Source organism: Miniopterus natalensis, chromosome 15 (genome assembly GCF_054644295.1).
Source record: "Miniopterus natalensis isolate mMinNat1 chromosome 15, mMinNat1.hap1, whole genome shotgun sequence".
NCBI lineage: Eukaryota > Metazoa > Chordata > Mammalia > Chiroptera > Miniopteridae > Miniopterus > Miniopterus natalensis.
The window spans coordinates 40,274,857-40,536,763 of record NC_142095.1 but is presented as its reverse complement, the minus strand read 5'-3'; the positions used below and the strand labels follow the sequence as shown (position 1 = coordinate 40,536,763).

General features: G+C 38.8%; 2 protein-coding genes and 4 pseudogenes across 13 annotated transcripts; 4 read left to right on the top strand and 2 right to left on the bottom strand.

The window, feature by feature from the left end:
• The first annotated feature begins 34,951 nt into the window (after positions 1 to 34,951).
• LOC107531452 (small ubiquitin-related modifier 2 pseudogene) lies at positions 34,952 to 35,762 on the top strand (annotated as a pseudogene).
• Positions 35,763 to 39,805: 4,043 nt separating this feature from the next.
• On the bottom strand, positions 39,806 to 168,119 carry SLMAP (sarcolemma associated protein). 12 transcript variants are annotated; one of them, XM_016205512.2, is made up of 23 exons: positions 167,203 to 168,118; positions 107,784 to 107,937; positions 99,275 to 99,347; positions 94,286 to 94,322; positions 92,321 to 92,383; positions 88,609 to 88,704; positions 88,277 to 88,348; positions 85,708 to 85,848; positions 84,483 to 84,620; positions 83,315 to 83,483; positions 83,177 to 83,227; positions 82,657 to 82,707; positions 71,924 to 71,983; positions 65,385 to 65,465; positions 65,036 to 65,095; positions 55,279 to 55,401; positions 54,056 to 54,130; positions 51,267 to 51,587; positions 50,697 to 50,814; positions 47,776 to 47,947; positions 43,777 to 43,911; positions 41,799 to 41,888; positions 40,375 to 40,462 (listed from the first exon to the last, which is right to left on the bottom strand). In XM_016205512.2, the coding sequence occupies exons 1-22, from the start codon at positions 167,398 to 167,400 to the stop codon at positions 41,805 to 41,807; spliced, it is 2,472 nt and encodes an 823-aa protein (XP_016060998.2). In that variant the 5' UTR covers positions 167,401 to 168,118; the 3' UTR covers positions 40,375 to 40,462; positions 41,799 to 41,804. The 12 variants fall into 12 exon arrangements, with proteins under 12 accessions (XP_016060996.2, XP_016060997.2, XP_016061003.2 ...); XM_016205513.2 differs by having other exon boundaries at positions 107,790 to 107,937; positions 167,203 to 168,114; XM_016205510.2 differs by lacking the exon at positions 41,799 to 41,888 and having other exon boundaries at positions 39,806 to 40,462; positions 167,203 to 168,119.
• Positions 80,288 to 80,407, top strand: LOC148091464 (small nucleolar RNA SNORA33; annotated as a pseudogene).
• LOC148091463 (pyruvate dehydrogenase E1 component subunit alpha, somatic form, mitochondrial pseudogene) lies at positions 132,683 to 133,302 on the top strand (annotated as a pseudogene).
• A 28,838-nt stretch (positions 168,120 to 196,957) lies between the features above and the next one.
• On the bottom strand, positions 196,958 to 199,155 carry LOC107531451 (F-actin-capping protein subunit beta pseudogene; annotated as a pseudogene).
• A 4,677-nt stretch (positions 199,156 to 203,832) lies between these two features.
• On the top strand, positions 203,833 to 256,081 carry DENND6A (DENN domain containing 6A). The gene is made up of 20 exons (XM_087825044.1): positions 203,833 to 204,060; positions 219,700 to 219,738; positions 219,836 to 219,878; positions 227,873 to 227,985; positions 230,240 to 230,320; positions 231,371 to 231,476; positions 232,059 to 232,138; positions 233,909 to 233,971; positions 234,734 to 234,789; positions 239,983 to 240,105; positions 241,086 to 241,181; positions 243,277 to 243,371; positions 248,479 to 248,544; positions 248,631 to 248,695; positions 249,220 to 249,309; positions 251,043 to 251,096; positions 251,202 to 251,311; positions 251,525 to 251,627; positions 252,826 to 252,900; positions 253,600 to 256,081. Exons 1-20 carry the CDS (start codon positions 203,833 to 203,835, stop codon positions 253,729 to 253,731), a joined length of 1,818 nt encoding a protein of 605 aa, XP_087681170.1. The 3' UTR covers positions 253,732 to 256,081.
• Positions 256,082 to 261,907: the final 5,826 nt, after the last annotated feature.

Here is a 261,907-nt window from a genome sequence, read left to right as displayed (position 1 = left end):
AAACGGGTGAAATTGCAGTTTTCAAAATTGTGTTATTTATTTACTTATTTAGGGGAACATTTCCCTCTAGCTCATTCCAAGAAACACTATAAAATTTCTGAAGGAAATGAATGCCGAAAACTACCATTCCCTGAGTACTGCAAAAGGACTTACGGCCTTAGGCATGTTGCATGTATTAAGTCACTTAGTCGTCATAAAAACCTCAAGAGCAGGTTTTGGCGTCTCCACTGCTGTGGTTAAAGGAACCAAGGTCCAGAGAGGAAGGACACTGGACACACAGCTCACACAGCATTGAGTAGAGTCACAACTCGAGGCCTCGCCAGACATTCTTCTTTGTGACCTAAGAGCAAGGCATGAGTAAGAAGGAATCTGAGTGTCCAGACCCCAGAGGGCAAGAGCGCCAGAAAAAATGTGCAGACACCAGATGGACGGTGGCTGAGGAGGAAGCATTGTTTGGGGGCAAGAACAGAGTTCTGAGTTGTGTTTGGTGGGCCCTAGCTTTGAGGACAGGTAACTCGACCTCTCTGGCCTCAGTGTCTTCATCTGTAAAATGGGACTGATAAAAGCATACTTACCCCTGGGTTGTTCCTAGGACTCTAGCCCTCAATCCCCTTTCCTAGTTCTGCTCTCCGAGTGGAACCTGAGATCTTCCCTGGTGGGGGAGGTTTGGGATTCAGCTTCTGGGCCATGTGAACCTGCCCTTTATTCAAGCCTCATCCTTCTTTGGGAAGAACCCTTTGGCTGGTGCTGCTCAGCGGTTGAGCACCGACCCATCAAACTGGAGATCGAGGTTCGATTCCCTGTGAGGGCACGTGCCCGGATTATGGGCCTGATCCCCCAAGGGGGGCGGGCAGGAGGCAGCCGATCAACGACTCTCTCTCATCGTTGATGTTCTATCTCTCTCATCCTCCCCTCCTCTCTTTGAAATCAGTAAAGACATATTTTAAAAGAGAAAAAGAGAGAGCCCAGGCTTGGGTGCCAGGCCCTGCAGCAGGAGAATGGGGAGAGGGTATTTCCAGGCCACAGGAAGAACCCCTGCAGGTCCTACAGGGAAGCAGGGCCCTTACCACACAGTCATTCCCAAACCTAAAGGGCTCAGGAGAGTGCCAGAGGCGTCACTCAACACTTGCTCACTGAGCACACTTCTATCAATCAGGACTCTCCCGGTTGCCAGGGACAGAAACCCAGCTAAAACTCCTGAAGCAAAAAGGGGAATGATATTCTCTGTAATCAGACAGCCCACAGGGGTGGTTCAGGTATGTCTGGAACCAGGAGCCCAGGGGACACTGTCCAGATCTGCTTCCCTCCACCCAGGTCTCTGCCTTCCCCTCTGCTGGCTCCCTTCTGAGGCCCACCCCCTAGCTGCTCCAGGCTGACCTCCTCAGCACCCCTACAGGGAAGAGCTCCTCTTTCCAGAGCTTCCAGCAGAAGTCTAGGGCTGATGTTGTTGGCTCTGGTGATCCCAACCCAGTCACACAGTCAGAGGGATGTGGGCCTTGCATTGGCCAGCCCTGGACAGCACACTCACCCTGCACGAGAGGTGTGTCCAACATCTTAGCTGCTGATAGGGGAAGACAGATGTGACATTTACTGAGCCCTTCCTCTATGCCAGACACAGTCCCAAGTGCTGTAGGTGTATTCAAACCTCATGGCTCTCCATGAGATAAGTACCATGTGTTACCCCATCAGGCAGGTGAGGGAACTTGGGCACAGAGAAGTCAAGTTACTTGCCCAGATTACACAGCTAGGAGATTGCAAGGCTGGGTCTCATACCCAAGCCCTCACAGAGCCCACCCTCCTAACCATTGCACCATACAGCTTCTATCTTTTCTCCCTCAACCCCTGTCCTCTGGCCAGACTGAATCATCCCAGGGCCTCCAATGGTAGAGCTTTCTCTCACCTGCCGGCCTTTGTACTCCTGCTCCCTCTGTTCCACACCCTCCCTTCCCGACTCCCAGTTGGTTAACTCCCTGTTCACCTCCCAGCCTGGACCCAGACAGCTCTTGCTCAGGAAGTTTCCCCTGACCCTTCAGACTGTGCGGAGCCCTTCTCCATGATCCCAGCCCCCTGCATCCCCCTGCAATGGGTTGCAAGTGCCCTCTGCTTGATGATGTCCCCTGCCAGGTGTCAACTCCAGCACGCATAACCGAATCACAACAGTCCTTATCTGGGGGTGTCCTCCTGTCTCTCAGAAATGACAATGGTCCCACCTCAGTGCACTGGCTGTCCAAGGATTAAATGAGTCAAGACATGAGGTGCTGAGCGTGGTGCTTGGCACAGAGAAAGTGCTCAATAAATGTTGGCCATTAGATATTGTCTTAGTCTGGGTTTCCTCACAATCCAGGGATCAGTGGCAAGACATTTATTGGGAAGTAACCCCAGGAAGCACTGGCAGGGAAGGAGGGAGGTGACACAGGTTAGGAAGGAAGCCCATAAAGAGTGTGTTAATGAGGGGCTGCCTGGCCCTGCAGGCAAGAAAGGGGATGAGCCTCAGTATTACCACCAGGTCTACTGGGGAGGAGGGCCATGCGTTAGAGGCCCTCTGACCTCCAGAGTGTGCAGGCAGAGTGTGTAATTGCGATGACTGAACAAGTTACTTCATGAAAAGCACTCGCCCAGCAACCAGGTGACCAGAAAGTCCTTGGGCGAAAGCACCCGGATGCTGGCAGCTGTAAGTAAATGGCAGAGCCTGAGGATGCGGGTGGCACTGGGAGTGTGCTGCTGACATCACACAAGGCCAGCCCCACCTGGAAGCCTTGATCCTTGGGACTAGGATCTAGTAACTAGACACAAAGTGGTACCTCAGGGGAGTGGTATCTTCGCCTTGGACATGGGCCTGTCCAGGACTGAGGCCTGAGCCTGCTGGGTCCCTCTGTGCAGTTAGAAGAGACTCTTACCCGATTTCATTTACTTTCTCCAAAATACATCTAGGTGCTGTCCAGGATGGGCTGAAGTGGAAATGTTAACAGATCCCCACAGGTCCTGGATCTTGACTGCAGGTGGCTGAAAGGCCAGCTTGGCAGCCCAGGGCCCCAGGGCCCCAGAGGCTGATAGGAAGGTGGTGTCTGTGGGTGAATTCCTGGTGGGGGCCAAGCAGCCAGAACACCAGTCACACCCCTGCTTCCTCCAGGGGAGCAGAGGGCGTGAGGGCCTGGGAAGGAAAGGGTGGGGGAGGGGTGGGACGAGGGCAGGGAAGAGGACCTTTTAAAAGAACATGAGCCCGGCCAGCATGGCTCAGTGGTTGAGCATCAACCTATGATCCAGGAGATCATGGTTCTGTTCCCAGTCATGGCTCATGCTTGGGTTTGGGTATTGACCCTCAGTAGGGGGGAGTGTAGGAGGCAGCTGATCAATGACTCTCATCATTGATGTTTCTGTCTTCCTCTCCCTTCCTCTCTCTGAAACCAATAAAGACATTAAAAAAACAAAACATGAGCCATGAGGCTGTGTAATCCTGGGTGGAAGGCAAGGTTGTTGTAGCTTTCTGAGATATTTGGGGCATAAATAATGCTCAGATTGTGGGCAGGACACAGAAAGGAAAATGGGGAGAAGTCCTGAGAGACGAGGAAAGGCCAGCTACTGTGCAGCAGCTGCAAGCTGAGGCTTCAGCCGCATCTTCCCCAGCACCGAGGATGAAGGTTGGTTCCCATTTCTGGGCACTGGCAGGTCGCTCATGGGTAGAGACTGGGGACCATGGGAACGGGGTTGAACATCCAGCCAGAGCTCTGGGACACTGCACCCTCAGCATCTTCCCAGTCCTTTCTTTGCTCTAAATCCTGGAGAGGCCCAGCTGACAGAATGTGGCCAGCTGCTCAGAGCCTGAGATTTGGGACAGAGCTTGACCTCATTTGAGGTTCCCAAAAGAAGCCTTTTTTGAGGTGCTGCTCCAACCTTGGGACCCCCACCCCCAGCCTCATGATCTGCAGATATGACCTCATCTGTCCTCTGAGAGCAGAAGAGAATTCAGTGCTACCTGTTAGCCTCATTGATCCAGGAGAGCTTATAGTCAAGGGCCAAGCAGCCTGGGTTCTGACCCCAGCTCTGCTGTTCAGCAGCTAGGTGAAGGGGGCCTGTGTCTGTCTCAGCCACAGCTTCATCCCTGCACTTGGCACAGGGTCAACCAAACAATAAATGCTGAATGAATAAAGAAAACAAGTGGATGGGTGGATGAGTGGGTGGGTTGGTAGATGAGTGGATGGGTGGGTGGGTGGATGGGTGATGTGTGGATGGGTGGGTGGGTGGATGGGTGGGTGCATGAGTGGATGGGTGGGTAGGTGGGTGGGTGTATGGGAGGTGGATGGATGGGTAGATACAAGATGGATGGATAAACGATGTGTGGATAAATGGGGGAATGAATGAATGAACAGGCTCCAGGTTGAAGGGCAGCACTTTATCTTTCAGGCTATGGGTAGTGCAGGGCATCCCAAGTGTGTGCCCCGAAGAATCTACATCCTGTCCCTGCCCTGGGTGGGGTGTTTGCTCTACTCTTACTTCCACCATGCAATTAACCGAAAACACCCTCAATCCGCAGAGACAGATTCTAGAAAGTCAAACAGCCCTTCCCTCCCTGACCAGAAAAAGAGTGGCAGGGCCTTGCCATCTACCCACAGCTGGCGTCAGGGTCCTCGAGGCTGTGTTCCTCAAAAGCTCATAGCCTCATCTCTTTATTTTCCATTTGTACTATGTGGCAAAACATTATACTCAAGTGTTTCGTTCATCTGGGGGCTTCTCAGTTTCCTGTGCCCTCTTTGTATTTCGCCCTCCTGAAATACAGTAGAAATCATATGCACTCTGCACTCAATTTTATTTTAATTTGATATGCTACTTTTCATGATACTAGATACTATTTATTTGTGTAACTGCTGGAGGCTGTGGCCAGGCCTTTGCTATACAGTAATATAATTTACTTAACCATCCACAACAGTCAGACAGCTGGGTGGTTTATAAGGTCTCATTAGCCCAAGCAACCCTGTGGTTGGGTGCAGAACAGTGCGGCCAGAGTGCTACCTTTGTGTAAAAAAGGCGGAGGAAAAAGTATATATATATATTTACCTGTCTGTGCATAAAATACCTCTGTAATGAGTCATAAGCAAATGGTAACATTGTTATTTTCAGGGACACAGATGGGGAGAGGCTTTTCACTTGTTCCTTTGCATTTTAAACAAGGAACATAGATTTTTTTGAAAAGTTTACTAAATTAACACTTCAAAAATGAAGGTTTCCTCCTGGAGGTGGAGCCTAGATCCTGCCGCCCCCTCCCCAACTTGAGGGTGGCTTAGACTTACTGACTCACTTCCAAAGAGGTGAGCTGGGCAAGTGAAATATAGTAACTTCACAGAGTAGCAGAAAAAGCGAACAGACACCACCTTAACTGCAGGCTCAGGGTGAACCTCACCAGCGGTGTCTTATGGGTGTCACAGATGTGATAAGAAGGGCACTTTACTCTGGGGCGTTTTCTCTAAAAGCCTATGATCTGGTTTTATTATGAGAAAACCACCAAATGAACCCAGATTGGAGGACATTCTACAGGGTACGTGCCAGTCCTCTGTAAGACTGTCCAGGAGAAACTCACAGATCAGAGGAGACACATGACAACTAAATGCCATGTGCTTCCTGGATTGAGTCTTGGAACACAAAGAGCACATTAGCGGCAAGACAGGTGAAATCCAAATCAAGTCTGGAGAGCAGCTAACAGCAATGTGCCAATGTCCGTTTCTTGGTTTGACAAGTACACTGTGGTAATATAAATGTCAATAATGGGGACACTGGAGGCAGGAACTCTCCATATCACCTTCACAACTTCTCTGTAAATCTGAAGCGATTCCACAATAAAAAGTTCACTTTAAAAAAGCCAAAAAACGGTTCCCCACGTTTTAATGAGGAATAAAATAAAACAAACAGCCCTCCTATAAACCTCTGGAATAAAAGTTTTTCGTCTTTAGTCTGTGGTCTCAGGAGCACTGCGTGGATGAGTCAGGGAAGGATGGGGACATTCCCTGCATATTCATCAGCAGTTCCGCAGCTGGAGGTCTGTCCGGGCCTGGCGTTTGTCTGGGGTTGGGTGAGGCTGCTTCAACATGAGAAATTGCTGTTAGACTACAATAACATAAATTCCCTGGGCGCTGTGGTTTGCATCTTTTGTGTACTCACTCTAGGTGTCTGGGCTCTTTTCTGGTGGAAATGGCTCAGGCTCAGGGGCTCTGGAGGCCAGAGCTGGGTTTGTTTTTCTTGTTTTTGTTTTTTGTAATCCTCACCCTAGGATATTTGTCCATTGATTTTCAGAGAGTGGACAGGAGGGGTAAGGGTGAGAAAGAGAGAAACATAATGTGAGAGAGATGCATCTCTTAGTTGCCTCCCACGTGTGCCCTTTATCACGAATCGAACCCAAGACCCGTAGGGGGAAGGGCCGATGCTCTAATCACTGAGCCACGCCCGCAAGGACAAGGTAGGCCAGAGGTTTGGTGCCACGTTTGCTACTGGCCAGCAAGGTGCAGCTTGGCGGGGTGTTTCTGGATCTCAGTTTGCCTGATGGTAAAGCGGATGGTAACTTCTCTCTCTCAAAGAACATGTGAAAGCACTTGGCAAAGGCATGATCAGTTCAAATATGAGACCTCAAACTTTTCTATCGTGGGCCTAAGGGCAGGATAGAAAGTGAGAGGTTGAGGGTCAGGCAGGCGAATCTCAGGCTTTCGCCTTAAAATTTACATTCCAGTCCACGCAGGGCCTGCACTAGGGCCAGGTCAGCTTCACGGGCACGCGGCCCTTCTGTTGCCAGGGCTCTGTGCTCAGAAGGGCTCAGCATCTGATTCATGCTGTTTTCAACGTCTTGAAATTCTTCATAATTTCTGAGCCAGGGCCCCCATTGTCCATTTACACCAGGACCTGCACATTCTGCAGCCGGTCCTGCTAATGGCACTCAGGGGGTGTGTGCGGGAGGCTGAGGGTGACTGGGATTTGGGGACAGGGAGGAAAGGAGTGGCTAGAGAGGAGGCTCGAAGCTGAGGCCTCAGGCAACAGTCCTAGGGAAGGAGCTAGCCGGGAAGGTAGGGTTTTCCGGAGGTCTTGCCACACTAGGAAACTCGCCTTTTAAATTCCTAACAAGCCATCAGTAAAACTCACACTTCTGATGACTGGATGGGTTTGGTTTTGGGGGAAGTGTGTCAGGACTGGGTAGCTCTACATCCTGTGGGAAGTATGTCTAGGGTGTGCACCGGATACCAGCTGCCATGTTGGGTGTGTTCACCAATAAAGCAGGGCTGAAGGGCCCCACTCGCTCTCCTTGATTCCTGTACTAGGCTGAGTTCAAGCAGGGAGATGTGTTATTTCCTTGAGTCTCCATAATCCGGGGTTTTGAGGACAATAGTTTCTAGCTGAGAGCTCAGGTCCTTTGGGTCTCTGAGGAAGGGAAATCTGGTCACAGGAAAAGAGAGCTCAGCTCCTGGCCTGGGCCTCAGCCTTCTGCTTTGTACCTGAATTCTACTTGGAGGCTGGCCAGCCCCCTTACCTGCCCTGACTTGATACCTGGCACTGCCCGGGCTAAGGTCCCACAGGGCCCTGCCCAGCCCCACCTCCACACCTTTGCCCCCACCTGAAGCTACACCCTACCCAACGCACCAGTCCAAATCCCACCTAGTCCCCAGGGCAGGCCAGACCTTCCCCTCCTGAAAGCCTTTCCAGATTCTCAGTCTCCAGCCGAACCCTCTTTCTAAACACTCCCAGCTCACTGGATACTGGTACAGAATCTGCCAGGTCAGTGTCTCAAGGTCTATTTGTTTTACGAGGCTTTATGTATCAGGTGTCCACCTCTCCCACAGTCTCCATAAAAGTTCAGTGATGGCCCTTAAGTGCAGCTTAGTAAATGGCAGAGTCTGGGCTCTGAAGTCAGAGGCCTAAGTTCAAATCCTGACTCTACCAGTGTAATCTTGGGCACCTTACCCAGAATTCCCGAGCCTCCTTTCCCACCTATAAGGTGAGAGTGGTGTCCTGGGTTCACTGCAAAAACATCTCTAAGTGAGAGGACAATAAACAGTGGCTGCCGGTGTTGTTATTGTTATTGTTTTATTGTTATTGTTATGACTGGGTACGAATGAGAGGACTCTAACAGACACAAAGAAAACAGGCGCTCATGGCCAACACAGACTTATCACGTTCCGGGCAGTGTTCTCAGTGTTTTATGGAGTCAACCCTGGGAGGCTGATATTATTTTCTCCCATTTTTCAGAGGGGGAAATTGAGCCCCCCCGGGTATTCAGGGTCTTGCCCTGCATTACAGTTCATGACAGGTGGAGCTGGGATTCCGAATCCAGACACCCCCCAGCTACACTCACCCTCCACCGCCCTACCCGCCAGGCCCCACCCGCCTTCCCTGGGCTGACTCTGGGATGGGGGGGCGGGGGGGCACCACTAAGGAAAAACCACCTTGTCTTCAAACGTTAGCTTTCTAGGTAGCTAATATGTGCTGAGCAGAAACCATGCCCCAGGAAGCATGCAGAAGAGGCAGGGCCTCGCGGGGTCCCGCGGGGGCCTGGGCCGCGCTCCTCCCCCAGGGCAGCGGAAGGCCCCCTCCCCCAGCGCGCCCCGGGCGGCCGGACTCCGCTCCAGGCTGGAAGCCAGCCCCTGCATCTCCGCCGCAGCCTCCGGGAGGCTGGGAGAGGGACGCCCCCCCCCGGCTCCAAGAACGTGACTGCGTCAGAGCGAGCCCCCCCCGGCTCCTCCTACCCCCAGCCGCGCTCCCCGCCCCGGCCCGGAGGAGGCCGCGCTGGCCCCGGTTTCCAAAGAGCGCGGCGTTCCTGGAAGGCAGGTGGGGGAAGCCGCTCAACTTTCCAGTAAACAGCGGAGGGTGAGTCAGCCGGGCCTGGAGAGGTGTCGTCGCGCCTCCAGTCAGGGGGCTGGGCCAGGTGACGTCACGGGACCCGCCCCCCTTAATGGCTAAGACCCAACCGAGACTGGGGGTGGCTTTAGCTACGGCGGTGAGGGCCTGGTTCCTCCCCAGTTTGAGGTGTTCGCAGATTTTGCATGGCTATTCCGCTCCTATCCCTGTTCCAAATCCCCCCAGCTGGATACCCTGCTCTACAGACAACCTCATGGGGTGGGGTGTTTCATTTTTCAAAGGACAAATTGTTCTGGAGGTGGATAGGGGTGATGGTTGCCCAACAATGTGAACACACTTAGTGCCACTGAACTACACTCAGAAAGGATTAGAATGGTAGATTTTAAACAGACAAAAAAGAAAACAAATGTACTTACTAGAGATAGGTCACCAGTTTTGCGGTGAGCTTCCCAGCAAGCAAGGCAAAGAAGGAAACTTTGTTTATTCATTTAACACAAATTTATTAGGTGTCCCTTATGTGCCAGGCACTGGACGAGGAATTGGAGGACACAGTAGAGAACAAGACAGATATGGCCCCTGCTCTACTGGAGTTTATATTTAGTGGGAGGGAGACAGATAATAAATCCTTACGAGTCTAGACAGTGGTTCATGCTAAGAACAGAAAACACTGACAAAAGACTTGGTAGGGGGGTGTAGCAGGGATGACTAGGGAAGTTGATGAGACATGCAGTGGTTTGAATTGTGGCTCCCAAAACATATGTCCCTGAGGAATCTCAGAATGTGACCTTATTTGGAATAAGGGTTATTAGAGATGTAATTAAGTAAAGACCTCAAGATGAGATGCTCCTAGATTAGGGTGGGCTCTAAATCCAACAGTAAATATCCTTTTAAAAAAAATAGTTATTGATTTTACAGAGAGCAGAAGGGAGGGAGAGAGAGCGCAAGAGAGAAACATCAATTTGTTGTTCCACTTATTTATGCATTGATTGGTTGATTCTTGTGTGTAACCTGACCGGGGATCAAACCCGCAACCTTGGAGTATCAGGACGATGCTCTAACCAACTGAGCTATCAGGCCAGGGCCTAAATGCCCTTTGAAGAGAAAAGAAGACACAAAACAGAGAGAAGGGGGCCTTGTGAAGACAGAGGCAGAGATCTGAATTCTGAAGCCCCAAAACAAAGAATGCCCAAGGTTGCCAGCAGCCACCAGAAGTGAGGAGAGAGGCATGGAATGAATTGTCCCTCAGAGCCACAGAAGGAACCAACCGAGTTGACACCTTAATTTTGAACTGCCCTTCAGAACTGTGAGAGAATATATTTCTATTGCTTTAAGCTGCCAAGTTTGTGATCACTTGTTATGGAAGCCCCAGGAAATTAATAGAAGACCTGACTGATGAGAAGCCTGCCATGGAGGACCCGGTTATAGGCTTCCAGGCAGAGGGAAGAACATAGGCAAAGACCCAGAGACACGGGGAATTACGTCAGTGGTTCTCAGCCCTGGCTGTGCATTAGAATCCTCAGGGCCTTAAAAAACACTTCTGAAGAACATGTAGATCAGACCCTCTAGAGGTGGGGCCCAGGCAGAAGTATTTTCTTTTTAATTTTCAAAAACAAACACCTATTTATTGTATTAAATACAAGTCTGAAATATTAAGTCGATATTACAGATTTCAAGAAATTACGTTTCAGATTCCCCAAATGTCCTGCTGCTACTTTGACAACTAGTAGTATCTTTTTTAAAGCTCCCCAGATAGCCCAGCTAGCGTGGCTCAGTGATTGAGCATCGACCTAGGATCCAGGAGGTCGGGGTTCGATTCCCGGTCAGGGCACGTGCCCTGGTTGTGAGCTTGATCCCCAGTAGGAGGCACCCGATCAATAACTCTCTCATCATTGATGTTTCTATCTCACCCTCTCCCTTCCTCTCTCTGAAATCAATAAAGACACACTAAAAAACAAAACAAGGAGAGCTCTTCCCCACTCCCACCACATTTTACAATCTAAGTATCAAAAGGTTTCAGGTGCCCTGGCCAGTGTGGCTCAATGGTTAGAGCATTGGCCCGAGCACCTAAGAGTCATGGGTTCAATTCAGGATGAAGGACAAGTACCTGGGTTGCAGGTTCAATCCCCAGCCCAAGTCGTGTGCATGTGGGAGGCAACCAATCAACGTATCTCTTTCGTATTAATGTTTCTCTCTCCCCCTCCCTCCCTCCCTCCCTCCCTCCCACTCAAAATCAATGGAAAAAATGTTCTCGGGTGAGGGTTAACAGGAAAAAAAAAAGGTTTCAGGTGTGCAAGGTATCACTGTTGGGTGAGAAAAGTAGTCAGGACACTTAAGTTTGGATGCCAAGGTGTTAGATTTCTGGACTATTTGGAAGATTTATGCAGATGATAGAGAATATTTGAAATCAGGATAATTCCAGAAAATTGCAGCTGGGCAGCCACTGCACGTTTGGGGGATTCCAGATTCCCCTGGACCTGGGGAGCACAATTAATTTAGCACACGGGTAGAGAGCAGCTCAGCCCCCCTCCTTCCTCCCTAAACCTTCCAGTCTCTCGCCCACCCGTAGAGATTTATGCCCTGCAAGGAGACCCCTGGAATGCAGCTCGGGCTGCGTTCAGAACTCTGGTTAACTCCTTCCTGCCCGGCTGCGTGCTGGGCTGGAAGCCAGGCAGGAGGATGACTTCTGGGACCAGAGGGATTTCCTAGCAGCTTCCACGTACCCGGAGCCACGTTGATGCTACTGCTAACCTCTGAGAACCGCAGTTTTACAGGCGAGGAACACAAGATCAGACGAGTGAACCGAGTTGCCCCAAGTCTAAGAGCAGTCAGTAATGATAGCACTAATAAAAGCAATCAGAGTAATGATATAAAATAGTACAGTAAGTAACAGTACACTGCATTGAGCTCTTCTCTGTCAGCTACTACCTGCCTTACGTGTATTCGTTCATTCAACCTCACCCCAGCTCTCTGAGGTCGGTACTGTTACGAACCGCACTTTACACAGGAGGGGACCAAGGCGCAGACAAGGAAGGACACTTATCCGAGGTCACACATCTAGAAAGCGGAGGGAAGCTCAAACCCCGCTGGTCCCTTTAGGGTCACTGCAATCGTAGTAATCACAGCAGCCGCGGCATTTACAAGGCACTTCCCGTGGGATTTGACTACATTGGAGACTAGATGCCTCTCTGTGCCTCAGTTTCCTCATCTGTAGAGAAAGATTTGCCAAGAGGATTGAGTTACTTCTCTTTTTTTTTTCCAGTTCATGTCTTTTATTAACCCGTATGCTATAACTTGTCTTGCGGTTTGCTGAAGCAGTAGATCAGACAACAGTTGACACTACAATGTCTGTCGCAGCGGCTGGCCATAAAAACTCCAGCACCGCATGCATCCTAGGGGCGCTCCCGGGAAGGTGACTGATTTTGCCGCCCCCACCACTGTGTAGGGTTTCAGGACAGCCAGCCCAGCCTCCTTTCTCTTGCACTTGCTGGTCTTGGGCGTGGGGTAAGTGGGCGAAGCCTTCCTCCTTCCCTCCTCACTGCTGCGAAGTCTCAGCACAAGATGAAGAGCGGGCCCCTTCTGCACGCTGTTGTCCAAGTCCGCCGCCTTCGAGGTGCTTGCCAGCAAAGACCAGTCTTTGCTGATCAGGAGGATTCCTTCCTTTACGTTCTTGGCCTTTACGTTTTCTAGTGTATCCAAGGGTGCAACCTCGAGAGTGATGGTTTTCACTAAAATCTGCACCTTGGTGGCGAGTCCACTCCAGATGCGGGATCGGAAAGGAAGGTCAGTTAAGTGTTATTCGCTTGTATTATTGTATCATATCATATTCTTGTATTATTAAGGATAACAGCCCCAAATCTCCATGGCTTATCAAAATAAAAGTTTAAGTCCAGCTTGCATCAGGGTTCAGTGCAGACCAGAGAGAGAATGTTAATAGTACTGACTTTGCCCGGCCTAGCGTGGCTCAGTGATTGAGCATCGACCTAGGATCCAGGAGATCCTGGTTCAATTCCTGGTCAGGGCACAAGCCTGGGTTGCGATTCCCAGTCAGGGCTGTGCAGGAAGCAGCCAATCAGTGACTCCTCTCTTCATTGATGTTTCTATCTCTCTCTCTCTCTCTCTCCCTTCTTCTCTCTGAAAATCAATAAAGATATATTTTTTAAAAATAATAAAAAATAGTACTGTCTTTGCAGTGTTCCTGGAAGGATTAAGAGACAAGGCCTGTGGGCCTAGGGCTCAGCACAGTGCCTGAGAACTAGCAAATGCTCAGGAAAGGGCGGGGGGGGGGGGGGGCAGGCACCCTGCTGTGCTGGACAGGGGAGAAGAGCCTACAGGAGCCAGAGTCAACTCTTAGGTGCTCAGGAGGAAGGAGTTGGACAGTTTATTTTCTCTGGACCTCAGTTGAGGCCTCTGTAGAATGGGGATAAGAGCAAGAGGGGTTCCCTTATATGTCATGATTCAGCAACATAAACACGCATACAGCAGGTACTTAATAAATGGCAGATTTTGTGATGATCTAGTTCACCTCTGGCAAAAACCTTCCAGTTGTCTCTATTTTTCAGAAAGGAAAAAGCACATAGAGGTGGAGGACTTGCCCCAAGTCACACAGTGGAAAGGGGTGGGGTGAGGCTTGACTGGGGGTCCTTATGCTATACCCCCAGCTCTCCCTGCCACCAACTCTGATAAAGGATCAATAGGGGTGGGACCGCCTTGGGTGTTTCAATCAGTCAACAGCAGCACCCAGGGCTCCTGATTCCCTGTCTAGGCTGTCTGCTGACTCAGCCTTCCTGTATGGCACCCCACCCTGAGCAGGAGGGTGCCCTGAGGTTCCTGCAGTCACCAATGGGAGGAAAGGCAGTGAAGCTACTTGTGTGTCCATCACATTATTTCTTTTAAGCATCATAACCCCTGAAAGCATGTACCAGTGTCATTAGCCCCATTTCTCCCTGTATAGGAGAAATCCGAGCCCAGAGAGGTTAAGAAATCTACTTGAGGTCACACAGCCTGGACTTAGCAGAGTCAGGATTCTAACTGGCCAATGGGGCTGGAGCGGTGGGAAAGATGGACCTAAACATGGAGACACTGGAGTAAGGAAGTCCTCAGTGGGATCCGTCTGAGGGCATGGCGGGCCCACAGACCCTCCTCAGAGGCAGGTCCTTCCTTACATGGTTATGTCACTGGAGGGGGAGAAATGAGGGAAGAGGGAGGAGGAAATTCTCTTTGGCATCATTGAGTGTGTCCCCATATGCCACTGTCCCTTACCACATCAGTGTCCAAGGCCCAGCTTTCAGCTGCCAGCACCACCTTTCGCCAAGTTGCCAAGGCCCACCCTATACCACACAGCAGACCTGACATGGCCCCTCTGTCCCAGCACCCAAGGGGACTGACGAGGCATGGCCCATACATGCTCCAGCTCCCCGGTTCCTTAGTCCGCGCAGTCCAACACTATTTCCCAGGGGCATGGTCCTCAGCCCCGGTGGCCCACAGTGACAACCCGCTCATTACCATGCCGGGTATCAGCTGCCTTCTCCCTGCCCTGCTTCCCCAATCCCTGCTTATGTTTCCTGAAATTCCTCATCTCAAGGTCCGCTTCTGGGATCATCTCACCCAGGGGCGATTTTGTCCCCAGGGGCTTTCGGCAAGGTCTGCAGACTTTTTGATTGTTACAGTGAGAGAGGGGGAAGATGCTACTGGCTTCTAGTGGATAGAAGCCAGAGATGCTGATAAACCTCCTACAATGCACAGCTCAGTCACCAATAACAAGGAATTATCTGGCATAAATGTCAGTAGTGCTGATGTTGAAAATCCCTGACTAAGCCAAGACACTGAGTGGCCCCTTCCTGGTGATAAACCCTCCGGCATCCTTGGCCTGACAAGAATGGCCCAGCGATGCCTGGGTATGGACAGACCCAATGGCCCCAGCTAGCTCCTGGGGTCCCCTGGCTTTTGCCTGCCTCCCCCCTCCACCTTCCAATTCCCGCCCATTCTGCGTGGTTCTGCTGCTCTGCTGTCTGGCCCCACAACGAGATCCAGTGCATGGAAGGGCATGCGAGGCAAGGGTCCAGTCAATTCAAAAACCCCACCCCAGATCCTGGTGATTTGTTCAAACAGGGAAGCATGTGACTTGAGTAAGCTGATCAGAACTTTCTCTGGATTTTCTGCCAGAGATCTCTCTTTCCACTAGGACCAGCGAGTTGGCTGGACATGAGCCAGGGGTATCCAGCAGGCAGGCATGCAGAGAGCAACGTCAGGCCTGACTGATAAATGCCAAGAGGGTAGAGCCCTGACGACAAGTAGATGGTTCAGCGACGTGAATCAGAACATCCCTTTTTAGGAATGGCTTTTCTGTCTTGATTAATGGGGCCCTGCCTCAGCCACTGGGTTGGGAATTTCCTGTTCTTTTATCTCATTCTCAAGCACCACATCTCCTCCCCCTTCCTAGAGCCTAGAAGAGGAGCCACCCAACGGCTCATTGATGAACTCTCTTTACTCACCCACTGTCTGGCCCACAGAGAACACCTGACCAGGCTGCTCATCACATCACAGTGATGAGGGAATTGCAGCGGGGAAAGTGTCATGTACACTTTGGCAGGATCTCCTGGGGCAGGGGTCTGGCTGGTCCCCTTTGAGGACCTGATGGGGCTCCCAGGGAGGTTACAAAACTCCTGATGCCCGTCCCTGCCCTGCCTATCATCTCTCTATTTGGGTTTTTCAGGGGAATTTTCTATGAATTTTGGACTGGGCTTGGATCTTGGATGGGCTGCCTCCTGGATGAGTAAATCTGAGCAATTCGCTTCCTTTCTCTGAGACCGTTTCCTTGTCTGTGAGATATGGACAGTGATAACACCAACCCTGGGTTGTTATTGGGGTGAAGATTACCAGTGCTTAGTAGACAGTCAACACTTTGGGGGAATAATATTCTGGAAATATTTTGTGTTTGAAAAATGAAGAGGAGACGCCCTGGGCCACCCCTCCCATCCTAAACTAGCAAGGCAAGGAATCTTCTCTGTGGTTGCTGAGGAGGTGGGTGTGGAGGTCAGACTCACTCCCACTGGGTCCTCCCTCCCCCACCAGTTAGTGCTTGGTGGTGCAGGGCCTGGCGCTTGCAGGCTCCCCCCACCCCTGGCACACCCAGGCCCCCACCCCCGTGAGTCAGCCTCACTTCGTAAGGCCCAGCAAAACCCACAAGTCACTTCCTGGCCACCCCAAAACAAAGGCCTAGAATCTGCAATGCAGGAACTGACCCCTTATCACTCCCAAGGCCTGATAAGAGTGGCAGGAGGGTCTGAGTCAGCCAGGAATGACTAGCAGTTTCACGGATCACCCTGGCCTCAGGCCCACTCCCAGCTGCACCTGAGGGCTCAGAGCCCCTCTGCTTCTCTGCTCTCTGCAGTTGTGCTGGCCTGCAGGTCCACCGCTCGGAAGAAGCCAGCTACAAGTCTCTGGGAGGAGCAGCAGCCAAGCAGTGGAGTGCTCTCGAGTTTATCAGAGGCAGGCTCTTGTGGGGCCCAGGGAGTGGGGCAGGGGACAGGAACAGTGTGAGGTAGGAGGGGAAAGGTTAAGGGAGGGGCAGGCTGCACCCTCCTGCTGAGCACTCCACTGGAGGAGCTGGGGCTCAGCCTCCTCAGCAGCCCCCAGCCTCCCACCAGCCCCACTCTGGTCTGACTCTCCACCAGCAGCTAAAACCCTCTTAAGCCACATCTGCTTGCCCCACCCTGTTCAGAACCCTGCTGTAGCTCCCCACTGCCCTTGGGGGAGAAGCCAGCTTTTCTTCTGATTCCCAAAGCTCATTCCTGCCATGCTCCAGATGGGGCTACTCACAGTTCCTAAATGAACTTCTCACACTTCTGGGTTTCTGCTGCCAGGACTCTGAGGAGTGGGTGTATAGGAACTTCGGGGGTGAATGGAGGTTTGAAGGAAGGCTTCCTACAAGAGGTGCCATTTGAGCTGTCCTAGTATTCTGACATGAATGAAAGAGGCAGAAGGAGAGGGAGGCAGGTGATTCTCAAACAAGCCAACAAATAACTTCAGTTCACCCAGCTTCTCCGTGAGCAAGGAGCCTGGCCCTCTTCCCAGGCAGTGGCTGCTAACGCACAGAGCAGGAAGCTCAGCACTTATCAGCTCCATGACCTTGGACAAGTGTCTCTTTATCTCTGATCTTCTCTGTAAAGTGGGCTGAGGTCACCTATCAGGACTGCTAGGGGAGAGGAAAGCCTGTAAGGTGTATCAGTGCCCAGTAGGTGCTTGGGCCACTTGGTCTGAGGCGGTTTTCTCCTGGGCTGTCTCTTGGTTGCTTCTCTGGTCCCGGTCAAGGGAAAGGGCCAGGGTTGGGGGGAAACGAGGCCAGGCCAACCCGGATTTTCCAATTGTTCCCAGCTGTGTGTTTGCTCCTTGGGGCTGGCGGGAGGAAATTCTTTGCACAAAGACAGGAAGGCAGAGGTGCTCTGTGGCAAAGGCAAAGCTCACAGTGGCGCCTGGTACAGCCCAGGGGTCTGCAGCACAGAGAGCTGAGCAGGGCAATCATAGCAGAGGCCCGACACTCCAGCACCACTCACCCCCTCTAAGGGCATCAACTCACATGTCACGGAGGGGGAAAGAGACCCAGACAGAGTTTGGACCTGCCCTAGTTCACATAGAGGCTTCTGATTCAGCTCCCCTTCCACTTTTTTTCAAGTTCACAACCATCGACTAAAGATATTCTATCAAATACCTAGAAGATGGTAATCCCTCACCAATTGTGATTTTAAGAGAATTCATTTGATATATACACACATTTTAAACAGCTTTATGGAAGAGTAATTTATATGTCATACAACTCACCCATAGTAAGTATATTGTTTGATGAACGAATTTCCACAGCAGCTCAACCACCAACACAAACCGTTTTCAGACACTTCCATCCCGCCGTTTGCCCATCTGCAGTCAATCCACCCCAGCCCCAGGCAACCACTGGTCTACTTTCTGTCTCTATAATTTTCCCTTTTCTAGGAATCTATCTTCTTTCAAAACAAACAAACAAACAAACAAACAAATAGCCTTAAAAAAACCAAGAAGAACACTGCTGTCTCCCAGGCCTAGAAAGGGGAAGACTTTGAAGACAAAAAGGATGTGTCCTTGGGGGGTCTAGAGAGTGTGTGGGGGGGGCCTGGCTCCTCCTAGTTCAACTCAGAGAACCCCCAGATGAACAAGCTTAGGATCAGAGAGGCCTGGGGGTCGGGGGCTGCTCAGTCCTACAACCCATGCCCTCATTCCACAGACGATAACAACAGCAGCAGCAGCGGGTACTCAGGGCCTGGCCTGCCCAGGTCGCCACCCCACCTGAGGACGACAGGTCTGGATGCAGGAGGTCCTGGCTTCCCCAGGGCCTGTGCGTGAGGAGCTCACGAGGTGCAGACAGGGCTTGTCCTGTCAGCTTGGGTGGCGAAGGCCAGGCCTGGCATCTGCTGGGCCCAGGGAGGCCTGCTGTCTTGGCGGACCGGTTCTAGTTCTAGCTGGAAAGGCTCTGTGCCCAGCTCTGCCTCTGGGTCGTGATAAGCTCTCCATTGGTTATGAGTGTCCCAAAGGAAACTACCAGCTACACGGACTTGTAAGTGATGGGAAATCACCTGTCATGCTAGACCCAGAGCGAGCAGCCGGAAGAGCGCTCACTCACGAAAGCAGGGCAGGTTTGGAGCGAGGCTGGGGCTGCCCTGCCCTTGGCCTACAAATCACCTGGGCAGGTGAGATCGTAGAGGCCTCTCTGTCCTTCTCAGGAACTTGCTGTGTTTTCTGGAGACTGAGGTAGACTATAAATTTCTTCTTTCTGCCATGACCAGGCCCAGGAGAGAGGGGGAACTTTCTAGGACTTCCAATAAGACAGCCTTTCTCACCCAAAAGGAACAAAGTTGTGAGCCTGTGAGTGGGAGTGGCTAGGATAAACAGTGAACATTTATTCAGAGCTTCATGGGTGCTGTTCTGAGCGCTCTCTTACGGGGTATGTTCCAGTGTGACCCATATTTCACAGATGAGGACACTGAGGCCCAGAGAGGTGAAGGAAGGTGGGGTGTGGAGCTGGGAGCTGAACCCTGGAAGTTGGCTCCATTTATGCCCCCTTGCAGTACTGACTTCTGCCATGGAGATGCCCTGCCTTCCCCTGGGCCTTGTTAATAGGCCCACACTCAATCCTAAAATGCCAGAGACCCATCAAAGCTGATACCCAAGGCGCCCGTGCCCCGATGAAGCCAGGGGTCTATGATGCTGAGTAATGAGAAATAAATTTGGTAAGGTAGTTGTTACAAGTTGAACTGTGTCTCCCAAAAAATGTTCAAGTTCTAAGACACACACCCCCCCCTGTGAAAGTGACCTTATTTGGAAATAGGTTCTTTGCAAATGTAATCAGCTTAAGATGAGGTCATACTGGGTTAAGATGACTCTAAAGCCAATGACTGGTGTCCTTATAAGGAAAGGACAATTTGGAAACTACAGATACACACACAAGGAAGAGGGCCACGTGGTTACAGAGGCAGAAATTGGAGTGCTGTGTCTACAAGCCAAGGAGGGCCAAGGAGCGCCGGCAACTGCTCCGGGCTGGGAGGGAGGCAGGGGACTGACTCTCCCTCGGAGCCCCCAGGAGGAACCAACCCTGCCTACACCTCGGTTTTGGACTTTGGCTTTATGACGCACGAGGGAATACATTTCTGTTGTTCTAAATTACCCTGCTGGTGGTAATCTGTTACAGGAGCCCAGGCAAACTATTTTTTTTCTCTCAAATCTCTTCACCCAGCTTTGTCATTTTGCTGGTTCCCTCAGCAATGAGTTACATAAACGTTGACACGTGGTCCCTATATACTTGTATAAGAATTCTTTGGAAAGTTATACTTTGCCATAGCACAGACCCCGAGCGGTTGCTTCAGCTTACTCCATCCACTGTCTGATAGGCAGTGTCCCTGATGCCTGTCCCTCTGTCCCAGGCACTGGAAAAACCCAGGCTGAACCCCAGCACCCCATGGATGGCAGTCCACCCAGATGGTGGCAGGAGGAAAAGAGCGCTCCCAGCCTTGTTTTTTTTTTTTTTTTTAATACTCACCCAAGGATTGAGGATATTTTTTCCATTGAATTTTAGAAAGAGAGGGAGGGAGGGAAGGAGGGAGGGAGGGAGGGAGGGAGGGAGGGAGGGAGGGAGGGAGGGAGGGAGGGAGGGAGGGAGGGAGACATTGAGAGACACATCAATTGGTTGCTTCCCGAACTCCAACCAGGGTGGGGATCAAACCTGCCACCCAGGTATGTCCCCTTGATCTAGAATTGAACCCGCAATGCTCCAGTGCGCAGGCTGTTGCTCTAACCACTGAGCAACACTGGCCAGGGCAGCCTTGGTCTTTTTCAGCAGCGGATGGCAGGCCAGCCCGGCTACCCGGGGCTGAGCGGTGGAGGGCTAGGGGGGGACTGATCTCTTCAAACCCAGCCACACTTGAGGAGTGGGGCGGGGAAAATACTTGTGAGCCCGCGCCAGAGGGCCTGGGGGCTGGGGCTCAGTGACATGAAGCAGCCGGCCAAACAGCTCACTGAGGACAGTGAGGTCATTTTGAGGCTGACTCATTCGGATCGGCGGAGAAGAGCCTGCGACGAGGAAGTCGGCTCCCCCAGAACCAGAACCAGAACCAGAACCAGAACCAGAACCAGAACCAGAACCAGAACCAGAACCAAGCAGCTGCACAGGGCGGGCCGGAAGCGGCCGCTTCCTCCTGCATCCCACCGTTTACCGGGGTTTCTGGTGGAAGGCCCAGGAGCTAACTGGTGTCCTCTCTCAGGACACCATCTGAGCTCAGGCAGGTGATGACATGCCACATGGCAGATTTGCATCTCATCTCCCTCCTTCACTCGCCGTGTGAGCAGGAACGAGAAGCTGACCCTCAGGTTCCTTATTTGGAAAATGACCACCTTTCCTGCCAGTTCCCAGGAGGCCTCGATGGAGTCGGGCACAAGAGCGCACCTAGTACAGGGTCTGGAATAAAACTGGCATCTAAATGCTTAAAAAAAAAATTAACATGAAGTCATCCTTAAATACTCCCCTGGCTTTTTTTGAGGAAATGACTCTGAACTGGAGGGTGGGGGAGGAAAGCAACTTAAGTCTTTTTTTCTCCCCAAAAAATGGAAAACATCTTTTCATGTAAAAAAATTACTGCATTCCACTAATTCTAAGATGCACATTTTTTTCATGTTTTAACATCTCAGAAACATCTCTATTAGCAAGACGTGTCAAACTGCTGACATGTAGTTTAATTGGCAGCTGTTTGCCTTCATGGTAGTGTATAAAATAATGGTGTCTTTCAATCGATGGCAACTTAGACTTAAAAAATGTGGTCTAAAATTGAAAACACAACTCACTGTATAAAGCTCAGACACACAGAAGTGCACACAGTAAAGGTTCCGAACTCCAGAGCACCGCCGCCCGATGACGGCCTGCTCCTTGTGAAAGCGCTCATTTGTTTCCTTCTCTTTAATTGCCCAGAAAACCTCCAAGTACCAGTCACCCACACCTCCTCCAGTGCTCCAGAGCCAAATTAATGCTCATCTAAGGACAGCAACATGTTACAAGTTTGGATTTCGTGATCAGACAACTTCCCCGCCTGCACCCCAACCCCAAGTGGCTGGCGCTGTCCCCACTGCCCGGCCCTGCCTGCATAGTCGTGCCCTGTGCCCACCAGGTGTGGGGCTAGGGAGCCGATGACTTCAGCCTTTAAAAAAAATGTATGTGCAATGCAGTTAATAGTTTTACTACTTGCAGGTGACAAAAATCAGGGAGGCGTGGGGCCTCACGAGAGAAAGCAGTGGGAAATCAGAAACGTGTGTCTCATGCAAGGACAGGCTTTTTTTTTTTTTTTTTTTTTACCTGCGATATGATTTAGCAGGACCACCAACGAGCCCTCACGCTCAGCTCTGTGCCAACTTAGCCAAGTTTGGCTAAGGGAAGAGGTAGGCACATAGTTTCATAATAAGCTCTCTTCGATTCTGATGAACAGGCGGCGGCCGTCAGGGGCACTGGACTGACTCTGAGAGCCCCACTTTTCAAAGGAGAAAAGGAAAGTGACTTTTCCATGGTCATTTGACTAGTGATGAGCTGAACCAGCCTGGAAACCAGTCTAGTCTCCGGGCAAGCGAATGTGAGGCTCTTCCGGCCGCACCACGTGGCCTCCAGGGGTGGCCCTCCCACCCCCATCGGCCCTGCACAGAATCTGCTTTGCTCTGAGTCTGCCTCCCCAGCCTTCTGTGGATCACAACTTCAACAGGAGACTGAAATGAGAGGCAGGGGGAAGGAGGCGGGAAACACACCAGCCCGGCTGAGGAGGGGGTGAGGTGGGGGGACCATGGGCTATGAATGAGACTTCTGTTTGCCTGCCCTGTGCGCCTGGAATTTTGTATGAAAACAATGAACTGGAAGGAGGTGAAAGCATGTTCCCCAAAGCAAGGCTACCCCCTCCCCACTGCTTTATAAAAGACCTGCTTTGTTTCAAGCAAAGCAAAGGAGAGGCTGGGGAATGGGCTAGACTTGGGGGAGTTCAGGTGTTTGGGGTGGAGGCAGCTCTCCGAAAAACCAGGAGCCAAACCAAAGCCTGGGATTTCAGACTCTAGCCGTCTTCCTAACCGCTCTCGTATTTGTGTGATGCTTTACACAAACTTGCAAAATGCTTTCTCAGACATTTTCTCAACAGAGAGAGCATGGGGAGGGACATGACTCCTTCAGCCTTTTCTATTGCTGTCTGGGTGGCCATGGTCCCGTCCTTGAGAGTGTGACAGAGCGGCTGGGGCCCTGGCTTCTGCGCCTTCTCGCTTCCATGCCTTGTGCTTGTTAATGGCTCATGGTACCAGTTGCGAAAGGGAGGGGGTGGCTGCCTGGCAGGATGGCTGTGAGGCCTGAACGAGCCCCTGGGGTAGGGGTCTGGCTTATGGAAAGACCTCAATCAGTGGTGGCCATTAGCTAAGGAGAGGTTTACAGTAAGGCTGGGCATATGGTCTAGCCTGGAAGCATCTGGATATGTCACCTGGATGTAAGTCCCCTCCAGAAAAACAGGGTGTGTCAAGGGAAGCATCACACCAGGCAGTGGACAGAGGGATGCTCCGAGTGGGGCAGGGCCCTCAGAGTTGGGGGTGCTGGCTGACAGAGGTGAAGGAGCTGTGCAGCTTTTCATTTTATCTACAACACACAAGTAAGTACTGAGATCTACTGAGGGTGCAATTACACCACTTCTCTCTCTCAACCTTCCCAAGTCCTCCTGTCACTCAGGGGAATAGTTATAATCCTAACGATGGCCTATAGGGCCTGATACAATTTGGGTTTCCACTACCTCTCTGACCTCATTCCTACCACACTCTTCCTTAGTCCTTCTTCCGGGCCACACAGGCCTCCTGGCTTGCCCTCAAACATGACAAGCATGCTCCTGCCTCAGGACCCTTGCACATGCTATTCCCTCTACCAGATGTGGTTTTCCCTCAGCTATTCACATGGCTCCCTCATTTCTTTCAGACTTCTGCTCAAATGTCACCATCTCAAAGAGGCCTTCTTTGATCACCTTATATAAAACAGCAACCTGCCACTGGTGTCCTGTCTGCTGTATGATACCACATTTTCCTCCAGATCACTTATCAGACATGACATGCTTTATAAAATATGCAAGGTTGTTCTCTCTCCCCCCACTAGAACGTAAGTTCCACGAGGGCAAAGATTTTGTTTAGTTCGCTTGCTAGGACTTAGCACTATGCCCAGCATGCAATGGGTGCTCTAAAGAGTCCTTGTTGAATGAATAACCCTCTGTTGAGAGGACACAGCAGGCTGCTGTACAGTGCAGTAGAGGGCACAAGAAGGGCACGAGGCCTTTGTTGTTGTTTAGAACTAACATCTGTTGGCAATTGCTTCCAGGCATTGGACTAAGCCCTTGACATGAATTAGCTTTATTTAAGCAAGTACTATTACTATCCCATTTTATAGATGAGGAAACTGGATCTCAAAGTTTAGTCCCCTTACTCAGGCAGTAACGGCACAGCCAGAACTACATGTAATTCTCACAACCCCAGAGCGTGGGTTCCTGGCTACACAGAATGCTCATTCCTGATGCAGCCGGAGTCTGAAGGGATGGATGCCAGAACTACAGGTGGCTTACGGGGGGTCTGTATCCATCTTCACATTTTTCTAAATTTATAAATTCCCCCTCAATAAAACTGTATTAATTTTATAATCAGAAAAAGCTAAAGGTTGATCTGCCTGTCCACCAGCCCACCAGGAATCACGTAAAGAGTGGGGACCCTAAAGTGGGAGGTTGCCTGTGGCTCTTCTGGGAGCCTGCGAATCTCTGAATCTCTGGGAACCTGGTTCAGAGCAGGAGGGATCTGAGGCCCCTGGTACAGATGGTGATGGCAGCAAGACAACTTTCAGGCCAGCTGTGAGGATTGCAACTACTGCCAGGGGCAGCGAGGGCGAAGATGGGAGAGAAGCCTTCCTCCGCAGGTGCAACTGCGTCGCTTCTTTCCCCTTTGCATTCTGGCGCCACCTGGACAGTGAACATGCCTCAAGGTCTGAGACCAGCCCACTCAGCTGATGCCACCTTCCCCAAATCGTACTTGGCTTTGGAGCTGTGACTAGGCTCCCATTTTCACCCAGAAACTTCAGGCAGATTTTTCTAAGATGACCCAACCCCTCCCCTTGTTAGTATGGGTTTTGGTCCCTGCAGGGTCCAGTAGGGAGGAAAGGAATGCTGTGACACAAATGTGACCAGACCCCTCAGATCCATGGGACTGCCCCTCTCCTCACCCTCCAGCTCTCAGTAAACACTGTATCAGGGCCAAGAAACCAACACTTGCAGCGGGAAGTGAAAAACCAAGAGCATGTCCATGTTCTTCGGAAATACACGCAAATGCAAAGGAATACGATGAGTGAGTTGACATTTTCAAACAGTTCAGAAAAAAGTGTGTGTGTGTGTGTGTGTGTGTGTGTATTTGCACATATGTAGAGAGTGATAAAGCCAACTGGGCAAAATGTAACCAATTAGTCAATCTGGATGGAGGGTAAATGTGACTTCCTTGTGCTAGTCTAGCAACGTTTCTGTAAGTGTGAAATGACATCAAAACAAAAAGTTACAAAGAGAAGAACTTATGAGTGTGCCGAGGGAACTAAGGTGCTCAACTTGGTGCTCAGAGAACCAAGTGAAGGGGCCAGTTCCTTTTTTGTGCTAAACCCACCCAGGAACTGGAGAAAATTGTGGTCACCTCATCCCGCTTCCCCTGGGTCACTCTGGATCCTCTTAAGCTTCCTGGTATGGAAAACATCCAGCTCCGACAAGAGCTTTGATCATAAAAATGCAATAAATGCCTGGAGCCTGAGATTGGAATCTCTGCGAGGGACTGTTGGAGGAGATGACATGGAGGGTGAATCTTGGGTCCCACCCCATGAGGAGGCCAAGGCAGGGTCAACGTGGAGGAAATCTGAAAACTCAGGATAAGCCTCCCAGGGCTATGGGGGATGGAGGGCGAGCTAGAGCCCATGAGTCACAGCCTTGCCATTTAGGAGCTCCCAGTTTAACAGGGGAGTGAAGCTCTCCACCCATTGGACTCGGGGTGGGAAGTGCTGGGGCAGGAGCTGGGAGTCAGAAAAAGTTCTTGGGGGTGGGGCAGAGAGGGGAGGCTGCTTGGGGGAATTTTCGAGGGAGAATGGGAGGGACCGAGAGACAAAAACAGAAATGCCCGCAGCGGCCTGCTGGTAAATCCTCTTGGCTTAAGGCAGCTCTGGCTTCTCACTACCAAAAGCATCACCCCACCCACCCACCCCCCGTGGGGCACCATCGGATGCGCACCCAGCTCCCTTGGGCTCAGCCATTTCTTCCACCTGAAATCCTCTCTTCCCAGCCTCCTCCCAAACCCTGCCCTCCCTCCAGGCTCAGCTCCAGTCTGCATGAACTCCCCCCCCCACGCGCCCACTTTCCTACCTTCCTTACAATGCCTTCCTGTTACATCCCCAACAAATCCAAATCTCTTTTTTCCCTTCCTTTCTTCCTTCCCTTCCTTCCTACCCTTCTTCCCTCCCCCCTCCCTTTCCTTTTTTCTTTCTCTCTTTCTCTCTCCCTTTCATCTTTCAAGAATAGTTTCTTGATTTTGAGAGACGGAGGGAGAAGAGAGGAACACTGATGTGTGAGAGCGCAACATCGATCTGTCCCCTCCTGCATGCCCCCCACTGGGGACCGAGCCCGAAACCCAGGTGTGTGCCCTGACTGGGAATTGAACCAACTGAGCCACACTGGCCAGGGCCCCAAATCTTTCTTGCCTTTCAAGACCTGTCTGCAAAGTCTCGCCCCCTTCCAATTTCTCAAGCTGCTCCCTGGAGAAGTCATTTGATTCTGAAACAATATGAGCCATTATGAGTATGTCTTGGTTGTTCAAACATTTAAATCTCCCTCAGGATGCACGGGCAGAAAGCTATTTTGAACTGACCAATCCCACCACATTCTTTGCAGTTCAGATCCTTCTGGGAGCCATACTTGAAAGCCCTGGGACACCAACGCTGGCTGCTCCAGAAGCCACTCGGCGTGGAAGGCAACCTGGCAGCCTTGTCACATGAACAGCTGAGAGAGCCAAGTTTGTTGGGACTTCTGCCAGCTTGGAGAGGGTGCATTCCAGTAAGTGAAGAGTTGTCATGAAGGGAGGAGTTGAGTTCTGGGTAGCTAAGATTTCAGAATGAGGGCCAATGCAGATTGGAGATACAGGGACTCAGGACTCCAGTGGCAAGGACCACTTTACATTATGAAATGCTGTCAGATGGGGTCGTGTGCTCCCTGTTCCCAGAGGGAGTCAGGGTGAAAGTGGGGCGCATATTAAGACCCTCCCAAATGTCAACCCTTAGGGGAGTCTCCAGTGGACTAGGGTGACCCTCCAAAAATAAGGGCAACATACTGACGTTTTCATAAAGCTAGTCCTTTTAAAGGGCTTTTCCTTTCTTGATGCTGGTCCACAATCCAAAAAAGTCTGAAAAACAGGTTTTCTGGTTTGGCACCAAAACTCATTTGACAGAAAATCCTGTCCTGAACTGACATACAGTTATTTATAGCCTTTACTTATTCCACGTAGTTGAATATTTATATGGTTCACTGCAGAAATTTTACATTTTACTATGCACTGTTATATGCACCAAATTACCTTTTAAAAATGTAAAAAACTGCCTGGATGGCATGGCTCAGTGGTTGAGTGTTGACCTATGAATCAGAAGGTCATGGTTTGATTCCTGGTCAGGGCACATGCCCGGGTTTTGGGCTCAATTCCGAGTAGGGGGCATGCAGGAGGCAGCAATCAATGACTCTCATCATTGATATTTCTCTCTCTCCCCCTCTCCTTTCCTCTTCTGAAATCAATAAAACATATTTAAAAATTAAAAAAAAAAAAAAATGTAAAAAACTTTATCTGGTTTCCAGGATTTCATAAGGAAATGTGGGGCCACCCAGCCAGCATGGCTCAGCAGTTGAGCATGGACCTATGACCCAGGAGATGGAGGTTCGATTCCTGGTCAGGGCACATGCCTGGGTTGCAGGCTCGATCCCCAGTCAGGGGCTGCAGGAGGCAGCCAATCAATGATTCTATCATCATTGATGTTTCCATCTCTATATATGTGGGGCCACTATTAAGTGCATTCTACTTTTTGGATGCATAATGGACTTTCTTTAATGAAATGGTGAAAGTAGATAGTAGCTGTGTATGTGTGTTTAATAGCTGTGTATGTGTGTGTTTTAATAAAAAATGCTACTGCTTGGTAAAATAAAACATTGGCACCCCTATGTCTAGCTCTGAAATTTCTGGAACATTTCATTGTTCTGTGAAGTCCAACTCTGGCATAAGGCACTCTGGGTGCTTTACACATTTAAGCTTGATTAGAACACAGGTTGCCAGCTGGTAGCCCCGCTGGCCACAGTGAGCTTGCAGGCATATTTTGTTTGCCTCACACAGTGCATTCTCCCCTCCCCTTTAATCTGGAACATGAACATAAAGTCTAGTTTCCAGTTTCTCTTGAAAACTCAGAAGCTGTTGGCAACAGTTCTGTATGGCACACAATCAGCTGGAGCCAAAAGGCAGGGGCCCCTCTGCTTCCCTGCTGACCCCTCTGTGGACTAGACACCAGTTTGCTTCACTGCCGATGCACAGACCAGAGGAGGCTGCCTTTCCTGGGTCACCAGCTCCATGTAGGAAGGGTGCTCCAGTCAAAACCTCCACACAAAACTAGGAGGCTGCCACCCCAGGGAAGGCCTGGGGCAGAGGGTGCTGGGAGGCCAGGAGGCCAAGAGCAGCTTGCTGGACTCAGGGAACTAACTCCTTAGCTGGTGACAAAAAATCTCCCTTGATCAGGAATTCCTTCCCACTTTCACAGACACTCCTGCAGAAGCAGCAATTTTCAGGAATATTGTCACAGCCTGCCAGAGGCCCTGCTGCTGAAGACCTGTATGGAATAGAGTCCTTTGTCCAGAAGGATGGCAGTGCTGTATTCTGAGAAAAAAAGATTCAAAAGATGGTATTAGTGCATGTGAAACATCTTTTTCCTCCTCTTTTAAACAGGCACAATCAAAGCGAACTATAAGTAGTGACTTTTGGTTACTCAACCTATACCTGTCCAAACAGAACTAACACTTTGGTCGTAGCGCTTCATACAGTAGTTCCCTCCTATCCAGGGTTTCACTTTCTATGGTTTCAGTTGCCCATGGTCAACAGTGGTCCAAAAATATTAAATAGAAAATTCCAGAAATAAACAATTCACATTATAAATTGCAGGCCATTCTGAGTAGTGTGCTGAAATCTCGAGCCGTCCCACCCCATTCCACCTGGGGCGTGAATCATCCCCTTGTCCGGGGTATCCACACTGTACACACTCCCTCTTAGTCACTTAGGAGCGGTCTCAGTTATCAGATCAACTGTTGCAGAATTGCAGTACTTGTGTTCAAGTAACCCTCATTTTACTTAATAATGGCCCCAAAGCTATTCACTGTAACTTTTATTACACTATATTGTTATAATTGTTCTACTTTATTTTTATTGTTGTTAATCTCTTACTGTGACTAATTTATACATTAAACTTTACCTAAGGTATGTATGTATAGGAAAAAACATAGTACGCATAGGGTTCGGTACTATCTGCACTTACAGGCATCCACTTGGGGTCCTGGAACGTATTTCCCACAGATAAGAGGGGACCACTGTGTAGGTTAAATATGCCACTCTTATAGAGATAGTCTGTTTAATGGAAACAGACAGAACTCTTTTCTTAAAATACAAAGCATTGTATTTTAAGAAACATCTATGTATCTGTCATCACAAATGAACAAATGTTAAATTCTGCCACCTGTGCCTTTTTATTTTTTTATTTTAAGATAATTCCTTTTCTTTATTTAATATATCTTTATTGATTTCAGAGAGAGGAAAGGAGAGGGCGAGAGAGAGAGAGAAACATCAATGATGAGAGAATCATTGATCGAGCCCACAACCCGGGCATGTGCCCTGACCGGGAATCGAACCCGGATCGCCTGGATCCTAGGTCGACGCTCAACCGCTGAGCCACGCCCGGCCGGGCACCTGTGCCCTTTTAAAAAATAAAGAAATAAAGCATTCGTTATCTCAATGAAAGCTGATGCCCCTTCCCTCTTCCTCCTTCGCTTCTCTAAATCTGTCATTGCACCACAATCCCAAAAGCAAATGCAGGTAATATTTCTACTGTCACTAGTTACAATTTCCCTACGTAGAAACGGAGTGGTTTTTGTCTTCCATTCAATATTGTTTGAGTTCTAGCAGAGTTGATGCACATAAACCCATTCATTAACTTTAACCATTGTATAGTGCTCTATGACATAGCCATCCATATACACACAATTCATCTCTTTCCTTATTGACGGGCATGTAGATTGTTTCTAAATTTTCGCTATTATTCTATTACACAAAATGCTTCTGTGAACAAAGATCCTTGTACGCACACATCTGAGATTCTCTAATATGTATAATTAGAAGAGGGATTGTTGGTCAGAGTGTTACACATGTTCAGCTTCACTAAACATTGCTCAATTGCTCTCCCAAGTGGCCAAGTCAAGTTACATTCCTGCCTGCAATGAATAATTCCTGTTTTTCCATACATTTACTAACACTGAGTGTTGTCAGACCTTCATTATTTACAGTGTGAAGATGCATTTAAAACATATAAAATCTGGGCACAATTAAAAACAAAATAAAGATGGCGATTTTTATAAAATATTTCATTGGTGTTTTGGTTTGCATTTCCCTGATCGTTTTCTATTTTATTGGCTATTTGGATTCTTTTTCTGAGGCTTGCTAGTTCATATCCTTTGACCATTTTACCTTTGAATTTTTACCAGATTGCAATTACTTGTAAATTTGGGATAGTAATCCTATGTTGCAAACATCATCTCCCAGTTTGTCTTCTAATTTATTAAATATATTTCATTGTACAAGTTTTTAACATTAAAATAGTTGAACTTTTTACCTTCATAAGTTGACCCAATACCAAGCTCATAAAATTATTTGTCTCTCCCTCTTTTCTAACAGTTTAACGCCTTTAATTCACCTGGCATTTATTTTTGTGTAAGATGTAGAGATTAGCTTTTATTTTTTCCAGATGGAAACCCAACTGTCCTCAAACTGTTTATTGAATTGTCTGATTTGTAATGTAATATGACTTCTATTATAATGTACCAAGACTTCATAGGTGCTTGATTGATTTCTGAGCTCTTCTGTTCCCCTGATGTGTGTCTAGCTCCATCCTAATACTATATTCTAAATAATTATAGCTTTATTAAAAGCCTTTAAATTTGATGGAGCAAGAGTGTCCTTTTTCTTTTGCAGAAGTTCTTTCTTGGCAATCCTTGAATCTTTACATTTTTTTCATAAATATATCAGTTTTTTATATATAGTAAAAGAGAAATGCCATTGGAATTTTTATTAGAATGACATTAAATTTATAGATTCATTTTGGGAGAATTGACATCTTTATGACACTGAGACTTCCCCTTCATGAACATAGTCTATTTCCCTATTAATTCAAAGCTTTGTTCCAGATACTTCATAGTTTCTGTAGCTATCAGACATGGACTCCTTTTCCTATTACATATTAAAATTAGTTGTTACTGGTATTTAGAAAACTATTGATGTTCGTATGTTGATCTTATACTGAACAACCTTCATTCACTTCTCATGAGTCCTAATAGTTGATAGGTGCTCTTGAGTTTCCTATATAGAGCATTACAAGATCTGTAAATGACAAATTTGTGTTTTTGTTTCCAACCCCTCTATTGCATTTCTGTCATATAGCATTAGCTGGCACAATGTGGAGAATTTTGGGTGAGAATAGGTATTATGTTCAGTTCTTGACTTCAATAAAAATGCTACATGCTACTTAAGTTATCCCATTAAATATGATTGTTATATATTTATTTATTTTAGAGAGAGGGAGAGAAACATCAATTTGTTGTTCCCCTTATTTATGCATTCATTGGTTGATTCTTTACCAAAAAAAATTTAATTTTTAGAGAGGAGAAGGAGATTGGGAGAAACATGGGCTGCCTCCTGCATGCCCCCTCCTGGGGATCAAGCCTGCAACAGGGCCATATGCCCCGACCAGGAATCCCGTTGGTGACCTCTCTGTGCATGGGACCCCACACAGTCAATTGAGCCACACCGGCCAGTGTGTGAAGCAGGTTTTTATTTAATTTTTATTATTTTTTATTTTTTTTAAAAATATGTCTTTATTGATTTCGGAGAGAGGGAGATAGAAACATCAATGAGAGAGTCATTGATCGGCTGCCTCCTGCACGCCCCCTGCTGGGGATCAAGTCCGAAACCCGGGCATGTGCCCTGACTGGGAATCGAACTGCAATCTCCTGGATCCTAGGTCGATGCTCAACCGCTGAGCCATGCCAGCCAGGCTGAAGCAGGTTTTTAAAATCTTAATTCCTTTAGGCAGATAAAGGAGAGGGTCAAAGGTTCTTTTTTTCTAAAAAAAATCTGGAGGGGCTCCTTAGCTTGGACTAATGACAATAAGATTCATTTTATTTATTTTTTAATATGTCTTTATTGATTTCAGAGAGAGGAAGGGAGAGGGAGGGAGAGAGATAGAAACATCAATGATGAGAGTGTCACTGATCGGCTGCCTCCTGCACGCCCCAGGCTGGGGAATCGAGCCCGCAACCCGGGCATGTGCCCTGACCGGGAATTGAACCACGATCTCCTGGATCCTAGGCCGATGCTCAACCACTGAGCCACGCCTGGCCGGGCAAGATTCTTTTTGAGTCTTTTGGTTCTTAAAATCCAGCTTAAAATCAATAGCCCCCAAATCATATTTTGGGGTGGCAAACTCTGGTCCTCCTCAAAGGGAAGGATGTAATCCTTACAGAAGTCTCTCTAGTTTTTCCATTTTTATATATTTCATAAAATCAAGTTGGCCAACAATTCAGAAGTTTCCTAATGGAAAGTTGGGTGAAGAACCCGTCTCCAAACTGGGTCCCAATGATTTCTGTGGCTTCTTGGTGTCCTGCCCCATTGTACCTGAGTTAGTCTGTGTGACCAATAAAATATGGGAGCATGACAGTGTATCACTCGATTCAGAAAACTTCTATCCTTGTGCTCTTCCGTCCCTTGAATCACTTGCTCTGGAGGAAGCTGGCCACTGTGTCTGAGCAACTCTATGAAGAGGCCTAAGTGGTAAGGAACTGAAGCCTCAGGCTAACAGCCACTTGGATGTGCTTAGAAATGAATCCTCCAGACCCAGCTAACAGCTTGATCACAACTTCTTAAGGCTGAACCATCCAGCCTTAGCTGCTCCTGGATCCTCAGAAACTCTGAGAGATAAATGTTTGCTATTTAAGCTGATAAATTTTGGGGTAATTTGTTATACAACAATGGACAACTAAAACAACAGGTTTTGAGGGCTTTGCTGTAAAATGAGACCAGAAAAAGAAATGTATTTCAGGTATTCAAAAATAAACTTGAGCAGGTAGAAGGTTCTCTTTACTCGAGGTGCTCACAATACTTACCTCCGATTAAATGGGCTTTATGTGGACACAGCACATATATAATACATCGCCTAATTTTCGGCTAAAGTATTTAAAATACAAAGCTTTTTTTGGCTAAAGTTGCATGACAATAAACTCTTCCCTCGGATTTTTTTAATCCTATCAGAGGATATTTTTTCCATTGTGGAAGGGAGAGAGAGAAAGAAACATCAATGTGAGAGAGACATATCGATTGGCTGCCTCCCATCCGGGGCCAGGGATTGAGCCTGCAATTGAGGTAACGTGCCCTTGGCCAGAATCGAACCCCGCACTCTTCAGTCTGCAGGCCGATGCTCTAACCACTGAGCCAAATCGGCTAGGGTTTCCCATGGATTTTTAAAAATGCGATTTTATTAGCTACACGAAGTGCTAAATTAGAATGTCCAACTTTAGAACTATACCACATTTAGTTTGTAGAAGAAAATGTGATCAGCTCTATATACACTGACTTTTTACGGAAAATAAAAAGTTGATTAAAAATATCCAGAATAGCCCGGCCAGGCGTGGCTCAGCGGTTGAACATCAACCTAGGATCCAGATCACAGTTTAATTCCCAGTCAGGGCACATGCCCCGGTTGCGGGCTCGATCCCCAGTCGGGGGCGTGCGGGAGGCAGCTGATCAATGACTCTCATCGATGTTTCTATCTCTCTCCCTCTCTCTGTGAAATCAATGATATATTTTTTAAAAAATTATATATATAAAAAAAATTATCCAGAACACAAAGAACGCTGGAGTCAGAAAGCACAGCCTGGTAGGAAACCTCGATACTTCAAAATGACTGGGAGACTCATCAGTGCCTATGAAAGGGAGAAAGGACACTTCTGAATGATGAACCTCCATGTGACCTGCCTGTCGCTCATCTGGGGAAAACAAGTTGAGATTCCCTGGTTTAAGGGACAGTTCCTGCAGAAGTGCCCTTTGCCTTCACTCAGTGTCTTGATGTGTCTTCTGCATGATTGAGAGTCTGCTGTTGCAACAGGATTTAAGTATGACTTATTTCTATTTCTTTTCAGTCTGTGGGGTCTTGTCACGAGAGTGTGGTTGTGAATGATTTCTTTTGAAGATATATTGTCAGCAAACTAAACTTTCTGCTTAATGACTTGTATCAGTTAAAATAATTTTAAAAAAATATCCAGAACATTAACTCTTTGAAAGTTAGTTATGGAGTACATGAGGAGGAGGGGGGTGGGGGGTGGGGGGGGCAGTTAAATAAGCACAGGTTAGCCCGGCCGGGCGTGGCTCAGCAGTTGGGAATCGATCTATGATCCAGGAGATCGAGGTTTGATTCCCAGTCAGTGCACATGCCCAGGTTGCAGGCTCGATCCCCAGTGGGGGGCGTATAGAAGGCAGCTGATCAGTGTCTCTGTCTCTCATCATTAACGTTTCCCTCTCTCTCTGTGAAATCAGTAAAAACATATTAAAAAATTAAAAAATAAACAGGCATACCTGCTTCAAATTCTATATAGAACAAGATGATGGGACAAATAAATATGATGGGACAAACACATACATAAAAATTTAGGATAAGGAAGCCTCTAGGCTGTAATTTCATAGAGCAGAAGTTTAAATCTCTGCTAAATAAAGTTTGGCTATCTAGATGTACTCTGGCCAATTCAAGGGGTGAAAATGAGAAGGTGATGAAGTGAACAGCAGCTGTGGACAGGAGCATAACCAGTGCCTTTGGTCCCTCATCCCCCCACTTCTACTCCCATCTTTCCCTTTTTCTTAAAAAAACAAAAAATATCTTTATTGATTTCAGAGAGAGGAAAGGAGAGGGGGAGAGAGAGAAACATCAATGATGAGAGTCATTGATCGGCTGCCTCCTGCACGCACCCGGCTGGGGATCGAGCCCGCAACGACCAGGAATCAAACCGTGATCTCCTGGATCCTAGGCTGATGCTCAGCTGCTGAGCCACGCTGGGCCCTTTTGCTTTTATTTATGCTCAGTGTTCTTGTGTTTTTCACAGGCTTTATCTCTTTGTCCCAGCACAACACGGTAACAAATCATGTAAGATCTGAGCTGAAACATGCTAATCTTTAGGAAGGAATATACAGCTGCTTACTCTACTGCATGAGCAGTACCGTAAACATGCAGTAAGAGATGGTGAATACTTGCTTCTATGTGCAAGGGGTTATTGGCTCCGTCCAATTCATAACCCAGCCCATCAATGGGAGACTTTTTTCAAAGAGCCAGTCTGGCTAAGACACTTCCCTGGCTTAAAACAACAACAAAACCTTCACTAGTTACCTGTTACTTGCAAGGTACAGTTCAAACCATTTAACAGGGCAAAGCTCCAAGACAGTACATAAAGCCTTTAAAATGCTTTCCAATCTCAATGCCTTTTCTAGGAAAATCAACCTCAGATCTTGATTTGCAAACCAGGTACTTCAAGAGAAGCCAGTCCAGGCCCCCTCCTCCTTCTGGAGCTCCTGGTACTGCTTAGGTGCACGTTCGGTGCGGATCTGGCACCTCTTTTCTGAAGCGGCCCCAGAGACTCCAGCGCTCGCCGTGGCCAATGAAAAGCCCAAGAAGGGAGTCAAGATTGAGAACAATGATCATGTTCATTGAAGGTGATGGGTCAGGACGGTTCAGGGGTGCAGCTTAATCTTAATTTCTAATTTCTTAATCTTAATCTCTAATTTGCTTTCATTAGCAAATTAATGAAAGCTTATTGTGGGCGACCGGGTTTGTCACTGAGGCAGATCAGGTTCTGATTTGATGGGCAGCCAATCAATGAGACTGACACACTGCACAGCTGGACATGGGGGATGTGTTCCAGCAGCAGACGGGGTGTCTACTAAAAAGGGAACCTGCTACTTTACTCCAGAACTCCAACACATTCTTAATCAGCAAACTGCAATTTGGTTCCACCACATCCTGACGACAGTCTATTTTCTCTCCTTTCATTTTCCCCTTCACCATTCCTTTACTGTACATCAAGTAGCTGATGGATGTGCACAAGCATTTGCATTTTTTAACTAAATGGCCAATAGTATGCTCTAATCCATATCAAATGGAGATGGGATGGGGGAAATACTGGTTCTGTGAAAATACCCCCTTTTCCATTAGTGGCTGCTCTTTCAGTCTTACCTTTACATTCCAGTAAGTTATTTCATTTTCATTGTTTAACAAAAAGAACATAAAAAAATCCCTGCATACCTTACTTGATTGGAAAATTTTAATGTTTTCATTTATCATTGTAAAACCAAGGACAACTTTATAACTTTTTTGTACGTAGCTGTTACATGTAGAACAATCTGTCTTTAAGTAGGAATAAATTACTCTAAAAGAAGTAAGTCCCAGATAGTTTTCTCTTAAGTCAAACATCTTGTTTTTGAAGTAAACTTATTAAAATTTAAAGAGAGAGAGAGAGAGGGAGGAAAGGAGGGAGAGAAACCCATCCTGTTTCCCAGACTAAGTAGAAGGAAAAACTCACTTCCGGCTCTGGCTTGGATGGTGGGGTGGTTGAAGGTGAGAAAGAATGCACCCCTCTTCTATGGTTCCATAGGCTCCTATGTCTTCCTCTCACTCTACTGCAATTGCCAGCTTCCTTGCCTGTCTTTCCCTCTACATCAAGAGCTCTATGGTGATAGGGACTGAGTATTGCCAGGACCTGGCACAGTGCCTCCCATCAGACAATAAATATTTGCAAAATGAATAGATATAAAACCACTGAAGCCTGGAGACAATGTGGAGTAGCAAATAATCATCATCATCATCTTAATTCTCAACTTTGTAAGTATTCTGACTTTGAGTAAAAAATTATATAGACTTTTTCCCTGATAGGCAAAAAGGTGAGAATGGATTGCTAAGACCTCCTCCAACATTCTAATTCTATGTACATGTATGCAAACCATGTTTAAAATTATGAGACTGATTTTTAAATTGACACATCAGAATTTGTACTTGCAAATGAACATTAACCCCTTTAAATGTAGATACTTTGGCAAGTTATTTACTCATTCAATTATGGAAACCAATTTGGAATTCTGCAGAATTATTTTTGTTTCGAATTCAAAGCAAAATCAAATAGAGTTTTAAAAATTTACAAAAGCAACATATATTTTTACTACTAAAAATGAATCAGAAATCATAAAAGGACAAGAGAATTGACCTTTAATCATAGAAACAGAAGTACTACTGTGGCCTGGGTAGTGCTCTTTCTGAGTCCTCCTGCTAGAAACATACCCTGTATGTCTACATTATTTCTTTATAAAACCAGGGATATTCTACACTGGTAACCTTTCTTTTACTTAATATAGTATGAATATTTCTCCCACATCCTTTGCAAGCACAGTAATCTGTAGAGTGGCAATATTAATTTAACCAATGACCCATTGCTGGATATTTAGGTTGTTTACCCACCACTATTACAAAAATAAAAATAAAAATAAAATGCTGCACTAAATGGTAGTTAAAATTTTGTGCACACAATTATGTTCTCAGAATAAATTACCAAAAGTGAATTTTTTGGAGCAAGGCTGTACATTTTTAACACAGTTGTTTTGTATGTAGGTTTTTTTCTCATTAGCAGCAGATTTCCATCTTTTTGATAGTAGATATAGTCACTGGAAGCAGCCAAAAGTTCCTGGGGGTCAAGTTTGTGATTAAGGTGAGAGATCAAGCGAGGCAATACTATTTTTGGTTGGAAGCGTCTGACTATTCAGCACTGTGACTTGCTTTCACATGCCACTCAAAGTAGCTCCGAAGGCAGTTCCAACATGCATTCCTGTTGTAGGCAACTGGCTCATTAGCGAACTAAGCATATTACTTCAAAAGAAACAGCTAAGAAGGGGATAGAGCTAAGTGAAGATGCTTTCTTCGGATTCATGACTTTGCAATTATAGCTTTTCCACACACATAGAAAGTCTTAACAGTTGAGCTAATCAATTCCTTTTAAACAGCTGTAATGGTTCACCTACCTTAAACATCTGCAGTATTTTTCTCACATGACCATAAACACTCATTTGGCACTCCAATGACAGCTCACATACATTATCTTTTTAATTTTCATACCACCACTAAAAATATTGATACTATTCTCTCCATTTAATGAAGGAGGAAATGGAGACTCAGAGAAGAGGAATGATTTGCCCAAGGCCACACAGCTATTAAAAGGCAGAGTCAGGATGCCAATTTGGTTCTGTGTAGCTTCAAACGCCACGTTCTTTTCATTTTCTGACCCAGCCATGTAGCACCTTTGTATAATTCTTAAATGTATCATTATAGGGCTGTTCAATTCTTAACTGCTATGATTAAAATTTCTTAATGGCTCTATCACTACCAGTGAATAATCCTACTCTTTATTTAACCTGGAAGTGAACTGAACAAAGCTGGAGGTATTGCCTATGAATAGGCTCATTTATATTCTTAAGAAAAACTGGCAGCAACTACAAAACTCCATTTATTCAATTTAAATAAAGTAAATATTGATACTAGACTTTACATTCAGAGAGACTTGTCTGGCAAGTGAGTCATGATTTAACAATAACCATAGTAAAAGAGAAAAAAAATTAGAGCACTAAGTTAAATAAAAGGCTAATAAAACCTGGAGGAAACAGCTCAGTGTTTTCTTTTAAACCCTGAAGAACACCAAACATATATGTGTTACACAAAGAGTCATTTTAAGAAAAGACTTATTAACAATCCAATAGTAGAGTCATCACTAAGAATTTCAATGATATCCAACTCAAAAATGCATAGGGAGAGTAAAATTATTTTATTAAATCATGCACATCACGTGTGTTAGTGCAAATAGTTTAATCTGTACTCCAGAAATTCTATTGTACTTTATATCTTTACAAAATAGATTTAAAACAATTATTTACTTTAAAAAATGTAATTCTGAAGTTAAGCATTTCAGAACAATATTTGCAATAACCTATATACAAGAGGTACTGGGTACCACTGGCATATTAGCATTCTGTGGTGGAGTGGCTTCCTGCAACAAAAGATGATGAAATGAACTATATATGACAGCATTTCCTACAAGTCATCTGTGACTAATTCCTCCATAAATCTAGTGATCCTCCCCAACAGCAAATCTCGAATAGCTTAAAATATAACCTTTAAAGTATAAACAATGATTGCCAAACATCACAAGGCAAATGATACCCTAAACTTCTATTTCAGTATTTGGCTAGACCTGTGGATTGCCTTAGAACATTCAAGCCAGTTCACTGACATCTCCCCTCCTAGTCTTCATTGGCTGAAAAATTTAACTCTGCGGTACTTTAGGATATTCTATGATCTAAATAAACTTAATTGATGTGCTGTGGTGCTGCACAAAACCACCTCTGTGTTTTAAATTTATAATATCAAGCAGTGTTTAGGTGCTTCACTGTGCCTGGAACACTATAAGTCTTGGGAATAGTGCTTCTCATTAACAGAACATACCAATTAACAATTAAAGGAAAATAACCATTTGCATCCCCAACCAGGAGATCTGTTGGTAGGTAACAACAGCTTACTTCGAACATGAATTAGCTTTGAAATATCATAATCAAATTAAGTCAGTAAAAGCTTATCTAAAGAGATATTAATTCTTTCTTCAATTAAACATGCTTTGGAGGAAGAGATGAAAGAAAAAAAAAAAAATCATGCTTCCTAAAATGCTGTATATGAAAAAGTAACTTGGCTTTTAAAGAAAATATCTCTTTAAATACATGAGGTTTAATAAATTACATTCCAACTGACTTTACAGTTTGGTTTTACTGCACTGAAATTATATAATTACTATGTTTTTGCTCCCAGAAATACTTCAGCTTGCTCAAGAAAATACACACTCTCATGGAAAGTTTTTCAAAGTTGATGTCCTCCACATCGTCGAGTCACCTTAAGGCTGAACAAGTGTGCACATACTGCCCAAATTATCACTAGAACAGAATACTTTCCAAGTGTATTATTTCTCCTTAAAAAAAAAAAAAAAAAAAAAAAATCCACGCAAAGAGTTGTCTCTAAGTCTTGTTCCCAATAGCTCAGTGGTTTTATAACAAGTAAAAATGGCGTAAATATGTAAAAAATATATATATATGTGTATATATTTCAAACTGATAGGCACTGAGCACACAGGGCCTCTCTTCCCATGTATGTATCAGTTGTTTGGTTTGGGTAGTTAACGAATCAGAAAAACGAATTATCTGGCCATTAGAATTCAGAGTATAATACCCATAAATTTAATGTTATAAATAATTTGGTGTACCAAGAAGCCTACTTTAGGCCACCATAATATTCAGAATCCCAACATACTAATTTAAAAATTACATGAAAAATTGCAAGCAAGTTACTGCTTACAATAAAGTCACAATTTTATATTCTCTTTATAGACAGATACATTTTATATAATTTAAAGCAATGACCCTACAGTTGTATTCTTGCACTTCTCCTGTTTTAAGAGGTAAAAAGGAAGAAAATGGTTCTGTTTGTCCCCAGCATGAGTGTGATGCCAGCTTCTAGAGGGAGGACGGTGTACGGACTCAAGAAACGCTCTCATGGAGAAGCTCTGGCCAGACCTGGCACGTACAGCACGATGGCTGTGACTGCAACCAGGGCGGCCAACATGGGCATCCAGGGCCAGGGTTTCTGTGTGGAAAGAAACCAAGAGTCAATATCACATTCTCCCCTCTCTTTTCACACCTATTAACCCTTTGGGTTCCAGAGAGTCCTAAATACTTAGAACATTAGAAAAACCTTATCTTTGCATAACGAAACATTTTAAAAAGAAAAGAAATAAAGGGGTGGGAGAGCAGGTGTGAGGAGAGCCATAATGGCGGGAACTCTTTTAGAGGACCGCTGTGTAAAAGCCAGTACATTGCAGCTGAGACCTAACAGGGACTTCTAAGACAACCTCTGGGCTTAGCCTGCTTTATTTACTCCAGTACCCATATATTACAACTCACTGAAGTATACAGATGCCTGGAGTATGTTTCTGCCTAAAGTGTTTATTTCTTGATAAAAACCAGACTCACATGGTAGGGTAGTTTTATACAAAAGGCTGGTGGGTAAGGTGATAGAAAGAAAATGGTCTAAGTTTTGATGCTCTAATTTGAAACCACGTAAGACAAAATCAGATTGGGTTCAAGGTGGGGAGGTGCTATTTAGGGACTCTGCCTGTCTGACACTTTCTGTAAAGACCATGTCCAGTGTAATAAGGTCATGTGATCATCTGAAATAATCTACTAACATGCATGCCTGATGGAGGCAAGCAAGGATGGGCTGTTCCCTGTTAACTTTCAGAGGGCTTTATAATACCAACTTGCTTTTGGTTGACAGCTTTATTTTCACTAGTGTTCTTATTAAGAAAGTTGGTTTTTAAGGAAATATTCTAATGTTGCAGGTCAGGGCTCAAAAAGACATGGGATAGGTTTGGTCTCATATGTAAATGCACACTGGGGTTGAGACTGTGAGCCAATGTCCATTATGCTAATCTCCTCCTCTTGCATATTCATAGCCACAGTGTAAATATAGGCAAGGCTGACACAAGCAAACTCTACACCATGGAAAAGAAGAGGGAAGGGAGGAGGGGAAGGAAAGCTGGCTGAAAACTTCAAAGAGGCAAACTCTTCATTTCTCATTAAAATCTGGTTAAAAATGTAACTGGGAAGGGGTACTAATATTGCAGAGATTCACAGTTTACTCCAGTTTGCTAGAGACAAAGACTCAGTTAAAGGCAGAATATAACAACTGGTTAGGTGGGAGTTAATTCATAGTTAGCATTATTACAGAGGAAACAAGACAGAATGTTACATGATTAGTTGACTGCTCAGCTCACTCATGTGACACAATACATGGCATACTAAATGAAGGGTTTGCTTCAGGTAACGAAACACCTGAGTGGTCTTGCCATGCACTATGTTACAAATGTGGTACACACAGGTGACGGGGACAGACAGACAAGGACTCAACAGCAGTGCTGTACCTTTCTCTACCACAATGGACCGAAACACCAAAACAGGAAAGCCAGGAATAGGCCGATGAATACGGCTGGGACGGGTTGTAATATGGAAGGCTAAAGAAGGGAAGGGATATTAAAATCATTTTATGCTATAAAAAATCAGATAAGATGATTTAGACCCCAGTGGGGTGGGAGGAAGGGTAGAAAGACTGAGGTAACAGAAGTAATAGCACTAAGGTTTTGCATTGATTCAAATATTTTAAAGACATCTAATACAATCCAGAATGATGGACTGTGGTATGTAAGTTGACAAACTACCAGCCTAACAGGAACAGCTGGAGGCAATGGGCAATGCGGTGTCCCTAACATCCTAATGAAATGCAGTGCATTAAGACAGCAATGAAAATACCTCAACTGATGCTCTGCTTGACAGTCCATTATTTTTGTTCCATGCTTGGAATTTATTATTTGACAATGAGTATACTGGAAATGGCTACAGTTTATTTTATCTCTCCATCGAAACCTTTTTTAAAAAACCAAAACTCTTTTGCTGTTGCCTTAAAGCTTAAAAATAAATGCCCTATGCTGCATGCTTTCCAAACCAAGTAAGAGATCTGACACACTGTATGATAATCGTTTGGTATATGAAGACAGGCAGCTAAGTCTCAGGGCTTTCAGTTATATTACCGAATATAATCAATTTTTAAAATTAGGAGGAAATTAGAACAATGAGTGTTATTACAGAGTAATATTTTAGTACCACAAGTCCAATAGCATAAAAAAGGAAATTCACCCTTAAGGTAAATTATTTGTACAACTACAAATAATAGCAAGGTTACTTTTGAAAAGGTTCTAAATGGTACAGGGAATCCATTCTGATTATGCTAGATGTCTTCATAGGTTAATTTAGTAGAAGTAGACTGAAATTCCATTTTCAGAGGGATATGAATTAACATAAAAGACAGGAGTAACCAAACTTGGAATCAAACCATTATGTTCTGATTTTAGTAGAATTCTGTAACCTACATTTTCAAAATAAATGCAATCCATTTTTGCTTAGCGTAAAGCTTCCAGACCCAATTCATCAGCTTCTAAAAGGCTTCTAACTAAGCAACATGCCTTTATTTTCTAAAAAACTAAGACTTTCTTCGGCAAAGGACAGTTGGACACAACTCACGAGCATTCTGTGATGGCCATGCAACATCCCTCTTTTGTACTTGTGCTGGGAGTTAAGCAGAGTGCCTTCCTCTGTAGGAAGAGTGTGACTCACGCCCACTGCAGTGTCCAAGCCATGACAAAGGTTTGAAATAAGTCACAGCACAACCAACCACACTGAACATCATCCATCAGTTAGGTCCCACAAAGGCATGATCACCAAAACATGGAGCACAACATTTATTTAGTATAACATCTTTTTAAAGACCATCTGCCTTTCTAGCAAATGAAAACTAATATTATTAAACTTGGTTTATACCAAAATGTTCCAACTTCACATGTGTGCGGGCACATGTGTGCGCGTGCACACACACACACACACACACACACACAGCCCTACAGAAACTCATCAATATTTCCTAACATGTATGAGAAGCCAAAAAAACACTAAATTTTTTAGGAATGTGCCTTAGTGAGAAAATTATTAGTATAAAATAAAAATCATAATAAAGTTTCCATTTTTGGACATAGCCAAATGCCAAGGAGTCAACCTGAACTACTCTTTCTTAGGTGGGTCTCTGGTGGTACAATGCTTCATTTCCCAGTAGGGGAAAAACAAGAGCTAGAAAATGAGACAGAACTTCAGATTCATCTGGGAAAAGCTGACAGTTCTTAGGTAATTCTTTTCTTGCAAACAAGGCTCTTCCTCCAGGTAGTCCTCAGGCTCTTCTAGGGGTACAGGTTAAAGGGGAAATTCTTAATTCAGAAATAAAATCCTCTGAAGAATCAATTTCAGGGTTCTCACCTGCCTCTCAATCAAAGCTAAACCAAGTTTGTAAAGACTTACATTATTTCCTTTCTCTCGGAGCAGCTTCAGGTTGTCTTTACATTGTTTGAGCTCATCTGTGATTGATTGTTTTTCCTGCTCAGTCATTTCAAACTTCAACTTCAGTTCTGAGAGTACAGTCTGTGTCTTTTCATACTAAAGGCAAAGAAAAAAGAGTGTGCAGACTCAACTTAAATGGGCATGAAGTTATGGTTCTAGTCAGGCTTATACACCAGATCCTAGGTAGTCACCTGCAACACCAAAGCCAAGCTTTTTTGTTTTAAGAAGGATAAGAATTATTTACACTAATAATAAGAAGTCTTTAATGTTAACTTGATTCTATGGAAGAATTTTCTGGCTCTGAAGTTAAAAAAAAATTAAGAGAAGTCACCATTGTGTCATCTGTTTCTAATATAAAGGGCGACTTTTTCTACTAAGTGAATTAGAGGAGAAAAGTAAAATTCCAAACTGAGCAAAAGAAAACAAGTGAAAAAAACTCCATTAGCTTAATTAAATGGCAAGGTTAGAAAGTATGAGTTTATATCCTGGTAAGCAATAGGTTAAAGGGGAAGCCACTTCAGTCTTAAAGTAGAAAGTATTAATTGCCATTAGTCTTCCCTTTATCCAGAATCACAGGTTATTAAAATGTCCTGGATAAGTGAATTTCTAGGCAAATGAAGCAAAGAAATGTGTCTAAGGTACCAACCACTATTACTGGGGACATTTCTATCTCTCAACTTAAACTTATAAGTATCAATTAAAAGCAATTTTTTAAAATGTGTTTCTGATAGACATTTTTCTATAGTGAAACAAGCTACTTCCCGCTCTGAAAAACAGTTCACTGTATATAATTTGATTTTCAGATGCACTAGCCAGCTCTAGAGCACAGGTGAGGTCAATGAGAAATGCAGTATGGTTTGCCCCTACTTTAAATGCCCCTGGAGGCAGGAATTCTAGACTGGTTCCACTTCTAGATGCTGCATCTTACATGCAAGCTGGGCTCCCAGTCAAAGAGCAAAGACTGTTTTGCTGTTGGCTGTGCCTTTGTCTGGGCCTCCACTGCCCCACTCTGCCATCTCTGAAGGTTTTAGAAGGAAGAAAGACAAGGGCTGAGCATACAATGAATATGCCATGGGCCTGCTTTACCGGAAAGGTTTCTCCTCTCCCCTAACCATAGCCCATGGGGCTGCAAAGTTTCCAATCCTTTCTGCCTATATCCTAGAAATTCCTCAACAAAGGATACACCTTAATACTGTGCTTCTGAATAATGCAATACCTTGGAGCGATTAATTATGAGCTTATCATTATGTACTCCAAAGGTAAACACTAAGAAGGGTGAAATGTATGAAAATGTTAGTCAGAAGAGGTGGGGGTAGGGAGGGGGATTAGGGTCAGCAGAAAAGTTACCAGAAAATGGGGACAAAGATATGGGCACAGAGAAAAGGCAAATGTTAAAGCAGCTCCTTGTTACCTACCAATGTTCCCAGAACAAGTCCGGATAGTGTGCCAGAGAACGAATTAAGGAGTAAGATTCATGGACTTTATGACAGCTTTTTTTGTGGGGTCTGTGGACGTCCTTCCAGAAGGCAGAGGTTATGGGCAGGCTGCCAAGGCAAATTCAGTGTACCTAGACTAGTCTTAGAACATAATCAATTCTCAGAGATCTGATTCTTAACAGTGAGTAATAAGCCCAAGGGAAAAGTGCTTTGCTGACCTAAATTTTCCCTAACTTTCCGTTTCCACCATTTTCACACCCAGCCTGCCCTTCATACCAAAGCACTCAGCCATTTCTCTGTTCCAGGAGGGGTGGAGCAGAATGACAGGAGGACAGCCCTCAGGAAGACCTTACCTTCAGCATGTGAAAGGGGTGGGAAGAACTCTGGCTTCAGGACAAGAGGGCGAAGCCAAACAAGTTTTCTGAGTTAGTGTTTGCAGGGTGACTTGTGAGTTCAATGTATTATAAATTCATAGATATTCCCTCTAAATTAAAATATGTAGATGCTTTCTTAAGTCAAATATAAAGATGATATACCATTATTTTTCTCTTAATACTGAGGATTAAAATGTACTGTTCTCATGTATTTTTTTCTTTGTTAAATGTTCAAATAAAAGCTGCCATATATATAAATTTAATTGTTGGAGTCTGCAGTCTTAGTTTCACATCTCACTTGGTATCATTTTTGCTCTATCTTGCTTTCTAACTCAGAGATGGGAAATGAGCTCAGTTCTGATTAAAAGGGAAATACTACACAATATTACCAACAACTTAGGTTTTCTTCTTAAATAACCTTGCTTATTAGCTGATAATATTTTACCCTTTTACAGTACTGAAGATACACAATGATGATACTATGCATGATTCTATGACGGAAAGAAGAACAAAGGGGGAATATTGAAAGGGAAGAATATATGTGCATTAATAAAAGACAGTAGTACTTCATTTGCAGTGGATCACACAGATATAAGAACCTCATTAAAGAACATCTTAATTACAGACTAGTATCCAATAGTTGACATCAGGACAAACAGAAAGAGAAACAATTTTACATTACAAAGAAGTGTGATGACTACACATCATTTCACAATGGAAAACACTGAACAAGAAAATAGATTAGAAACATATTGACAAGATCAGACATATTTTTAAATATGCTGCATTTAATGCAATCCAAAGGCTATCAACAATTTAGATGCTGTGACATGCCACTGCCATTTGTGGAAACACTTAAAGCACTGATGGTTCAGTGACCAAAAGCAGTCAAACAAATAATGAAACAAAATGGCAATGCATTCATAGTAACATACAACAGAATCATCTTCCAACCACAGCATTCCTCCCAGTTTTTGAAAGAATTAGGGCATATGGACTGGAAGAACACAAAGTGCTTACAGTATTAAATACTAGGATATTTACTTTGGCACAAAATTTGTGTTCCAACTAAATAAAATGAGATTTCTCTCCAAACACATATCCTGAGCAAGAGGATAAAAATGAACATATTATAAAATCAATATGGCCACATACACTATTACAGTTTTGTTTTGTTTTTCTTTAGGAACAAACATGAAGACAGAACAATAATCATTTCCAAGTTCAGGATATCACAAGGACAAGAAAGTGCAAAGAAAAACTGCATTGATTAAACAGATCTTCTAAAAACAATTTTGGGAAAATTCGTTATTGAAGACAAAGAATTGTCTTCAATGTCCTTCTATTTATAACGCATCCTTTGTTTAAGAGAGTCTACAACTAGGTGGGCCCTGACCAGTAAGTGGATCACGATGCACCAGCCTTCTCCATCCCCAGAGCTGGTCAGGAGTCAATGCGGGCAGTAGTACAGGCCAGGAGGACTGAACACAGCTCTTACCGCCCCGCCGCCAGCTTCAAGGCTTTGCTCAGAAAGAGGCTGGGTGGGGTCTCTGCTGCAAAGTCAACCGTCACCATTTTTAACATGATTTTTTTTTTTTTTTTAAAAAGCCACCAAGTCAAGGTTTTAAGCACAATGACATGAAAAGAGAGCATGCACATTTGTGAAGAAGGGGAAAATGGGACGGGGTGGTGAGAAGAAAGTGAAAGGTCACAGAACACATGTTAGGCTGGCTGGCTATAAGGTGAATTTTAAGTATCTTTTCAGGCCAGTTTCACCTGAGGGGCTTAAAGAGCATTATGGTGTGGCCCCACTTTCCTTGGCAAAGCATTCTAAGTTAAGTAAGATACCGTCTTTGAGAGAGAAATAATGAACTAAGTGATCTGGTACACAGGGCATTCATATAGGTCAACTAAGTGGTACAGAAACATTTTAATTAATTTTGTATATTTATATTTTTGAGGCCAAACCCTACAGATAAATTCTCTATATATGCACCATGATACATAGCTAGAAATCACCAAGCAGAGGTGTTCCAAGTATCAGCTTTATGATGGGTAATATAAATTTATTTTTAACTAGCATGAATATCTGGTTTGCTTTTGGCTTTAAGTCCAACCATAATTGGGCTTATAACGTCTTTTCGCTTTACCTCTTTCTGTACATCCTTTGCCTGGTTTTCAGCCTTACTGAGAAGAGTTTTTAAATCAGCTGAATCCCGAAGATGCTGTTCTTTCAGGGATCCCATTTGATTCTCAAGCTCTTTCCTAGTCATCTGAAGAATGCTGAGATCACTGGTAAGCTCTAAACTCTGCTTCTGAGAACTGTAAAATAAATATTGACAGTTATTCATGTAGAAACTAGACACAGCAGGAAGCCCAATTCCTTATACATTTCACCAGGAGGGATGGAGTGGATTTCAGAGGAGAAAAGTAAAGTATAAAACAGAGTAAGATATTTTCAATAAGTAAAAAGCATTAAAACACTAAAAAATACAAGTAAGTTTAAAGCTGTGTCCTATTTTCAGGTAATCAAATATACACAAAGGTTGAAATTTTAAAAATAGAAGCAGGAGGTGACTATATTTTGTTATATCACATTATATCAACTATCATAAAAAGATTCAGTGTAGGTCTTCTAAAGGAAAGAACAGCATGTACTTCAACTATTATAAGTACTTGACAAATAGGATGGGGGACAGAAACTCACAGTTTAGAAGGCACTGCCAACTCAAGTAGTGATAAACCTCAAATGAGAAGACACACCAAAATGGGGAAAAAGCACAGGACAAGAACCAGGAGGCTGGGTTCTAGACCTCAGCTCTGTTGCTATTTAGCTGTGGGATGTTAAGCAAGTCATTTAACTGGTATAATATTCTCTGAGTAAGCATTCCTGAGCTCTTAGATCTGTCAGGCACCATGTTATACAGACACAAATCACACAAGGAGAGTCTCAGTGCCCTCCACTGTCAAACAAGAAGACTGAACTCAATTTCTGAGGCTTTCTGGCTTAAATTCTATGATTACTTTTATAACTTGATGGGGAAAAACCCCAACAACCCCGATTTACACACTAGGAAAAGAGCTTGATAGGCATAAACAGAAATTCTTTATTAATTTCCTTCTACATCACAGACAACAAAGAACAAATAACCTGTATAGTGTAGTTGTGTTAAAGAATTTGGCTCCCAGGCCCTGGGCCAGTACTTAGTTGGTTAGAGCGTCGTCCCAATATACCAAGGTTCAATCTCCAGTCAGGGCACATATAAGAATCAAACAGTGAATGCATAAGTAAGTGGAAGAACAAATAGGTTTTTCTCTCTCTCCTCTCTCTCTCTCCCTGCCTTACCCCTCCCTTCCCCCCTCTCTCTTAAATTAATTTTTTAAAAAAAGAATTTGGCTCTCATATACAACTAAAATAGCTAAAGGAGGGTAAGGTTTTCAAAATGATAGTTTTATCCTTTCAGGATGAATCGTAAGACTCAGACTCAGATTCAATACTGTAACTGAGATACTATGGAATATAAATCACAATTTGATTGTATGCTAGGCAGATTCTTAGGGGGCGGGTCTGATGTCAAGCCAGTATAGCTAGGAACTAAATGGCAGAAAAGAAACTGTGAAGAAAGACTAGCTTCTAAATACAAGTATGCTGAGGAGGCTTACCAAATAAATTTAGAGATGCGCTAACCACTGAGCACATTGGCCAGCGCTGTTTTTGTTTTCATAAGCAGATAATAAGGTTTACTATATTTTGATATATTTGGCCTTTTGTTTTGTTTTTTTAATTTTTATTTATTGATTTGAGAGAGATAAGGGGAGAGAAAGAGAGAAACATCGATCTGTTGTTCCACTTATTTATGCATTCATTGGTTGATTCTTGTATGTACCCTGACCAGGGATCAAACCCACAACCTTGGCATATCAGGATGATGCTCTAACCAACTGAGCTACTTGGCCACAGCCTATCTGGCCCTTTATTGTTTTTCCCTAAAGCTTGTTTTCTATGGGAACTGACTTTGATCACGGAGTTTTTGCTAACTTCAATGCTCTTGAGGATTGTAACCGCAAGGCTAGCAAGAGAGTAATGACTCCCATTTTTGGTACACTGGGGAGAAGGAAATGGATTAATTAAGAGTGGCTTCAATAATAAACAGGTACTACTTTCATATTCTGAGTAAGAATACAAACATTATTTAAATAAAAATACAAAACAGATCAAATTTTTAAGGAAAAAAATAAATTTTGAACTGTAACAAATGTTTGTGGGAAAACAGGACTCCACTAAATTTGTTGAAATAAATCTATTACATTGATTGGTTTGCGTGTAAGGTACTGGATATTAGAAAGATTTAACTGATTAGCGAATTCTTGATCTTATATATTATTACTCTTTATATAACCCTGTTTGAAATTCAGAAGCTGATTTGTATCTTTCAAGAGTATGAATTCTTTTTTTCTTTTTTTAACTATATCTTTATTGATTTCAGAGAGAGGAAGGGGGAGAGAGAGAGAGATAGAAACATCAATGATGAGAGAGTCACTGATTGGCTGCCTCCTGCACGCCCCCGACTGGGGATCGAGCCCACAACCTGGGCATGTGCCCTGATGGGGAATTGAACCTGGAATGCCTGGATCCTAGGTCAACGCTCTACCGCTGAGCCACACCCAGCAGGGCTGAATTCTTTATTATAGTCATCTCCTGATCACCTTTATTAATAGAAGGGTCACTGGTGTAAAAGGAAAGCAAACTTATTTGATATTATCATTTAGTTTGTAGGGCAAGTTCAGTCACTAATTATAGATCTTTGCTGTTTGTTTAGGAATATTTTTGGGGGGAGGGAGCATTTAATGAATTTGTATTCCATGAGTACGCCCAAAGGAAAGACTGTATATCCTCATGTGGTGGTAGAAAAAAATGCTGAAGTAGTCATTTAGCATAGTTAACCTGCCAAATAGCCAAAATGAGACTGGCTGAACACTTGCTCCAAAAATACATTTAAGTATCAAAATTAAATTAAATTTAAATTTAAGGTAAAGAAATATTTGAAGCTAAAAAATAGTTCTTGCATACTTATGCAATTCTTTTTCTTGCCGCTGCAGTTCTGATGATAGCAAAACATTTTCCTTTTTTAGAGAACGGCATTCAGTTTCCAATACATTCCATTCCTTTCTCAATTTCTCTAGTTCACCTAAAAGAATCCCAAAACATATTCATTAATATAGGAACATAACTTCCATAACTGAGAAAAAAAAAAGGTGAAGAATTTCAAAGAACAACATACTTTTTTGCCCCTCTTAAAAATATGTAGATTTTATGTGGCTATTCTCAGATTCCTGTTAGTCTGCATCTATATCTCACGGGAAGTCCCATCACCTTAAACTTTTGTAGTTTTCACCCCCACTTCATTTTATAAGACAAATCATTGTTAATAGTATTTAAATAAAATATAAAATTATAAAAAAAAATTAGTTAATTCCAGAATTTGCAGACCTGTAGAATGTTTATAGCCCTAATATAAGACACTACTTTGTACAATTCATTGCTACCAAAGAGAAAACTAGCCGGAATGGTTAGTTTTTACAAGTTATAAGGTTATCATTGTCAAGAGTTAAGAGCTTTACGTAAAACACACTTATCCACCTTGTAGCCTTGTTGCTTCCTCTCTCTGCTGGTCCTCACACTGTTGACACCGAAGCTGAAAGCTGTTTTGCAGGCTTGTGATTTCTTTCTCATATTCTGACGCTGCTTTCCGCCACCGCTCAAGTTCACCTCGCACCTTCTTAAGCTCTTCTTGTAAAGAAGCAATGTCAGTGTCCCGCTCAGAGGCAGCCTTTTCTGCTGCTTGATGAAGCAGCAAAATTTCATCTCGGGCACTAAGCAGTTCATCTCGAGTGCTTGTGATTTCACTGTCCTTCTCTTCCCGGAGATTCTCAATATTGATGTGTAACCTCTGCAGTTGGGCTACAAAAAGTATATTTAGCTATCATTTCCTTAGTCCATAGCAATCAGGAATAAAAGAACAGCCCATATGGGGCTGTAGTCACTACACAGCCCAGGCTGTCACAGCTCCTTGTTGCTTTTGATTAAACTGTACAAGCAATCTGTGTTTAATACAGAAAATGTCAAAACACAGAAACACAAAGATAAAAAAAGCAAACTAATCTTTATTTTCCCCACACAGAGAAAACTGCTTCTAACATTTGGTACTTATTCTTCTAGATATTTTCTGTGCATTTACACACGTGTGAAAAGCATAATATGTGTAGTGCTCTCTATCCCGCTAGTGATGAACATCTCTTAAAAATAACAAAATAGTTTCACTGTATTTTATTGACGACTGTTTAGTTTTTAATTACTATAAACAATACTGCTTATAACACAATCCCAATTTTTTTCTTAGGTTGAATTCCTGGACAGGGAATTGCATGGTCAAATGGTAAGCATTAGAAAAACCTTTGATGCTCTTGATTCAATTTTTCTGTTCAAATATCAATTCTTTAAAGAAGGCTTCTCTGATGACTTACCTAAAAAAAATTTCTGTCATTCTCTAGCTATTTACCCTGCCCTTATTGGATATTGCATTATATATTTGCTTGTTGTATAACTTTTCCACTAGACTGTACACCTCATGCATGTTCTATCCCCAATACTAGCATAGTAAACAATCAAGAATTAATAAAATTGCCCTAACTGGTTTTGCTCAGTGGTTAGAGCATCGGCCTGCGGACTGAAGGGTCCTGGGTTCGATTCAGTAACTCGGTTGCAGGCTCGATCCTCGGCCCTGATTGGGGCTCAAGCAGGAGGCAGCCAGTCAATTTGTCTCTCGCATCAATGTTCCTTTCTCTCTCTCTCTCTCTCCCTCCCTCTCTCTCTTTCTCTCCCCACCCCTTCCACTATGAAGAGCAATGGGAAAAATATCCTCTAGTGAGGATTAAAATAAAAAAAAAAAAGAATTTAAATTAATGAACACTGCCTAACCAAAGCGGTAGTTTTTTAAACTTTATTTTTATTGCTGACACTATTGCAGATGTCCCCATTCAAAGAGGCACATTTTTAAAAGATCTGGTCTTATGCCCTCATGATGGAACTGGAAATAATCTGTATAAAATAATACTTTGTTCAGGACCAGAATACTAGTTTTGGTTACTATAACACGAGAAAAAATTCCTTAGGTACAAGAAAAGAATAATTAAAATAATTAAGAGGATTTAAGGTGGGGAGAGGAGGAGGGAGCTCCATAAATAAACATTAAAGAAAATATTAGGCCTTTTAAGTTTATAGGAAATACTGAGGTAACAGGTTCAAAATCTGAAAAGACACAATGGCCAATGGATTTGTGAAATATACATGCTGGCACTAGGGGGCACTCATTGATGCCTAAGTAAGGCATCTTTAAGACAAACGGCAGCACTAAGAATTTTTAGGGAAAACTGCCCATGTAAAATACAAAATGGCAATATAGATTCAAATAAGATTTATATAAACTAATGAATAGTAGCATTAAGCTATAATAAGGGTTTAAAAAGTTTTCAACTTAGAAAGAATATAACCTACACCAGAAATTCTAATTTGAAAATAATAAAATTTTAAAAATTTAATAACTTAAATATCCCACTCAAAAAGAAAAAAAGAAAACCGAAAGACTGGTTTTTCTCTGGGATATTTTAGGACAAATATCACAGGCCTCATACAATGACTCCTCATTTCTTCTGAAGTGAGATTTTTTGGTTTATTTAATTTTTTCTCACCCTATCTCTCAAGCTAAAAATTTAAATAACACTGGTTCTCTCTTTGACAATGAAGGCAAATTAATCTTGCTTTAGGAATCTTACAATAGCATAGAAAAGAAAGATCTCCCCTGGGGTATCTCACAATTACAGCCTCACAGTAACAGGAGCTCCAGTTCAATGAAAACCCTTGACAGGTAGGGGTCTTTCTGGTCATTTCTGTAATGACCCCACGATAGACAAATAGACAGGGGTTGTGAAGAGCAGCCTTTACCACTGAAGGCAGTGCTGGGACCATTATTCTATTTCATGTGGTACACACTTTTTGTTGCAATGCCAAGTGTGCTATGAACATTAGCAAAATGCCACCAACAAATTAAAAGTGCTGATGCACAGAGCAGCTCAAACTAATTTCCTATCTGAAGACTCTGTAGTAACTCGCTACAGTAACTCAGAAAGTGACAATCTTACCACATTCGTACCTTCACCCCTGCTCTTCCAACTCCAAGTGGCTATTGTTGGAGTACAGGGGAATCTTCCTGTGTAGCTTCTTAAAAATAAATAAATAAAGCTCACCCAGTTATAGTCTTAGATTCCAGGGAAGAACGAAAGCCACAAAAATTGGGAACCCTCCACACTCTTATTTTCCATTCCCTCTGAATCACTAAAAACTACCTCAAATGCCCTTGGAGTGTTCCGTACCTTGAAGAACCTGTATTTGTTTAGTAGATTCCTCAATTTGATTTCGATAGGCTTTTCTTTCTTCTTCCAAAAGAGCTGAAAGTAAAACACAGTATATCTAATTTTGTGAGTTAATAAAAGTATTCCACATTGGGCAGCTGGAAATTTCTTAAAAATTCTCTCTTAAAGCTTATTGAAGGAAACAAAAGTTAGGTAGTAAGTATCATCAGTATTAGCAGTTAGATAGTTAAAGATTTTAGGAGCACAACACAGTAAGTAGTAAGTAATAAATCTATTCAATTGAGTAGTGGAGTTTTCTAGATTTTTTATCACCAAGATAGTATGTGCTATTCTTCATGAGAAACATTCTTGATAGTTGTTAATCAGCAGTTTGAGCTTAAATTTAAAAAATAAAATCCTCAGGTGTACTACCAAGTACATAGAAATTACTAATTTCTGCTGTTTGCTAAATATTTTTTCCAGTATAATTAATTAGATTAGCCTAAGCCCCCTGCAGGTTCAAGTTAGATGAATATCAACTCTAAGTTCTTCAAGCAGCAGAAAAGGAAGGAGGCAGGAACTTCTCCCTAAGATCTTTCTCCTGTCAGGAAGGCAGCCTTAGAGAACATGAGGACTCCAGAGGCCACTCACTTTCCCTTCATTCTAAGACTTCCCAATGCACTAACTGATTACAACCAGGTAGTTAATGTGAATGATACAACAATGTAAGCTCTAGGGAACAGCACACACTCCACTGGCTGACACCACAGGAAAATGAGCTACTAGAAAAGAAATGGTTGGGACGTTAGTAGATTCTATACTGTGACCTAGCCTGACTCCTCCCATTTACTGATGAGTACACTAAAAAGTCACAGGGAATATAAATCTCCCTTACCTTACCTGAGTAGCTAACATTACAGCAACTAAGAATTAGAAATTTGTTTACATTGTTTTTTCTTTTTGTTGTGCTCAATATGTAATTAACTTCAAGATCTTTCATTGGTAGAGGTCTTTCATTATATTCACATCAGAAATGTGAAGGAAGTAGAGCAACTGAATTCTCCCCACTTTACTGATGTGAAACATAAATTCAGAGAGGTTAACTGAATGCCCCAAGGTCACTTATGTAATAAAGCTGTGGATCTGGAACAAGAGACCATGCTTCTGGACTTCAAGTTTGGGCCATTCAGTTACATCATGTTGCCTCCACATCCCCTAAAGAATCAAAGTAATCTTAATCTCACCTTGAAGTTCAAAGCATTTTTGTTTACTTGCTCTAGCTAGCTCCTGGGCTTCAATCAATTCCTTGCGAAGATGCTGAATTTCTTGTTTTGCCTCAATTTCTGACTGTGCACCCTGCAAGTCATCTGACAAAAATATGTTTATTTTAAAAGCAAGAGTTAGTATCACAATATAATCTCTACAACCAAAGATTAGCAAGCAATCTCTTTCATGTTTCGACATGCATAGTTAAACAACATAGTACAACTGGGTTAAATAAAACTTGGATGCAAATTATATTAAGCATTTTAGTCATTTTACCCTGGAGAAAGAATACAAGTACAGTTAAATAAATATATTAGTAACTCATGGTACGGTACTATAAAATACATATTAATACATACTATAATGATAAATTTCACTCATATAGTTTATGTAAGGCCTGAAATTCAGTAAGATAGGCAAAATGCTATTACCAATTTTGAAATTTTTTAATAACAAGTAACAACAATTTCACTTTTAACTTAACTGGAAATGAAAAAAACAGAAACAAACTTTTCTTCAAGAAAAAGTATTTTAGCATGATTTCCCCAGTTGTGGAATACAAAATAAAAACTAGGCTGAAAGCTGCACTGTGCTTTGTCATCACTGTTTTCCCAACACCACACACATAACAAATATTTGTTGAATTATTAAATGATGTAACTTAAATGGTTTTATTGAAATAAATTAGATCTACCATTACATCTCAAATATGTCCCTTCCCCTAACTTCTTTCCTCTCTAGTCACTCTGCTTATCTTTCATTGTATTAAAACTTTCTGCTACTGAATATTGCCTGAAATAAATCTAGTAGGCCATATTCTTCTAGCTCTATTTGGCTATTACTTTGGTTTAAAAATAGCTCAGGCATAGCTACTTTAATTCATCAAAAAAGAACTGAGGCCCTGGCTGGTGTGGCTCAGTTGGTTGGGTGTCGTCCCATGCACTTAAAGGTTTCAGGTTCGATTCCTGGTCAGGGCACAAGCCCAGGTTGAGGGCTAGATCCCCAGTAGGGGGTGTGCAGGAGGCAGCTAATTGATGTTTTGCTCTCTCATTGATGTTTCTTTCTCTCTCTCCCTCTCCCTTCATCTCTCTCTAAAAATCAATAAAAAAACATTTTTTAAAAGAGCTGAAAATAAAATTTCACAATACAATCGCAGTAAGAAATATTACATATACATATTTTAACACTCATTGATTACATGAGGGGAGAAAAGAGGAGGAGAGGAGGAGCGGAGAGAAAACTCTTCCTTATAGCAGAAAGCCAGCCAATAAATGAAAGTGGAATGGCAGAATTATGAAATCACTATTTGACACTAATATAGTAACAGTTGATTCAGGCAAGAATCATCAGTAGATGCTAAAATTAAGTAGATAACAGGAGCAACAGGATATTTACATATCAGTGATAGAACAATTCAATATCAGATACCTCCTGATATGATACCTATTATTATTATTGTTATAACCCCACCAAAAATAGATAGCTTGAATCTAATCATGAGGAAATATAAGGTACAGTCAAGCAAAGGGAAATTTTACAAATGAACTGCTCTTCCAATATGTCAATGTCATGAAATACAAAGAAAGATTTGAACTGCTCCAGGTTAAAGGAGATTAAAGAGACATGAAAACATAATGTGACGCATGACTCAGGATTTTCTTTTGTCATAAAGGTAATTACTGAGGCAACTGACAAAATGTGAGTAAGTTATGTGGATTTGATAATAGTAATATATATCAATGTTAATTTCCTAATTTGGGGAATTGTACAATGGCTATGTAAGAGAAACACAAAATTCACATGAAGTATTTAAAAGTAAAGGCTATCATGTCTCAATGTACTCTCAATGGTTCAGGGACATAGAGGGAGGGGAAAGGGAGATGGAGGGGGAAGATGGATAAACTGAATTTGGTAAAATGTTAACAGCATACAGGGTGAAATACTAATGTTTGGAGAATCTGGATAAAGAGTATAAACCATTCTTTGTTCTATTCTTGAAACTTTTCTGTAAGTCCGAAATTATGTCAAAATAAAAAGTTAAAAGAAAAATTTCTACATATATACACATACAAGTAAAGAAAATACGGTAAAATACTAACAACTGTTGAATCTTGGTAATGGGCATATATGGGTGTTTTTGATCTTCTTCAACTTTTCTCATGTTTGAAAGTTTTCATAATTAAAAACATCTCTTGAAATTATCAATCCTAATAATACAATCTTAGAACAAGACCAATCATTTCTTCCTAAATTCTTGTCCTTAACCTATCTTGCCCTTCTGCGTTTTATACTAGATTGTAAGACTAGAGCAATTCTTTTATTTAGATTAAGAACCTATACTGACTCCTTGTGTATCAAGTCCAGATATCTTTATCTGACTGTTAAAGTTCTCTATAATCCAGTCACTATTTATTTTCCTTTACTTACTAATATACTCAATTCCTAATAGTCTCCTTAGTAACTCCAGCTCATGACTACTTTCCTCATGCCATTTTCCTTTACTCCTCCAAACCTGCCCATCACTTAAAGCCCAGTCTCAAGCCTCTGCATCTAACCCCATGATTGCATCTAACTCCCAGCACACTGTGGTCTCTTACTTGACTTCTAGAGCTAGAGAGTAAAACTCAAGTAAACCAGGAAGCCCTTTCAAGTTCCCAAATTGTTTAATAGCATTTATTTTCATTTTTAAAGGAGCATGAATCCACATAGATACATCGGATTTTTGAAGAGATCTTTAAGATCAAGTAGCCTACTCCTTTCACTTGACAGTTGAGGAAATAAAATGAAATCTGAAATGGCTTACACATTTGGGAAGTGGAAGTGGTGGAGACAAAACTAAAATTCTCATTCTAGCTCAACTGTCTTTCCTATAAATCATAGTACCTTCTTAGTTATAGCACAGCTATTAAGCAGCATGCTTTCCTAAAAAACAACTCTTATTTTTCTCCAGAAATAAAAGGATTCATATTATTGGTTTCTTTTTAGTATTAATACATGTTAAATGCATATGTTTCACACTTCTGCTCCATACTATATGGAACACACTATATTCTATCTAATACAATGCTAGACGTACAGTAAGAACTTAACTATCTGATTTATATACAAGGCAATCAAAGATTTGCATCTAAAATGTGTTCACTTTAAAAATAATAATCATAAATAAATTTATGTGACAACTAAAGGACTATTATTTTGAGGAAAAGGATTCTTTTATAAATGAAGAATCATTATGTAATCCATCTTGAAGGTCTATTAAAGCAGACATTTCTTGTCTGCAGCAGAACAATTTTCTTCATCAGTGATGTTGTGAAACAAAACTAATATTTCTTTTTCAAATTAAAAATAATGGAACAGATTTTATGTTAAGTAATTATGTTTTAGGAGACAAATTTAGGCAATGATGAACTCATAACACAAGGATCAAGCGAATTATTTCTCTGCACCACATAATGAAAAGGAACAGCATTTAAATTAGAGCAAATAAGAGGCCATGCATCAAATCATGTAAATATATAAATTCTACATAGAGTTTGATCATAGAAGTGAGATATTGGCCCCACATCTTTACAAATTAAGTTTGACATAAACACAAATGACTATTCAAACTAATCAAGTAGTTAGTGTGTAGATCCCCTTTTCAGAAAACAAGTGCCAATTTTTTTTTTTTTTTTTGGCCAAAGACAACTGAACAAATCTTTTTCTGCTAAGGTTGATCAACGGCTCAAAGACTGATCATTGCATTTTATAGGGTTGTATGGGAAAATGCATTATTAGTTTATTGTGGTTTGGGTCCACTCTCATGGTGCCTTACTTTTGTCACAGAAAGGAACTTTTTGTTTTTTAACATGTTTTTATCAATTTTAGAGAGAGAGGAAGGGAGAGAGAGAGAAACATCAATAAGAAAGAAACATCAACATAGATCGGCTGCCTCCTGCACGCCCCCTGCTGGGCCTGTGCCCTGAGCAGGAATTGAACCTGCAACCTCCTGGTGCATGGGTCAATGCTCAACCACTGAGCAACACCAGCCAGGTAGAAAGGGACTTTTTGTATCAATCTACTTCACAATCTTGGAAAAAGTTTTATGATGAGCATTGGTTAAAAGTGCTTAGATGAAGATAATTGAAAGCCTTACTGAGCCAAATCCCCTCTATTTAGATGTGCAAGTCATATGGAAATAAATGTTTTTAGAAGCTGTGATGGCATGGAAAGATTAACAGAATCTATTTTTCCCTTTAACACAAATGGTTTATATTTTGAACTACCTGGTATACAGTATGGGCCAAGGGCTAGCTTTTCTCAGACTAAAGCTAAATCCTGTAAAGAGATCCACACCACGCAAGAACCCACTAAATGAACCAGCCTTGGTACTCGCAATACCTACATGATATCCTAATTAAATCTGGTGTCACTGTTTCTTCAGAAGAGTGACTAGAGAGTTAACTTAAACTCTGCTCTTTGTTCTAAACATGGCTGAGATGCTATGAACCACTTGGTAAAGGGCCAAATCAGAGTACCTTTTCCAAATTCTATTTTGCATATTTGCTGAAGGCTGATGTAGCCACAACATCCGTTAACTCATCAACTGACAGCAGTGATCTGGCTGAGGCAGCTGGCCGGGGGACCCGGGGGGGAGGGGGCACCCTTATTCAACCACCAGCACTCCTCCCTTTGGAAGGTCTGGTAGTTGCAGGCTTAGTCGATGAGAACAACCTTTACGATGGAGAAAGACCATTGTTCCATTGTGGGTACGTGCAGCCATGTGAGACAGTCCTAGGCAGCAGCCTCTTACTGCTGATTCTCACCCCTCTGCCATTGCTTTTGACCAGCTAGGTTCCTCTTGAAAACTGGACCTTTTGTGGCTCCTCTGTCCTCCCTATTGCTCTTCTTTCTCAATAATTTCCCCCCGCTACTATGGTCCACCTCTATGCAGAGAATCCCCAAAACACGGCTAGATGTGCTCTCTAAAGTTTCCATCACACCTATTTAAACTACTGTCAACACTCTTCCACAAGACTGTAGCCTCTGAATGTGTCTTACCTCAGTATCTCTTAGGTCAATAAATGTCTCAGAAATAAATGACAATGACTTTCTAGTCCTAGTTTCTGTCTTGCACATCTAAAAGCATTTCTAGTTCCTAGGGTAACAATATGAAACAAGGACACCTTTAAATGTGAAAGGGAGCACTTTTAATAATTATGCTGGGACAAAAGGCATAAATGGTCTCCAGGCACACCAGAGCCTACGGTCACCTTTCCTGTTCAACATGTGCCAAACTAAAACCATCACTTTCCTACCAGGATACCTCTTATTCCAGAAATAAATATTTCTTTTAATAATACCACCATTCTTTCCGTCATTCAGGGTCAAATGCTGGAATTATATCTTTCATTTCTCTTTCATATTCTGTGTCTCAGGTCTCTGGGTTTCAGATGATTACCAAAGGAGAGATGATAAAGACAAGAACAGGGCCCAAAACTGGGTTTTGTTCTTTTGTTTAAATGTCCACAACAGTTATCCTAGTTCAGACTGCCAATAATTACCTAAGCTTCCTAACCGATTGCCTTACCTCCAGCTTCTACCTATTCTAATTCATCCAACAAATATCCCCAAAATACAGGTCTGATCAAATTTCTGTGCTCAGAAGCCACTGAATTTTGCCAAAATAATTACTCCAACTTATAAAACACTCAAATGATTATGTGAACAAAGTTTAATTATACTGTATTTGTCAAACCCAACCCATATCGCTTGTAGTTCCCAATATTTCCTTTAAGATGACTTGATCTTTTCTTATAGTCCTACCCACTTAAAAAATATATCTATATCAATATATTCTCCAAAAGTCAAGAACTAAAAAAAACCCTGCAATACTATTATCACATTGTAAATAATAAGTAATTCCTTAATATCAAATATCCATTTAGAATTTAAAAACTTCCCCACTGTCTCAAATTTCTTTTGCAGTTGGATTGTTTGAATGAAGATCCAAACAAGGTTCACACATTGCATTTAGTTGACACACCTCTTAAATCTCTTTTAATTTATAGGATCCCCCATTCCTTTTTCTCCCTAAACCTTGCAATTTACTTGAAGAAACTGGGTCACTGTCCTAGAGAATCTTCCACATTCTGATTTGGCTGTTGTATGCGCACCACATCATTTAGAATATGCCCCATCTTTATAGGTCCTGCAAGTTGACCAGATTCAGGCTCAGATTTTTTATTATTGAATACATCAATATGGTAATGATAGAAACACTTTCAGGGGCATCTCAAATGATACTTCTTCCATGAAGCTTAAACTGCCTTTCCTCCCCATCTTCCAAAATAAAACAAAAAGAAACAAATAAAAAATCTGAACATTCTTTCTCCTTTCTTTGACTCCTAATGGCAGCATCCACCAAGACGCAGCTTATCATCTGCAACTTTTCTATCACCATTTGACTAGAAACTCCTCAAACTCCAAGGGCAGTCTATTAGACTTTGAAACCATGACAGGCCCTGGCACAATCCCTAAATAGAGCAAACTTACATTCCATACTACTTAGATTGAATTCCAGTTTTCTTCTTATTGTTTTTTTTTTGAAATGATTTCAAGCACATAAAAACCTGTGGTTTAAGCCACATCTTCAGTTTTCTTTCAAAAGTGGCATACATTGGTCGAAAATGATTAATATTTCAGGAAAAAGGTACTACTGCTATCATCCTTTCATTTACATCTTATGGTGAATGATTAATCTACTTCAGATTATTTTCTTAATCCTACATGACTAACAGGAAGGGCAGCATACTGTAACTGTAAATAAAGATTGGCTATTTTTTTAAAAGAAAAATAAAATTTGAAAATAATGGTTTAAGAAGTCACACATAGGGTTTCAGTGGGGAAAATAAAGGAGCTACTTAAATGTAGCTCCTTTCTACAGCTCTAAAGGTTAACATTAGAGTCTAATAATTTACTCTTTATTTAGGTAAAAATATGTCAGTCCATTGAACTTACACAGATTACAAAGCACACCACAGATAATCAAGCATAACCCAAATGTTTCTAATAAGTGGCAATGAATACATTATTTTTAACAATTTATACAACTCTTACAAAAGAAAAAAACAATGGAATAAATAACTATTTAGGGCCATGGTGACTTTCTTGGAGATATTTCGTAATATGCCCGTCTCTAAACTGGTGGATTTTTCTTTACATCTAATCAGTGACTGACTTAACAGTCTGTTCTTAAAATCAAGCTGCAAAATCTTTCACTAGGTGTTGATAAAGATACTACTTCATTAACAAAAATTGGCAATCATATAGCAATGTAAGTTTGGGGGTTCTGTTTTTGTCACCTTAACTTAAAGTAAGGTTAGGGAATTCTGACCTATCTTCACCCCAGCAATCACTGGCAGCATTAGTACACCAACCCTCCTTTCACAGGCACCTTGCATTTTCCAGTCTCTTTCTCTCCCATAACTTTCCCTTTTATGGGCACTTGTACGATATAATTTAGCCTTCCTGCAGTACTCAGGGATTTAAAAAAATTTTCCCTGACATGTGGCAAAGTAACAAACAAATAAACACATAACTATTATTATTTTTGAAGATCTAATTGGCTTTATTAAGTGATTTATGAATTGGGCAGCATCCCATCTAACAACTAGAAGGGTGATCTCTATTATTAATTGGAAAAGTTCCACCACCTGTTTTTCCCTAAAAGATAAAGTAGGAAATACTTTTTTAAACCTCACAATCTTATTCAATTAATGAAAAGTTACTCTTTAACAGACTGGTCTGCTTTCATCAATCACCATCCTCATCATTCCTATCAGTGTCTTTGTTACAGTGCCAAGCTTAGCATGTTATATTCCCAAAACCATGGTAAATGCATTATTTAATTTAATCCTTACAATAACCCTATGAAGTCAGTTTTTCCCAGTCTGACAAATGAAAAAAAGTGAAGCACAGAGGTTAAGCAATTTTCCCAAGGGCATATTACAAATAAATAACAAAGCTGAGATTGAGTCCAGAGCTCTTTGATTCTTAGCTTCTTGTCTAGAATGTTACTTTCCTAATGCTCTTGTGGTTTTATAACTTTAATGTAAGAGGTCTTTCATCAATTCATTCAACAAATATCTGAGTTTTACTGAACTTCTGGCACTGTGGTAGGCAACAGGATAAAAATAATATTGAGAACAGAGTGACATAAAATTACAAAAGCACTAATAACAGTTGAATAGAATTAATACAATCATAAATGCTACTTATAAAGCAATCTGAACTTGGCTGCTGAAAAGATTTCTGGAAGATTTCTATAGTAAAAAAGACCAAAAGAACAGCTACTTTTATATGACAGATTTTCATTACTCATTCACCTTCCCTCTTGTTTTTCTATGTTCCCCCAAAGGCCCAAGGGTTCTGACATGTTTTCAGTAACAACTTTTTATATAATAACAGTACTGCACTTCTGTGAAGAATCAGAAATGTTCCAAGATGAGATTTCTGGGCTATGCAAAAATAAATATAGATTTATTATTTATAACACTAGAAAAAAAGCATGCCTTATCAACATCAAAGGTCACCTGAGAAGAATGCTGGAAACTATGCTCATATTTGAGGACAAGGTGGCAATTTGCCTGGTCCAGTAATCCTCAGGGCTTCCCTTGGTAATGGAATTCAATCAAAGGTGGCTCAAAGAGCTATGTGAGCTTCAGTATCCATGGGGAAGAAAAAAGAAGGCCAGGATGCCCAGACTAAGGAACTCTAAGAGAATCTAGGTAATCTCTTTGTTAGCCACCCTCAATCCCATCATTACACAATTAGGCCAGGAGAAAGGTCATGCAGGATGAAATTAAGGCTTCCTTATATATTCCAAAGCTCAGGGTCTGAACTGGGAGATGCCTTAATAGCCCAGCCAGAGCATAAGTATTTCTACACAGAGAAACTTCCATAGCCTGCTTCTGCTGCTGATTTCAGAGAGCTGCCTGGTATTAGTCCATTGCCACCAACATGTTTAACCAATTGGTCTGAACTTACATGTCAACTTTTCCTGTGTACAATATGGCAATAGAAGAGTCTAAATGCTGACAACCACAGATTTATAAATAAGCCAACCCAAGGCACTTTATTTTAAAACGCTTCTATAAATGTTGATTTATTTCCTACTCATTTCATTCTAAAGAGTAAATATTGAGAAATAAATGTACTTCTTATTTAGAAGTGAGGCAAGTGAAAGAATTTATTACAAGCACTACTTATTTTAGCCCCACCCAAAATCTCTAGAAATGTGTCCTAAGAACCTGGGTATCTTTATTGGAGAGGAGGACCAGAAAATGAGGAAATTTACAACTGCTATTATATGATAACAGAGCAAACAGGTGGTTGTTTTCAACAAAGTTAATATTTTCACCTTTTTCTAATTTATGTTAAAAGTAGTAATGAGTTTCTATCAGAGGCATCAAGGTAAACACACAAAAAATTGCTGCATTTCATATTCTACCACTTCCTGCTTTGCCCTTCATAACCTAGACCGATACACATTATTTTACAATTTAAATATTTTTGTTTGAAACATTGACATCAACACCAACATTTTAAATTTTAGTTCCTGCTACTTTACAGAACTTATCTTAATCTTCTAACTAAAACTGAAAACATCACGTTATACATGAAATTGATTCTGTGGAAAAGGGCAAATAAATCTGATGCCCTGGTTTAAAATGTCATAAAAACATGTTAAAATACCTTTTAATAGGGACACTTTAGCAAGCGGTTCATTTAGGTCTTGCTCATCCATTTGGGCGTCTACAGGGGGAAAAAGATAATTACAAACAGTAGTGAACTCTATTAGCAAGCTGTTACTATCAAAATAAGTAACTGAAATTTATACTCCTATTGTATTTGAATAATTGAAACACACAGCTATTGTATTTGTATATTTTTATCCAAGATTCAAGAAAATGACTTGGTAAATGAAAGCACTGCTTTTTCCTCAGACACAAGCTTTGAAATCTCCACCCACATTAACCTGCATATCTAAACTGCTTGGTAATAATAACATCTACAAGTTAGTAAACATTAGGTTAAGGCTCACCTGTAGTGTCGTCACTACTTTTTTCCTTGCTTGGACTCAGAGTATCTGATAAATCAGATTCCTTTGCTTTTGCCTGGTTTTCTACCAAGAAAAAAAATAAAAGCAGAATCTCATTATAATTAAATAGCTTCTATCAAAAAGCTGCTTCAGGCTCTGCGTGCTCTAAATCTGCTTGTATGCAAAATACTTTAAATTCACTGAGTCACTGGATGTCTTACTTCTTCACCACTCTAGTCCCATATGGAATGCTGGTTATTACTTGCAGCTCATATTAAATTATAATGTGGGTCATGTCTGCTGTGCAGAGGGCTGGGGCTTTTGTTCAAGGCTGTCCACTGACCAACTGGAAACAAAAATGAAGCAAGCTTTGCTAAAGTATTTAAAGAATTGCAACAAATATAGCAAATTCCCAGGAAAATGTGGACATTTTATGAAGATGATCAAAGAAAATGGTTCTATTATATAAAAACACTAGTTTGCCTTAGTAATATTTATACTCATAACAAAAGTAAAATAACAATTATTTGTTATAAAAGTAACATTTGAAACAATAAAATTAATAGCCTTTTATTTTTTTACTTTTTAAAAAGCATCTTTTTTAATTTATTTATTATTTTTTTGTTAATCCTCAACCAAGGATATTTTTTCTGTTGATTTATTTTAGAGAGAGTGGGAGAGAGGGAGGGAAGGAGGGAGGGGGCAAGAGAGAAACATCAATGTGAAAGAGATACATTGATCAGTTGCCTCCCGCACTCACCCTGACTTGGGCCAAGGATTGAACATGCAACCCAGGTACATGCCCTTGACCATGAATCAAACCCATGACCCATACATGTACGGGCCGATGCTCTAACCACTTAGCTGCACTGGCCAGGGCAACAATGTTTCTATATATCTAAAGAAAATATAACTGTACCTGAACCACATTGAGAAAAATTTGTTTAAAAGATTTATATTTGCAAGTACTGTGCTGCCTGATTCAATGAAGACATCCTAGATATAGTTTTCAACCAAGTGCTCTTAAAAAATCCTAACTGTAACTCCAACAATTAATTAAAAGTGACTGGGAATGAATAAGGCCCTAGATTCTCATCTGAAATGCACATTTGTGTATATTATGGTATGCATTATGATAGCGCCTACAGAGACGGTTATTTCTCTGACCATAATCCTTTAGCATCTCCCTGTTCTCATTTAGGCCTTAGCCAATTAGCCATAATCTGGTCCCTGCATTAATTCCCACATGAGCTCTGTTTCAGTTAGGCCAGCCTCTTTAGAGGGCCAAAGCATGTCAGCTCATTATGACCTGCAATTCTTTGCTTAAGCTGAAATTCCCTAAACTCAATGATCACTCTCTCTACTTGGCCTATTTATTCTGTAAGATACAGCTTGAGCCCCATCACCTTTAAGGAAGTCTTCATATCTCCAGCATCCTGCTCCTTTTTATTGCATCTTCTCTGAGTCATATGTTTTTGAAATTAATCATGTCCTATTTCATATCATTCTGTTTGTGTGTGTGTGTGTGTGTATGTATATATATATATACACATACATACACACACACACATATATGTTATTTCTTTTTTTTTATAGAAACATGTATATTTATTTTTTAAATATATCTTTATTGATTTCAGAGGAAAGGAGAGGGAGGGAGAGAGAGAAACATCAATGATGAGAGAGTCATTGATAGGCTGCCTCTTTCGTGCCCCAAACTGGGGATTGAGCCCACAACCCAGGCATGTACCCTGACAGGGAATCGAACCCCAATCGCCTGGATCCTAGGTCGACGCTCAACTGCTGAGCCACGCCCGGCCAGACTATATGTTATTTCTAGTGAGATTATAAATACACTAAGAATATGATTATGTTTTATGTTATACACTTGACTGTACTGTTTGTGGTGTTATGTATCAAAACTTAAAATGCACATATCCACTTCTAGTACTTTTCCTAAGGAAATAGTAGACTACATACAGTACCTATAAAAACGCTCACTGCAGCATTGTTCATTATGAAATGGAAAACATTCAAGATATATTGAATACTATTAAGAAGCAAAAATAAAGTCTGTTAAAGAACAGTATGTATAATATGACCCCATTTAGATTAAAATAGCTATACATTCAGCTATAAATTTTTGTTGTATACATTTATTAAAATGTAGAAAGATCTACAACGGAGATACCAATAGTTACTTCTGGAAATAGGGACATGGTGGACATTTACTTTCTAACATCACATAGTCATAAATTATTTGAAAAATTATAGTAAATATATAGTGTCTTATAATCAACTAAATTAAGACATATTTTCCATCTTGAAAGCAATCAGAAACCTACCTAAAGTCATTACTGTCAAAATGTTTAATACAATATTAAAATATAACTTATGACTATTCCATTTAAGAACACTCCTAGAATTTGTGGCCTAACTTGTAAAATGGATGATAGAGTACAAAAAGCCTTTGCTTCTTTTCTTACTGACATTTCTAGTCAAAGGTCAACTGCTGAGAAACAGGGAACTTAGATTAGAAGTGCAGTACTGACCATGAGGCCCATGGGCATCCAATCTGTTCTGGTGCATTCACAGCATACTATAATCAGACATTTCCAAATGTCCTAGTTTTGGTCACAAAGTTACAGTCTCAAATAAGGGGCAAGAACATCTAATCTATACAGATAGAAAAAGAACCACTCTGGGGGAACAGAAAGGAAAACAGAAAAATGACTCTCTTCTGATCTTGATGTTCTTGGCAATTTTATGATCAAGATATTGAGGTAAAACCAAGAGGGATATATTTTCAAAAGTATTCTTCTGGTTTAGAAGGAAATTTTATCTGTTATTTATTATTATTATTATTTAATCCTCACCTGAGGATATTTTTTCCATTGCTTTTCAGAGAGAGTGGAAGGGAGAGGTAGGGAGGAAGGGAAGGAGGGGAGAGGGCGAGAGAGAGAGGGAGGGAGGAGGGGGAGGGGGGAGAGAGAGAGAGAGAGAGAGAGAGAGAAACATTGATGTGAGACAGACACATTGATTGGTTGCCTCCTGAACACACCCCGACTGGGCCGGGGATTGAACCTGCAACTGAGGTACATGACCTTGGCCAGAATCGAACCCGGGACCCTTCAATCTGAGGGTCAATGCTCTAACCACTGAGGCAAACCAGCTAGGGAAGAACTCTTACTTTAGAGTATTAGCCAGGAAGGTAAAATTGCCTTAAAAGTTGGCCCAAACCTTTCATTAAGGTCTTACTAGAATATAAGTTCGATGAAGTCAGGGATTTTTGTCTGTTTGTTAGCTGTTATAAACCCCCCACTCTACCCCACCCAACGCACTCACTGCATAGAACAGTGCACAGTCCATAGTAGGTGCTTCAAAAAAAAAGATGACTGAAGTAAAAGAGCAAGGTTTTAGCTAATAAACTCATGGTCCACCATATTTGTGTCCTGATATTACAGTTATTATACAGAGGCAAATCAAATCTATTTATGAATGAAGCACAGGACACAACAAATGACTGGTGAGGTATCTACTTCTTTTCAAAACCCCTATTCTTCAGCTATGAAGCAGCACCCAATTTTCTAGTATAAAAAGTCATTACTGGCTAATTTTCTCTGCAGTATTTAATCATTAAGATACATGCCAGTAGTATACAGAAGGAAATGAAAAAAACAGCTACCAACATCAATACCAAAACTATTCCCAAACTGAGAAGTAGTCTACAACAAGGTGACTATTCTCACTGTCTCTTTGAGTAGACATAACGATGGATGGACAAAACAAACATGGGCCATAGACCACTTCGTATGGCACCAGAGCCAGTGCTTGGAAGCAGAGCAAGGTTAAGGACCAAGAAAGGAAAGGAAAGCTAAAATATGTGTGGATACCAGAGTGGCGCTTCCTGCTTTAGAAGCAGCATTTCACTAAATTCCCACAAACCTCTACAAGTCAATATTGCCAATCCCATTTTACAAATGAGGAAGCTGAGGTTTAAATAGCTAAAGTTAGTTGCCTGATGGCATACAGCTAGTGGTAGAACTTGAAGTTGAATCCAGGTGTCTTACCTATTCATATTCTTACTACTTTCACCCCTAAAGCAATTGTAAATATGTAATAACTACAAGCTGAGTAAGGGCTTAAACAGAAAGCATATGCAACCAGTGATTACCTTTTGCATTAAGTAAAATATCTGAAGAAAATACTATGATTGTACAGCTGATAATTGGCAATTTTTAGCAAGTGATACTTTCAATGCAGAAAAGAAAATTCCCCCAAAAACATTACCAATAAAATAAAAATAAGACAATTCCGTCAGATCCAAAAGAAAATAGTTTATAGCCAATATAAAATATTTAAAATAAAATTTATGTCAGCCATCTAGTTTGTTACAGTTATTACCTCTGCATGTTTACTCTGAGAAGTACTAGTAAAATGCTGACTGCTGACAGAAAAATTTCTGGGTATATAAAACTTGTATCTATATTATTATTTAAATGTCTTTATTGATTTCAGAGAGAGGAAGGGAGAGGGAGAGAGATAGAAACATCACTGATGAGAGTCGGTGATCGGCTGCCTCCTACACGCACCCTACTGGGGATTAAGCCCAAAACCCAGGCATGTGCCCTGGCCGGGAATCGAACCTCGATCGCCTGGATCCTAGGTTGGTGCTCAACCACTGAGCCACGCTGGCCGGGCACTATATTATTATTCTTAAAGGGTGTATTCTATTCTCTTGCATGGACTTACTTGCTATAATTTATTTAATAAATGCCCTTATTATTGAACACCTATGTTTTTCTCTTTTTGCTTTTTAAAATAACATTAAAACAGGCCTTGGCAGTGTAGCTAAATTAGCTAGAGTGTTGTCTCAATACACCAAGGTTATGGGTTCAATCCCTGGTCAGGGCACATACAATAATCACCCAATGAATGCATAAATAAGTGGAACAACAAATTGATCTCTCTCTCTCTCTCTCCACTTCTCTCTAAAAATAAAAATCAATTAAAAAAACAACCAAAAACCAAAAAAAGTAACACTAACAAATGCCCTTGCACATTTGTTCAATTTTTTTCCTTAAGATAAAAACCCAGAAGTGGAACTGCTAGATCTAAGAGCATGCTCTTAAGATATAACTTTGGGTGGGGGCACACAGTGCAATATACAGATCTTATAACATTGAAAACCCACATCAGAAGCCAGTATGTTCATATTAACCATTGTCACCCCCCAAAACATAATTTTTTTTAATGAAAGCATGCTCTTTAAAATTTTCAATACATATTTTCTAGCCAGGTTTCAAAAGGAAATCAGTAGGATTGCACAAACTTTTTTCAAAAACGACATCACATAATTTCGAACAAATATAGTCTAATTCAGAATGCATTAAAAAGAAGCATCAAGATACTTTTCTTTAATTAAAGAAGCACTGATTTTTTCCCCCCCTAAGGCTCTACTTCCACTTCAAAGTGTTGGCTATTCAACCAACTAATCTGAATAGGTATTTAGGTGGTGAAGTAAAAGCTATTTTAAAGTCTGTTCTCATCTCACTTTAATAAGATGAAATAAATTGCCATATGTACTAAAAATAGTTCACTGTTCTGAAACTCAATGCCTGCTTGCCAGAACAATATTAGTGATGAATATTCTATGCATTCTTTCCCCAAATATGGCATCTGCCATGCACAAAATTCAGAATGGAAGCTACCAGATATTTGAAATAACACTATCCTTTTAAATATTTATAAAAGCCAAATAGATCCAATTATTTTCATTAAATAGAATATACTGAAATTGAGTATTCCAAACTTTTATCACTAATTGTTTTAATTGACCAAAATGATTGGGGATCTAGCTTTAGGTTTTATGCTGGTATGTTCTGATAAAAGTCCTGGAATAATAAGAAGCATATCCCATCTAATATGCCAAATTTCCCTATGCACAAAAGTGCCTTGACAATACCATGCTTTAAAACTCACTTTTCTTCTCTAAGTCTGACAATTGTAACAGAAAAGAATTAACAGAATAAACTACTTCAGGCAATTATAGGACTATCATTATAAAGTATAAGAAGATTCTACATATCCACTTTTGTTCAAATTAAATTGAGATACCAAAAAATGAAAAAAATACGATCATAAGAAATGTTAAAGGTATACACTATCCCCCCAAAAAGGAACTGCAAATATTTTTGACTTGCTGTTTCAAATAAGATTTACACTGTGTTCGATTAAAAATTAGAGTTCAAAGCTGAAGTGAAAGAGATCGCAAAAAATCTTTAATACCTAAAGAAACCTACTCTAAGCATTTAAAAACACACACATATACCCTTTTAAAAAGAAACTTGCCAATTAAGATATACTTCTTAAAACAGAACTCCAACTATTTTATATTATTATATGACACAATTACAGGACTGCCATTTTGTGAGCTATAAGAAATAAACTGATTGTTAAAATGCTATGACCTTGAAAATGTACACTAACCTTCATTATCCAAGAGTTGTCAAACCCACAGAAAAATCCCACAGAACACAAACCTTTTGAAAGCTTTGTTTCTTCAACCACTTTGGTTAGATGCCCCTCAACGATCAGCTTCTCTGCCAAAGAAAATAAAAGTTACTATCCAAGCCCAAACCGAGTAGCAGTTCCCTGAGTAGGGCAGTGCAACACATTCCATGACCAAATTTAAAGATGATAACATTACTCCCGTGACTAGGCTCGAACAAGAACTAGACCCTGGATGGAGATGTAAGAGAGCTCGAACTATAATGGAGCAATCAGATTAATGCAGAAATCTGGGGAGAGAGGAACAATTTGCCTTTTATTTTCATTAGTTTTCACCTTATTTTAAAAGCTTAGCACTTTTTTTTTTTAAAGTAGTCAGAACAAACAAAGCAACTCTTTTTAAATCAAGGATATTAAGTTGAAATAAAGAAATTCTGAGAAGGTATTTTTTTTAAATAAGAAGTAATACAAATTATGTTATACCAATAGTTTACTTTTCCCTATTGGTTCCATTCAGCAGAGATGCCTATATAACATTTTTCAGTAAAATGAATCATTTTAGAAGAGTTAACTATTTAAATAAATAAACTTTTTGTTTTGTTTTGTGGGGGATTCTCTGTAAATGTGTAATACAACTACTTTATAATTTAAAGTCAGATTTTCATATTCTGCATTTCACTGAGGAGGGTAATATATCTATCCTGTACATCCCCTTACATCAATGACGAGAAAGTCACTGATCGGCTGCCTCCTGCACACCCCTGACTGGGGATCGAGCCTGCAACCCAGGGCATGTGCCCTGACAGGGAATCGAACCCCGATCGCCTGGATCCTAGGTCAACGCTCAACCGCTGAGCCACGCCTGGCCGGGCTGGTCCTTTATTTTTTTCAGAGCATTTTTATTGTTCTAAAACTCCAATTTCAGATCTGCCTTGGGTTTTCACACCGTTTCTCTCTCACCGACTCTTTCCCCAGATACATGTACAACTCACTCAGTTTTGTACTATCTCTCTTCAAATTCCTCATACTACCTTTGTTGCTCCCTACTGCATTATATTCTTTCATTTTTCTTTAGTGGACTCATCATTACCTAACATATTATTTTATTAGTTTCTGACTCTTCAAGGAAATGTAAACCCATGAAGGTAAAGCTTTCTTTGTCTTGTTCATTTCTATACCCACAACAGCTAAATTAATGCCTGGTATATACACAGTAAATGTTTAATAAATATTTGGTGAATAAATGAATTGGCATCTATTCTTAAAGGGATCAAACTTGGAAAAATTATTTGAATGTTTTCTAAAACTAAGGATTAAATACATATAAAAAGTTTTGAATAGTACTAGTATATAAGTGCTAAATAATAATTATCTGCTGCTACTATCACTACTGAAATTATATAAAGTTATATTTATTATCAAATCTGGTGAAATGTTAGTGGCCCATGATTAAAAAAGAAAAAATACTGTTTTTTAAAAAGTTTCTAATCACTGGTTCACAAAATTGGGGTGCAGTCCACAAGCTCTTTAGGAGTACTAAAAGTCAGAGACCTCCCAGGGACGCAAATGAGAATTTCCATGTAATGATAACTAGAGGTCTTAAAAGAGCTATTTAGCTTGGCACAAATGGAAGATAAAACAGAGGATTTTCTTTCTTTTTGAAAACTCCCTAGTTTGCCAGGACGCAAATGAGAATTTCCATGTAATGATAACTAGAGGTCTTAAAAGAGCTATTTACCTTGGCACAAATGGAAGGTAAAACAGAGGATTTTCTTTCTTTTTGAAAACTCCCTAGTTTGCCCGGCCGGGCGTGGCTCAGCGGTTAAGCGTCAACCTAGGATCCAGGCGATTGGGGTTCGATTCCCGGTCAGGGCACATGCCTGGGTTGCGGGCTTGATCAATGACTCTCTCATCATTGATATTTCTATCTCTCTCTCTCCCTCTCCTTTCCTCTCTCTGAAATCAATAAAGATATATTAAAAAAAAAAAAAAAAAAGAAAACTCCCTAGTTTTTAGGGATACTCTAGAGAGACAATTATTCATTTTTTCCTATTTTAAAACCATACTGTGAAAACAACACACAAAAAGAGGCATAAAACACAAAAGTACAGGTTAATAAACCTTTTTAAAGCATATGTCTGTATGATTACATCCCAAATCAAGAAACAGAACTTAACCACCACTCCTCAAAGCCTTTTACATTCCCCTTTCCAATCCTGACTTTCATGGTATTATATTTCTTGCATTTCTTTATAGTCACAATACCTAAATATGCATTGCTAAATAATACAATGTAATTTTAGTAGTTTTGAACTTTATATAAACGGAATACTACAGTATATAGTCTGTTGTTTCAGGATTCTTTCATCTAATATACCTCAGTGTATTTATCCACTTGACTACTAAGGTCTTTTGGGTTGTTTTGAAGTGCTGCAAATAATGTGGCTGTGAAAATTCTTAAATTTGTACTAGATATATATGTGCAGGCATTTCTGTTGAGAACCTACCAAGAAGTAGAACTGATGAGTATAAGTTTGACATTTGAGAACCATCACCTAAACACTTAGTCAGAAAACATAATGGAGTTGCAAAAACTATCAGAACCGAATTTATTTCCTGATTGATAAAAATAAATCATGCACTAACTACACTACTTTGCACACTAAATAAAAATTAGAAACAATGCATTCAAAAGAGGCTTCAGTGGAGCAAGGGTGTGCCTAGACTGGATTAAACCTTAAAGCTAAAAAGCCACTTCTTTCACATGACAGCTTGAAAGCAGAAAATAAACAATACTGACTGTTGATGTCAGCTGCCTAGGGATAGAGAGAATAGATGAATATAAAAGAACTACATAATCTTCTGTTGTAACTGCCAACCTGGAAAATATTTCTAAATCTCAAAGATAGGTTTTATATAATGTTATGAGTAGGGGGTCAAAATAATGTGCTTGAGACCAAATTTTAAAATGGCATCCGTACTGGTAATAAAAAAGTTAATCTCGCCCTAACCAGTTTGGCTCAGTGGTTAGAGCATCAGCCCTTGAACTGAAGGGTCCCGGGTTCAGTTCCAGCCAAGGGCACATACCTTGGTTGCAGGCTTGATCCCTGGCCTCTGGTCAGGGTGCATGTAGGAGGCAACCAACGTATCTCTCATATGATGCTTTCACTATCTTGTGAAAGGGGATAAAAAGTCACAATTTATTTCCCTTCAGAGAGTAGCAGTTCACAAAGTAGAAACAGAGCTATAGAAAACAAGTTACTTCAATGACCCTTGCCCTGAGAGTAAGTTTTCTACCTACCAGTTAACATGTGTGCCAGACATTACTTAGTGTTTAGTAAATATTATCTCATTTAATTCTCATACAATCCTATGAAGTAGGTACTACCATCCCACTTCATTGTTTTTATTTTTTTAAATTCTCACCCTAGTTCAATTTCATTTTTAAAGAGAGGGGAAGGGGAGGAGAGAAACATCAATCAGTTGCCTCCCCAAAGCGTCTCAACCGCAGCCAGGGATCGAACTGGCAACCTAGGTATGTGCCCTAACTGGGAATCGATCTGAAACCCTTTGGTGTATGGGACAACACTCCTACCAATTGAGCCACACCAGCCAGTGCTATCCCATTTGATAAATGAGGAAACTGAGGTATAAGAGGTCATACTGCCTGGAGTCATATTGCCAGTGAGGGAGCAAATCAGAATTCACATCAAGATCCCTATGATCCTGTCCTGGTAAATGTGGCTAAGTGGTTAGAGCATTGGTCCATGCACCAAAGTGTCAAGGGTTCAATTCCTGGTCAAGGGCACATAACTGGGCTTCAGGTTGGATCCCTGGCTCCAGTTGAGGCCCATCCACGTAGGCAACCAATTGATGTTTCTCTCTCTCTTTCCCTCCCTCCCTCCTTCCCACCCTCTCTCTCTAAAAATCAATGGAAAAAATATCCTGGGGTGAGGATTAAAAATAAAAGATGCCCATGATCCTATTCTAAACATCATAAATGAAAATGAGCTGAAGTCATCTAACAGGTCATTAAAGGGAAATACCGCAAAGAAATCGACATTAGAATTAACATCAAGATACAATCAAAGCAAATATAAACAATCAGCATTCAACATCAAACCAACAATGTATTTCCCTTCAGAGAGCAGCAGTTCACAGAGCAGAAACAGAGCTACAGAACCTTACAGGGGAGGTCCTGTGAGTTTGCTATTTTAATAATGTATATTTTACAAGGTTATTTGTTTCTACAGCAAAATAAAATTAATTAAAGCAATTCTTGCTACAGAAGATAGCCTGCATTTGTATAAAACAATTCCAGAAGCTACCTGTCCTAAAACCTAAGGATGAGGAAGAGTAAATGAGACAAAACACTGGAATTCAAGGACAGACTGAAAACTAAGTGAAATGGACCAATTTTAAGAATACAGAAACAGATTTTTTCTTTAAAAAGGAACAATCTACATACCAAAACACTGTTGCCATGAATTTTAAGACTATCTTCTGTGTAGTTATATTGGGAGGAAATCTGGTAGAAATGTTAGAAAGGCAGCTCCCTGGGGAAATGATTGGTGTAAGTAAACAACAAACAAAAGCCCTCCAATATCCTAGACTGGACAACTACTCTAAGAATAAAGAAACAGAAAATTAGTAAGATCTAGTTTAAACAGGAGTTTTCTTATAATGAGGACGTAAACTAATACGAGTAGGGAGGGAACCACACAAAGTGTTTTCTATTCTTTGCCATAAATAAAGTGCTTAGGCTTAGGGAAGTAAAAGTTTAAAAAATGAAAAATTTAAAATCTGTTTCAAGTAGAATATGTAATCAGAATAATCCAGATTGTTCAGAGAGGCTGATTTCATAGTGATGAAAAGTAAACAATCACAAGAGCAACACCGCTTCAAAGCATTCATCACTCCAAATAAGGCAATTTCTATGTGAGAGCAAAGCCCTGAAGGAAGGGAGGAGGGAATGAGAGAAGCATACACAGATAGTGACTGTGCTTTCAAAATGGAGTGGGAGGCAGGAAGACAATTTTTTAAAAATCAGGAAAAACCCAGTAAGACATGAAATATTAAGAGAATTAGATAAACTCTTGCCTAATAATAATAAAAACCATTAAATCTCCTAATAAGCACAGATTAAGAATTCAAAGATGAAGGGGGGGTGGAGGTGGAAGAAGGCAGAGGGGATAAATGGTGATGAAAAATAAATAAATAAATAAATAAATTTTTTAAAAAAGAACTCAAAAGACATGAGGTTTATTTCAGGGCACTTTTTAACCACCATCAAAAGGGAGATGCCCTTGGGAGAGGGCACGATTTATCTCTACAAAGCAGCCCTCAGAGGAAAGTTCCTCTGGCATCTAGCAATGATGCCTCTGCCCTCTCCTGGACAGAGTAGTGAGAGAAATCAAAGGAGAGGCAGCTATCCAAGAGAGGGTTGTCTTTCACTCTGTGCCCAGGAAGTGATGGCAGGTCTCCATGCCCTTAGATTCTCCCCCTTTTTTCTTTTATCTTTTCACTCGGCATACAAGCTAAGCAAGTGACAGAGTTCAAAAATATGTATGAAACAGATTTTGAGACGCACAATTTAACTGAGAAAGCATCTTCAGCAGAACACAAAAAGTCTCAACACATTAAGTTTCACAGTAAACTTGGGTAACTAAAATTTGCAGGGAGCACAGAATGTGGAGTTCTCCTTAAACCAACCTTCATGCCCGAAACTCCAAAGGAGGAAATATTGCTAGGGCTTTTTAGCAAGTTTTACTAAACTTACTGTTAATTATAGATTTTATGTGGTGTATTTTTACATAGAAAATTTACTTCACAGTTCTGGAATTATGCAAAAGGTTATATTTAAATCTGTTCAAATCTAATCTCTTTGCCTGGGATTAAAAGCTTTTCTCCTAAAAAAGAATAAAAAGAAACACAGTGTGTTTTACCATAAAAGGAAAACAAATCAAAATGTGTCCCAACTCACTTAATTTCCTCAAAATCACTTTATAATGGAGAGAATCACCAACCACACCATCTCTTATGGATTCATACACATAAACAGAAAAAAAAACCCACCTCTACATAAATTAAAAATAGACAAGCAGAATCCTACGGAAGTGAACTATTTGCTTTCTAGTTTTTAAAACTCAGGAACCAAACAGATTCATATAATGGGCTACCTCAACCTATACTGAACCTACACTACAGTCCAAACTCTCACTATTTGCACTTAGGGACCAAATGGGTTCAAATGTCCAGAAATACTTATTTTCCCCCACTTGCACTACCTTCGTTGGTTCATTCTTTGTCCACAAGAACAGGAATTGATATTCTTATCCATCCCCCAACCCACATTTAGCATTTTCCCATGCCATTACATAGTCCTCGGAAACATTTTATTGGTTAATATCTCCATTGAGGGGATTGCTGTAATTTACATAATTTCTGCTCTACCTCTGAATGTTTATTTGGTCCATTTTAAAATTTTGTTCTACATTAGAACTATAGCTAAATATTCTACACATTTTATAATATTTTAAATGATTTTTGCAAATTGTAACTTAGTAAAACATTATTTTGATAGTTCTGTTCTTATTTCTTTGTGCTCAAAATAAAAATAACATTAAAAAACGGTCATATGTAATAAAACTAAGTATAAAATCCTTCTTCTAAAGATTTATATTTTAGCCCGGTCGGGCGTGGCTCGGTGGTTGAGCGTCGACCTAGGATCCTGGCGATTGGGGTTCAATTCCTGGTCAGGGCACATGCACGGGTTGCGGGCTCGATCCCCAGTCAGGGGCATGCAGGAGGCAGTCAATCAATGACTCTCTCATCACTGATGTTTCTATCTGTCTCTCTCTCTCCTTTCCTCTCTCTGAAATCAATAAAGATATATTTTTAAAAAAAGAGCTTTGTATTTTATATTATATATTCTGCTCTTAGTTGGTTTCAGTGGGTACCAATTATTTTGCCCCAAATACCTGTGCCAATTTCCTATAAAAGTGAGATTTAGTAATCAAAAGATAAAAAGATGCACTTATTTTTGCTTTATAAAAATTCACCACTCTGTAAAGACCCTTTTTCTCTTCTCTTACATCTCCACCCACCTCACCCCTCTTCATCTCAATTTTGCTTGAGAGGCAAAGTTGAGATGATCACTCGCCAGCCTCTCTGGACATCCTTACTGATAGCCTTCTTCACTTTCATACTCAAATCTGCCATTGTTCTTTAGTTACACGAGTGCAGAGCCTCCAGTCTAATCACCATCAGTATAAGACAAAAACATGGGAAGAAAGCTTGATAAATGTTTTAGAGACCAATGAATTATGTGCTTAGAACGAAGATATAATATAGCCCCCAAAAGAAAAAGAAAAAAAACTAACTGCAACAGAAATCTGAAATTTAAAAAAAGTCTAATAAATAGCATTCACCAATTGGAGCCAAAAATCCAAAATGGGAGCCCTCAATTCAATAGTAATTACTATGATAAAAAAATTGTTTTACATAAATCCTATCTAAGCTATAACATTTTTAGAACTCAAACTATACAAACATCACTGTTAAATATAAAAACTCATTTGAAACCAAATTTTAACCTAAGGACTTTATAAATCTTATTTGAAACCAAATTTCAAACTAACATCACAGGACTTTAGAAGACACTAATGCAGGACATCCCACCATCAACCACCAAGACAAAAATCACCCTTTTATCTACTCTGACTTTAATATCAGGACTCTACATTAAAATGTTTACTATACCAGGTAAGATAAAATACAAGATTAATATGAAAAGATAAGTATATGTGTTCCTTCCACAAAGGCATCTCCTGAGACGCATGAGAGAAATGTCTTTCAGATAATATATGTAAAGGATTTGGACCCTGGCACTTTTAATACTCCATTGAATTCTGGCCCTTGGGAACTCACTTTGCCAAAACTATAAAAGATGTCACTGATAATCCAAAAGGAGTGGAGGGTGGGGTGGTAGCATGTCTATGATACTAAATAGGGTTGTAGGAATATAAAGAAAAAGACAGATACAGACACATAATAGAGAACCACGATACTAAAAATGTGTTTTATTTATCCATATGAGTTTTCTATGAATTTTTATTTTCTATACCTGTGTTGTCCAATATAGTAGCCATTAGTTACATGTGACTACTGAGCCCTTAAAAACTGAGACGTGCTGTAAGTGTAAAATATTGACTGATTTCAAAAACTTATTAAGGAAAAAAGAATGTGAAATACTTCATTTATAATTCGTTAATATTGACTACATGTTAAAATAACATTTTGGATATAGTGAGTTAAATTAACCATATTACTAAAATACATTATTAAAATTTTACCTGTTTCTTTTTATATTTTCAATGTAGTAATGAAAATTTTTTAAATTATGTATGTGGCTCTCATGTTTCTGCAGAAATTTAGACAAAGCTGGCAAAAGTAAAGCCATATTACGAGCCTTAAAGACACTGAAGTTATTAAGGTCCCTGAAAATGGCTATAAGGAAGAAAAATTAAGTATTAGTGCTTTTCTATACCCTCTGAAATATATTCAAATTATGCTTATTAGATAAGATTTTAATATTTACAGTACAAACCTGTATTTATAACAGCTATGTTAGATTTCTTTTCAAAAATGGGGTTTATTGGAGAAGTTTTAATCTTAACATCTCCGGGCATTTCTGAAATATTTTCTTACATCTATACTTGGTTGTCTTTCTACTATTTAAAGAGTAACTTTAGTTAAAATCATGTCTGATAGCCTATGATGGCTATGGACTTTGGTAATATTGGAATACTTGATAACTAGTTTGTTATTTTATCACAAATGATTCAGAATAGATCCATCTTATTCCAAAATCCACTCTGTAACTAAATCTGGTGTAATGAAGCTTTTGTGCATATCCAGATATTTACTACTCACTTTCTTTAAAGATATTCTATTAGTCACTCTCGAACTACTCAATTAATTACCACTCAAAAAACAAATACACCAGCAGGAAAAAATAATTATAGCAAGGAATACCTTAAAGTATCAAAAATATCTTATTCAGTCTTAAATCAAGGAGCTGTCTACAACTATTTTCATATAAACCTATTAGACCTGGCAAACAAATTTAAGCAGTAATTTGACAACTCTAAATAGAATAAAGATCATTCGGTATATATAAAAGGATTCTCTTAATTGAAGGAACAGAATGGTCCCAGCTTGAGTTTATGCTAATATTAGTAAATGCATGCTCAAGTCAAAAGGGTAATGGAGTTGAATAAGAAGTGTGCATGTCCGAAAGAGAATAAAAACCCAAAATAAGAATAGAAAACATAAGTTCATTTAAGGATGACAAGCATTTAGAAGATGATAAGTCATTTTACATTTGTTTGCTAAATATACCTAAGAAACAGAAATTAGTACAATGAATATAAACTACACCTTTTTTTTTTAAATATATCTTTATTGATTTCAGAGAGAGGAAAGGAGATGGAGAGAGAGAGCTAGAAACATCAATGATGAAAGAGTCATTGATCGGCTGCAGCCCGCAACCCGGGCATGTGCCCTGACCGGGAATTGAACCCTGATCGCCTGGATCCTAGGTCGACGCTCAACCGCTGAGCCACGCCCGGTCGGGCTAAACTGCACCTTTAAAAATTCTCAAATTGAAACTCAAACTGGATTTGACATTTAAAAGGTCAATGTATTTTACAAAACATATGTAAAATAGTAAAATAACAACGATTAATGAAACTTTTTTAAAATTTAGAGTTTCAATAAATTCATTACATATTCAATATTAGGTCTTGACCTTGCAGCTTACATATAACATGATGACCTGAACCTATTTTGCCAGTACTTGATTAAAAACAAACCAACCAAACAAAAACAAAACGAAGTACCTCCTAACTTTATCAGAGTTTGGTTGTTGCCCAACAACTATAAAGATATCCCCTCATACAGGGAAAAATATTTAATAAAAAGTTCTGGGTATCAACTTTGATATCTTCCACTAACTTCTGCATAAAAACTGAGCTGAGAAGCACACAGATTTGCAAACACAGAAAACAGTTTTATTCATTCTGTACTCCAAGCATCTAATGCAGAATCTGACACATATTCAGTATTCAAATGAATGTTAGGTAGATGGGAAGGAAGGAGTGAGTTGGTATATTTGTGAATGAAGGAATTTTGAAGGTGCTGGGTAAAAGTACCCCATGTAGTAGTAGGAAAACGAATAGTGGCTATATATTTTTGGCAAGAGATAACCCAAACCATCCAGAAAGATCATAATACCAAGAACTAATAAAGACTTTTTCAGATGGCAGAAATGACTGACCCTGCTTTCTCTGATCTATGAAGCAAATGAACTGAAAAAAGCAATTTCTATGACATGTCCAAGGGCTCAATGGGCTGTTAAATAAACTCTTGGGTGGGGCACAAACATTAAAAATGGGGGCCAATTACCCCCAGGAAGCAGTACTTGATAGAAGAAAACAATAGTATAGTTCTTTGAAAAGTGTAGTGGGGGAAAAGTTATATTATTTTCTTATTATTTGAATAATTGCAATTTCCATTTAACAAAGGATACCCAACCACAGATTATAGCATTAAGAATTACGAACAAAACAAAGAAATTGAACGGTCTATGAACAGCATGTGTTTTCATTCCAAACACTTAAAACCTTAAACCCCTGACCTCTCTATCCTACTTAAATAGTAAAAAGATATCATGAAAGAAAAATATTTAAGTTTTTTACACTACCTTTTCCTGTGCTCCCATTTATTTTAGGTAAGAAGTCATCAACTTGTATCCCTAGGATTAAGACAGTGTGTCATTGCCTGATCAAAGAAAGGATTACTTTAAAACTGATCTCAAGAGTAACCATGGCATTTTGTATTCCTACTAACACTTTAAATTTATTTTTATAAGTAGTGTTCAACTTGCCATCTTCTATCAACTGAGAGAAAAGGTTTAGTAGTCTTCCAATGAACCTCAAAAAGAAAAAAAAAGGGATCCTGCTATTTATGTATTTTTCTCATTTAAGTATCTCTAAGTGAAATGTCTCAGATACAGAAATTTCATTCATCTCAAAGGATTAAACAATGGTGCCCACTGGTGGCAATCAAGCATATTTTTAAAGGAAATTTTATGAAAGAGTGTAGATAGTTTATATCTAATATGTAAAATATCACTCTTAAAGAAAATAAGCAGCCAATGTGAGACAGTAAACATCAAAAGTTTAATCATAAAATTCAGCTTTAAGAAATTTGATGACACCTACCTAAGCTGTTGTATTCTTTAAGAGTTTTCTCTTGAAGATGTTCTAACCGTACTGTAAATAAAAGTCCAAGAAAAAGATATTTCACAGATAAAAAGAAAAAAAATCAAATTAAATCGATTTCTGGATAAGCTAATTTACCTTGTAAAGCTGTTAGCCTTTCATTGGTGAAGTCATTATCAGCTTGCAAAGCTTCTATTTTTGCCTGGAGCTCCTGTTCTTTTTCCTCCATTTCATCTATTTTATGTTGTAATTCTTTTTTCTCCGCTTGTCCTTTCTGTTGGATTTCCTCTTGTTTTCCCTCTGCTACCTGTTAAGAAAGAAACAGAAAATTCAGTTATTTAATAAAACCTTATTTTAAGAAACCTAAAGCAGAACTGGTAAGGAGAATATTCAATATTATAGAACATATTTGTAAATATCAAAATGATGTCAAAAGTGATGGCAATGGGGTCATGCCTCCATATCACCTAGGAGAAAAAAACTTGTAGCAAGCAAGCAGGCTCCACACATAGAAATAAAGTGGTCAAAATGAAAAACAGACTTTTAAAGAGGGAAGTAAGGTTTTCCATGTAATTACTATTGCTGCAATTAGTTTATAAGTTCTAAAATATAACTCATTCTGAACTTTTAAACAAAACTACGTTTAGCCAAAGAAATGATAGTTACAAGCACTTTTCAAAACAGCCTCCTTTTAACAAGACCAACAAGGGCTATGCTCTCGTCTTCTCCAACAAATGTATCTCTTCTAGCCACTCAATCAATGGTTTGAATGATAAAAAGACAGGTCTTCACGACCTCAGTTATAGCATTTTAAAGGACCAGCTTGCCATTGCCTATGGTCTGGTCTGTCCTCATCCTACATGTCCTATAGCTACAGAGAGCTGAAGCTGAAGCAGAGTCAAAAGCATCCCTAGGAAGCTACAGGGTTCAAAGAGGTCACTCCAAGGTTCTCTCTGGGCTTGGTTCAGCACTAACAGGTGGGTCCTATCTTTGGGACTGCCTAAAGATAAGTACATTCAAATTAAAAAAGGAAAGTCTGAGTATCTGAGTATCTTGGGTTTTGTTGCCTACTGTGAAGTACTGACTATTTCCATCCAGAGGAACTATGCCAACTTTTATAGACTTTCAATTATCTATGGCAATGGGGTTTGGGTTAAATGGAATATAAGCACCTTATTTTTACTGTAAATTTCAACCACTACCAAATTTTACATCAGCAACTGTTCAACAATACCTAAATTCTTAAGCTATCCAGTGTGTTAGGGCCAATTAACTTAATATACTTTCAGGTTGAGTAAATACATACCTTCAATTTATCAGATAAATCTTTAATCTCATTAACTGCTCCATTATATTTATTGGCTAATTCTCTTAATTCTTCCTGAGTTCGTTCATTCATTTCCTTCAGGTGGGTACATTCATCTTCAGTATTACTCAGACTTCGCTGCAATTCAAGTTTACAGGCAAATGATTTAGAATTCATGTACATTCTAAATTCAATTTATAAAAAGCGTAACTCTGTGGGCTGTTCTAAATCAACATCTGCCCTGAACTTCATGTAAGTCTGAGTTAAATAACAAGGATTTCAACTTACTCCAGGTACATGCTAAAACAGAAAATACAACTATGAATTTTCAAAAACACCACAAGACAGGGACAGGAGAAGAGAATGCTACCACTATTTAATTATACTTTTAAAAGGCTATTGAGTATGACTTTTATTTGGTCTTGAAAATATTTTAAGCCTATCAATTCCTGAAAGCAAGTTTAATAACATGCAGTAATCAACTTAATAAGAAAATTATAAAACAGCTAGCAACTTTCTTCCCTTGCATGTCAAGTTATTGGCATGACAGTGAACCAGTCACTGTAAGATGGGGCTATTACAGAAACTATCCCTATATGAAGGTATGTTTACTATATAGTACAATGGGCATTTTAACTAAATCCAGTAACAGATAACTTCTGTGGTAATTTTACATTGGTTCAAAGGAATGACCTGTATTATCAATAACTGTTTTTAAAGCAATGAGAATCACATTTTGTTTGTAAAAGACTTAGAAAGGACCTTAGAGATAATTTCCCCTTTGAATACTTAAAGTTAAGACACAGTTTTCCTCTCTGGAGGATGGGTAAAGTAAGAACAATTGGTATAAATTCTCTGTCTCATACTGATTATCCTCAACCGGAAGAAAAGCAAACTAAGGTGACAACTCCCTGGAACATATCACGTCCCATTGTGGTGGAAGATGAATCCTAAGCAGAGTGCAAATAATAAGACGCCCTGGTTAGGCTTTTATTTCCTCAGCCACTGACTAGGGACCATAAGCACCAGAACTCACATGGTTACGTTGGTTATGTTGAGAATTCCTGACAATAAAAACAGTGTACTGCTCCTTCCCACCTGACAGACAGGAAATATTTCCTAGCTATATAATAATACCCAAGTTTAAAATGTCCTGAAGTATTAGCAATCTTATGCTAAAATTTAAAAACCATATTACTATTTAATATTTATTAAATTGAAATACCTCAACTTCTGAAAGTTTTCTAACCACTTCAATTTTCTCCTGAAGAACCCGCCTCAGAGACTCTTTGGCCGTCATCTCATAGTTGTGCTTATCCTCTTGCAACGCTATGAGTTCTTTCCGCAAACTATCTTCTGTTTGATTCTAGGATTTAAAGACAGTTATAATTATAGCCAAGTTATTTTTTTTTTTAGTATTTACCATTTGAAAAAAATAACACATTATGATGCTCTTTGAATTCTATATGAAGATACAGTAAAACCTTGATATAACGGACTAATTTGGGCAAGGGGGTGTTGTTAAGTCCGTTACATAATAAAGTAGGTTTTCCGAATGCATATGTTAAAAAATTGACAAATTAGTTTACCTGTTTTTACTTATGTAAACATTGTTGTGTAATTAAAAGTAAGTATGTATGAAAAGTTTAATTTCGCAAAGTTTTCTGTATGTATGAGTGTAATTTTAAATTTATACTGAATAGTTATAGTAAATGCATACATTCACAAGTCACCAAGAGTAAACAAATGCACACGGCTAGGGGGGGAATGCACACATGGGAACACTGGCCCGCACTCTTCAAAACTGCTGCAGACACCCGGCAGGAGTGGCTCAGTGGTTGAGCATCAACCTATGAACCAGGAGGTCACAGTTTGATTCCCAGTTGGGGCACATGCCCGGGCTGTGGACTTGATCCCCAGTAGGGGGCGGGCAGGAGGCAGTGATCAATGACTCTCATCACTGATGTTTCTCTCTCTCTCTCCCCCTCTCCTTTCCTTTCTCTGAATAACATAAAAAAATAAAATAAAGTAAAACTGCTGCAGAAAGTCAAAGTCCACGTGACAACAGAACCAACTACCTCGGGAGATGTGATGTAATCACGTACTAATCATTTGTTGAACACTGTTTACAAGCAGTGACTATTGGATTTAGATATGTAATAGTTGTAGATATCTAATATTTATTTATGTCAGCGAAATTACTATAGTGTTTTTCCCAATAGATGGCCTATTCACTGAAATTTGTGAATTAATAATAAACAGTAAATTAATAATAAAAAACAACCTGTTTAATTATTAGCAAATCTTGGTTAAAAGCATTTTAAAATTAACAGGGTGTTAATTTTCACATATGACATATGGATCGGAAATTTTGTCCATTAAATCCGAAGTCTCTTAAATTGACGTCTGAAAAATCACGGGTTTACTGTAGCTCTAAACATATATGATGTTGGCCCTGTATTAAATGAAGTTGTATTTAAAAGATGCATTAGTGCACTGGCTGGATAGCTCAGTTAGTTAGAGTGTTGTTCTGGTACACCAACTGCAGGTTCAATCTCCAGTCAGGGCACATAAAAGAATCAACCAATGAATGCAAAAATAAGTGGAAGAACAAAATCAATGTTGCTGTTTTTTTTCTCTCTCTCCCCCCTTCCTATCTAAAATCAGTCAATAAAAGGTGCATTGGTAAGTTATGCCTTTGCAAATATATTAATTCATACTTACAATAGAAAAAAAACACAAAAGAAATTGAGACTTTCTCTCAAATATACAAAATGATTTATCTATTTTTCATATTCTCTGCAAGCCACAATATTTACATTTGTGGATAAAAATAATGTATTACCTTCAAAGGGCCCAAGCATTTTAAAACAATGGTTAAAACAAAAAGAGTAAGAGCACCAGGTGGAAAAGCTGCTTCCAAGTTTGAGGCAGGAAATGTACAAGATGAGCCTGGAATGTCTTGTCTGATATGATAGCAGGAAGCTATCAGAGTCTGCTAGGGTTCTATCAAAAGGACTCAGGCGCCAACACGAAGAAGTTCTCATGGATCAAAGATGGGGTAACTTGTGCATCAGTAAGGAAAATCAAATGCAATAGGATGAAACACACTAAGTATATTTAAATTTAAGTTAGGGAAGAAAACAGTTCATGGTCATTCTTTGGTGGATGAGAAGGAATCAATTCATTATTTTGAAATCTAGTAAACGGAGAAAATCATTTATCCTGCTTTTCCTTAAGAAAATGTGCCTCAGGGTAACCAAATAAATGAAGAATGATAAAATTATATTACCATTTTTGTAACCCTTAATAAAATAATGGATCTAGGCAAGGATCATCAATGACTGCTAATATCTCAAAAAGAAAGACAACTTCTCATTATGGTACCTCTTGGTGAAAGTATATAACCACTCATTAAGTTGTTGGCAAAAAAATAACAACAAAAAACTAAACCTAAACCAAATCCCTAGATCAAACTTTCAGTTTATCGTGTGGGAGGGGGAGCTAGGAGAATGTTTAAGTAACAGTCCAGAATGAGAGAAATTACAGAAGACAAATGACCTAGGTTCTCCAACAAGTATTAACTGATAGAAAAAAGACAAAGAGTTGTACACGGGTATTCACTATACAATTCTTTCTACATACACATATGTTTGAAATTTCCTATACAGACAAAAGATTTAAAAGAATAGTGAAAATGTGTAATTGCTTTAGCATGTACTCAAAATGACAAAAAAATGAAGCTACATAAAAAATTATGCATTTTTCTTTATGTACCTGAGACTGATACCTACTTTGGAGCATGCCTGTAACTGGTTTCCCATAACTTCTAACCGTGATAAGAGTCTATCTTCATCTATTAAAGCCTGTTGAAGAAAAATCAAATATAAATAAAATCTCAGAGCAATTAAAAAACAACATATCAAAATTGTTGCTACTGCTAAAAAAAGAAAATCATAAAACTGACCAATATCCAGAGTAAAAAGCTAAGTTTTCAGTATTTGTTCTTTAGGAAAAAACTTTGCTTTTGCTTGCTACAAAATTTTAGTTTTAGTTTAATCAACATCTAAGGGATATTAAACTTAAATGCTTAAATGCTTCTTGAAAATAAAGACAATTAGAATACCTGCCAACTGGTATCGGAAGCCTCTTGAGTGATGGCTAGTAGCCGCTGAAGTGTGGCTAACTTCTGTTCCAACATCTGTTCCCGGTGTAAGGCCTCCTGATATAACAAATCACAAGAGATTCTAATAAACTCAGCATGATTCCTTTGAAGAGTAATCAATTTTTAGCACATTCTGAAAATACTCATGTTACATTCCACTTTATATCTTATTTTCAAACTTGATAAATCTACTTTGTAAAATATATATAGGCGATATCATTTTAGCTTCATTTTTTTGGGCTGCAAGTACTACCGTTAGGAGTGCTCTAGCAGCAACTTTTCTTCTAACAGAAAAAAAAGTCATCTTGTGTTTTGTTTTTTTACTCATAATTTACAAGAGTTACAAAAAAACATCGACAGTAGAAGAAGCCAACAAATGTTTTAATCTCAAATTTTATAAAAATCAATCAATCTACCCTGGCTAGTATGGCTCAGTTGGTTGGGCATCATCCTAGGTAACAAAAGGCTACCAGTGAAATCCCTGGTCAGGGCACATGAAGGGGTTGAGGGGGCTTAATCCCCAGTAGGGGGCGAGCAGGAGGCAGCTGATGATGGATGTTTCACTCTCACATCGATATTTCTCTTTCTCGCCCTCCCTCCCTCTCTAAAAACCAATAAAAACATTTTTTAAAAAATCAATCAATCCAAATCAACCAACCAACCAACCAACCAATCTCAGAACAAACTAATCAAACTCATTGCAAACTAAGTCAAAACAATCTGGTCAATAGCAAATACTTCTTTTTTAAAAAAATATATCTTTATTGTTGAAAGTATTACAGATGTCCGCGTTTTCCCCACACTGACCCCCTCTGCCCCGCCCCCACTCCCCCAATAGAAAATATTTTTCAATGGCTTAGCTGCATAGGTATGACAGCTAAAATAAAAATATCTTTTAATTTTTCCTGCTTAAAATGTTATAATATATATACATATATTTAAAAAAACAAAACAAAAACAGAAACTTCACTCCCAAAGCCTACTGCATTTTCAGGTGTTCTAATTGTCTCTGTGACTGTATACCACTTAGCAGCAATTAAATATGCCAAAAATAAGTAAGAGTCCAAGTGCTAATTCAATGTGATTAAGGGGTCAAGGAGTTATATAACTACTTTGGCAGCTGCAAAGAAACATTTTTACAGAGAAAAACATTGGCAAGTAAAGCCTTATCTCTAGGTCACTTGTTAACATTTGATAGTTGTTAAGAGGGTCTCCTTCACTGGAAGTCAAGGTGAAAATGCTCACATAGTTGTGGTTTTGGCACATCTTTAAATTTCACTTCTTCTATTTCTGTCATTACCTAAAGAAGAGCACTTACTACCCTAATGCCTCTGAGTCACCTCAACAGAGAAGTATATGCTTCTAACATAGTACTTGAGGTTTAAAGCATGCACTTATTGCTCTCCACATCCTTGATAAATAATGGTTAGGGAAAATCTCATCTAATTAGAGTTAGAGGTACTGTTTTTTAATATAAGTCAAAGTATAGATTAAAGAATGTAATAAAAGCCATCATCCTCAAAACCCACATTAAAACACAGCTTACACTTATAAGAGAATAGTTGCCAAGTTTATTTTAAACTTCTAAAACATTCCTAATATCCAGGAAATTACACTCATGCTGCAAAAAGTTTTACTTAAAAACAAAACCATCAAACAACCACTACTTCCACTAGATGGTGTAATTACACCTTTATTTATTTATTTTTTTACTCAATCCTACTTAAAGTTTCATAACTCCACGAACCACATCCTAACAGAAATCTAATACTTCCAGGAATGGACTTTTGGTTCTAAGGCATGAACTGCATCTATTCCAGTTTTTATTCAAAAGATTTACAATTTACATTAGAACTTTACCAATTCAAAAAGATGCATACAGAAAAGACAGTACAGTATAATTTAAAAGAACACTGAAAGATTATGCCTATGATGAGTACTCAAAAAACTGATAAAGTTAGAAAAAGTACTGGAGTGAGCCAGGGCATTAGAGTCACTGTCCATGATGACTAGTAACAATAGTGTATAGCCTTGGGAAATCGTTTTACCTATATGATCCCCACATTTCTCATATGAAAAATGAAGTTTGGACCAAATCAATCTCAAAGCTTATTTCCACCTCTCTATATGAGAGATCTAGGTCAATTAATGTGCCTTCCTACTTTATGGTAAACAGCTACTAATATTTATGGAATACATTTCATATGCTAGGCACTGTTTTAGTGCTTTAGATATATTCATTCATTTATTCTTCACAGTTGTGTAAGTGCTATTATTATATACATATCACAGATGAGGAAAATGAAGAACAAAAGGATTAAACAATTTTTCCAGCAGGTAAGAAGTTAAAGCCACAGATCAAATCCAGGGAATTCTGGATAGTCTATGCTTTTAAACACTCTACTAAACTGCAAGTGTGTAAAGCTGCTTTTCTATGCATTTATACATTATGCCCAGTGGAAGATCCGATTAATACAGTGATAATTTTATTTCCACAGATGTGTACATTCTTAACAGAAGTAGAACTATTCTTACTGATTGATTCCTACAAAAGAATGTAGGGACTCAGGATCACTGGGTTAGTCCTATTGTTTTAAACAAAAGGTAACTGAAGACCTACACATGTATACTGACTCACCCAAGGTCACAGAACTCACTGAGTAGCCGAAGCAAGATAAAGCCTCAATCTCTAAATTCCAGATCCAGGATTTTCCTTAACCACGCTGCCTCATCAGAATAATAAACCATAATCCAGCCCAAATCTACTAAAACCAGAAAGAAAATAAATAACATTTGTTTCCTTTTTAGAGATTTGTATGGCTCTTCCATTCCAAGTATCTGTCCTATCAAGAAATCTTTTTATAGATCCAGCAGCACAGCATAGTGTTAAGAGCAGAGACTCTAGCCCTAGTCAGTTTTGCTCTGTGGTTAGAGCATCAGCCTGTGGAATGGAGGGTCTCAGGTTTGATCCCAGGCCCCGGTAGGGGCACATGTAGGAGGCAACCAGTCGATGTGTCTCTCTTACATCTCTCTCCCTCTCTCCCTCTCTCCCTCTCTCCCTCTCTCCCTCCCTCCCTCTCTCCCTCTCTCTCTTCCTCCCTCCCTCCCTCCTTCCCACTTCCTCTGAAAAGCAATGGAAAAAACATCCTCAGATGAGGATTAAAACGAAAAAAGAGCAGAGACTCTGAGGTCTGACTGTCTGGGTTCAAATTCCAACTCTATCACATACTAGGTATGTGATATTGTATAAATTATTTAACCTTCCTGTCTCTCAGTTACTCCATCCATAAAACTGGGAATAAAATACATACCTTATAGGACTGTTGTGAGTATTAAATGAATTAATTACGTGAAGTGCAAGACTAGAGTCTGGCATGTAAGTGCTATATAATTAATTACTTGCTATTAATATCATATTAAGCCACCAACATCTCTCCAGCTTTAATTTTATTTAAAAGTCATCTATAGGTAAAGGAGTTTTTTCATTCCTAATTCTTTTTATCCTTTCTTCATAAGACCTATTTTTAATCCTTTTTTTACTTTGAAAAGATACTTATTTTGTATTTGTATCTAACCAATATTTCTTTACCCTACATTTGTGCACTAACAAAATCAAACCTAAGTTGTTTAATTTTGCTTTCAAAGACTAAGAATTCTCAAGATTTACTTTTACCTGTAGATACTGAGAAAGCTGGAATAGTTCCTGAGAGTACATACTTGGAGTGTTAGCAGCAACCTAGAAACAAAATGACATAGTGTCAACAGTCACACAAAATATTTATGAAAGACATTAAAGCCAAACCAAGTCCTTAAAATGCCTATTCACTGAAACATGCAAAATAAAAATTATTTTTCAAATTAATCAGTTCCTTTAGTTTTCAAAATATTTCTGCCCTGTATCTAGAATTTGTAAATGGTATTATATCATGCTGACCAGTTTGATTTTTATAAGCAGGGTGATGGAACAAGTGCTACTCATGAAAATATTCCTTATAAACCAAATCACAAACTTATAGCTACACAGCCTTTTCTTAATCCAGAAATAATACCTCCTAAATCAATAAATCTATCTGCACTTCTCCCCCTTTCAAATTTATATTTAAATAGTTCTTCAATATATTAATAAGTCACAATTCATTTAGAAGTAGCAATCTTCAAAATAGTATTTGTATGTGGAGATGCAGGGAAAGGCAGGACATGAAATACAACACCGTATCCAATGGTGAGAGGCAATAAAAGTAGTTTTGTCTGTCTTTTTTCCCCCCTTTAAACTATAGGTAGGTTTTAAGAAGAAAAAGATGGAAAATAATAGTGTTTAAACAAATAACAGTCAAATGCTTAGAACTCAAGAGTATAAGAACAAATACCTTCTATAATGGGTTTCTCCCAGGTGTGGAATATAAAACCACGGCATTATTCCAAACAACAACAAACAAAAGAAGGGCACTAAAAGGTTGCTGTAGCATTTACCCACACTCTCAACACTACCAAGCCTTGTATCTTAACTTATTCATGATCACATCACTACTAAATTACTAATGACCATTAATAAAAACAAACATTCTTGGTTAAGTTCAGAAAGTATATTTTTATTAATATGCTAACTACAAGACAGAGAGGTGGCATTATTTTTTAAAGTTAGTCCTAGCCTGGCCAGGCGTGGCTCAGTGGTTGAGCATTGACCTAGGATCCAGGAGATGGGGGTTTGATTCCCGGTCAGGGCACATGCCCGGGTTGTGGGCTAGGCAGCGGATCAATGATGTTTCTATCTCTCTCTCTCCCCCTCCTTTCCTCTCTCTGAAATCAATAAAGATATGTTTAAACAAACAAACAAACAAACAAACAAATAAATAATAAAGTTAGTCCTAAATCAGCAAGGCCATCATTTACTTCTGAAATAATTCTTGGTATTGCTGAAGTTCATGATTAACCACTTTTAGTTCTAAAAAAGGAATCTAACAGAGAACATCAGTTTCAAGCAGGCTTTCATTCTTTATCCAAATGGAAGAAATAAATGTAAAATATTTTTCCCAATAGTTTAGTTACTGCACTAAGAAAACTCACATCCACATTAATGTCAAAAGATGTTCGTGGTTTATTTTCTCTCACTATTTAGCAATGATATCTACAGTTAAATACACCATTATTTCTAAACAGAAGAAAAAATATTTTCTAACAAGTAATTATTTCAAATCAGGCTACAACCGATCTTCAAGAACAATAAAAGAGCAATGTCTATAAGTCCATATTGCTGTGTTATTTCAATGTTTAGGTACATGTTGAGTGAATTCTCTGGGCAGAAAGCTTTAACAAATATTTCTAGACTGAACTGTATTCCAGAACAAAGAGTAGTAAATAAACACTTCTTATCTCTGGCTAGGCACAAAACAAGTACTCCTAGTCTACACAGCCATTTTCTTGAGATAACAAAGGCTTTTTCCTAAGAAATATCCACCTTAAGTTCTCCAGATACTGAAGATCAGAAAACTACAAGAACTATATAGCTATATGCACTCTACAGATTTTGTTACAAAAGAGAAATAAGTTTCTAGGTAAAGCCTATTAAAAACAAACAGAAACATTTTCTAAAGCAATACAGCTGAGTTAGTTTGGAAAAAAATAATCATTGCCAACTTACTTTGTCAACAGGACTTGGTAATGGAGCATGGATGACACTGAAAAGTAAAATTTAGAATTTTTATCTAATTTCCGGACAACAGAGGAAACAGAGTATGACCGTACCAGAATATCTTAAACCTCAAAGTTGATATATATACTTCTAAGCACAAATTCAAAGTCCAAAATGTATTAAATGCCCTTTAAGAATCTTCTACTTAATAAGGGCTATGGTGAATTCCTTGGTCATAAGAATTTCTATATGAAAATTACCCATTTTCAATTTAAGAATACGTAAATTAAATTTTTAAAATTAAATATTCCTATACAGCAAGTCTTAAAAAGCGCAGTTCTACTGAAAATAAAGCTTTAATTTGGAAGCTTGTTCTAGTGGAAAACAACTTTAGCTAATCAAAGCAGTGGTACTACTCTTCTTCTCTACCCAGCTACCTCACATAACTAATAGCTGAAAGCTTAGATGTAGGTATGAAACTAAACTAAGTATATCCCTTTAAAGTTAAACAGTAAACAGTATTACTTGGTACTAATTGTCTTTTGGCCTTATAAAGTACTACTGACAGAGAGGCAGTATAGTAAAATAAACATGCAGGTTCAGAAGTTATACTGACTAGGTCCAAATTCTGTTTCTACTTACCAGCCATGTAATCTTGGGCAAATTTATAGGTCTCAGCTTCCTCATCCATACAATGGGAATAATCATAAACCAACCCATGGGATTATTACATTAAATGTGCCAGTATGAATAAAGAGCTTAAAACAGTACCTAGGACACAGTAGCATTTGATCACTACTACCACTCCCATGAAAACACAACAGCACCCAGCCGGGGTGGCTGCATGAACTAGGAGATCGAGGTTTGATTCCAGGTCAGGGCACATGCCCAGGTTGTGGGTTTGATCCCCAGTAGGGGGCGTGCAGGAGGCAGCTGATCAATGACTCTCTCATTGATGTTTCTATTTCTCTCTCCCTCTATCCTCCTTCCTCTGAAACCAATAAAAAAGAAAGAAGAGAGGGAGAGAGGGAGGGAGGGAGGGAGGGAGGGAGGGAACACTGCAGCTAAGGAAACCAGGGTTCCTATCTTACAATGTCCTATATGATATTGTATGTGGGTTGGAGGTGAGTAGAGAGTGCAAAGAGCAAGGATGCCACCCATATCCCCTACCAGTTGCTAATTGCTTCATATCCTAGAGGTCACTCTGGTGATGGTCACTCTGCTTGAAGGCTGACTGGGTAAAATCCCTAGATTCAATTAGTTAGTCATGTGTAACCTCCTGAGAAACTGATCTTTCAGGACTTAAAAAACAGAAATGAGAATTCTGATCCCATTGCAGTAAGTGCAAACATCCTAAAAACTGTTTCAATTCAATTAATTACAAATACACTAAAATGCTGAATAGGAAGGAATATTAAGTACCAGAACCCCCCTCCCTTCTGAGCATCTATGAAAGATATCCTATCCAGACTCTCAATAGGCCTATAAACCTTTACTTGCTTTATTTTGTGTCTGTGTTCCCCAGCACCATGAATAATTCACCTCTGTATTCCCAGAACCTATCAAAAGGCCCTAACAAAGCTGGTGCCTAATGAAGGTTTAAAAAATTATGTACAACTTTAGTTTTTCTTCTCTATTCCATAAAAATGAGGCAGACATTTTAAACATAAGTTTCTTTTTCTTGACTATACAAGTAATATATGATGATTATGGGAAAATGTGTGAAGCATGAGGAAATAAATAAAAATTACCCAATGCCAGTATGCACATATAGGAAAATGAACTTTAAAACGTCTGAATTGAAGCAAATGGAATTAATGAAGTTTTTTTAAATCCAATTTTCTTAGTGACCCAAGTAACAATTTTTCTGTCCTTAGGAATATCTTCACAATCAAAAGGCTGCCCGGCTGGTGTGTCTCAAGAGGTCACCAATTTTATTTCTGGTCAGGGCACATGCCCAGGTTGCAGGTTTGATCCCCAGTAGGGGGCGTGCAGGAGTCAGCCAATCGATGTTTCTCATTGATGTTTCTCTCCCTCTCCCTTACTCTCTCTCTAAAATCAATAAAAATATATTTTGAAAAAACAAAAAATAAAAAGGCTAAAAATCCAGCAACCTTCTATAAGTGATATATATTTGTATTTTATAAAAGTTATCTTGGATATGGGTGCATTCTATTTGACTTATGGAAAAAGTCATGTGCAACAAGAAAGGTAGAAAAGGAAAATCATTATTTAGTGTTAGGGTGGTGGGATTTGTTTCTTATCATTTAAAAGGTATTTGTAGCCCTGGCCGGTGTGGCCCAATAGTTAAAGCCTTGGCTCATGCATCAAAAGGCTGTGGGTTTGATTTCCGGTCAAGGGCATGTACCTGGGTTGCAGGTTTGATCACTTGCCCTGGTCAGGGTGCATGTGGAAGGCAACCAACTGATGTGTCTCACACTGATGTTTCTCTCTCTCTCTCTCTTTCTCTCTCTTCCACTCTCTCTAAAAATCAATGGAAAAAATATCCTCTGGTGATGATTAAAAAGATATAAAATAAATAAAATAATAAAATAAAATAAAATAATAAAATAAAATAATAAAATATAATAAAATAAAAAAAAATAGATAAAATAAATTAAATAAAATAAATAAAATAAAATAATAAAATCAATAAAATAATAAAATAAAATAAAAAATAAAATAAATAAAATAAAATAATAAAATAAAATAATAAAATATAAAATAAAATAAAATAAAATAAAATAATAAAATACAATAAATTATTGCCCTAGCCAGTTTGGCTCAATGGTTAGACTGTTGTCCCGGGTTTGATTCCAGCCAAGGGCACATGACTCGGTTGCAGGCTTGATCCCCAGCCTGCTCAGGGTGAGCGCAGGAGGCAACAAATCTTATGTGTATCTCTCTCACATCCATGTTCTCTCCCATTCCCTTCCTCCTTCCCTCTCTCTCTCCCCCCCCTTCCCTTCCACTTTCTCTGAAAAGCAATGGAAAAAATATCCTTGGGTGAAGATTAAAAAAAATTATTATTATTTGTAAAGCTCTCTCCAGATAGCTCAGTTGGTTAGAGCATCATCCCAATACGCCAAGGTTGTGGGTTTGATCCCCGGTCAGGGCACATACAAGAATCAACCAAATAATGCATAAATAAGTAGAACAACAAATCAATGTTTCTCTCTTTCAAATCTTCAATAAATAAAAATTATTTATACAATATAATAAAAATTAAGGAAGAAAAAGAATCAACTTTTTTAGAATTACTGAAGAACTTAAAAACATTCAATGCTATGTATACAAGGTACCTTAAACTCTAAGTACTCTGGCAAACTTAAAAGCATCTTGATTGCTAAAAAAAAAAATTAGATTACAATAAAAGAAACATCATGTGCTTATTATATACCAGGTATCACATGCCAAGCTCTTTAAGTACATAATTTTGCTTAATCCTCCTCATAAAATTCTTGCTAAATAGGTTACTATTATCTTCATTTTCTTTTTTTTAAGTTGATCTTAGAGATAAGAAGGGAGACAGAGAGAAACATCGATATGAGAAACATCGATCTGCTGCCTCCCCACACTCCCTGACTGGCGAAAGAATCCACCACCTTTTGGTATACAGTACAACGCTCCAACCAACTAAGCCACACCGTCCAGGGCTATCTTCATTTTCAAATGAGAAAAGGAAGGACTGATCAAGTCACAGAACAGGCCTTGAACTGAACTATCCTCTTCTAAAGACCATTCTGATCTTCCTCCAGCTCTAGAGACTTGCCTGTTCAAAATTCATCTTGTTCAGAAAGTCAGCCAGATTATGTACAATGAAACTGGCAGTAAATTTTAAGTGATGCTAATATTTAACGACATAAGGAAAACCGACCAGTGAGAAGGAAACAGGGCAAAGATGAAAAGCATTGGGGAAAAAAGAGGGATAGGGACACAATTCTCTGAAATAGATTTTGAAAAAATTCACCTGCCCTACTAGGTGAAGCCTGAGGACACAGATGACCCTTTATGCAATTGTTCAAAGCTTCTGACTAAATGAAAGGAAAACCTCATTATCAAATACAAACATCAAGGTCTTTAAGAAGCCATATTTCATTAGTTGATTAATAGTTACTCTTCTTTTTAAAATCTTAACTCTTGACTCATAAAAGCTAAATCACATTACAGTTCCCAAAGTTAATTTTATTTTTAATAATTAAACTATAATTTAAAATAAGAAACATGAATGTTTTAAATTTATAATGTTCTTTTTTAATTCTTATTTTATTGATTTTAGAGAGGAAAGGAGAGAGAGAAAAACATCGACCGACCACCTCCCAAACATGCCCCAACTGGGATCAAACCTGCAATCCAGGCATGTGACCTGACGGGGAATTGAACCCTCCACCCCTCTGGTGTACTCGATGACGTGCCAACAAACTAAGCCACATTGGCCAGGGATAAATTTATAATGTTTTAAAATTTCTGCTTTGCTTCAGATACCCTTGAAGCCAAAAATAGATAAATAAAAAATTGGTAGCTTCTAACTGAAGCATAATATATAATTCTAATGAACACAGACTATCATAGTACTGGAAGGGCCTCTCTCTCTTTTTCCTTCTCTCTCCTACTGACTAACTGCTTTGTAGTAAACTGTGCTTCTCTCAACCTCCCACCCTCAGATCTTTTTCTCTGCTTTTGAAAAATAGAAAATATTATGTTAGCTATAGAAACAAACTTCTAGCATATTCAAGGTTTTCCCCCAAAATAAAAAATGCTGAAGTTTAAAGACTGTTTAGTGTCCTCCAACACCTCATAATGATAATCTGTGAAAAGTATAAATCAAGCCCGGCCGGGGTGGGTCAGTGGTTGGGCGTCAACCCATGGACCTGGAGATCCATGAATTTTCCAACATTGTTCGAACAATCCTGAAGTATTAACAGTAATATCATCACCTAGAATATAATTAACTAAAGTAATTAATACAAAAACTTTATAGCACTGAATTATACTCACTCTGAGCGGAGTCGGGCTTCCATACCATCTGGTAGAAAAAGTTTTATTGTGGAAACAATACACCCATGGGTAACTGGTTAAAACAAACAAATAAGAATGGATAAAATAACTGTTTAAAAATATGAATCTTCATACCTCTTATATGTAAACATTTTATTCTTATATGTAATAACTTTCGGGAAAGAAAATAAATCTGGTGGATTAATGACAATATTTATTCCCCTGGAAAAACTGGTCCCTATGCATAAGAAATCACAAGTACAGGTAAAACTATGTTTAGAAAAGTGTCCTAACCTCCAATGCTATAACAAGTCAATAAAAGGTCAACTGAATATATGGAAGCACAATTGAGTGGGGGGAAATGGACTCTTTCCCCTATTCACCGGCATCAAAACTAAGTCCAACTCCTCCCCAGTTTAAAATTTAGCCCTTATTCCTAATTCTCCTGTCCCCAACGTGTAACTACCATCCACATCTCACAATACTCTAAAGTTCTATATACTACAACCTGAAATACACCATTCAATTCCCCATTTTATGAGTGAGAAAACTAAGTCCTCAGACAAGTGAAACTGCTTCTACAACTCTGCTATGAAATATCAGAGCTATTTGCTAGACTTCAAGTCTGAAGTTTCCAGTTCAGTATTTGAAGTTTTGGTTTTGTTTTCTTGGTGGTTATTTCTTCCCCCAAACATCTTTATATAGCTTTACACCCGTCATTATGTAGACAACTTTTTTTTTAAAGAAAAGAAACTTTTAATCCTCACTCGAGGATGTTTTTCATTGATGAGAGAGAGAGAGAGAGAGAGACAGAGGAAGGGAAAGGAAGAGAGAGGGGGAGGGAGGGGGAGAGGGAGAGGGAGAGAGACAGAGACAGAGACAGAGACAGAGACAGAGACAGAGACAGAGACAGACAGACATTGATGTTAGAGAGAAACAATTGGTTGCATATGCACCTGACTGGGGATCGAACCTGAAACCTGGGTATGTGCCCTGATCAGGAATCAAACATGTGACCCTTCAGTGCACAGGACAACTCTCTAACCAACTGAGCAGCTCTGGCCAGGGCTGTGGACTTCTTACCGTTGATTCTTACTTCCTATCCTTACTTCCTCCTTTTCTTTCTGAAGATTTCAAGAGACAAAAGCCCCTCCAAGTAGCACTTATACAGAGAGCTTACCTCCCTTTTATAAAAATCATCTGAGGACATTTTTTCCATTGCTTTTTAGAGAGAGTGAAAGGGAGGGACTGGGGGGGGGTGAGAGAAACATCAACGTAAGAGAGACATAAACTGGTCGCCTCCCACGCTCACTCCAACTGGGGCTGGGGATGAAACCCGAGACCCTTTGGTGCATGGGTTGACACTCTAACCACTAAACCACACTGGCCAGGGCGAGAGAGCTTCTTTTTGTCTGGGTTTCATAGAAAATAAAATTTTGGCTTGTTTAAAGGGCGACAGTTTTTTATTTCTCTACTGTTCAGATATTACTTCTTCCAGGGTTCAAAGAGTTAATTTATTTAGTTTACCAAACTCTAATTAAAAGCTAATGCAGGGTGATGAAAATACACTATATCATGATTAGAAAAGTAGTGGTTATGTGACTCTACATTTGTCAAAACTCACTGAACTATACATGTAAAATTGATGTAAATAAACTGTATCTCAATAAAACTGATTTAAAGAACAGAGCTAATGCACTTATAGAAGGGTAACTTATTAAGTAATCAGGCCCATGAATCATCAAGATGGCATTATAAACATGAAGTAATATGATTACTATGTCATCTGGAAATGCACATTAAATTTAAGTAATTTAGCATACTTTACTCAATATTAATTTTCATCACCTAATTTATTATATGAAAAGTGCTAACACATATCAAGAACCACTGATGAGGAAATTAAAGCTTAGGCAGAGTAAGGAGAGGTAATTGAGTCACATCAGAACAAAAAGGGCAGTGGATAACAAGAATGTTGCCAATTCTCAATCCTCGTATTAGGAGGAAGGTTGTAGAAATCTTAGTTAAGATGGGAGAAAGAATTTCTGTAAAATGGTGGATAAAGATTCACAGGACATCTTGAAATTTATTCAACCAATATTGGTGCCAGGTTGAGTGTGGAGTTTCTATAATGAAGACAGATACATTGTTCTTGCACAGCTTACAGTTTAATGAGGGAGACAAACACATAAAGGGGAGGGATGCAGTGTGTAACAGGGACATGGAAGGGTAATTGTCTGGCCTAGAAACACGTCTAGGTGAAGGAAAAAGCATGTGTGTACAATGGCTGGAAGGCCAGAAAAGGTAAGGTCTATTTTGGGGAATAAAAGTAATTCAGTGCAGTAGGGGCATAAAGCAAAAGGAAGATACCATTGACCTTGCTCTTAACAGGCTCTTTTTTCATAGGGGTTTAACCCAGGAACAGATACTGGTGAAGTGGACCTGAGCTGATGAGCTGATAGGAGTTACATGTGAAATTTGTGGAACTAACTGGTCCCAAACTTGCCAACAGAGGATTACTGTAATGTTGTGTGACCCAGAAAACTCATGCCCTGCCTGAGGGGTTTGTGGGTTTGGAAACAAAGTAGAGGTCAGCAGTTGGTTTGCTAAGGCTCCCATCCAGGAAGATCTGAGAGGTTGGCTTTCTCTGTTCCTCCCTTCCTTTAAAAAAAACCCCATTAGAATGTCATCCTATTTGTTTATAACAGCTATTTTTTATCTATAAGGCAGGTTGTTAGTACAATATTAACCAGTGAGTTTTCTCTTTTCACACTATATGAAAAGCCAAAAAACAAAATCAGCTTGTTTTAAAGAGCTTGGAAGGGAAGAGACACTAATATGAACTAATATGTTCAATGACAGGCTCGTATCACCTTTTAACAAAATCCAGACTTTATACACACACACACACACACACACACACACACACACACACACACACACACACATTTTTATACATTATATATTCTTTTTTAAAGTTTCCTTTCACACATACATTATATTACATAAATTTCATATATACTGGAGGGTTTTGTTTTTTATTTGAGAGAGAAAGGAAGGGAAGAAGGGGGGGGGAAACAATGATAGGTTGCCTCCACATGTGGGAACTGAACCCAAAACCTGGGTATGTGGCCTCACTGGGAATCAAACTTGCCACCTCTTGGTGTACAATATGATGCTCCAACCAACTGAGCCATACTAGCCAGGGCTACACTGGAGGGTTTCTCTGCAGTTTTATTAGCCCCAACCTTTTTAATTTGACTCCCTCTTCTTTAACAACTCCCTCCCACCAACAAACACTCCAGGATGACTCAACATTAATGACCTGGCATGCATTCTTCCATGTTTTCCCCCCATGTTCATATAATCATGTACAAACATATACATATACATGGACATACATAACAATTAGTGAGACTTTTTTAAAATAATGAAATTATTAAAAGTAATCATTTCTTCACTGACAATATATCTTATGGAAATCCCTGAAATTCAAATAATCCTATTCTTTTAAAAACTGTATAATGAGCAATTTAAAATTTATGCTTCCATTTTTTCTTGTGTACTATGCACACTGGTACAAAAACTCCTTTAATAGATCTTCACAAACAATTTTTATCATTTTAAGTGTCTAATTTTTATATCCTCATTATAAATATATTCAAAAGTACTATATAGTACTGTATTGCATGAATTCATGTTTTATGTAAATGATATTATGCCACACACATCCTTCTGCATTTTGCTTAAGATGTTTAAAATTTATCCTAATTGCCCTACGCAGTTTGGTTCAGTGGTTAGAGCATTGGCCCTCGGACTGAAGGGTCCCGGATTTGATTCCGGCCAAGGGCACATACCTCAGTTGCAGGCTCGATCCCCTGCCCTGGTCAGGGACATGCAGGAGGCAACCAATCAATGTGTCTCTCTCACATAGATGTTTCTCTGTCTCTGTCTCTCCCTTCCACTCCCTCTAAAAAGCAATAGAAAAAAATCCTCAGGTGAGGATTAAAAAGAAATAAAAATTTATCCTTACTGATACATGCAAATTTAGTTCAAACATTTCAATAGCTGTATAGTATTTTTGCTATTTTTAAAAAATATTAATATATTTTATAAAATATGCCTGGTAGTTTGCATGTTTTTCTTTTTTTCACAGTTGTATCATTTTAAAAATTTATCTTTACTGTTGAAAGTATTACGGATGTCCCATTTTCCCCACCATTGCATCCACCCTGCACACACACACACCCAGGCCTTCTCTACAGTACTGTGTCCTTGGGTTACGCAGATATGCATATGAGTTCTTTGATTAATCTCTCCCCACCCCCGTCTTCCCCTGAGATTCCTCAGTCTGTTCCATGCTTCTATGTCTCTGGGTCTATTTTGTTCATCAGTTTATTTTGTTCACTATATTCCACATATGATACTTGTCTTTCTCTGACTGGCTTATTTGCTTAGCAAAATACTCTCCAGGTTCATCCTTGCTGTCCTAAAGGGTAAGAGCTCCTTCTTTTTTACAGCTGCATAGTATTCCACAGTGTAAATGTACCACAGCTTTTTATCCACTCATCTACTAATGGGTTCTTGGGCTGTTTCCAGATCTATGAACATAGGGGTGCATAAATTCTTTCTGATCGGTGTTTCAGGTTTCTTAGGATATATTCCTACAAGTGGGATCACTGTGGTCAAATGGCAGGTCAATTTTTAATCTTTTGAAGAATCTCCATGCTGTTTTCCATAGTGGTTGCACCAGTCTGCATTCCCTCCAGCTGTGTACTAGGGTTCCCCTTTCTTCACATCCTCACCAGCACTTGTCATTTGCTGATTTGTTGATGGAGCCATTCTGACAGGTGTGAGGTGATATTTCATTGTCATTTTAATTAGCATCTCTCTGATGATTAGTGACTTTGAGCATTTTTTCATGTCTCTTGGCCATCTGTATGTCCACTTTGGAGTAGTGCTATTTAGGTCCTTTGCCCATTTTTTTATTGGATTGCTTGTCTTCCTTTTGTTAGGTTGTATGAGTTCCTTATATATTTTGGATATTAACCCCTTATCAGAAGTACCATTGGCAAATATGTTCTCCCATACAGTGGGCTCCCTTTTCATTTTGTTGATGGTTTCTTTTGCAGTGCAGAAGCTTTTTATTTTGATGTAGTCCCACTTGTTTATTTTCTCTTTTGTTTCCCTTGCCCCAGGAGATGTATTGGCAAACATACTGCTACAAGAGATATCTGAGATTTTGCTGCCTATGTTTTCTTTCTACTTTAATTATAAATTTTATTTTAGTTAGCTTTTATTTTCATCCTATTTTTTTAGAACTTTTATAACAAATAACTCCTGAACTTGATCAAATGCCTTTTCAACATCTACTGGTTATAGAGTTACATGCTTTTCAGCTTTAGTTTGTGGGTAACATTGATAAGATTTCCCCCAAATTGAATCACCATTGTACTCCTACAATAAATCCTGTTGTTTATTCTAGCTTCATTTCTAAATTGAATTTACTAATATTGTAATCAGAGCTTTTTATCTGTTGTCACAAGTGAAATTACAGTTTTTTGGCATTAATGGTATGCCGCAAGCTTCTTTAAAGGATTTTGAGAGCTTTCTACTTTTATCTCTGTTTCAATTATTTAAATTATATTTGAATTATTCGTTAAAGAAGATCAAATTCAGCTGTGAATGCCTCTGTCTCTGGTCAATCTTTAGTAACATTTTAGTCACTTTTAAGGAAATTGATTTATCCAAATTTTCCACATCTTGGGATAAATTTGCTAGGAAAATATTAAATTTACTCTAGTATTTTTCCTTTGCCATACATTGGCATGTAATAGTCTCTTAGAATTCTCTTATATCTTGTATCTGTACTTATGTCTCCTTTCTCATTCCTTATCTTGTATATTTTTGCTAGTATTTTTTTAACCTCATAAAAGAATCAAGGCTTATAAATTACCTATTTTATTGGATTTTTTTTTTAAAGAACCAGCATTTGGGTTTGTTTATCCCTTAAGTTTTTTATTTCATTAATTTCTGCTTTTTATGTCTTCTTCCCGGCTTCTTTTTTTAATTTCTTCTAAGTGCCAAGTTCCTTCATTGTTTGCCTTTCTTCTTTACTACTGAAGAAATTTAAGATTATAAATTTTTGTCTGAGTTAAGGATTTACTGTATTTTGGTATAAAAGGCTTCTTTTACATAACTTGAAATTCCCTTTTTGATTCAGGGGTTATCCAGTAGTGTTGTATAATTTTAGTATGATTTTCCAAGTGATATAAAGCTTACTTACCAAAGTATTTTTTAGTACAGGACAAAGTCTACCTTTCTTTTTTTTCTTTTCCTTTTTCTGGCATACGCTTAAACTGGTAGTACTCAACTTCTGACACAGCTGTATCTCAAGAGCCCACGCATAACATACGTCATCTTTTTGAAGCCAACAAATATTTTTAAAAACCCAACACTTAAATGATGAAGAAAATTTTCTTTCCTTAATTTCTTGAAAGTTAGTATAAAAAATACTTAAATTTTCAAAGAAGCCTGCAAGAATCTATGTTTCTGAAATAATATTGTACTAAACACAGTAATCCTGTCTCAGGATTGTCCTCTTAGCTTTCTACAGCATTTTCTAAAAAGAATCCCTTACAGCTGGATAGGGAAGAAGAGTGGGAGGGAGTTGGAAAAGAGTTGCATCTGGTAACAGTCACCCCCTTGGAGATCTGTATATGTTAGCACATTAAAAGCTCTGAAAGCTCCCCTTACCTTGGGTTAACTAAGATGTCCTAAATGTATTTGATTACCTTATTTTTTTTTATCAATTAGCACCTATTAATTCTCTTTGGGAAATGCAAGCTCAGGAGATAGATTCCTTGGAGAGAAAGACAGTGTAATCAAATTCTTTGTCTTCTGTGGGTTACTCACACCTGGGGCTCAGTTAAATGTTTGCTGAATAACTTGGTACCAGAAGAGATGTGATGTGGCAATGGCAGATGTTAGAGTGTCCACTGTAGCTGTTCTCATTATGGCAACACATAAGTTGAATTCTTTAATTAAGGAGTAGTAAATATTTTGCATCAAAATACAAACTTCCTTTTCTATTTTACAACCATAAATGAAAATTCCTAAAATGTGGCCCAACACAAATTCAAATATCAAAATCCAAATCTCTGAGGAGGTCAACAAAACCCAGTACAACTAATATCGTAGCCCTGTCTCTCTCACATCGATGTTTCTCTTCCTCCCCTCCCCCCTCACTTTCACACTCTCTAAAAAAAAAAAATCTATGGAAAAAAATATCCTCAGGTGAGGATTAACAAACAAAACAAAAACAAACAAACAAAAAACTAATACTGCAATTGCAACACCAATGAAAGTAGATAAAGTATACACACATGCACACACACCAGCATCACACCACTACCCAATCCCTGTGTATACTGTGTAAAATGTCAGAGACTCAGAGACTGATGACCTAGACTCAGAGTACGTTCAGAAAAATGAAAGAAGTTTGCCGATTGGTTTTACTGTCCATGTTAAACTAAGACAGTGGAATTATACTCTTCTGTTTCCTATTCATTTAGTTTTGTGATTCAGCCATATAATTTCACGGTCATAAGTAGAGTTGCTAGCTATAGCCAGAAAGCTTCAGAATTCTAAAAATATAGACAGTCTACATTTATTCAGCTAGAGAACTTCTAGTTTCAAACACTGAGACGTGAAATTTTATATCTGTGATAGGTACTATTAGCTGCTTTCAGAATTTTGTTTGGGGCAACAATGCATACACAACTGGAAGGGATAAATTATAATCGATCTATGTCAATCATGGATCTCCTTCTCACCTTTGATAGGTAAGTAACTTTCCAGGCTCCTTTATAGTTACAGGTAGCTATGTATGTGACACAGCCATGTGGCCAGTGAGACAAAAGGAGAAATCTGCTGGGAAGATTCTATAAAATTCTGTTCTTTCGACATAAAAAGAGAGCCACCCAGGAAAGCATTTTGTCCCCACCTCCTCCTTTTAGGCTAGAACACTGGTGTGAGGAAACTAATGAGTGGGGTTGCAGCAGTCACACTTTGACCATGAGGCAAAAAGCAAAAGCATAAGAAAACAACATGTTAAGGATAATAGCATGTGAGGACAGTAAGATCCTGGGTTTCTGATAACATCACTGAGTTAAGTGAACAAAGTCTGGACCTACCTGTCTCCACACTTCTTGTTATCAATAGCTATTCTTACTGTTTAAGCTCCTAGTGATTGGGTATGGAGTCACTGCAACCAACTGTTTCCTAACTGACACAGTCGTGTCCTATGTTTTCATACTGTAGTGAAGAATATAAATTACTTATGAACATTTCAGATTTTAAAATTTTATAAAAGGAACAGGGATATGAGAGACTTTAATCTTTCACTGCATATAATTGCTTCTACAAGCCCAAAATATTTTGTAACATTTAATGATAGAATAAAAAAATAAAGTTAAAAAGACAAATAATAGGAAAAATTGATCCATACCCGTACCTTTCCGTGTGTTCTCCGTCACATCTACCCCAAACTGGATAATGTCACCAGAAAGAATTTCACATGGTGGACTTTCTTCAGAGCCTCGACTCAATCTCTGGCTATTTATAAAGGTACCATTACTACTTTTAGTGTCTTGGAGATAAAACTGCAAAAATAAAATTAAAAAAAAAAAAAGCCAAAGATTAATAGTAATAATTCCAAATCTACATTTTAAAAAAGTACGTCCAATTGTGCAAACCACTGCAGGTGGATCTGTTTCAGCTAAGGTTTTCCTTCAATATATATAAAATTAGAACACTAAAAATGGCGATTTAAAATCGAGCTAGACACCCTGGCCAGTGTTCTCAGTGGTTAGAGCATTGGCCCTCGCACAAAAGGGTTGCAAGTTCACTCTGCCCCTGGTCCAGGCGCATTGAGGAGGCAACCAGTCGATATGTCTCTCTCACATTGATGTCTCCCTCTCACATCGATGTCTCCCCGGCCCCCCCACCTTCCACTCTCCCTCAAAAGCAATGGAAAAAAATATCCTCAGATGTGGATTAACAAAACAAAAAAAAGTAAAATCCAGCTAGACAAAATAGTACAATCTTTTTGGAAAACAGTATATAAGGTCCTCAAAATGTTAAACATAAAGTTAGCATATGACCCTGGAATTCCACTCCCAGGTACAAATTCAAGAAAACTGAAAACATATATCCTCACAAAAACTCGTACACAATATTCATAGCAGCATTTATTCATAATAGCCAAAAAGCAGAAACAACCTAAAATGTCCATCAACTAATGAATGGGTAAAACAAAATATCGTATATCCAAATGATGTTATATTATTTGGCAAATAAAAGGAATGAAGTATTGATTCACGCTACAACATGCATGAACCTTTAAAACATTACATTAAATTTAAAAAGTCAGTCACAAAAGACCTTATATTATGTAATTTTATTTATATGAAATACCCAGAATAAGCAAATCCATAGAGACAAAAAGTACATTAGTAATGACAAAGGGCTGAGGTGCCAGGGCATGGGGGGCAGGGGGTGAGAATGACTGCTAATGGGTATGAGGTTTCTTTTTGGAGTGATTAAAATGTTCTAAAATTAAATAGTAGTGATGGCTGCAAAATTGTGAATATATTAAAAACCTCTAAATTGTACACTTTAAAAGGGTGAACTTTATGGCATATAAATGACATCTCAATAAACCAAAATTGTGTGTGTGTGTGTGTGTAAGATAGCTACATGAAATTCTAATTCTATCTTTCCATCTCACTCTGACTTGTAATTTTCCTAGGATGTCTGTGTTAAATCAAAGGAGGTGTTGTTTATTCCACAGGCAAGACAAATGGTTTTAGGTAACACTTATAATTAATAGCTATCAGTTAGCTAACATACTTGATATCAGGACTGATATATCTTCAGTAAATTTTTGTGTTAAGCAGATTGGAGATACTAGAAACTAAAATAATGAAACCAACTATGAAGATACTACTTCCTGGCCTCCCAAACTTGCCTTTCATCACTTAGGTAATCTTCCCTCTTTAAAAGGGAAGGGATAGGAGAAAGCACAGAAAGCCATCTGTTTATCACCTACTTATCCTAAAAGAAGTAAGGAACAACTGGGATCACATACAATAGACTTACCAGGAAGAGAACCACCAATAAAAAAAGATGTACCTTTCATTTTGAAATTTTCTACACTCTCTAGCCCTGATTATTCTAGCAATATATTTTCACTGAATTCCTTCCTAAGGAAGAAAGGAAATAAAAAATCCCTAGTATTTATTAAAATACGTGTTACACCACCAGGCTCTCATTTAACCTTAACATTAAAGCTGTGATATAGATATTACTACCTTTTATAAATGAGAAAAGTGAGGCACAGGCAAGTATTTTTTCCAAAGGTCACAGAGCTATGGAAAACAGAAGCAAGGATTCAAATAAGAGAATTAAAAGGACCATCTTTCCCATTACTTCACACTGACCTTTGTTTCATTTATGCTTCACTCCTCCCACAGGCTCTCTTCCAAAATGAAATACAACAAAAGAATAAGTAGTTTGCAGAAAATATGAAAATGATATTTCTTCTCATTAATTCTTAGGTGACAATATAAAGGTCATCAGGTTGTCTATAAGTGACTTACTGTTTATAACTCAAAAGAGACTGTTACTTTGGATAGCAGTCTGTATATTTAATTACAGACCATAATAAAGAAAATTGTATTAATATTTTACAAGGTAAGGCCTGAAATTTATAGGCCTTAACTTTTCATACCAGGGAGAATAGCACAGGCAATATAGTCAAGTAAGAACACTTATCCTTAAAATTTTTTCTACACTAGAACCTACTGTTACACTGTATAGGGGAGTTTGTCTTTTGTTTTTTAATAAATATACTCTTGGGAAATGTGGTAATATCTGAATTCTGGTTTGGTCATTTTCAGTAATGTGTGCCATGGCAAACCAAATAAAGGGATTATACTAGATTTACAGTGTTTTTCAAACTTCAAATTCTGATCCATTAATGTTACTAAGTTAATTTAGTGGGCTGCAACTAGCATTTCATTTTAAACATTAAAGAGAACAGAAGAGAAATAAGAATATATGAAATGAGGTCAGTACTATTTAGCAAACTTTGGAAAACAAAAGATGTGTGTGTGTACACCTCATGTCTGTAACTCTTATATACATCTAAAACCATAAAATTTCAAATTAAAAAAAATCAATATTAACCCAGGTTCTTTTATTCTGACACATCTATTTCACTGTCCAAAGCACTCCATAGTGCCTTTGGCATCCTTTTGGCTTGAACATACTGTTTACCTTATTAATGGCTCATTCTTCCTTTGCTCTCAACCTAATGGCTTCCACACACCTTAGAAATAAAGTCCAAAGTTCTTACCATTACAGCCTGTAAATCCCTACATAACCTGACTCCTGGTTCCTTCTCCAAACTCATTCACTTCCACTATTCCCTCGTCCCTCTCAGCCACACTAACCTCCACTCATGCCAAGTCTCTGCGCTTGTGTAGAACTACACATCATTTGTTTACTTCCCTGAAGAAATATTTTTGTTGCTATCATTTAACCTTCTGCCCTTGGCTGCTTTGAAAGATTGATAAAAAAAATGTTTCTGCACCACCTATGAAACAATCTACCATTATTCAGTCTACAATGACCAGATGCTATTCTATTTAAAATCAGGTTAGGTTCCTCAAGGTACGTATAAAGAAGTCAACAAAGGACTGAGAAAGAACTGTGCCTACAGTACCTGGATGTATTTCCTTTAAGTAGGGGTATTAGTTGGTCCTTTGTTACTCTCTAACCAGAAATCTTTTTCTCCTTTATGCTGATAAACTTTCTATCAGGCTTGCCTCTCCCCACCTCCATAAACGAAATCAGTTTTGGTTACTCTAAAAAAATTCTGTTGAGGCTTTATTTCTTAACAGCCCAAGCAATGTCCAAAAGCAGCTCTAGTGCTTGCACTAGCCACTGGCTATTTACTTTGATGTTGAGGTGTGTAAGTAACCCAGAATTTATAAAACCATCTGAAGCTTGTGGGCAAAGTTCAGGCTTTATCTTGAATTAACCCTTTGCTTTCCCCTGAATGAATGTTAAGCTCCCAGATATTAGGCATTGACAGTGATCCTTGAACTAAAAGGTTGTCCCTGTCCCATGTCCCTTTTCTTTGTCTCCTGCTGATCACAATTACCCTCAATGGCACAGGCACAGGTTTCATAATTTGCTCTTTGCCCTTCTGAACAAAAGTTCAGAATGAACAGAAAGTTCATACTGTTCATTCCATAAACAAATACATTTTGAATCACTTTCAGCTTTGCTACAAATAGTAAATACTTTCATTTCCACTATAATGATCAACTGCTTTTTAATAGCCCTTTCTATATTGATAATTTTACAATACCCAAACACCAATAAATTAGTAACATCTGAACTAAAGCTTTGGAACAAAGTGCAAACATAGTAGACATGCCATAGGCAAGAGGTCTGAAACTCTGAGTCCATACAGGGGAATTAAAAAAAAACTTTAAAAAAAAATTTATTTAGAGAGAGAAAGAGAGGGGTGGGGCAGACATAGATTTGCTGTTCCACCTATTTATGCATTCAGTGGTTGATTCTTATATGTGCTCTGAATGGGGACTGAACGCCTTGGTGTTATTGGGATGACATTCTAACCAACTGAGCTACCAGGCCAGGGCTATACAGGGGGATTTTTAAAATGTGAATGCAGAATGGATTAGAATTCTAGATGGCAGATGTCATATCATATATTTTTAATCTACCTGAATCATCACCTAAATTAAAATTAAGCAGTGATTAAGATAGCAAAACCAAAATCCCATAGACAACATTTACAACAAAAGTAGGTGACATGAACCTCAAAATGCGAGTGGGGAAAACCATCGGCAGCCACAGGACCTGCATGAAATCAGCATCTGTGCAAGAGGATGTGTAGGGAAGCAATGGGGCATTTGAGGGACTTAAGGAAAACATCAAAATAGTAAGTATGATGGCCAATTTGAAAAGAGAAGCTGAAAATTGGGAAGGTTTAGTCCAATCCAACAACAAGTGAGTGCCAGGGAAGTTCTGGGAAAGGCTGGAACAGTCTGGGTCATGTAAATTCTTAAAATCAACCCCCACAACCAAAGCTGCCTTCCAGAACAGGGCTCCACAATGAGGAAAAGCTGCTAGGTGTGGAGCCAAAACTGAGCAAAATAGGGACAATAGAGATAAGGAAGAGGTCCAGATAAAAGTGGAGAAGGGAAAAGGAAGTCACCGTATTTTTTAACATTTTACAAAAAACACACACAAAAAAACCAGAAGAGGGAGCTCTGCGACATTAGAAAAGTTATCCTGAATCATGACCCCTACTAAAAGTTCAGGAAAACAAATTTCACATAAAAATAACAGAAAAATGTCAAGGTCCCATCCCATACAGCTATTTTAAGAAAAAAGAGACTGAAGAGCAGAATAAACATTCCTACAGATAATGAAAGACAGACCTTGGGCACACATCAAAATTATAACATACTATTTTAAAACAAGCTAAAAGGCATCAAGAAAATAATTCAAGACATGAAAGAAAAACATAAATCATAATTATAAAACTCTAGAAAAGGTGAAAGTACTCCAAAAGAAACGGGAACAATAGGAAAAATTCTTTCAGAAATGAATACAAAATTAGAAGGACACCAGTGCCTAAATATAACAAATAGTGCATTAATAGAAACAGAAGGTAAAAAGGAAGAAATTTTTAAAATTCAAAAAGAAATTAATAAAGTGACATCAGCAAAATGGTGGAGCAGGCAGCTCTAAACTCCCAGCTCCCTTCAGAAACTTTAACAAGCAAACACTGTAAGAATTAACTCTGTTAGAACTCTGGAAAACAAAGTTTTACAGATGCCAGTCAATACTGAATCAAGAAAAAGGCAACTTAAAAATGGTAGGAAACCTTTGTGGCATTACTTACCCTAGTCCCACCCCCTTCCTCAGTACAACAGAAATCTTGAAGACATGAGCCACCTTTCCCAGTGTGGGATCCTGGTACCTGGTTCCAGAGGGAGCAAAGCAGACCTAAAACTCAAATTATTGTGTCTATCTGTTCTAACCTCTCTGGAGGCTATCTGAGAGACTGACGCACGGCTCTTATCTCTGTTTAGCCTAACCTGGAACTCACCCAAGCTAAAAAATAAGTGACTGGTTAAAAACGTAGGATTTATCCCAAGCGGTTCAATATAATAAACTCAATCAATGTACCACATTAATAGAAAAGGAAAAAAACAAAAAAGGACTGACAACGTCCAATACCCTTTCAAGATATAAACATTCGGAAAGCTAGGATTAGAAGGAAAATTCCTCAACATGATAAAGAACATTTATGAAAAACCCACAGGTAACATAACACTCAAAGGTAAAAAACTGAAAGCTTTCTTCCTAAGATCAGGAACATCATAAGGAAGCCTGTGTAATACTGTACTGGAAGTTCTAGCCAGGCACAAGAAAAAGAAATAAAAGGCATCCACACTGGAAGGAAAATGAAGAAATCCAAAACATTAATTTGAAAAGATATATGCATCTCTATGTTCATTGTAGCATTATTTACAATAGCCAAGAAATAGAAGCAACCTAAGTGTCCATCAATAGACAAATGAATAAAAAAGATGTGGTACATTATACAATAGAATATTACTTGGGCATAAAAAAGAATGAAATAGTACGATCTGTGACAACATGGATGGACCTAGAGGGTATTATGCTAAGTGAAACAAGTTAGACAAAGACAAATATCATATGACTTCACTTATATGTGGAATCTAAAAAACAATATAAACAAACAAAACAGAAACAAACTCATAAAGAGAACAAACTGATAGTTTCCAGAAGGAAGGGGGATTGGGGAGCTCAGTAAAAAAAGATGAAGGCATTAAGAAGTACAAATCAGTAGTTACAAAACAGTCACAGGGATGTAGAGCATATGGAACATAGTCAATAATATTGTTAATAACTATGCATGGTGCCAGGTGGATATCAGACTTGTGGGGGAATCACTTGTAAGTTATATAAATATTTAACCCCTATACCGTACACCTGAAACTAATATAATATTGAACGTCAACTGTAATTGAAAAAACATTTTTTAAAGATTCCGTGTAGACCTAGGACTTGGAAAAAAGACATTGGTGCACATCTAGGTCCTTTCCAAATGCACCCAGCCCCAGCAGAGGGAACCACAAGCTGTGGAGTGTGGAATGCTTCAAACAGAGTACTCAAGGCCAGTCACAAACAGTGTCTAACATTGGCCTGCACCAAAGACCATCCAAAAGACTGGGAGTCCTAGCAGATCTACCCAATAAGTAGAAACAAATCAAACAAGCAGCCAAAACGGGGAGACAAAAAAACAAGCCCCAAGTGAAAGAACAAAAGAATTCTCCAGAAGAGAGCTAAATGAAATGGAAATAAGCAATCTATCAGATACAGAGTTCAGAATACTGATTGTAAGGATGCTCAACAGCATGAAAGAAGATATAGAAACAATGAAAAATGACCAGTCAGAAATGGAAAATGGCATAGCAGAAATAAATACATTGGAAGGAGTAAACAGCAGATTAGAGGAAGCTGAGGATTGAATCACTGAATTAGAAGACAGGGTAGAAGAAAATCACTCAATCAGAGATCCAAAAAGAAAAAACAATTAAAAAACAGGAGGACAGTCTAGGGAGCTGTGGGACAACATGAAACATAACAACATTCACATCATAGCATTATAGGAGAGCCAGAAGAGATAGAAAGTAAGCAATGGTTAGAGAACTTTTTGAAGAAATAATGGCAGAAAACTTCCCCAACCTGGTCAAGGAAAAAGTTACACAAGTTCAGGAGGCACAGAGAGTCCCAAGCAAGAAGATCCCAAAGAGGCCCACGCCCAGACATGTCATAATTAAAATGCCAAAAATTCAAGACAAAGAGAGAATCTTAAAGGTAGCTAGAGAAAAGCAATCTGTTACCTTCAAAGGAGCTCCCTAAGGCTGTCAGCTGATTTCTCATCAGAAACTCTACAGGCCAGAAGGGAACGGCATGGCGTTCAAGGTAATGAAAAGCAAGGATATGAAACCAAGACTACTCTATCCCACAAGGCTATCATTCAAAATAGATGGTGAAATAAAGAGCTTTCCAGACAAACACAAAAAAAAAATGGCTAAAGGAGTTTATCACCACCAAATTAGCACTGCAAGAAATGTTAAAGGGATTGTTGTAATAAGAGGTAGAAATAGAGAAAGAGAGAAACATAGGCATAAAGAATTAAAATGGCAATTAGATAAGTACCTATCAATAATAACCTTAAATGTAAATGAATTAAATATCCAAACAAAAGACACAGGGTAGCTGACTGGATAAGAAAACATGACCCAAATTTATGCTGTTACAGGAGACCCACCTCAGAACAAAAGATTCACACAGGCTGAAAAAAACTTCTGGAGAACTTTAAGGGGAGAGATCAACAGCAATACAGTCATAGTAGGGGACTTTAACACCACACTGACTTCACTGGATAGATCCTCCAGACAAAAAATCAACAAGGAAACAGTGACTAAATGACACACTAGATCAGATGGATTTAATTGACATTTACAGAACATTTCACCCCAAAGCCACAGAATATACATTTTCCTCAAGTGTACATGGGACATTCGCAAAGACAGACCACATCTAAGGACACAAAACAAGTTTCTACAAGTTCAAGAAGATTGAAATCAGCCTTAGCCAGTTTGGCTCAGTGGTTAGAGCATCAGCTTGTGGACTGAAGGGTCCCAGGTTCGATTCCGGCCAAAGGCATGCACCTTGGTTGCAGGCTCAATCCTAGGCCCCTGTGCAGGGTGTGTGGGAGGCAACCAATCAATGTGTTTCTCTCTCACATCGGTGTTTCTCTCACTCTCCCTTCCACTCTCTCTGAAAAGCAATGGAAAAAATACCCTCAGGTGAGCATTAAAAAAAAAAAAAAAAAAGAATGAAATCATATCAAGCATCTTCTTGGACATTTATACCACGGAATACTATGCAGCTGTATAAAAGAAGGATCCCTTATCCTTTGAGATAGCATGGATGAACCTGGAGAGTATTACGCTAAGCGAAATAAGCCAGTCAGAGAAAGTAAAGTACCACATGATCTTACTCAAATGTGGAATCTAATGAACAAAATAAACCAAAGAACAAAATAGATCCAGAGACATGGACGCATGGGACAGACTGACAAATCTCAGAGGGAAGGCAGGGGTGGTAGGGTGGGTGGGAAGAGATTAACCTAAGAACTCATATGCATATATGCATAACCCATGGACACAGACATTAGTGTGGTGAAGTCCTGGGGGGGGGGTTGATCAAGGGGGGGAAAGGGGAACATTTGTAATACTTTCAATAAAAATAAATTAGAGGATTAAAAAAAAAGACTGTGTAAGGCATCACTAGAAATAAAAGTTGAAAAGGAAAGCCCTGGCCAGGTGTCTCAGTGGTTGGAGCGTCGTCTGGTACACAAAAAAGTTGTGAGTTCAATTTCTGGTCAGGGAGTGTACAGGAGGCAACCAATCTGTATTTCTCTCACATCGATGTTTCTTTCTCTCTCTCCTCCCCCTTCCTCTCTTTAAATCAATAAACATATACTCAGGTGAAGAAAAAAAGTTAAAAAGGAAAAGAAAATTGGAAAGGAATAAGTATCTATGTCTACTTTGAGACAACTGACTCTATATATGAAAAATCCCAGAGAACCCATAAGAAAGCAACTAGAGTTAATAAAGGAATTCAGCAATGTTGCAGTTTAGAAGATAAACACAAAAATCAGTTGTGTTTTTATACATCAGCAACAAACAAGCCAAAAAGAAAGTTAAGAAAGCACTTCCATTTACAATAGCATTTAAGATACCAAGGAATAAATTTAACAAAAGAGGTAAAAGACTTGTATACTGAAAACTACAAAATATTGTTGAAATAAAAGAAATAAATAGAAAGGTATCCCATATTCATGGACTGAAAGACTTAATATTGTTAAGGCGTCACTTTTAACCAAAGTGATCTATAGATTCAATGCAATCCCTATCAAAATTTCAACAACCGTTTTTTTGCAGAAATGGAAGTTGATCTTCAAATTTACATGGAATTGCAATGGACCCTGAATAGGCAAAACTATCTTTTAAAAAGAACAAAATTGGGGGGTAGGGGGGAAGAGATTAACCAAAGAACTTATATGAATATATGCATAGCCCATGGACACAGAAAATAGTGCAGTAACGCCTGGGGTGGTGCAGGAGCCACGTGGAGGGGGGCAAAGGAGAGAAAATGTGGGACATCTGTAACACTCTCAACAATAAAAATAAATTTAAAAAAAAAGAACAAAATTGGAAGATGTACATTTCCTGCATTCAAAACTTACTATAAAACTACAGTAATCAAAACAGTGTGGTACTGCCATAAGGATAGACATAAAGGGAATTAACAGTCCAGAAATAAACCTATACATTTGACAGTTAATTGAATTTCAACAAAGGTGCCAAGTCCACCCAATAGGAAAAGGTTAGACTCAACAAATGGTGCTGAGACAAATAGATAACCACATGCAAAAGAATTAAGTTGGACCTTACCTCATTTTGAATACAATTAACTCAAAATGGTTCAAAGACCTAAATATAAGATCTAAAACCATAAAATATACCTTTCAGTCATTATTTCTTCAAATTTTTTTTTCTGCCCCTTTCCCTCTCTCTTCTCCTTCTGGGATTTCCATAATGTATATATTGGTACACTTAATGGTGTCTCATAGGTTATTTAGGTATTATTCACTTCATCTTTTTTTCCTGATCCTCAAACAGGGTAATTTCCATTTCAATTCTTCAGATTTTTTGACTCCTTCTGCCTGCTCAAACCTGCTAATGAATCTTCCATTGAATTTTTATTTAAGCTATTATACTTTTTACAATTTCTATCTCTCTATTGATATTTTCTACTTGTTCACACACTATTCTGCTGATTTCTTTTAGTTCTTTGTCAATGGTTTCCTTCAGCATTCTCAGCATATTTAAAATAGTCTTTCTCTAATAAGTCCAATGTCTGGACTTCCTCAGGAATGATTTCTACCAATTTCTTCTTTTTTTTTTTCTGTAAATGAGCCAGAATTACCAAATTCTTTGATTTTTGTAATTTTTTTGTTGAGAATGGGATATTTTGACTATTATAATGCGGTAACTCTAGAAATTAGGCTCTCTCCTTTCCCCAGGGATTGCTTTTGTTTCTTGAAGCCTGCAGTAGTCTGTTTAGTGACTTCTCCAAACTTTTCTTACAAAAACTATATTCCTTATTGTGTGTTGTCACTGAAGACTCTGTTCTGTTATCTCCGTGGTCAACCAGAGACCTGACAGAGATTTCCTTAAATGCCAGGATCTAGTAAGAAAAAGAAAAGGGGTGGGGGCGGGGGTGTTGTTTCTTTAAATCCCCTTGGCAGACACCAGGGAAGGCACTAGACTTGTGGGGCTTGAAACAATGACCAGACTCTGTGCTAGCCCCTCAGCTATAAAAATTAGTAATCAAAACATACAACTCCAATTTCTGAAGGACAAGCAAGCCACATCAAGAACAATCGGCCACCCACTATACTCATAGCTGCCTGCTACAGGGACAGAGAATGAAATATGGTAGCCACTATGCAAAATACCAAAATTCTTGAAAATTTACCATCTTCTTTCTTCATTAAGCACTCCGCTAGATGCTGCAAGTGTCTGACTAGACTCTAGAGTTTCAAATTAAATGCTTCAGACAATCCACACTAGCTTAATAGTTTTGGTGAAGGAACCAATTTTTGAAGCTTCCTTCTCTGCCATTTTCTGTGATATCACTCCTATTAGCCATACAAATCTTTTCTTTAGCCAAACCAGTACCTAATCTATAATAAGTTACCATTTATTGACTGCCTGCTATGTGCAGGCACTTCTGATCCTCATAACAATCCTACGAAGTAGATATTGCCATCTGAGCCTCAGGTATACTAAATAGCTTGCCCTTGTCTCACAGCTATTGCAGATTTGACAGTTATTCCTTCAAAAACTCCACACTGCCTTCCTCCTCTCCTACTTAAACTAAACACTCTCTGGTCTTTGAGTCCAAATTTACGAAATCCCACTTTATTTATGAAGTTTTCCTGAAGCAATCAGAATAGAAAGAGCCAATTTCAACTCTAACTCTACCTTTAAGGCAAATCATTCAGTCTATAACATTTACTTGACACCTATCTCAGAGAGACTGAACATCTATAAAATCAAATGCAGAGGAACTCTGCACTGACAATAAACTAAGAGAGTATGAATTAAGTACCAAAATTTTGAGAGGCTGGTGAGAAATACAGTTAGGCACAGTCAGTTGGCAAGGATGCACTTATGTGTGAGGGTGGTGATCTGAATGAAAGGCAAAGAGAAGGAGAAGGTGGAGGAGGAACAGGTTATTGCCGTACAGTTACATATAGTTAATTTAAGTCCTAGCCCCTGAGGGTAACAAAAAGCAAAGGAAGAAGTGATAGAATGAAGCTGTTAAGTGAGGGCTTTGCACACTGAACTAAGGAGTTGATGTTTCTTAGGAGAGAGAAGCCACTACTAAAGGATTTGATAAAAAATACTGTTTTAAGTAGATTATTCTAACAGCTCTGATAATTGAGCAGCTGTGTGTAGGATGAACTGCAGTGGGAGTCACCAGAAATAGGGAGATCCATGATTTGTACATTTTTGCCACCAACAATTTGGTTATTTCTTAAGAGTACACAAAAGTCTTTATGTGCATATTATATGCAAATTTATTTGTGTATATAACCTTCTAGCTTCCTGACTAGCAAAGCACCGCAAGTTTCAGAGGCTGGAATTTTTAAGTTGTGCAACTGAAGGGGAAAATACAAAATTTTATTCATATGCTATAGGAAAAAACATAGAAAAGTGATAAAATGTTCCTGCCAAAATAAAATGTCACATATAACTACAAGGAACTTGTCAACATATACCCAGAGGTCTTGCAAATGTTATAAATTTGCCAGGATTTTTCCATCTCCAAGTGACATTCCAGACACATTCATTGTACAGTAATTTTTTTCTTGTGGAGTTAGCCTACAAGACAAAGAGGAGAAAAGGTATTTCTCTCTCTCTGCATAGGCACAGAAATAATATTACAAAGGACAGAAGTAGAGAAGGTAGAAAGGCAGAATTTTTAAAAATTTAATGAGAACATTATAAAACATACAAATCACATAGCTAGAGTGATTATATCCTTTTAAAATGTGCAACCAAATTGTGACAATCCTTCACTAGGATTTATGACAGAGTAAATTATATTTCTAAAGCTCAGCAAGATACAAAATAAACATATCATCAGAACATTACAGTTCTGAGAAGTGAGACTATTGAAAGCCTACAACAAATTCTAATTTGGAGGAGAGTAACCTATTTCCACATTCCAAAACTGATGGGTTGACATGCAAATCCTAATTATTATTTTCTCCTGTAATGGTGTGTTAATCACAGCAAGATGCATCCAACTTTGTCTTTGAGCCTCCTACTTAGGTAACTGGTATTAAAGAACAGATACTGATTCCAAACTCAATCTTTTTAACCCCAAGAGTTCTCTAATAACCTCAAAGAATGTCAAAAATTTAATTCCAATATTTTTAAGTATGTATTTATTAAAATGCCACGTATTTTAGCATATTAAGGATAGAACAAGGGGATATTGTGATATTTTAAATTCACAATATTGACTATATTTTATGTCATTATGTTTCTAACAAAATGTTAGCTTAAACCATCCTGAGATCAGCTGAAACAACAACAAAATTATTGTACCACCACTCTATCTTTGCTAATTAAAAAACCTCACCCACAGAATAACAGCCTGTTTGCCACAAAAGGAAATCATTGTGATCACATTTGTGGGAAATATAGAACATGGGCACTATGTTTAAAATATGTAGGCTTACAAATTGTTTAATAATGCACGCAATAGTCTTTATCTAAGGACAGTTGATATTGATTTGTATAGTCCCAAGAGGTAGAGGAGAGGGAGAAACCTGTAAAAACATTTTCCATTAAAGACTGGCAAAACTGGCAAAACACAGGAATCTAGATCTTATATAGGGAGGAAAATTGCCCACACATAAAACAATTTATTTGACAAACAAATTCAATGGAAATGTTAAAAGATGCAAATAGTACATCTGCCCCCAAAATGAACATTCATAGCTTTTTTAAATGCTTGCTTAATAAGGTAATGAAAATAATCTTGATGGCCTTTCCCATTCTTTAGACACAACCATTCAAGTTGGCATATAATTTTAATGTTTAAAATACCTTGGTCTTTACTCATATCTCTCCATTGTCAGTGATAATTAAGTCTTCAACAGAGTTATCTCCTCAAGGCTTTAATAATTCACACATCCATAGGTGAGTTCTTTATAAATTATAATTTTACTTTGAAAGAGAAAACAAAGTCACTAACTCAGGACTATGAGTAAATAGAAATAATAACAATGCAATTTATGAAACAATAATTTTGACTGAGATGGGAAATGACTATTGGGACCAAAGAAAACAAACCCCTTAAACAGTTCAGTATAGTGAAGACGCTCCCATTTTTCTGCTGCCACATAATTAAGACAGTCAAACATAGTCTACTCCCATAACGTCCACTGCTTCTCAGGATGGACAGGTAATGTCCCCAGTTAAGAGTCACTAATTTTTTTTTTTAAACAAAAATTTAACAGTAGAAAGTATCACATTCAGGGGGATAGGGAATGGATAAAAAAATAAACTGGCTAGTTTCCTTCTTTTTTAAAAAAAAGAATATTGATTTTTAGAGAGAGAGGAAGGGAGAGGGAGAGGGAGAAACATCGATGTGAGAGCATAATATCTATCAGCTGCCTCCTGCACACCTCTATCAGGGATCAAGCCTGAAACCTGGGCATGTGCCCTTACCGGGAATTGAACCTTACAACCTCTCAGTGCATGGGACAACGCCCAACCGACTGAGCCACACCAGACAGGGCTAGGTTCCTTCTTGTATAATGCTGTACGAATGATCCTATAGAGTTAGAGAATGTTTTAAATTACAAAGCCATTTTCATATACTTTAATCACATTTAATTATTATAAAGATTCTATATGGCTGACTAAATAGAATATTTCAATCCTTATTTATAGACACGGAAACTGGCTCAGATAGGCTACCAAAAAAAAATGTATCACATTTCAAATTCTACCTCCTTTTATGGCTGAAACACAAGGCCTTAAACATTTTTCCCTAGAAAACTTTTAGGGCCAAAGTGAAGTTTTCTTTTAAAAAGGTCATTGATTTCTCTCATTACCATGAAAGGAAACATTATTTATATTCAGAATCCAGCCATACAGAAATTTTAATGACAGAGCAAAGCCAAATAAAAAAGAGTTCATTGTTCAATACTGTCAAGAAGATACCACATCATCTACAATAATCACAAGTTTTTGAGTGCTTACTATGTGCTTGGATAAGCTACTTTCCATGCACTCTTTCAATTAATCTTTACAACAATTCTATGAGGTAGATGTTTTATTATCCCTATACTACAGATAAAGAAATTAGGACTAAAAAGAGGTTAAGTAACTTGCCAAAGGGCCTCCCAAAGCAAGTCGAGCAATGGGGAAAAATGTACACTTTCATCTTTTTTATCTCAACCATTCTGCTATGCTACTTATGTTAGTCTGGCAATTTCTTTTCCACTATCTCTAATGCATCTCCAAACACCCTGTGAAATAAGAATGATTTTGTTCATGTAATACATCAGTAAATTGAGGCTGACACACAAGTCAAGTGGCCTATCTATAGTAACAATGGAGAAAATTTTAAAAACAGCAATCAGGCCTTATGATACCAAATCATCAGAAAAGGTAAACTTTTAAATTTTCTTTTAAAAGTGCATTCACTATCTGCTTCCACCTACTTGACACACAATCCTAATAAACTTGGGTTTCCTAATTTCTGTGTCCACGGCAGATTAAAGGCATTTGCTTATGCCAGGCACTTTATATACATTACCTCATCTAAACTTCAGAATACTAAGATATAAGCAGTATCACACACGAACAGACAGGGTTAGGAGTTAAATCATAAGCCCAAAAGATTACACAGAAAGTAAGTACAGAAAACAAGGCCTACTGGACTCCTCATGACTATGGCAAATTCTTGAAGATCAGGATCAATGATATCCCTAGACCTCATTAACAAAATGCGTGCTTCATACACACCATATAAGTGTTTTAAATAAATATTTCATGAATGTAACATTTACAACCCAGACCCATTCCATCCTTTCCCCACCATTTCCTGAGTACCTCTGGACAGGAATTCAGCCACCAGCCACATTCTAATAATAGAATGAATATGTGACTACCAGAAGCCACTTACAGCAAATGCAAAACAGTAGTAAAAACAGATACTATCAATAATAACAAGTAATATCTATGACATTCTAGAAGGGCATCTCATCTAATGTCACCAATTCCTACAAATTCAGATTCAAAACAATCTCTCAATTCCCCACTGGCTTTCCCTTTCGATATCTGTTCCTCTAACCCAGGCCCATAACCATTGCCAAGATGATGGAAACACTCTCCACCTTCCACACAGATGCTAGAGTTATTTCCTAAAATAAAAACTTGATTACTTTATTTCCCTTTATAAAGGGACCCTCTGCTGCCTTCAAAATCAAATCTAAGAGATGCGATAACTTTCAAAATCTTTCAAAATGACCCCAAATCACCCTATCTAACCCGATCTTCCACTCTTCCTAAAAGTACTATTCATTCCATCCTTGCTTAACTACTAGCAATTCCCTACACAAGCCCCCGGTCTCTGTGTGTTTGCTTATGCTGTTCTTGGACCTGAAAAGCCCTTGTTTCCACCCACCCACACTCCTTACTTGTTTAAAGCCTCCTTTTCTTCCTAAAACCCAGTTTAAACATCTTAACAAGTAGCATTTTTCTCTCAGATAACATTTCTCACTAAATAAACACCTAAAACGGAGACTCAAGGCTTTATTCCAAATTAAGTGGCTAACTCCCAAACCTCTACATCCAAACCACATTTTGAATAGCACTATAATCCCATTTTTTCTAATCTATAACATTCATTCCCTGTCAGAAAGTTCCAATAGGCACAAGTCTCAAATGATTTTTAATGAATAAATAAAATAATTCATACTCTAGAATGAAAGCTATCATGTTTTGATTTAACATAACAGAGGCCAAACTGTATTACATTCAAATAACAAGATGCTATATAGCTTAAATTTCAGCTCTATCACTTTCTAATTTACTGTGTGACCTTCGGCATGTTTCTTAACCTCTCTTACCATCCCATTAGTTATAAAAAGATATTTATAAATCCCTATGTATAAATTGAGGATAGTAGCAGTACTTACCTCAGAGTGTTTGTGATAAAGGTTAAATTACATTAAGCATGTTAAGTATTTAGCACAGTATATGTACACAGTAACTGCTAAACAAATGGAAGCTATTATAATTAAATTCATAGAATATGCATAAATATATAGTCACTTTGACTTTCAGGGAATTGATGTAAGACTTTCCTTTATTGTTTAAGGTTCTTAAAAATAAAGTTATTTGCCAATTAATTACTTAAACAGTAAACAACTAATAGAGATATAAAAAGATCAGTAACAGCTGAACTCTAACACATACAGGTATTAAAAATAGTATGCCATTCCCCGCTACACATAAATATTACTGTAAGTAACCACAACCTGTGCACAGAATACAGCTAAGCCCTTGTCTCACACTACTGAATACCTTTTATGAAAAATATGAAACACATATCACAATAAGATTAGGGAATTAAGGAATTCTCTAATAAAATGTAAATGAAAAGGAAGTTAATATTCTCAGGTATATGTAAGTACACTTAGAATATATTACATAGATGAGCAATCTACAGCTCAATGAACAGTGTGAACCAACTTACGAATAAATTAAACCACATGATATTTAGCAGACCTCATAATACCATTTCTACCCAGAACCCTAATGTACTCCTGCCCAAGTGAATGTTGTAAACCCAGCCAAGTCATGGAATAAAGCAAAAAGAAGGCCATAACTCACTCAGTTAAACTCAAAATGCTTACTTCAGATACCCTATAAACTATTAGGGTGGGGGCAGAATTTATCCCGTTGCACCCTCTTATACTTTTCAAATTTTATGTTTTAAAAAAAGAGAGAGACAGAGACATATATGGAAAGGGACAAATAAGCATCTAACTCTAAAACTCTAAAGAAACCTAAAAGCTCAGGAAAATGGGCAATTAACAAAGTGATCATTATCAGTTCCACAAAGATTAAGACTAGTTTGGCTCTGGCAAGAACGTGGAGAAATAGCACTCTCATACTGTAGGCATGAGAGTATAAACTGTTGCAGTCTTTTTGGAAAATGACTCAGCAATATCTATTAAAATTCTAAATGCTTATATTCTTGAATGAGTCATTCCACATCTAGAATCTAACCTACAGAAACACTGAAATATACACACGTACAATGGCAAACTCATAAGCATGTTCAGTGAAGCAAAATTAAAAGAAGAACTAGAAACAGCTAATCCCACCCAAACGGAACTATGCTCATCTGATGAAATTTCAGACATCATAACCACAATATCACAATCATTAAAAATAATGAAGCAGAGTTATCAGCACTGAAATTAAAATACAGTGATCCCTTTTTTTAAAAAAAAAGATTGATATATTCTAATATACCATTAGAAAACAAAAATACAAACTGTTCACAGTGCTTATCTATACAAACGCAAATCTTAAAGAGTTAAACTTTAAAATTAAAAAAGCTATACAACTTTATTCAATAAGCCCACCAACTCTTCAATCCCGCATTATGGTCATTTAGTGGAAGAGAGTGGAAGAAAGATGAAAAGAAGGAAAAAACAAACAAAACAAAAAATACAGGAGTTTTGCTCTAAAGGGAAGCAAAGAAATGAGCACACAGAGCAAAGGAAACCATTAACAAATGAAAAGGCAATCTACTGAATGGGAGAAAATATTTGCAAATCATTTATCTAAAGGGTTAATATCCAAAATATAAAGAACTCAAGAAGAAAGAAAAAAACAATCAAATTAAAAAATGAGCAGAGGGGCCCTGGCTGGGGAACTCAGTTGGTTAGAGCACCGTCCCCATATGCTAAGGTTGTAGGTTCGATTCCTGGTCAGGGCACATACAGGAATCAACCAATGAATGCATAAATGGATGTCTCTCTCTCTCTCTCTCTCCTTCCCTTCCTCCCTTCCTCTCTCTCTTTAAAAATAAAATAAAATAAAATCATGTTTTAAAACAATGAGCAGAGAATCTGAATGGCCATTTTTCCAAAGAAAATGGTTAACAGGTACATGAAAAAATGCTCAATCATCGGGAAAATGCAAATCAAAACAAGGATGAGATATCACCTCACAGCTATTAGTATGGCTACTACAAAAAAGACAAGAAATAACTTGGCAAGGAAGTCGAGAAAAGAGAAACCTTGTGCACTGCTGGTGAGAAAGTAAATTGTTGCAACCACTATGGAAAACAGTATAGAGTTCTCAAAAAATTAAAAATAGAACTACCATATGATCCAGAAATTCCCCTCTGGGTATTCATTCAAAGAAAACACTAACTAAAATGTATATATGCACCCCATGTCCTTAAAGCATTATTTACAACAGCCAAAATATGGAAATAACCTAAATGCCTATCAACGGATGAATGGATAAAGAAAATGTGGTATTGATATTATTCAGCTATTTAAAAGAAGGAAATCTTGCTATTTGTGACAACATGGACCTTGAGGGCATTATGCTAAGTGAAATAAGTCAGACAAAGAAAGATAAATACCATATGATCTCACTTATATGTAGAATCATAAAAATAAACAAACGAAAAACCCCCCAAGCTCACAGACACAGAGAACAGGTTGGTGGTTGCCAGAAGCAGGGGCTGGGGGTGGGTGAAATGAGTGAAGGGAGTCAAAAAGTACAAGCTTGCAGTTACAAAACAAGTAAGTCGTTGGGGGTAATAATGTACAGCATGGCCACCATAGTTAATAATACTGTATTGCATATTGGAAAGTTGTTAAGAGAGTAGATCTTACAAGTTCTCATAAGAAAAACAATTCTATAACTATGTATGGTGACACATATTAACTTACTGTGGTGGGTAAGTTAGTTTAAAGAGTTAAACTTACTATGGTGATTATTTTACAATATATATAAATATCAAATCATTATGTTATATACCTGAAACATGTTGCATATAAATTGTCCCTCAATAAAAAATTTTTAACCAAATGAAAAAGAAATAAGCAGTAGCTAGAAGGGAAGGTAGGGTCATGATTATTTATTTATTTATTTTTAATATATCTTTATTGATTTCAGAGAGGAAGGGAGAGGGAGAGAGATAGAAACATCAATGATGAGTCATTGATTGGCTGCCTCTTGCATGCCCCCTGGTGGGGATCAAGCCCACAACCCGGGCATGTGCCCTGACGGGGAATCAAACCATAATCTCCTGGATCCTAGGTCAATGCTCCACAGCTGAGTCACACCCAGCCGGGTGATAATTTTTTTTTTAAATAAGAGAAAAATCACACTGTTTCATACACTAACAAGAATGATCCAGTAATGAGGAGGGACACTTGGCCCAACGCTGAGGAATCGGAAAAGGCTTCCTGAAAGAGCTGTCCCGTGCTGAGTCATAAAGAGTAACAGTGAGTAGGGATGAGTGGGGAGGAAACTGAGACAGCATGAGCAAATGGAGGCAAGAAACCATGGGGGGGGGGAGCATGTGAAGTACAAAACAGAATGACAGGGTGAGGGTGAGGCTGGAGAGGTAAGTGGTCGCCAAGCCTTTTAAGAGAAATCAAGCAGTACAACTGTTATTATACAGATAACAGGGGCCTTCCACTATAGGGTTTTTAGGCTGGGAAGTACGAAGATCAAACTGACATTTCACGGATGGAGTGAATGGCTTGAGGGGTATTAGAAGTCAGGGAGAACAGTTATGAGGCTACTGAAATAAAGAAATAAAGTCCTAAACTAGGACAGTGTTAAAAGTAGTGAAAATGGCTTGTTGACAGATTCTGTGTGCTCAATGTTGAAGAGAGAAGTTTCTAGAGTGGGCTACTGGGTAGATGATAATGCATTACCTATATCTGGACATATTAATGGGGGGTAGTGAATGATTAATTTCAGTTTAGGGTATATTGCTTTTGGAGTCGCTATAGGACATCCAAGTAAGTAAATGTAAGCAGGGAGTTGGACAGAAAACTCAGACCTAGGGCTCAAGACATCTGAAAGGCATCAGCATTTGAGTGGTTATTAAATTACTATAATATATAAGATGATTAAAAAATAACATTTTCAGGGAAAACAATGACTGAACTTTAGGAACACTAACATTTAAGGAGAAATTAGTGGAGAAAATGCTTGAAGGATTTTCAGATAGAACAGTCAGAAAGGTAAAAGAAAAATCCAGAAAAGAAACATCTAAAAGGTCAGAGAAACAGCCAAAAGCTAATACCTGTACAAGTCAGTGTAAGAAAAAACAAAACAAAAAAACCCGCCAAAACTGTAGTGACCTGAATAGGCTGGCAGAGATCAGAGGAGATCAAGAAGAGTTAAATCACATAGCAGTCTATTGTATTAATATTTTAAAAATCAGGGCCATTTCTTCCTGAGATTCTTAAGTAGGGAAGCCAATCTGAGTGGAAAAGACTAAAGGGAATAAACACAATTGTAAATTACCTATAGAAGATTATCTAGTTTTAGTAGAGGAGTTTTATGGTTGCTCTACACAAAGAAAATCAGTAATATATTTCTTAGTAAATCAAAAATTGTTGTCAATCATAATAAAATGAATAGGAAAATGGTTACTTTTTATCTTTCCTGACTTCTTGATTGTTACACATTACCTCACCTATGACTTCACAAAACTCAACTAACAATATAAAATCTTATAACCTTATATAACAAGGGAAAGTATTTAAGCATGGATGATGCAGAAACCTACAATGCTAGTAATTAGGGGAAAGTATTACCAATACAATAAATATTTATCAGAAATGGAAAGAATTTTTTATGTTGGAAGAAAAAAGCAACTTGAAAGATAAAGGGAAAAATAAACAGAGCAAGGGTCAATTTCCATTTCTTGATTTTAGCTCTACTTTATCTACTCTACACTTTTTGGCACATCATCTAAAAAAATCACTCACTCTTGGATGGCTATACTGTACTATACTAACTGGGAGTGACTCCTAAGTGTTTGGTCCCACCCATACAGAAGAACTCCACAAAGAGATTTTAAAACAATCAACAGTAGCATATTTTCAGATGAGCACCTAAAGCAAAACCAGTGCAACAAAGAAAAGACAAGACATGGGAAAGGTAACAGCATTTTCTTGGAGTGGGGTGGGGGGAACTCCCAAAGTATGTGTCATTAGCCAGAGCTGGAAAAGCAGGATTCAGGCCATAGCAGAGCAAATGCGCAGCTTTCCAGGCCAGAAAGAAAAAAAGCTGTGCTGGGTTAGTGCCTCTAGTTTGGGTGAGTCAGAGACAAGTGAAGAGAAAAGCACTACCACATTCGACTTCAGCACATGGGAAAACTGTGCAGCTGTTTTCTTACCTTTTGGGTTATTTCCTCTCTTATTAAATTTACTATTAAAACATTTTAATTACATTCAAGGAAGCTAAAACGAAAGTTACCTCAGAATCTTGTTACTCCAAGGATCTGGACAGGCTTTGCCACACTGCTCTGCACATGGACAAGACTAACATATAAAGCTAACATCACTTCACAAACTACCTTTCTAACACTAGACGGTTTGATTTTGTTAATTTAACAATCAACTTGTAAAATATTTATTTCTATGGTTACTAGCAAGGATAAGTGTTTATTTACTACATATATTCATCTTGAACAAACTGACTGTTTCTTTGGCCATATGTTTATCTACAATAATCTTGATGGCCTTTTTTTATTTTGGAAAAGGCATTTTATGTGTTATATATATTCATTTTCCTGTCATAATGAATGCAAATGATGCCCCATTTCTTTTTTTTTTTCCTTCATTTTTCTTGGAACAAAACTTTTCAATGTTGATTTAGATTCTCTTTGATTTTATTTGCCTTCACTTGGCTTTAGGATGTAGTAGTTACTCATCTACCAATAAATTCTGAAGTGGTTTCCATTATTACAGTCACACTGCATGTCTTAGAACTTTTCACTTGCCAGCTCCAATCATTCCCCTTTAACTCTTTTATATCATTTGTGTTTCTTTTTTCTTTCTATCTTTTTAAATTTTTATCCTCACCAGAGGATATGTTTATTGCTTTTAGAGAGAGAGGAAGGCGGGGGAGGGGAGAGTAGAGAGAGAAATATCAATGTGAGAGAGAAACATCCACTGGCTGTCTCCTGAATGTGTCCCAATGGGGAATCAAACCTGCAACCTTTTGGTGTATGGGATGGTGCTCCAACCAACAGACCCACCTGGCCAGGGCTAACTGAATTTCTTATCAAATATATGGCTATTATCCAGTTTTTAAAAGAAAGATTTTTGTGGCTACGTAGTGTTATGAAATGTAATGGGTTCCAAGCAATTCTACTCCTAGGTATCCACCCAAGTGAAATGAAAGACACAAGAACTGTACACAAATGTTCCTATCAGCATTGTTCATAATATCCAAAAGTTGGAAGTAATCTAAATGTCCATCAACCACTGAATAAAATAAGACATACTGTCTATCCAGGGGCTTCGTGGAGGTGGGCAAAAGGGGAGGGGGAATGGGGGATATCTGTAATAATGTCAACAATAAAAAAAGATATATATTGTCCATCAACCACTGAATAAGATATATGAGCAATAAAAATGAATGAACTATAGATACATACTACAACATAGATGAACCTCAAAAACATAATGCTAAGTGAAAGAAACCACTCACATATGATTGCATATAGTATGATTTTGTTTATTTGATATTTCTAGAATATGTAAATCTACAGTGGCAGAAAGCAGATAAGTGGTTGCCTAAGGCTGTGTGGGATCAAAGACTGAATGCAAATGATGCACAAGGGAACTTTATAGGGTGACGGGAATGTTTAACAGCTAGATTGTGGTGATGGTTGCAAAATCATAGATTTACTAAAAATCATTAACTTCAAGTAAACTCAACTTACATTTATAATGGAAGGATTTTATGGAATGTAAATTATACCTCAATAAAGCTATTTTTGAAAAGCCAATGAACAGAGGAAGGAGAAAAAGAGTATATAAATATATACACACATATTAAGTAATCTTGAAACATAAAAATCTAAGGGACTTAATTTGTTACTAATAAAAGTAGCAAAGTATTTTAAATAATAAAATATTCAGTGTTTCCAAGAGTGACATAAGAGAATCATTTTCACAAGCTGGTCATGGGAGTATAAATTGACACAACCTGTTTGGCAAGGTTTATCAAGAGAGCTTTAAACATGTGCCCTTTGACTCACCTCTGAGAATCCAGTCTAAAGAAGTAGCAAAAAATATGAATAAAAATATAGGTACAAAGATATTAAGCAAAGCAAAACTTCTAATAGTTTTTTTAAATGGAAACTATAGTCAGGGCACATACAAGAATCAACCAATGAACACATAAATGGGTGGAACAACAGATTGATATTTCTCTTTCTCTCTCAAATCAATTAAAAAATTTTTAAATAATAAAAAAAGGAAACTGTAAATAGCTTCCATAGGAAGAATGCATAAGAAAATTATGGCCCATCCATGAATATTACACAGCCTTGAAAAATGTTGGTGGATCTATAGTCCAGTGTAAAGCATGATGTCATAGCCACCACCACCACAGCCTACACTCAGGAGGAAGATGCTCTAAGAGGAAGATACCATTTTTTGCATGTCACGACTAGCAAGGTACTGGTGTTCTATCCTGTAACTTTGCAAATGATGCTACATTTGAAATTAAGAAATGTGACCTTCATAGGTTGGAAGAGAGTCCTTCTATCACAACAGTGCTCAGCAGGGAAGAGGGGCTCTACAGGATGATACAGACTGTTTAACAATGGAGTTAAACAGAAAATTATTCATGATTTCTGTCACTGTGTAATGTCCAGAAACTTGGGGGTAGGGGAGCTTGTGATCAGGATAAATATCATGGGTCATCTCATCACAGCAAGTTGGGCTCATGGCTTTAGATTTACTTGTAGACCTTCTGTTCCAGAAATTTCCAAATTTTACAGAAGGTTGCACTAAAGGAAGTGAGGTCAAGGCACATGTACACCGAGAACTTCTACTGGGGTAATGGCACTGTCAGAGCTCAGGTTCCCCTGGGCGCTGGTACTTGTCTGGCCTGTAGGTATAATAAAAAAGATGAAGTCTGCTTGACTTTATAATTGAAGCTTACAATTTGGAAGCTTTGTGGAAATCACTGTTTATTTTCATCTGTGAGAATAACCACCATGGAATAGGAACATCTGTTGAGAGATCAGCAGCCAGCACTGATTACTACAGAAGAAGCAATTTTATTCCTGGGCTTAGGGCAGATGGAATAGATGCTCTATGTGTCCAGGAGGCAACAAAGATTTCAGCAGCCTATTAAAAATCTGTAAGGGAGACCATGAGGGAGCAGTGGACTTACCATTAACAAGAACACAGGGTAAGTGATCCTAGAGTCAGTTATCATGCCAGAGAAGAAATTCAAGTAAGAATTGTGACCATATTATGCTTCTCATAGAATAGTACACAGCATTGCCAGTGTTGAAGAATTAAAGGAAACTGATGATGAAGTGAGAAAACAAATTGAGAATACAGTCCAGTTTGCTACACAGTTGATTCCAAACCACCTTTGGAAAAATTAGGCTATCACATCTATGGCAATGATCCATCTTTATAAGTTTATGGTGTGAATCAGTGAATCAAGTTTAAGTAGATCATTTAAAGGAAAACTGTAAGTGTATTATTATGCCATCAATCAGATTTCATGGTCACCTTTGAAAATCTTTGTAATTTCAACTTTAAATAGAATTTTTTTAACTGAAACAAACCAAAAACCACAAAAGAACTGTTCAAAATGTTTAAAGGAAAAGCTCATAAATTCTTACATTCAGTAAGAAAAACACTGAGAGAGAAACACAAGCACTATATGATTAACATGACCCAAGTAGCAGAAGTTACAAAAATTATACAGTTGGGGAACTGGGAGGCACTGAGTTAAATCTCTGGGAAAATAGAATAAGATATCTGGCATATAGGAGATGTAGGGTAGGAACTCTCTCATATCTATACTTAAACAAACTCATCCTAAAATAAAATCTAATCCCTAAAGCAAGCAGAGTTCTCCCCTCTTGTGAGTGAGTCACAACGTTTTCTCAGGGTGATTTTGCCCATCAAGCCAGAAGACACACCATCTTTCTCCTGTTACAGAGGTTAGCTAGGTATGTTTTATAATCAAAAGTTATTATGATTAAAGGAAAACATCCTCTAATATCAGTTAAAGTAACAAATTGTATCCTTCAACTGTGGCCATAAAACTCCTACATTTTATTTCCTGGCAATGCTCCTCTATTAATTTACTCTCTAACACAGAAATAATGAACCTCATAGTGGGCAGCTTACTACAGCTACACTATACAGAAAAGAGGAGAGCTTCTGAAAATCTAAGAAGAAATGTATGAAAATACAGCTTTCATTCTTACCCCTCAGAAGGAAAAAATATCATCTTCCTCCTTATGACTCCCATTATAAATTAAGGTACCACAGAGTGACTTGCTCACAGACAAAAACTTCCAAAACAATGGAATAGCTGAGTCCCTTATTCACTGAAGATTTAATTATCTCATATATCAGTGAAAAAAATAATATAATATTATGAAAGTCATCTATTTCTTTAGTCTTTGCTCCATGGAGTTCCAAAATGAATTTCAACATGGTTGCTGACTCTGAAAGTGACTTTCACATACTCAGATGTATCTCTTAAAGCATTTGGTCATGCTACCAACTTTTAGCTGTTTCCCTTATAATGTTAACTTTCCCAAGAATGGGCTAGGCAATTGAGGTATAACATTCCCTTGGGCTTAATGCCATTTCCTAAATTTAAAACTGAAACATCAGTTGAAGAAAAATAGCTACAACCTAACAGCCTATGCAACTTAATTACAGATAGATTAAGCTGCATCCATTAGCATCAGAACAAAGTATCAGAAAAAATCTAGAAAATCAATTATGAGATTTTTACTGCTAAAAATACCCTCTTTGATGAGGTAACTTAGGGCCCCAGAGAAGTTGCCAGTATAAGAACACAAGACAAATAAGCAAAGCTGGGGGAGGAGGCCAGGGACTCCAAAAGATTCTATTTCGCAAATTAATAGCCTCCATAATCTCAAAAACATCTCAATAGAAAATTAGCTAAAGTTTCAAAATGATAGAATAAATGTAAGCATCACTTGACTAAAAATATTATTGGCAATAAATGACTGCATTAGAAAGAATTTAAATCCTCACTGTATGCCAGACTGTTTATTAAGTCCTTTACATATATGAACTCATTTAATTCTCACAACTCCACTGTGAGGTATTATTATTATTCCCACTATATAAACAAGAAAAATGAGGCACAGAGAAGTTAAATCACTTGCCAGAAGTCACAAAGCAAAGAAACAGGATATGAATCCATGCAATGATCTCCTCAGCTGTAGTCCCTAACTCCCCACTTCAGATCTCCCAGTTCTTAACCACTCAGCTACATTGCCTTTTAAATTTTGGTCCAATTCCTCATTTTGCAGATGACGAAACTGCATCCCGTAAGGAAGAGATAGAATTCTTTCAAGGTTCAAAACTAATTAATAGCAGTACTAGTACTAGGACTCAGGTTTTTATTTTATTTTCATTGTTGACAGTATTACAGATGTCCTCCATCCCCCCCATTCTTCCCCTCCACCCAGCCCCCACCCCACCCCATCCCAGGCCTTCACCACTCTACTGTCTGTGTCCATGGGCTATGCATATATGCATATATGGTCTTTGGTTAATCTCTTCCCATCCCCACCAACCCCCTCCCCTCTGAGATCTGTCAGTCTGTTCCATGCATCCATGTCTTTGGACCTATTTTCTTTGTCAGTTTATTTTGTTCATTAGATTCCACATATGAGTGAGGTCATATGATATTTGTCTTTCTCTGACTGGCTTATTTCATGGACTCAGGTTTCTTATTCACATTACGCTTTCCTATTTCACACTGAGCTTTCCCCCCCATTTAGTCTTTCTAAAAAATATGTCTTTCTGAGTATAAAATACTTATTGTTGAAGTCAACAGAATACAATAAAGTATAAAAGAAATTAAAATCACTCCTCCTAGCGTCCAAGTATAACCACTCTTAACAGTTTAACATATTTCTTTATATGCATTGCAAGACGAACACTCCAATTGCCTGTCCAGTATTTTTTTTTTTAATATATCTTTATTGATTTCAGAGAGAGAGATAGAAACATCAATGGTGAGAGAGTCATTGATCGGCTGCGTAGCCCGCAACCCGGGCAAATGTGGAATCGAACCCTGATCGCCTGGATCCTAGGTCAACACTCAACCACTGAACCACGCCCAGCTGGGCTGTCCAGTATTTTTAAAGAAGTTTAAAGATATATTTTATATATAGTTGTATATTTATTTGATTTTTCCCCACTTACATTGCTACTTTCCCATGGCATTAAATGTTTTTTGAAAATATGACTAAATGACAAATAACATTTCATATATTTCAATTTTTTTAACAATAGGTCTACTGATTATATATGGTAGATTTCTTGGAAATAATCTCTATGATGAAATTAATGTACATGTATCTTTAGGCAATACCTCTGCTAATATTCTTAGATTAAGTCCCTAGAAACAGCATTACTGAGTTAAAGAGTATAACAATATCTAACACATATGTGGTGCTTACTACTGCCAAACTCTTCTAAGTGCTTCACAGATATTAGCTTGTTTCATCCTCACAACAACCCTACGAGAGGAAATGAATGCCCAGAGAGAACAAGTGACTTGCCCAAGATTGTACAACTAGAAAGCGACACAGCCAGGATTTAACATCCGGGTAGTCATGCTCTTAATCATCATGCTGGACTATTTTAATTCCACACTTTTACAACCACATGATGCCAAGTCTACTAGAAGTTTACTACAAATGTACAAAAGTCACCTGAGGAACCCGTGTTTTAGTAAACATCTCAGAAGATTCTAAAGATTGAAACCTACTATCCTGATCTAAAAATGTCAAAAGAGGAAATTTAATAAAACCTTCCCATAACCCTAGCCAGTCTGGCTCAGTGGATAGAGCGTCAGCCCAAGGACTGAAGGGTCCTGGGTTTGATTCCGGCGAAGGGCACATACCTCAGCTGCAGGCTCGATCCCCAGACCAGCCCGGCCTGGCCAGGGGCACCACGTACAGGAGGCAACCAATAGATGTGTCTCTTTCACATTGATGTTTTTCTCTCTCTCTCTTTCTCTCTCTCTCTCTGAAAAGCAATGGAAAAAAATATTCTCGGGTGAGGATTAAAAAAAAACACCTTCCCATAAAAATCTTGATAATTATATCAGTGTTTTAAATACAGATGAGAGGACCAAGTAAGACAGTACTAAAAAATGGTTAAGATGAATCTTCATGATCTTGGATTAGGCAATGGCTTCTTAGATATGACACCAAAAGCACAAGTGACAATGTAAAATTTTAAGATTATTAAAAATTATCTCAAATATAAAAGTAGATAAATTGAGCTTCATCAACATTAAACTTTTGTGCTATAAGACACCATCAGGACATGTTTAATGGGCAAGAGTTTCTACTTGGGATGATGGAAAAGTTCTGGATATGGATGAAGGTGATGATTGCACAATACTGTGAAGATATTTAAACACATTAATGCCACAGAATTGTACACTAAAAATGGTAAATTTTGTTATGCATAGAGTGTCCCCAAAAATGTATACACACACTTTGAATAATTATAACAACAGTGTTTATTAAAATACATTTCATTTTCAAAATTGAGCTATCAGCTGTTAAAGTGTGTATACATTTTTTTGAGACACCCTGTATATTTTTCCATATAATAATGAAAAGGCACCATTAAGACAATCTACTGAATAGAAAAAAATATTTGCAAATCATTTATCTGATATGGGAATTTTATCCAGAATATACAACTCCATGATAAAAAGATAAATTATCTAATTTTTAAAATGGGAAGATGTGAACAGGCATTTCTCAAAAAATATATACAAATGGCCAATAAGTACATGAAAAGATACTCAATATTATTAGTTACTAGGTAAATACAAATAAAAAACATAATGAAATACCACTTCATACTCACTAGATGACTACAATAAAAAAGACAGACAAAAGTATTGACCAGGAAGTGGAGAAATTGAACCTTTATACACTGCTGGTAGGCATATATAATAGTCCAACCACTTTGGAAAACAGTTTAGCAGTTCCTCAAAATATTAAATACAGAGTTACAACATGACCCAGCAATTCTACTTTAGATATATTACCAAGAGAACTGAAAACATATGTCCACATAAAAACTTGTATATGTATGTTCTCAGCGGCATTATTCTTAATAGCCAAAGAGTAGAAACAACTCAAATGTCTATCAACTGACAAATGGATAAATGAAATGTGGAATATCCCTATAATGGAATATTATTTGGCAACAAAAGGTATGAAGGACCAATACATTCTACAACAGGGATAAACCCTGATAACACTATGCTAAATGAAAGAAGGTAGACACAAAAGGACACATGTTATATGATTCCGCTTATATGAAATACCAAGATCGATAAATCTATAAAGACAGAAAACAGATTCATTAGTGGTTGCCAGGAGCTAGGAGAGGAGGAAATGGGGAGTGATTGCTAATGGGTACAGAGTTTCTTTCTGAGGCAATGAAAATGTTCTGGAATATGAATAGCGGTAATAGCTGCACAATTCTGTGAATATATTAAAAGCCACTGACGTGCACACTTAAAAAAGTTAAAAATAAACTAAAAATATGGTTAAGAAATTCATGATAAGGACATAAATTCTGAAATAAAGAGCTTAGAAAAGTCTTTATGGAAACCATAAACAATGAAAACAAAGATGGAGATGTCAAAACTGTCAAAAAATTAAGAACTAGGAAAATACAGTGTCATGCAAACAAAAGTTTGAAAAGTTCTATTAAAATTCATACTGAGGAAGATGGAAAAGTGAGTTTCCAAGCAGGGAGAAAACAAAAAGAACAACTACCAACACAAAGTCATTCAATGACTCATCTAAGAGGTTCCCTAATGACTTTGAAATTTAACCAGAATACGTTGAGGGCATACAATAGCATTGCTTTTGCACAGCACATCTGATGAACTGAACTATGTTGAATTCCCTGTCAATAAATGAGAAGCACTCCCATTTGTCCTAAATAGGCTGGGGTGATGGAAAAGATGGTTGTCAGCTCCACGGGGACAAGGATTTTGTTTTGTTTAACCAGAACAGCGCTTGGCACATAGGAAATGCTCAATAATAATGGCTAAATAAATCAACAGCACTTTGAAATCCATAGAATACTGCGCATATGTTTTAGGAATTCACATCTAGGGAATTCTACACATTTAGAAATGGAACGTTAATGGGTGGAAACCCAGATATATTGGAGATCTAAAACTGGAGTTTAGGGAAGAAAAGAATTTCCCTCTATTACCACACTGACTGAAGGCAAATAAGCCTACATAATTTGCTTGTGGGTTTTTTTGTTTGGTTGGTTGGTTTGGTTTTTTAGTAAAATAGAGTTTATTAGGGAAACAGTGAGACAGCGCATGGGCTATTCCACAGACAGAGCAGCCCTTGCTTGTGTTCTTAAAGGTTTAAACATACTCATAAATTTCCCTTATTTTTACATTTTCAGTATAATAAAAAATATAAATGAGTCCATAGACTTCTAAAGAGTTAACTATTTAAATGGTAAAAATAACTATATACACTTAGAATTCATCATGGTCAAGTTAATGGAACACAAAGTATAGAAGATAAAGTCCCCTATAGATATGATTTAAGTAAAATATAATAGACAAAATAAATATCTATGAGATCCAAAAAAATATAAAACCTAACTGTTAAAATCTATTCAACCTTAACTAAACTTAGAACAATGAGCAGGATAACAGACAAGAAAATATCACAATGCAGGGATAAATGTCGTAACAAAAGATAAGGACAATTTCCAACAATGATTGATTCAGCAAATTTACTTATAAGTTTGAATGGAGAATTAAAAAAAGACACATTTTATTTTAAAGCATTAGTATATATAAAGTTTCTATTGTTATCACATAAATAATAAAGTCAATGCCAACAAAAGGTATTTTATATTAAAATATCACTAACAATATTCTATTTAAATATTTAATCAACAATATTAATACAAATTTTGTTCTTTAAAGCACAGTACACTTTTGTTAGAATAATGACATGTCACTAGTTAGTTCATTTTAACTTGCTTTTCTTTTTTAAAAAGATACCTGCAGGCAATGGACATACAATTAAAGCTGTAGTTCAAGTTCAAACAATTCCTTTTGAACACACTAAAATGACAGCCCACTAAAACATCCTGTTATACCTGTAACATTTGAAAACTGTTTTAGATTTACCTCTATCAAGCAAAATTTGAGATGAAATTTTTTGCTTTCTACTTATAAACAGATAGATGTCCTTATATGGGTCAAAGTTTAGTAAAGGAAGTAAATTTAGGTTCAAGTATGAGAGATTCCTATTACTCACTAAAATTACAATTTTTAAGTACTTAATCTGAGCAAATTTAGACACCATTCCAAAAACAAGCAATTTTTGGAGTTTTCTGTTGATATAGGAGTTCATTTGATAGGTTTTTAAAAAAATTTTTTGATAGTCTTTTGAAAATTATATTGATAATACTGAAATGAACTTTTAAATATTTATAACTTAGAAAATTAAGCATACCTTAATGTTTCTCACATTCTCAAATTGTTTTTCAAAACCCTGAGAAATTTACAATATTTTAGGCATGTTATCTGAGCAGAGCTGAAATTACAATAAGGAAGTGACAATGCAGATTCTGGGTTTTGACATACATGCTTTACAATAGAAAACATTGTGCAAGTAAAAGAGTAGTAAGGTTCAGAACTGCAACACATGCTAAATAAAATGGTAATCTTTTTTAAAAGTAAGATTGCTGCTATATACTACTGGGCCAAACTCATAAAAAGCCATCCCTCCAAAACCTCCTTCTTCTTCTAACCTCTGCTCAAAATAAGTTTTTCCATCCCAGAACTCATAAAATATATTTAAAATATATACATCTCAATATATCTTATCTTTACATTCATTTATGAATATGACTCTCTGAAATAGAAATATTTTGCTTGACCTCTTTGCTTCAAAGTAACTTAATTATATTTTTCTATTAAATTTAGAGTGAATTTTTAAGTATTTCTCCTATATTTAAAATTAACTACGTAACTTCTAACTACCTAATGTATAAAACAGTTCCACATACATGACCTCATTTTATATAGTATAAACTCAGAGGAATTATTAGTCTTACATGTTTAATTAGAAATTGCTTGATATCTTCCTTTTTACTTAATGTTGAAAAGTACATTTTAATAGTCACATATTCAGCACCTACCACAAAAACAAGAATGCAAACTGAAAAACTATTATAAAGTTATATAAACAGAAAATAAGTGAGTGAAGTAACAAAATATTAAGTAATAGAATTCGATAATCCACAAACTGGATTTCTCACTGCAAAAATATTCAAATTTTACCATGATGTTTCGCTTTTTAAAACTTTGGTTTATAAGTTCCCATAATAATTTAAAAATAGTGAGGTGTTTATCAGGATGAATATTAAAACATTAACGCTTTTGTTAAATATTACAGAATTTATGCTGAAAATTTAATTTTGGCCAAATGTAAAATAACTATCAATCATGCACAAATTAAGCAGTCCTCAGAGAGTCTCTCATTTAGATTCTCTGGACACACACACATTTTTTTTTTTTTTTTTAAATCAACAGAAATGCAAAGATAAATTCCTAGCTTTAAAAACTCAGAATGAAGCAGGAAAGGCAGGGATTCTGGGTGTGGGCTGTGATTGTAAATACAGGGGTCAGGAAAACTTTGCTGAATACTTGACATTTAAGCAAAGACTTAGAGGAGACCAGAGAAGCAGCCTTGGCAGTGTCTGGGGAATAGAGGCCAGAAAGCAGGAACAGAAGCCCCAAGGCAACAGCAGGGTCAGACAGAGATCAAAGATGGAGGCAGACTGAGTGGAAGCTACACTGACAATCTCCCAGGACCAAACCGGAATTACAACTAAAATATAGGAAAACCATCCTGAATAATCAACTGCAACTGAAGATTCCAAGCTGGAGAGCACCTTCACAACCAAGGAGGAAAAGTGGAAACCACACAGAGACTGGTAAGAAGTGTGGAGGCACGAGAGGGCTGGCTGGGCTCCCACAGGCAGCAGCTCAGGGTCCGGAGGGATAGCTCAGCTGTGGGGGGCTCCCACTGAGGGCTCTGGGGCCTAAACCCCAGGCTGGGCTTCCCAGCCAACAGCACCAGAACTGAGAAAGGTGCCCACATAACATCTAGCTGTGAAAAGCAGTGGGGTTTCTGTGTGCCAGGGAGAAACAGTTGGAACTGCAGGCACCCTCTTAAAGAGCCAACACACAAAGTTTCGTGCACAGCCACTCACCTTGGGCTCTAGCAGAAGAAGGGCAGAGTGTACTGGAACTGTGTGAGGATAATCTAGCGTTGTGGGCTCTGGAGATAGAGCTCAGAGGGCACCCCTCTGGACACCTGTGCCAAGTCATTCCCCCCTACTACAGAGATAAACATTTACCTTCCAAGCAGCTTTTGCCTAAGGGGGGAAGCAATTGCCCCAACCTGCTGAAAAACCTCTCACCCAACCCTGTGGAGTTTCTACAGCCTGAGGCTCATTAAGAGAATCAGATTAACCGGCCTACAGGCAGAGGCAGACTTCAGAGTGCTTTCAGTCTCTGCCTGATCTGCTTCTGGACCCGGGTCTTGGAAAAGTAGACTTTGGTGTACATCTTGGTCCTGTGCAAACGCACCCAGCCCCAATAGAAGGGGTTGTTGATAGCTCCAAACAGGGTACTCAAGGCCAATCACAAACAGCGTCCGACAATGGCCTGCACCAGAGACCTTCCAAAAAGACTGAGTCCTAGAAGGCCTACCTAATACATAGAAACAAACCCAGATGGGCAGCCAAAATGGGGAGACAAAAAAAAAAAAAAAAAGCACCAAATGAAGCACAAGAGAAGTCTCCAGAAAAAGAGGTAAGTGAAATGGAGATAAGCAATCTATCAGATACAGAGTTCAGAATACTGATTGTAAGGATGCTCAACAGCATGAAAGAAGATATAGAAACAATGAAAAATGACCAGTCAGAAATGAAAAATGGCATAGCAGAAATAAATACATTGGAAGGAGTAAACAGCAGATTAGAGGAAACTGAGGATCGGATCACTGAATTAGAAGACAGGGTAGAAGAAAATCACTCAATCAGAGATCCAAAAAGAAAAAACAATTAAAAAACAGGAGGACAGTCTAGGGAGCTGTGGGACAACATGAAACGTAACAACATTCACATCATAGCATTATAGGAGAGCCAGAAGAGGTAGAAAGTAAGCAATGGTTAGAGAACCTTTTGAAGAAATAATGGCAGAAAACTTCCCCAACCTGGTCAAGGAAAAAGTCGCACAAGTTCAGGAGGCACAGAGAGTCCCAAGCAAGAAGATCCCAAAGAGGCCCACGCCCAGACATGTCATAATTAAAATGCCAAAAATTCAAGACAAAGAGAGAATCTTAAAGGCAGCAAGAGAAAAGCAATCTGTTACCAACAAAGGAGCTCCCATAAGGCTGTCAGGTGACTTATCATCAGAAACTCTACAGGCCAGACCCTTCTGGCATGAAGTATTCAAGGTAATGCAAAGCAAGGATCTGAAACCAAGACTGCTGTATCCAGCAGGGCTCTCATTCAAGACCTATGGTGAAATAAAGAGCTTCCCAGACAAAAAAAAAAGGCTAAAGGAGTTTATCACCACCAAACCAGCATTGCAGGAAATGTTAAAGGGACTGCTGTAGTTAGAAGTAGAAATAGAAGCATTGCAAGAAATGTTAAAGGGACTGCTGTAATAATGAAAAGAAACAGAAGAAACATAGGCATAAAAAATTAAAATGGCAATAAATAAGGACCTATCCGTAATAACCTTAAGGACTTTAAGGGAGAGCTCAACAGCAATACAGTCGTAATTGTGGACTTGAACACCCCACTGACGTCACTGGATAGATCTTCCAGACAAAAAGACAACACGGAAACAGTGACTCTAAATGGCACATTAGATCAGATGGGTTTAATTGGTATTTACAGAACATTTCACCCCAAAGCTGCAGAACATTACATTCCTCTCAAGTGCACATGGGTCATGCTCAAAGACAGACCACATTAGGACACAAAACAAGTCTCTACAAGTTCAAGAAGACTGAAATCATATCAAGCATCACAGATCACAAGGGCATGAAATTAGAAATCAACTACAGTAAAAACACTCAAAAACATTCAAACACATGGAGGCTAAATAGCATGTTATTAAACAATGAATGGGTTATCAATAAGATCAAGAAAGAAATCAAACACTTCCTGGAAACAAAGGAAAATGAACACACAACAACCCAAAATCTATGGGACACAGCAAAAGCAGGCCTAACAGAGAAGTTCATAGCACTACAGGCCTACCTCAAAAAGCAAGAAAAATTTTTAGTAAACTATCTAACCTTGCAACTTAAAGAATTAGAAATCTCCCCTGTGAAGCCATCCGGACCAGAGCTTTTGTTTGCTGGGAGTTTTTTTTATTACTGCTTCGATTTCATCAGTTGTTATTAGCCTATTCAGGTTTTTTGATTCTTCCTGATTCAGTTTTACATGATCTCACTCATGTGGGATCTAATAAACAAAATAGACTGAGTAACAAAATAGATCCAAAGACACAGAAGCATGGAACAGACTGATGAATCTCAGAGGGAAGGCAGGGGTGGGGGAGTGGATGGCAAGAGATTAATCAAAGAACTTATATGCATATATGCATAATCCATGAACATAGACAATAGTGTGGTAAAGGCCTGGGGGGGGGGGGATGTGGGGTGGAGGAGATCAATGGGGGAAAAAGGGGGATATCTATAATACTTTCAATGATAAAAGTAAATAAATAAATAAATAAACTCAGAACATCAAAAAAATACTAGGGAATATCTGAATTTCTAATTTTTGCAGAATTTCAAAGTTTTAACATTCCTGTATCTTTTTGACATCTGTGACCCATGTCCCATTTGCACAAATTATATTTAACTCAATAAGATTTCAACTTATATTTAAGACTATAAAGAAATTAATCTGGATAGGGACTGCCTAACCTATATGGCTTTTCTTATTCCACTTCTCCCCCGACACCACACCACCCAATGCATGTGGGACACCACCAGTGTCCTTAAAAGTAACAACAATTAGCCCAGTCAGTGTGGTTCAGTGGATTGTGTGCACTGTCCCATGCATCAAGAAGTCACCGGTTTGATTCCTGGGCAGGCACATGCCTGGGTTTCGGGCTCAATCTCCGGTAGGGGGTGTGCAGGAGGCAGCCAATCGATGTTTCTATCTCTCTCCCTCTCCCTTCCTCTCTCTTAAAATCAATAAAAACATATTTATGTGAAAATGTAACAACTAAAACTGGAGAAAAAACAAATTATCATCACAGAATTATACATACACATATCTTCTATATGGAAGGAAATGCCCTCTGCATCCATTCAGTCAAGCACTTTCAGAGCTGTCACACTCACAACCTTTTTTTTTTTAAGATATTTTATTGATTTTTAGAGAGAGGGGACGGGAGAGGGGGAGAGCGATAGAAACATCAATGATGAGAGAGAATCATCCATCAGCTGCCTCATGCACACCCTCTATCGGGGATCAATCCCACAACCCTGGCACGTGTCCTGACCGGGAATCCAACTGGCAACATTTCGGTGCACAGGACGATACTCAAACAACTGAGTCACACCGGCCAGGGCACTCACAGCCTTCTTAACCCATTGACAGTAAGTTTCCATACCCACCACTCTACTGAAAAACCACAGATGAGACTCTTACCTGACAAACCCAAGGACTACTTTCAGCCCTTATAAGGTGACACTTACTTGAGAGCTACTACCAATTACCTTCTCAAAAACTCTCCCCTGCCTTGTACCACACAAATCCAATCTTTCCTGGTCCTCCTACTTCTCTGGCTGTTTTTCCAACTGTGTTTTCTTTTTCCCTGCCAGCTGTTCAAATGTTGATCATCCCCAGGGTTCTTCCTTAGCCTCTACTTTTCTAGAGATGCACAAACTTCCCTGGGGGTGTATTTGATGACTCCCAAATCTGTATCTCTCCATCCAGATGATTTGGTTGGACTCCAGAAATTTATTTCCAACTTTCTACTATATCACTCTACTGTGTCTCCTGCCTGTGGGCACAATTCCAGTGTCTTCCACATTATCACCAAGACTGTTGCTCTAAAAACAAAGATCCAACCATGTGATTCTATTATTTAAAATCTTCTGGAACTCTTCACAACTTGTAAAGGAGAAAGCAGCATGACATTAAAATCCTTTAAAACTTGATCCTAAACTACCTTTCTGCCTCATCATCTTTTGTATGATGTCACACAAAATCACTCAAAGTTTCTCAAACAAGCCACCTATTTTTATTCCTTCATGCTATTACTCACGCTATTTATTAGCTGCCTAAAATGTACCTCCCTCTCATCTGCATGCTAAAGTCCTGCTTTTCTTTAAAGACTTGTTTCACTTACCCAGAGAAGCCATTATATCTATTCCTTCCTTCATCACCTTATCAATTGATCATTCCATCCTCACCAATTCTACCATAGTTTATTTGAATAGTACCTCTCTTAGCAATTATTTCACTGTATTATAATTATCTATAGCCATGTACATTTATGCAGAGGTCATATCTTTTCATTCTTGTATCCCTCTAAGCTATCAAATATGCCACATAGCAGACGTTTAATAAAGAGGTGCTCAATAAGCAAATGCTATGTAATTTATGTCACTACTTTAAGTATCCTAATGTTTGACCCTGTGAAATAATATATCCCAGTGTTTTATTTGAAAACGTAATTGATGTAGATTCAGTCCGTGACAAAGCAGATGAACAGGCAAAATAGATTAAAGAGATATTTAAAAAATATGTACACTTATGACTAAACCTCATAACTCAATGTCAGAGTTATTCATAAAAGATAGTAAGTGGCATATCAATAGACTCTTCTCTCTCTCATAAGAAGAACAACACTACTTCAAATTTTAATTTATTTTCTCTGAGAGAGATACACAACATTTAACTTATGGATATTAGAATGCTCATAAGGAAATAGAAAAAAACTTTATTTTTGCTAAAATGCATTTCTCCCCCCCAATATATGTCTTCACTGATTTCAGAGAGAAGAAGGGAGAGGGAGGGAGAGAGATAGAAATATCAATGATGAGTCACTGATGGGCTGCCTCCTGCACGCCCCCTACTGGGGATGGAGCCCAAAACCCAGACATGTGCCCTGACTGGGAATCGAACCTCGATTCCTGGATCGTAGGTCGATGCTCAACCACTGAGCCATGCTGGCTGGGCTAAAATGCATTCTTATTTGATAGCTCCCAAAGCTACATACTTTTCACTTTGAATTGGAAAGAAGCTGAATGTAACAGAATGTATGACTATATTCAGTTATTCCACTTCTTCTTCCTATGTGAATATTAATTACACTTCTCTGCCCAGCTGCAGCATGCTAAGCCAAGTGACTTGCTTTGGTCAATGAAATGTGAGTGGAAGTGACTTGTGTCACTTCTGAAGAGAAGCTTTAACTGTAATTCCAAGGCTCTGCATAACACTTTTCCTTTTACCATAGGAACATGTCCCAGATAGGAACTGCTCCTTTAGGCTGAATTCCAGGAGAACAACTACAGATGGTGCTCCCATCTACCTAAACATGTAACATGAGCAAGAAATAAATCTTTGTTGTTACAAAACACTGAGGTCTTGGAGTTGTTACCACAGTATAACTAGCATAAACTAACTGATAGATTGAATTAGATGCTCCTCTTCCATAATATCATAACACCCAGGCATATGCCACTATAAAAATATTATACTATATAGATGCTCCTCAACTTACAATGGAGTTACATCCCCATAAACCCATCATCGTAAGCTGAAAACATTGTAAATCGAAATGCATTTAACATACCTACTGAACATCATAGCTTAGCTTAGCCTACCTTAAACATGCTCAGAACATTTATATTAGCCCACAGTTGGGCAAAATCATTTAAGACAATGAACACACATAGACTTTCCAATGAAACAAAATACTGAAGTTAGCCCCTTTACTTTATAACTCATCTTACAATTCCCTTACAACCATCCCACCAAAGACATACGTAAAGCAGGTGCAATAAAAAGTATCTCTGGAATTTGAAATTTTTATTTGATATTTTTATTATAAAGAATTTACTGAGCCCTGGACTGTGTGCTCAGTGGTTAGAGTGTCAGCCCATGCACAGAAGGATTGAGGGTTCAATCCCCAGTCAAGGGCATGTACCTGGGTCAGAGGTTCAATCCACAGCCCCAGTCGAGGTGCATGTGGGAAGCAACCAATCGATGTGTCACTCTCATATTGATGTTTCTCTCTCTCCCCCCTCCTTCCCTCTCTTCCACTCTCTCTAAAAAAATCAAAGGAAAAAATATCCTGGAGTGAGGATTAACAAAAACAACAACAACAAAAAGAATTTATCAAAGTATGAAATACCTACAAAGAAGTAAACAAATCAAAAGTATACAGGGTGAGCCCAGCTGGGGTGGCTCAGTAGTTGAGCGTCGAACCATGAACCAAGAGGTCACCAGTTCGATTCCCAGTCAGACCACATGCGAGGTTGCAGGCTCAATCCCCAGTCGGGGGCGTGCAGGAGGCAGCAGATCAATGACTCTCTCTCATTATTGGTGTTTTTATCTCTCCCTCTCCCTTCCTCTCTCTGAAATCAATAAAAATATATTTTAAAAAAACAAAAAGAATCAACCAAAGAATGCATAAATAAGTGAAACAACAAATCAATGTTTCTCTCCTTCTGTCTCTCTAAAAATCAATGAAAATGTCTTCAGGTGAGGACTTAAAAATAAATAAAGGATAAATTTTTATTTTTTATATCAGTATACTTTTTATTTTTTTCAATCCTCATCCGAGGATTATTTTCCCCATTGCTTTTCAGAGAGAGTGGAATGGAAAGAGAGAGAGAGATATCGACTAGTTGTCTCCCACACATGCCCTGACCAGGGCCAGGCATCGAGTCTGCAACCAAAGTACGTGCCCTTGGCTGGAATCGAACCCAGGACCCTCCAGTCTCCAGGCCGGCGCTCTAACCACTTAGTAAACTGACTAGGGCAAAGAATAAATTTTTTATACAATTCTCAAATCAGGTCACTGGCAAGAGGTGAGGGAGAACTATTAAGTCCAAGTATAATGCCAATAAATATTACTGATGCTTATCTGACAACTCTGCCTCTACACAACTAACAATTATGAACAAACACCTCAGCTTAAAATATCAATTTAAACTGGCAAGACTAGGTCCGGCCTGTGTGGTTCAATTGGATTGAGCGTCATCCTGTACACCGAAACATGGCCAGTTTGATTTCCAGTCATGCCCAGGTTGCTGGTTCTGTCCCAGTTGGGGTGCGTGAAGGAAGCAACCAATTGGTGTTTCTCTCTCACATCGATGTTTCTCTCTCTTCCTCTCTCTCTCTGAAATCAATAAAAAATATATATACAGGGTATCCCCAAAAAATGTGTATACACTTTAACAGCTGATAGTTCAGTTTTGAAAATGAAACGTATTTTAATAAACACTGTCTTTATAATTATTCAAAGTGTGTGTATACATTTTTTGGGACACCCTACATATATATATATATAATAAAAATATTTTTATTTATTTATTTATTTTTTTAAATCTTCACTGATTTCAGAGAGAGGAAAGGGGAGGGAGGGAGAGAGAGAGAAACAGAAACATCAATGAAGAAAGTCATTGATTGGCTGCCTCCTGCATGCCCCCAACTGGGGATCGAGGCCGCAACCCGGGCATGTGCCCTGACCGGGAATCGAACCCCGATCGCCTGGATCTTAGGTCGATGCTCAACCGCTGAGCTGCGCCCGGCTGGGCAATAAAAATATTTTTAAAAGAGAGTATCTCGCCAGGCCTCAGTGGTTGAGCATCGACCTAGGATCCAGGAGATCACGGTTCAATTCCCAGTCATGGCATATACCCGGGCTTTGGGCTCCATCCCCAGTAAGGGGTGTGCAGGAGGCAGCCGATCAATGATGACTTTCTCATCACTGATGTTTCTATCTCTCTCTCTCCCTCTCCCTTCCTCTCTCTGAAATCAATAAAGATATATTTTTTTAAAATAAATAAAAAATAAAAAAAGAGTATCTCCTGCCCTAGCTCGTTTGGCTCAGCGGTTAGAGCATCAGCCTGCAGACTGAAGGGTCCCAGGTTCGATTTCAGTCAAGGGCACATATCTCAGTTGCAGATGTGATCCCAGGCTCCTATCGGGGCACGTGTGTGAGGAAATCTATAAATGTGTCTCTCTCACATCAATGTTTCTCTCTCTCTCTCTCTCTCTCTCCCCCCTCCCCCTCCCTCCCTCCCTTCCACTCTCTTTGAAAAGCAATGGAAAAAATATCCTTGGGTGAGGATTAAAAAAAAGTAAAATATATTTCTACTAAAATTCTGATGTAGCTTCTATCACTTAACACCTGCCTGCAACTTGGACACTCCCATGCAACATTTTATTCATTATTATCCTTGTAACTTTCACTTTTCATTCAAAATAATGGTATTTAAATGAGTTTATTCCAGAATTAAAAATAACTGACAAAAAATACATCTTAAAATGATGCACAAAGGCACAATCTTTTAATATGCCAAGAGAGAAACAATCTTGAAAAGAAATCATAGTTTGAAACTTTCAAATCTTGTCTACTCACTATAAACTATGAATTCAATCTTCATCATTTTCCAAACACCCTATTATGAAGTCAGCATATTAAAGCGTATGGGTGTTCCATAATCAACTATAGATTTTGCCAGTTTAGTTATTAGGGTTATTGAATGGATTAAGGGGAGGCACGGCTTTCTCCAAAGCTACAAATCCAAGATTCTTACCCCCAAGGTTGTGTCTTGGTTCCCTAAAGACTCTGGCTTATTGCCCCATCAACTCTTATACCTTAACCCATGTACAACCCTCCAGAAATGAAACCTTACTCAGGTTCACCTCTATCATTTAATCTAAACTATGTGATCAATCTAGTAGTAGGGCTCCTTAACATACAATTGCCTCTTGACTATCCCTCTGGATTTATGCCTTTTTATGCAGACCTCTATACACCAAGGATTCCTATTATTTTCTATCCTAAATCTTCAAGGTCCAATTTAAGTCTCCCTTCTCAGACAAACAAGCCTTCCCTAACCTTAATCACACAGAGCTCTTAACTTCATTTAGAATTTAATTCTTCCCTAATTGAGTATGGGGGGGTTAGCTTTCACTTCCCAATTAAACTATAAGCTCTTTGAAGACTGAAATAACATCTTAACACCTTCATTATGCCCCATGTTGCCTAATATTAGCTCTTTTACATACTTCCTGATTGACAGACTAGATTTTCATCATAAAACTTACTCAACTCCTTTAATTTCAAATCTTCAAGTAAGGCAAGCCAAGTATGCTACTGATTTTTAATTGCTTTTAACAAGGAAACTATACAAACTTGGTAGTACTGGATAACAGATGTTAATTATAAGATTATTTGAACTGTTTTTACTCACAACACTTCTGACACCAAATATGTGGTGTCTTTTCCAACACCACTTCAACTCTCCAGTACAAGTGGAGTGTCCACACCTCAATTCAATTTAATTCTGACAGTACCTGGAGTAAATGTCAGGTCCCACAAGTTAAGTGCTCAGTCCCACAAGATTTCCTCCACTTCAGATGCCTCTCCAAAAGTCCTGGGTTGTCACTGATACTTCCAAACAACCATCCATAAATTTAGATTTGATAATTCACTAAAATGACTCGCAGAAGTGCTTTACTATTACCAGTTTGTTATAAAAGATACAACTCAGGAACAGCCAAATGGAAGAGATGCAAGAGCAAGGTATGGGGAAGAGGCTTGGAGCTTCCATATCCTATGTGGATGAACCAACCATCCTCCCAGCACCTCAATGTGTTCACTAAACCCAAAACTTCCTGAATTTCAATGCTCAAGAGTTTTTACAGAGCTTAATTTTCAACCTGCCACCATCCCCCTTCCTGGAGATTGGCAGGTGGGGATGAAAGTTCTAACCCTCTAATTACTAGGTCTTTCTGGTGACCAGCCCCATCCTGAAGCTACCTAGTATCCCCAGCCACCAGTGATCTTATTATCATACAAAAGACATTCTTATCACTCCAGAGATTCCCAAGAGTTTTAGGAGTTGTGTGCCACGAACCTGGGACAAAGACCAAATATTTATCTTTCGTTGTATCACACTATTTCTTTAACACATTCCAAAAAGTTTCAAAGTATTAAAGAATTATCTTAGTTTAGACAACTCCAAAGACAGATATTCAAAGAAGAAAACTTTTTTTTAAATCCTCACCTGAGGATATGTTTTTTATTGATTTTTAGAGAGAAAGGAAGTGGGGAGTAGATATCAATGTGAGAGAAACATCAATCAGTTGCCTCCCGTATGCACCCCAACAGGGGATCAAACCCACAGCCTAGGCATGTGCCCTGACGAGGATTCAAACCCCCAACCTTTTGGTGTATGGGACGACGCTCCAACCAACTGAGCCACCAGCCACGGCCAAAGAAGAAAACTTTTTAAACAATGAAAAAGAAGCCCCACCGGCGTTGCTCAGTGATTAAGGGTCAACCCATGAACCAAGAGATCACTGGTTCATTTTCCAGTCAGGGCACATGCCCGGGTTTTGGGCTCAATCCCCAGTAGGGGGCATGCAGGAGACAGCAGATCAATGACGTTTCTCTCTCATTGATGTTTCTCTCTCTCTATCCCTCTCCCTTCCTCTCTCTTAAAAAAAAATCAATAAACCCATATTTTTTAAAAAACAATGAAAAAGCACATTGATGGAAAATAAGCACACAGGTTTTACTATGTAATCACACCAACTAAAAAATAAAAACTATAATAACCACAAATTACTGAGTACTTATTCTGTACCAGGCACTCTGCTAACTGCTATACATGAATTATCATTAAATCACTACAACAATCCTATGAGCTATTAGTCTTTTACGAATGAGGAAAACTGAGTCACAGAGACTCCCCAAGGTCACACATCTGTCAAGCAGTGAAGCCAGGATTTCAACTCAGTCTAACTCTAGAACGTTTAAGCTTTTAGCCACACTGCCTCCCCTTGGCCTTCTGTCAGCAGTGTTCAACTACTTGCAAAGGTTTCATAGCAGCTCTATTTTCCCCTCCCCAATTCTAACTTCTGGGTTTGCACTTCCCAGAATACATCATTCTCACTTAGGCTTTTCTGCCTTAAGCACATAGTGTTCCCTTAGGCTGGAATGCCCTCCCATTTTTTATTTAGTTAGCAAAGCCCGACTCACTCTTCAAACAGCAGCTTAAAAACAACTTTCTCTGTGAAGCCCTCTTCATTCCTTCTACATTTTCTGCCCTCAATCTGGGGGAAGGAATACATCACTCCCTTAGCTCCCTGGAAACAATGATTCACAGATAGTTCTATTGTTGGACTTATTTGTACTCTAATTATATTTTTCAGTACTAGGTACCTACTGGACACTACACTGCACTGTAAGCATGAGACAGATACTTGTTAAAGTCTAGAAATGCATAATGGTTCCAGTACAAAGTTCAAACTATAATTTAAAGGAATATTTTCTTCTGGTCAAGACAACATTCATTCTAACAGTATTTTCTTGCACTTTATATGCCTGCACACACAAAGGATTCACTAGTGAGTGAAATTAATAGCTTCCTAAGTTCATACTGAGACTTTTAAACTGCATTTTTCCAACCATTTCTCAACTCTCACATTATGACTTTGGCACTACAACTTCTCAATAATTCCCAAATTGTGCCTATTAACAAATATTTCAAAATTGGAAACACACTCTCCATCTACTAAATTTGTTATAACAAAAGTCTAACCAAGAGTAAGACAAGTCACAGTAGGAAAATAGTGATAAAAATCAAGCTAAAGGTACTTCAAAAACTGCTCTGTTAATCCTACTCACATTTGAACACTCACTCTACACTCTTCCACCTCCTATACTCTAATGTGCTTGAACTAAGCTATTACTCCATATAACATTTTTTTATAAGAACTTTTTTGAGATATAACTCACATACTATACAATTCACCAGTTTAATGTGCACAATTCAGAACTGTGCAGTAATCACCACGATCAATTTTATAACATTTTCATCATCCCCAAAAGAAAACCGTACCCACTTAGCAGTCACTCCCTGTATTAGTCAGGATTCTTCAGAGAAACAGAAGATGTGGATATAAACAGAGAGAAAGACAGAGGGAAAGGCAGAGAGACAAAGACAGAGAGACAAAGACAGAGAGATTTTAAGGAATTGGATGACATGACTGTGGGGACTGTCAAATATGAAATCTGCAGGACAGGCCAGCAGGCTAGAGACACAGAGAAGAGTTGCTAATGTAGTCTTGAGTATGATGGCTGTCTGAAGGCAGAATTCCTTCTTCAGGGGAACCTTAGTCTTTTCTCTTAAGGCCTTCAAATAACTGGATGAGGCTCACCACATTCTGAAGAGTAATCTGCTTTACTTAAAATTTACTGACTTAAATATTAATCACATTTAAAAATATCTTCACAGCAACAGCTAGACTGGTATTTGGCCAAAACCAGAATACCATGGCCTACCCAAGTTGACATATAAAACTAACCATCACTCCCTGTTACTCTCAGTCCTTGGTAACCACTAATCCACTTTCTGACTCTATTGATTTGCCTATCCCACACATTTCATATAAACAAAAGTATACCATATGTGGCCTCATATGTCTGGCCTCTTTCACTTAGCATAGTACTTTCAAGGTTCATCCATGTTGTAGCATGTAACTTTTTTTATTGCCGGATAATATTCCATTACATGGTATATCACATTTTATTTATCCATTCATCAGTTGATGGACCTTTTTTTTTTTACTATTGTGAATAAAACTGGTATGAACATTCATACTAGTTTTTGTGTGGACATGTTTTGATTTCTCTCTTCAGTTTATTAATAGCTAGGAGAATTTTTGTGTTATATGGGGACTCTATAACATTCCTTTTTACTCTTTTTGAGCAAACTTTTTGAAAAATTCAAAACTACAAATTTTGTTTAATCTAGAAGCATAACTACCATACATATATTTATAACATACAACATGATCTTATTGCCTATCCCTGAATTTTTGAAAATGGAAGGAAACTTGTAACTAACATCTAATAACATAGTTAAGTATTTCTATAGTTAAACAGTTAAAAAGAAAAAAAAATAGTCACTTTTTCTAAATTAGATTTACTTATGTGGAGATATATATTCCATTTAAAACATAAACCCCATACGTAATAAACTTAAAATTACCCAATGAAAGAAAAAAGTACTTTTTTTAGTATATTATAGTATCTGAACAGTGATACTCCAATTTACAGGATGAGGCAAAAGTACATTTACTGTTGTGAATATGCAGAAGTTTATTCTTGTATTACTATTTACTTTTTGTATTATTTTCTGTTCAAACAACTGTAAGCCTACTTTTGCCCTACTCCGTATTTATATGTAAAGAGTTACATTGTAAAATATTAAGTGATGAATAAATACTTTTTGAGGAACTGATCTTCAACTAAAACTAAACTGATTTACTACCAAAATATCTAAGAGTTAACAGACAATATTTTATTTCAATGCAATTTTTTCTTTTGATTTATTGTTAACTAACAGATTGGTGATGATATTAATGACTAAGAGCTTGGGTAGCATGCAATAGACAGGTCAGGAGTGTGCATTCTTCAATCAGATGGTTCAAATCCTGACTCTACCACTATCTGTGTCTCATTTATAAACTGAAGTTAATAATACTACCTACTTCAAAAGTTTGCTGTGAGGATGAGGCTTAATTGAGATAACTTTTAGCAGACCATCTAGTACATGCTCAGTAAATGATGGCTGTTAATTTTATAACAATCTGGATGCTGGTCAGAATTTAGAGCATATTAACACATTTCAGAATAGATTACCAGAATTCACTTGATATTATCAGCTAAAAAGCACATTTTAAATTATGATCTAACAACTTATGAAAAAAAGTAAGAACAACAAAAAACTGTTTCTTTACCTACATACCCAAGTAGGTAAATGCACAGAAAAAGTTCTGAAAATCACATACCAAACAAATAACAACCATTACTTCTGGAGGAAAGGAAGAGGATGGGAGGCACCTATGTGATACTTCCCTATTGCTTGAATTTTTATGAGAATGTATCCCTGTTATTAATATAAGTAAAAAATAAGAAAAGAAATAATAGCTTGAAAGTTCATAGGGAAAATTCATTTCTGCTTGGCTCAACTAGAAAGTCAGTAGTTATAAATGTAGATAAAACTGTAAGCCTGAAAGTACTGATAAAACCTTATATAAATAAATAAGAAAATAAAGTTGATGTCTTTAAATTAAAATCTAACCCAAATTGTATATTTAACAAAGGATACAAATTACTTTTTTAATTTACACCTATCAGCTATTCTCTTAAAAAGATAAAAAATTTACATAACGAACAAGTTTTTCCAAAGCTGTTTCATTCATTTACATGAACACCCAAATCCAAATCAGTTGCCTGAACGCAAGTCTAAGAAAAAATGTATTTATTGCTAGTAGTAGTAGTAGAGACATGTTTTAAAAATGCTAGTTAACTCAGAGAAATAATTAACACAGGTTCTCTCAGTCTCTGAAAGTCTGTCATCATATGACAAGCATTTTAGTTATGGACCCCAAAAATAATAGCTTAGATTGCCTTTCAAGAAAGCAAAAGACAGATTTTCATTACAGTAATTGTTCAGTCCATAATGAGATAGTTCAGAATAAATGTCTAGCAGTTGGCTTTTATTTCAGGAAAAATCTAGATTCTGGTTCCAACTCCCATAGTGCCTAATAGGTGACCTTGTGGAAATAACCTCTAAACATCAAACTCTTTTTGGATAAAAGGGAGCCAGTCTATAGCAGCTCTAGCTACCTAAGAGCATTATACAAATCAAGTGAAATAGGAAAGCACTCTGAATATTATAAAATCCTTAAAAGTATTATTTTGCATGAAAATAGAGCCATTTGTAATAGCTCGAAATCAGTTATCACCAACCACAGATTATCTATGATTGCAAAACACTTAGCAAACTGTCTTGCACACTGCAGGTTCTCAGAAACTGTTTATACAAAAGACTACTTATTGGTAATTGAGTCCACGATCTTAAATTAAGAACTAACTCGAATGACCTTCCGCCCTTTGACTCTCCTCAGGGTTTGCACAAATACATACTGCTCCACTGTTCACATTTCACTCATTCAAACATTTCTGTAGTGCCTATTCCCTTGTTCTCAAAGCTCACACCTGGCAGGGCAACAGTACATATTTGCATCATAGTTATTTTGTTGTCTGTATCCCAGAATGAAATTATATACAAAGTTCTATGGGAGTATAGAAGACCCAATCAATTCTTCAGTAAATGGGAGTCAGGAAAGGTTTCACATTGGAAGTGGGCCTTAAGGGATGAAGGGAAAGATCATTCTGGAAGACAAGACAAAACAGCAAAAAGGGGATTTGTTCTAGGAACAGTCAGCACTGTTACATAGCTACTATACAGAGTTTGGGGCAAAAGAAAAAGAGAGTAATAGAAGATGGAACTGAAAAAGAGGAAATGAGAGTCAGATTTTTATGGAGTTCATATTATTGTCCTAAAAATTAATGAGGCAACAACCCCAAAAAATTGCATTAATCCTTACCCGAGGACATGCTGCAAGAGAGAGAGATAAACATTGATCAGCTGCCTTCTAGATGTGCCCCAACCAGGTATTGAACTCACAACCCAGGTATATGTCCTGACTGCGAATCAAACCTGCGACCCTTTGGTGCACAGGACAATGTTCAACCAACTGAGCCACACCGGACGGGCTCAAACAAAATTTTTTAAAATCATATTTTATTCTTCTGTAGAAGTTCACATAGTTTCAGGTGTACACACCAGCGATTAGACATTATATATAACTTACTATGTGATTGTTCTAATATATCTCGTACCCATCTGACACCATACACAGTTGTTAGAATATTACTGACTATATTCCCTATGACTGTTGTGTGACAACCAATTTGTACTTCTTAATCCTTTCCCCTTTTTCACCCATCTCCCCAAACCCTCTCCCATCTGGCAACTGTCAAAATGTCCTCTGTATCTTTGAGTCTGTTTCTGTATGCTTCTTTGTTTTTGATTTTTAGATATGTATTTATTGCCATTTTATTGTTCATATTTTTTTATCTTTCTTTTTTCTTCTTCTTAAAGAAGACCCTTTAACAATTCATGTAATACTGGTTTGGTGGTGATGAACTCCTTCAGCTTTTCCTTATTCAGGCAGTTCTTTACATGCCCTTTGATTCTAAATAACTTTACTGGGTAGAGTAATCTTGGTTGTAGGTCATTGCTTTTCATTACTTTGAATATTTCTTGCCACTCCCTTCTGGCCTGGAAAGTTTGTTGAGAAAGCAGCCAACAGTCTTATGGGAGCTCCTTTATAGGTAACAAACTGCTTTTCTCGTGCTACTTCTAAACTTCTTTTTCTTTTAGCCTTTTGCATTTTTTTAAAAAAATATATCTTTATTCATTTCAGAGAGAGGAAAGGAGAGGGAGAGAGAGAGAAACATCAATGATGAGAGAGTCACTGATTGAGCCCATAACCCGGGCATGTGCCCTGACCGGGAATCGAACCCCAATCACCTGGATTCCAGGTCGACACTCAACTGCTGAGCCACGCCCGGCCAGGCAGCCTTTTGCATTTTAATTATAATGTATCTTGGTGTGGGCCTCTTTTGGGTTGATCTCATTTGGGGCTGCGCTTCCTTGGATTTGTATGTTTATTTCCTTCACCAGGTTAGGGAAGTTTTCTGTCATTATTTTTTCAAATAAGCTTTGATTGTTTTGCTCTCTCTCCTCTCCTTCCGGCACCCCCATGATTCCAGTATCAGTCCACTTGAAGTTGTCCCAGAGGCTCCTTACACTGTCTTCAATTTTTTGGATTATTTTTCCTATTTGCTATTCTGACTGGGTGTTTGTGGCTTCCTTATATTCCAAATTGCTGTTCTGATTCTCAGCTTCATCAACTCTACTGTTGATTCCCCGTAAATTATTTCAGTTAGTGTATCCCCTTCATGTCTTTCCTTTTTTGTTGTTGTTGTTAATCCTCACCTAAGGATATATTTTCCATTAATTTTTAGAGCGAGTGGAAGGGAGGGAGAGAGGCAGAGAGGGAAAGAGAGGAAGAGAGGGGAAGGGAGAGAGAGAGGAAGGGGGGGAGGGAGAAACAATGATGTGAGAGACACATCGACTGACTGCCTCCCACACGTGCCCCGGCTGGGGCCAGGGATTAAACCTGCAACCCAGGTACATGCCCTTGACTGGTAATCGAACCTGCAACACTTCAGTGTACAGGTCAATGCTCTAACCACTGAGCAACACCAGCCAGGGCTCTATCCTTCATTTCTGACTGATTCTTCTTTATGGTTTCCATGTCCTTTACCTGTTGCAGTTTTCACTAAATGTATTGCACATCCTCCTTACCAGTGCTTTAAACTTTGCCTCTAGCAGATTCCTTGTCTCCATTTTGTTTAGTTCCATTTTCTGGAGTTTTGTCCCATTCTTTCATTTGGGACACATTTCCCTGTCTCCTCATTTTGGCAGCCTCCCAGGGTGTGTTTCTATGTATTAGGTAGAGCTGCTACATCTCCCGGGCTTGGTAGAGTGGCCTAATGTAGTAGGTGTCCTGTAGGGTTGAGTGGCACAGCCTCCCCGATCACCCAAGTTGGGCACTCTAGGCATGCCCTCACCATATGAACTGTGTACACCCTCCTGTTGTAGTTGAGCTTTGATTGCTGTTGGCACATCAATGGGAGGGATTTACCCCAGGCTGATCAGCTGCAAGAACTGGCTGTGACCGCCATGGAGGATCAGCTGTGCAGTAATCAACCCCACAGAACAGAATTCATTTCAGTAGGGTTCTGGTGCCTGCTGAGTCCGCCCCTGCGTGTATCGCTTGTGGAGGTGGTTGGGTGGTGCTTCACTGTGGTCTGAAGCTCTGGGGCCTCCTGGGAGATGTAGGCCAAGGTCAGCCTCCACCTGTGTTCTGCCTGGGGTCCTCCCAGCATGAGCTACAAAGCAATCTACAGATGGCTGCTCCTTGTGCTGTGCTTGGAGGTGCCCAGGAGAGGCTAAGCTGAGAACTAAGGCTGGCTGCTGCTATGCCCAAGCCTGGGGCCACTTAACGAGAGGTATGGGGCACCAAGGACAGGTGCTGCTTTTTGGAAAGATTTTAGGACAGTCTGAGGCATAAGCTAACATGGGTCATTTGTATGAAAAAGCCACTGGAAACAGTTTAAGTGGGCTTGGCATCTCAGGCAATCACCAGAGTGGGGCAAACAGTAATACCAAGGTTGATGGAGACTGAGACATGGTGCGTTCCCACTCATGGAGAAAGGGCTCAGCAAAGGAACAATGGCCTCCTACAGCATTTCTGTCTGCCTCTCTAGCCCTTGCCTTGATGCCAAACAATTCAGTTCCTCCCCTGATGTCTCTGGTGCCTTTTGAGTTGCTACCTCAGTGCTGGAGCTCAAAAAAAGTGAGTCCAAGTAAGTCCATGCACAGGCCCTTTAAGACTCAGGAACCCTCTGCCTCACTCAATCACAATTCCCACTAGTTTTTACAGCCAGAAGTTGTGGGGACTTCTATTCCTGGCACTGGAACCCTGGGCTGGGAAGCCTGGTGTGGTCCTGGGACCCCTTACTCTCAGGTGGGTCTCCACAGCCAAGATATCCCTCCCAACTTTTATCTCCCACATGTGGGTGTGGGACCAGCCCTTTCTGCATCTCAGCTCCTCCTATCAGTCTCAATGTGGCTACTTCTATATATCCTTAGTTGTAAGACTTCCATTCAGCTAGATTTCAGGTGTTCTGAATGATGGCTTTTCTGTAGTTTAGTTGTAATTCTGATGTGGTTATGGAAGGATGCAAGTACGGCATTTACCTATGCCACCATCTTGACCACCTATGCCACCATCTTGACCGGAAGCCCTCAACAACTAAGAATTCTGATTGGTGGTTTAAACTGTTAATTTACTTGTAGTGGCAGTGACAGAAGCATGGGCAGGAAAGAGTCCTTACAACATTTCCAATGCTAACAAATGCCACCATTTTTCTTGATTCAAGTAACTGACATACATTAAGAAACAATCTCACAATCTTTTCACTTAAAGCTCTAAATGACAGACACTCTCCTCTCTATTTATCAAAGAGAATAAATACTAAGCTCTAACATAAATACCACTTGAGAAAACCAAGTAGGAGCCTAGGAAGGTAAAGAACAAACTTAACCTAAGGAGTAAAGTCAAATAACTAAGTAGGAAAAAATGTTTTTAAGTGTACATAGAGTCCATATTATTTACAACTTGGAATAGTACATAAAATATTTCATTAATTTTTTTACTACTGTGAAAAGTAACACAGAAGGAAACAAATATGTACTTTGGATATAAAACGTGGCCTCCTAAACATGTTTACATTAATATGCCTTAAATATAACATGTGTCAAATATGTGACTTTCTCAAAAAAGCAACACCTCTTAATGACCTTTTACTTATGTCAAAAAAAAATTTTTAGGTATCAATAAATGTATGATGTGCCATTGTCCCAAAAGCTAAGGCCAGATTCTTTACTGTCACATTTAGATAAGGGGAGGAAGAAGGAAGAAACCATCTTGGTTGTAAAAATCTGGAGATTCCCTTTGCAATGACTTTCTTGCAGTGTCCTTGGAACCTGCCATATCATTCCTGTTTCTATGCCTTTGCTTGAGCAATTCTTCCTACCCAAAATTCCTTTCCTTGACTAACTCTATCTATTCTGCCCTATTTAAAAAGTGCTAGTGTCTAGCTCAAATTGCATCTCATCCATGAAACCATCCCATCCATGAAAACTTCCCTAAAATCTCCAATCCATACAGAACCTCTCTCTTTGCTGAAGTCCTAATGGATAAGTTAATACACTTGTCTTTTCTCACTTTCTGGCATTTAATTATTTTTATTCCTATTGTGAATCTGGTCTATATCCTTACAAAATGATACCATATCTAAACTGTTACAAAGCTATAGAATAAGCAGAGTAGTTAAGAGGTTGCATTCTAGACCCCAGAATCAAGAGTCAGAATACCTCAGTTCAAATCCCAGCTCTATCATTTATTAGCTATGTGAACTTGGGGAAGTAAACCTAATCTAATCTTCCTGTGCCTTAATTTCCTCATAGATTAATATGGGAAAAATAAACATCTATCTTGAACAGCTATTTAACAATTAAATAAATAAACATTTAAAGCATTTAGAACAGGGCATGGTACATAGTGCACCGCAAGTGTTAGTTAAGCAGTTACATATTTTTCCTTGCTCCAGACCTCTCTACATATTGTTTTATTACTCTTAAATGGTGTTTCTGGTATGTCAGTACTCTGCACAGAACTCTCCCTAGCTTTCCATACATGTGGGTCCATATCCTTAGTTTGGTAATCAAGGCACTCTACAACTTGGCACTACACTATCTACTCAGCTTCAGTTACCCAACATCTACTTTATACAAAATAAAAGGAAACAGACATATAAGGCAGAGACCCTCTCCTCCAGGGTTTGACAACTAATTACAAAAACAAGGCACAAACATAAAACCATTACACAGAACGGGTGTTCACCATAGCTGCTCTCCAAAAGAACTCTACCATCCAATAAAATCAGTTTCCACAGTGTTTGCAAGATGCCAAACTCATTCAAAATTCTCTCTTTTTGTCTGTTTTATTCCACTCTCATCCCCTCGAAACACACAAAAACAACCCAGGAAGTACTTTTTCTTAATTTGTATCTACTCATCCCTTGTTTTAAAGTCTAATACAAACACTATCACTCTCTTACCATTTAAACTTACATAACACTATCTTCTCTCAATAACTGTTCTCAAGTTGTATAGTCACTCTCTGTAAAATAAAAGCTCCTAAAAAGAAGAAATAACAATTTCTTGCCAGTTTTTGCCATTTCCTTCCCCCTCACCATGTCCTCCACTAAAACAGATCATGCCAGAACAGGTGCTCAAAAGTATGTGTTGAATTTAAGCAAAAAAGTGAAACTGGAAGTAAACAACTAATACTACTACAGTAAGACTGGAAGTAGACTGCACACTGTTTGGACCACTGTGTTACCACCTGTCCACAAAGCCTCAAATCAGATGGGGCCATCCAAATCAGAAAGAGGTAGTCCACTCACTATCCTTTCTATGTAACCACCATATGGATAGGTTTGTTTTTCAGTGGTACCTTGAGTCAATACAAGGATTAACAACCATTCTATTATCTACCATCTAACTTGAAAAGTTTGACCTTCAAAAAGGATGATACACTGGGCCAGCATCTAAGCAGAGCAATATCCAACTGCTATATCCCTGAGTAGATGATTTGGGAAAGCTTGTTAAAGTCCACTTTGTGGCAAATCTGTCACCCTTCAACATACAAGTTTTAAGTACCATAACACATTCCATGAACTTAGCATTAAAAAGTGTCACCTAACCCAGGCGTCATGGCTCAGCTGTTGAGCATCGACCTATGATCCAGGAGATCGAGGTTCGATTCCCAGTCAGGACACATGCCCGGGTTGTGGATTCGATCCCCTGTACGGGGTGTCCAATCAGTGACTCTCTCATCATTGATGTTTCTATCTTTCTCTCTCCCTCTTCCTTCCTCTCTCTGAAATCAATAAAGATATATTTTAAAAATATTAAAATTAAAATAAAAAATTAGAAGTGTCACCTACATTTCCATGTGCCCACATTTTGCAAATCTTCTATAATAAACATGTATTACTTGAATAATCAGAAAGTTTCAAATGTTTAGTATTTCTTCCAGATTTTAATGGGCTTCCCATAATGGCCCATACAGAACACAACAACCACAATTAAAATTAAACCAAAAAGAGCCCTGGCCAGTGTGTCTCAGTGGTTAGAGCATCGGCCTGAGCACCAAAGGGTAATGGGTTTGATTTCCGGTCAAGGGCATGTATCTGAGTTGAAGGTTGGATCCCTGGCCCTGGTTGGGACACATGTGGGAGGCAACCACCAATTGATGTATCTTTCACATCGAAGTTTCTCTTTCTCTTTCTCCCCCCCCTTCTACTCTCTCTAAAAATCAATGGAAAAAATATCCTCAAGTGAGGACTAACAATAAATAAACAAAAGGGCATATTAGCCCAACTTCCTACCTCCCAGGTAAAGTACCAATTTGGACAAAGTTCTCAACTTCATATGTTTCAATTTAAAAAATTACTTCTACAGCCCTGGGGAGCTCAGTTGGTTAGAGCATCGCCCTGCTACTCCAAAGTTGTGAGCCTGATCCCTGGTCAGGGCACATGCAAGAAGCAAGCAATGGATGCACAAATAAGTGGGACAACAAATTGATGTTTCTCTCTCTCTCTAAAATCAATCAATAATTTTTTTTTTAAATTACTTCTACATATGCCATCACATGAAAGAAAAAAATTTCTTATTACCTTCCTAAGACTCCACAGCATTAAAACAAATTGCAAAGAGCTGCCTAGACAGTTCCTCTTCTCCCACCCCCACTCTAAACACCCTCCTCCCTAAGTACTGAGCCCTTAATAATGCCCAGGAAAGGGTGTTAAGTGATTTACATGATTATCCCAACCCTCAAAACAGAAGCAGGTTCCATTATTCTCCTCAGAAGAGAAAACTGAGGCTTAGAGATGTTTGGGGGGGAAAACTTGCCTGAGGAGATGCTTATAGAAGGAGGGATTCTTGTACTGTACAAAAGGATTTGCTGGGAATGGCCCAGGGACTTTTTTTTTTTTTAAATACATCTTTATTGATTTCAGAGAGAGGAAGAGAGAGAGAGAAAGTTGAAACATCAATGGTGAGAGAGTTGCCATTGATTGGATGCCTCCTACACGCCCCAACTGGGTATCAAGCCCACAACCCAGGCATGTGCCCTGACCGGGAATCGAACCTCAATCTCCTGGATCACAGGTCGATGATGCTCAACCGCTGAGCCACGTCTGGCCGGGCAGCCCAGGGACTTTTGATATGAGACAATTATAGCAGAAATCCTCAAACTGGAACTTTCACACAGAAAACAATAAATGATATTTGGTCAAACTGTGGGTTTTTTTTGGAACTGTGTACCTCACAATATCTGGCACACAAAAGATGCTCAATAAAAACCAGTCTGTTTGAATTTAAATTTTAAATAGTTAATTCCTAAAATAATTTGATCACATGGCAAAATCTGACAGGTTATTTGTTTTACCTAGATTAGATGGTACAATAGCCAATAATTGTATCTACACCTAAAGTAATATTCTCAGGGTTCAGTTAATAAAGCATAAATAAAAAGGAAAAATGGCAGAAATTAGTTGTGTATCCCTTAAAGATAAGTTTTTCTAATAATAAATAAGTTTAAAATTTTAACATATCACAATTTATACAATAAACACTCACTATTGACCTATTCTTAGTCATCTCAAAATAATCTATTGTGGGGGTTTTTAGTATAGCCACCAAAAGCACTATTCATATAATCACTGTTTTTCAAATAAGTAAAAGAAAAAAAATCTGAGTCTCCTTTGAGTATTGAGTCAAAGTAAAGAATGTGCATTTTCAGAGTTTGTACTTTAAGCAAACCTGTAATCTGATTAAGTTGCACTGTAACTGTTGCCCAGGGACATAAAAAGACAAAAATCTAAAAGCTGGCTGAGTTAAGGTACTAGCAGTTAATTGATGTTTGAATCTGACTGATGGAAAGATAAGTTCTATGAGTATTCACTTTAAATTATTATGGATAATCTATGAAATCTTTCAGGAACCCAAACTTTAGTTTCTAAGGAGGAAAAAAGTGTCTGTTCCACAGGTAAATGAGCATCTGGTGTTATACAGAAAAATTAACATACTTTTCAGTTCTCATCCTACACACAGATTAGGATAAAGGTATTATGCAAACACACAGCACTTGGGCAATTTTTTCCTTCTTTTTTGAAAAATGATTTATAGAGTAATTCCTTAATTCAGTAGCAACAAAGTATTACTTTCTTCCTTTCGAAGCTCAGGTTTCTTTTATTTCAAAACACTACTCTTGAAGACTTAAATTTTTCCTTTGAAAAACACTTAATGATTTAACTCAAAAAGGGGGAGCAAAAGTCAGGAGGTGAAACCTGAGATATTATTAGTCTTACATAACTGGCTCTAAGTTGGAATTGATTCTGTAGCTCAACTAAACCCTGAGGTTTAAGCACAAAGATGAGCTCTTTAGTATATTCTTCACAAACATAAAGAGTTTTAAAAATTGAAAGGGTCTTTATTTTTTTCCTTGCATTCTTAAAATATAAGCACTCACATGTATATATAGTATTAGGGTGCCAACATAAAAATGATCAAATGGTCACACTTAAAGAGCACTAAATTCATCCTATTGCATCTAGGTAATGCAATAATTGATAGAACTGAATATAATTTATGAAAATAATTTCCTAACACTGATTTTTAAATATCACCTTTGTAAGTATGCATAAAGTATTTTAACAAGTGCTGCAGGCAACATCCAAACATGACTTGCAAAAACAACAGGTATATGTTCATGCAAATTGCAAACAAAACTCTGAAAATGCAGTTAGTTGTTCATGCCTAATTAAACTGGTTTTGATCACTGCAAATTACTCCTTCGAGGGTATATATGTATCAAATCTTTCAAAATCTAACTTTACACAAACTACTGCCTTTACTAGACAGGCCCTGCTCTGAACTCAACTAAAAGATAGGTGTTAACTACATCTCACCACGGAGTCACTTAAGCCCCAGTGTAATAATGGCCACGGATTCCCTGCATTGCTTTGGGAACTGCCGCTTGCTTAATCAAGCTCTGAACTGCAAATTCGCCTTTCTAAAAACACTGAAAACAAGAAGGCAAGTTTCACTATCTAGTTTTCCAAAACGAACTAAGGTTTGGGATTTCACTGGGAATGACCACGTTATCAAGATGCCATCGCCCTCCCAAGGTATTTAATTACAATACCTTCTCTGTTTTCCATTCAAACACCTCAATTAAATTTCCACTAGAGCCAGACACACAAAAGTTGATTCCGTGGTCTTGCTGAAAGTCTCCTGTGGGTGCAAACCCTGGGATCCCGCATGCATTATGCAGAAGAGCATAGGGAAACAAAAATGATGTTAAAACAATGTGGTGACATTACCTTGCCTGTCTTGTGATCAAACCAGACCAGAGCATGGTTCCTTGACAGCACTTTGCAATCAAAGGTAGCATTATTCTGCGCGGGTCGACAGCGGGCCACGGAGCGGCCAATTTTAATGGGTTCGTCCAGGTAGACATGACGCTCCTGAAACGGGTGCGAGTTCGGGCGGCAAGTGAAGATGGCCAAGGCTGACGGCATCGAGGACAGACTGGGGGTGTCTCTCCTACCAAAGGACAAAGAGGAGTTCCACCGGATCTGCACTGTCCCTCACAAGCCTATACCCCTATCCTCCCCAAAATTCTGTATTAAAACAAACTGCGCATTGTCTAAGCATAACCAGTGAACATCAACAATTCTTCACTTGAGTGGGAAGACAAGCCAGCGCAAGCCCCATCACCTCCTTTAAAATCCAGGAGCGCCCTGATTACAAAAAGTCCCCAACTGGCAGCTTTCAGTCCATCTTCTTTCTTGGGAAGAAAAGGCTCAAACATCGGACAGCTTCAGCCAAGTAAACTCCTGGAAGACAGTTTGGGGACTGGAGGTATCCAAGCAGATGAGTCACGCACCAATTCTTGCGTTTTGTTTGGGATCGAGGCCGTTTTTCCCCCTCGGTGGCGGAAATGTTGCAGCACTGCAGCATGAAGGAAGGGTCGGTTTGATGAGGCCAGCAAGGTCTTTTCGGGGCGAAGGGAGGTGTGGCCCAACACCTCTGGGCAGCCACCACCCGTCCTGGAGGGCCTCGGAAGTGGAAGGGCGAGAGGGGTCCGAGGGGGTCTAGACCGCCAGCGGGACAGTCTGCATTGCCCCGATGCGCGGAGGCCGCCGGGAGGTGGCACGGGATCCCCGGACCGCACCAGCCGAGGCGGCGGTGGCTGGGCTCCTTGGCACGAGCAGCAGGGACCCACGGGGGCGCGGGCAGCGGCCGAGGGGGGACTCCCGGGCACCTGGCGGGCGTCCCCGTGACCAGGGCGGGGATGGGGACCGAGCTAGGCACGACCCCGGGGAGGCTCGGGGGTCTCCGCCCGCAGGAAGTTGGTCCCTGGACGCCTGGGCTCCGGGCTCCTGGTCAGCACACCGGCCGCCTCTTCTCAGGGTCGCCCCCGCGAGGGTCGCATCTCAGGGACAGCAGCCGCAGCTCCCGGCGGACGAGGAGGTGGGGGAGGGAGGCTGGCCCGGCGGTGGGGGAGAGGCCTGGAGGCCCCGGGCTGAGTCCGCCGCAGCCTCCACCGCTCGGGGCGGGTGGGACACGCTCAGGCTGCGCCAGGCGAGGCAGGAAACTTTCCGACCTGGTAGAGAAACACCAAAACAAACGGCCGTCAAGCGCCGGTGCCCGCCCGCCTCAGCTCTCGCCCCCCTCAACCTGCCCCCCGCCCGCCCTCACGATTGGCCACAAACTCGGCCGACCTCTCCGCGGACGGGCTGCGAAGATCCGAAGCCCGGGCGCCACGACAGGTCCAGCTTCCCCCGCCGCCGCCGCCACCTCAGCTTACCTTGCCAGCGCCGGCCGCCATAGTGACTCTGACTGAAACCTACCGGGTGCACCGCCACGGGAACGCGCACCCTTCAAGGGCCCTCCTACCCCTCTCCCGCGCCGTAGTCGGGGGACGTCACGTGGTCGACGCCGTGGACGCCATGATGGTCAGGGGCAGGAGAGAGGGCAAGCTAATTTTTAACTAACCTTGGGACACCATCTTAGTTAAGGGCCGGAAGCGTCAAGTCAGAAGACAAACCCCTACGACCATGTTGGTTAAGGGCAAGAAAGAATTTGGCCCATGGAAGGTTTTATAAACAAAACGTGCCAACTTCCTACTTTACCATCTTGGTTGGAAGGAACCAACTGTCACTAATTTTATTCACTATAGTTCTCGTTGAAAATTCTACAAGCAAAGAGAGCAGACCCAGCCAGAGGAGAGGTTATTAATAGCCATCTTCTCAGTGGGCTGTACAGTTTCCCTACAGCTGCCTTGGGTGTAAGCATCCAAATTCCCGCAGGTCCCAGAATCCGTGCGTGTCCGGATGACGGGATCCATTCTCTCCCTGCTAAAGCCTTGGCTGTGTGTGGTGCCTGGGGAAAAGCTCTTTCTTAGCCTCGCATTTCCTTTCGAAAGGTTGGTCTTCTCAGTGGACCTAGCATGTCCCCCAGGGCTCCCATGCAGATTCTACCCCAGAAAGTGTGACTTAAGCAAGTCTAAAAACATGTTGCTTCTAGAGAGAGGCTGAATAATTTCCAATATGAAAAAAGGAAGCCAGCCGGTATTACTGGAGCATGAGGTGTGGTGGTCAAGGACAGGTGCTCAGAAGTGTGGTATCAATTGCTGAAGGATTTGGAGTTAACCCAATGAATTTCAGAACTTTTCCATCTTTCTCCTAGAAGGTCAAAGTAGAGTAGTGAAAATCAAGGTTTCAGAATCCAATATTGCATCACCATTTACCAGCGCTATAAATGGTAAGTTTATAGAACGCCTCACAGAGTCTTGTTAGGGTTATATAAGATCATGCAAGACAAAATGCCGACCATGATGTCTTAAAAATAGTAGATATTCAGAGAATGTTAGTTTTTATCATTATTACTAATAATAAGAATTTTCCCAGCCTTCCAGATATAGTAAGGAGCAAATTGTATTATCCCTAATTTTTATATATAGAAACTTGTTAATAAATGTGGAAACAAAAGTGTCTCTTTATGTTCAGTTCTACAATACCTCTTAAAATTAATGTTAAACAAACAGAATAGGCATTTTTTCTGTAAGAAAATTTGGGATTGCTATAACCTCGAAGGGTAAAGAATCCCACCAAGCTATGCAGGGTGCTGCAAATGCTAAAATGACACTGAAGACTTTCTTCACCAACTGGTACTTGGCAAGCACAGAAAAGGCTTAAATTAAGAAATCTCATACATGAGATGTTTAGAATTCTAAGCCACGTGTGTGTTCCTCTCTATGATTCTGTACCCATACAATATTTTAATCAAATAGAAAATGTATCATGTTTTGAGAAATTTGGAATGGTAGTATTTCCCAGTGTTTTAGCTTTATCTCCCTTTTTTATTTTTTACCTTTTTAATAGTCAAATAACTATTACTACTGCTATAAACCATGCTACTTTGCAATGTTAGAAAAACAGACAGAGAATTGTAAAATTATTACCCTGATACCACAATAGACAGGCAATTATTAGCATTTCAGATGTGTAGGAGACAAATCTTTAAACTCATTTAAAATGCAACCCCTCCCTAAGTGATAATGATCTAATTGGATTTTAACCAATGACATTTGAGGTCATGAATTATGGGACACTTGCGTAACTGCTTAAGCAGAGTATCTGGATTGCAAATATAGGTAAGCAAACTAATTGAAGAGGAGTCCTCGAATAGTCAAAGATGAAAATTGAGAGTATATAATATTTTTCATGGCACACACTGGCCTATTAAAACTAAGTATGATCCCTTTCCCAATAGGGAAGGCTCTCCTCATCAGGGAGATTCTAATGAGTGGAAATACCCTGTCATTTCCCAGGTGCCCAGGGTGGAGTGGCCCAAACATTCCAGAGTTACTGCTCATCTGTTTTTGGCTTCCTGGTTCTACAGGAAATAAAAGAAAAATAATTACCTGAGGACAAGTAAAGACATTTATTTTTCAATTAGCAATCTTTTCCGGTGAACATAAAAAGAGGGTATCAGAATTTTAACTCTCAAAAGGATCACAGGAAACTAATCTAACCCCCTCAATTTGCAGGCAAAGAACCTGAGGCTCAGAGAAGGAACTTTTATTGGATGTGTATTTGCAGTGTTCTAAGGCATTTTTCTCATGACATGCTTGAATGGTATTAATCTCATTTTATAAGTAGGAAAACTGAGACCCAAAGAGACTAAGTGACTAATCCTAAATCACCATGCTAGATCTGAAGTACATGCTGGTGTTTGGGGGGGGGAGGGTTTCCTTTAAAAATAAAAAGGAAAAAAAATCTTTACTGATTTTGAGTGGGAATTAATAAAACTAATACATATTTATTGCATATATTCAAATAAGCAAAGTTTGGAAAGTAAAAGTCCTTTCTTGCCTCATCACAAATCCTCAGTCTAGAGCTAACTACAGTTATCAATTTATGAGCTATATCCTTCCAGATGTTTTTCTAAGCCACATGAGGAATGCCCTTTTTTAAAAATGCCACATTATTTATTAGAAATGAAAAAATGAACAGTAGCATCCTTATTCCTAAAAGTGATAAATATTTTATATCAATAGCAAAAATCTAGTATGGGGGAGGGAAAAGGGAAGAAGAAAGGAAGAAATTATGTTTATTTTTGTCACTTGTATTAAGTTCCCTTTTACTGAAAGTGTTCTCTTGCTTTTAATAATAAATTTAAGAATGTTCTTGGAATCCAGCAAATGCTTAAGAAAAAAAGGGATGGGTCAGAAAACCACATGAAACATTTTCTTACTGAATTTTTATTCGTATATCTGGTTTTGCTTTTAAATAACTTAGTTAAATAACCAATTGAAATATCAGAGACTGTTCACATGTGGTGGTTTTGTTCATTTAGTGATTTAAAAAATATATTTTAAGTATATTCTTTGTTCTGGGAAAACTATGACATTTAGAATCATTGTTTTTGAATATAATCATTTGTTTCCTTTTAATAAGCTCCATTAGAGCTATTGTTTGAGAGAAATGCATTGTTGCTACTACTGTACAACACTGTCATTGACAATGGTCAACAGCATCTTACCAAATGGCTATATGTCAGAGAATCGATCAATTTCTCAGAGAGCTTTGAGACCATTTTAAGTAAAACCAGACAGGTCTATCTCTCATTTTCCTGGGATCTAATTATATAACTTGGTATCAGTGGCAAAGATGGTTGCAGAAGAAAACTTGCTTTGATTTTGTAATTTATCATAATCCCCTCTAGCTTATATGCTGAAGTTATTCTTGAAAATAATGAGAATAATATAAAATTTTGCATTTTATTATAACTTTTTATTGTAAAAATTTTCGAATGTACAGGAAAATTTAAATAAAATTGCAATGAACATACATATATACCTCCTTGATTCAAAGTTTTTATTGTTTGGCCATATTTGCCTTATCTTTCCATGTATGTGTTTTCTGAACTCTTTGACACTAAGTTGCAGACATAATTATACTTTATTCCAAAATAGATTAGCATGCCCTGGCCAGGTAGCTCAGTTGGTTAGAGTGTTGTCCCAACATGCCAAGGTTCCCAGCTTGATCTCTGATCAGGGCACATGCAGGAAGCAACCAATGAATGCATAAATAAGTGGAACAACAAATCGATGTTTCTCTCTCTCTCTTAGAAATCAATCAATAAAAAAATTTAAAAATAGATTAACATGCATTTCCTAACAGTATATTCTCCTAAATAACCACAATATATGGTTTTGTGTGTGTGTGTGTGTGTGTGTGTGTGTGTGTGTGTGTTTAAGTATTTTGTTTTCAATGTAGAAAACTTGGAAAACAGAAAAGCATAAAGAAACATTACCCATAGTTACACTTCCGGGAGATAACTACCTTAAGCAGTTTGGTGCTATAGAGAAAAATGGTATCATATTGTACCTGTTGCTTTATCCACACAGAATGAAGTATCCTTGCTTTTTTTCACCCTTAACAAGAACATTTCCATGCCTTCTGTGGTAGGCAGAATAAGAACCTCGTAGATGCTCATGTCCTAATCCCCAGCACCTATGAATGCTAAGCAAAGGAGGCTTTGCACGTATGACTAAAGGTACAGAATTTGAGCTGGGGAGATTATCCTGGATTATCAGGGTGAAGCTACTTTTATTTATTTTTATTTATTTATTTTAGATATATATCTTTTATTGATTTCAGAGAGAGGAAAGGAGAGGGAGACAAAGATGGAAACATCAATGATGAGAGAGAGTCATTGATCAGGTGCCTCCTGCATGCCCCCTGCTAGGGACGGAGCCAGCAACCCGGGCATGTGCCCTGAAGGGGAATTGAACCAAGATCTCCTGGATCCTAGGTTGATGTTCAACCGCTGAGCTACGCCAGCTGGGCTACTTTTAATCACATGAGTCCTTAAAAGTAGAAGAGGGAGGCAGAGTTCAGGGCAGAGAGATGTGGCATGAGGACTCAATCTGTTGCTGACTTTGAGGATAGAGGGATGGGGCCAAGAACCAGGGAATGAAGGAAGCCTTTAGAAGCTGGAAAGAGGCAAGGAAAGTGATATTCTCCTAAGTTTCCAGTAAGGAATTCAGTTCTGCCAACACCTTGATTTTAGCTTAGTGAGACCCCATCAAACTTCTGACCTCTAAAACTTTAAGATAATAAATTTGTGTTATACACCACTAAATTTGTGGTAATTTATTACAGCAACAATAGAAAATGAATACATCTTCCCATTTGTATTTGACTTTCAAATGGTAGTCTTTTATCCATTAGGACATTTTGTCCGAGTGATTTTTCCTTTTTTATTTGACTTTGAAAACGTTAATAAGTAACACAATGAGTCAGGTCAGTGTGGTTCAGTGGTCGAGTGCCGACCCATTAACCAAGAGGTTCCTGGTTTGGTTCCCAGTCAAGGCACATGGCCCAGTTGCAGGCTCAGTCCCCAGTAGGGGGCCTGCAGGAGGCAGCTGATTGATGTTTCTCTCTCATCGATGTTTCTATCTCTCTATCCCTCTCCCTTCCTCTTTCTCCAAAAATCAATAAAAACATATTTTTAAAATAATAATAATTAACACAATAAGAAAATAAAGGCAGAACCCCCTAGGTTTTGTTCTAAAAGGGGCACTAGATCTTGGTTCTTTGACCAGAGCTGTGGAGATATGTATATTTACAGACCATTTATAGGCTAATGGAATAGAGGGAAGGGTTGCTCTATAGTCCTTTTAAGAAATTCACTTAGAATTATGAAAACTATTTGTTTTGAGGAAAGTACTGTACTATTCTTATTCATAGCACTAGTAATAATTTGTAATGGGGTATGAAGATAACATCTTCATTAATGTTTGTTTTCTCTATGGACTATAACCATTGTAAAAGTAAGGACCCTGTCAGATTTTCCTTTCTATTGTTTCTCCAGCACTTAGTACACTGTGACACATAGTAGGCACAAAAATTTGTTAAGTGATTGGATCTTTGGCTATACAAAGATCTGGTTCTTGAGTGGCTAATGAAAAACTAAACTTCTGTGTAATAATATTTTTAAAATATTAAATTATAAAGAATAATATATAATATATAGTCAGATTATTTTAAATAATATTAAAATAAAAATTTTCGGAAGGAAAAGCTGTTTTCAACCCGAGCTTGAACCTCTACAGATGATTAATTTTATATGAAGATTTTTTTAAATGGATGTAGATTCAGACTACGCTGTCTGAATGCCATTCTTGCATGTGTGTGATTTCCTTCCAAAAGTCTCCTCAGGAGGTCAGGAAAGACAATGAGCGGTGTCTTCACTTCCTGCTGGCAGCAGGCCCTGGAGTCAGTCAGGCAGGGAGCCCACCCTGAGCCTTTGAGCTCAAGTCAGATTGTATTTCAACACTGTTAACAGTCCAGATGGGGCAGTTTGAGGGAAATGGAGTTAAAATAACCACTGACTAAGTGGTGTCCCCATGCTGAAGACATTTCTAAGAGCTACAGCGAACAGAAAGGTTGCTGACCATTTTTTTCTATTAAGTCACTTCTTGGAGTGTGAAAGTAGAGTGTCCTAAGTTAGATGGAACAGCAGAGTGATGAGCCTGAAAAGCACTTCCACACCAAGCCTTGAGGGAGGGTGCAGTCAGGCCCAGCTTTTTTCTATGTAACCTAAGTCACAGTTTTGCTTGGGCAAGTGTTTCTGAAAGCAAAAATTTTTTCTAGTCTGCTGTTATTGTTTAGGGTCCTGGTTTTGCAAGCAACAGAATCTAACCTTGGCCAATTAAGCCCATGGAAATTGTTGGAAACACATGGGGGTACCTGGGAGAATGAAAATAAACACTGAAGAAGCAAGTTTCGGGTGGTATGGGAAGCAGAGAAGATGGGTAACAAAAGCCAGTAAGCAGCCTCTTCAGGGTGCCACTTTTAGGAGGAACCAGGTCACCATTTGTCAATCCTTGAGTCCCTCCCCTCAAAATTGAAATACCCCAGAGACCGTTGACCTAGGTGGGGTTACACGTCCATTTCATGGCCAAAAAGGTAAGGTTTTTGAAGGACAGTCCCACTTACTCTGTATCCAATGGAGGAGGGATGTTTTCCTAAAGCTCTTGGAAGAGGAGGGGAAAGCACTGCTGGGCAGGCAAAAACATTAGATATCCACTTAGCTTATTCACTGAGTATGAAGCCAGGAAAACTAGCCTTCTCCTTGAGCCTCTTGGCAAAGAGGCATAGCTGCCTATGGAATCCAGGCAGGTAACTTCCTATGTAACCTTAGACAAATCATAAACTTCCTCTGAGTCATAGTTTCCTCATTTATAAAATGTGTTGAACAGTTTGAGCCAGATGATCCCTAACGGCTTGTAGAGTGGAAAGAGCCAGAAGAGAGGATCTTCTCCCAGATACTAGCCGTGTGACCTTGGCTGACTCATTTGCTAATTCTCAGTTTCCCTATTTGTAAAAGAAAGAGGTTGAACTAGAAATGTTTGTGTTCCTTCTAGCTCTTAAAGTCCATGATTCTCTAAAAGGACAGTTGGAAGTAGCCAGGTCAGTCTCCCTGCCTCGCCCCAATCAATGGGATATCCTTGTTTTTAGGAAACACGCCCTGAGGTATCAAGGAGTAAAGGAGCATTCTGTGTGCAGCCTACTCTCAAATAACCTAGGGAAAAACTTTATATATTGTACACTAAATATAAATATAAAATATGTATTTAAATATATATATACACATATATAAGGTGAGAGGGGGGAGAGAGAGAGAGAGAGAGAGAGAGAGAGATAGAAATGTGGCCAAATGTTAAAAAATAGTGAGTTTGAATAACAAGTGTGTGGGAGTTCTCTGTGCTATTCTCGAAACTTTTTTCTAAGTGTAATTATTTCAAAGTAAAGTTAAAAAAAAGTCAATGGGAAGGGCAAAAGGAAACATGCTCCTCCGCTTGCGTGTCCAAAGGCCTTTTGATGAATTATTTGTGTGACAAATGAATATTTGTATGTCTCTATTGGTAGATCCAAATTCTCTAAGGGAAGTTCTTAGTGCCAAGGCATGGACTGTACAAAAACTTTTCTCTATTAATGTGACAAAGCTCTACTGTGGACCTGGAAGACCCTGGATGAGGCCTATCTATTTACTTCTAAGGAGTCTGACTAAGTGGGTGGAAATTTCCTGTTTGCTTTTGTGGTTTTCTTTTGTTTGGAGGAACATATTTCAGGCACAGCATATATACTGAATGTTTTGTACTTTTAATACTCATCTGTAACCCAAGAAATATCTCTACCAAGTACTTACTAACTTGATTAGAAGCCAACCATTACTACCTTCACAAAGTTATTTCTTATTCCAAAATGATTTCACTATCTGGAAGGGTATTTATTGCAGGATTGTATTAGCAAAATATTGGGATCAACTTAGGGGTCCATCAATAGAGTCCTGGTTAAATACATTCATGCAATGGAAAATTGTGTCGATGATACAAAAAGAATGAAGCAGCTCCCTAAGAGTGGGCTTTGGAACAATCTCCAAGTTAAAAATAAAGAAACAACTCTATATGAATGGAAAATGGAACAATCTCTAAGGTAACCATTTGTAAGTATAACACTATTGTATTTTAAAAACTACTTGAATGAGTAAGCAATGAGTGGGCAATCAATGTTTTTGCCTGCTCAGGCACATGCCTGTATACATATATGCAGAACATTTTCTGGGAAGATATACAAGAAATCAGTAACAGTGATAATCTCTGGAGAAGGGAACAATAGATGGGGATAGGGATTGGGGAACAAGGATGGGAGAAAGTCTTTTCATTTATATCTTTTGAGTTTTACTAAATTTAATGTGGGAGTCAGTGCCCCTTTCATAGTAAATCCTTAGGGTCCATTCTTATCAGGCAGGCTTAGGTAAAGGTAAATCACTGTGGCCAAGGAAATTGTCCTATTAGAGTATGAGTATTCTGAATATTAAGTCCATAGCTTATCTTCCTGCTCTCAGCAGCCAGCCTTATCTTCGCATATAATAGGTGCTTCGTAATTGTTTATGGACTCTCCATCTGGATTGATTTGCAGTGCTTTTAGGGGCACGTCTATACACATTCACTCTTGCTGGCTTAAATCAAGACATATTAGCCCTTCATGTGTTTCTGTCTTTTCTGTCTTAAAGGAAAAAAGGATGGAACAAACATTTATTTTCTATTCTTAAGAATTTAAAACTTAGCCAGTCATTGGATATACATTAGTGCCTCCTTTTTAGAGGACATCTCGGTGTCATAAAACAGCATGTAAAATGTACTCAGGTTATAAGCCAGTAATCTTAGCCCTGACAATTTATCCTAAGGAAGCAATTATGCATTTCAGAGAAGGATGTATGTACAAAGAAGTTCATCACAGTATTGCAGATACTTAGGTAGTGAAAATTTAGAAACAATCTTCAAAATTCATGGGTAGGTAACTGGTTAACTAAACAATAGTATGTCCATCTAGGGTGGCCATTAAAATGATGATTCCACCTTATATTTATTGATGAGGAAAATATCTATAGCATATTGTTAAGTGATATGAACAGATTATACATGTATTTGCCATTTTTATCAAATTTTATACATAAGTGACTATATGTATATATAAATACCTGGGAAAAGTTTTATCAAAATACTTAAAATGTTTATCTCTCCATGATGGGTGATTTTTAATTTCCTCTCTGTACTTTTTCATGTTATTTACATTTTTCTGGAGTACACATTGAAACTATTAAAAAAACAACAACCAATAAAATTATTTCTCTAGTTTCACTCTTTGACTCAACAAGCATTTGTTGATTGCAAGAGTATCTTAAGCTTATCTTTCTTAATTCAGAGTCTGCAGAATAGTCTATGTACTCATGTAAGAACACACTGAAGCTAAGCACTTATACAGGCTCTGTTTGAAAACTTTAAGCACAAAAAGGAAAACTAAATCAGAACAGTAGTTGTCTTTGGGGGAGGTTGAAATGGAAATTGATTGGGAAGAAGTATGAAGAAACATTTTAGGGTAATGGTCATGTTCTAAAAGTTTGGGTTACATTTATCAAAACTCAGCCAAATTACTCAAGATTTCTGCAATATTCTATGTTAATTTTACATCTAAATTAAAAAACAAACAAATTGAACCTTAGGTAGTGATATTGATGTCTGAAATTTACTCTGAAATGCACCCAAAACAAGATGGATTAATGGATGATTTGAGGAATGGATAGGTGGACAGATATATAATAAAGCAAATATAATAAATAGGTCCAGAGGCATGGATGCATGGAACAGACTAACAGATTTCAGAGGGGAGGCGTGAAGAGATTAACCAAAGAACTTATATACATATATGCATAGTCCATGGACACAGACAATTGTGTGGTGAAGGCCTGAGGTGAGGCAGGGGCTGGGTGGAGGGGGGCAAAAGGGGAGGAGGAATGGGGCACATTGTAATACTGTCAACAATAAAAAATGTTAATTGTAGAATCTAGGTGGTATGTATACCTGTGTTCACTATAAATTCTTATAATTTTGTTATTTAAATTTTTTTCATAATAAAATGTTGAGAAATATGTAAGCACCAATCACCTATTGGTATATTGAATATGTTTATATTTTATCTTTATAAACTAAATTAAACATACTGAGTTCTTGAATTTCTCCCCCAGAAAAATTCAATCTTTTTGGATAGGTAAGCTATATAAATACATATATATGACATAATTAGTGATAGGGCTGTCTTCATGAGTGTTAACTTTCACACAGGGCCCCACACTTGGTTTAATGTTCTGCTGTTGCAGTATTGAAATTCTTAATAATTTTTTAACAAGAGGCCCTTCATTTTCATTTTGCACTGGGCCCTGTAAATTATGTTGTCAGTCCTGACTAATGAATAATAATAATATTACTAGCACATATTATCTTCTCCCTATGTGAAATATTGTTAAACACTTTTCATACATCATCTCATTGAATCCTCAAAAAAGTACTAAAGAGGTAGGTACTATGAATATTCCTGTATCACATATGAACATACTGAAGTTCAAAAAGTTAAGCTATTTGCTCAAGTTCACATATTCTTTATATCCTCAGTATGCCTAGTAACACAGTACACATGGTAGATGCCCAATAAATATTTCTTGAATAAATAATAATAATTAATAATAATAATAATAGCAGCTTCCATTTATTAGGCACCTTCCAGGAGCCTAGAACGCTCCAACTGAAATGTGACACGTTCTCCCCTACCCCAGACTCCCTACCTTTGGTGTCACTACCTCAAAGCCATGTTTTCTACCACCTTAAATTCGGTCAGGTCTCCTTTTGTGATACCCTAGGCTTCTTCTTTATAGCATTCATTACCATTGTAATTAGGTAGTTCTTTGTTTAATGCCTGCCTTCCCTCTGGACTGGAATCTCAGTGAAAACAGTGGCTGATTTTTATCTGTTCACCACTCTGTTCCCAGTATCCAGTCCTGTATCTGAAGCATAGCCTGCCTGCCAGAGCTCGATTATATATTTTCTCATTTAACCCTCAACCCTGTGAGGTGGAGGCTGTTACCATCATTTTACTATTCTTAGGTGAAGAAAACAAGGCTCAGAGAGGTTAAGTCTGAGTTTCCCACCACAGGAAAAGCACCCACCACATAGTGGACCTACATTTGCCTCAAAAAGTCGCTGCAGCCCACTGTTTCCACATGGCATGTGTTTGACAGTATTTTCTATCTCTAGGAACCATTTATTCCTTTCATATCTCTTCCGGCCTCTACTTTTAATATCTGACCTCCAAGCTCTCTAATGAAGAGGAGACATACTTTCCAAGAAGTAATTAAGTCAGGTGTTGTAATCAGGCTGGCTGAAGCCAGAGTTTTATTTTTTAACCTTGAGTAAAGCAGCTGGAAGCTCTATCATCTAAAAGCAAAGGACCCAATTTCCCTTTTGGACTATTCCTTAGTCCTGGAAAACACATTGAAGTGGTCTCTTGGGCTATGTAAATATATAAAACAATCACTTATGTCAAGTTCTTGGGAAAGCCTTAAAATAATTAAAGCAAAGCAAATGTAGATGCTTCAAGCTGTTAATAAGATGTCTTTTGGTAGTTTTCTGCCCCCATTGATTATGATTTCTACATTAAAATGTTTTTCCCTAAGTGTGGATTTAGACTTTCTTAGGCTTAAGCATTACTGGATATCTTTGCAGAGCTGGGAGGACTGTTCTTTCCGCAGTTGTTGGTGAGGGTCATGGAACTGGATAGAAAGGAATGCGGGAGAGTGCACAGGCTTATTTCCTTCAGCAAGAGCCATGAACTAGAAATGGCGAGTGCTTGGCCCATCATGCCATGGTATGGATTGTTGAGTCCCACCTGTGGTGTTATTTAGAGACTGAAAACCCCAGACCTTATTACCAGTGCTGATGACAGATTGTGCTGCACTTTGTCTTTTGTAGGACATAGGACAAGAGAATGTCATGTGCTTGTGGCAGAGTTTGCAGAGGACCTTTTTTGTGCCATTCTGAAGGAAAGTTTAGATTGTCGATCTCTCAGAGTAGCCACTGCTAATAGCAGTGTAAGTTACCCTACTTCTCACATTTCTTTTCTGGTATTTCCCAGGCCTTCTGAAACGACTTGTTAACATTCACAGCCTGGCCTCAGTTGTGCTCTTGAGCTTGTTTCACTTTCTTGGAGGAGTGTCAAGCACTTCCCAAAGTCAGTAGTAGAAGCAATGGTGATAATCATCTGTGCAAGTCAGTGGTGCCCAGTGAGCTACATTGTCACAGAGACAAGCAGCAGGGCTGTAGCAGATCCAGAAAGTTGGAGCAGAAGAATAGGAGAGACTGTTCCTGAGAACATAAGAGCTACATCAGAAATACAGAAGAGGAAGAGGTAGCTATTTCTAGGAAATGGGCTATGAGGACTTGTGCCAACATTAAAAGTAAACTAGTGCGATGTGATGTATTTTTGTTACTCTGTATGCCACAGTTAGTCTCCATGACAGCTTCCAATGATCCTTACTTTTTTGTATTCATGTCCTTATGCAGTCTTCTCCCACAATGAATCACAGCTAGTCTATGTGAACAACAGAGTATGGTGGAGGTTAGAGTAGGTGACTTCCAAGAGTACTTGTAAAGGATTTATAACTTCTGCTTTTATCTCTTGGATTTGCTTTGGGGGAGGCCAGGCATCGCTTGAAGACTCTTAAGTAGCTCTGTAGAGAGGACCACAGAAGAGGAGTTGAGGCCTCTAGCAACATCTAGCACCAATTTGCTAGCCATGTGAGTAAGCCATTGGAAGTGGAGTCTTCCAACCCCATTCAAGCCTGCATATGACTGCAGCCCCAGTTGCCATTTGACTGTACCTCAGGAGAAACCCCTAGCCAGAACTTCCCAGACAAGTCGGCCCCATATTCCTGATCCATAGAAACTAGGAGAGATAAATGTTTATTACTGTTGTAAGCCACTAAATTTTAGGATAATTTATTATGCACCAATAAATAAAACACTACACTATAGATTATATAGAATAAATGTCTACATGAACCTATTGCCTAAATTGGTCAGAAAAATCTTCAGAAAAAAGGGAACGTGAACTGAGTCTTCAGGGTCAGTAGGAGAGTGCAGGTGGATGTAAGGTAGAGAAAGGGGAGTCATTTCAGGCTGAAGGAACAGCTTGACCACAAGGCCAGAAGTAAGAGAGCATGACTTGTTTGGAAAACAGCAATTAGTTCAGCATGACTAGGTGCAGTGTGTTTAAAGGATAAGGTAGAGAGAGATTAGAAGAGTAGATAGAAACCAGCTCACAAAGCACCTTATATGCCATGTGCATGTATTTGTTTTTTTATTCTGAAGGCAATGAGGAGCCACTGAAGAAATTTTAAGCAGGCATCTGACATGATCACTTGTATGTTTTAGAACGATGTCCAAATGGAAGACGAATTGGAGGCAGAAAGACCATTTAGAAGCTACTGCAAGTCCATATGAGAGATGATTCATGACTGAGCCGAGGCCTAAGGTCTTAGTAGGGTGAACAGAGAAGGGGGGATGGATTCAGAGGGCTTTTAGGAGGTATAATTTTTTAAATGAGGGAAAGGGAGGATGTGGGATCCAGAAAGGGGAGCAAGTTTTGAGGGGTGAGTTTGAGTGATCTGTGGGATATTCAGGTAAACAGGTACAGTGGGCAACTAGAAACACTGGTCTGGCATGGAACCCAGAGGGAGCAAAGTCAGGCTGAAGTTAAACACTTAAGTTTTGGAGGCTTTTTCATGCATCCCTTATTAAAACACAAACAATTCTGTGGGTGCAATGAAATCTAAATAAAATTTAAAGTTTTAGATTTACCTATCACTGGTGGCAAAACCATTTAGAAATACAATTTATAGTAAGAACTTGGAATAGAATTGGAGGAATGAATTAGAGCCAGGTATAGATAGCGAGAGTAACTTAAAGATCTTTTCTTTTTTTAATTGATTTCAGAGAGAGGAAAGGAGAGGGAGAGAGAGAGAGAGAAACATCAATGATGAGAGAGAGTCATCAGTCAGCTGCCTCCTGCATGCCTCCTGCTGGGGGCTGATCCCACAACCCGGGCATGTGCCCTGACCTGGAATTGAACCATGACCTCCTGGGTCATGGGTCAACGCTCAACCACTGAACTATGTTGGCTGGGCAAAGATAATTTTTAAATATCTTCCGGTTTTGCTGAAAATTCAACCATTGGCAGAACCTGATGACTAAGTATTCATAAAAGTGGAAAGATAGGGCAAAGTCTAAAAATTAATCACCCATCCCAAATGTTTCCTTTTTAGGTCAACTTGTTTTATCACCTCTAATACCTCATGGTCTACATCCCATTTCTGTATCACTGTTCTAAATTTTTTTTCAAATTAAACTTTGCTTTTGTTTATTTTTCCTGTTTTCCAGTAAATTTGTATCAGTTTCATGCTCTTCTGCTTCCCCCTCGCCCCATTTCCCCTCTTCCTGCTTTTTGTGAACAAAAGAAAATAAAACCCCTTCATTGAACAGGTGTGACAGAGTTCTTGATTTCCTTGTTGAGTATTTTACAGGCATGGTACACTTCCTGATTTCATTGTCAATAACCATCTAATTTTTTGAACTTGCTTTTCACCTAATACTGTGATTTTCATTTCTAACACCTAGGTATGGTTAGAACTCAACACTCTAAGACTTGGAATTCAACCAATTCACCTCATTTGATCTGATCTATTTATCTAGAACTACGTATTTAGAAATATTATATTCATAAGTGCAGTGTCTATAGCATTAGTAGTTCAAGGATTTTTTAAAAAAGTAACCTGCAGATCATATAGTTTTGTAATCAAGTTGGGAAGAAGAATCATTGTGATAAACATAATGAAATCTCAGACAGGAACAGTACCTTTTCCTTTGGTTGTTTCAAAACTATTTCTGCTTCAGGAAAAAAGTAATATCAGTGGAATTCATGTCATTTTATTTGTAGAAATAATTGTGGTTTTAATAAATAACCACTTATTTTTTTTTTAGCAAGAAAGTCCAAGGAATGTTTAAAGTAAGTAAATGGAACTGTGTTTTAACCAGAAGGTTTAGTGGTTAGCGTAGACACCACTTAATGTACTTAACTTTTTCAACACTTAATTGATGGAAATGGAGGCTTAATAAAGTTTTCTAAGGTGCAAAATGTCTAATGAATATTTTTTTTTAATTTTTTTATTGATTTCAGAGAGAGGAAGGGTGAGGAAGAGAGAGATAGAAACATCAATGATGAGAGAGAATCATCGATTGGCTGCCTCCTGCATGCTCCTCACTGGGGATCGAACCCACAACCCAGGCATGTGCCCTGAACAGGAATTGAACCGTGATTTCCTGGTTCATGGGCAACACTCAACCACTGAGCTACAATGGCCAGGGTCTAATGAATATTTTAAATTTAGCTTTAGATAAAACAGTTTTACAGCATAAAGCTAAAATTGTAAAATTGTAGATTTTTTTTCTAACAAGGAAACATTTTTTCTGATTACATAATTGAGACATGCTCAGTTTTAGAAATTCAGTTAATCCAGAAAAGCAGGAAATAAACTAAGTTACATAAACCTCACTGGCCACAGATAAGCATTGTTAACATTTTGAGAACTTGCTTCCAACCGTCCCTTCTTACATATATTTGTGTATATATGTGTATGCAGTGTGGTTTGACTTACACAGAATCACACTCTACATACTGTTCTGTAAACTGATCCTTTCATTTCGCAACATGTGTGGACACCTTTCCACATGTATATACACAGATCTGTTCCAGCTTTCTAAACAGATGCATATAAACACCATAATTTAATCAACCATTCCCATGTTGTTGAACATTTAGGTCGTCCCCAAGGTTTTCCTTTAATTACCAATGCCATAGTGAACATCCCTGTCGTATTTCTTCATTTTCTTTCTTCATTCATTCATTCATTTGTTCATTCAAATAAAACATGGCTTAGAGGCCCGCTCATTAAGGTGGACAAGTTATTTCTGGGCTTCTTTTCCTCATTGCAGTGAACTCTACAAGATCTCTAGAATATGAGGGGTTCTGGGAAGCTGGGTTGGGGTCATGCTGTTGAGCTTCCCCCTTTGTCTGGCCAGAAGCAGCCCCCTCCAGTAGCCTTCTCCATTCTCCAGAGCAAAGCAGCCCAGGGCTCTTACTTACGGCTGCTTCCAAGGTCTCAGTGCTTAGACCTGGCTCCCAGGCATCCTGCAGCCATTCCAACCAGAGTCTTGCCCTTTGCTGGATACTTCAAGAGATGAAGACACGTGGAAATCCTAAAATCTCACAATCCTTTCCCAGCCTCGGAGCTGGCTTTACATTAGCAACGGCTATTTTCTTGCGGAGATGGGAAAAAGGGGAACTACCACTCGGTATTTCCAGATAAACCTGTAACAGACAACTACACAGTTGACTTTGGAGGAATTGCTTAACCTCCTTGAGCCTCAATTTCTTCATCTATAAGATAGTGGCACTTGGCAACTCCATCCTCCCAATTGTAGAGGCCAAAGAACTTAGTTGTCTTCAGCTCCTCTCATTCTCTTACTCCCACTCATCTTCTACCTCCTGAACTTTCTAAATACATGCAGAACCTGATCATTTCTCTCCCCCTCCACTGCTTCTGCCTTGGGCCAAACCTCCACCATGTCTCACCTGAATCTTTGCAGTAGCCTCCATCAGGTGTCCCTGATTCTGCCCTTGTTCCTTTGTGATCAATTTTCAAGGCAGTAGTCCATGAGCCCTTTAAAAAGGACCATAGCACCCTAGGCAGTGTGCTCAGTGGTTAGAGCACTGCCCCGCACATCGAATGGTTGCGGGTTTGAGTCCCAGTCAAGGGCACATACCTGGGTTGCAGGTTCGCTCCCTGCGACCAGGAGGCAACCAGTCGATGTGGCTCTCTCACATCAATGTTTCTCTCTTGCCCACCCTCCCTTCCACTCTCCCTGAAAAAGCAGGCAAGGATTAAGGGAAAAAATTATTTTTTTCAAAAGGACCATGGCTCACTCATATGTGGAATCTAATGAACAAACTGAACTAAGAAGCAAAACAGATAGACTCAGAGAGAGAACAGGCTGACAATTGAGGGACAGGGGTGGTGGTGGAGGGATCGAGCAAAAAAGAAAAAAAGGAAAGAACTGGTAGACTCGGAGGACAGAGTGGTGATTGCGGGTGCGGAAGGGTGTGAGCGGAGGTGGGGGAGGGCATGGGGGGAATAAATGGTGATGGGGGGAAAAAGGACCATGGCTTTACATGTAACTTAGAAGGAAAGACAAAAGTCTTAGACTAAATTATAAACACCTCTTCTATGATTTGGCCCCACCGCCTCCACTTGTCTAACCTCAACTCCAGTCGTCTTCTGCAGCCACTCTGCCCTTGCCAAAGCATATGGAGTGTGCCTTTTGCTTTTTTCTCTGCCTCCAGCTCTTCTCAAGGGTAACAGCTTTCTCCACTCAAGTGTTTGCTCTAACCATTCATTATCTTTATCAGTATCCCCACACTCTGCTTCATTTTTCCCCACAACACTTATCACTCACATATTGTACGTTTATTTATTTTTTGTCTCTTAAAAGTGGAAGGTGAGCCTGTTGAAGGGAAGGGCTTGTTTGTTTAGTTTTTCAGAGCCTAGAGTAGTACCTGGCACACATTAGGTGCACAATAAATATTTTCTGAATGAACGAATGGCCGATAGTAATAAGCATTATTGTTCAGAGTTGGAGTGAGGATTCATTCTGATAATTTGTTTTTTGCCAACCAAATAGTTTGAACTATGTAAGTACAGATTGGTGTTGCATCATCATTGTTATTATGTTTAAATTAGTTTTTGAAGAATATATTTTAAAAAGGACATTCTAGCAAAGAACCGACTAGAGCAGAGGCCTACAGGAGGGAATAAATACCCTGTAGGCAGGTGTGACCTGCACTAAAAGTGAGTGAACATTGATAAGAGATAGGGCTGTAAAGGTAGGGATGGGGCAGAATGTGGAGGAAATTAAACTAAAAGCTCTGAAGTCTGAGTTTGTCCAGTAAGAGTGGGGAACCATGCAGGATAATCAGCAGAGGAAGGTAAGATATTGGTTTTTGGAACTTCTGTGGTGATAATCAGTTATCCTGTATTGTAAAGTTGCATTTTCTAGCTTGTGGGAGGTGGGTTTGTTAATCAGAGAAAACAATGAGTTTCTTTAAGAAACTTTGCTGGTATAGATGGAAACTTTTTCAGGTATAAACTGACAGGACCTGGCCTATGACCTTATTCTATGACCCCCTCTTTTCATGCTGGCATCAAACATGCTCCATGTGGGGGGAAAATAAAAGGCTGAAAGCCAGAGCCTTGGGGACTCATCCTTAGCAAGTCTGAGTTACCAGTATATCCCATTTCATGATTCTAATTTGCTTAACCTTTGGATTAAGTTTTCTTCAGACCTTGGCTATGTTTCATGTTTTGGTTTTTCACTTCGAATGCAATTTCTGACCATAGCTCATTCTATTACGTAACTCCACTTTCAGTTAAAATCTTGTCATTTCAAGTGTGACCCTGGGACTGGCAGCATTGGAATCACCTGGGAACTTGTTAGAAATACAGAACTCTCAGGACCCACCCAGCCCCACTGAATTAAAATCTACATTTTAGCAAGTTCCTTGGTGATTTGTGTGAACATTAAAGTTTAAGAAGCACTACTTTTTAAAAAAATTCATTTTTATTGCTGAAAGTATTACAGATGTCCCACTTTTCTCCCCATTGACCCCTTGTACCCCGAATCTACCTCCCCCCCCCCCCAGGCCTTCACCACACTATTGTCTGTGTCCAGGGGCTATGCATATATGCATATAAATTCTTTGGTTAATCTCTCCCTAAGCACCCACCCACCCACCCCCACCTTCCCTCTGAGATTTGCCAGTCTGTTCCATAAAGAAGCACTACTTTTAAGCATCCCTTAAACAATGGGTGCACCAGTGTTCCTCAGGAGCCAGACATCACTTCAAATAAGACACACGGTGTGTGCTTTCCAAACAAACTTGCTGGACAAGTCCCATTAGCAGCCCTCCCCAACCAGAGAACTTTCCACAGTGTACCTTCTGTATAGGATATATGAAGCAGTGACTGCTCTGAATGTTCAGTTTCTCAAGGTACAATCCTCAAATCTGCATCTGAATAACTAGAGGGTTTGTTAACAATGCAGATTCTTGGCCTCCATTTTACAGCTACTAAATCTGACTGTTGAGGGGAAGAGCACTGCAAATCACTTTTTCAGCTATAATCTGGATACATACCAACCATCAACAAACCATCAGAGAACTTCTGGCTGCAGAAACAGATGCAGCTTCTGACTTTCCTAGCTCCCCCTTCTCAGCACTGAGTTCTCTTTCCAGCTTTGACCCTGCTCCCTCAACCAGGCCTGCAGTGGGTTATTTGAAAGACAGTAATTTAGTATGATCTTATTGTTAGTGCTGTTTTTTGCAAGAGATTGCCCATAAATGCTGTTTGGTACTTCTTTGTCAAAAGTATGCACATAGCATTGTAGAATTTCACCTTTTATTAGTTATCAGTCACTAATATACAAATGAAATGTAAATGTTTCTATCAAATAATTTAATGTTTATTTCTCTGCTTCTTAGTATTCTTATGCAATAAAAGAGAATGCTCTTCTTATGTCTGATGCTTTTTTTAAGTCACTGGGTTCCTCATCGCCAATATCTTCTATCAAGCCAGCTAGTTTCACGGTCAGTGTTATTTGAAAAGTAGCTGGAAGAGGAAGGGGGGAATGGTAGGTATGTTATTCACCAGCTTATAATAGTACATAGCTAAACATGACTTGATTCTACCATTCTCTAGGGCCTGGGAGTTGGGGGGCAGGGACAAGTACTGAAACAGGTTCTTTGTGCCTGCAGTTTGCTGGTCTCTCTCATTATTGCTACAGACTACAGCAAGGGCTCCTATCACTGACATGCAAGTCGAGCAGAATGAGTGCAAGAATGGCAGCACTAATTGAATGTATAACTATTATTAAATTCCACAGTTTAAATCTGCATTAATAGATATAAATGTTAAATTAATAAAGTTATACCCCTTGCAAATAATCTGAATAAAGAAGGTATCAAGAGAGACAATAAAAGCCCGGCCGGTGTGGCTCAGCAGTTGAGCATCGACCTATGATCCAATGATCCAGGAGATGCCGGCCTGATTCCGATCAGTGCACAAACCCCGGCTGTGGTTGTGGGCTCACTCCCCAGTGAGGGGCCTGCAGGAGGCAGCTGACCAATGACTCATCATTGATGTTTCTATCTATCTCTCTCCCTTTCCCTTCCTCTCTCTGAAGTCAATAAAGATATATTTTTAAAAACCACTCCCCTTTTTTTCTTCCTCCTTCCTCCACCCTTCCTGCTTTAGCCGTTCCAGGGTGATTTAAGCTGTGTGTTCTCTGGTTAGGAGGAGAGATATTAACTATTTACTCTCAAGTGTCCTTGGTTGGTGAAGATAAGGTCTTGCTGCAAGCTGGTTGCAAGCTGGCTGCAAGCTGCCCAAACTGTTTGGCCTTGTTTAATTTTCTTGTCTCAGTTTCCCTATTCCACTTGCCCAGGAATTTTCCTAGCTTCTTACTATCCTGTCACATACACTTAAAAAAAAGAAAAGAAAAGAACCGATGAGACAAAGAATGAAAAAAAAGGTATGTGCTAAACCTGGCACCTCTAATCTTACATCATCATAAGTGTAAATGTAGAAAAAGTGTTGCAAGTGTCACAAGATCAGTATATTTATGATGAAAATAAAAGCAGAGAATAAAAAAAATTGAAACTGGTGAAAAATTACCAGTAAAAGCAAACAAGCAAACTTCCCATTCCTTCCTCCCAACCATCATTCAACTTTCTGTCTGCATGAGTCTGACTACTCTATGAGCCTACAGTAAGTGGAATTATAGAATATATGACTTTTTGTGTCTAGCTTGTTTTACTTAGGATGTCTTCAAGTTTCATCCATGTTATAGCATGCATCAGAATTGCATTCCTTTTTAAGGCTGAATAATATTTCATCATACATATATACCACATTTTGTTTAGAAGTTCTGTTCATGGGCATTTGTGCTGTTTCCACTTTTTGGCTATTGTAAGTAGTGCTGCTATGAACACTGGTGTACAATCAGTTGTTTGATTCTCTGCTTTCAGTTGTTTTGAGTACACACAGAGATGCAGGATTGCTGGATTATGTGGCAGTTCTATCTTTATTTTTTTGAGAAACTTCTATACTCTTTTCCACAGTGACTGTATCATTTTACTTTCCCACTAGAAATGTTCAGGGCTTCCAATTCATCTACATCCTCACGGACATTTGTTATTTTATGGTTTCATTTGTTTGTCTTTGGTAATAGATATCCTAATGGGTATGAAGTGCTTTCTCATTATGGATTTGATTTGCATTTCCCAAATGATTAGTGATGTTGAGCATCTTTTCATGGGCTCATTGGCCATCTGTATTTTCTTTGGAGCAATGTCTATTCAAGTCCTTTGCCCAATTTTGAATTGAGTTGTTTGGTTTTTGTTGCTTGCATTGTAGGAGTTCTTTATATATTCTGGATATTAATCCTTTATCAGATAAATTATTTGCAAATATTTTCTCTCATTCTGTAGGCTGCTTTTTCACTCTGATGATGGTGTCCTTTGATGCACAAAGTTTTAAATTTTGATAAAGTCCAATTTACCTATTTTTTCTTTTGTTGCCTGTGCTTTTGATGTCATACCCAAAAATTCACTGCCAAAATCGATGCCATGGAGCTTATTTTTTGTTTTCTTCTATTAGCTTTATAGGTTTAGCTCTTATGTTTAGGTCTTTATTACATTTTGGGTTATTTTTGTACGTGGTGTAAGGTAAGGGTCCAACTTCATTCCTTCCAAGGTGGTATCCAGTTTTCCCAGCACCATTTGGTGGAAAGACTATCCATTCCCCATTGAATGGTTTTGGCACCCTTGTCGAAAACCATTGACCATATATACAATGGTTTATTTCTAGGCTCTCTATTCTATTCCATTGGTCTATGTGTCTGTGTGGCACTGTCTCACTGCTTTGATAACTGTAGCTTTGCAGTAAGGGTTGTAATCAGGGAATATGAGTCCTCTGACTTTGTTCTTTGAAACTAATTTTTTAATCCACTTTTTCAAATTATTCTTGGTGACAGTGAAAAAATATATATTTCATGGCAATTATTTCTAATGAGAATTAGTCTTCTTTGTATATTCTTGACAAGAAGGAGCCTAGAAACAGCAGTCCTAGTTTGGAATCATTATATTTCCTTTGTTTTCCTTAGACAAAACTCTTAAAACAGAATTTGCAGGGGCTTAGCCTTTTGTGCGGGGTGGCACTGCCCAGATGGGAAATCAACCAAGGAAGACTTCCTGGGTTAAGTTTAATTTAGGTAACTTGTTTAACTTGGGCTATCAAACTCCATTAGTTTGCCCAGAATACAGAAGAGAACAAACATGTTCCAAACGAGATGTTTCAGATTTTTCTCAGGTGGTGTTGCTGCACTTTCAAGGTTAGACTAATAGAAATCAAAAGCCAGTGAGAGAAAAACCATGACAGACAGTGGAAGGCAAACTCTCAAACCGAGGCAGAGCCTTGCTGCTTTGCCTCTAAATGAAAAGAAGAGGGTCAGGCTTACTTTAGTGTGGTCTCTGAGACTCTCCATTTTACTTTGTGTGGGAGAAAATTGCAGTTTGAAAATCTTCTTGGTATTTTGCTCTTCTTTAACAGAGGTGGGGTGGGGCGGTAAGAAAGAATGTTGGACTGTGTCTAAGGAGTTCTGGCTCCCAGCGGGATATTGCCACTGACGCTATGGGAACTAAGTCACCGGCTCTCTGAGCTACAATTTCCTCAGCTATGTGTTCAAAGAATTGTTGGATCTCTAATAACTTTCACAGCTCTAATAATATTACAGAAGTTTTCTTACCTTCCCTAGATACTTTTCTTATTATTCTCTAATTCTTAGAAAATGTGTAACTGTTATTAGTATTCATGTTTTGTCTGCTGTGCTAAATTGTAAGGTCCTCGGAAACATTTCAGATTCAGTCTGCTAGTCCTCACAATTTGACACTGTAACTTTCATAAGTTAAATATTTGAAGGAAGGAAGGGAGAATGAGTTGAACTATTTTCTGTTTTGTTTTGCATAGAAGATTATTTTCCAATCACAATTATTTCCCTTTTTGGTGAGATAAATATCCTTTAGCTAGGTGATAATGATTATATTATAGTAGTGATATTTCCCCTATTTTATAAAATTCTTTATGGATTATTTTATAATATAAAAACCCAGAAGCATTATGTTAATATTCTATTATACTGCTTTTTGGTAAATAAACTTCAGAGAAGATTTCCTATGAACACTTGGCATGGTAAAAGGCTAATGTAACGAATCAGGACTATTTAGCATTACTAGTTAGGACTCCTACAGTTGCAAATGTCAGAAGACCTAGCTTAAACTTATTCAACCAAAAAGGAAAATTTATTTGACTCATGTATCCGAAAAGTTCAGACTTGGCTGAAGCCCGAGCTGAATGATGTCATTAGGACTTAGCCTTCCTCCTTCCATTTCTTGTTTACTTCTCTGTGGGCTCCAATCTGAGGCCAGCTCTTCGCTTACAGTGATGAAGCTACTTGCTAACAGCTCCAAGCTTATATTCTATCCTCTCGGCAATCCCAGTGTCAGACCAGTGTCTCTTTCGGAACAGTTCTAATGACTTCCAGAGTTGAGCTGCATTGTTTGACTGGGTCGTGCTTGGGGATGTGCCTGCACTTTTCATTATTCCAGGTACACACTGATTTGCTAGGACTGGGTTATGTGCCCACATTGGAGTCCACAGGTAGCATTTATTTCCTCCTGAACCTCGTTGACTTAAAAGATGATAGGGTGGCTTCCCGTTGGAAAACTCAGGACTCTTAAACAGGAAAAGGCACAATGGGTAACGAGCAAGAAAGGATAGTGGGAATCTACAACAAAACGAACAAAAAAGAGGTCCTAGCTCTGCAAAACAAAGCTATTTTTAAGTCTGTTTGTATACAAAAAATTAACTGAGAAATCAACTCTAAACACAAATTCATTTCTAATGTCTACCTACCACTGGAGCTTTCTATTTTTTTCTTTTTAGAGAGAGTGGGAGGGAGGGAGGGAGGGAGGAAAGGGGTGGGGAGAGAGAGAGAGAACCATGAACATGAAAGAGACACATCTATTGGTTGCCTCCTGCCCTCGCTCAAGCAGGGGGCGAGTCTGCAGCTGAGGTCCGTGCCCTTGACTGGGAATCAAACCTGTGAGCCTTCGGTACCCAGGCTGACACTCTCACCACAGAGGCAAACCGGCCAGGGCTATTTGAGCTTTCTGATGTAGCTTTGTACATGGTAAAAATGTCAGTTATGATTTACATTTGGCTGCAAGTGACAGATCTAATTACAGTGGCTTGAACAGATAAGGGTTCGTTTTTAAGGGTTCCAGAGGCAGGTTGTTGCAGCATTGGTTTGGTGTCTTATAAATGTTGAGTCTCTTGCGATTTTCTTCCTGGTGCAAAACTGGCTGCTTGAATTTTGGCCTTCATGTTCAGGTTTGCATTAGGAGGAAGCAGAGGAGTACAAAAGGCCAAGAAATGCTTTGCTGTATTTCTTTTTTTCTGCGTGTTTTTTAAAGAGTATAACCAGATGTTTCAATCAACACTTCTGCATACATCTTACTCATCACATGGCCACATATATCTTCTGTGGAGGCTGAGAAATAGTCTTTTAGTTGAGCTCAGTGCCACCCCAAATTAAACCAGGCTGTATTGCTAGGAAAAGGGGGTTAAATGGATATTCGGTGACTGTTTGGTCAGTTCAAGCCACTAAAACAAAATATCACAGACTGGGTGGATTACACAATAGATATTTATTTCTCACATTTCTTTTTTATTTTTCAATCCTCATCTGAAGATATCTTCCATTGCTTTTCAGAGAGAGTGGAAGGGAGAGAGAGAGAGGGAGGGAAGGAGGGAAGGAGGGAGGGAGGGAGGGGGAGAGAGAGGGAAACATCGATGTGAGAGAGACACATCAACCAGGGCCAGGGATGGAGCCTGCAGCCCAGGTACGTGCCCTTGACTGGAATCAAACCCGAGACCCTTCAGTCCCCAGGCTGATGCTCTAACCACTGGGCTAAACTGACTAAGGCTATTTCTCACAGTTCTTGAGACTGGGAAGTCCAAGATCAAGGTGCTGGCTGATTTGGTTCCCTGGTGTGTGCTTTCTTCCTTGGCTTGCAAATGGCCCCCTCCTTGCTATGTCCTCACATGGTAGAGAGACAGAGGGAGTTCTGGTCTGGTCTTAAAAGTAAACTAATCACATCATGGGCCCCGCCCTCATCACCTCATTTAAACTTAATTATCTTACAGTTCCAAATACCATTGAATTAGGTATAGAGCGTCAACATACGAATTTGCAGGGGATACATACAATCAGTCCATAACATTCTATCCCTGGCTTCCCAAATTCACGTCCTTCTTGCATGCAAAATACATTCATTCAATCCTAATAGTTCCAAAAATCTTAACTTCAACTCAAAGGTCTAAAGTTCAAATCTCATCTAAATATCTAAATCAGAAACGGGTGCTACAGGGAGGTATGATCCATCCTCAGGTAAAATTCCTCTCCAGCTGTGAATCTATGAAACCAGATAAATTACGTGTTTCCAAAATACAATGGGGGGACAGGAAAAGCATAGACTTTCTCATCCCAAAAGGAAGAAATTGGAAGGAAACAAAGGCTGTCAGATCACAAGTAATTCCAAAATCTGGGAAGTCAAATAACATTAGATCTTGAGGCTTGAGAAAAATCCTTTCTGGTCGATGTTCTGTTTTCCAGACCCACTGGGGTGGTGATCCTGCCTCTACAGGTCTGCCAGGTGGGGTTGCACTCCCAAAGGCCATTATCCATCACCCCCACCACTCCCAGCCCCCAAGGCTGCATGCAGGTGGCTGCTGTCTGGACTGTTGAATCTGAATAAACAGTCATAACACACATGCACGCACGCACGCACGCACGCACAGGCACACACCTTCCCTTCTCCTCCTTGAAACTGACAAGGCTGCCCTGAGGATCTGTGAATCACCTTTGTGGTCATTTTTCCTCCTTCTTAAAGAATAGCACACATTTACAGCTGTCTAGCTCTATAGTCCAGTTCAGTAGGGTCTAAGACGTCTGACAGCCTTCCTTGATTTTGTGCTGGGGCGGCTGATAAGGTCTGTGATTCACCCCCACACTAATCTTATCAGCCTGTTGTTTGGCCACACCCTAATGTTCTCTTCAGAACAATCTTTCTTATTTTCTGCAGTATGAATAGAGTGAGGATATTACAAATCTTTAAGTTCTGGGTCACTTTCACCTAACAATTCCTTCTTCAATTCGTTTCTCTCTTCTTGTGTTTTACTGTAAGCAATCAGGAAGAATCCAACTGTTCCGTCAACACTTCGTTTAGAAATCACCTGAGCTAACTAACCAATTTCATGGTTTGCAAGTTTTACTTTGTTCAAAACTCTAAAATATAGTTCAGCCAAGTTCTCTGGCCACTTTATAACAAGGGTCACTTTTCCTCCATTGTTCAATAACATGGAGATCTCTAAAAAGATGTATGGGTCCTGGCCAGGTAGCTCAGTTGGTGACAGCATCATCCCAATACATTAAGGCTGTGGGTTCAATCCCTGGTCAGGGCATATACAAGAATCAACCAATGAATGTATAAATAGGTAGAACAACAAACCGATGTTTCTCTCTCTCTCTTTCTCTATATCCCTTTCTCCTCTCAAATCAATCAAAAAACATTTTTTTTAAATAAAAATATGTATAGGCTGAGAAGTCCCAAGGTCTGCAAGCAGCAAGCTGGATACTCAGGAGAGCCAATGGTATGGGTCCAAGTCCAAAGGCCTGAGAACCAGGAAACCTGAGCAGTCCAGTTTGAGTCTGAGTCCAAAGGCAGAAGACCAGTGTCCCAACTCGAAGAAAGTCAGGCAGAGAGCTTATTCTCCCTTACTCAGCCTTTTTTGTTCTATTTAGGCTTCCATAGATCGCATGGGGCCCACCTACATGGAGCAGGGCAATCTGCTTTACTCAAGTCTACCAATACATCTAAAGGCACCCTCATAGACACACCCAGAATAATAATTAACCAAAGATCTGGGCACGCCATGGCACAGTCAAGGTGACACATAAAATTAGCCCTTACAGTGACGTTGCAGTTTCTGCCACAAAGATATTAATGAAAACAATTTTAATTATTTCTTTCTCTTCCATTTTAGCTGTTTTCTTATTTTATATATGTGTGTGTGTGCACAGACATATATATAAAGCTTTTAGTTACATATATATTTTTAACTGTGTTCCTATTTCTTTTTTATCTTTTTCCCTTTGTAAGTATAGAAGCTCAAATATAAGATGTAGTTTTTTTAAGCTTTACAAAAAAACAAAACAAAACCAAAATAAAACCAAAACTCCTTTTGCATTCCATAAAAATTGACAGAAAAGCACATGGCCAGAAGAGCAGTACGATCCTCAGGCCCCACCCCCTGCACCCCACAATGTACTCTCCGTGGGACGGGGCCAGTCAGTGCAAGACAATGCTGAGGGCCACCTCTCCTTTCTCCCAGAGCCATCCCCTGTTCCCCTGACCCCTAACCCCAAGCAACTCCCAAACACTTGTGGAATCAGATTTCCAGTTTTTCTTCTATCTTTCACACACCACAGTTATTTCATAAGTTTTTTGTTGTACATTATTTCACCAATGTAACAAAAAGGTGGGAAGGAAGGGGGGGTCAGGCAGACAGTGTATTTTATGCCTATAAATGGGTAGTGGTGGGGGACATGGGGCTGGGCAAACAAAACACACAGTCTCTATGGAAACATCCAGTTTTGATAGCAAAATGTGGTGGGAAGCAGACTTTGGAGACAGAGAAGGGTGTTTAGTGACTTTATTCTCTGTGATAGTGCTGTGCAAGTTGTTGTGTGACCTGTCCGGGAGGGAAGGGACTAGGGAAGGGAGCAGAAAATGAGTTTTCTAAGAAGGAATCTAATGAGTGCATGGCATGTCTGGTTAGCATGAGGCCGAGTGTTTAACATTGTTGTTTTCTCTTCAAAGCCTCCACCAGGTTGTTCTTAAGAGCTTCTTGCTTTGATTTGTCTGCAAAAGTCTTCACAGACCTCAGCCCATGGACGATGTCCTTTGTTTTTCCAAGGTAGATTTCATTCAGTGGACTTCTGATTTTATTTTCCAAATCCTATACTAGGCACCTGATATTGGCTATGTGTGGCGAGCAGTCGCTCACAGTTTCCTCTTTCTCCATCTGTCTGGTAAAGCTGCCTCTAAGGTTCACAGTGCCAGAGCCAGATATGTTGGTTTGTAGCCACAGCATTGCAGTGGGGGTCAGCTTGTAATGGGCCGTACGGCCACTGGATTTTTCCTGCACTTCCATCATGTGGATGGAATCCCAGCAGCCTTTGATCTTCTTTGATCCGTCTCCAGCCTTCTTTATGAGGATCACTCCAGCAAAGCCATGATCCAGATCCCACATATAGACAGATGATATGCTGCCTTCAAAATACAGGTCTCTATACTGGTCAAAGGCATTGTTGGCTTCCACCTCCAGCTTCCTAGCTGAGCAGAAGGCATGGCCCCATCTTCCAAAGGAGGGTCATACTTGTTACTCCATTGTGACCTAGAGGAGTCCCCATCTCTGATGTAGTCACACAAGAGGTAATCCTTTCCCACTACCTTGTCTCTGGCAATTTTCGGTGGCTGGTCAACAGAAGACAAGAGATCTTCACATAGACTGGGGACCAGGTTGATCAGGTCCCTGAGGTTTTCCTTGATTTGCTGTGGAGGCAGACGCCTCATTAAGTCCAAGGCACAGTCCAGCTGCTGATCACTCACGGTGGCAGTGGTGGCAGTGGTGGTCCAGGTCCCGGCATCTGTGGCTCTCACACCGAGCAGCAGGGCGCCGTGCTTCCAATTACCTAGGTGTCCAGCTAGTTACATAGATATTACAGATAAAAGAAATGTTTAATTCCAAACAAAAATTTTCTCCTCCGTCAAGAAATTTTTATCAACTCCAGTGTTTTTTATTTTGCAAATAATTTATAAAAACAGAATCATTTATTATATTTTGTTTTATGACCTACCTTTTTCTATTTGAACTATATACTTTGAACATTTTCTGGCTAAAAATGGTCTTCTATGACATTTTTAATGTCTGCATAACAGTCTATTGAATGGATATATGATATTTTTCAGTCGATCCTCTATTGTTGGACATTTAAGTGGTTTCCAATTTTTTCACACCCTATGCAACTCTATTACACTCTTGTTATTGCTCTCTCTTATTTTTCAATCCTCACCCAAGGACATTTTTATTGATTTTAGAGAGAGAAGAGAGAGAGGGGGGGAGAGAGAGAGGAACATCGATGTGAGAGAGAAACATCGATTGGTTGCCTCCTGTATAAGCCCTGACTGGGGTTCCAACCTGCAACCAACGCATGTACCCTGACCAAAAATCGAACCTGAAACCTTTTTGGTGTATGAGACAACACTCCAGTCAACTGAGTCACCCTTGTTATCTCTTAATATTTAGTTACAAAAGCAATACATGCCCTTTCTTTTTTTTTTTTTTTTTTAGATATATCTTTATTGATTTCAGAGAGAGGAAAGGAGAGGGAGAGAGAGAGACAGAAGCATCCTTTCTTTTTTTTTTTTTTTTTAGATATATCTTTATTGATTTCAGAGAGAGGAAAGGAGAGGGAGAGAGAGAGACAGAAGCATCAATGATGAGAGAGTCATTGATCGAGCCGGCAACCCGGGCATGTGCCCTGACCGGGAATCGAACCCGGATGGCCTGGATCCCAGGTCGATGCTCAACCGCTGAGCCACGCCCGGCCGGGCCATGCCCTTTCTAAATAACTAGAACAATACAGAATTGTGTAAAATAAAAAGCAAAGTTCCCTATTTCTATTCACCAGCACTTCTGTTTCCCAGCATTTCTATTCCCCATGGGGCAACCACTGTTAATAGTTTACTGTGTATCCTTCTGAACGTTTTTATTTTCTGACTCCTTTTTTCCTTTCCTTCCATTCTGTTAACCTATAGCCTTTATTTTCTGCTCTTCCCATGCTCAGCTTCAAGCAGCCTCTTCACTCTTATTTGCTGGTTAGTCTCAGAAACCTGACAAGCATATCTGTTAGAATTATGTGTAAATTCAGACAAAATAATTTCTGTGCGAAGGCCTCACATCTCTCTGATTAAAGAGCATGAACTTCACTGGTTACCTTTCCTGTTTTGCATTTTGACTACTAGTAGTCCTATTAAAACTGTCCCCTGGCACTAACAGGGTCAGACAGTTGGAAAAGTAACCTTCAAATAAGTGAGGTGTTACTATCTTTACTTTTCATAAGCTAAGAGTGAGCTACACTTAAGAAACATTTCTATGTTAACTTTCATGTGTTCATACAACTGTCCATGAAAGAAAAATTTTATCAAACAGGAAGAGATTTTTTTTTTTTTTTTTTTTTTTAGTGTATTGATTCATTCATTAACTATGTACTGAGTGTAGATAGATATTAGGAATGTAAAGATAACAAAACCAAAGCTCTTTATTTTCTTTTTTTAAAAGCTCTCATAAACACTATTTAGAAAGCACCAAACAGTGTGTTTTATTGTCTCCTTTGCCTGAATCCTCCCTTCAAGATCTGCATTTGAGCACTTTGTCTCTCAGAGGCATGTGGCAGTAAATTTAGTTCTCTGTTGATAACACATTGGTACTTGGGCCTCTGTGTATTTTCTTGCCACCTCAAGTGTAGTTATGGCCCAGCAGCTGCAGCAGCATTTAGCTTTAGAGCAAAAGGGAAGTCCTCTGGCTTCCCAAGTAGGTGGATATCTCAGGTATTTGGACTCCCTTCAGGTCCTTTTGGTAAAACTTAGTCCAGAGACTTGGCATGGCAATTCACACCATTATCTAAGGCTCACATTTCTTTTTTTCTTTCTTCTCTTTCTTCCTTTTTTAAAACTATGAAAATTGCTGAAATGCCAGGAGTTTGGTTAGGGATGAATAGAGAAGTCTGGAATGTTTTTAATCCTGTGCTCAATGTTGTTGGTAACGTTAGAAGAGCAGTCGAGCCATGAATCCAGTCACGCTCTTGGCTAAAGCAGCGTACCCTGACTTAAGCGCTCCTCAAATTAAAAAAGACCCAGGGCTTTAGTTGACAGTAAATACAACCTGAGCCAGTGATGTGACCTGGCTGCCAAAACAAGCAAATGTGATTTGAACCAACATTAATAGAAGGCTGGTGGCTGGGACAAGTAAGGTAATAGTCCCAGAGTACACTCTGCAGTGGTCAGATCACACCTGGAGGATGGTGTTTCCTCCTGGGCACTGCATTTTAAGAGTGATGTGAACAAGTTGGAGTATGCCCAAGTTGGGCAACAGGATGATGAATGGCCTAGAAACTACATCCTTTGAGGAGCAGCTGGAGGAACTGAAGTAGTTTACCCTGGAAAAAAGGCATGAGGATGTGGGATGATCATTTTAAAATATTCACAGGGCTATCTTATAGAAGAGTTGGACTCCTCTGTGTAATCTCAGCAAGCACAATTTAGACCAATGGGTGTACATTACAAAGTGGCTGATCTTGTCTCCATAAAAGGAAGAATTTTCTAGCCCTTATGAACATTCAGAAAATAGCAGCTTTGTAAGGTAGTGACTTTACTTTAATGAGGGTTGTTAGGACAGTGTCTGGCTAACCAAACACCAGACGATTCATGAACAGGATGGCAGATTTGGAGAGATGACCTGATCCAAGTGCCTTTCACATTCAAAGGTCCTAATGACAGACCCTTAAAGGAGGAAGAAAAGCATTACTGCTTTTTCTCTTAGATCCCATACAAGCATTAACCACAGAAATTATGTTAAAATTGGTGTTAAGGGCAAATATCAGTTACAAAGGTAGGAGGCAAAAAAGCCATAGGAACTTTTCTGTTTTCCCTGATGGTTGGGAATTTTGTTTTAGTAGTGTGTGTTTGTTTTTTCCAAAGCAGACTGAATGCTTTTTTTTTTTCTTTTTCACTTTTAAGATCCTTTAGAGCCCTGCTATGCTTTCTTTCTCACCAAACTTATGCTCCTCTTAATATGCTGTTCGCAGGATACTATATTTTGATAAGGTTACTCTTAATCCAAAGTTATAAAGCAGCATTTTGGGGAATAGCAATCTGTGTCCACATGTCAAGAAACCACCTCTGTGGAACAGCTGGTGTTTAAAGTTCATTAATCGTTAATGAGGTAGCATCCAATAAAATGTGTGCATTGGAATAGTTTGACCCTTCCAGACAATTGGTGAAGTAAGCAGGCTGGGGATGATTATCCCTATTTTACCAGTGCAAAAACTGAGTTTTGGAGTAGCTTGCCTACCATGATCATGAGTGGAGCTGGCTCTAGAATCCAAAACTTCTGACTTCTATTCCAGTACTCTTTATAATACTGTTTTTAATATGAAAGGCTACTGTTCTTTCCTAATAGTGGGTTTAGTGACTTACATAGGTGCAAAATATAGTTTTTCTTTCTTAACTACAGTGGTTGTCTGGAGTAGGAGAGCAGATTGTTTTGGCCAAAGAGCCTTTAACTTTAATGTTGTACCTCGTTCATCTTATATCCTAAAGAAAGTCTATAGCAAACATTACCATTGATGTCTGAGGATACTTGACTTTCTTCTTGAAAATAGGGATGCTAACAGTTACTTCAAATAAAAATCCTAAGAATGTAGACAGAACAACGTTTGCTAAATGGGGTAGATTTGACTGGGCAGTGCAGCAAAATGCTTAGGAGCTCTATCAGAGATCTGGGTTTAAATTTTTGTTCTGCCACTGACTGGCTGTGATATCATTGTCATCTCATAAAGCCTCAGGGTTCTTATCTGTAAAATGGGAATAATAATAGGATTTGCCTTTTTTGGCTGTTGGGAGGATTAGATAAAATAATGTGTGTAAAGGCATGAACATCATGCTGTTTTTTAAAAATACATTTATTGCCTGCATGGCTCAGCGGTTGAGCATTGACCTATGATCCAAGAGATGGCAGCTCAATTCTTGGTCAGGGCACATGCCTGGATTGTAGGCTTGATCCCTAGTAGGGGGGGTGCAGGAGTCAGCCAGTCAATGACTCTCTTCATCATTGATGTTTCTCTCTCTCTCTCTCTCTTTCTCTCTCTCTCCCCCTTCCTCTCTCTGAAGTCAATAAAGACATTTAAAAACAATTAAAGAAAAATTTAAAAATAAAAATACATTTATTGAGAGTTAATATCCATTGTCTCTTACTCATTTTTCTATTGGGGCATTATTGTGTGTTTCCTACTTACTTTCACTGTGCAGTTTAAACTCAACATAGTAGGTGCTAAATAAATCCTAGTCAGTAATATCATGCTAGACCAACAATCAGTAACAATTCAACTGAGCAAGTGAAGTGCTTCATGGGTGCCCAGCCCGGTACCAGTCTCTGAGAATACAAAGCTGCCCGAGACTAGGCCCTTGCTAAGAGAGTGATGCATAGGTTGCTGCCGAGGCCAACCTGCCGGTCCAGAAAGGTCTGGAGATGCGTGTTGAGTGACTCAACAGGTAACCAAGCCAAGAAAGGTGGGAAGGGCCTTACGAGAGAGGAAAAGCTGAGTGAAGGTACAGAACTCTTAAATCAGCAGACTAAGTGAACTGTAAGCTGGCATCGGAGTTATAACACTTGTTGGGCTATTCATGTAACCTGTCAGAACCTCAGTTTCTGACAGCGTGGAGGGTCCTCAAAAAGTTACAGATAGAGATCTGTAAAAAGAAGTAAGTAATGAGATTTACCTACTAGCCTTGATGAGAAGATCCAGTGAGGTAATCTTTGTTTTGTTCTTTAGTTTTGTTGTCTTCCAACTTTTAAGATTTTGGTTTTTTAAAAATTTCTTTATTGTTGAAAGTATTACAGATGTCCCCTTCCCCCCGTTGATCCCCTCCACCCTGCATCCGCCCCACCCCCAGACTTTTCCCCATACTATTGCCTGTGTCCGTGGGTTACGCATATATGCATGTAAATCCTTTGATTAATCTCTCCCCACACACTCCCCCACCCTGGCCTTCCCTCTGAGATTTGTCAGTCTTTCCACGCTTCCATGTCTCTGGATCTGTTTTGTTCATCAGTTTATTTTGTTCGTCAGATTCCACATATGGGTGAGATCACGTGATACTTGTGTTTCCCTGCCTAGCTTACTCCGTTTAGCATAATACTCTCCAGGTCCATCTGATGGGCACTTGGGCTGCTTCTAGATCTTAGCTACTGTAAATTGTGCTGCTATGAACACAGAGGTGCATAAATTCTTTCTGATCGGTGTTTCGTTCCTTAGGATATATTCCTAGGAGTGTGATCACTGGGTCTAATGGCAGTTTCATATTTAATTTTTTGAGGACCCTCCAGGCTGTTTTGCATGGTGGCTGCACCAGTCTGCATTCCCTCCAGCAGTGCACCAGGGCTCCCGTTTCTCCACACCCTCAGCGAGGTAATCTTTCTCAAGTACTTGCTGGACACATAAACCGGCACAGCGAAAGTGCTCAATGTTTGTCACCTTTACCATTGTTTTAACTTAATACCTTATAACTGTGAACCGGGTCGTTCCAAAAATAATTCACTCCTTGGTCGTGGGTCTGGGAAGGGCCGCGCCAGGATTCATAACCCCCGTTTCCGACTCGAGGAGCTTTAAGACGCCGGGCCAGCGCCAGAGCCTCAGTCCCAGTCAGGCGCCAGCGTGACGTCCCCACGTCGGGGCGGCAGCGGGGCGGGCCGCGCGGAGCTGGGATCCCAGGGTCACGTGGATTCCGGCCTCGCCCCGGCGGAGCCCGTCCCCCGCGGCTGCAGCAGCGGCGGCTGCGCCTGCGCAGAACGGAGCGCGCTCTGCGGCTCGGTCCGCGGCGGAGGCGGCGCGAACTGCTAGGGGCCGGCGGATGGCTCTGCGGGGCCTGGAGGGCTCGGGACCCAGCTCCCGCGGGCGGTTAGAGGAGTTGGGGGCGGCGGCCGAGGAGCGCGAGGCGCCGGCAGTGGCGGCGGCAGCCGTGCCCCAGGACGATGAAGAGGACAACGGCCGCGGCCTGCTGCGCTGGGATGGCTTCTCGGCCTGGCTGCACTGCGTGTGTGTGGTGGGCTTCGACCTGGAGCTGGGCCAAGCCGTGGAGGTGAGGCCCGGCCGCAGCGTTGTCCCTCCTCCCTGTCCGGGTCCGCGCCCGCGCCCGGGCGGTCGGCCTGGACCCGGGCCGCCGCGCATCCGGGCGTGGCTGGCCGCCTCTCCGCCCATGGGGCCGTGCTGCGGTCTATTAGCAGTTCCCGTGGGAGGATCATGGGCTGCGGCTAGGGGTGAAAAGTTCTCCCAAGGCCCCTCCTAAATACTTGCTGCTTTTTTCTTTAACTGGGTGTCACCAGAGTAACTGAAATGGTTAGCGGCGCCCGGAGGAGGCTGCAGGCAGGATGTTTGGGACCTTTTCAAGAAGCAAACAATGCCCCTGACATATGTGACATATGGTGAAATATAATAGGCAAACCTCTCACAACAAACTTTCTTATACTCTGGAGATTGTTTTAGTCATTCACAGTGGTAACTCTTAGAGCATTTCATTGAGCCTGAGCTGAAATGCTTATCTCAGCGCGCATTTCCTCCTTTGCCGCCTCTTGTTTCTCGTTTCTGTTATTTCTTGATGTTGCTTCTGGAACAGTTGGCCTGAAAGCTAATATGAAGATAAACATAGGGAATATCTTTTGCCTGTGAATCTGTCAAATTTTCTACCTTTATGGCACCTATTGAAAGGCCTTTGAATCTGTTGTTGACTTTGTTTAGGGTACTTTTTGTAGCATAAGAGATTGCTTGTCTTTATGTGTCAAACACACACACCAAAAAAACGTTATCAGGCTCGATCCCCGCCCAGTTAGGGGCGAGTGAAGGAGGCAACCAATTGATGTGTGTCTCTCACATCAATGCTTCCTCCCCCCCACTCTCTCTGAAAAGCAATGGAAAAAAAATATCTTCGGGTGAGGACTTAAAAAAAAGATGTATGTTTCAAAGATTTTTTGTTTGTTTTGGTAGTGATGACATTTTAGTGAACCATCTCATTCTGACACCAGTGACGTGGGTTGGCTAGGAAAATTGACCAGGGGGTTTTTCTTAATGTGAAGATACTGCTTTTGTATTCAGCCAGTCTTCTCTGTTTTATCATTACGCAGCTCCATACACGGTTTCCGCATAGATCTAGGCATTATGCTGGCTGCTGGGCATACAAATATAAACGATATGCTCTGAAATGTATTTGTAGATTGAGACTACAATTTAGGGGAGAACCAAGAATTAATCACAGTAGCAGACGGCCAAATGCAGTACCTGGCACGTAGTGGTCTTCAATAAATACTTGCTGGTGGAATGAGTACAGGAACAATTCTTTATCTTACTGAGATTAAAAACAACTGATTCCCAAAGAATTTGAAGAAGAGATTTATAAACCATCTATTGATTACATTGACGTGTTAATCTGAAGTTATATGTAGAGCAAAATACAATTTAACCAGAAAACAATGGATTGGGTTGTTGTAGTTGAATGTATTTTTACATAGCTGAGGGAGATCTTTTGGGACTCTTATCATTTGGGGTATTCTTTTTAACATGAGTATATTTTTCTGACCAAATAAACAATACTTAGCATAATTGAGGCTACAAAAATGTGGATCATTAAAGGTCTAATTTTGAATTTCATTTTCCATAATATGTGCACAGAGCTTTAGGTCAGGTCATATATATATATATATATATATTTTTTTTTTTTTTGCATTCTGAAACTTTAAAAAAAAAAAGAACTTCATTAACTCTTTTCATTAGGAAACTGCTTACTAATACAAAATTACATATTTGCTTCAGTGTACTACCTATAGTCCATTGTCCCTAGATTAAGAGTCACTGATTTTAGAAGGTGTAGGATGAGAGTGGGGAAGATTCCCTAAAGAAGGTTCCAAAGATAGATAAACACATTGAGATGCAACACAATTTTGTTTTGTTTTCCTGAGAAACGTAGAATATTGCATTTTGCCACTTTTAAAATAAAGAAAAAGGAACACAAATTAGAAATATAACAAAATAGTTGAAAAATATATATTATTTTACCTTTGTATTATGGCTATATCCAGGCCAAAAATGGACAGGAGGGTGGCTGTAGTGGGACAAGAAAATATGAGTAGAATTGTGTTGGAGTAGTGACATATAGCCATGGGAACTCAAGTGAGAAATTAGTTAAAGAATAGGTAAAAACTAAGGTTGGATAGTAATATCCTAGAACCCACCACCTATGCTATCAAAAAGGCAGACATTGAGCCTGGGCAGTGTTCCTCTGGTTGAGCTCAGAACCATGAACCTGGAGGTCATGGTCCAGTTCCCAGTCAGGGCACATGCCCAGGTTGCAAGCTTAATTCCCAGTAGGGATGTGCAAGAGGCAAGCAGTCGTGATTCTTTCTCATCATTGTTGTTTCTCTCTCTCCTCCCTTCCTCTCTCTGAAATCAATAAAAACATTTTTAAAAAAGGCAGTCATTGAATCTTAGGCTTGAGAGAGGCTTAGGCATTTGTTCTGCCATGACAGAAAATAACACTCTCAGATTTTAAACAAATGCATAAGCAGTACCACTTATTTAAGTTTAAATTCCTACTAAAGTGACAGTATAGAATATTTATCAGGAACTCAGACTGCCTAAGTGTTTTGTTTTGGTGAGATATTAACATATTTTTTTATTGTGATAAAATAGACAAAGCAAAATTTACCATTTCAACTATTTTTTAGTGTACAATTCTGGGTCATTAAGTACGTTGACATTGTTGTTCAGCCATTGGACTTCCTAGGTTTTAATCTATGTGACTTTGGGTACATTACTTTGTCTGAGCCTCATGCTCCTCTGTAACAGGGTAATAGTACATGTGTCATGGCATTGTTGTGAGAATTAGATAAGTTAATGTATGTGAAGCATTTGGAACAGTGCCTGGGACCCAGTAAGGCCTGTATAGGTAACTCTGTATAGGTCAGTCTGTATTTGGGAAGCATTGAGATTCCCTTTTTCATTTTCCATGGGGAAAACCCCTAACTTTTGCTTTGAAGATGAGGTCTTTGGACTTTGGTTTTCTCACTTGTAAAATGAAATTGAATTACTAGAATCAGTACTTTTTTTTTAAGTAGGGGAATATTTTTGCCCTGTGTAAGTAAAAATCTAATGTGGTACCTTGATCGCTAATCTGTTTGAAATGGGGCCTGTGTGTGATTATATTTGGTTAAAAGGAGCAGAAACTAAACTACAGCTCAAGCAGAAAAGAACTTTTGTTGTAAGGCCACAGAAGTATTTCAAGATATCCAAGGGACAAACCTAGTGGGACTTCAGAAAATGGCTAGAGCCCAGAGCCAGGGACGCCTCTTGTTTATGCTCTTGTTTTATGGTTTTTGTTCATGCTTCATGCTCCCTGCAAACTGACTTCCTCTGCTTCTTTGATATTTATGGTAGTAAAGTTGCCCCTTTCAGCCACTTCAGTGGAGAGTAAATGCCACTCTCATTCCAAACACTAGAGGAAGGTACTCAGGCCTGGTTTGGGGCAGGTTATCACTCTGATACAATCAGCTAAAGCCCTGGGTGGTTGGGGGATTTGTCCATGTTGCACAAAATATCTGTGGTGGGGTGGGGGGAGGGGGGGACGGACCTGTCCTTAGTGTAGGAAACAGTTGGAGAGGAGGGTATCTTTTGAGCTAGAAGAGCCTGCAAAAGGTGTAGACTGCAGGAGGTGTGCTTAGCTTTTTCCCCCCTGAAGTAGACCCTGAAGCATCATCAGAGAATCCAAGTGTCCTGTGGAACAGGTTTGAAATTCTCTGGATTTTATATATTCTCTGTTACTTCTAGATCTGAAATTACCTGATTATCTGAAAAGTCTTAATTATCTGATTACAGAATTGCCTCACTTATTCAAGTTTCCCCCCTAATTAAGTAATAATATGCTGATTGTTGAAAACTTGGCAAGAAAGAAAATTTTAAACACTAGAAAACATCACACATAATTATACTAAGAAACAACTGCTATTAATTAATATTTGGCATTTTTGTTAATGCTTTTTTTTCTTTATATAATTTCATTATCTGTCAAGGATTAATTTGATTGTTAGGAACAGAAACCCTCTTGAATAAATTTGAGCAAAAAGAGGTTGATTGTGAAGAGTATCTTGGAACACAGTTACAGGAAACGGGAATGAACCTTATGGAATTTGGAAAGCCCCAGGCTTTTGCCTTTGTTTCTGGAGCTGTGTGGCCTTTTGTCTCTGCTGCTCTGCATGTCTCGTTCCATTCTCCATGCTGAGGGTGGTTTCCCCTGCAAGTGTCTCAGTTTCAGGCCCCCCCCCCCTCCCCGCTTTACTTGACTTTGGGTTACCCTTGTACTGATTTTAGCCACTCTACTTTTGTATTCCGGAATCAGACTGAAGTGTAATTCAAATACTAGAGTATCCAATTGGCTCAGAATGGGTCAGATTCTCTGTTTTGTTCAGTTAGGTGTCAGGAGACGGTCTCAGTAACAGTAGTGGCTAATTAGGGTCACCCCTGCAGAAGGGGGAAGGGGACACTTCCAGAGTATGGGCTGGGCAGCAGAGTCTCAAACTGGACTACTGTAAGAGTCTGCTTCTATTGATAAACATTCTCATAAACAGTTTGCCAGATCATTAAAGAGCCTTAATAAATAGAGTATTATGGACCATAATTTATTTAACTATGTTCCTTAATTTTGATATTTCGTGGTTTCCTTTTTTTCTTCTTCATAGTATACAGATTTATTTGCTGCCTGCACACACATCTTAGAGATGTTCTGCATTTTTGAGCGCCTTTAAATCCTGTGAACTTGGAGAACATCATAGAGGGTTGACATTTCTATAATTTGAGGTCGCCTCCTGAACCTCTCTGGATCCTGGTTTTGTAAGAATTGAGGGCATCAGTGACGGCCTTCCTCCTCTTGAAGGCTAAGACCTATCAACTTTTTGGACAGAGTTTCAGTCTAGTGAAAACAGCCCAAGTTTTGGGATTTGAACATGATTTTTGGCTAATTTCTGCAATTATCTGAGTTTCACTTTCCTCAAATATAAAATGGGAAAATATCCTGAGCGTGTTGGAGGTACTAAGTGAGGTAATGCATGTAAGCATTAATGCCTGTCATTTAATGCATGCCCAATATGTTAGTCCCTTTTATAGTTAGTGTCCTTGTGTATTCAGTAATCAATGTGGGACTATTCTTAGCTATTCCCTCACTCTTGCCTTGCCGTAAGTTGATTTTTTAATTTTTAATTTTTAAAAATTTTTTATTTATTTTATTTTTTTGTATTATAAAATTGTACGCCTGAAACCTATATAATTTTATGAACCAATGTCACTCCAATAAATTCAATAAAAAATAACATAAAGCAAAAAATTAAAATAAAAAAAATAAAAGGAGTCTATTAGAAAAGGAGGCAAGAAGGGCTTTGAAGGGGAGCCTAAGGAACTTGGGCTTTAGCTGGTCAATGGACACAAAGCCATATATTATCCCAAGGGTACTAAAGAGCATCAATGCCTCCTGCAATATTTTCTATTTTTTATTTTTTGTTAATCCTCACCAGCAGATATTTTTCCATTGATTTTAGATAGAGTGGGAGTCAGGGAGCGAGGAGAAGAGAGAGAGAGAGAGAGACATACGTGTGAGAGAAACACCTAGATTGGTTGCCTCCTGCACGCGCACCACGGAGCAGGGGAATCGAACCTGCAACCCTTTGGGACGCAGGGCAATGCTAACCACTGAACCACGCCAGCCAGGGTGCTGCTGTATTTTCAACTGACGTGTTGCCATCCCTCTCCAGTTTCCGTCCAGCTGGAGGAGTTGGCCTAGATGTTTGATGGACGCGATCGGTGTGATCCTTGGTGTCTTCCAGCGCCTTGTTCTCTGCCGCTGATTTCAGTTCTCGCTGCAGTAGAAGCAGCGCTTAGCACTGGGTGGGGATGCTCCGGCAAAGCCCAGCACACCTGATATCCCGGCGGGGGAGGCGGATTTAGAGCGAAAGGAGACAAGCCTTGGGGACGAATCGCGCCGCGCCAAATTGATTTTTAAAAAAAATACACAGCTTTGGATGTGAATTGCAAGTATTTAAAGCACTTCCTGGGAATCAAGTATATTAGATTGCATTCTGCTGATGATCTATGACATAGCCTATTTGTATGTACATATAGTTTGTATTGTACCTCTTGCTGAATTTCAAGCCAGTTAACTATAAAAAGCAGGACAATTTATCATTAATATATTGCGTGAGTCACAGATTTCATGTAGATTAGTGATCCCCTTTCTGCTCCCCCCTCCTTTTTTTTAACAGATTGGAGATAAAGCTTGTTCTGGGGTGAAGACACATTTTTATGCTGTTTTTAAAAGAGCAATTAGCAGAATTGACTCTTTTCTTTCCCACTTCTGCATTTTTGAGTCATTGCCTATTCCCCCTTTTCCTCTCACAGGGTGGAGCCTGGATTAGTCACCAGTTTTCTTTATCTTAGCAGTTTCTGTTTATTTTTCTGAGAAGGATAAAGGCAGTTGTGTGAAGGGTTCTTTCTTTTTTTCTTTCACTCTTAATTAAACAGTGATACATAGCTTCAGTATTTGATCCTCAGCAAGTTTACTCTTTTAGTTGAAATGGGTGTTATGTGTAATTATATGTTGCTGTACTCTTATTGAGCCATCTGTTCAGCAAGTATTTATTGGGCACCTACTATATCCAGACACTGGTATGTTCTGAAGATAAAGCCTTGGTCATTCCCCCTTCATTGAGTTTATAGTCTAGCAGGAAAGGTAGGCCATTTAACAGTGAGTGCTTTGATAGGAGGATTTTCAGGGCACTAATGATGGCCTTTTAATTTCCTTGTAAAATAGTAGCACTTCATAGTAGCTTGATGAAGTTATATGATTCGAGAATTAAAACTTTAGTGTCCTTTTGAGCTTCTTAGGCTCCTAGATTTTACAAAGGCTTCTTTGGTGTCACTGATCTCTAATTCTGTTATGAAATTGTATAATCAATCTGGAGATAATCTGGGATATTCTCCTGTCCAGTTAGTCCTTTCATAAGTACTTTATGCTTCTGTATTTACTATGATGCATGATGTAAAACATGGACAGTTACATCTAAACTTTACTCTCTTTTTTTGAGAGAAATGCTTCAAACTATTTTTATTGAAGTATAACATACATATAGAAAAGTACACAAATCCTAAATCTGTAGTTTGATGAATTTTCATAAAGTGAACATACCATGACATTACCATGGGGTAAAAAACCCGAATCTCACTGCCCCAGAAATTTCCCTTACCTTCTTTCAGTTATGACCCATTCTCTGTTCCCCTCCAGTCCCTGGCAACCACTAATTTACTTTATATCTCTATGGATTCTATTATTTTGTACATTTCATATGAATGGAATCATATTGTATGTGGCCTTTTGTGTCTGGCTTCTTTCACTTAGTATAAGGTTTTCAGGGTTCATTCATGTTGTATGTATTAGTACTTCATTCCTTTTTATGGTTGAATTTTATATCATATGGGTATACTGTATCACATTTTGTTTATCTGTTCATTTGATGGAAATAAGGATTTCTTCCACTTTTTGGCTATTATGAATAATGCTGTTATGAACATTTGTTTACAAGTTTTTGTATAAATCTGTTTTTGCTTCTCTTGGATATATACCTAGGGATGAAATTGGTGGGTCATATGGTTACTATGTTTGCTAAACTGTTTTCCAATGTGGCTGCATTTTCATTTTCATTTACATCAACAGTGTATGAAGGTTCTAATTTTTCCATATCCTGTCAGCACTTGTTATTGTCTGTCCTTTTAATTACGGCCATGCTAGTAGGTAAGAGGTAGTATCTTATAATTTTATTTGCATTTCCCTAATGACTAATGATGTTGAGTGTCTTTTCATGTGTTTATTGGCCATTCGTATATCTTTTTGTTTTTTTAAATGTCTAATCAAATCTTTTACCCATTTAAAAATTGAGTTATTTGACTTTTTATTGTTGAAATGTGTTCTTTGTATATTCTGTATACTAGACCCTTGTCAGATACATGATGTGCAGATATTTTCTCTCTTTCTGCGGATGGCTTCACTTTCTGGATAGTGTTCTTTGAAGCACAGTTTTAAATTTTGATAAAGTCTAGTTTATGTTTTATTTGGTTGCTTGTGTTTTTGATTTCATATCTAAGAAACCATTGCCCAGTCCACGGTCATAAAGATTTATTCCTGTGTTCTAAGAGTTTTATAGTTTTAGCTCTTATACTAGGTCTTTGATTCACTTTACTTTTTGTGTATGATACGTAGTAGAGGTGTTACTTTTTAAAAAATTTATCTTTATTGTTGAAAGTATTACAAATGTCTCCCTTTTCCCCCCATTGATCCCCTCCATCCTGTACAAGGTGTTACTTTTTTTAAACCATACTTTGAGATAGTTTTAGACTTACATAGAGTTGCCACAAAAGTAATTCATGCAGCTTCCTCTAAAATTAACATTTTACATAAACATCGTAGTGATCAAAACCAAGAATGTAGCATTGGTATGGAACTATTTATTAAACAACAGAGTTTATTCATATTTCACCAATTTTTTAATGTCCTTTTCTTGTTTCAGGATTCAGTCCAGGTTCCTACATTACACATCAGTGTTAATGTCTCCATAGTCCTCCAGTCTGTGGAAGTCCCTCAGTTTTTTCTTGTATTTCATGACCTTCACACTTTGGAATAGTACTAGTCAGATATTTTGTAGGATGTCTCTGAATTTGGGCTTTTCTGGTATGTTCTCATAATTAGTCTGAGGTTATACATTATTGAGAAGAATAATACGTGATAATTCATCCTCTCTTTAAGGGTATGTTGATTTTTGTATGTGAGTTAATGTGTTTTTTAAATACTCAAGGATATGTTTATTAATTTTAGAGAGAGAGTAAGGGAGAAAGAGAGAGAGAAATATCAATGTGAGAGAGAACATCAGTTGGTTGCCTTCTACAGGTGCCCCAACCAGGAATCGAACCCACAACCTAGGTTTGTGCCCTGACTGGGAATGGAACCTTCAACCTTTCAATATATGGGACAACACTCCAACCAACTGAGCCACACCGGCCAGGGCATTAGTTAATGTTTATGTGGGAGATCAAGGCAGGTGTTTCTGGGGAAATGTAGTGTCTTCCAAGCCTGGGATGCTAGGTGGGGTTGTGCCATGGAGACAGATATTCAGTCACACTGCAATATTCAGGCACCCATTCACAAACAGCTAGGGTACATGCAGGCATTAATTTTCCCATGTTCAAGTAATATTATCAGTAAGTTAACTGTTATTCCTAATTTCCCTTTTCCTGGGACCATGATTATTCTCCCACTGAGGTAGAAATGTTAGGGTATCCAGGGGCAAGTGGCAGGTAGACGTATCATTAAAGAGAATAGCCCCATTTAAAACATTTTATAATGCTGTTTTTCAGTATATATCAGTATTTTTCTGAGGCCCATGTTTTCCTATCATATTATAATATGAAGTATATATGCTATGTCATCATTTTTAGGCCTTAATAATTATATCAAATAAAACTTGTTTCTTGTCTTATTACCTGGCCACCTTCCTCTTATTTGTTATAACATGGGAGATCTTATCCTAGGTGACAGAACCAGGGTGACATTAACTGATGTTCTCCGTCCCCCTGTGATGCCTCCCAGTAATGAGAGTGGTCTGGAGGACAGAGATGCCTGGACTTGAGCTGTGGAGAGAGAACTTCAAGTAAGAGGTGCCTCCAGGTACCAGGACCAAGCCACAGTTGATTAATTTACATATAGATATCAGGAGCTAACAGACTAACAGTTATTGCCCAAGCTTATATTTAAACTTTTTTTTTTCATGAAATAAAATATGTACATAGAAAATAATTCTAGTAACTAACAATGTGCAGTTCAAGATACTTGGCAGTGGTTACTTTTGTTTTTTTAGATAGGGAGTTTAATTGAGGTTTTAAAATTAAGCCCAGCCTGCATGGCTCAGGTGTTGAGCATCGACCTATGATCCAGGAAATTGAGGTTTGATTCCCCATCAGGGCACATGCCTGGGTTGCAGGCTCCATCCCCAGTAGGGGCGTGCAGGAAGCAACCAGTCAATGACTCTCATCGTTGATGTTTCTATCTCTCTCTCCCCCGTCCCTTCCTCTCTCTGAAATCAATAAAGATATATTTTTTAAAAATTAAGTATGAACTTTTCTGTTTTTAAGTACAGAGTAGACATTTGGATAGCTATAGTATATAACAAAATACTATTACTTTTTGAATATTTTATCTATTCCAAAATAAAATACTGGGTAACCCTAACAGAGTATATTAAAATGAAATTCTAGAATGCTCTTTGACAGTCTAGTACAACCAGTTTTTAAAAGGCAGACTTAATAGGTTATATAGTTCTTGTACCTTTCTAGCTTGCTTAAATATATATAGCATATATAAACTTCTTAAATATACACACATACACACATATATATACATATATACACGTTATATATACTTAGGGTACTCTTTTATAGGTAAAACATACCAACATTTTTTCTATATTGTCATGCTGGTGTTTTAAACCATAGGAAACCAAAGTCCAAAGGAACCATTGTGATTATGGTTAAAAAAAAAAAAAGAAACTTTGTGTATTTGCTTTTGAGTGGATAGTTTAATCACAGGAAATAAAAATCTGAAGGGCACTTACGTAAAACTTATGTTAGAGCCTAAGATTACGCTATTACAGGTCTCTAAACTTCCCAATATGTTTTATACCAGCAAACCCCAGGGTGGTAATTTAGATGCAATGAGGTTTTCATAAAATATGGCTAAGTAGGTTATAAGCGTGCCATTTCTGCTTTAAAGGGAACAAGGTAAAGTGGTCTTAAGGGAGATGTATCTACACATAAAGAAGAATTACACATTAAATATTGAGCTGTTGAATGGACTTAATTTGAGGGTATATCCACTGATCGAAGAAATATTTTTTTAGTGTCTACTGTGTAGCAGAGACTGTTCTAGGTGTCAAGATAGAGTGGTGAACAAAAGAGACCAGATTCTTGCCTTCATTAATTGTGGAAACAGAGGTTAAGTGAGGTTGGTCAGAACATGGGATATAAAGCAGGGTAAGTAGAGAGAATATGCTTTGGTGTCATTCCCTGTTTCAGGAATGGTGGGGTGGTTTTCATGTAACATACTAGACCTTCGCCATAGACCTGGATTGAGGGCTGTGATTGCACGTTAATGATCACTATTACAGGTGCAATGAGAAATGGTGGCTTGTATACTTTGGAATCAGACCTAAATTCAAGTCCTAGCTCTGGCACTTATTAGAAAATAAGTTTTTGGGAGAGTTATTTAACTACTGTGAACTTGTTTCCTCTTCCATAAAGGTGGGGAGAATTGACAGGGTTGTGAAAATGAAAAACTCCAGAAGATGCTCATTAAGTATTTCCCTCCATCTTTCTCTTACCTTAGGTTTCTTATATGTAAAATGGGGATACCACTACTAGCCTTGTCTATTATTGTGAGAATGAAATAAATATGTGAAACCAATTTAATATAGATTAAAATATGGTATTTCTGTATGTTATTTCTGGAAAGGGAAGATTTTCAGGCTCTCAGCAACTCTGGGGACTGGAAGAACTCATGGATTCTGCCAGAAGTGGGAAGTCATGGATCCCCACATTAGCAACCCAACATTAACATAATTTAGCTACTCTTTGTGTTGTTATCTCTCCTTTTTAAAAAAATACTTTAATAAGCTTTATTTTTAAAATTTATCTTTATTGTTCAAAGTATTAGAGATGTTTCCTTTCCCCCCACATTGATCCTTTCCACTCCACATCCACCCCACTCCCAGACCTTCTCCATAGCAATGTCTGTCCATGGGTTATGCTTATGGACATACGTTTGTTGATTAATCTCTCCCCACCCACTCCCCCAGCCCCATATTCCCTCTGAGATCCCTCAGTCTATTCCATGCTTCTATGTCTCTGGATCTATTTTGTTCATCAGTTTATTTTATTTTTTACATTCCACATATGAGTGAGATCATGTGATACTTGTCTTTCTCTGACTAGCTTATTTCACTAAGCATAATACTCTCCAGGTTCCTCCATGCTGTGCCAAAGGATAAGAGGGCTTTCTTTTTTACAGCTGCATATTATTCCATGGTGTAAATGTACCACAGCTTTTTTATCCACTCATCTACTGATGTGCACTTGAGAAGAATGTATATTCTGCAGCTTTGGGGTGGAATGTTCTGTAAATGTCAATTAAAGCCATCTGCCCTAGGGTGTCATTTAGGGTCACTGTTTCCTTGTTGATATTTCGTCTGGAAGACCTATCCAGTGAAATCAGTGGGGTGTTAAAAGTACCCTATTATGACTATTTTGCTGTCTATTTCTCAAAGTCCTCTAGAAGTGTTTTTTTTTTTTTTTGTAAATTTAGGTGGTCCTATATTGGGTGCATATATGTTTATCAGGGTTATATCCTCTTGATCAATCCCTTTAGTATTATGTGGTGACCTTTCTTGTCTTTTGTTATAATCTTCATTTTGAAGTCTATTTTGCCCGATACGAATATTGCTACCCCAACTTTTTTTCTTCATTTCCATTTGCATGGAAAATTTTTTTCCATTCCTTCACTCTCATCCTGTGTGAGTCTTTTGTTTTGAGGTGAGTCTCTTGTAGACAGCATATATTCGGGTCATGTTTTCTTATCCATTCAGCCACCCTTTGGCTTTTTATTGGAGCATTTAATCCATTTACATTTAAGGTTATTATTGATAGATACTTATTTATTGCTGTTTTAATTCTTTATGCCTATGTTTCTCTTTCTCTCTATTTCTTCTTCTAATTAAAGCAGTTCCTGTAACATTTGCCGCAGTGCTGGTTTGGTGGTGATAAACTCCTTTAGCCTTTTTTTGTCCGGGAAGCTCTTTATTTCACTATCTGTCTTGAGTGATAGTCTTGCTGGATACAGTAGTCTTGGTTTCAGATCCTTGCTTTGCATTACCTTGAATACTTCATGCCATTCCCTTCTGGCCTGTAGAGTTTTTGATGATAAGTCAGCTGACAGCCTTATGGGAGCTCCTTTGTAAGTAACAGATTGCTTTTCTCTTGCTGCCTTTAAGATTCTCTCTGCCCGGCCAGGCGTGGCTCAGTGGTTGAGCATCGACCTAGGATCCAGGAGATTGAGGTTCAATTCCCTATCAGGGCACATGCCCGGGTTGCGGGCTCGATCCCCAATGACTCTTTCATCATTGATGTTTCTGTCTGACTCTCCCTCTCCTTTCCTCTCTCTGAAATCAATAAAGATATATATATATAAAAGAAGATTCTCTCTTTGTCTTGAGTTCTTGGCATTTTAATTATGATGTGTCTGGGTGTGGGCCTCTTTAGATTCTTCCTGCTTGGGACTCTCTGTGCTTCCTAAGCTTGTGTGATTTTTTCCTTGGCCAGGTTAGGGAAGTTTTCTGCCATTATTTTTTCAAACAGGTTCTCTAACCCTTTCTTACTTTCGAGCTCTTCTTGCATTCCTGTAATGCGAATATTGTTACATTTCATGTTGTCCCACAGCTCACTTAAACTGTCCTCCTGTTTTTTAATTGTTTTTTCTTTTTGGGTCTCTGATTGAGTGATTTTTTTCTACCCTGTCTTCTAATTTGGTGATCCAACCCTCAGCTTCCTCTAATGTGCTGTTTATTCCTTCCAATGTATTCTTTATTTCTGCTACATCATTCTTAATTTCCTTCATAGTTTCCATATCCTTTTTATGCTGTGGGGCATCCTTACAATCAGTGTTCTGAACCCTATATCTGATAGATTGCTTATCTCCATTTCATTTAGCTCTTTTTCTGGGGACTTCTCTTGTTCTTTCATTTTGGGCTCTTTTTTTTTTTGTCTCCCCATTTTAGCTGCCTATTTGGGTTTGTTTCTATGTATTAGATAGATCTGCTAGGACTCTCAGTCTTTTTGGAGGGTCTCTGGTGCAGGCCAATGTCAGATGCAGTTTGTGATTTGCCCTGAGTACTCTGTTTGGAGCTTTCAATCCTCTGCTTGAGGTCTCCTCTGCTGTGGCTGGGTGCAGTTGGACAGAACCAATGCACACCAAAGTCTGCTTTTCTAAGGCCTGGTTCCAGAAGCAGACCAGGCAAAGACTCAAAGCACCCCTGAGTTCTGCCTCTGCCTGTAGGCCCATTAATCTGATTCTCTTAATGAGCCTCAGGCTGTAGAAACTCCACAGGGTTGGATGAGAGGTTTTCCAGCAGGGTGGTGCAGTTGCTCTCCCCTGGCCCCCCCCCTGCTGGCAAAAATAGTAAATTGTCTGCCTGAGAAAGAAGTCCTCTGCAGTATGGGGCAATGACTCGGCACAAGAATCCAGGGGGGTGCCTTTTGAGCTCTATCTCCAGAGCCCACAAGCCTAGATTCTCCTCACACAGTCCACTCTGCCCTCCCTCTGCTGGAGCCCAAGGTGAGTGGCAGCACGCAAAACTTTGTGTTTTGGCTCTTTAAGAGGGTGCCTACAGTTCCAGCTTTTTCTCCTGGCAGACAGAAACCCCACTGCTTTTCACAGCCAGATGTTATGTGGGCACCTTTCTCAGTTCTGGTGCTGTTGGCTGGGAAGCCCAGCCTGCAGTTTAGGCCCCAGAGTCCTCGTAGGAACCCCCCACAGCTGAGCTATCCCTCTGGACCCTGAGCTGCTGCCTGTGGGAGCCCAGCCAGCCCTCTCGTGCCTCCACACTTCCTACCAGTCTCTATGTGGTTTCCACTTTTTCTCCTTGGTTATGAGGGTGCTCTCCAGCTCAGAATCTTCAGTATTTAGGATGGTTTTTCTGTATTTTAGTTGTAATTCCGGTTTGGTCCTGGGAGATTGTCAGTGTTGCTTCCACTTAGTCCGCCACCATCTTTTGTTTTCTCTCCTTTTTGTTGTCAGCCTCTAGTTAACCTGCTGAACCTAATCCCATCTCTTCTTCACATTCCCAAAATAATCTGGATTGGTCTACTTGAGCACTGATACTCTTTTGGGCAGTATTTTCACACCTGGCAACATACAGGCAGTTGATAGGCTTGTAGAGTGGGTGCCCTTAATTCTGGTGTTTACTAGTGCTTGTTCCACAGTAGCTGTTCTAGCCTGGTTTTCCTTCCTTTATTGGGGCTGTGGAGCAGGATTTCCCCTCAGAAAGTGGCTGTGATTACTACAGACACTAAACTGACCTGCCTAGGAAAATACAATGATTATTTAAAGAAATTGGAGGGAATTGGGATAGGTTTTATGGTGGGAGATGGCCTTTGAAATTTCTTAAACTGCAGATAATTATTTTTTCCTTTTCCTTTTTCTTTTAATAAGAAGTTAGTAATTTATGCTACTTCTTGGAATCAATTGAAAATTATTATTGCTTCAAGTAGATACCAGCTGATAGATCAATTTCTCTTTAGATTTTAGGCTTCCATTAAGCTTTGAATTACTGGTAATTCAGTTGGTAAATTATTCTTGATAACTCAAGATTTCACCAATCTTTTAGAGATAACTTGGAATAAAAAAACCTTTTTTTTCCTAAATATAAATCCTATTTAATTCTCCCAACTTTTCACGTTTCATTGTTAAAATTTGTGAACTATTTCTTAAAACTATTTGACCATAGCCAACTAGTATTTAGATAAAGTACCTACTAATACTTATAATATACACTTAATATATTTTTCTAACAAAATTTAACTCTTTGTCTTCTAGGTAATTTATCCTCAACATTCCAAACTTACTGATAAAGAAGTAAGTAAAACTATTGCTTTGTATAATCTACTGTTGTATTTGTTTGTTTTTATTGGGTGTGTGTATCAATATATATAGCTTTTGTTTTCTTTTTCAGAAAACCAATATTTGCTATTTGTCTTTTCCAGATTCAAATTCAGGTAACTATTTTTCATGTGGTGTTTCTGTTGAATTTTATTTATACTAAGAGTACTGATTAAACTGTTAATATGTGAAAATTGATAGAAACAGCATATTAGAATATAAACTCAATTTCAGCCTAACAGGTTAATGATTTAGATTCTTAGCTTTATGATGCCTAGTCATGTCTTGTTGGTTATAGTTGGTTCAATTTTTAAAATAACTATTACAGTGTAATGAAGTAAAACGTCAGGGAGCAATACACTGTTGAAATAGTGAAGAGATTGAAAATCAGCAACATTGGTATGTTTGGGGATGTTTTGATTTGTTTTGTTGTTTGTTTTGTCTGGGGGTTTATAATAAGTAGTTTACTTCTAGTTTAGGATTTGAGAGCTTGCCAGGAACACTGTAAAAGCAGTGAGTTTAAAAACAACATGGTGAATCTGGTTATAAATATGACCATCAATTATTTTCAATAATTTATATGAGCTAATATATGTATAGTACTTGGAATAGTGTTTGACGTATAGAAAACACTGTGTGTTTGCTATTATTTTAACTTGGTTTTGCTGGTCTTTTTCAAACTCTCCCTTTGTGTGGTCCTAATTGTTGAAATCTTTCAGGTTACCTCTTGTGTTTCACTTATAAAGCTGAAAAGTGACCAGAGCATTCAACTTCTTAGACCACACACAGTTAGAACTCTATGAAGCAAAGACACTCAAGTTCCCTTTCCTTTGAGGTTTCTTCTAATATTCTGTTAATTTAGTTTAGTTAATCTGATTTGGGAGATTTGACATTTTTATTTTTTCCCTTTTTTTATAAATGCTTCCGGAAGGTTTTTTTTTTTATACATTTGGAACTCAGCCTTCATGACATATGTAAAAAATAAGTGCTATCTTGGTAAAAAATAAAATAAAGCAAAATGATGCCTTTGAGGGATCCCAGTAGGGCATTTGTTCTGACCTGGAATTATTGGAATCTTTTACTATGTTTTGCCTACAAAGTTCACACATGCAGTTCTGAATGTAGTGAATGTTGAATTGGACTTCCAGGACTCAGGGTAAGCTGAGTTGTATGGATTGCAGGATGAGCTGATTATGATTGGAGTTCTAGCAGATTCTACTGCACTTTCTTCTCTTTTAGATAATAGTTGGTTTTCATGGCTTTCTTTCTTTTTCACATCTCTACACAAGCATCAAGTTAATTACATGATATTCAGATAGTTTTTTCATTTCTGGTTTTGTAGTTAGTCTTTCCAAGCGTCATTTTCTTACTGGAAGTTAAACTCAAGTGTAAATATATGTAAATCAGAATTTGATCAGTACTTCAGGCATTTGAGTGACTTACAGATGTTTTGTAATGCCTTTTTTATAAGTTCTACATCAAATAAAGTGTGGTTTATTTTATTCAAAATATGATTGGTACTTAGAAGTGCCCTCTTAGCAGATGAATATTAATCTAGACAGCAAGAGACTGAGTTTTCTGTGTATTTGAGATCACTCTTCTCAGTTGTGATTATCCAAAGAGTTTGTTTCACTTAAGTGTTTTATTAAATGGAAGTTGGGATTACTTTGCCAACTTTGAAATGGATTTACTTTTTCCTGGAATAGTTTTTATTGTTATGGAAGGAAATCTAGGCACAGTAGAGTAGTCTTTAGGAAAGCCTAGGTTTTGTTTCCATGGTCCACATATATTTTTTTTAATCCTCACCCGATGATATGTTTTTATAGATTTTAGAGAGAGGGGAAAGGAGAGGGAGGGGGAGAGAGAGAGAGAAACATTGATGTGAGAGAAAAACATCGATTGGTTGCCTCCTGTACGTGCCCCAAATGGGGATTGAACCTGCAACCTTTTGGTGTACGATGCTCCAACCAACTAAGCCACCTGGCCAGGGCTCCATGGTGCACACTTTAAAAGGTAAAATATTTAGACTCTGGTATGCTGTACAGGTAAAGAAGAATGCTTTGGGGATTTCCAACAGAATGATTTGCCAGTCCTCCAACAACTCCACCCCTACCCACCCCACACACATACCCTAGATTTCATGACTTTAGAAATTGGTTTGTTTTTAGGTTTCAGTTTCTTGTTCCATTTGAATGGCTTTTATCTTTGGGGGCCCAAGTTTAAAATAATGTCTACTCTTTAATAAATATTTGTCAGATTTTTTTCTCTCCTGATTGTTTATCATTAACGTCATCTAGATGTAGCTGTTCCTGAGGCTTAAGCTGTGATGGGTTCCCAAGGACTATAACCACTATATTTAAACATGTCCAGAGACGAAACTCAGCACTAGTAAAGTTTCAAATAATGGTGAATTCAAGGGAAAGGTTAATCCTTGCTCTGGATGGATTAGATGTGCAGACAGTATTTGTCTCACCAGATTTCTTCTCTGTAAATAGCAGGGACATTGTCACGTACTTTACACTTTCCTGTGCCAAAAGCAGTGCTTTTCACACTGTGTTGAAAGGCCAGTTGGGTTTTTTAAAACTTTCCAATCTGGTGGACCAATGCTTTTATAAAATATAATTTAAAGGAATTTTTAGAAAAATGAAGCAAGAAAAACAACAACAAAAAAGCAAAATAAAAGTCCAGATTTGTCATGACAATATCAAGTTGCTGTAAGAGTTCCTAAATACTTAGTCTCACTTTGGATATTTATTTCATCATAGACCAGTAACAAGATTTGCAGGCTGGTATCAGTCTATGGACTACACTTTGAGAAGCCCTGATCTAAAGTCCCACTTCTCAGCAATTCCAACTCAACCACTTTAATAACAGGGAGAGTGAGTGCATAGAGCTGAAGGCCAAGGATAGGGCTAGCTCTTGAAGTCTCATGTTTTATCTTCATCTTCTGCATTCTGATCTGCTTTATGTATTTGTGCTAATAATACAAATAGCAATCTTTAAAGTTGTCCATTCCCTTTAGGAAAAATATTTAAGCTTTTTTTCTTAAATCTCTAAATGATATTTTAGGTACAGGAAATATGTTTACCTTTAGCTTTGCAGTCTTGGTGTAATTGGAAGATGTAAAAGAAGCTTGCAAAATACTCTGTGCCCTTGATATTTTAAAATATCATGACATTCACATAGGAGGAGCCATGACTGAAAGGACTGGTTGCTTACTTGAATGAACTGTTTTGCAAGATGTTTTGCAAGTTTAAGAACTCTGATCTGAGAGGCATTTTTCAGAATGATTTTTTTTTTTAATTCTTTTTTTAAAAATGTATCTTTACTGATTTCAGAGAGGGGGAGGGAGAGGCGAGAGAGAGAGAGAGAGAGAGAGAGAAACATCAATGATGAGAGAGTCATTAATCGGCTGCCTCCTGCACTCCCCCTACTGGGGGATAAGCTGTAACCCAGGCATGCGCCCTGACCTGGAATTGAACCAGTATCTCCTGGATCATAGGTCGATGCTCAACTGCTGAGCCACACTGGCCTGGCTTTTGTTTTTTGGGGGGTTTTTTAAGTCCTCACTCAAGGATATTTTTTCCATTGCTTTTCAGAGGGGGGGGGAGAGAGAGAGAAAGAGAGAGAAAGAGAGAGAATCATCGATGTGAGAGAGACACATCAGTTGTTGTCTCCTGCACGCACCCTGACCGGGCAGGGACAACCTGCAACCCAGCTACATGCCCTTGACTGGGAATCGAGCCCCTGACCTTTCAGTGCCCAGGCCAGTGCTCTGACAACTGAGCAAAACTGGTCAGGACTTTTGTTTTTTGAGTGAAGAAGCTTTTGATCTCTCTAAGCTTTTTTTTTTTTAAAAAAAGTTTGAGGTACAGTTCACTCATGTAAAGTGTATAATTCAGTGATTTTTCATATGTTTACAGAATCATGCAACTATCACTGCAGTCAATTTTAGAAAATATACATCACCCAAAAAGAAATTCCATACTCCATTTGTCATCCTCCCAACCCCCCACCCTGGCCTTAGGCAACCACCTATCTACTTTATTTACCTTTTCTGGATATTTCATATAAATGGAGGTAGTGTTTTGAAGTCCATTTGACTTGAAAGAGCCAGTGCAATGTAGTAGTGGTCCAAGAGCACCAGCTGTAGAGTTAGACTTCTTGGGTTTAAATTCTTGCTCTGCCATTTAACAGATTTATGTCTTTGGATGATTACATAACCTTTCTGTGTTTTGGTTTACTCCTCATATAGGAAAAATAATGGGACCTACCTGAGAAGCATGAAGACCAAATGAATTAATGTATCTAAAGCATTTAGAACAGTGCCTGGCACAGAGTAAGCACTCAATAAATATTAGTGCTCAACTCATATGTTGGAAGGAAAAAAATTACTTCTTCAAAATAATGAAAATAATTTTCACCCAAGATTCTATTTGATTTCTGTTATAAGAATTTAGTTATTTGGAAAAAGATGGTGGGGGAAGGTTACAGAAATTTCCTTGGTTTAAAGAGTGTCGGGTTATTAGTTCAGTTTTCTAGGCTAATAAAGATTGTGTTAGATTAATTAAAATGGAATGTTTCCTAGAGCTATGGGGTCTTAATGGGCAGATTTGCTGTTTCTTTAACACTTGGTATTTAATCATGGGAAAGGGTTTATGTTGCTCTTGATCAAGAACTCACATTAAGGTGTATTTTCCTTAGAGAGCTGTCATTTAATCTTAAAACTTGTGTAAGTTCATCTTTATACCTTGGTTAATATAAAGAAAAAAATCATTTCCATTAATATGTTCTCTCACTTTGATGCTGTAATCAGAAAGCTGTGACACACAGCATAACTTTTAGGTCTATTTGGAGCTTTGTAGATCTTTAGTTTTCTTAGTGAATATATTGGGTAGGATGCTTGATGCTTGAAATTCAGTACAGTTGTAGGCCTGCTGTGGACTTTTATTTTAGAATCATTGAATATAACTGCTGGAAGTGACTTTAAGTGATTATCCTATGGTACTCCTTACTTTTGTTAAGGAAATTGTGAACCTTAGGTTAAGTGACTTCTAGAAGGCTAATTATTGACAGACCTTCAACTAGATCCCATTGATTGTGGCTTCTCTTTCCTTAGATCATAACGTTTTTCTCATGACCACACTCATTATGTTACTTATTTAGAACTGCAGTCTCTTGTTATATTGACAAACTGAATGGGTCATACTGACAATTTAGATTTATTTTTGATGAGGTTGTAGGGTATCATGATTGCCCTGCCCTTTCTAAGGTATCGTTTTCTGCAAGGCAAATGTGAAAAATCTGGTTGCCAATCTGTAATGCCTCCTTTCCTATGATGACGGATAATGGCGGGGCCAGGATGGAGAACTAAGGTTCTCAACAAAGCCAGATAAGGAATTGATGTTTCTTTAGTAACCTTTCATATGTGAATGGACAGATCCTTGAAACATAAAATGGAAACCATTTACTTCAGTTCACAAGGACACTATTAAAGCCTTTTTAACCTGGTAAACTAGTTTCCTGACCAGTTCTGTACAGCTTGTGGGTGCAGCTGGTCACTGGAAAGTTCTCACAACATGCCTGTGATTTGGGAATGGAGCCAGGTGGGTAGGGATTTAAGGCTATGGGAGTGTCATTACTTCCCTTTCACAAATCTTAGCATTTCTTATATTTTCCAGATATTATAATATCTCTTAAAATCCATTGCATTTCCCTGTTCTATCTTGTTAAGGTCCCAGAGAAATTAGTGTGTACTTCTCAGTGGATCTTTTTCTTTTTTTCTTTCTTTCTTTTTCTTTCCTTTTTTTTTTTTTTACGATAAGTGTCTTCTAAAAAACAAAATTAAGCTATGAGTATGTAAATCTGTTGAACTAAAACAATGCTATGTTTTCCTTTTTTTTTTATTTGGTTAATCCTCACCTGAGGATATTTTTTCTGTTGCTTTTTCAGGGAGAGTGGAAGGCGGAGAGAGAAAGAGATAGAGAAACACCGATGTGAGAGAGCCACATGGACTGGTTGCCTCCTACATGCACCCAGACCGGGCATGGAGATCAAACTCACAACCCTAGGTGTGTGCCCAGACAGGGAATTGAACCCACAATCTTTTGGTGGACAGTGTTCCAACCAACTGAGCCACACTGGCCAGGGCACTGAGTTGCTTTTTTAAAAACTTAAACATATTGGGGCTCTGGCCAGATGAAGGTTTTTCTGGTGTTAGGTTTTTCTGCACCTCCTTTTTTCTCCTATTTGGACTTGCTCTGGAGAATAACCAGTGTATGTACCATGCAGCCTCTCTGTTCCTGGCCAGAGTCAAGTCAACTGCAGTTGATAATAATCTACCTATGGCCCTTGAAGAAATATCTCTGGGAGATCAGTGTCCTGTAATCTCAGTGTATCAAGGATTTTGAGTTTTGATATCATCCTACTGATTGTAACATTAGGATTGAGGTCCAGGGAACCGTCTCCTTTTTATATCTGAAATCATTTTTATGTCAGTGTTTTGAAGTTTCAGTGCCTGTGCCCTGTGCTGTCCCCTACCATCTAGCTCTTGTAAGAATAAGCATAGGAGCCCGGCCTGGTGTGGCTCAGCGGTGGAGCATTGACCTAGGATCCAGGAGATCGAAGTTAGATTCCCGGTCAGGGCACATGCCCAGGTTGCAGGCTCAATCCCCAGTTGGGGGGGGGGGGAGGAGGTGCAGGAGGCAGCTGATCAATGACTCTCATCACTGATGTTTCTGTCTCTCTCTCCCTCTCCCTTCCTCTCTCTGAAATCAATCAAAAAAAAAAAAAAGAATAAGCATAGGAAATGATGCAAATAAACAAGATGTCTCCCCCCCACACCACCAAAGATCAGGAATAGCAAATGTATACATTGGAGAGACAATCAACCAGAAAGTTAAGAGCAATGATCAGTTTTGCTACCTAAAAAAAACATGGCTCATCTTTCTCCACCTGAGAATTCAGAAGCTGATAAAATCCCTATAGCTGTGACTGTAGGAGGACTGCATGTTAGAAGCTGGAATGTTTTAGAAGGTTTGATTCTTAATGGAATGGCCCTTTGTTTTACAATCCTTTATCTAGAAGGTTCTGCCTCTGTTTTTAACTTCATAAGGAATTATAATAAAGTGTATTTTTTAAAAAAAACAAACTTAAACCTATTACCAAGTTCCTACTTCCTTTGTTGAGAACTTCATGTGCTAAAGTACTTCTGTGCATTATAATAAGTAATAATAAAATCCTGAGCATATTTCATAATTAATATAATCTTATTAATTTTAAATATAGTAACCTGGAAAAATTTGAGTGACAAGCTACTTCATGTATCTTTTACTTTTTAGAGTATTCAGTTTTTTGTAATTATTGCCTGTCAGTTTAGGTAAAGTTTACATGTTTTAAGAGGTTTGCCAAAATGATTAAAGGTTATTAAGGTTTAAAAGTTATTTTTAATCAAAATGATAAAATGGTAAATTTATTACTTGAGCTCTTCCTGAGTTGGCTATATTATGTCTTTTTAAAAAAAGCCTTATTGTGAAATAGAAAACACATACAAGGTAAAGAAATACAACTTTGCCAGTGCCTCAAAAGCCCCCTCATGTCCCCTCCCAAACACTGTTTCCCTTCCCCCTAAAAATAACCACTACCCTGATTCTTATAGTAATAAGATTTTTGCTGCCTTATAGTTTTATCACCCAACATGCATCCCTAAACACTATAGTTTTGCCTGCTTTTTTTAAAAAAACAACTATATAAATGGATTTGAACAATATGTATTATTTTGTATTTGGCTTCTTTGCTCATTATTATGCTTGTGAGTCTCCATGCAAACAGTTTTCAAAAAATTTAATTGGATGAGGAAAATGGAATAGGAAGAATAATAGAGGGCCTTAAGAGTTAAGATGCATGTTTTACTAACAGCTTTGCCTCTAACCAGTGAAGATGGCTTTGAGCAAGTAATTTGAACTCAGAATCTCCTTTCTCTTCTCTAAAACATGATAGAATGGGCTTAAATTATTGCAAGGACCTCTGCTGCTCTTAACATTTGATGAAACTGGATAAGTAAGTGTTATACTGTGCTATCCTTAATTTCTTTCATTTTTGTTTTCATTAGGTTGTCTTGGAGATACCCAGTTTTGTTTTAGATTTCGACAGTCTTCTGGGAGGAGGGTGTCACTGCATTGTTTCCTGGATCAATTTGACAAAGATTTACCAGTTTACTTAAAGGTTGGAAAAGTAGTAATAGAAGAATATCCAATGAGAGGAAACTTTAAAACTCAGTTACTTAGTTACTTATAGCATTCAGAAATTTTTTGCTTTTGTTTTGTTGCTGAATTTTCTAAGTCTGATTCATAAGATTCACTGAGTGAAAGATACTTTGTAAAGTTATTGTTTTTGAAATGTAATGCCCATTGTGAGTTATAGAAATTGATTAGAATGCTGAAGTAGTTTTCTTTCATTTGTTAATAACTCCTTGTTTATTTATTTTTATTTTTATTTTTAATCTTCACCGGAGGATATGTTCATTGATTTGAGAGAGAGAGAGAGAGAGAGAGAGAGAGAGAGAGAGAAAGAAACATCGATGTTAGAAACATCAATTGATTGCCTCCTGTATGTGCTCCTACTGGAGATGGAAGCTGCAAACTCAGCATGTGCCCTGGCTGGAAATCTGCAGCCTTTTTGGTACATGGAATGATACTCCAAACCAACTGAGCCACCTGGCCTGGGCAGTAACTCCTTGTTTTTAGTTGTGGAGGCAGGGTGGTGGTACTATACCAGTAAATATCACCCAAAGTTGAAGATTCCCCATGGTAATACCTACCTGCTTTGTTTTAAAGTTATTGTTTATTAAAAATAATTTTAATAATTCCAATGATGCCAGAGTGTAGGTTTCTGTTTTGTACTCCACACTTACATCTCTAATTGCATGAGGAGCATTTCCATCTGTATGTCCTATCAGCACATCCAATATGAACTTGACATATTTTGCCTAAAATCAGCATTTATAGTTTACCTACCTGCTTCCACAGGAACCCTCTTCCAGTTAGCAAAGATATTACCTTTGAAATGTCTCTTATAGCCATCTACTCCCTTATGACCTTTTGCTATCACTGTTAACATATTTGAATCAATGATAATAATCACTACATTTTTTAGACCTTTTTATGTTCTGGGCACTATCAAGAAGCATATATTATCTCATTAATCTTCCCAGTGGGGTTCTGAGAGCATTCCTTTTGCAGATGAGGAAATTAAGATCTATTGAATATGAAATTTGCCTAAAGACATTTCAACACAATATATCTTATACAGTGTTGCCAGCTAAAGTGTACATACATATTATCTAAAAATAAATAAAACCTAAAATGGCTACCTATTGCTTAATGAATAAAGAGCTAATGATAATACTATTTCCTTGTCCTCACTTTTTGGGCCTTCTAAAATAAGGCCTTTACCTCTCCAGTTTCCAACTTCATATCCTTTCTATACATGTGCCATATTTTAGCCCAAATGAACTACTTTTGTCTTGCTTTTTTCTGGGATAGCTTGTATTTTTCTGTGTCTGTGTGTTTTTGTTGAGACTCCTGCCCTCTAAACCTGGAATGTCTTTGTCTTTGTTTAAATCATATCCATCCATCAATGCCCAATTCAAAACTAGCTGTCTCCATGAAATCTTTACTGATCCACATAGACAGATAATGTCTTCCCGCTTGGCCTCTCTGTAACACTTTGTGCCTTTTTCGTGGCACCTGCCCTCCTATTCCATAATGGTCATTTTTGTACTTTTCTCATCCTTCTTAGATTGTGATCTCCTTAAGGAACTGTGTCTTATGCATCTTTTCATCTTCTCTAACATAATGCCTTGTTCAGAGTAGGTGGTCAATAAGTATTTGTTTAAAAAATGACAAATAAGGGACTGGGCCAAAATGTATTCATTCCATTAGGATATTAAAACTTCGTAAGTTTTTTGGAATGTAACTACCTTTCAAATTGTATGTTGATAAGCATTCCAGTGTTTCATTATTGTTGGGTAAAAATATAACTGGCTATGTAACATTCAGATTGGTATTTAACTTCTTTTTGTTTTCTCTCTTGAAATTTTCTATTAGAATACTTCATTTCATTAAGACTGATCTCTAATGGAAAAGTGTAGATAGGATTAAAAAAAAAAGCCTATATAAAGCATTGGGGAAAATAGTTTGATTGTTTCATAACTCCCTCTAACTAGTACAACTATGAAAAAAGAACATAAACGGAGTAAGCTATAGGGGGAAAATATGACCTTAGTAATGATTATTTCATCTTTGGGCAAGTTAGAGGTTTTTTTCTGGCTGTTACTGTCTTGATTATTGTTTGTGTTAGGGAAAAGGATAGCTCTTTGTGTGTACCTCATGATTCCATTTGGGTTTATAAAGGAACCTAATGTTAATAATAAATGATGGCTACAGATATATATATATATTTGTCACTTCTTTCATAGAAGGATCCTGCTTATTTTTATGGATATGTGTATTTCCGACAAGTTCGAGACAAAACTCTAAAAAGAGGCTACTTTCAGAAGGTAATTTTCATATACGCTATAATAGAAAAAAATATTGTTACAGTGTGGTCAGAAAAATAGAAACTGTTAGAATGAATAGTCCTTATAAAGTCTTTGATATTTTATTTTTAAACATACTAGAATTTATATTGTATCTTTGTGTGTTTTTTTAGATTATAGACACCTGTTCCTAAATTTTTGCCTGCTATTGAATTTTACCTTTCTGCTACCTTTGTACTATATTCCTGACAATAGATTACAGTTTTTTTGATACTGTTAAAAGCCAGAAGAATCTGCTTAATTTTTACATTTTAGAATAAGAGAAAGAGTAAACACTATAATATAGTTACAACTAAAAGCTTGCAATATCCTTTTTTGAAGAGTTAGTAAATATACTTTAGCAATATCTTAGGCATAGTTTTTACTCTAAATGTACAGTCTTTTACCTGAGGATATTTTTTCCATTGCTTTCAGAGAGAAAGTGGGAGGGAGGGAGAAGTGGGGGGAGAGAGAGAGAAACACTGATGTGAGAGAAGCACATTGATTGGTTGCCCCCTTCCCACCAGGAATCAAACCTGTGACCATGGAGACACACCGGCCAGGGCTGAAACCCATGTAATTTTATTAACCAATGTCACTTCAATAAATTCAATAAAATAAATAAATAAAAAAGAGTAGTCATAGGTCGTAGTTCAAAAAAGCATTACAATTTACTCTTTCCTTATTAGGAAGAATTTAGCCAATTCTTGATAATGTTTTGCTAATGATACTACTAGGCTTTGGGAATTATCCATGATGGTAGTCTGTTTATAGGGAATTCTTTTTCCTGGAAAGAAGAAAAATCTGTGAATATACTTTTTATGTTCTTAAAGGATAGTAGTAAGGTTAAACTTTGTGCATTCTGCAACTATAGTTTTATGTTTCCTTTTAACCATCTACTCTAAAAGTCTTTTTATTTCAGAATCCACACTTTTTGCTGAATTTAGCTTGTTAGTAATTAATTATGAAGAAATGACAAACAAATTTTAAATTAGGAAATTTAAAAAACATTGTTTCTTTTTTTCCCTCTAGTCCTTGGTTTTGATCAGCAAACTACCTTATATTCATTTTTTTCACGCTGTACTCAAACAGATAGCACCAGAGTATTTTGAAAAGAGCAAACCTTATTTGGAAGCAGGTAAGTTAAACATTGTGTGACTTAAGTAGCTTTATGAAAGAGTTTTAAAAAAATTTACTGGAAATGATCTGATAAAAATGAAGTTGACCTTTAAAAAATTAGTTAAGAATTTTATGATGGTAGATTTACAACTGTTCTTTTGGCATCTTCACCTAGAAACAACAAAGACTATCATTTATTATCTCCTTTTGCACCATAGGATAATAATAAAGAAATATTCAGTTGACAGTTCTGATACTCACTACTGTTAAACAGAAATCTTTATGTCATACAATGCAGAGAGAAGGCCTCTGCCAGGTGGTGTGCTTTTGTAGCTAATTTTAGTAGTAATGAATAGAAAAGCTCATTTAAACCTATTATTTTGTTGCTTTAAAAAATATATTAATCAATTTTATCCTAGAACAGGTGTATTTCTTGTGAAATGTAAGATATTTTCACTACTTTTACTTTTCTTTTACCTTTTATCTTCATCCTTCCCAGTATAGTTGTCCTGCTCTATAGAAACTAGAGTTCTATTATGCTATTTTTCATATTTTCATATTTCCATTTATACTAAGGAAGAATTTTATTATGTTTTTTCAGCTTGTAATGATGTTGATCGATGGCCTGCTCCAGTGCCAGGGAAAACATTGTACCTGCCTATTATGGGGGTAGTAATGAAGGTAATAGCTTATATTTCATTTGTCTCCTTTTTAAAAGATCTGTAAGACGTGCACACGAGTTTTGCTTTTTAACTTCTTAGTAACATTCAGTCTTGTTATTGCTTTCACTTGTTTATTTATTTTATTATTTTGTATAAGGAATTACAGAGATACCACAATTCATCCTGCTGCACAGAACCATTAGCCACACAACTCCAAGGTCCACCAGTCCCATCATCCTGTAAAGTTTGCATGAGGGGGTCATTTTTATATAATACATATGAATGTAAATGACACCTAGAATTCTGCTACTCTATGGCCCTCTAGAGCTGGGTGGTATTGCAGAATACTTGTAAGATCGAGTACGAATTACTAAAAATTAAAAGAAATTAGGAAAGCTATTGGTTTTAGTCTTAAATGATTTTATTTATTTTTTTTAATATATCTTTATTGATTTCAGAGAGAGGAAAGGAGAGGGAGAGAGCTAGAAACATCAATGATGAGTCATTGATCGGCTGCAGCCCGCAACCCGGGCATGTGCCCTGACCGGGAATCAAACCCTGATCGCCTGGATCCTAGGTTGACGCTTAACCGCTGAGCCACGCACGGCCAGGCTTAAATGATTTTTAAAAAAAAAAAATGTTTTTATTCATTTCAGAGTGAGAGGAGGGGAGGGAGAGATAGATAGAAACATCAGTGATGAGAGAGAATCATCTAGAATCATCTATTGGCTGCCTCCTGCACAGCCCCTACTGGGGATCGGGCCCGCAACCCAAGCACGTGCCCTGACTAGGAATCGAATGGTGACTTCCTGGTTCGTTGGTTGATGCTCAGCCACTGAGCCACGCTGGCCGGGCTTAAATCATCTTGATATGTAATGTCAGACCAAACACGTCCATCCTAGGGTGGTGTTCTCTATTAAGTTTTTCTTTCTTTCATTTTTTTAATTTATTTTATTTATTTTTATTTATTTATTTTAAATATATCTTTATTGATTTCAGAGAGAGGAAAGGAAAGGGAGAGAGAGATAGAAACATCAATGATGAGAGAGTCATTGATCGGCTGCCTCCTGTACGCCCCCTGACTGGGGATCAGGCCGGCAACCCAGGCATGTGCCCTGACCAGGAATCGAACCCTGATCGCCTGGATCCTAGGTCAACGCTCAACCGCTGAGCCACGCCTGGTGGGGCCTTTCTTTCATTTTTAAAAATGAATTAGCATTTTGCTCTCAGGCTTTGTATGAATGTGCTTTAAGTGCTTTTGCAATTCATTTTTATGTTGGACTTAATTTTGGCAATATTTTCTCTTTAAATGTGCTCTTTTCTATAGAAGCTATTTTGTTTTTTCTCTGGGAAATCATGAAAAGTAGTACTTGTAGCTCTGAGTTGAGAGTTCTCATAGTTTCCTCTGAGATTTATCCCATAGTTTGGCCAGCCTGGGAAGGGTGTGTTTGGGTGTGTGTATATTAATGAAGCAAAGATTGGAACAATAAGCAGGAAGCAGTATGAAGTTGATGTCCTTTTTCTATTATTCAGCACATTTGCTTCTCATTGGTTTAGTAATTTCTGTGTGTATGGAGACCTTGCTGCACTTCTGCTGTGACTGAAAATAAATATGACTATAGTTTTTTAATCTGACATAAATATTTTGTTTTTATGGCTTTTTAGGCATTGTTGAGTGTACCTTTTTAGCAGCAGGATAGAGTGCTTCTGATCCCACTGTGGTGGGACTGGCAAATTATAGAAAGGGCATTCTTTTGTTACCAAAGTTAATTTCTTCTTTCTCTTCAAGGTACGGATTCCCACATGTCATGACAAACCTGGGACTACTCAAATAGTGCAGTTAACTCAGCAGGTAGTGTGGTACTGTGGTAGAATAAACCAGCACACAGTCTCTTTAACAAATTATAAACTAGCAAATGCAGTTTCTCGGGTTTATGATACATTTCTGAATATTACTGAAATATCCTATTAAGTAATATTTTAATGAATTGATAATAAACTTCCTAATGTTTCTCAGATATTTTTCTTCTTCTTTCTCTGGTAAATACTGTCTAGAACTCAGAATTTATACTGTAATTGTGAGGACAAGGGGAAAGTAAATATTTTTTCCAACAAGATTTAATTCTAACAAAGAGTGGTCAGCAGACTTCTAGTTTTAGGAAACTCAGTCAAAAGGATTCTGTAGTTATGGTTGCCTTTCATTTTTCTCAAAGCTACATCTGTTCATGGGTGGGGTTGAATTTTTTCATCTGAAACGTTTTAACTGGTACATTAGCACTCCCATTGTTCTTTAAATTGAATAAAAATGGAGAGCAATAGGAAAGCTAATTTTGCCTGTTACATAGTTACAACTAGGATTATGGTAGTATTTCATACAGTTGTGAATTAATCTGGCTATTGAATTAATGCTTTAACCATGTAGTCTGTGTTTCCTTGATCTTCTGCTATGTTAGGGGAGATTGGTAGGACCCATTCTCTGTGGCTTTTCCTAGAGGAAGAGAACCTTAAAAGATAGGACGATATTCTTATTGATCATGAGATAAATAGGTATATTTTAAAAATCAATTTCTATAAATTTTAGTGACATCTCTATTTTTTCTTTTCTACCTCTTAGGCAGACACACACATATCTGTTACTTTACCTACTGTTCATGAGGTGGATCTTTTCAGGTAAAGAGTAAAAAATTTTAACTGTCTTTGCTCTTTTGCTTTGTAATGATGTTAATTTCTTTAGAAAATGAATGTTCTTAATAGGAAATGTGGGAAAAAACAGAATAGTCATACTTCACGTTATAAATCAGTGGTTCATCCCTGACTGCATGTTATGAGCTTTGACCATTAGGGAAATTTGGATATGGATTAGGTATCACATGGTAGAAACAAATTGTTTTGGTTTGATGTGAGAATGGTATTGTAATGATGTAAAAAAAATGCACTTATTCCCTGGCCCTGGCCGATGTGGCTCAGTTGGTTGGCGTGTTGTCCTTACTCTGAAAGGTTGCGGGTTCAATTCCTGGTCAGGGCACGTACCTAGGTTGCCAGTTTGATCCCCAGTTGGAGCTAGTATGGGAGGCATCCATTTGATGTTTCTCTCTCTCTCTCTGTCTCCCCCCCGCCCCTCTAAAATCAATAAACATATCTTCAGGTGAGGATTAAAATTTTCTTTAATGTACTTATTTTTTTAGAGATGCATTTTAAAGTATTTTGAGGTGAAATGTCACACGGTTTGTGTTTCATTTTAAAGTACTTAAGTAAGAAAAAATAAATGAAGTAAAAATGGCAAAATATTGTTAACACTAGATGGTATGTGTAAGGGGGTTCTTACACTATTATCTTCATTTTTCTGTATGTTTGAAGCTTTTCAAAATGCAAAATTAAAAAAAAACAACAGATAATCTAGCACTTAAAAAAGAAAGAAGGAAGAAGTACCAATGTACTTTACACGGAACAGCTAAGTAAGAATCTTTGGATTGACAATTGCATTCCGGCTCCTGGGTGGTTCTCATGTGGAGCCCAGCTTGAGAAACCACTGTTATAAACCAGCAATTACCAGTACTAATGCATATAATCAGGAGTCATGTGAAAGACTTATAGTGAGTTTTGGGTTGATTTTTTTGTGTATGTGGATTGTGTGTCTGTGTGTGTGTGTGTGTATGTGAGTGGTATGATCTTTAAACTGCATGGAATACTGCTTGAAAGATCAATTAGTTTTATATGCTGGATTTGTTTTATACACTGGCCCTAGCACAGCCCAGTAATCCTACTTTTAGGTATTTACCCAATAAAAATGAAAATACATATCTACACAAATACCTGTATGCAAATGTTTATAGCAGCTTTGTATACCAACCTAACACTGGAAACAGTGAAAATGTTCATCACTGGTAAATGGATAAACAAAATGAGATGTGCATGGAATACTACTCTGTAATTAAAAAAAGAATAAACTATTGACACAGCCTGCAACATGGATGACTCTCAGAAGTATTATGTTTAGTGAAAGGAGCTTGATTTTAAAGAGCTATTTACTGAATGATTCCATTTATAAAGTATTCTGGAAAAGGCAAAACTATAAATATCAGATCAGGGGTTGCCTGGGAGTGAGGGTAGCAAATGGACTACAAGGGGGATGAGGAAATTTGGGGGGGGTGATGGAGCTATTCTATATCTTTGGTAAGGGTGAATTTTACTGTATGTAAGTTATAAATCTTAAAGACAAATTAATTTTCTTTAAAAAGGGGAGTGTAGCATTCTTACAATGAAAAGGGGCAGTGTTCCCTCAAATAAATGAATATCACAGGAAACATGCTAAGAGGGATACATACTATTTATAGTTTTGATACTCCATTAAGGAAAAAATTGAATAACTGGCAAAGTTAATACAGAATTTGGTTACCAGACATTTTTCTTTTGAACTACTAGGTATGCCTTTTTACTTGTTATCAACTATCTTTGCTTTTGTGGTAATTAATTACTTCCACCTCTAACACCTTTGGTTAGTATATGTCCTTTCTCTTGAATATGAATTACATGTTATTGTTTTTAAAGAAGAACAGGTTAGTTTGTTGTTTTTTAAATTTGGTTACTCAAGAGATGAGAAAAACTTTGAAGAAGAATAACCTGACAGCGCCAAGCATTTACTATCTGATTATTGGATTAATAATTTATCCATGGCAGCACTCTTTATTTCGTGTGTGTAGAGCATACATTTTTAAAAAATGTATATCTTTATTGATTTCAGAGAGAGGAAGGGAAAGGTGAGAGAGAAATATCAATGATGAGAGAGTCATTGATGGGCTGCTTCCTGCACGCCCCCTACTGGGGGTCAAGCCCAAAACCCAGAATCAAACCAGTATTTCCTGGATCATAGGTTGATGCTCAACTGCTGAGCCACACTGGCATGGCTTTTTTTTTTTTAATCCTCTCGAGGATATTTTTTCCATTGCTTTTCAGAGAGGAGGGAGGGGGGAGGGGGGGGAGAGAGAGAGAGAATCATTGATGTGAGAGAGACACATCAGTTGTTTTCTCCTGCACGCACCCTGACCGGGCAGGGACAACCTGCAACCCAGGTACGTGCCCTTGACTGGGAATGGAACCCCTGACCTTTCAGTGCCCAGGCCAATGCTCTAACCACTTGACCGGGAATTGAACTGGTATCTACTGGATCATAGGTCGATGCTCAACTGAGCCACACAGTCCAGGCTAGAGTTTACATTTTACCTTATTAGTATGAATGAGAGTTTAAATGTTTATCAGTTATATTGAAGGTGATATTTTTATACCAAGACTGAGTTTGGGAGCAAAGGACAGACCTGGAAAGATGTTTGAAGTTGAGTGGAGAGATACAGTTGATTGTAGGGGCCAGTTTCCCTCTTTTCAGGCTTGTTAAGCTACTGGTACTTCAGGGACCATGCCTTTGGTATTAGTTCTCTGTTCACACAGAAATAGTCTTCTCATTTAGTTTTTAAGTTGGTCTTGGAATTGAAGGACAGTTTTCCATTGAAAGAAACTGATATGCTCTTGCCTAGAGTCAAGGACATTTCACCTGATTTTACTGACTTACTGTTGGTTCTTTGCACAGCAAGAAGCATGTAAGTTTTGTGTCATTGTGTTCTTTCCCCACCCCCATCCCCTAACTGGGGATTCAAAATATTCTTTAAAAAAGTTATGCTGTTGCCGATAAGTGCTATGTAGTTAGACCTATGATGGTTGCATCTGTACTAAACATGTATAGACTTTTTTCTTGTCATTAAACACTAAACAGTACAATATAATAATTATTTACATGGCATTAACATTATATTAGGTATTATAAGTAATCTAGAAATAATTTAAAGTATATGGGAGCATGTGCATAGGTTATACACAAAAACTGTGCTATTTTATAAAATGGACTTGAGCATCAGCAAACTTTGCTATCTGCAGGGGGCTTGCAACCAGTCCCCCATGAATACTGAGGGACAACTGTGTATATACATTTAAAGTTATGTATACTGTGCAGTACTCACCACGTTTCTGTAAATGTCTGATTGTTTCAAAATTTTCTGAAACAGTCATAAATTTACAGAAACATGGTGAGTTCAGTACAGAAAACTCTTTTTCCCTGAACCATTTGATTGTGTACTGTACAATCACTCCTGAATACTTTAGTGTCTATTTCTTACAAAAATGCAACCATCAACATTGGAAAGTTAACATTGGTAGATTATATCATCTCATACTAAGACAACATTCAGATATCACCAGTTGTCACAATGCTATTCAGTACAGAATCATCTGTTGCGTTTGTCATGTCTCTCTGGTCTTTCTTCTTTAGTCTGGAATAGCTCCTCAGCCTTTCACATTTGCAATCCTGACATTCTTGTAGATTACAGGACAGTTATTTTGCAGGAAATCCCTCAGCGTAGGTTTGTCTGGGATTTAATCAGGATTAGATTCAGGCTCTGCATCTATAGTAAGGAGGTAGCACACAAGTTTGGCTTTCCTTATTACTGATAATGTTCACTTTGATCACTTGATTAAAGTGGTGTTCTCTAAGCTTCTCTATTAATAAGTTATTCTTTTTCCTTTTGTAACTAAGTATTTTGTGGGGAGGTACTTTTAAAGTATGTATGTTTGTTATTTATTGCTGTATAATAAATTATTCCAGTACTTAGAGGCTTGAAAGAACAAGCATTTCACACAGTTTCTGAGGGTTAGGAATCTGGAAATTGCTTAGCTGGATGGTACTAGCTCTGGATCTCTTATGTGGTTGCAGTCAAGATGTCAGCTGAAGCCCGGCTAGTGTGGCTCAGTGGTTGAGTGTCCACCCATGAACCTGGAGGTCACGTTTGATTCCTGGTTAGGGCATGTGCCTGGGTTTGAGGCTTGATCCCCAGTAGGGGGCGTGCAGGAGGCAAACGATCTATAATTCTCTCTCATCGTTGATGTTTTTATCTCTCCCTCTCCCTTCCTCTCTCTGAAATCAGTAAACATATTTTAAAAAGAACACATCAGCTGAGGTTTAATCAGTTGGGCAAATGGGGTTAGAGAATCTGTTTACCCAGGAAGCTTACTTACTTGGCCTTGGGCTGGAGGTCACAGTTCTCTGTGTTCTTGGCAGGAGGCCTCATTCCTAGCCATGTGTACCTATGCATAGGACTCCTTGAATGTTCTCACAATATCAGCAGGTAATCTAAAAGAAGGCCGAAGCCACAGTGACTCTTACAGCCTAGCCTTCAAAGTTGCACAGTGTCTGTTTACCTTATTCTGTTCATTCTCTGTGAGCTACTACTGCAGCCCACACCTAAGGGGGATAATTAGGCTCTGTGTTTTAAAAGGAGTGTCAATAAATTTGTAGAAATATTTTTAAACATCACACTATTTACATGTATATGTGTAGACTGTCAGTTTCTTGTTTTATTCAACAGGTTATTAAAATCCATTATTGTCATCTGTTTTGATCTTCAAATTATCTCCAGTTTGACCAGTGAGAACCATTTCATCTGGCCTCTGTTTTTTTGACATGTTCTTGTTATTCTTTAAACACTTTTCTCGCTTTCTGGTGTAAGATGTTTCAGGCTTTTTTTTAAGACTTATTGATTTTTTTTTAGAGAGAGAGGAAGGGAGAGGGGGAGAGAGAAACATCAAAGTGAGAGCATAACATCGATCAACTGCCTCCTGCACTCCCTCTGTCGAGGATCGAGGCCACAACCCAGGCAGGTGCCCTGACTGGGAATTGAACCAGCAACCTTTCGGTGCAGGGATACACCCAGCCAGCTGAGCGACAGCAGCCAGGCTTAATGTGAAGTTTTTAGAATTGTTATATGGGAACTTAACAAGTTGGATAAATAACAGTGTTTTTACTGTGTAAACACCTTTCAGGTGTTTGTTCCCAGTTTTCTTTCATAGTCAGATGCTTTGGGAGCTGGTGCTGTTGGGGGAGCCCCTTGTGGTCATGGCACCGTCACCTTCAGAGTCTTCGGAGACTGTATTGGCACTTGTTAAGTGAGTATATTTGTTTCATAATGGTAATAGTTGCAGCACTTTCCTGTCTGTTATATGTTTGTACAATTGTTGCTTTGATCCACACAAAGAAGTGTTCATTATAGCACCATTTTATGGATGAGAAAATTAATTCAGGCTTCATGAAGTCTGGAACCATGTTCTGGTTTTTCCAAGCAAGAAGCATATTCATTTACTTACAGCAGCGATTTTCAACCGGTGTGCCACAAGAATTTTTAAAACACACAATACCTGACTATTTAGTCAGGGGCACTGACCTTTTTACCCTTAGATTGTCAAATAAAAAAGTGACAACAGCCAACACAACTATTGCCATTTGGTGTGAGTGAATCAAAATTATACCAGCATTCTCCCTCTCGGGCACTCCCGCACATCCCCCCTTTCCTCCCAGTCATGTTACCATTGCCTTTCCCTCTCCTAAGCTTCAAGCGCCTTTCTTTTGCTTCTTTAACTTGTTTCCTGAGCTGCAGCCCAGCTGGCTCACTTCTACTACCTCTGTAACTTTCTAAATAAACTTTTTCTTAATAATTAAAAAAAAATTATATCTTTTTATTTTTGTCAGATCAGCAAAACGTATATTTTTTGGTATGCCACAGAATTTTAATAATTAATTTATGTGTGCCACGAGATGAAAAAGGTTGAAAATTGCCGACTTACACAAAGTTGGCACCTGACAAGTTTTAGTTGCGTGAGTGGTCAGTGTCCAGGAAAAGGCATATAATTAGTGAACGACAGAACCAAAATTTCACCCTATCTTCTGCCCCAAGTCCAGTGTTCTTTGAATACGCCATTTCACATTATGTATTTCCATTTGCTTTCTAGTTACCTGAAACAAGTTTGCCGTTTATTGAAATAGTACATTATCCCATTGGGGGTATACTGTGTATATGGATGTTTTATGCTCATTGAGCAGAGCCTGTAATTTCTGTGTCGTTGTTTTACATGCTCTTCTTGCCCCCCAGCTGTATTTCTCCATTGAAGTACTTCAGTGATTTCCGACCTTATTTCACTATTCATGATAGTGAATTCAAAGAATATACTACCCGTACGCAAGCCCCGTAAGTAAACAAAGTAACTTTTATTAAGCAATTATTACCTTTACAACTGTAGAATCATTTTTGGTAATAATTTAAAAGTTTAAATTTTGAACTTATTGGCAGATTGATTTTCTAAAGGAAGGATTAAGGAGTTGCTGGTTCATATTTCAAGAGTCGGTGTCTTACTTTCTTTGAATGATTTATTTTATTCGTGGGAATTATATTGTCATTAATAGCCATCCAGCTGTACTTTCAGTTCTGTCTTCTTTTCATACTTTAGTACCCCTTATGTCATCAGCTATCTCTTCTTGCTCTGTAACTTCCTTTCCTTCTTCCCCTTCATTGAGTCAGCATATAAACATGAAAATCCTTCCAAGTCTGTAAAGGGGGAAAATTATCTTACCTTTTCCCTTTCAGCTCTGGCTCTATTACTTACCTTCTTTTCATAGCTGAGTTTCTAGAATCTCCACTTAGTGTCTCCATTTCTTGATTTCCTGGTTGCTTCTCAGGCTATCATAGGTTGGTTTCTTCATCTCCGCTGAAGTAGTTCTTGCCGAAGTCAGTAAGCCCCTTCTCGCTGCTTGACCCAGTGGTTCCCGTATTGCTGCATTTTTCCCGCTTTCCCTTTCTTATAACATTTAAGCTGTTGACCTTGAAAATATTTTAATCCTTGATACCACTTTTACCTGGCTGTCTGGTGGTGCATCTCACTCTCCTGTGCAGACTTTTCTTTCTCTTCCAACCCCTTAGATGTTGGTGTTCTTCAGTGTTGTGTTCTGGGTTCTGATTTCAGACTGATAATTCTTTCTCTACAGTCTTATCTGTACTCACAGCTTCTGTTAACACCTATATACTGATGAGTGAAATTTATTCTCCTAGCCAAGATCTTTAGAAGGTCCAGACCTAGATGGCCAGGTTTTATTTATTTTTTTAACCACACTGCTGCTTGGACATCTTACTGTCACCTAAAACAAAACATGTTCAAACTTAATTTTTTTATCTCCTCTTTTTTCTTCTCTAATCCCAGACCTCTTACTATTTTCATGAATGGTACTACTTTTTGCTTAGTTATCAAAACCTAAATTGTCATAAATTTCTCCCTCTTCATATGGTGCACATCAAGTTTAACCAAATTCTGTTGATCCAACACCCTAAAATAGTGCTCATAACATTTGTTATTTTCTTTCCAAAGCTCTCTTCCCAGTCCTCCTGTCTCTTTTTCATATTTGCTGTTGCTTTTCCACAAACCTCTTCCCCTTAAAAGGTATCTTCTAAATTTTCCCTTTCCAGTAAGTACATTTTCATTCATGTGGCATTCCTCTACTCAGTTCTCTGGAAGCTTTCATTTGTCTACAAGAAAACATCTAAACTTCTTAGCATATTAACTTGGTACTTAATGATCTGGCCAGCATCTGTCCAACTACTTTTATTTCTGTTTATCCTTTCTGCTTTGTGCTCTAGAAATGCTGAACTATTTGTAGTTTTACAAACAGATCATGATCTGATCTCACTTTATAGCTTTGCACATACAATTCATTCTTCTGCATCACCTTTTACCACCCTTATCCATTTGGCAAAGAACTCCTACTCATCTTTCATATCTTTGTGCAAATGTCATCTCTTTGATGAGGCTATCCTTTAATCCCCTGGTAGACATAGTGTCTCCTTTGTAATTATTGCACATTTTATACCACTTCACTGTTTTATAATTTCTGGCATCATAATTTAGTATGTATACTTTTTAACTGTGTACTTTTGTTTTATTTTATTTTTAACTTTTAAAAAATATATATATCTTCATTGATTTCAGAGAGAGGAAAGGAGAGGGGGAGAGAGAGAAACATCAGTGATGAGAGAGTCATTGATTGGCTGCCCCCTGCATGCCCTCAGCTGGGGATCGAACCCGCAACTCGGGCATGTGCCGTGACCAGGAATCTAACCCTGATCGCCTGGATCCTAGATTGATGCTCAACCACTGAGCCACGCCCGGCCGGGCTAACATTGAATGAAGGAAAAGATAATCTATTTATGGGTCACTCAAAAGAAATTGTAAACTATTCTTCAGTGATGGAACATTCATCTTTTTCTCACTTTTGTTTTGTTTGTTTTTATGTAGGCCCTCAGTCATATTAGGAGTAACCAACCCCTTTTTTGCAAAGACACTTCAGCACTGGCCACACATTATTCGAATAGGAGACCTTAAACCAGCAGGTAAGGTATAAACTCGGTGTTCTGCTTTTTAGTGTGTAATGTGGCTGAGCAGGTTTATTTCTTCAGCTCTTTGTTTTCATTTTTTAGTTACTTTTTCATTATGTTGATGGCAGTCTTCTTTGAAGCAACCTGAATAAGGGCCTTTGGAGAAGAACATAACTTCTCACTAAAATATACAGGTGTAACCCATCGTTCCTCCTAACAAAAAATGTACTTAGTGTTATAAACAGAATGAAGGATAGCAAAGTGAAACTTCAAAAATGTGAGCTGCTTTTTGTATATGGATAGCCCAATTAAAAAGGGATTTCCAACACTTAAATAAAACCATAGAGAAGCTCAAATTATTCACCTTGGCATAAAATTCTCGGTTAGGTCTCAAAACAAGTATACATTTCTGTGGTACTGGTATTGATTAAAGAAGTAATCAAAGGGTTGTGCTTTCCTTGAGAAAATAAGATATATATACCTTGCTCATGGTGGCTTTTATTTTGAAACAAGAGAACAAATCCACTTTTATTTATTATCTTTTCAATAAATTTAAATCCTCAAGGAGCACAGCATTACATGGATTCTGTGTCCAATGGCCTTAGCAAGAAGATTGCTTCCGATTTGGCACAAACTAAGCCACTATTTCCATAAGCACGAGTTACCTTTCCCCCGGATTACTCAGTTTGCCACCAGGAGTCACTATGTTGTTGTTTGTTTTGTACACATAAGCACACCTCTTCCCTAGACAGAATTCAGTCTCATTTCAAGAATAAACTCCTTCAACTTTAAGAAGAGCTGTATGCTCTCTCTGGTTCCAGAGAGCCTGCTTATATCCAGCAATAATGGTATTGGACCACCAGCCTTCCAGACGTATTTGTCGTTTTAGAAGTCCTGTTCCCAGCAGGCCTCCACAGGTTCCAGTATGGCAGAAAGAGCCATGGTAGCTGTTTTAAAAGTGTTTTGAAATGAATAAGTGAATTCTGAGATTGGAAGTTTTGTTAATTTAGATAACTTAATGGTACCTCTGACATTTCTCACTGGACATTCCTGAATTTTCATTGAAGTAGTTGAGACTTGAGATACTGAAAATATTTTTAAATAACTTTATGATATGATACTAATAAGACTTTTCTTTTGGTATACACAGGTATATTTAAGACATTATTATTATTATTATTATTTTTAATCTTCACCTGAGAATATTTTTTCTTTTCTCTTTTTTTCTTTAATTTTTTTTTTATTGATTTCCAGAGAGCCTGGAAGGGAGAGGGAGAGAGAGACAGAAATATCAGTGATGAAGGAGAATCAGTGGGGATCGAGCCCCAACCCGGGCATGTGTCCTGACTGGAAATTGAACCGTGATCTCCTGTGTCATAGGCTGATGCTCAACTGCTGAGCCAGGCCGGTCAGGCTGAGAATATTTTTTCCATTGATTTTTAGAGATAGTAGGAGGGAGGGAGGGGAGAGAGAGAAAAACGTTGATGTGAGAAAGACACATCAATTGGTTGCTTCCCGATGAGTTCTCGCCAGGGCCAGGGATCAAACCCGCAACCCAAGCACGTGTCCTTTGACCAGAAATCAAACCCGAGACCCTTATGTGTGCAGGCTAATACTCTGTTCATTGAGCCACACCAGCCAGGGTTAAAACATTATTTAATAATACTATTTTGCAAGAAATTCCTCCTAGTATATACATAAATCTAAACAGATATTACTAGAGTCAGGGCTAACATTTTAAATCATATTATATTAGACTCAGTCTTATACTGAAATCCTTAGGTGCTTTATGAATAAAGAAAAGAGCAAAGGGAAAGATCTGATGCTGGCAGTCAGATCTTTGTGATCTTAGGCAGAACAGTCTCCTTAAGCCTCAAATTTGTTTGCTGGATTAAACATAATAACCTAACTCATGGCACTCTATAATTGTCATGGTCTCCTGCCATTTCACTAGTGTCCTGTCATATTATTAGTGATAAATGAGAGTACAGCAGTTATCAGAGTCTTAGCTAAGAGAAGATATGAAAAATTTTATTTATTTGTTTTTTTATATCTTTATTGATTTCAAAGAGAGGAAAGGAGAGGGAGAGAGAGATAGAAACATCAATGATGAGAGAATCATTGATCGGCTGCCCCCTGAGCCTGCAACCTTGGCATGTGCCCTGACCGGGAATTGAACCATGATCTCCTGGATCCTAGGCCGATGCTCAACCGCTGAACCACACCCGGCTGGGCTGAAAAGTTTTTTTAAAATCTTAATTTGATCCTGACATTTACTTTCATGGTTTTATCCTGTTATAGACTATTTGATTAATTGTAATATAGTTAGTTTACTATTACTAATATTTTACTGTTAATTATCTTTTTCCAATGAAAAATGGCTCATTGTTGGGGATGTAAATAGAGGAACTTTTGCATAAACTTGGTAAAATAGCATGAATTGATACATTTGTTTAACATTTTAAGAAACACCAAACTATTTTACAAAGTGGCCCACTATTTTACATTCTTACCAGCAATGTATGAGGGTTTCTATTTCTTCACATCCCTGCCAATATTTGATATTGTCTGTCTTTTTCATTGTAGCATTAATTTGTGTTTCCCTAGTGACTAATGATGTTGAGCATCATTTCATCTACTTATTGGTCATTCATATATCTTCTTTGATGAAATGTTTGTTTAAATCATTTGCCCATTTTATCATCTTATTATTTAGTCCTAAGAGATCTTTATGTATTTTGGACACAAGTCTGTTTTCAGATATATGATTTGCAAATATTTTCTCACAATATATGGCTTCTCTTTTTGTTTCCTTAATGGTGTATTTTAAAGCACAAAAGTGTTACTTTTTTCCACTTTTATTTATTTATTTTATTTATTTATTTATTTTTTAAAATATATATCTTTATTGATTTCAGAGGGAGGAAAAGAGAGGGAGAGAGAGATAGAAACATCAATGATGAGAGAGTCATTGATCGATCCCGCAACCCGGGCATGTGCCCTGACCGGGAATCGAACCCCGATCGCCTGGATCCCAGGTCGACTCTCAACCGCTGAGCCACGCCCGGCCGGGCTTTTCCACTTTTATTGAGATATAATTGACCAGGTTTAAGGTATACAGAATAATGGCTTGACTTACCTATATGGTGAAAGGATTACTACTAGTTTAGTTGACATCTATCATCTCATACAGATTTTAAAAAGAAAGAAAAAGTGTTTTTTCTTGTGATGAGAACTTTTAGGAGTTACTCTCTTAAGAACTTTTAAATATGCCATATAGTTATACATTACATCCCTAATACTTATTTATCTATAACTGAAAGTTTATACCTTTTGACTACCTTTATCCAATTCCCCCAACTTTCACCCCTTGCCTCTGGTAACCACAAAAATGTGTTTAATTTTTGATAAGTAGCTAATCAATTTTTTTCTCTTGTGTATTGGCCTTTTGATAGTATATCTAAGAACTCATTGCCTAATCCAGGGTCACAAAGATTTTCTCCTATGTTTTCTTCTAAAAGTTTTATTATGTTAACACATTTAAGTCTGTAAACCACTTCTAGTTATTTTTTGTTATGATGTGGGTTAAGGGTCTAAAATCATACCTTTTGCATGGTGATACACACTTATCCTGGCACCATTTGTTGAAGACTGTCCTTTTTCCATTGACCTACATTGGTACCTGTGTGGAAAGTCAATTGGCCATAAACATAGGGTTTATTTCTGAACTCTTATTTCTGTTGAATTGATCTATATGTCTTATCTCTACAGCAATAGATCACTTTATCAATTTCTGTAGAAAAGGCAGCTGGGATGTTGATAGGAATTGTGTTGAATATGTAATCAATTTGGGAAAGAATTGCCATCTGAAAAATAATGAGTCTTCCAATCCAGGAACTTGGAATATTTCTTCATTGTTTAGATCTTCTTTAATTTTTCTCAACAATGTTTTATAGTTTTCAACATACATGTCTAATTATGGTGTTAGATGTAGGTTTTTCATAGACATCATCAGTTTGAGGAAGTGTCTTTTCCTAGTTTGTTTAGAGTGATTATCATGAATTGCTGTTGAATTTTGTTAAACACTTTTTCTGTATCTATGGAGATCATTGTGTGGTTTTTGTCCTTTGTTAACATGGTATATTATATTAATTGATTTGGGGGTATTAAATGTTAAACCAATCTTATATTCCCTGGATAAATCCCATTTGGTCATGGTATATAGTTTTTTTTATGTTTCTGGATTCGATTTGCTAATATTTTGTTGAGGATTTTTATGTCTTTGTCCACGAGGGATATTGATCTGCAGTTTCTTTTCTTGTGATAGCTTGCCAGCTAATATTCTTGCTGCTCTGAGAATCTCTCCAGGCAGGTGCAGTTACCATGTAAAAGACTTATGTCCAAGGGAGGGGAAAGGAAGGATAGAGAAAGGAAAAGAGAAAGAAAGCCTGTTACATTTTGTGTGCTTATGACACTTTTAAGTGTTTATTTTGAGGTGTTTTTCTGTCAAAAGCGTGGTTTAGTAGCTTCTCTAGGCCTCAAGACTAGAACCAGTGCATGTGCTGCAGGAGTTGTTCACTGCAGCCCTGCTCAAGAGTCCTGTTGATCTGTGAATCAGACCTGGGGTTGTAGCACACACTATCACCACCTGGTGGCAGTGTAAGTTTCTACAGTGCAAAAGCAGGATTTTGGGACGTGTCAGAAAAAACCTTTGAAGACTACATCTGCATTCTAATTTAGGAATTGTTTTAATTCCATTTATTCTTAAAGGGTATTTTATGTGTATTGGCACATAAAATTTCAATATTATGTATTTGGCACAAACATTTTAAATTACAAGTTGAGTGACAAAAGGGAAAGTTTTAGGTAATAATAGATATTAATGAAAGATCAAGTACCCAGTTTATATAGTTTACACAAATTATTTGTAATGCTGTAATAATCCAGTATTTCCTTTAGCCAGTTTTAAAGTACCAGTAATAAACTCTTGAATATTAATTGATGTTAGGAAGAATACATTAGCTACAATATTTCTAAGTAATAGATTATTAATCTTATAAAATTCTAGTTTTGCGATGTAAAATTTGAATAATTCTAAGACTCTTTCTGATGTTTCCTTCAGGTGACATTCCTAAGCAAGTTAAAGTGAAAAAATTGAAGAACCTAAAGACTCTGGATTCTAAACCTGGTATTGACTTTTATTAATTTAAATATATATATACTTATTTAAAAAAATAAAAACTTACCATATACTTTGTTTTCTTTACTTCTTAGGAGTTTATACTTCTTACAAGCCATATCTAAATAGAGATGAAGAGATCATAAAACAATTACAGAAGGTAATTATTTGCTCATATTACTAATTTAAATTTCCTTATTCAGGTATACAATATACAACTAGGCAGTGTGTGCTTTATGTATAATAATGTGAAATTAGGTCTCTCTTTTGAACCAGTGCTTCATAAAAATCAGGAGACTACAGTAGCAGCAAATAATGGGCTTAAAATAGGGAGGTGCAGCTACAAACTAGTGCCAGTCTTCCTAGATACTTGGAAGTTAGAGTGAAAAAGTGGACTGTGCCGTGAGGTAGCTTAGCATCTAACAGTGGGAGATAGTTAACCTTTTTTGGAAAATGTAAATAGTATTCATACAACAAGTATGAAATAAAGACAGTCTTCATTGTGAACTGATATTTTTAAGTATGGGGTGAATGTTTATGCTTTTCTCCAAGAATTTTATATCAAGTAATAGATATGTGTATATTCTTTTTTCTTCTTCATATGTCAGTAGAACTTCTATAATTATCCATTGTTTTATATTCCCTAATACTAGAATATAGGTTCTTACTGTTTTCTCTTTTAAGGGTGTACAACAGAAACGTCCTTCTGAGGCTCAAAGTGTTATCCTGCGACGCTATTTCTTGGAACTGACACAAAGCTTCATCATTCCATTAGTAAGTAACATATACATTTACATAATTTAATGATTTGTTGAAGGGTATATGAATGTTTTTCCCATCCACCAAAACCTTATCTTAAGGTGTGTGTTTTGTCTCCTCGTGTTTAGTGAGTAAAAATAGAGCACCATAAATAGGTTATCATTTAGCTTCTTTTTCTGATTTTCTTTTTATTTATTATTTTTATTTTTATACATTGATTTGAGTGAAAGAGAAACATCGATTTTTGTTGTCCCACTTAAGAATTCATTGGTTGCTTCATGTAAGTGCCCTAATCGGGGATCAAACCCACAACCTTGGCATATAGGGGTGACACTATAACCAACTGAATTACCCTGCCAGGGCCTTCATTTTATTTTCTTGAGCACAATTTGATATGATATCCATGAAACTGTAGCTCCATGATGACTGTTCTTATCTGTCTGTTCACTATCTTTTCCTCAGTCTGGTATATGGTAGTGCTCAATAAATATTTATGGAATAAACAACTGAATGATATGGCTATTCCATGAAACTCAGTAGAAATCATAAATACACTAAATGAAGCCTCACGGTATTAGGCAGTACCATGATGTCCTACTCTGGAGACTGGATCGGAGGGAGAGTCCATGTAGTTATTAACGTAAAGTAGCAATCTATCTGTGAATACTATATGGGGGTAATCTGGAGATCTTTGCTATTATATTTTGGGAAGAAATATTCTTTCTTGGTCTTTGGATGTCAATTTATTTCCTTTCATTTAAATTTGTTTAAGTAAATGAACTTTTCTGTAGTGCTTAAGAGCATGGGCTGAAGTCAAGTAGACCTGAATTCAAGTTTAAAGTGTGTGACCTTGGGCAGGTTACTTAGCCTTACGAACCCTTAGATTCCCAATAATACCTGCCACATAGGATGGTTGCAAGGATGAAAAGAGATTATACATTTAAAATGTTGAGTGCATTTTCTGGAACATAGTTATTCAATAAGGTTAATTATTATCATTAAAAATTTGTAGTCCCAGCCCTAGGCTGGTCACTCAGCTGGTTAGAGCATCATCCCAATACACCAAGATTGCGACTTCGATCCTCTGTCAGAGCACGTACAAGAAGCAAACAACGGATGCATAAATAAGCGGAGCAGCAAATCGATGTTTCTCTTTCTTTCTCTCTCTCTCCCTTCCTCTCTCCCTCCCCCTCTCTCTAAATAATCAATCAATAAAACTTTTTATATATACATACATATATATGTATTTGTTTTATTTTGTTTTGTTTTGTTAATCCTTACCTGAGGATATTTTTTCTATTGCTTTTCAGAGAGAGTGGAAGGGAGGAAGGGAGCAGGGGAGAGAGAGAGAAAATTGATACGAGAGAGACACATCGACTGGTTGCCTTCTGCACATGCCCCACAACCCAGGTACATGTCCTTGACCGGGAATCCAACCTGAGAACCTTGATGCTCAGTCCAACACTCTAACCACTTAGACACACAGCCTAGGGCTAAAATTTTTTTTTTTTTAAGTGTAATTCCTTGGATTATCTAAGATCTAGTTAAATTTTTATTGAAAGTCTGACTTCTGAATTCAGTCTGAATTTAACTTTATTACCATGGGGAGTGATGGTGTTGTTGATGTCCATTGAAAGACCATATGATAAAAAACTTGGAAACCCATTTCTTTTAAGTAGGTCTACTTAAACTTTTTTGAAGATTCTCTGGAACACCTGACTTGAATAACTTTTTTTCCCTGGTTTTAGGAAAGATACGTGGCAAGCTTGATGCCTTTGCAGAAAAGCATTTCTCCATGGAAGGTATAAATTTATTCAATTAAATTCCTCTTTGAGTACTCTAACTAATTAACTTCTTTGAACATAAACATTTCTAACTTTTAAATACAGGATGTCCTTTTTTTCTAGAGTCCACCCCAATTAAGACAATTCCTTCCAGAAGAATTTATGAAAACACTTGAGAAAACAGGACCTCAGTTGACCTCTAGAATAAAAGGCGATTGGATTGGACTTTACCGGTTAGCCTTCTTTTTTTTTTTTTTACCCATCTGTAGAGCTTATTTTTGAAAAAACAAAACAAAACAAAAAACAAAAGCCTGGACTTGAACTTACAGTCTTTTACTCAAAATTGCATCGTTTCACTTGGTTCCTCCAGCAATAGGTAGGAAAGGTATTGAGGAGATGAAGTAAGTCATAATCAAACTTTGCTGTTTTAAAATTTGTTTTTATAGGCATTTTCTAAAATCTCCAAATTTTGATGGTTGGTTCAAGAACCGGCGGAAGGAGATGACCCAGAAATTGGAAGCACTTCATCTAGAAGCTCTTTGTGAAGAGGTTAGAGAACAGCATGTTTGTGTGATATTAACAACTATTGAAAAAAAAGATAGTTATCCTTAGAGGCCGGGAGGATATCCATATCTACTACTTTATAAATAGTAATAGCTAACTTTTCTAGGTCATGTGCTATATGCCAAGGACTGTATAGGTGCTCTATATGGATAATGTCTTTTAATATTCACAACGGTTCATTGAAGTAGGTGTATTATGATCTGCATTATGGGGCACCTGAGGATTGTAAGTTAAGTGACTTGCTTCAGATCACATTCCTGCTAAGTAGGGGAGCCGGCAGTGAGCCAGAGCACACTTGCATTGGCTCATAAGAGCTGACTATACATCTCTTCCTCACTCTGCATTCGCTGATCTCAGGTTAGTAGTTTAAAATTGGCTACAGTGGGAGTATTATGTCACAGAAATTGGCGAATGCTACAATCCAGAGTTTTTCTGGTGGTTAAATATTTTCCAGCATACCATTGGATGGAGTCAGAATTCAGATTCAAGCAGCCTGACTCCAGATTTTTTCCAGCTTGCCTTATTAACCTCTTGCAGTTACTAGTAACAATTTTTTCCTGTGTTTGGAATGACTTTTTTATAATATATTACCAGACTATTTTAAATTAAGTGAAAATATAAGGAATAGTCTCATCTTCATTTGTATTTAGTTTGAGGTGGGCTAGCCACAGTGTTAACTTTCTAATCATAAACTTGCAGTGACTGTGGTTTTAAGAGAAGGGGTATGATGAAGACAACCACAAATAAGTTCAGTAAGGACTTGTTTGAGATGCAAAGTTTACATCCAGTGTTATATTCATGTGCACAGTTATCTTCGTTTGTTAGCCAATGTTCCTTAAAAATTAAAGTACTCACTAAGTGGGGGTAGGGGTTAGTATTGTACTTTGAGTTGCATATTTATTTTTCATGATTAATCTGAAAGGGCTACTGTAGAAAGGAAGTTCTCACATTTTACTTTACTGACAAATATTTGATAATGGTTCTGGCTAATGTTGAAAATTATCTAATTACATTGTTAGAATATTATGCGCAGAATTATTTTTGTACTGTCATGCTTCATCTGGGTTAAATACCCTGTTCTCTTTTTCCTTCCTGTCCTTCTCAGTAGTTTTATTTATTGAAATAGAGCAGTTTGAAAATGATTTTGAGTACTTAACCAATTTGGATTTGTTTGTTCTTCTAGGACTTACTTCTCTGGACCCAGAAACACACAGAAGTAGAAACAGTAGATCTTGTACTGAAGCTAAAAAGTAAGCTGGTATGTAGTCAAAGCACCCAAAGATCTGTGAGGATATTTTCTTCACATTTGAGGTGACAGTCCCTGATGTATCACAGATGTAACCTTTTTATTTATCTTTAACTCTTAATTTTTAATTTATTTTATTTATTGACTTGAGAGAGAGAAAGAGCGAGAGGGAGGGAGGGAGGCAGGGAGGGGGTCTCTGACAGAGAGAAACATCGATTTGTTATGTTCTCATTGATTGATTGTTGAATGTGCCCTGATTGGGGATCCAGCCCGAAACCTTGGCATATTGGGATGATGCTCTAATCAACTGAGCTGCCCTGCCAGGGCACAGACGTAACCTTTTTAAAGGAGAGGACTTGAGATTGGTCAATTGATAGTAGATCTGACTGAAAATACTAGGTCTCTCAAACAGATCATAATGATGCCATATTTTAAAAGTATTTACATGGAGTCTAATGAGCTCTACAAAATCATTGTCACTTATATTTAATACCACATGGTATGTGTTTATTATCAATTTACATAGAAGTCTTTTCTTGAGCTCAAACAATATATTGTTTAAACGGCACGTTCTTTGCTTCTTTACATTTCTGTAAATTCTGATTGAAGTTTCCAAATCATTAGATCATTAAAAATGTTTATTTAGAAAATACAATGTATTAATACAGACTCAGAGGATAATTTAAATGCTTCCAAATGTTCCTTGTATAGTTGCAGGCTGATCGAGAGCATTTACCTGTGAAACCTGAAACTATGGAAAAGTTACGGACACACATAGACACAATTATCTTAGCATTGCCAGAGGACCTACAAGGCATACTGCTCAAAACGGCCATGACATGATATTTGCCAGGATTTTTCAGCCAGAAAGGACTGTGTGTGCATCATGAAGCATACTGACATTTCAACTGGACGCACAAAGGAGATCTCCTGGAGTGGAAAATTGCTATAAATGCTAGCTACAGGGTGGAAAGACTATACTGACTTTTTTAGTGCATTATTTTTAAAAATGGATATCTGTGGTGGTTCCACTTTAATACTGAAACACCGAAAGGCATTTCTATATTTTTAATCATGTTCTAAAGTGCTCTTATGAGAGACCTGTGGGGCCATCAGTGTAAGTGATTCCAAACTGCAGTGCTGGCATTGCAGATATTTTTTTAAATTGGTGCTCTTTTGCCCAATCATGTTAAAACTCAGGGGGATATAAAAATAACATTCACACTGGCTACCTTCTTAAGAAGAAGGAAAAGACTGAACTGTCTGACTGTAGCTAGAAGTAATTCTTTTGTAGTGCCTTCTGTTGTCCTACATGTTTCACAAAACCCAGCTGCTAGTCTTGAAGCTTTTTCTTAACTTGATTATGACATGTAAATATATAAGGCATACTTTTGCATAATAATTGCTTAAAAACATGTTTCTTGCCTCCCATCATGTTTATTAGTAGCGGCATGGTATTTTCCCCCCCCAATTATTATATAGGTATCATTTCATTATTTTCTATACCACTTTCAAATTTAATCTTATTAGTTTCTCCAAAGGCAAGAAGGTATCTAATATTAATTATGGAAGAATTAATTTCCTCTCACCCTTTACTAATTGGTTTCTGTTTAAGTTAATTAGCTTGGATGTTTTTCAAAGACATTCTAATTATAAGCCTCATAATGAGCTATTTTTTAAACTGAACTATTCTTGTTTTATTTTAATCCTCACCCTCGGATATTTTTCCCATTGCTTTTCAGAGAGAGTGGAAGGGGGAGCGAGAAAAAGGCAGCGAGAGAGAGAGAGAGAGAGAGAGAGAAACATCGATATGAGACTCATCGATTGGTTGCCTCCCGTATGCGGCCCGCTGGGGATCGAGCCTACAACCAAGGTACATGCCCTTGGTTGGAATCAAACCCAGGACCCTACAGTCCACAGGCTGATGCTCTAACCACTGAGCAAAACCAGCTTAGTCAGAACTGTTCTTACTTTAAAGGCATTCATAAATCTTTTATGTGGTAGTTATTTGAGTGATTATAAGATTGATTTTCAGCATTATTTGTTTGATAGGGTTTTTTTTACGTCCAAAGTAATATTTCTCGGAACCCTTTCCCTACAGCCTGAATCACTGTTATAGTTTTTTGTTGTTGTTTGTGTTTTTGTTGTTGTTCTGTTTATACTACCTTGCCAAAAATAGAAGATTGTGGTTTGGTTTACTCTACCAAAGTTGTTTGGTTTGTGTTTGAATAGGAGTGTCCTGTAGAAGCCACTATTTTAAAAAGGCACACATGACATAGCACATATGTAAATAGCTGCACCTTGAATTACCCTCTGAGTAACCAAACTTAGTTGTATGTGTTTGTAAAAGAAATGGCTTTAGAAGCTATCCTTTTCTGTTAATACAACTCTTAAGGGCACTCCCTACCCAAGAAAGGCTCCCTGTGTTTGTAACTGTGGTCTTTTCCCAAATATGCCCTTTTCTCATGGATACAGCCTCTTGAAGCATACCTCAAAGTCATAGAGAGAATATGGCATTTGAAAGAAATCATTTGCCTCTGATCATATGAGTTATTTTGTGAAACAAGAGTTATCCTTATGGAAAAGGGGCAACGACTTTTAAATTTCATATCTTTCTGGGAAACCTTATTTAGGTATAAATGGTCATCTTATTTTTCAAAAGGTGTATTTTAATAATCTCACAATTTATAGAATTTTAAAGTTGTTAGTGTCATATCAAGGATCTTTTAAATTATACCACTACAGGATGTATCATTTCAAGTTTATTTTGCATAGCTAAAGAATATCAAAGGATGCCAATTAGCATAATAATTATCTTTACATTTACTGTATTTAACTAAAATCTAACAAATGTTGAAAACTTTATCATACTTAACCTGGTTTATCTATTAATTTCAAATTACTTTAAAAATTATTTAAAATTGCATTGGGAACCTGAGGAAGACTGACTGGTAACTGGTAACTTCATTCTTTTGTGTGATTTTCAGACTTGTCCCCCCCTTTTTTTTGAGGAGACATTGTTAAGATCTAAAACCTGCCATTTAATGTTTATCTCCACCAGCATCAGAAGAAATCACTGCTTTCAGGGTGTTATGTAATGCCTAGTGCCTTCTGTTTCAGTGAGAAAGAGGTTTTATGAAGGCATTTATGGTCATTACTGAAAACCGAATTAAAGGCCTTTGATTTTAAAACACTTGAATATCTTGTGTTATTTCTGAGTAAGGTTGGAATGCTTGAAATATGGGATTCCTTTTACTTCCTAACTTATTTTTTAAAATTCAAATGAAAACCTTCTTTTGTTCACTTCACCATGAAAAAGTGAATAGTCCGGTTTAATAACAGACAGATCAACTAAGTGATCTCATATTCTTCTTAGCAATGTATTGATTTTGAAATGTCCTGATGAAAAAATTTTAACTTAATAATCTAGGTATTGTTAGATTGTCCTTTGTTTGCTACCTTTTCTTTTTTAACTTTAAATCTCAAATTACTTTTATTTCTTCCTCTTCCTTTCTAAAAGTAGCAAGTATATAATACTATTCTTTGGGCTTTAATTTATTTATTAATAATAAAATATATTGGATATTACTTCTTTTTTAAGTTACTGGGTAATATCTTTCAAAGGATACTATAGAACATTTTAGTACATTTAAAAGAGATGCCATTAAAATATTATCCTTTTGTTTTCACTTGTTCATAACTTAATTCATTTGTTTTTATACACCTGAATTTTACTAACTTTCAGTATTAGTCCTCTAAAATCATAGTTGAGGAAGACAAAAAGCTTCCCTCGTTATGGATAAATGTTGTTTAAATAACAAAATGTATTAACTCAATAATGACTAAATTATGAATAATTTGATGTCCCTTCACATTTCTAAGATATAGTACTTAGATGCCACCTACAACTTGGTTGAGTTGTGATCTTTATCATACAAATAGAAATTAGCATTTGTTAACAGCATCTAGAATATTTTTCTAATTACACTTCCCTGTTTGAAGTAGCTAAAGCTATTTGATACAAGATACAGAATCATGATTCCTAAAGTTTAACCAATTTTTAGAAAAGCAAGTTTAAGTTGATGATTGGTTAATGAAATAGGTTTATGACTTGAATGCCTTTCTCCAAATTAAAATTTTGTTGTCTAATAATCATAGGTTTCATTCCGTTTTACTAGTGTCATCACTAGGCGCGGGCTCTTCTGTTTATTATTGCCTTCCCATTCCTTTTGTCATAATACCATTTCTGCTTAGCCATTAGATGGATCCTTCATCTATTTCCTGTCTCTCATGTATTCAAGCAGTATGAATATATTGTAATATAAATTGCTTCTAGATTGATTGAAATACTTTTGAAAAATGGTAACTTTGTATTCCAGAGTTGTTACACTATTAAGTGAATAGAATTTTAGACTTCAGTAGGAAACTATTGAAATGATTGATTTTGATCTAATGAAATGGGTATATATTTTTTAGCCAGAAGTTCTGGTGGTAGAACCCAGAAGCTTGTGGGGTGTTTTGTTTTTTAAATTTCAAGTCATAACCAGTTTTATTGCAAAAGAACCTTGTACACATTTATCAATTCTAGTACCTTAACTAGCTGCCCAACAAGTCATTAACATACAGAAACATGCATCATGAGAAGAAATATCACCCATCCCTTCTGCATACCAGCAACTCGCCTCTCCTGAGCAACAGTGCTCACATCACTGAGGTCTCTGAAGAGTCACTTTTCGCATTCATCCTGAGTGAAAGATGGAATGACTTAAGTACAAATGCAACATATTATAAACAATTTCTTACCCAAAAAAAGCCACAAATTAAACCAAAGTATTTTATAGAATTTACTGCAAAATACCATAAAAACTGCCTTCACTTTAAAGCGCTCACTCCCCATATCCGGCCAGCCAACTGGATGTCGGGCGTGATGGTGACTCTGCGCGGGTGGCAGACAGGTTAGCATCTTCTCTAGGCCCAGGAGGAACTTCGCTGACCCCCTGCAGCGGCACTCAGAAGCCTCGGGCCAGTTTGGGACCCTGGACCCTCTCCCCCGCCAGCCTCTGCAAGGCAGCTTCGGGACCAGAAGCTCCGTGGATTTCTGGTTAACGGCGGGTTTCTCGAATCGCAGCGGTTCCGGGCTGATGGCAGCGGTTCACCCCCCGGTAGAGGGGCGCTTTTCCTGGCAGCTCTAATGGCCAGCTGCCTGCGGGGCGCTTTCCCGCCCGTGGGTTTGCGAGCCCCATGGCTCAGGCCATCCTCTGAGGCCGCGTCTCCGCCGCGCAGCTCCTGCCTGAGGAAGAGCAGCCCCAACCACCGACCCCACCGCTTTTAGAAACTTGGGTTTAAAAACCAGCTTTACTGAAGTATAATTGACATACAATAAACTGAACATACGTAAGTGCACAACTTGATAAATTTTAACATTTGCATACACCCACAAAACCATCACAGCCAAGAACATATTCGTCACCCCCCCAATTCCGTACAGCAGCTTTGCACTCCTTCCTGCCTCCCCGCAGCCACTGATGTGTGTTCTGTCACTATAGGTTAGTTTGTAGTTCCTAGAGGTTTACATAAATGGAATCATCCTGTACTTTTTTGGTCTGATTTTTTTCCCTTAATACCGTATTTTTTTCCTCCTGTCAAACCCTGAGCCGTCTGCTTTCCTTATGCTGCCTGGAAATGTATAGGAAAAGGAACATACAGGGAAGGTGAGACTTGGGAGAAAGAACCGTGGAAGGTAGAGAGGGCTTCTTAACATGGCGAAGAGGATGGGAAAGGCTGCCGTCGGCGGAAGAGCCCCATGGCCTCTAAGGGCAAAGCCCAGAATTGTGCCGAAGAGCTGTCCCTCGGGAGAAGAGTTGCTGGCAGAGCCAGTGATGAGCCCCCAGACAGTTCCAGCCCCAGCGCCAGCGCCTGCCACCCCCGCTGTGCCAGCTGCAGTCCCAGGGAACTTGGCTGCTCTGTCAATGTCCCTTGAAATGGCGCTGTTTTGGAAGTTATGGTAGGGATAAGTGAGGTCAGGGGACATGGGGCTGCCAGTGTCTTGGGCCATTTTAGCACTACCGCAGAGTGGCTGGCTCGACAGCTGAGAAGCGCTCCCGACCAGGACGCGGGTGGAGATGAGTTTGGCGTGGAGTACATTTCCAGGGAACACGGGCTGTGGCAGGAGAGCTGTGCTCAATGCGGAGAGCAGTCTTTTTTCTCTCAGCATAAATGATTCATGTTGCATGTATCAGTAGTTCATTCTTTTTATTATTATATGACTATAACACCTGTTGATGGACATTTGGGCTGTGTCTGGTTTTTGGCTGTTACAAATAAAGCTACTATGAACACAAGTACAAGTCTTTATATGGACCATATATATCCTCTTGGGTAAACTAGAAGTGGGGTGGCTAGATCATATAGTAGGTAAATGTTTAACTCTATAAGAAACTCACAAACTATTTTTCAAAGTGTTTGTACTAGTTTCCACCAGCTGTGTATGAGAGAGTTCCAGTTTCTGCAGATCGTCAACACTTGGTATGGTCAGTGTTTTTAATGTTTGCCATTCTAATAGGCTTCTATTGCTATCTCATTAGGATTTTAATTTGCATTTTCCTAATGACCCGTGATGTTGAACATCTTTGCATGAGCTTATTAGTCACCTGTATATGTTCTTTGGTAAAGTGTCTGTTAATATATTTTACTCATTTTTAAAATTGAGTTGTTTAATTTCTAATGGTTGAGTTTGGAGAGTTCCCTATGTATCAAATTCATTTTCAGATACATAGTTGGCAAAGATTTTTCCCATTTTTGCCTGGCCGGTGTGACTCCAGCTTTCTTTTGACTAGTGTTAGCATGGTATGGCTTTTTCATACCTTTACTCTTAGTCTATTTGTGTCTATATATTTAAATACTTTTCTTGTAGATAGCATATAGTTCTTTTTTTTTAATCCTTACCGGAGGTTATTTTCTTTGTTGATTTTTTAGGTGGGAGGAGGGAGATAGAGAAACAAGATAGAAACATCGATGTGAGAGAAACGCAATGATTGGTTGCCTCCCACATGCGCCCTGGGGATCGAACCTGCAACCGAGGTCTGTGCCCTTGACTGGAACCACTGAGCCAAACCAGCCAGGGCTAGATAGCATATCGTTCTTGCTTTTGTATCCAATCTGACAATTTTGCCTTTTAATTTATACCATTTATAATATTATTGATAGGGTTATATTTTAATCTATTATCTTGCTATGTTTTCTATTTGTCATCATCTGTTTCCCTTTTCACTTATAATCTGACTTCTTTTGAACTAATGGAATATTTTTTATATCATAGTTCCTTTGTGGGATTACTAGGTATAACATTTTATTATTTTAGTGTAGTTATTTTAATGTTTGTGTACAGTATCCATTTGTAACTGACCAGTTTACCTCTAATAATATTTTGCCATTTCATGTAGAGAATAAGAATGTACAATAGTGTACTTCCGTTTCTCTCCTTCCAGCCTTTGTATTGTTCACGAATTTTACATGCTATAAATTCCCTAATACCTTATTATTTTTGTTTAGTCAATTATTTTTTTTAAAGTTTTAAATAGTAAGAAAAATCCTTGCACATATCACTCTTATACTGAACCTTTTCAGTGTTCTTTATTTCTTTGCATAGATCCATGTGGTATAATTTTCCTGTTAGCCGAAGAGCTTCCTTTAATGTTTTTCGTAGTACAGATTCACTGTTGATGAATTCTTTCAACTTTTGTGTGTCTGAAAATACCTTTATTTTGCCTTCTTTTTCAAATATGTGTTTGCTGGATATAGATTTCTAGATTGCCCCCCCCCCCTTTTTCTCAGTATTTTAAAATGTTGCTCCACTGTCTTACTTGCATATTTCCACTAAGAAATCTGTCATGTTTATCTTGGCTCCTATGTAGTTAATAAGTCTTTTGCTCTGGCTCTTTTAAAATTTCTCTTTATCCCTAGTTTGGGTGACTTGGTAATATGCTTTGGTGGTGTTCTATTCATGTTTTCTTGTGCCTTTAACTAACTGGGTTACTTGATCTTCTTGGATGTGCGGTTTTATAGATGTCATCAAATCTGGGAAATTTGGGGCCATTATTTTCTCAGGTACTTTCTGCCCTCCCTCCTTTCCTTCTTTCGGGGACTTCAATTGCTCATGTATTAGGCTGCTTGAGGGCCTACAGCTCACTGATGCTCTTCATGTTTTGTTTTATTTACTCTTTGTAGTTCATTTTGGAGGGTTTCTGTTGCTATGCCTTTAAGTTCATTTATCTTTTCCTCTGTATTGTTTAATCTGCCATTAATTCCATCTATTATTTTTCATCTCAGATGTTGTAGTTTGTATGTTCTCCATGTTTCTGCTTGAGATAGTATCTTTGTCATTCTGAGTTGGTTCTGATTGATCATCTCATTATTATGGGTCATGTGTTCCTGCCTCTCTGCATGCCACATCTTAGGTTGGATGCCAGAATTTTACCTTGTTGGGTATTGGATATTTTTGTATTCTTACACATCTTTTTGAGCTTTGTTCTAGACTGAAGTTAATTTTGTTAGGTCCGAAGCCATGCACAGTCTAGAACTAATTATCTTTACTACTGAGGCAAGACCTTCTTGAGTACTCTACCCACTATCCCATGAATTACGAGTTTTTTTCTAGTTTCGCTGATGGGAACAGGCCTTTTCCTAATCAAGCCTGGACACCATTCCATTTGATCCTTTCTGATGGTTCTGTGCTTTGGATAGTTTCCTCACATGCGTGTACTGATCAGTGCTCTGCTGTATATTTTAGGGGAACCCTCTGCAGATCTCTTTCTGCACAAGGGTTTTTTCTTCCTATGTTGCTTTCCTCTCTGGAATTCTCTCTTAAAGTTTGGTTTCCCCAGACGGTCAGCTCAGAGTTCACCAGGGTACCCCTCTGTTCCCCCTTTCTGTGCTATGGCCTAGAAACATTCTCAAGGCAGTAAACTGGGGCAGTCACAGGCTAAGGGCTCAGTGCATTTGTTTTTTGTCTTTCAGGAAT

Excerpts from the sequence above, each read along its gene's own strand:
- SLMAP (XM_016205510.2), bottom strand. The coding sequence starts at position 167,400 with ATGCCGTCAGCCTTGGCCATCTTCACTTGCCGCCCGAACTCGCACCCG. Across the intron at positions 92,384-94,285 it reads TACCAAGTCCTGTTGACAAA|GTTGCTGCTAACACTCCAAG; the intron begins GTAAGTTGGCAA and ends TTTTGTTTCTAG. Across the intron at positions 88,705-92,320 it reads AGCTTTCTCAGTATCTACAG|GAGGCCTTACACCGGGAACA; the intron begins GTAAAAGTAAAT and ends TTGTTATATCAG.
- DENND6A (XM_087825044.1), top strand. The coding sequence starts at position 203,833 with ATGGCTCTGCGGGGCCTGGAGGGCTCGGGACCCAGCTCCCGCGGGCGG. Across the intron at positions 219,879-227,872 it reads TTTTCCAGATTCAAATTCAG|GTTGTCTTGGAGATACCCAG; the intron begins GTAACTATTTTT and ends TGTTTTCATTAG. Across the intron at positions 248,696-249,219 it reads TCATAAAACAATTACAGAAG|GGTGTACAACAGAAACGTCC; the intron begins GTAATTATTTGC and ends TTCTCTTTTAAG.